We start from the raw sequence: 245,369 nt of genomic DNA, 5'->3' as shown, positions 1-245,369 counted from the left end.
GGGCGGCTGCCCCGCCAGCCCCGCGCGCCCTCCCCCGCTTGCACGCCAGGCCGCCCGCCGCCGCTTCCCATTCATCCAGCTCTCCCTGCCGCCCCGGCATGCTCCGCCGTCCATTCATTCCCGCGCCCTCCGCGCCTCGGCTCCCTCCTGCCACCTCAGTGGATGCTGGTGGCTCCGATTTCGGCGGGGCTGTGAATCCACTCTGGGTTTCAGTCAGAACCAGCCAGAAGACTAAAGGAGCTATCCAAGGTGTTGAACCCTAGCCTCAACCTGGGTTCAGCACCTTGGATAGCTCCGTTAGAGTTCTGGCTGGTTCTGATTGAAACCCAGAATGGATGTACAGCCCCACTGAATTCGGAGCCACCAGGCTCCATTGCTCCTGTTCTCTCCTTCGCCCTTTCTGCCTTTTGCGCCCTCGGCCGTCCCCATCCACGCCTCCCCTCGCCTCTCTGCCACGATGCCTCCATCCTAGCGTTCATGACCGGCAGTGGCGCTGCATTCCCCTGCTATTGCCACCCTGCCCGCTCTCTCGCTTGCTCTCCCCACTGGCCACTCTGTCAAGAACACTTCGTCACTCTCATCCTTCATTGATGGTGTCCCAAACACACTGCCCCAAACACACACACACACACACCGTCTCCATATCTGTCCTTCCCTCTTGTTCATCCCGCCATTGCCCCCTGCCACGACGGGCCCCTCCCCTACCTAATTTTTACGACCCCACGAAGCACCCCAGCATGATCCTTTCCTCATCCCTTAGACCTTCCAGCACCCCTTTTCACCTCCTCTGTTTGTGCATCTACCAGTCTACCAGTCCTCTGGCACCCATTCATCTCTTGCCTCTGTCACTTTCTCCTCCATTCAGTCTCATCATTCATTTCTTCTCTATTTTTTGCCACCATCACTCATTTCCCTATATCTTTCCTTTCCTTTCCTTCTCTCCTCTCTCTCTCTCTCCCTCCCTCCCTCCCTCCCTCTCATCTTTCCATTCTCTCACTGACTTTTCCTTCCTCATCAACCCACTTCAGCTCTATTACTTGTCTCTTCCTCTGATTCTTCTCCCATCCCAAGTTCCGATCGCTGTTCTCTTTCGTCTTCCCTGGCCCCTTCCCTCAGTCCTGTCTGTCTCTCCTTCCTCTACTGTCTGTCACTATCACTCCTTCCCAGGGAACGTTTCTTTCCCGTCCATCCCCTACTCCTTACCCCTCCAACACGCCTTGGCTGTGAGGGCCACTTCAAACAAGACATTTTTCCTACACGTGTCGCTCTCCTTCCGCCTTACACAGAGCTCGGGCAGAGTAAAGTGCCTGTTTTGCCCCAGCCACGTGGGTTTGGAAGCGGCTCTGCAATCTCCATCTATCACAGGTGTAATTGTGGCAAAACAGATACTCACACGAGCTTCACGTGTGGGAGAAAATGTCACCTTCTCAGGGCCAAAATAGACACGACTTTAACTCCATATCTAGCAGCTCTCGCATTTTTACTCTAGAGTAGGTGCAGGGCCCCCTATCCGAATTGGGTCCTGAGCATGGGGGTAGGGGCCTTTAAGGTCTGGATCGAGCCCTCTGCACCTACTCTAAAGTTAAAAGAAAGACAAAGACGCAGCTACTAGATATAAGGATTTAAAGTCTTGTCTTTGTTGACCCTCAGAGAGTTCTGCTGCTGCTGTGTCTTCCAACCTCTGCTCAGTCCAATCTCTCCTCTCTGCTTCTAGCGCACTTTACAATCCAAACTTTCTATCCCTCCAATGTCTTTTTCCTCTACCATTCCTCCATCCCTCTCAGTCTTCTTCCTCTAGTCTCTTCAGCCCTTCTGTCTCTCTGGTTAGTTTCCTACTCTTTCCAGCCCTGTCTTCCTTTCCCCTCCTCTCCTCTCTACCTCTGTTCTTTCATTTTTCCTTCTCTACAGCCATTCCTCTCCCTGCACTGTCCTTCCACTGCCTTTGACATTCTCTCCGTTCCTCCCCACCCCTCTCCCCTTCCCTCCTTCTCTTGGCCTCTCTTTAGTTTTCATTCTCCCCTCTTGGCCATCTTTCTCCCCATCTTTCTCCCCTGCCCTCTTCCTGGAGGGCTCCCCCTGCTGTATCCTGAATCAGCTCCCACCCCTCATTTTTCTTGTTCCCCTGACCCCTATTGCCCCTTTGCTTCCTCTGACTAACCTCTTTCACTCCCATGCAGACACTCTGCCCCACTGATCCCCACTCTTGCCTCCTGGTCTCCCACCATGGACCCTGATGATCCTTTTAAACCTCTCCCCTTCCCATGTAGCCCCTGCACTCTCCCCCAGTTTTAGAATCCCTCTGATCCCTCAGGTATTTCTCCTTCCCCCTCTCCCCAGTAGACCTCCTTGCAACCCCATTTTCCTCCCAGTGGGGCTACTGACCCCAGTGCAGCCTCTGCCCCTCATTTCTCCATAGATTGCCTCTACCCCCAATGTAGCCCCTGCTTTTTCTTGCTCCCTGTGGTGAGTCAACCTTAGTTTCCCCATACCCATGCTGCCTCCAAAGGAAGCTGGTGGCTCCGATGTCAGTAAATACACTCTGGGTTCTAGTCAGAACCCTAAAGAAGCTATCCAAGGTGCTGAACCTATTTTGGGGCTTGGTTTCAGCACCTTGGATAGCTACTTTAGAGCACTGGCTGGTTCTGACTGAAACCCAGAGTGGATGCACAGCCCCACTGACATTGGAGCCACCAGCCTCCACTGGCTGCCTCCTGAAATTGCAGGGACCCTATATTTGCCCTTGCTTCCCATTCCTCCAGATTCACTTAGAGCCCTCATCGCACCCACCCCATGGCTACTCCCCTTTCTTATGGCCCTTTGCTTCTGTAACCCCCACTGCCCCATATACCATAGTCCCCACATGCCAGGTTTTTCTTCTTCCCCTTTCTTGTATCCGTAGCTTTTCACTGGTCCTGCAAGGAACCCCCTTCTACCTATAGTTCACCCGTCTCCTACCAGCCTTCCCCAACTTGGTGCCCTCCAGATGTTTTGGACTTCAACTCCCATCACCCCAAATGGGGATGGAGGGGGCTGTAGTTTAGTACATCTGGAGGACACCAGGTTCAGAGGCAGACTACCCTCAATCCACTCTCCTCCCTTCTCTTGTGTTGTTGCTGGGGTGTACTAATTGTGTGTGTGTGTGTGTGTGTTTGAATGTGTACACATGTGAATGTTCAATGTGCTTCACTAACAAGGAGACATTCGCTATAGTTGGGGAGGGCAGATGACCAGTCTCCCGCTCTCCATTCCATGTCCTAGACCATAAAATAAAGAATTAGGGAGAGGAAACCAAATGGGGAAGAGAATCTTGTGTGTGAGAGAGAATGTGGGAGGGTTTGTATGAGTGCATTAATGGAAACTTAAAATACATTTGGTGGAGGAAAAATTGATTCTCAAGCAATTTCTCCTGACCTTAATTTGCCTGCATATTTTTTTTTCAAATTTATACTAACTTGTAACCAACAACAGGAATAACAACCAATTTTCTCTGTTATATTATAGTCTGCACTTTCTGAAGGTGCATGATGAAGCTAAGCTGAAGCTAAGCTGCTGAAGCTAAGCAGGTCTGCATTTGGTCAGTGACTGGACAGGAAACTGTCTGGGGAACCCTGAGTTTGCAGCCCTGAATTCCATCATGGGAATGGAGGCTGGAAATAAATAGAATAAATAAACCACGTTATGGATGCTTTTGGCTTTGTGAAGAGCAGTTTGTAAGAAATACCGGATTTAGCAAATAAATGCTTAACATGTTTGCGTTAAAAATGCCTCTACAAGATCTCACCATGTGGTTCTTTTTCAGGTGTCCCTCAAACAAATAAAGTTTTGAAGTGCTGGCTTCAGTTTTTATAATATTAAAAATGCCCCTGGTTGGATGGTTGGTTTTTGCAAAATGTTTAGATGGAACTAAACATAAGGGTCTGTCTGTAGGACAATGTTTTCTTAAGATGGCACATAGGGCCATGCACTTCTGCCTGTCTTAAGAAGGGTTTATATCATCATAAGGAAAATGGCTATATGTGTGTGTGATTAATTTAGATGCAGGAAGGTGTACAAGAATGCAAGTGGGCATGGTGGAATGTGCGTATTCTGTGTAAGTATTAAGGAACAAATAGGTGAGGGAGAATTTGTATATGCAGAAATGTGTGTTTGAAGATGGATCCAAGTGTTAGAGTCTCTGTGTAAGCGTGTGTGTGTGTGTGTGTGTGTGTGTGCATGCTCAGCGATCTGTCTGTGTGCATGTGCACATGTTGAGATGACATGATATGTAGAATTATGTGTGTCAATAGGTGTGTGTTTTGACATGATTTTGGGTGCTGAGTGTGTGTAAATGTGGAAAAGGCTGTACTTTGCTAATGGTGACCATGCAGTGGCACTTCTAGGTACACTCACATGCATGCTTTTACACATTTGATTGTGAGTTTAGATGTTTATGAATGGACATGTAAGGGTGTGAGTGTGAACAGGGTGGTGTGTAAGTGCAGGTGCGTTGAAGGCAATGTGGTGGGGCAAAATTGTGTGTGTGTGTGTGTGTGTGTGTGTGAGTTTGAAGAGATTCCAGAGGAGTATCTGTGTTAGTCTGTTGCAATGGCACAAGATTGTTTACTGTTTCTGCTGTTTGAGGGTATTTGTGGTTCTGCGTGATAATTCTGAATCTGTTTCTATCTGTGTAAAGGGAGACCTGTGAGAGCAAAAGGAGAGAAAGTAAATTATTGCAGATGGCCAGATTCTGGAGTACCTGAGCATACTTGTGTGCATATAGGATGGCTGACAGACCCCAAATATGATGGATTGTTAACAGTAAACACCTGTCTGACTTCTAGGTTTTGAATTTCAGCTTTCAGAAATCCAGAATCCAATACTACCTGTTACAAAGCCACTTCTTTGGGTGGTGTGAAACTCAAGTCTTGCCACCCAACACTGAAACAGGTTTATTTTTACACAGATTTCAAAAGCTAAAATCTCCTCTCAAAGCCACATTTATAAATCAAAATGTATAAATTGGAGGGGGGAGGGTAAGGCAGCAGTTAGGCCATCTTCCTCTACCTGGCGCCCTTCAGATGTAGTAGACTACAACTTCCATCATCCCCAGTTAGCATGTTCAATGCTTCCTGGGGGAAATGGGGGTTGTAGTCCAACACATCTAGGTGGAACTAGCCTGATGAAGGGTGATTGAGGGGGGGCGGGAGCTGAGGGGGGAAAGATGCAGCTTCACACACACAGCCGAGTACCACGCATTATTTAAGGCTGTAGCCCTATCCAAGGGTACTTTGGAATAAACTCCATTGAAGCCAAGGTTGCAACCCTATCCAGTTCCAAATGTATTTAGGGATAAGCCCCATTGAAGCCAATGGAACTTACCTCTGAACAAATATGTATGGGGTTGGCCTGTTAATTATTTACAGTGTGAATTGTTATCATTTGTGTTCATTGTAAACCTCTTCCAGAGCCAGTATGGCTGAAAGGCAGTTTATGAATTTAAAGAATTAATTATATTTTAAAATATAAAGCAAGTGTCTGTTTTATACACACACATTCCAATATAAGATTTTATTTTTCTACCTAAAACTTAGTTTCAAGGTTTTAAAATCACAAAAGCAAAAGCTTTGCTCTTTGTTACATGAGAGCAAGGGGGCAAGGAAGGTTGGAGTGCCATCAAGTGTGAATTTAGGTGAGCTATTATGCAAGCATGAGGACATGTGTACAGTACAGCAATTATCAGTGTGCGAGGGAGTACAAGGGCAGGAGTTTCTCTGTGGTGTCTGTTGATTCCTAGTTGTCTGTGTTCTAATATTTCCGTATCTACACAGGTTAGAGCAATGGCTTTCTCTGGGTTCCCTCCCCGCTCCCCCAGTGCTGTGTGTCAATATGTCAGTTTTTTTTTCATGAGAGTTGTGTACCTTTCTGTTTCTAGCCTCCCCCCACTCACCCCAGTTTTCTGACTGATCAAACCAATACAACAATGGATAGCACACAAAAGACCAAGGGACGCAACAGGCACTTACTGACACCACACAAAGACACAATGACACACACATTGTTCCCTATTTCTCTCATTCATGTATTCATGTGTGTGCACGCACACACACACATACACACACACACCATTAGCACATCTTAATCACACTACTTGTGAACATACTTAGGTGCACTAGTTTCTCTGAAACACTAGTTGAAATCAAACATACCACACAAACAACACACCTCCTGAGTCATAACCTATGAGTCTGAGGCATACACACATTCTCTCTCTCACACACACACAGACCACCCATACAAAGACATACCAGTAACCTTCGTCTTTCACACATCTTAGTGGTCACCCTCAAATGACCATCTTTTCCTCAGACACCCAAATCTTCCTTCCTTTCCGACATCATCTACACGTAAAGCCATTGCTCTTTCATTCACACACTGCAATGTACAGCACACAGATATACACAAATCAACAGTCATCCTTTCTCTTTCTCTCACACATGCAAACAGAGATACATGGCCATCACATAAAGAACCAAATCTCTCCCCCTCACCACCCCGTAGAAGATAAGAAGGCAGTAATGACCAACAGAAATACACTCACCAACGTTAGCATGCAGCTGTCCACCGCACAGGTGCTGAATCTCTTTCAATCTCTCCCCCCCTCCCCCCGCTCAGTATTTGGTAGAAAGGACCACCCGCACACCAATTTCTCCTGTCTCCATTCTCTTAACCACTGCCAGCCTGCCCCTCCCCCTTGCCAAAGAGAAAACAAACACACAGACACAGACACACAAACACTTAGAATACCAGCACACAACATAGCCACTGAAGGCCCATACTTACCTGCTAAACCAACCCTTTTGGCTTAATATTAATTTTGAGACAGAGAGAGAGAAAGGAGGAGAGCTGTTGGAGGGAGTCAGCCCCACCTTCCCTTCCAAAAAAATATCAGGGGAAAGAAGAAAGGCTATAAGAAAGCCTTCCCCCCCACAACCTTGTGGGACTTGAGAGACCCCTGAAGCAAAGAAGAGGAAGGTTGGAGGGGATAATAAATGGCCTTTTGGGTTGGCAGGGTTGGAGGGGAGGAAGATGCAGGATGTCGATGAATAGGAGTCAGTCTGTCCGTCTGTCCCACACACACACCTTGTGCGTCTCTGCTTCCCACCCCCCACCCCTGGTCTCCGGATGCAGGCTGCGCCTTCTGGTACTGCGGACTCTGTGATGACATCACTACCTCTTAAGGTGGAATTTTGGGGCATCTCATGTACCAGTTGCTATCTTTTTTCTTGGGGGGGGGGTCATTTGTGCAAAGGAAGGTAGCCAAGATTCAAAGAAGCCACTGCTTTACCGTGCCCATGTGGAGCTGTAAAAAGCCACTTTCCAGACATATCCATGTGGCCATGAGAGGTAAAGAAAAGATTATGTGTGTGTGTGTGTGTGGTGGGGGTGTTTTATAAAATTGGGGATATATCCTGAATTGTGTGTTCCCTGGTGCTCAAACACGCTCACATACAAAGCCAACTATCAATCCTAGATTCTGTAGAGTGATGTTTAAAAGACATCCCACCTATGCTTTAAAACTCAATGTTAGATGCCCCCCACCCCAGGATGAGTAAAGGCAGGGGACAGGTAAAGGAGAGATGGTGAATACAGCCACCTTAAAGAAAAGGGGGGCTGGGAGGCTGAGGTGAGATGGGGGGTGTCCCTGAGTCAGCTGAAGTGAGGGGAGGCAGCTAGGAAGACAGGGATGTGATGGGGTTTGTCTGCAATGGGAAAGAGTTGAATTTAGCATGCAATTAGCAACATCTCAAAAGTGTGTGGGAGGCATGCAAGAAGCCTAGATTAGGAGGATGTGGCACCCCATGTGCTGTGGTGGGGAAGGTGGGACCATTTAATAGAGATCATTGTGTCTTAAATCAGGTTGGAATTCTCCCACACCCCAGGCGCATGATTTGATTTGAGAGCACAACTTTGCCTTATAGTGGATTGCAAGGGTGTGCGCTTTCTCGGTTGGCTTGCAGTCTGAGGATCCGTGGTCTCCCTTCCCTCCCCCTCCCCACTCCAATCCAGACATTGTTATGAGGAAAAACATGAGATGATAAGGTTATTTTCTGCCCTGAGCCCTTGAGATTTGGTGGAGTTAATTTATGAGGACTTCAAAGGGCCACGCTTCCGGCCACTGTGCATCTTCCATGGCCATGGCTAAAGACTGCTCTAAAAGCCATGCAAAACAGTCATAGGAACCCTGCTCAGTGTATCAGGCCTGGAATCTGTAGGATTCACCTGCGTTGGATGGAAGTGGGCCAGTTTGGTATAATGGTTGGACTGGGACTTGGGAGATCTGTGTTCTAGTCCCCACTTGGCCATGAAGCTCATTGGGTGCCTTTCAGCCAGTCACTGACTCTCAGCCTAACCTACTTCACGGGGCTGTTATGAGGATAAAATGGAGAGGAGGAGGATCACATACGCCACCTTGGGCTCCTTGGAGGAAAGGCAGGATATGAATGAAACTAACTAACTAACTAGCCAAGGCTGAAGTTGGTTCTTTATCCCCAGTTCCTCATATGACACAGCAGCCTGATTAAAGATCATGCCTCTGCATTCCAAAATAAAATTTTGATTACCCTAGCTTTCCCCAACCTCATGCCCCCACCCTGTTTTTTGCACTTCATCTCCCATCAGCCCCAGCCAGCCTAGCCAATGATGAGGAATGCTGGGAGGTGTAATCCAAAACATCTAGGAGAGCACTTGATGTGGGAAAGGGGGATAACTCATAAAATAAAAATAGATAGATGATAGATAGATAGATAGATAGATAGATAGATAGATAACTCCATATCATACACACCCTCATGATCAGAAGACAGTGAAGGTCAGTGTAGACTTGTGGGAGAGAGACTCAGGTTCAAGTACCCCCTCAGCCATGAAGCTCAGTGGGCAAGTTTGGGTCTGCCACTCTCTCCCTCAGTCTAAGCTTCGTCTTTGGCCCCCTGTGCAGGAAGGTGGGATCGAATGTAACACATAAACAAACAAACAAACAAATATATTGGAGGAAGTGTGGGATAAAGATGTAATAAAAAAAACCCATTGCTCAGCATGTGGGTGATTTCAGCTCAAGTATCAGAATCTCTGGGTGCTTGCAAACATGTCACTAAAATCATGCTCGTCTTGTTTTTTTGTTTTTTTAAAGTACATTTCCAGCCATTGGAATAGAGAGAAGGGGGGTGGAGGGGAAATAACCATGAGTTTTCCTGGTACCTTACAGAATACAAGAGGACCAGACCCTGCCCTATGGAACTTACAATCTCAAGTTCAATGCAGGAGAAACAATAGAGGAGGAAGATGGAGGCACAGGTGCCGCTATACTAGGAGTAGGCAACTTTTTTTTCTGTCTAAGGCCACATTCCCTTTGAGGTGATCTCTTGGAGGCCACAGGCTGGCAGTGAGGAGGGCCAAAACTCCCCACCACCACCACATACACACATTTTCTCTTTTAAGGTCACCACCCCACACTCTTTCTCTTTCCTCACACTCCACACACCCTCTCCACACACACGCACGCGCACCCACACACACACACACAAACACACACGTCCATCCATCCATCCATCCATCCACACACATAAACACATTCATTCACACTAGGGATGTATAGATTTTGTTAACGCTGTTCTGTCTATGTTACCAGAATTGTCAGACATCTTTTGTTCCATCATCTGCTGATTAACGGGTTCAGATTTCTTTCCTCTTCCGAAAAGTATAAAAAAAGTCTGCCCCAATTTACAGAACTTTTGCTGGCATGTAAGATTTTGCATATTTGTCTTTGCTCAGCATACAGTCAATGAGCAGAGCACACAGACAAAAAGATTCCCACACAGCAGAGAGATCAGATATGTATAAAAAGGTGTGTTGGTGTTGTTTTAAATGGTGTATATATTAGCATATTTTCCAGCAACTTTCATATATTTGTACAACTGAATTTGCATACAATTCCAGAAAGTTAAAAAACAGTCTGCTAGTCCACGCAAATCAGAAGATGCTGTTCCACTGCAGAATCCATGGGTCCAATTCATAAAAATCCAAAGAGATATTAATCCATTTCAGATTTCTCCAACATCTCTAATTCTCTCTTTTACTGCCAACCCATTTTTGCCTCCCTCCCTCCTACCAAGGATTCCCTGCCTTGTCAGGTGGCTCTGGCCCTCCGTGGTCCAGCTAACACAGCTGCCACAAGGAGGACAGAGAGAGACCAGGAGGCAGCAGGAACACCCATGAGCTTAGAGGTCGAACCATTGAGTAGGTTTGCTAGACCGTCTTTGCCAAGGATGCTAAACAGTCTAGTTGCCTCAATCCATGGCTGGGCCTCTTGAGTTGCCTAAAAGCCTAGAGAGTGGCAGGATATCTTGGGCCAGCCCTAGATCATGTGCTAGTTGGGGCAGGGCTTAATTTGGATTAGGGATATATGAAAATTTTGTTCCTGTTTGCAAATCATGTGACATGGCCCATTTGCAACCCCAAACGTGAGGAGGAGCATAATTCCTGGGAAGATTTTGCAATTTCCCAAGATTGCATTCAGGTTTGAAAGTGTGCAAATGCACACTTCCAAAAATGCACACTTGCACAAGTACACACTTCAAAAATGCACTCCCCCCTGCCCCAAATCGAATTTTCACGCTATGGGGTTAAAGTGCACATAGGGGGTGTCTACATGGAAAATTGTACATTTTTCGTGTTAGAAAATGTACAGTTTTCCTTTTCAGAAAAAGAAAAAGCTCATGTTCAGGAGCAAGAATGAAGTGAGACAAGCATCAAAGTGGAAAATGGAGAACCTCCATGCGCTCATTCTCCCATTCCTAATTTGGATCCCATCTAACAAAACAGCAACAACTTATATTCCTTGTGCTAAAGCAACATCTTCTGAAAAGGCACCAGGGTACAGTGAAAGATGCTGGGCGGGAATAGAGAGTTAAAATTTGTCACTCAGATGCACACACATATAGCCACACACCAGAATGTTAAACGGCCTCGTTTGTTCTACGAAATCCTGTTTGATCACTAGAAGACATCTCTGCTGTCTTGTAATAGCAGGTGGGTCCCAGAAAAATGTCTATTTCTGCTTCATTGACTATGCTAAAGCCTTTGATTGTGTGGATCACAACAAACTGTGGCAAATTCTGAAAGAGATGGGAGTACCAGACCACCTTACCTGTCTCCTGAGAAAACTGTATGAGGGTCAAGAAGCAACAGCAAGAACCAGACATGGAACAACCGATTGGTTCAAAATTGGGAAAGGAGTACGACAAGGCTGCATATTGTCGCCCTGCTAATTTAACTTATATGCAGAGTACATCATGAGAAACGCCGGGTTGGATGAATCACAGGTTGGAATTAAGATTGCCCGGAGAATTATCAACCTCAGATATGCAGACAATACCACCCTAATGTCAGAAAGTGAAGAGGATCTAAAGAGCCTCTTGTTGAGGGTGAAAGTGGAGAGTGCAAAAGCTGGTTTGAAACTCAACATTAAAAAAACTAAGATCATGGCATCTGGCCCCATCATTTCCTGGCATATAGAAGGGGAAGAAATGGAAGCAGTGACAGATTTTATTTTCTTGGGCTCCAAGATGACTGTAGCAGACGGTGACTGTAGCCATGAAATTAAAAGATGCTTGCTCCTTGGGAAGAAAGCTATGGCAAACCTAGACAGCATAGTAAGAAGCAGAGACATCACCTTGCCGACAAAGGTCTGCATAATCAAAGCTATGGTTTTCCCAGTAGTAATGTATGGCTGTGAGAGCTGGACTATAAGGAAGGCTGAGCGCCGAAGAATTGATGCTTTTGAACTGTGGTGCTGGAGAAGACTTTTACGAGTCCCCTGGACTGCAAGGAGGTCAAATCAGTCCATCTTAAAGGAAATCAACCCTGAGTGCTCATTGGAAGGACAGATCCTGAAGCTGAAGCTCAAATATTTTGGCCACCAAATGCAAAGAGAAAAGTCACTGGAAAAGACCCTGATGCTGGGAAAGATTGAAGGCAAAAGGAGAAGGGGACAGCAGAGGATGAGATGGCTAGATAGCATCACCGATGCAATGAATATGAACTTGAGCACACTCCGGGAGAGAGCGGAGGACAGGAAGGCCTGGCATGCTATGGTCCATGGGGTCATGAAGAGTTGGACATGACTTAACGACTGAACAACCCTGCAGTGCCTGACAGCAGTACACGACAGCTCTCCCTAGAGTTCTACCAATCACTCTGTGCACCATGCACATGTCTCACAAGTTTAATGAGAATAATTGACACTTGCTTTAGAAATTGGCTAAATAATAACTGCATATTACAGCCTTCCCCAACACAGTGCCAACCAGTTATGTTGGACTGCAATTCCCACCATCCGTTGGCCACGCTGGCTGCGGACTACGAATAAGAACATAAGAAGAGTCATGCTGGATCAGACCAAGGGTCCATCTAGTCCAGCATCCTGTTCGCACATTGGCCAACCAGCTGTTGACCGGGAACCCACAAGCAGGGCATATGTGCAACAGCACCATAACACCCATGTTTCCCAGCATCTGGTGTACATAGGCTCACTGCTAATGGAGGTAGCACATAGCCGTCAAGACTAGTAGCCATTGATAGCCTTTTCCTCCAGGAATTTGTCTACCCCCCTTTTAAAGCCATCCAAATTGGAGGCCATCACAACATCCTGTGATAGAGAATTCCATAGTTTAACTATGTGCTGTGTGAAGAAGTACTTCCTTTTACCTGTCCTGAATCTCCTACCAATCACCTTCATAGGACGACCCTGAGTTCTAGTATTTTGAGAGAGGGAGAAAAATGTCTCCCTATCCACATTCTCCACACCATGCATAATTTTGTAGACCTCTATCATGTCTCCCCTTACCCTCCTTTTTTCCAAGCTAAACAATCCCAGCTGTTGTAACCTTTTCTCATAGGGGAGATGCTCCAGCCCCTTGATCATTTTCGTTGCCCTTTTCTGCACCTTTTCTAGCTCTACAATTTATTTTTTTAGGTGTGGTGACCAGAACTGTACACAGTATTCCAAGTGTGAACACATCATAGATTTGTATAGGGCCAGCCAGTATGATATTGGCAGTTTTATTCTCAGTTCTTTTTCTAATTATGCCTAACATGGAGTTTACCTTTTTTACAGCAGCTGCACACTCGGTTGACATCTTCACTGAGCTGTCCACCACAACCCCAAGATCTCTTTCCTGTAGGGATGTACGAAAGTCACTTACCTTTCCGCAGATTATGTTGATGGTGGGGGGGGAGGCGTTCCATCCCTCCCCTCGGAATCCTCGACGGGAGGGGAGGCGATCCGTTCCTCCCCCCCGGAATCCCCCCGGAATCCTCCGCTCCGGAATCCTCTGCGGTGCAGCCAGCCAGGCCCAGCCAGGCCAAAGCCGTCCGCAGCCGGATTTCCAGCCATGGAGGGCTCTGGGGGGAAAAAAACCCGCATACACAAATGGCGGCAGCTATGGCCGCCGCCATTTGTGTTCCTTATTTTTGGCCATCTTAATCTACATAAATATTTACATAGACTATGACGGCAAAAATAAAGGGGAATGCAAATAGCGTAGCGGGTGCTATTTGCGTCCCTTTTTGTTTCACCGTTTTAGCCTACGTAAATATTTACGTAGGCTAAAATGGCGAATCAAAAAGGGACGCAAATAGCGCCCACTACGCTATTTGCGTTCCCCTTTATTTTCGCCGTCATATTCTACGTAAATATTTACATAGACTAAGACGGCCAAAAATAAGGAACGCAAATGGCGGCTGCCGTAGCCGCCGCCATTTGCGTACGCAGTTGTTGTTGTTTTTAACCCAGCCATGATAGGCTACGTCAATCTTTACGTAGCCTATCACGTCGTTTTTTGTGTGTTTTTTTAAATCCAGCCGTGATAGTCTACATAAATCTTTACGTAGCCTATCACTTTTTTTTTTTTTTTTTAACAACACTGCAAATGGCGGCGGTGGCAGCCGGTCGGAAGACCAGCTGCTGCCGCTGCCGCCACCAAAGCTGCCGCTGGAGCTGCCACTGCCCGGAAGATCCACCCAAGGTAAGTCTCGTCCCGGGGGGGGAACCGCGGGGGGGCGGGGGGGTGGCAGGCCATTCCACCACGGAGTTTGGGGGGCCGAATGCCCTGGCATTCGGCCTCACTGAGATCCTTGGTGGAATTCTCTGACAACTCTACTTTCCTGGTCGGTCACTGCTAGCTCAGATCCCATCAGGCTATACTTGAAGCTGGGATTTTTTGCCCCAATGTGCATCACTTGACACTTGCTTACACTGAACCACATTTGCTATTTTGATGCCCATTCTCCTAGTTTAGAGAGATCCTTTTGGAGCTCTTCAAAATCCCTTTTTGTTTTAACCACCCCAAATAATTTGGTGTCATCTGCAAACTTGGCCACTTCACTGCTCACTCCTAATTCCAGATCATTTATGAACAAGCTGAAAAGCATTGGTCCTAATACAGATCCCTGTGGGACCCCACTATTTATTTCTCTCCATTGAGAGAATTTACCATTTATTCCTACTCTCTGCTTTCTGTTCTTTAACCAGTTACTGATACATAAGAGGACCTATCCTCTTATTCCATGACTGCTAAGTTTCCTCTTAGTCTTTGGTGAGGGACTTTGTCAAAAGCCTTTTGGAAGTCCAAGTAAACAGTGTCTACCGGATCACCCCTGTCCACATGTTTATTGACATTCAAAGAACTCTAAAAGGTTAGTGAGACAGGACTTACCTTTGCAGAATCCATGTTGATTCTTTTTCAGCAGGGCTTGTCCTTCTATATGCTTACTAATTTTATCTTTAATAATGCCTTCAACCAATTTACCCAGAATAGACATTAAGCTAAAAGGCCTGTAATTTCCCAGATCCCCTCGGATCCCTTTTGAAAATTGGTGTTACATTGGCCATCTTCCAGTCCTCTGGTATAGAGGCTGATCTTAGGGACATGTTGCTTATTTTGGTTAGAAGATCAGCAATTTCGTATCCAAGTTCTTTGAGAATTCTAGGATGGATACCATCTGGGCCCGGTGATTTATTTGCTTTCAATTCATCGATAAGGTTGAGAACTTCATCTGTTGTCACCACTATTTACCTCAGCTCCTCAGACTCCCTTCCTGAAAACATCAGTTCAGGCACAGGTATCTGTCCTATATCTTCTGCAGTGAAGATGGATGAAAATAATTCATTCAGTCTCCTTGTCCTCCTTCAGTACACCTTTAGCTCCATAGTCATCCAATGGTCCAACTGCCTCCCTAGCTGTTTTTCTGCTTCTGATATATTTAAATAATTATTTATTGTCGGCCTTGATGTTGTTAGCGATATGCTCTTCAAAATGCTTTTTTGCATCTCTTATTGTCTGCTTGCATCGCCTTTGTGCAAGCTTCTGCTCCCTTTTGTTTTCTTCACTTGGGCAAGACTTCCATTTTCTGAAGGAAGCTCTCTTTTCTCTAATAGCTCCCTTAACACTGCTCGTTAACCATGCCAGTGATCTCTTGGACTTGGTGCTGCCTTTCCTAACCTGTGGTATACATTTTAGCTGGGCTTCTATTATTGTGGTTTTGAGTAATCTCCAAGCATTCTGAATGGATTTAATCCTCTTGACTCCCCCTTTTAACTTCCTTTTCACCAGTTCCCTCATTTTAGAGAAGTTTCTTCTTTTGAAGTCAAATGTGACTGTGTTGGACTTCCTGGGCAATTTTCCACTTTAATACTGTATATATTAAATCTGATAGCACTGTTATCACTGTTTCCAACTGGTTCAACATTTACATCTCATACTAAGTCCTGGGTGACACCATTTAGGATTAAATCCAAGGTCGCCTCCCCTCTGGTTGGTTCCATGACCAACTGTTCTAGGGCACAATTATTTAGGGCATCCAGATATGTAACCTCTTTGTCATGGCTGGAACATGCATTTATCCAATCAGTGTGGGGGTAAATTGAAGTTGCCCATTATTACAACACTTCCTTGTTTGGAGGCCTCCCTGATTTTGTTTTCCATCTCAAGGTCACTCTGAGCATTCTGGTTTGGGGGATGATAGCATGTTCTAGCACTAAGTTAGTTTGGAGCCTGGTATTGTCACCCACAGTGTGTCTGTGGAAGAACCTACCCATTTTAGGTGTCCTAGTCTGCTCAACACTATGCCCTCTTTGACATACAGGGCAATACTGCAGTGCAGCGTGTCCAGTTGAAAAAAGCTGGCATAGCATCACACTGGGTATCAGAGGAGGAAGATGGACACAGGGAGATTTTTTGGTTCTTTGCACAATTTCCTTTTGCTCCATAAAATGAGTGATTTGGAAGAGAGAGGGGGTTTGGAAAAAAAAACACATTGTGAAAGTTTTGACAAAGAGTGTGAATTCAGAGGAGGTAAATTAAGGCAGATGTTTTATAGCTGTTAACTGTTCTTTGGTTTGTAAACAAAGCAAAAAACATGAACTTGTTTCTCCAAAGATTTGGGAGTTTTAAGAGTGATGGTAGGAGGCAGTTATTGGGACACATCCTAAATAAAGTGAAGTTGTTACTTCCGCTGTATTGACTGTTGGTTTCTATGGTCAAACAGAATTTTGGCTCTTTACACAACCCAGGTGTGGGGAATATGTGGCCGTCCTGATGTTGTTGGACTACAACTTCCATCAGCCCTAGCCAGCATAGCTATAGAATTGCAGTCCTGCAACATCTGGAGACCATACATTCCTCCTCCTCCTCCCTGTTCTATACCACAGTCTCTTTAAATAGGTTTTATGTCATGGCTTCCTTCCCAAAAGAACCATGGGAATTGTAGTTTGATCTCCATTACACATCATTATCCTCTACCATCACTTAACTATGTTTCCTAGGATTCCCTGGGGAGCAGGGATGACTACTAAACCAATTTAAGTCAGTAGCATAGATATGCCCTAAACATTACGTACGCAGTACATAATTACTTTAGGGAATTTGCTACCACAAAATGTGGCTTAGATGCCTTTTAAAATGAAATTAGACAAATGCATGACGCATAGGTCTGTTAATGGCGATTCACCATATTTGAATCTTCTTGTCCAGAGGTTGTTGTTGTTCAGTCGTTCAGTCGTGTCCGACTCTTCGTGACCCCATGGACCATAGCACGCCAGGCCTTCCTGTCCTGAGCACTCTCCCGGAGTGTGCTCAGGTTCATATTCATTGCATCGGTGATGCTATCTAGCCATCTCATCCTCTGCCGTCCCCTTCTCCTTTTGCCTTCAGTCTTTCCCAGCATCAGGGTCTTTTCCAGAGAGTTTTCTCTTCGCATTAGGTGGCCAAAATATTGGAGCTTCAGCTTCAGCATCTGTCCTTCCAATGAGCAGTCAGGGTTGATTTCCTTTAGGATGGACTGATTTGACCTCCTTGCAGTCCAGGGCACTCGTAAGAGTCTTCTCCAGCACCACAGTTCGAAAGCATCAATTCTTCGGCGCTCAGCCTTCCTTATAGTCCAGCTCTCACAGCCATACATTACTACTGGGAAAACCATAGCTTTGATTAGATGGACCTTTGTTGGCAAGGTGATGTCTCTGCTTCTTACTATGCTGTCTAGGTTTGCCATAGCTTTCCTCCCAAGGAGCAAGCGTCTTTTAATTTCATGGCTACAGTCACCGTCTGCGGTGATCTTGGAGCCCAAGAAAGTAAAATCTGTCACTGCTTCCATTTCTTCCCCTTCTATATGCCAGGAAGTGATGGGGCCAGATGCCATGATCTTAGTTTTTTTAATGTTGAGTTTCAAACCAGCTTTTGCACTCTCCTCTTTCACCCTCAACAAGAGGCTCTTGAGATCCTCTTCACTTTCTGCCATTAGGGTGGTATTGTCTGCATATTGGAGGTTGTTGATAATTCTCCCAGCACTCTTAATTCCGACCTCTGATTCATCCAACCCAGCGTTTCTCATGATGTACTCTGCATATAAGTTAAATAAGCAGGGTGACAATATGCAGCCTTGTCGTACTCCTTTCCCAATTTTGAACCACGCGGTTGTTCCATGTCCGGTTCTTACTGTTGCTTCTTGACCCTCGTACAGGTTTCTCAGGAGACAGGTAAGGTGGTCTGGTACTCCCATCTCTTTCAGAATTTGCCACAGTTTGTTGTGATCCACACAATCAAAGGCTTTAGCGTAGTCAATGAAGCAGAAATAGACATTTTTTCTGGAATTCTCTTGCTTTCTCCATGATCCAGCAAATGTTGGCGATTTGATCTCTAGTTCCTCTGCCTCTTCGAAACCCAGCTTGTACTTCCGGTAGTTCTCGGTTCGCATACTGCTGAAGCCTAGCTTGTAGGATTTTGAGCATCACCTTGCTGGCATGTGAAATGAGCGCAATTGTGCGGTAGTTTGAACACTCTTTGGCGTTGCCCTTCTTTGGAATTGGAATGTAAACTGACCTTTTCCAGTCTTGCGGCCATTGCTGAGTGTTCCAAATTTGTTGGCATATTGAATGCAGCACTTTAACAGCATCATCTTTTAGGATTTTAAATAGCTCAGCTGGAATACTGTCATCTCCGCTAGCTTTGTTGTTACTAATGCTTCCTAAGGCCCACTTGACTTCACTCTCGAGGATGTCCGGCTCAAGTTCAGTGACCGCACTATCATGGCTATCAAGGACATTACTATCATGGCTATCAAGGACATTAAGATCTTTCCAGTATAGTTCTTCTGTGTATTCTTTCCACCTCTTCTTAATCTCACCTGCTTCTGTGAGGTCCCTGCCTTCTTTGTCCTTTATCATGCCCATCTTTGCACAAAACGTTCCCTTGAGATCTCCAATTTTCTTGAAGAGAGCTCTAGTCTTTCCCATTCTGTTGTTTTCCTCGATTTCCTTGCATTGTTCATTTAAGAAGGCCTTCTTGTCTCTCCTTGCTATTCTCTGGAACTCTGCATTCAGTTGGATATATCTTCCCCTTTCTCCCTTGCTTTTCGCTTCCCTTCTTTCCTCAGCTACTTGTAAAGCCTCATCAGACAGCCACTTGGCTTTCTTGCATTTCTTTTTCTTTGGGATGGATTGAGTTGCTGCCTCCTGAACAATGTTACGGACCTCCGTCCATAGTTCCTCAGGCACTCTGTCTATCAGGTCTAATCCCTGAAATCTATTCCTCACCTCCACCGTATATTCATAAGGGATGTGCTTTAGGTCATACCTGAATGGTTTAGTGGTTTTCCCTACGTTCTTCAATTTAAGCCGAAATTTTGCAAGAAGCAGCTCATGATCTGAGCCACAGTCAGCTCCAGGTCTTGTTTTGACTGACTGTATGGAGCTTCTCCATCTTTGGCTGCAAAGGACATATTCAATCTGATTTCGATATTGACCATCTGGTGATGTCCATGTGTAGAGTCGTCTCTTGTGCTGTTGGAAAAGAGTGTTTGCTATGATCAGCGTGTTCTCTTGGCAAAACTCTATTAGCTTTTGTCCTGCTTCATTTTGTACACCAAGGCCATGCCTGCCTGTTATCCCGGTGATTTCTTGACTTCCTACTTTAGCATTCCAGTCCCCTATGATGAAGAGGACATCTTTTTTTGGTGTTAGTTCTAGAAGGTGTTGGAGGTCTTCATAGAACCGATCAACCTCAGCTTCTTCGGCATCAGTGGTTGGGGCATAGACTTGAATTACTGTGATGTTGAATGCTTTGCCTTGGATTTGTACTGAGATCATTCTATCATTTTTAAGATTGTACCCCAGTACTGCTTTTCCCACCCTTTTGTTGACTATGAGTGCTACTCCATTTCTTCTAAGGGATTCTTGGCCACAATAGTAGATATGATGGTCACCTGAATTAAATTCGCCCATGCCTGTCCATTTTAGTTCGCTGATTCCCAAGATGTCGATGTTTAATCTTGCCATCTCATGTTTGACCACCTCCAGCTTACCTTGATTCATTGATCTTACATTCCAGGTTCCTAAACAATATTGTTCTTTACAGCATCGGATTTTCTTTTCACCACCAGACACATCCACAGCTGAGTGTCCTTTTGGCTTTGGCCCATCCGCTTCACTCTTTCTGGCGCTACTTGGAAATACCCTCTGCTCTTCCCCAGTAGTATATTGGACACCATCCGACCTGAGGGGCTCATCTTCCGGCATCATCTCTTTTAGCCTTGTGATACGTTCCATGGGGTTTTCTTGGCAAGAATACTGGAGTGGGTTGCCATTTCCTTCTCCAGTGGACCACATTTTGTCAGAACTCTCTGCCATGACCTGTCCGTCTTGGGTGGCCCTGCACGGCATAGCTTATGGCTTCACTGAGTTACGCAAGCCCCTTGGCCACAACAAGGCAGTGGGGTATGTCCAGAGGTAGCATACCACAAAGGAATATAGGAAGCTGCATTATACGGAGTGAGACCATTAGTCCATCTAGCCAAGTAGTGCCTCTCCAGGGTTTCAGGTAGGGGTTTTTCCAGTCCTACCTGGAGATAGCAGGGGATTGCACTTTGGAACCTCTGCATGTAAAGCATGTGCTCTACCTGTGAGTTATGCTAAAATGCAACAGCAATATGTGCCCCCTGGTATCTCCCACACTTTCCCAGATGAGCTGCTGCTGCAAGAAAAACAAGAGAGAGGCAGGCAGGCACACACACACACAAACTCAGAGGCCCAACGACAGAGCACAGCAGCTAGAGCGGCATAGCATCCCTCAGAAAGAAGTTTTAGCTGCTGTGTTTTGTGGTCAGACCTCCAAGCGTGCATGTGTGCCTGACTGCCTCCCAATCTCTCTCTTATTTTCCTTGCAACAGTGGCAGCTGCATCCTGTATCGGCCATCACTGCCACAAGGAGAATGAGATAGATAAAGCAGGCAAGAAGGTGCAAGTGCATGCACACACACACACACACACACACACACAAGCTTGGAGGCCCATCCATGGAGTGAGGCAGCCAGAGTGGTCTAGCATCCTTAGCAAAGCCACTCTGGTTCTGGCCCCGCCCAATGCTAACATGTGTGACTGGATGGATGGGTGTGTGTGTATGTGTAAGAGGAGCTGAGACTGAGGAAACAGTATGGGATGGTGATCTTAAAAGAGAAAGTGTGTGTGTTTTGAGGGGGGGTTCTGACCCTCCCCGCTGCCAACCTGTGGCCTCTAAAAGATCACCTCAAAGGAAATGTTGCCTTAGATGGAAAAAAAAAAGTTGGTTCACTCCTGCATTGCCCACATCTGTGCCGCCATCTCCCTCCTCTATTGTTTTTCCTGCGTTAAACTTGAGATTGTAAGTTCCATAGGGCAGGGTCTGGTCCTCTTGTATTCTGTAAGGTACCAGGAAAACTCATGGTTATTTCCCGTCCACCCCACTTCTCTCTATTCCAATGGCTGGAAATGTTATTCCAATGGCTGGAAATGTAGTAAAAACGAAACAAACAAAAAAAGATAAGCATTATTTTAATGACATGTTTGGAAGCATCCAGAGATTCTGATACTTGAGCTGAAATAACCCACATACTGAGCAATTATTGTTTTTTATTACATATTTATCCCACACTTCCTCCAATATTTTTATTTATTTATGTGTTACATTTAGATCACACCTTTCCACCCAGGTGTACATGATTCCTCCCGTATTTGACCTCACAACTATCTTGTGAGGAAGGTTAGACTGAGAGAGAAAGTGACAGGCCCAAAGTCTGGATAGCTGTACTGCACAATCTCGAAGATGCATCCTCTAAAACATTGAAGGGATCCTGGGGTGCATCTCTAGCATTATGCACACTTCATTGGTATCCAGAAAAATATTGCCTTCCCCAAGCTTTTGGTTGCGTTGTTTGTGCTACCAGATTCAACATCCTAAAAAATATGTGCAAGTAGCATAGTCTCATGATGATAAGACACCGGCAGGCCAGAAATCTTAAACAAACCAAGGTAAAACAGAACTTCTTAAACAAAAGAGGTTTATTCAGGAAAAGCAGGACAGAACAGAAAGATGGGCATATTTGAAAACAAACACAAAAACCAACATGCTAACTTAGCTAAAACTCTGACTTTGCTAGGAATATGAAATTCTATGTCAGGGCAAGATTCTTAAAGTTACTAGAAGCCTCAAGAAAGTTATCAATCCAGTGGGAAGTATGCATTGCTTACACTCAAAGCCGCAGCACTCAAAGTGGCCATGGAGAAGCTAGTCACCCACCCTGCCCTAAAGGTCTAGAAGGACTCGCTACATAGATCACTTCCCCTCATGTTATGAACCTCACTGAGGGTGATGGGAGTTGCAGTCCAGCATATCTGGAAGATTCCAGGTTGGGGAAAGGTGCAGTGGGGTAATACTTACCAGCTCCCTGGTACAGCAGTCTTTAACTGATATGGCATCTATGCGTACAAATGTGAAGAGCCTGTGGCACTCAGGTGTGCCAGGCTGAGCTTGTAGTATTGACAGTTTTCCATTCAAATATACCTGGAGTGGGAAAGGTGTTCCCCCAAATGTTGCCATCAGCCCTAGCTAGCCTAGCCAATGATGAGGGATTATGGGAGTTGTAATCCAACAACATGTGGAGGCAGACTGTATGATTGCACTATAGTTAAGACAAAGTACCCAAATTAATAATCTGCAGAGCATATATAGTATCTCCACCACATTGCCATTGGTGAACATACACATAATCAGATTCAAAATGATTAGAAAAAAAGAGCCCCTCCCCTGCCCAAATAAAAATGGAGAAGAGGCAGGACATGGCAGGGATGAAGGGTTTTGCAAAATGTTTGTTCAACCAAACATTGCTCATGTTTCCAGCATGACAATGGACAGGAAAAGCTTCATCTGCTGGATTTCTGGCTGTCACGCAGTTATTAAAAGCACAGGAACCCTATCCCCCAAACATGGGAAACCTAAGCTGCTTATTCTATTGTAAGCTGCATTGAGAATCTTTTATACAGAAAAGCAATTAAAACATTTAATAAATAATAATAATGGTAATGTAACTCTAACACATAAAGTTGATTCCAAGGGCAAAAAACACAGCAGCCCTGCCTGGCCCCAGCTGGAAGCATGGGAGTCACAGTGGATTTACACTTGCAGTAGAGTGATGCAGGAATTTAAGACACCCGGAGTAAAAAATATCATTTCTGAATGTTCGTCCTGTAAAAGAACTGTTTACACATAGCAATCTAGCACATCAGGGAGAAAGATGTCTTCTTTGCTGAATTTCTATATGCAGGGAGCTTGTTATGTTAGGGAAGCATTCAAAAATAGAATCTCCTCGGCCTGCAGTCTGAACAAATGGTAAAGTTCATTCTACCATCTTGTTCTGCCACATGTGCGCATCAGGACTAGGATGACGGGCTTTGACATGGGATTATTTAAACACTGCGAGAAACCCCATGTTATCTGCAGAATATATTATGCAAATGGTAAATATGACACAGGCTTCCATTTGCTAGAGCTATTTTATCTCAGAAATCAATTCTATGCCTTTGATCAGTTTTATTAAATTGCGTAGCTGCAAACTCACATTAGACGTCAGCAGAAGCATTAAACTGGCTTATTCCAGGCACTGGAAGACATATCAACTGAGATTACGACTGTGTGCATCCCACTATTTTCCACATGTGCAGCAGTATTTGAGGAAGGATTCACCTACCTGAGAATACCCTATATCATTTAGAACAGGCAAGTTTCTAGCCCATATGGGTTTGAAGATACACTCGGAAGCACATGAGCAAACCCTGCTGAAATCTCAGAAACTCAGAGGGGGTGGCTGAATCAGATTTCCATCAGGCAGGTGATGGGGAAAGGATTTGGAGCCCTGCTTAACTCCTTGCCCTCAATATGACTAGCAGAATGAGAATAAAATAATGGATGATATGCACTTTTGTTTGATTTGCATAAATCTATGCAGGTTACGCCCTTCATGGATCACTGCCTTGTTGAGGCGAAGGGGCTTGCGTAACTCAGTGAAGCCATAAGCTATGCTGTGCAGGGCCACCCAGGACAGACAGGTCATGGTGGAGAGTTCTGACAAAATGTGGTCCACTGGAGAAGGAAATGGCAACCCACTCCAGTATTCCTGCCAAGAAAACCCCATGGAACATATCACAAGGCTAAAAGATATGATGCTGGAAGATGAGCCCCTCAGGTCGGAAGGTGTCCAATCTACTGGGGAAGAGCAGAGGGAATTTCCAAGTAGCACCACAAAGAGTGAAGCGGCTGGGCCAAAGCTGAAAGGACACTCAGCTGTGGATGTGTCTGGTGGTGAAAAGAAAGTCCGATGTTGTAAAGAACAATATTGTTTAGGAACCTGGAATGTAAGATCAATGAATCAAGGTAAGCTGGAGGTGGTCAAACATGAGATGGCAAGATTGAACATCGACATCTTGGGAATCAGCGAACTAAAATGGACAGGCATGGGCGAATTTAATTCAGGTGACCATCATATCTACTACTGTGGGCAAGAATCCCTTAGAAGAAATGGAGTAGCACTCATAGTCAATAAAAGGGTGGGAAAAGCAGTACTGGGGTACTATCTTAAAAACGATAGAATGATCTCACTACAAATCCAAGGCAAAGCATTCAACATCACAGTAATTCAAGTCTATGCTCCAACCCCTGAGGCCAAAGAAGCTGAGGTTGATCGGTTCTATGAAGACCTCCAACACCTTCTAGAACTAACACCAAAAAAAGATGTCCTCTTCATCATAGGGGATTAGAATGCTAAAGTAGGAAGTCAAGAAATCACCGGGATAACAGGCAAGCATGGCCTTGGTGTACAAAATGAAGCAGGACAAAGGCTAATAGAGTTTTGCCAAGAAAACATGCTGATCATAGCAAACACTCTTTTCCAACAGCACAAGAGGTGACTCTACACACGGACATCACCAGATGGTCAATATCGAAATCAGATTGATTATGTACTTTGCAGCCAAAAATGGAGAAGCTCTATACAGTCAGTCAAAACAAGACCTGGAGCTGACTGTGGCTCAGATCATGAGCTTCTTATCGCAAAATTTCGGCTTAAATTGAAGAACCTAGGGAAAACCACTAAACCATTCAGGTATGACCTAAATCATATCCCTTATGAATATACAGTGGAGGTGACGAATAGTTTTAAGGGATTAGACCTGATAGACAGAGTGCCTGAGGAACTATGGACGGAGGTCTGTAACATTGTTCAGGAGGCAGCAACTCAATCCATCCCAAAGAAAAAGAAATGCAAGAAAGCAAAGTGGCTGTCTGAGGAGGCTTTACAAGTAGCTCACGAAAGAAGGGAAGCGAAAAGCAAGGGAGAAAGGGGAAGATACAGCCAACTGAATGCAGAGTTTCAGATAATAGCAAGGAGAGACAAGAAGGCCTTCTTAAATGAACAATGCAAAGAAATCGAGGAAAACAACAGAATGGGAAAGACTAGAGATCTTTTTAAGAAAATTGGAGATCTCAAGGGAACGTTTTGTGCAAAGACGGGCATGATAAAGGACAAAGAAGGCAGGGACCTAACAGAAGCAGATGAGATTAAGAAGAGGTGGAAAGAATACACAGAAGAACTATACAGGAAAGATCTGAATGTCCCTGATAGCCATGATAGTGCGGTCACTGAACTTGAGCCGGACATCCTAGAGAGTGACGTCAAGTGGGCCTTAGGCTAACAACAAAGCTAGCAGAGATGACAGTATTCCAGCTGAGCTAGTTAAGATCCTAAGAGATGATGCTGTTAAAGTGCTGCACTCAATATGCCAACAAATTTGGAACACTCAACAGTGGCCGCAAGACTGGAAAAGGTCAGTTTACATTCCAATTCCAAAGAAGGGCAACGCCAAAGAGTGTTCAAACTACCATACAATTGCGCTCATTTCACATGCCAGCAAGGTTATGCTCAAAATCCTACAAGCTAGGCTTCAGCAATATGTGAACCAAGAACTACCGGAAGTACAAGCTGGGTTTCGAAGAGGCAGAGGAACTAGAGATCAAATCGCCAACATTTGCTGGATCATGGAGAAAGCAAGAGAATTCCAGAAAAACGTCTATTTCTGCTTCATTGACTACGCTAAAGCCTTTGATTGTGTGGATCACAACAAACTGTGGCAAATTCTTAAAGAGATGGCAGTACCAGACCATCTTACCTGTCTCCTGAAAAACCTGTACGAGGGTCAAGAAGCAACAGTAAGAACCAGACATGGAACAACCAATTGGTTCAAAATTGGGGAAAGGAGTATGACAAGGCTGCATATTGTCGCCCTGCTAATTTAACTTATATGCAGAGTACCTCATAAGAAACGCCAGGTTGGATGAATCACAGGTCGGAATTAAGATTGTCAGGGGAATTATCAACAACCTCAGATACGCAGACGATACCACCCTAATAGCAGAAAGCGAAGAGGATCTAAAGAGCCTCTTGTTGAGGGTGAAAGTGGAGAGTGCAAAAGCTGGTTTGAAACTCAACATTAAAAAAACGAAGATCATGGCATCTGGCCCCACCACTTCCTGGCATATAGAAGGGGAAGAAATGGAAGCAGTGACAGATTTTACGTTCTTGGGCTCCAAGATCACCGCAGACGGTGACTGTAGCCATGAAATTAAAAGACGCTTGCTCCTTGGGAGGAAAGCTATGGCAAACCTAGACAGCATAGTAAGAAGCAGAGACATCACCTTGCCGACAAAGGTTCGTATAATCAAAGCTATGGTTTTCCCAGTAGTAATGTATGGCTGTGAGAGCTGGACTATAAGGAAGGCTGAGCGCCGAAGAATTGATGCTTTCGAACTGTGGTGCTGGAGAAGACTCTTACGAGTCCCCTGGACTGCAAGGAGGTCAAATCAGTCCATCCTAAAGGAAATCAACCCTGACTGCTCATTGGAAGGACAGATCCTGAAGCTGAAGCTCAAATATTTTGGCCACCTAATGCAAAGAGAAAACTCCCTGGAAAAGACCCTGATGCTGGGAAAGACTGAAGGCAAAAGGAGAAGGGGACGGCAGAGGATGAGATGGCTAGATAGCATCACCGATGCAATGAATATGAACTTGAGCACACTCTGGGAGAGAGCGGAGGACAGGAAGGCCTGGCGTGCTATGGTCCATGGGGTCACGAAGAGTCGGACATGACTTAACAACTGAACAACAACATGCAGGTCATAGAATGGTACCAAATTGTTGTTGTTGTTGTTATTAATAAACACAAAGGAGATATAGCCTTAAAGGGGTTTATAGGTCATCTAGCCCAGCCCCCTGTTCGGCTCAGGAAGCCCAGAGCTAGAGCTTCCACCTGCAAGAAGGCTGTCCAGCCCCTATTTGAAGACCTCCAGTGAGGCAGCACTTTAATTGCAAAACAAAATAGTAGAAAACATGGCCATGTGTTGGCGGCTGGGGACAGGGGCAGGGGAGGTGACCCCCTTGTGTAGATTCCAGGCCCCTTCCCTGAATACCCAACCATGCCTTCCCTTGATGCTGGCCCTGACGCCATGGGTAATCTGCAGTGGTGGCTTCAATATCAGTGGGGCGGTAAATTCGCTCCGGGCTTAGTCAGAACCAGCCAGAACTCTAAAGGAGCTATTCAAGGTGCTCCTGATATTTTTGGCCCCACCCACTACTGGAATGCGGCCCCCGAGAGCTTCTCCGAAATGGAATTTGGCCCTCAGGCTGGAAGAAGTTCAATGCCCCTGTGATAAATGGATGACGTGGCTTTATGTAGCTTTATACTGGGTGCATCCAGGCCAGTATTGTCTGCTCCGACTGGAAGCAGTTGTTAGGCGGAGAAAGGTATTTCTCAGCCCTGCTACCTGAAATCCCGTTTTAACTAGGACACTTAGGAATTGATCCCAGGACCTTCTGGGGGCAAAGCTTGCGTTCTATCACTGAGGGATGGGCTCAGCGTGTTGCATCATCCCAAACATCCCACTGTGAATCATCAGGCACTGAGCAATCAAGTGACGTAAAGAACACCCATCCTCCTCTTTTGGTCACTTGAGATCTCTGGTCTCGCAAAGACAGCTGCCCATCTCCTTTGGCACTACAGTGATCAAGTTACACCCAGAGAGCCTTGCTTTCGGAAGGCAAGGCAGCTGTGGCTTCAGCCGCCTTCCCACACAATTCCTGTGATCTGGACCTCTCCTGTGCTTGCTGCAGCAAACAGGCTGCCATCCTATCCACACTTACTTGGGAGCAACTAAGTGTGGATATTATTTCCACTCAAATGGAAATACTTCTGAGTAGACATGTATAGGATTAGGCTATAACACACAGCAGGTTGGGAAGGAGGATGAAAAACAGGAGTGGAGGAAAATCAGGTGGGAGAAGCCCCAGGCACTCATTTCCAGACTCAGCAATGCATTTAAAGGTAAAAGGATAATTTCTGGGCTAGGCAACCCCATGATGATTATTTTTCTCTCTGCTACCATAAGGGTTAGAAACTTGGTGTGTGTTTTTTTAAAGGAATTATTCTCAGAAGCAGGATGGCTGCAGATCCTGCATTGTGAAATGCCACCAGTGCTGCTATGCAAAAAATACTTCACCCAAAGCCTCTTGTGATGTCAGCAGTATGAAACACTAGACAACTAACAGTCCCTGGCCATGCTGGCCATGGTGGTACTTTCTGTCCTCAAAGGTGTGGTCGTTGCCTCCGTGCCAGAAGCTGCAGTCGTCCCTGGCATGTTAGAACTGCCGCCACATATGGATTGTTTGGAAACGGCTAAGCCAACTCGGTCATGATCTCGGTCAAAGACTGAGTAATACTTTCGAAGGAAAACGTCGCCCAGGATCCAGAGTGGACCAACAGGCTGAGGGATATCGAGACTCATGAACCCGCTGATGCAAGTCATCATTCCCATCTGGCCCACCTGTGAAGGTGGGGGTAGAAATAAATAAGACATTATTATCATCATCATCATCATCTTTAGAATTCTGAGCCTGCACTGGCATTTTATCTTCTGTTTTGTAATTGCCGATTCTAGTTTTAAGATGAACTGAGCTGTTGTTTTAACCAGTATTATTTTTTAGCTGTTCCTGTATTATTCTTTGGAACTGCTTTGAGAACCATTAGGGCTGAAAAGTGGTATACAAATATTGTTAATAATAATAATAATAATAATAATAATAATAATAAATAAGGCATGGGAGATTTACAAGCTCCTTTCACTCTTACGACTGACAGTGGTCTATTTCTGACTGGCTGAAGCCGGTTCTAGGACAGCAAGGTGCTGAAATTACTTTCCTTTAGGACTAGTACTTCCTGTGGACATGTGTGTTTGCTTCCTATCTGCTTGACCTGTACATTCACAAACAAACAGATATTCCACAGTACTGAAAGTCTCCAGTCCAGTCCCTTCAGAAGGAAACTAACCCAGTAAATCTTCCCCTGGAACTTCCCAGTGGTGCCAACAGGTTAGGGCTTTGGGGCAGATGTCAGGGCCGCTCTCATCAGAATGAGCAGGAGAGCCCCCAAATGCAACAGGGCTGGCTTACCACATTTTGAAGCAAGTGAAGTCATACACATTGCCATCTAAAGTAGGGATTGAAACCCCAGGAGAGCTGGATTTGGCCCCTGGGCCTTAGATTCTGCACCCCTGATCTAAAGAGAACCCTTTTCCCACGCAAAACCATTGGATCCACTCAGGGACACAGCGAGAACAAAACAAAACATTCTAGTCAACACCACTTCCATCTGTATCACAGTCTGATCTAAATGCAAACCAACTTAAGTCTCACATAAATGGCAAAAGCTAAACAGAACTGGACAAAGAACAGCGGGTCTGGACTAGGGATGTCAAAGAAATCCGTAATGGATTCACATGAGTTCAGATGTCTATAAATCCAGTCTGCAGATTCCAGAGTGGACCAGCTTTGTCCAAGTCACTTTTTCAGCAGACTTGTGGACTGGTTTTTCACTTGGGGGGGGGGGATTTGCACTAATGCACATTAGTGTTAATGCACATTACCGAATTAGTGCAAGTGTACATTAGCGCAAATGCACATTACCGTTAATGGGCATTAGTTAATGCAAATTAGTGCATTTAGAACAAAATTCTGGTAATAAAAATCTGATTCTGTCAATCAGCAGACAACAGAACAAATGACACCTGATAATCCATGAAACGCAGATGGAACAGATTTAACAAAATCCTTACATCCCTAGTCTGGACATTTGTTAAAGCTGCCACCATTCCCTCACAGGTGTTTTATTGGCATCTCTCACCTGGAGAGTATATTGCTGTGGGGTCAGGGTGTAGGGTTTGCCAGCAAGATGAAAGGTCACGTTTGGTAACTCAGGCAACTTGTTGCAATCCATCAAGTACTGTGGGAAGGAAAGGGAGAGCATCATGAGGAAGAGAAACAAGAGGTTTAGACACACACATACATACACACACACACACACACACACATAGTTCTTCTGCTAGGACGTTCACCAAAAACTAACTTTCACCACATTCTGCTCAAGATTGGTGAACTAAATGTCATGACAGACACAGAGCTGCCTCTCAAAATGGCATCCTCGCATCTACTTCTCTCCCCTTTCTTGTAATGTCTAGCAAAATTCAGCATGTGACCTGATGTCATCATGCTGCGTGTTTCCCTGCCAGCAGCAGCCAATGCTATGGAGGGCGGGGGGAGGGCGGGGCAGAGCCTGAGTGCAATGATATCATGCCATGCAATTAATATCCATGCCACACAGAGAATTTCACTAGATGATAAAGCAGGAGTGGAAGACAGACAGCCGCTGGGCCTATGTAGTCCCTGCTGCACCACTTTTTTTTTTACATAAAAATTTGGCAGATTTAGTGCTTTGCAACACTAAGAAGTTAGATTTAGCTTGTTTGAAGCTAAATGTGACCCTTTCAGTGCTCTGTAACCGCTACAGAGCACTAAAAGGATCAAATTTAGGTTGCAAACAAGTTGAACGTTACTCTTTTAATGCTCCACAGTAGCTCTGCCAAATTTTGGTGGCAAACCACCACTTCTTTTCCAGAATGCCATCTCTGAGGGGCAGGGGGTGTCCAGGTGTGTGTGAAATGGCCCACAAGAGTTCCTGCAGTTGCCCACCCCTACATTAGAGGAGGGGAAAGCACTCATCCTTCATTGGACTGTTTTTGCTCCCACCCCTACCCTTAGAATTTTTCCCCTAAGGACACAATCCTATGTATGTTTAGACAGAAAAAAGCCCTACAACTCCTAGCATGCCCCTGCTGGGATCTGTAGGACTTTTTTCTGTCTAAACATGCATAGGATTATACCCTAAATATCTTTTGTACGTCTACAAACCTTGGGGTTCCTCCGTCCCTACTAATACAGTCTTTTGCTTGAATGGTGCCGTTTTGGCTATCTAAGTGATGACACTCATACTTTGAGCATTGGATACAGAAGGAATTATTAGAAGAGTGCCAGTCATTGTGACACGAAAGGTGTGTGTTTGTGAGGAGGAGAGATTCAGGGGTGGGGGCAGGAAGAAGAGGTGCTGTACATCTGTAGACTCTATACATGCACACATGACTGTTTTCCCCAATTGTGGTACCTCTGTCAGTGAAAGAGCCCAGTGCCAGGCTAGGTGGAGGGCAGGTTTTGCCCTCACTGCCAGAGTGTCCCCCAAGTACAGCAATGTAAGGAGTAAATGGTAGCCTTTGAACTTATATTGGGAAAACTGAAGAGATGCACTTGGAGACATCACTGGAAAGGGCGCTATGGTGACTGCAGCCATTGAGAATTGAGCCTGATCTTATCTGCATAGCCCCACCACTTCATTTGGAGAGCCCCATCCTGTTTCTTGGTCACACTAGAGTGACGGAATGTCACGCTGGCATAGACCGATCTACAGGAGAGACAGATACTAAACCAATGAGATCAGATCACAACCAATGGGTAGATTCCTTAATCTGGACCTAGGATTACAACGTAATGCCCATGGGCACCAATGTGTCTGCGGACACCTCTCTTGGCACCCCCTGTCCAGGCTCCCTGCCCTTCCTAAAATTTTATTTCTTAAGATGTTTTTAATATCTTTTTTTAAACTGGGAGGCTGGCATACTGCAATGCAAAGTGCTGCCCTCCAGCACCATCTTTATTAGGGTTCAAAAGAGGGGTTTTGTTTTGTCTCTGAGCTCAAATCCCACCTCTGCCTTGTAGTTAGGTTACTGGGGAAATTACTTTTCTTTTAGTCTCACCAGTTTGCCCTCCTGGAAATGAGTGTTTTGTGACTGGCTGTGCCCACCATAGCAACCATTTTGTGAGAGCACCCACAACACTCTTTCAAAATCCCAAATGTGCCCACCAGCCCAAAAAGACTAGGGACCCCTGATCTAGAGGGAAGGAGTGAATGGTTCTTTGGATGCACCCTGAAAGGATCCAGGATATGTTACTGCTTCCTCACCTGCCCTCCAAAGGCGTGCTCAGCCCCAAGGGCCTCATGCAGAGCACGGATGTCATCACTAGGCCCCGTGATGAGAGAAGTGCCTGTGTCCACAATGCCTTGGCAGCCATCCTTGCATAACTTAGTTGAATTATCCTTGTCAAACAGTTTCCAGGGCCAACATTTTTCCCCCTTGGATTGTTTGTCCACAGTTATCCTACACATTAGGTTTAGGAAAGAAAAGGGATTAGCAATTTTTCTTCAGGGTCTTTTGGGGCCTGGCAGGAGATGAGAGGAAGTGTCCATGCATGGCTGGGACACCAGGATCCAGTGAGGCCCATCAAACCCACATACCCAGGTCTAATTTTCTCACAAGCAGCAGATAAAGTGGCAAAACCAGTGGAGGCTGGTGGCTCCGATGTCAGTGGAGCAGTAAATCCACTCCGGGTTTCAGTCAGAACCAGTCAGAATTCTAAAGGAGCTATGCAAGGTCGCACCTTGGGTAGCGCCTTTGACGGGTTCTGACTGAAACCCGGAGTGGATTCACCGCCCCACTGACATCGGAGCCACCAGCCTCCACCGGGCAAAACTGTGTCTGGACTGTACCACTTCAGATTGCAGATGGAGGCTCACATGACTGAAAATGTCATACGCAAGGTCGCACCTTGGGTAGCGCCTTTGACGGGTTCTGACTGAAACCCGGAGTGGATTCACCGCCCCACTGACATCGGAGCCACCAGCCTCCACCGGGCAAAACTGTGTCTGGACTGTACCACTTCAGATTGCAGATGGAGGCTCACATGACTGAAAATGTCATACCAAAAAATGAATAAACATATCCCCGCAGATAGGCAGCTAGCATGCCAGAGTGGGTGGGGTTCTGGCCTCACCTTCTACCTGACATACTAGATTCTTATGTATAGGAATGGTGGTGGTGGTGGTGGTGTTGACAAGGTTGCATTCCATCACATTAGCCCCCGCCTATGCCCAGGTGAAGGTTTACTGCCTCACCTACCATTTGGGAGAGCCAGGCCTAAGTCTTGGCAAGACTTTTACAGGACCATGACTAGACAGAGCCAGGCTGCTGGAAACTGAACTTTACACTAAAATCTGGCTTACTTGAATGAGGTGGTCACATGGCCAAGTGTCCTCTTTTACAGAGGACAGTCCTCTGTTTGAAGGGCTGCTAGAGGACTGTGCTCTATTTTGAAGGCATCCTCTGTTTGAAGGGCTGATCAGGCCAAGGCCAGGTGAAAGATAAAGAACCATCCAATGGAGAAGCTAGGCCTTGAAGTCACCCATCACATCTGGCCAGCAGACTGAACAAGGCACACAGGCCACCCGGTCACAGTCTTCCATACTATGGTGAGATGTATGATATTTCTATTTCAATTATAATAATACTTTCTAAATTTGCATCTATATGTATAAGTTAGCATATGCAAACGTTATGTAAATTAGTGTCCTCTTTTTGGGTGTTGCGTTTCCTCTTTTTTGGCGATTCTTAATTCGCCACGCTACACTCCAGGTTTGGAATCCTGAAAAAACAGGGGATAGGCAACTCATATGGCTCAAGGGGAACATTTGTTTATACTTGGCTCTGAGAATGATTTAAAATATTTATTCCCCATCTTTCAGCCTTTTCCCCCCAGAGGCAACTTACAATAAAAATACAAACAACAATAAAATATCCGATCATGCAAAAACAAACAAACAAGCCCCCAAACAAAAGTAGCAGCATTATCAGGAAACAGCAACATCAAGTACTAAGGCATATTTGAAAGTATCTGTTTAAAATGTAACAGCATTGCCCCTTGGTGGCTACTACTGTCATTGCAAACAAAGCCTTAAGAAAATGTCCAAAATCCCTATCACCATAATAAAGGTATTACAGCAATATGGATTTTGGACATTTTCTTTGGGCCAACTCAGTGCCCTTTGCTTTCTTTTTTTGTAAACAAACCACTGAATTTGTTCCATACATAAAGATCGCCAAACAGGACCATTAGCAGTGGTGATAGTGTATTTCATGTGTTTGGGGGGACTCCCTAAAACTCAGTGACAGATGCACTGAGTGGTTTTGCCAAGTATTCCGCTATGTTAGGAACACAGTCAGCTGCTTTGTAACAGGTTGGACTATTTGTCCATATCACCCAATATTATCTCCTACTTTGACTGCCACTAGCTCGCCAAGCGCTTTTCTACATGAGGCTTTTAACCCGCACCTTTACTGAGGCTTCCACCTCCAGATTCTTTGAGTGATTAAGACTGGCTCCTTTACATGTGTTTTTCTCCTGAGGCAGGGGGGTGCGTGTCTTTCTCTGCCTTTCTATATGTTCCATTACACAAGCACTAGGTGGCGCTATGGTATAGTAAAATTACACACTTAAACAAGGGTTCGGTAACGTTATTCAGAAAAACATACCACACTTTCCTCATTAGGAAAAAACACACCCTGGAGGATGACAATGTCATGTAAAGGATCCACAAACTACCGTGAGTGAGGAATCATGAACACATAATAAAAGCCGCAAGCAAAGCCTCGTGTAGAAAGGATCCAAGCTTTCAGGTAGAGGTCTTTCCCATTACCTGCAGCCAGATCCTTCTTTAACGGGAGATGCTAGGGATTGAACCTGGGACCTTCTGCTTGCAGAGCAGGTGCTCTACCACTGTAAGCTACGTCCCATCCCCTAATACTCTCACCCACTAAGTCCTAATACCCTGGCAGTGAACTCAGCTTCCTGGTTCTTCTGTACTCAAGCCTTCCTGAATGAGTGTGCTGCCCGTTAGTTTGCTTAGTACTTATTGTGTTGTTTGGTTTTTGGTTTAAATCTTTTAAACATTTTAACTGATGATCTTTTGCATTTATTATGAGATATTTTATTTTTGGGGCCACGGTGGCTTAGTGGTTAAGACGCTGAACTGCAGACTCGAAGGTCGGCAGGTCAGCAGTTCGAGACCCAAGTGCCGCGTGACGGAGTGAGCTCCCGTCTTCAGTCCCAGCTTCTGCCAACCTAGCAGTTCGAAAGCAAGAAATTGCAAGTAGATAAATAGGTACCGCCTCAGCGGGAAAGGTAACAGCGTTCCATGCACCTCGGTGTTCAGTCATTCCGACCACGGAAGCGTCTTTGGACAGCGCTGGCTCTTCGGCTTAGAAACGGGGATGAGCACCGCACCCTAGAGTCAGACACGACTGGTTGGGGACACCTTTACCTTTACCTTTTTATTTTATTTTTGCTTTTGTAAACCGCATGTGTGTGTGTGTGTGTGTGTGTGTGTGTATATTCGATATGGTAAGTGGTATATGAATTGATTAAATAAATAATAAACAAACAAACATAATTGGACTGGACCATGTCAGACTGCAGCTGGATGACCGTATGTGCCAAGGAAACCCCAATCCCGTGCCCCCCCAAATGGATAGACCCATTTCATTTTTTAAAAACCTGCCTTCTGTGCTTCAGGGAAACAGTGGTTTTAATCCATGGCAGGAAAAGCAGCATGAGTTGGCCTGCATGGCATGACAGCCCATGGGTTAAATACCTTGTGCACCTGCCACTTCTGCTTTTAATCAGCAACTCGTGAGCAGCTCCTTCACAGGTCGCTTAGCACATCATCTGAATCTGGAGCGCTGATGTGTTTAGGGGCTAAAGGTAAGGTAAAGGTAAAGGTGTCCCCAACCAGTCGTGTCCGACTCTAGGGTGTGGTGCTCATCTCCATTTCTAAGCCGAAGAGCCAGCGCTGTCCGAAGATGCTTCCGTGGTCATGTGGCCGGCATGACTGAACACCGAGGTGCACGGAAACTTACAAACTTACAAACTTAGACCTTTTTCCGTCTAAGCGCACATAAGATTGTGCCCTATGTCCCACTGATTTCAAGTTAGTCAGGATCAACTTAAGTCTCATTTATTTCAATGGGTCTGCTCTAAGTATGAGAGAATCTGGATCCAACCCAGTATGTACAGCGATATGTATAACTGCAATTTTGTGTATTCATGTCTTGCATGCAACTAGTTGTAGCCAAACTTACACATGTCCAGATTTAGACTGCAGTCCTATACCCTCCTAAAAGGTAAAGGTGTCCCCAGCCAGTCGTGTCCGACTCTAGGGGATGGTGCTCATCTCCGTTTCTAAGCCGAAGAGCCAGGGCTGTCCGAAGATGCTTCCGTGGTCATGTGGCCGGCGTGACTGAACACCGAGGTGCACGGAACGCTGTTACCTTTCCCGCCGAAGCAGCACCTATTATCTACTTGCAGTTTCTTGCTTTCGAACTGCTAGGTTGGCAGGAGCTGGGACTGAAGATGGGAGCTCACTCCGTCACGTGGGTCTCGAACTGCTGTCCTGCCAACCTTCCGGTCTGCAGTTCAGCGTCTTAACCACTAAGCCACCGTGGCCCCTGCAAGCTAAGGGGCCCTCTTCCCCACTCAACTCAATGGGACTTACTTTTGAGTAGACACATTTAGGGTTGCACTGTTAAAAGAGAGTCTGGAAGATTTCCTGCATGAGGTCTCATCTCTCTTCTTTGGACACAAACAAATATTTTCATATATGATGAGCAAAATATGCAGCCCAGCCTAGAGAGCCCTTTTCAGAGAGAGGTGGTGTGGTACTGTAATCATGATTCTGATGCAGCATAATTGAAAGCATATATTTCTTGCTTAATTTAAATGAATGCAAGCCTGAATGGTCTTATCAAACTCTCGAGCAACTAATCTACCATTTTTTACGTCTATGCCGCTGAAGAAGACTGTGAAGTTGAAATACGTTTGGCAATTATAACAATTATTCATCATTTTCCTTGACGACTTGAATCGTTATTCTCTATGTCTAAACCCAAGCATGATCAGCTAAAGTGCTTCATTCACAGTACATCCAGTATATCAGTGATATAAATAATTTGTAGATTTTATTTGCTTGCATTTTTAAACTCTTCAGAATTGTTTGATTTAAAGAAACTCTTGATATGTCTGTATGTGGCAGCAAAGTATTTTGTACATCGTTTCCCCCCCGACCTTTTACACTGGTCCGAATTAGTTGGTTGTGATTATGGATTCTCTCTCTCTTTCTCTTTTTTTAGACCAGGCCTAACACATTTATTAGAGCATAAGAACAGCTGTGCTGGATCAGACCAAAGGCCTATCTAGTCCAGCACTGTGTTCACACAATGCCCAACCAGCTGCCTGTAGGAAGCCCACAAGCAGGAAGTCATGAGTGCAGTAGCACCCTCCTGCTCGTATTCCCCAGCAGCTGGTGTGCAAAGGCATGCTGCCTCTGGTACTGGAGGCAGCATATAGCCATCAGGACAAGTAGCCATTGACAGCCTTCTCCTCCAGGAATTTGTCCCACCCCCTTCTAAAACCATCCAAATTGGTGGCCGTCACTTCATCTTGTGGAAGTGAATTCCACAATTTAACTATGCTCAGTGTATTCTTCAAAGGAAGAGCACTTCCTTTGGTCTATCCTGAATATCCCACCAATCAGCTTAATGGGACAAACCCAGGTTCTAGTATTATGAGAGAGGGAGAAATATGTCTTCCTCTCCACTTTCTTCACACCATGTATAATTTTCTACACCTCTCTCTCCCTGCTTACTTGCCTTTTTTGAAAGCTAAACAGTCCTAGATGTCCTCACAGGAGAGTCACTCCAGCCTCTTGATCATTTTGGTCGCCCCTTTCTGCACCTTTGTGGCATGAGCTACAGCTATGAACCTGCTTATGTCACTCACTTGTCCATCTTGATCTGCCAGTAAGCCTTGTGTGACACTGGGATGTAGTTAAGCTTCCCCTCGTAGGCATTGTGGTCGATCCCTCCAAAAACAACTTCACCACCATTGTTTTCTGTGATGCTGTTAGTGCTAGGAGAAGAGTTCAAAGGGTCAGAAAATTGTCTGGAGGTGTGATCTTGTATCCATGTATGTCAAGGGGAATGGATATCCAGGTGCCAAGGTAGACAACGGTTCTGTGCAAGGGTGCCAAACCTCTGGCCCACCTATGATCCCAATCTGGCCCTCTGGGGTTCCCCAAGTGGCCACACCCTTTCCCCTGGCCACGCCCCCTTCCCCCAGCCACCTATGGTTTGGTGGTTTCCTGTCTTTTGTGCAGTTTTCTTCCCATTCTAAAAGGTTGAAAAGCCTCTCCTAAAGCTTAATTACTGGCAGAAAGAGCTTATAACTACAATATGCTGGGGGGGGGGGTGTTTTTGTTTGTCCTCGCCCCTTTTGCCACTTCTCCCCTCGCCACTGGAATACAGCCCCCAAGAGCTTCCCCAAATTGAATTCAGCCCTTAGGCTTAAAGAGGTTCCCCACCCTGGTTTTAATGGTTGTGTAGATGAGGGATTTGGGAAAGGGTAACTCATTTTCCTGCCTCCCACCTCTGAATGATGAGTTGCACTCAGGATCAGCTCCAGGTTTGAGGGAACTTTGACACAGTGTCCTCTAATGGGCCCCTTCTATCTCTGTGGGCATACTCGGCAGCAGTGGCAGGCTCTGAACCTGCCACCTTAAATGGAGCTGCCATTTTAATTTCCCACAATGCCCCAGAGTGACGCTACATTGGGGCATTGTGGAAAATTAAAATGGTGGCTCCCAGATGCTGAACCAGCTACTTTTTAAAAGGGGAGGAGCATCAGTGATTAGCCTTGCTGAGGCCCTAGGGCAGGGGCAGGCCTACCATGAGGCAGGATGAAATGAGTGGCTCGGGCAGTAGATGCTGAGGGCGGCAGCAGCGACCTGCTGGCTATTCCTCCTGAGTCCCCACCCCCCCGGCCTTTTCCCTCCCTTGGAGGACAGAGCTGTGTGTGCCACATGGTCTGTCCTGCAAGCCCTAAATTAGCCTTTTACCCTAGGGTGTGATGGAAGATGCTATCCCACCGCCAGTGCTGAAGTAAGATTTAACGGGGGGGGGGGGCATCTTGTCCTTTGCCTCAGGCAGCAAAATGTCTTGGGCTGGCTCTGCACTGGATTCACAGCAGCTGCTTGAAAATGCCACTTGTTGCTACCAGGCCTGGCCTGCCTGCACCTCCTAAAATCCTCTCTTCTCCATTGGGTCAGGCCAAAGGTCTATCTAGTCCAGTATTCCGTTCACCCATTGGTCAACCAGATGCCTACGGGAAGCCCACAAGTAGAACATGAGTGCCACAGCACCCTCCCACTCATGTTCCCCAGCAACTGGTGTATATAGACATACTGCCTCTGATACTGGAGGCAACATGCAGCCATCACGACTAGTAGCTATTATTCGCCATGAATGTGTCTAATCCGCTTTGAAAGGCATTAAAATTGGTGGCCACCACTACGTCTTGTGGAAGCATCAGTTTCTTCCTAGGGTCCAAAGAAATACACTGAACTTATGAATGGCCACTGGGATGTACTATGAATGATACTCCCACTGGCAGAAAAGAAGCTGGCTCCAGCGCATAAAGTTGGAAGGGGCCTTGGAGGTCACTGAGTCCAACCCCCTGCATAATGCAGGGCCTGTAATGCAGGATACCACAGCAACATCCCTGACGGATGGCTATCCAGCCCCTGCTTAAATACCTCCAGCAAAGGAGCCTCCCACTGGTGAACAGGCTCTTACCGTTAAGTTGATTCTCCTAACATTGCTGAAACCTGCCTATTTCTGCATGTCAAATGTCTGTTAAAAGAAGCAGGAGCAGACCAGGCCATTTTTTCCTGGTCAGTTGGCAATCCTGTCTGATGGGCAACAGACTCCTTGGAGCTCCTTTGAGGTTCCTGGAAGGTGTCAACACCCACCTACTGGATGGAGTGTAGGGCTGAAAGGAGCAATTTCAATCAGGCCAAGGAAAGATAAGGAGAAAAACCGCTCAGGCTTTAGCATTGGCTGAGAAAGGTTATGAAGATGTCCCTGGCTGGTACAAACAGCTTTTTAAAGATCTTGAGAATGTGGGCTGAGAAACACGGCTTTGGGGCTAGCACTGATTGCCCATTAGAGTCCATGGCCTGTGAGGCAGGGTTGCTAACCAACCTGCTTGCTCACCACCTACGTGAGCTGTATAACTGTAAAGACACCGAGAGCCCAAAACACAACATTCATCTCTCCAGTAATCTCTTGCCCAAAGGAAATTGACCCAGTAAATTGACCCATGGAACCAGGGTCAGCATCAAGTGTAGGCTTGGTTGGGCACCTGCCAAGGGCCCACACCCCAGCAGGGGCCTACTGGTAGGTTGCTCCTCCTTTTCACCATTGCAACCTGCTTGTTTACCTGCCTCTTGCTTTGGCCCAGACCATGGTTGGGGTGACAAGAAGGAACAGCTGATGCCCCAGCTCCCTGGTTCAATTCCTGTCAAGCAAACAAGTGGTTCAATTCCTGTCAAGCAAGCAAGTTTCTTTCTTTTTTTTAACTAACTTTTTTCCATTTATTTGTCTTGTAACACACACTTTCACACAAGTGGGACTTTGCTTTTAACCTCTACTGAGCAGAGGAACAGGCACAGGCTAGTCTAGAACAATCACAAAGCTAGACACAACAAGGGAAAAGAGGCTATGGAAGGACAAGACTCTCCAGTGGTGGTGACCTGCAAGGTGTGTGCAATGTTTGTTTTCTTGCCTGAGAACAACATGGCCTACACCTGCAACAAGTGCAAGTTGATCACACTGCTGGAAGAAAAAGTAAGTGGACTGGAGCGGCGACCGTCGACCCTCCGGGGAATAAGAGAACATGAAGAGTTCTTGGACAGAATGGGGGAACTACAGCAGCAAAGGGAAGACCAGAAGCTTGAAGAGCAACAGCAAGATGAGGCAGTGGGAAATGCTGAGGTGAAGAAAAATGGAGTAGAGGATACTCCTTGGAAAAGAGTGACAGTTAGGAGAAGAAGAACTAGATGCCACTCTGCACCAGTGGAAGCAATGGAACTGTGGAACCGATTCCAGGTACTTGCAGATGAGACTGGAGGACAGCCTGCAGAGGAAGAATCACAGGGGAACCTACATGAGAGTGAGCAAGAGGCTGAAGGTCAGTCTAACAGAGGCAATGAAACCCAGGCCTACAACAACAAGAAGAGAAGAGTGGTAGTAGTGGGAGACTCCTTGCTGCGTGGGATGGAGACCCAACTATGTTGCGAAGACCCGTGGACTCGCCAGGTATGTTGTCTCCCGGGAGGATGAATTAGAGACGTGACTGAAAGGTTGCCTGCACTCATAAAGCCCACTGACAGGTATCCCTTTCTTCTCATCCATGTGGGAACAAATGATACTGCCAAGCGGAGCTACGAAGAAATCACGTCAGACTTTGAAGCTCTGGGAAGGAAACTCAAGAACTTTGGGGCCCAGATAGTTTTCTCATCCATCCTTCCAGTAGTTAGAAGAGGGCTAGAAAGGGAACGAAAAATACTCCGGGTGAATGACTGGCTACGAAGGTGGTGCCGACGAGAGAGATTTGGATTCTGGGACCACGGGCTATACTTCCTAGAAGATGGGCTGTTGGCAAGGGACGGGTTGCACCTCGCAAAGGATGGGAAGAATGTGTTTGGCCACAGCATGAAGAACTTCATCAGGAGGGCTTTAAACTGAATCCTACGGGGAAGGGAGATGTAATGTGCAACGGAGAGAACAGCTCTGATAGCGCCCAATAATAGTCTTCAGACACATGTAGGAAGAAAGCCATACTATGAAGCACATGGTCTTAGATGTCTATATACTAATGCCCTGAGTATGGGAAACAAACAGAACGAACTTGAACTCTTAATGCAGGAGGGAAATTATGACTTGATAGGTATAACTGAGACTTGGTGGGATGACTCTCATGACTGGAATACAGCAATTGAAGGATATAACTTGTTCAAAAAGAACAGGAGGAACAGAAAGGGAGGTGGGGTTGCACTGTATGTGAAAAATACATATCTCTGCACAGAAATACAGGACGATGAGCTTGGTAGCCCCATCAAGAGCATCTGGATCAAAATAAATGGAGCAAAGAATAAAAGGAACCTGGTGGTCGGAGTCTACTACCAGCCACCCAACCAAGGAGAAGACGAGGATGAAACTTTTGAAAAGCAAATAGCCAACGTTTTAAGGAAGCATGATGTAGTAGTAATGGGGGACTTCAATTTCCCCGATATTTGTTGGGAGACAAATTCTGCAAAACATGGCCCCTCCAGGAAATTCCTGACTTGTGTGGCGGATAACTTCCTCCTACAGAAAGTAGAGGAAGGAACTAGAGGATTGGCTATCCTTGACTTGATCCTAACCAACAGAGATGACTTAGTGGATAAAGTAGCAGTTACAGGAACCCTGGGGGAAAGCGACCATGTTGCACTTGAGTTCTTGGTTCTAAGGAAAGCAAAAGCCAAGTGTAGTCAAATGCGTACCCTGGATTTTAGGAAAGCTGATTTTAATAAACTCAGAACAATGATCAGTAAGGTCCCATGGCAAGCGATGCTAACGAGAAAAGGAGTCCAAGATGGGTGGGAGCTTTTAAAAAAGGAAATCCTCAAGGCACGATCACAAACAATTCCAACAAGAAGAAAAGGTGGAAGACAACAGAAGAAGCCAATGTGGCTTCACAAAAAGCTTAGGGATGACCTGAAAACAAAAATGGACAGATATAGGAAGTGGAAAGATGGCCAAGTAACAAAGGAAGAGTACAGGCAGGTAGCACAGAATTGCAGGGATGGCGTCAAGAAGGCTAAGGCTGAGAACAAGCTGAGGTTAGCGAGGGATGCTAAGAACAACAAAAGGCTTTCTTCAGCTATGTGCATAGTAAAAGGCAGAGGAAAGAAATGGTTGTTCAGCTATTAAATAAGGATGGCAAAACGATAATAGATGACAAAGAAAAGGCAGAGGCGCTCAATTCCTACTTTGGCTCAGTCTTCTCCCAAAAGAGGGTCTATGACCCCCCCGGCAAAGGTGAAGTACAGGCTGAAGGGGCAGGAGTGCAGCTTGAGATCAATAGGCATATGGTCAAGGAACACCTAATTACTTTGAATGAGTTCAAATCTCCAGGGCCAGATGAACTGCATCCTAGAGTAATAAAGGAACCGGCAGAAGAACTCTCAGAACCGCTGTCTATTCTCTTTGAGAAATCATGGAGGACGGGGGAAGTGCCAAATGACTGGAGGAGGGCTAATGCTGTCCCTATCTTCAAAAAGGGTAAAAAGGAGGAACCTGGGAACTACAGACCAGTCAGTCTGACATCAATCCCTGGGAAAATTCTGGAGCAGATGATAAAGCAATCCATCTGTAAGCACCTTGAAAACAATGCCGTGATTACTCGAAGCCAACATGGATTTGTCAAAAACAAGTCCTGCCAGATGAATCTGATCTCATTTTTTGATCAAGTCACCTCCCTTGTGGACCGTGGGAATGCTGTGGACATAATATACCTCGACTTCAGCAAAGCTTTCGACAAAGTGCCCCATGATATCCTGATGAGCAAACTAGCTCAAAGTGGGCTAGATGAAACAACGAGCCGGTGGATCCACAGTTGGCTACAGAATCGGACTCAAAGAGTGCTTATCAATGGGACCTTCTCAAACTGGGGAGAGGTAACGGGCGGGGTACCGCAGGGCTCAGTCCTGGGCCCAGTGCTCTTCAACATTTTTATTAATGACTTGGAGGAGGAGGTGCAGGGAATGCTGATCAAATTTGCAGATGACACAAAATTGGGCGGGATAGCTAATACTTTGGAAGACAGAAACAAAATTCAAAGTGATCTGGATAGACTGGAGCGCTGGGCAGAAAACAACAGAATGACATTTAATAGGGATAAATGCCAAGTTCTGCATCTAGGAAAAAAAAACCAAATGCACACTTACAAGATGGGGGATATGTGGCTCAATAACACTACAAGCGAGAAAGATCTTGGAATTGTTGTCGATCACAAGCTGAATATGAGCCAGCAATGTGATGTGGCTGCAAAAAAGGCAAATGCTCTTTTGGGGTGCATTAATAGAAGCATAGCTTCCAAATCCCAGGAAGTACTAGTTCCCCTCTACTCAGCACTGGTTAGGCCTCAATCTGGAGTACTGTGTCCAGTTCTGGGCACCACACTTTAAGAAGGATGCAGACCTTTTTTGCAACCACTCGATGGCCTTGTAGGCCCCTTCCAACCCTACTACTACTATTCTATGATTCTATGGTCGTAATGATGAGAGAGAGGATGAGGAGCAACAGCAGCTGGAGACAATGGTAGTGAGAAGGTGGACTCACTGAGGGAGGGGGGCCATTCAGGGTATCTTGCCCAAGGGCCCTCCAGAACCTGGAACTGATACTACATGGAACTTACCACTGGGAGCATGAAACAGCAGTGACAGCTGAAACACTAATAGAATGACCTGCCACTAGATGAATCATAGAATCATAGGGTTGGAAGGGGCCTATAAGACCATCAAGTCCAACCCCCTGCTCAGTGCAGGAATCTAAGTCAGAGCATCCCTAACAAGTGGCTGTCCAGCTTCATCTTGAATGCTTCCAGTGTAGGAGAGCCCACTACTTCCCTAGGTAATTGGTCCCATTGTCGTATTGCTCTAACAGTCAGGTTGTTTTTCCTGATGTTCAGCCGGAATCTGGCTTCCTGTAACTTGAGCCCATTATTCCGTGTCCTGCACTCTGGGATTATCAAGAAGAGATCCTGGCCTTCCTCTCTATGACAACCTTTCAAGGACTTGAAGAGCGCTATCATATCTCCCCTCAGTCTTCTCTTCTCAAGGCTAAACATGCCCAGTTCTTTCAGTCTCTCCTCATAAGGCTTTGTTTCCAGTCCCATGATCATCTCCATTGCCCTCCTCTGAACCCTCTCCAGTTTGTCTGCATCCTTCTTAAAGTGTGGTGCCCAGAACTGGACACAGTACTCAAGATGAGGCCTAACCAATGCTGAGTAGAGGGGAACTAGTACTTCATGTGAGTTGGAAGCTATACTTCTATTAATGCAGCCCAAAAGAGCATTTGCCTTTTTTGCAGCCACATCACATTGTTGGCTCATATTCAGCTTGTGATCTACAACAATTCCAAGATCAGAAACAGCGAAGAATTAATGGAGAAGAGCGGCATCCCACACATACACAGAAGATGGGTGAAGTATTGTCAACCCCTTACAATATATATGTGGCAACACTTGGTTCACTCTACCTGGCAATAAAATATCTCCCTCCCAGATTAAAAAAAGGATTGGAACATAGCTATCCTTTAGACTGCACACTTCTCTGAATTTTGCAGTATAGTTCTCAGCTCAAAAAAATGAGTACAAAAATGCATTTTAGGAAAAACTGCACACACAAAATGTGTATTTTAGGGGAAATTAGTAGAAAAATCCACTTTAGGGGAAAATATGTACCCAAATGATCATTTTAGGGGAAACTGCATACAACCTCATATTTTAGGAGAAAAGGCATACATAGTATGTATACCCTGGAAGACAGAAACAAAATTCAAAGTGGTCTTGATAGGCTGGAGCGCTGGGCAGAAAACAACAGAATGAAATTGAACAGGGATAAATGCCAAGTTCTGCACCTAGGAAAAAGAAACCAAAGGCACAGTTACAAGATGGGTGATACTTGGCTCAACAATACTACAAGCAAGAAGGATCTTGGAATTGTTGTCGATCACAAGGTGAATATGAGCCAACAATGTGATGTGGCTGCAAAAACGGCAAATGCTATTTTGGGCTGCATTAATAGAAATATAGCTTGCAAATCCCATCAAGTACTAGTTCCCCTCTACTTAGCACTGGTTTTGCCTCATCTGGAGTACTGTGTCCAGTTCTGGGTGCCACACTTCAAACAGGATGCAGACAAAATGGAGAGGGTTCAGAGGAGGGCAACGGAGATGATCAGGGGACTGGAAACAAAGCCCTATGAGGAGAGGCAGAAAGAACTGGGCATGTTTAGCTTTGAGAAGAGAAGACTGAGGGGAGATAGGATAGCACTCTTCAATAACTTGAAAGGTTGTCACAGAGAAGAAGGCCAGGATCTCTTCTTGATCATCCCAGAGTGCAGGACACGGAATAATGGGCTCAAGTTACAGGAAGCCCGATTCCGGCTAAACATCAGGAAAAACGTCCTGATTGTTAGAGCAATACGACAATGGAACCAATTCCCTAGGGAGGTGGTGGGCTCTCCCATGCTGGAGGCATTCAAGATGAGGCTGGACAGCCATCTGTCAGGCATGCTTTGACTTAGATTCCTGCATTGAGCAGGGGGTTGGACTCGATGCTCTTATAGGCCCCTTCCAACCCTACTAGTCTATGATTCTATGAAAATATCTCCTAATTGTGCTGTGTACATACACTGAGACATTTCAAAACTCTAAACCAGTCTGGGTGAGTCACTGGGAAGAAGAACATCAAGCCAATTACAAAACTGGCTGCCCAGATTGCTGCATAAAAAGAAACTACCCACGGCTACCCATGCAGTAGAGAGCTGCACAAATCGACAACAGGTTCTCACCAGGGCTGGAAAGGAATCCGGAAACATTTTTGCAATCCTTCGCTAAAGCTGTACAGCAGGGGTGGGGAACCTGTGGCCATCCAGATGTTGTTGGACTCAAACTCCCATGAGCACCAGCTAGCAGGGCTAATGGTCAGGGATGGTGGGGGTTATAGTCCAACACAATGTGGAGGACAACAGGTTCCCCATCCTGCTGTACAGCTTTACCTACATCAGGTTGTCCTAAAGGGGGTGGTGGTGGCAGGAAAGAGCATTAGAGTGAAGCATGCAAAACAGCCAGGAAAAGCAACAACTAGCTTAACCTCTCTCTGTCCCTTTAAGAGACATTTCATTGCCAGAAATCAGCAGGTAAAACACTTTTTGTGGCATGGAGCTAAATATGATTCCCTGCTCATTGTTGCAGACCTCTCTGCTATTAAAGGGACAACTCCAGTGGCCAGCTCCAGAAGTAGCAACCCTAGCAGCCTGGCTGACAAAAACGACAAATGACAGGACACTTCTGGCTTTGGGAAGGGATAAGAGAGCCAGCATGGTACAGTGGTTAGAGTGTTCGACTGGGAATGGGGAGACGTGGGTTCTAGTCCCCACTTGGCCATAGAGCTCACTGGGTGACTTTGGGACAGTCACTGGCTCTCAGCCTAACCTACCTCACAGGGTTGTTGTGAGGATAAAATGAAGAGGACGAGGATCATATAAGCCACCTTCGGCTCCTTGGAGGAAAAGGCAGGATGTAAATGGAAAAAATAAACCAGGTAATAAATAAGGTTGGGATTGGACAATGATGTAATAAGTAGGTTCATACTTGCAGAGATGAAATGAGAAGACATTCTCCTTAAGGAGCTTCTCCCTCATCATGTTATCGAAGGGCGGCGTGACGTTGTTCACCGAGATGCTGGGATAACCCAGCCCCATGATCCCATCAAACTTTGCAGCGACGAAAACCAGTCCTGGCATATCCGTAGCCTCAGCAAATGTCTGGTTCTGAACACTCATGTTGCCAATCTAAGGAGAGAGAATATAAACATCCTGTTCTATCCACTAGAACCCCATACCTCTCCTAGAAAACCTGATGTCCACAGTGATTCCTAACCTTGCAGGGAGGGATTTCGCACTCTCTCCTCTACTGTCCCGGAATACCTGACGCATAGGAGCATCTCTCTTTCTCCCTTCAACTCTTAGTCTTCCTGAACCTGGCGCCTTCCAGATGTTTTGGTTTACAACTCCCGCCGACCTGAGCCAGCATGGCCAATGGTCAGGGATGATGGGAGATGTAGTCCAAAACAGTTTCTAGGACAACAAATCTGGCCCAGTTCAGAACTTAACAGGAAACGATGGTGAAAAGGAAGGGGAAGGCTGGCCCCTTCTTTGTTCAGTTTTAGGTGGGCTGTAAAAATTTCCTTATTCCATTTGGCTTTTTAGTATTTTAAATCTCTTCACTCTGCACTCTGTTTTTAAGATTCTCTCCTGCTCTCAATTTCTGTTGTTGGTGCTATTTTAAATTGTTTTTAAAGACTTATTTTTTGTAATGTTTTTAAATTGTTGCACGTTTTAATTCTAAGTCTCCTGGGAAGCACTATTTGGACTGAAAGGCGACTCATAAATATTATTATTATTATTATTATTATTATTATTATTATTATTGATAATAATGGTTCCCCATGATGTGAATGAGCCACAGTGAGCTTCAGGGTTGTGTGCTCCCTTCTCCCATCTCAGAGATCAGAGGCCATGGTTTGTTTCAGCAATTGTTAGTGACAAAAAACCTGGACCAAACTGTGATTTCAGAGCCCGGCTTGTTCTGAAACAATGTTTAAAACAAATCCCAGTCCCCTAAATTCAGACATCACAGGGAACTGTGGTTTGTTTAAAAGCAGAAGCAAAAGCTTGAACCCCGCTTCTATCTTGAAAGACCACTCTCTGATCTAGAAACCCTTCCTCCTAATCCTCTAACTCTGAACTGACCTCCAAATCCCAAAAACCAGCCTTCCCCAAACCAGTGCCCTCAAGATGTTGTAGATGACAACCTCCATCACCACAAATACATCTGGAGGGTACCAGATTGGGGAAGGTTGCCCTAAACCCTTGCCCCCTTCTGTAACGAGGCCTAAGTATATGGAACTGTGGTCAGGCATATTCTTCCTCTGATTTCCTTGCTGCCATCTTTTCCTTTTCTTTTTCTTCCCTCCCTTCCATGTTGATTGCTAGTTTCACAGGTCAGAGAACTACATTTTCGCTTATGTAACCTTGCGAAGCTCCACATCCACAGATGATGCTGTATCCAAAGTAATAATCGCAGTGACAGTCAGTATAATTTTAATTATGGTTCTCTGCTAGCACTTAAAAAGATTTTTAGCTGATCAGTCATCTAGCTTTTAATCCATTGGTTGCATTTAAATAAGCTTGCATGTTGCCCAAACTTCAGTCGCGACGCCTTCCTGAGGATACTGAAGTAGAGTGAGATAACTTACAGCCAGGGGAGGGAACGTGTGGCTCTCCAGAGGCTGTTGGACTGCAACTCCCATCAGCCCTAGCCAGCATAGCCAATGGCAAGGGATGATGGGAGCTGCAGTCCAGCACCATTGGAGACCCACACGTTCCCCAACCTTGTTTTAAAGTCACCCCCACAATTATTTAGGGGATTACAAAACACGCACCTGCTCATAAAGCTCCAATTCATGCATACCCTCTGCAGATGAAAATAGTGACACTCCTGTGTACTTTTAACACCTTATTCTTACTTAAAAGGATTGCTCGGACGCACCACGGTATTACAGATCCCCCCTCCTCAAAATTCGCCTCGGCCTGCTCTGCATCATATTGCCAGTCCTAACTGTAGCTGTCTTTGCTGCGGGATAGGCTCGCATGTGCTTGCTTCCGAAGCTGGGTGTGTTAGCATACTGACCAGAAGAGTTAATGGTGACTTTGCTAGAAGGAAAGCTAGTGTATCTGACTAATGGCAGCCATGTCTCCTACTTTGCAGAGGGCAGTGCTCTATTTAAAGGGCTGTCAGAGGATAGGCCTTTGTTTGACAGTGTCCTGTATTTGAAGGACTGTCCAGTCTAACGGTGCTTCCAGATGGACAGCTCCCAGCGCTGCCAGTCCAAAGGCACAGTACAGCTATTCTGTTTTTCTATCTTTTAGGGGAAAGAAAAAAGACGGAAGAAGCAATGGGAAAACGTGGGAGGGTTACAAATGGAAGTCGGTCTTGATTGGGCCCACCATAAAATTCTGCGTTTGAAGCAGGGCAATTACACACTAAACACCTCATCTGGAAGCACCCCAAGTCTGGTTTAACGATAAAGACCCATAAGAAGAGAGAGGAAAGGTCACTGAAGTTGCCCGGTTTGGGTCTGGAAAGCAGACTGAGCAAGCGCAAAAGTTACCTAGTCAGTCTTCCCTTGCTTTGGTGTGATGCACTGCTATTTCAGTTACAGTAATTATTTCCAGATTTGCAACTACAGCTATATATTAGCATATGTACATTTTATGCAAATCTGTGTCCTCGATTTTTTAACGCTGTATTTTCTCTTTTTTTGGTGATGCATATTGATTTTACTGTTTGTGTATGCTTTTTTTTTTTTAAGTCATTCCCAAAAGCAAATATAGATGCAGTGAGATCTACCAGGAACACACAAGAACCAGAAAACAGATACTGATCCTGGTAAAATAAGGTCAGTCATTGGAGTGTAGGTAAATGCAGCATTAAGTAAAATGATATATTTTAACTAATTAGATCCTTGACAATTCCAGGGCCATAGTTTTCAGTGTTTTACAAAAAGAGGACTGTTGGAGTTCGCGCCTGGCCTCGACATCAGCATTTCTCATTTAGAAGCCATATTCAGGTTGTGCGAACTTGTGGGCTGAGACTGCTTATCTCACATGAGAAAAAGGCACTCTGCACATGCTTGGTGGCTTTTTCTCCCCTGATTACCTCTTCCAGGGCTGAGACCTGACAATGAAAGCCAGTTCTTAGGTCAAATTATATGGAACACTGGTTCCAGGGCCGGCATCACAGGTAAGCATGATCGGGCACTTGACAAGGGCTTGCACCCTAGCAGGGGCCCACAGACAAGACCCCGCTGGAGATGCTCCTCCTCTTCACCACTGCAGCCTGCTTGTTCACCTGCCTCTCGCTCTGGCCCAGGCAACGGTGGTGGTGAGGAGGAGGAGCAGCAGATGCCAAGCCAGATTGCTCCCAGGCTCTCTGCCTGTCAAGCAAGCAAGTGGGAGCAAAGGTGAGAAAGAGGCTGAGGAGCAAGAGCAGCTGGTGACACTAGTGGTGAAAAGGTCACCTCACTGTGGAAGGGGGCCCATTCAGCGTGTCTTGCCCAAGAACTGTCCCAAACCTGGAGCCGACACTGGTTCAAATAAGACCCTGGATTTTTCCCTTGTTTGATCCTTTGGAAGGGGGGTGAACTGGTGAAGCCACCTTCCTACCACAGCTCTGACTGATCAAACTCATCCCCCTCCCAGAGAACCCAGGCATCTGGGAGAGCCCCCTGTACTCACCGTAAGGATGTCCTGGCTCAGGAATCCTTTGAGGCTGCCGCTTCCGTAGTGAATTGTAAATTTGGCGTCATCAGCCTTGTGGGTGTGGGAAAACAAGGCCCGGTAGTGGCTGTGAACCCCTGGGGAGAGAAAACGCAGCAGTCTTGTGTATGGCCATGGGGGTGGTTTCCACTCTAATGCCACCGGAGCTCACCATCCAATTTCTTTATCAAAGCTCATTCCTCCCTCAACAGCAATCTATCACAATTGCCTTACAGGTGATAGATGCCCTGACACCATTTGACAATTGTATGATCTTTTCTTCAGATCATTTATAAATAATATAATAATAATTTTATAATAATCATCATTGGTTTTATTATTTATTATTAGCATTAATAATAATAATAAAAAATAAGAATGTCATTTTTTTTTTACTTCTCCCTAAAGCAAGGGTGGAGTGTGTGGCCCTCCAGATGTTGTTGGACTGTAACTCCCATCATCCATCACTATTGGCTATGCTGGCTGGGGATTATGGGAGTTGCAGTCCACCAGCCATACATTCCCCACTCCTGCCCTAAAAGCTGTAGAGCACCCTTCTCCAACCTGGTGCCTTCCAGATGTTTTGGACTTCAACTCCCATCAGCCCCAGAAAGTATGGCTAATGGTCAGGAATGCTGGGCATTGTCATCCAAAACATCTGGAGAGCAGCAGGTGAGAGAAGGCAGCTCTAGAGCCCTGGTCAGCACGATTCTTTTTTTCCTGGGCCACCATTTTGAGACAACGGTGAAGAGCAGTAGGCTAGCCCCATAACGCTCCCTAAAATGGCCAAAATGCTAATTTTGTTGAGCCAAGGAGCAGAGCCACTTTCTCCACATCTCCTATGCCTCTAGGTTGACAAGTGGGGGTCGGTTGCAACTCTCCTTGGGGGCTGGATTTGGTCCAGGGGACTTCGGTTGCTGATCTTTCATAGTGCTTCACATTTAGTTATTTAAGGCACAATCCTATGCATGGCTGGGAGCTGTAGGACTTTTTTTCTGTCTAAACATGCATAGGATTGTGCCCTCAGTGAATTTGTAAACCACTCTTCAGTACAAGGCTGCGAGGGCAGTACACATTTCTAACTTCCTTGTACAAATCACATTTTTAAATATTGCCAGAAGAGAATGACAAGGATCTGCTCCCTCCCTCTGCCAGTCCTGTTCCTGAGGCACAAGTGCTCTGATAAACCTTATAGTTGGTTTCATTAGAAGGTCCTTCCTCATTTCAGCCCTCAAAACAGCCCCCAAGGTGGTTGACAAGATTAAAAAGAACAATTAATCAGCCAATAAAACCAGAGTGCAATTAAAATGAACTAACAAAACAAATCCATAGCTGGCAGGGATGAAAAGCATGAACAAAAACATCTTAACCACCTGCCTAAAAATCATCAATGAGGGGACCAATTCAGTCTTCCCTGGGAGGGAATTCTACAAATGGGGTGCCACAACTGAAAAGGCCGTGTCACTTCATCCCAGCTAAATGTACTATTCTGTCAACATAAAACAACATGGCAGCCAGGAGTGGCAGGGGTAGCAGCCACAGTAAACATCAGGTGCTCAATGGTCAGATGAGAGACTGGGGGGAGGGGCTTTGTGGGGAGGGACATCAAAATAAGATTGAGAAAAGCTGCAATTAAATCTTATACCTTCCTTGGTCTTATTTTAGTGCTTGGTTGCATTTTATTACTGTTTAAATTATTTTATGATTGCTTTATTAATTGATGTTGTTAGCTGCTGTGAGCGTCATCTGATTGAAAGGTGGGATAAAGATATTTAAATACATGTATACAAACATAGCTTTTCTACATGAGGCATTTATTGTGTGCATGTGATTCCTTACTCAGGGTTGTTTATGGTTGTTTCTTTAGACGATGTCTTTATCCTCTACTTTTGCTTCTGTTTTTTAAGAGGACTTTCCCAGGTGTTTTTAAAGCAGGAAAAATTGGGTATTATTTTTGAAAGCGAAAGAACTACTTGTGTATTTGCGCTATTCCTCTGTAGCACAGTGTTATCTAGAGATTATGTACCTGAAAAGCAGGAAAGGAAAAGCTCTTTGTGTTGAGTTCAGTTCTGCGACAAAACCAGAAGTAGATACAACGATTAACAGCCTTGTGTAGAAAGGCTCACATAATGGGCCAAAATACACAGTACATTAATTACATGAATGCAATTCATGAATGCAATTAATGTGCTTCCTTTTTAAAAGTTTAAATAGCAGCCATATAATGGGGAGGGAAATCAGGATTGGGACCACAGTGCACAGGGACGAGGGGGTTAAAACACTCCCCTGTGGACCAAATGAAAATCGCTTGCCTAATGTCCCAGGAGGGAAGCACCCCCACCCTCCAAGATTCTCTTCCATTACTTTGTCTCCTTAAAAGAGATGTGGTAAGGCTCAAATCTGGGTCTCCCCAGTCCAGTACTCCCCAACCTGGCACCCTCCAAATGTGTTGGACTACTGGCTGGGGATGCTTGGAGTTGTAGTCCAACACATCTGGAAAGTGCCAGATTGGGGTAGGTTGTTCTAATCAAGGCTCCATGCTGCTTCTTGTAAACCATGATGGACAATCTTTTTTCTGTCGAGGGTCACATTTCCTTGGGGGTAACCTGTTGGGGCTGTGTGTTAGTTGTGGGCGGGGCCAAAGCCAGCAGAGAGCTGGGCCAGAGCCAAAAGTGGATGAGTCATCCCCTTTCTCTTCTTTCTTTCTGCCACTCCCTTTTCTCTCTCTTTCTGTCACCCCCTTCTCTCTCCCCCTGCCCCCCAACAGCAGGCTGCAAGGGAAGGGGCAGATTGTTCTTGTCTGAACTGATTGCCTGCAGAGGGCTTCTGATATTAGGCTGAAGGCTTTTGAACTCAGGCTGAGGGCCACATGAAATTAGGGCTGCAGTTACCCACCTCCACTGAAAACAAAGCAAATGAAGCCATGAAAGCAACTAGAAACAACTATAGTAGTATTCTAGGCTAGGAGTAGGCAGAAAATAGATCCCAGGATGTTTTGGACTTCAACTTCCAGTATTCCTGATCATTGGCCCCACTGGCTGGGGTTTCTGGGAAGTGAAGTCCAGAACATCTGGAGGCCTACTTTCTGCCTCTTGGGAATACTGCAACCTCATCTGCAACTTACTGGAAGGGGGCAATTTTGCAGTTAGTTAACACATGGGAATTTAGACCACAACTAGCCTATAGCCTACAATATGGTTTCCTGTGATTTCTTTCTTTTGCTCCTCCCCTACCATCCCCCCCCCCCGCTCCATTGCTGGGAGTACTTGTGTTTGCTCTCTCGCTCCTGCCTGTATAACAAAACACTTGTGAGTAAAACTATTTTACCTTTTTTTCACCAAAGAAGGGTATGGTCTCCTTTTATAGCCTGGGTGCATGTGGGACTGGTTCTGTTTTGCCTTTTTTGGTTCTGCTCATTCTGTTTTGCCTTTTTTGTTTTTCTCTGCTAACTGTCTTTCTAACAGGAGGCATCATTACCAAATAATCCCATCATCGCCCACCCCTGCTCTAGGCCATTACTGCTACCCAGTTCCCCAAACATGAATTGAGGAATATGGGTCTTACAGCATGCCAGGTGCAACAGGCAACATTTGGAGGAGGGCACCCACAGATTGGACGAGCCAGTATCGAAGACAACATTGAAGCACTGTTTGGGGGTTCCAATGCAGACCTCCCCATAGTACTGCGCCTGGGGTGGGGTGGGGAAGGGGAGGGAAAGAGAATGGTCAGTGCAAAATTCCATAGCAGCTTTAACTTACATCATCGCCTGTCTATCTGAACATCCATCCTATCTATCCATCCTATCTTATCTAACTTATCTAACTTGTATTGACAGCAAACTAATTCTCAGAGTGCCGGATATTATGTAGCGAAAACTGCACCATCAACACCCAAGATGGAAATATCAGCAGCCGTGGGGGTGAGTGGGGGCAAAGCATTTGCAAAAGTACAAAAAAAAAAAAACCTTTAGAAAAGAAATTTAAAGGGGGTGGGACCCAAAACAGCCAAATGAGGATTGAGTATGCTCAGTGGTACGGAATATTGACAGCCTGTTGGTGGGAGGAACAGTATACTGGCAGGGAGGGGAATGCTGACTGATATTGTGAACAAGATCATGCCACACTGCCCCATTTTGTTCAAGTCCCACTTGCAAGAACATCAAGACCTGCCTTGCTAGGTCAGATCAAAGGGCCATCTAGTCCAACGGTTTTCAACAGTTGCCTCTGATCATCTTCAAATGTGGCACGATGAAGCTGATGGGATTCTCTGTTGTTGTTTGTTTTCCAATGCAGCCAATATTCAAAGACATACTGCCAGTAAACATAAAGGTTCCATTTAAATTTACACTCACGGCCATTAGCTACTGACAAACCTATCCTCCATGTATTTGTCTAATCTTTTAAAGATGTAATCTAAACAAGGAACAACGTCCATTGTGCTTAATTTCTTGCTCTGATCATTTGATTAGAGCTGCGGTATTCCCAGGGCTGGTGTCAAGAGTAGGCATGGCTGGGCACCTGACAACGGCTCATGTCCAGACACCATTAGATCCTTTTCCTAATGAAGAATTGCCTGTGGTTGTAACCCTATGCCCATCACAAAGAAGAGCCGTAGCTCGGTAGCTGCAGGCAGACTTTGCTTGCAGATGGTCCCAGGTTCAACCAGTCCAGGTTAGGACTGGAAAGCCTCCTGCCTGAAACCCTGAGGAGCTGCTGCCAGTCAGTATATTACTGAGCTAGGTGGACCAATATTCTGACTCGTGTGGCCCAGTTCACACGATTGCTACAGCCCACCATGGCTTATTTAAACCATGGTGAGTTACAGGGCATGCCGGCAGCCATTGTGAATATCCAAGCCACAGCAGGTGGTCACTGTGGCTTATCGTGAAATACAAATATGGTGCCAGGTGGGTTGTTGCCGTGGTTAACAAACCGCCCACAACACCGATCCCCTGACCAGAGCCCCCTGGAGTTGCTTCTCCTCTTCAACATTACAACCTGCTTGTTCACCTGCCTCTCACTCGGCCCAGACAATGGTGGTGGCAAGAAGGAAGAGCAGCAGATGCCACAGCCTCTTTACCTGTTGGCTTTCTGCCTGCCAAGCAAGCAAGTGGAAGCAATAATGAGAAAGAGGAGGAGCAGTGGCAGCTGGTGATAATGGCAGTGAGAAAGTGGACTCACTGAGGGAGGGGGCCCACTGAGGGGGCCTTGCCCAAGGGGCCTCCGAAACCTGGATCTGGCAATGCTCGGTATAAGGCTGCTTCTGATGTTCTCTAACTCTTCTAAGACCATATGGTTTCTTAACTCCAGCAGCAGTTCTAATCGAACACACTTTCCTAGAGAACCCAGCTACCACTCTAGACCAGTGGAGTCTGGTGGCCCTGATTTCGATGGGACTGTAATTCCATTCTGGGTTTTAGTCAGAACCAACCAGAGCTCCAAAGGAGCTGTCTAAGTACTGAACCTATTTGGGGGTAGGGTTCAGTACCTTGGATAGCTCCTTTAGAGTTCTGGCTGGTTCTGACTAAAACCCGGGATGGATGCAGAGCCCCACTGAAATTGGAGCCACCGGCCTCCACTGCCCTACTGTCAGTCCTCGCTTATGTCCTGTCTCTAACACAGGGGTAGGCAGAAGAACAGGAACTCCTCTTCGTTTCCAGGTAATTTGAAGTAGACTGGGAAGGATTTCTGTCTAATGCTGTAACAAAAGCAGCAACAAAACACCCCCGCCGCCCTGAGTAGCCTGGTGGTATAGTGGAACATGCAAGAGTGCAGGCACTCTTCATAACAGTCCCCATAGCCATGTCCTGAGGGGGATCCCAAAATTACAGGCAGCTGTCTTGATCCGTATCAACAAACCAGTTCTAGCAGTTCTCATGTCCAGCAGGAGCAGGTCCTTGGGAGAGCTCGTGGGTCTTTATTGCCCATTCAAGACCAGGCCACCACAAAATATCTTACATTACAACAAGGAGCAATATTGTGTTGCTGGGAAAATTCATTTATCCCCACCTACTGTGAGGTAAGCTCAGAGGGAATGGGGAAGCCCCAAGGGGGTGGCAGATGATGTCATCATTACTGCTAATCAGAAGGTCCACCCCGTGAGCCCTGGTTCCACTACAGCACTGCCCTCCCCACTCTAAATTACACTGCTGAAACAAAACCAAAAAACTTGCAGTAACCGGGAGCAGATATTGTGTGTGCAAGGACTGTGAGCTCAGGCCAGATCAAACTGAAATCTATTCTCACTGCATGTCTTTTGCACCAGGCAGATGGATCTTGGGAATTCTAGCAAAAACACAAAGTAGAACCCGCAAGCCTGAAGTCTTTCTGCCCCTGTGCTAAGGAAGGGGAGCTGGCACATACATCCATGTAGTTGTGGAGGCGTTGGTGGGTGACGTAAGTTGTGGCTGGGGGCTTCCCAGCCCTGAGGCCTCCTCGCCTTAACATCTCAGCAATGGGGAGGCCGGACCGGCCAAACCGGTTCCGGACTGATGGGAACTTCTGCAGGGGGATCCTGTCCGGGAGAGAAAAATAGGAGGAGATGAAGCATTAAAAGGAAAGCAGTATGGAGACACCCCCATCAGTCAGCATCATCAGAGGGTGTACAACCTTTTTGGTCCTGAGGGCTGCATCCAGCTCGCACACACACATGTGCGGGGGAAGGCTGCTTTGGGGTTGGTGAGGGAGGGCGAGGCTAAAGCCTCTCCCCACAAAAGCAGCCACAATCAGGAGGATTGCTTCCCACTGCCATGGGGGCAGGGGGGAATTTGGTAGAAGCGGGGGAGTCTTGGGGACCGTACAATAGATCTTGCCCCCCCTCTGGACCACAGGTTGTGCACGTCTGGTCTAGGGACACAGGTCCCTGCCCCAAGGGGCTTCCTACTGAAAATAGAGGGGAAGTAAAAATGGTGGCAAGGGAAGAATATGTATCTATTTCAGTTACACACACTTAGGGCACAATGTATCCATGTTTAAACAGAAAAAGTCCTACAGCTCCCAGCATTCCCCAGCCAGCATAGCTGGCTGGGGAATGCTGGGAGACTTGTAGGACTTTTTTCTGTCTAAACATGTATAGGATTGTGTCAGGCTCAGTTTCAGTGAGGGATGGGTCCTAAAGGGTTAAGCTAGTGCTCAAATTATGGGGCTGAGTCACAGGAGCCATGGCCCCTTCACTTTTTGTGCCAGCTGTTGTTTTTAGAAGGCAATGGGGAGCATGATTTGGCTAAAATTTGGAGGAGTCAGGTGTTGGGGGCTGGAGATTTGTGGATTTCATCAGGCCAGCCCATTTTGCTCCCTGAGATGAAGGACAAGATGGCATCCTCCACCCCACCCCAACTGCATGTACAGAAGCTAATCAGTTGAATCTTCCTTCAACACTGATGATGCAATAACATCCTCCACTGCACATGAGGGCAGACTAGCTTAGGGGGCACAGGGCAGGCAGTCTGGCACAGAAAGTTCTATCCTCCAACACTCCTCAGCATCTGCTGTCTGAAGCACTCATCTTACTCTGCCTAATGGTAGGGCTGGCCCTGGATTTCATTAACTACACACATACACACACACCTTTCCCCCCATAATTTGAACACCAGGTGATGCCAAAGGCTTAATAGAAAATATGGGTTTTGAGGAGGGATTTGAAGGAAATAAGAGAGGTTGCATTACATGGGTGTCCTAGAAGGCAATTCCAGGCATAAAGGGCAGCAAAGGAGAAAAGCAGAGTCATTGGAGACAGCAGGAGGTCACCACATGGTTGACAGCAATGGAGCTGGATGGTCGTGGACAATATAAGAGCAGAGGGAAGATGAGGAGTTTGTGTTGGATCCAGGAGCAGACAGGAAGTTGCCGGCCAGCCACAATTTAGCCAACCTGAGCAGGGTTGCCAACTAATCTGCTCCTGTGCCCTTAACAGTTGCTCAACCTGTGCAAAACTAGCAGCTGAAGATTGTCAGGGCATGGGGCTAAACGTTGTCACCTGCTAATGTCTGCTGATCAAGTTGTTTGACCAGAAGCCAAGTATTACAACAACAACAACTTCACATCCCTCCTACCAAGTGGACAAGAGTTTGTTGCTTTCTGAGTAGGAATTGTAGGGATGGGAGTCCCATGTCCGCCATGCTTCACCTACAATCCTTTCCCAGTCTGCATAGCACTTGGGCTTTACTCTGCTTGGCGTCCTGAGTATTGGCTCTGTTGATCCAACACCCTTCTACCTCCCACACATCCACATGGGAATATATTAACCCAAAAGAAAAAAAACACGTGCACACATGCAACACTTGTTAAAGGAGCCTTATAATTAACACACCGATACCTGGGCATCACCCAGCTGTAGGCAGCAGGGTTGGGCAAGCAAGATAATTACAGGTACGTCATGCGGCTCCGTGCCAGTTCAGAGCACGTACCAGGCACTCAAGGTTGCAAGTGGAGCTGGCACTCCTTAGACAAGACACTGTGCCTCTTTCCAGGAGGGAGGGACCAACCCTCCAAAGTCTTCTTTTGCATAGGCATGTCTGGGAGGAAGATCAGCTTGACCTGGAGGGTGGCGAGGTGTTTCTGCCTAGGAAACGGGATCCCCCCAGAAGAACTGGGCAGATGTTATCTCTTGGATAATGCTGACACACAGTGCCAAGTTGCTTCCTGTCCTATGCTCCCATATGACCCCACGGTAGCTTGGCAGCGCACCTATGTTGATGCCACACTGCTCTCCTAAAGCACCCAAGATCTCTGGACCTTGCTGCTCAAATTCTCTTATAGTCTTGGTGGGGAACCCTCCAGCCAGAGGACCAAATGTGGACTCCTGCTTTAATTTCATCTGGTCCCTGGGCATTTCCAGGAAGCTCCATGCCCACAAGGGAAGAGCCAGCGGGAGGGCATGTGGCTGGTTGGGCCCTGGTGCAGAAGCTGCTCCGGCTCTCAGCACCTTCCAGTAGCCAGCAGCAGCACCAAACCCTCCCCCAGCTGCCTTTCCTGTTCCGGAGGAGACGTTCCCTGACAGAAGGAGCAGGCCTGTATCTTCACCAGCCTCCTTCTCTACAGATAGTAGTATACCTATAGTATTATTCCTGTTAGTCCATCTTTCTCCAACCTTGTGGCCTCCAGATGTGCTGAACTGCAACCCCCTTCCTTCCCAGCCAGCAAGGCTATTCCAGGCGGAGGAAGGCTGTGTTAGCGCTTCCCAACTTGAATAACCAGAGCTTCAAGAGAGGGCAACACCACTGCACTTGCTTCCTTGGCATCACAATATTTGAATTTATTTATGGCAGGGATAGGCAACCTGGTGCCATCCAAATGTTTTGGACTACAGCTCCCATAAGCCCCAGCCAGCATAGGCCATGGACTATGGGAGCTGTAGTCCAAAACCTCTGGAGGACACCAGGTTGCCCATCACTGATTTATGGTATTTATAATTAACAACCTACAATACAATCAATCAAGTTAATACCCGTGTGGGGGCCACCAATTGACCCCCCCTGCCATGGCAGTCCATTGCACTTCACAGAAAAAGATTCCCCACCCCTGTCTTAGACCATCAGGCTTGTGGGGTCAGCTTTGTTTTTGACCGGAACACCGAGATCTACCAACTGGAGCCAGGTCAGATAGGTGGATATACATTAAGAATGAAGGGACAGGGTGCCTCTGAGCACATGCTCAGCCCAGGAATTTGTGATCAGTAGCAGAACCAAGTTCGCAAGTCCTTTTGCACAAAAATCCACTCCTGGTTTTCCCCAAGCCTTCTTCTAGTAACCAATTTGGGGGGGGGGAGCGCTTTAGGGCACAATCCTATGCATGTTTAGACAGAAAAAAGTCTACAACTCTGTAGAACATTTTCCTGTCTAAATATGCATAGGATTGCACCGTTAGTTGTTGCTGTTGTTAGACAATTGGGAATCAGAACCCCTTGCTGAAAATCACAAGGAAATCTACTATTTAGATCCTGATGATGATTCTAGGGTCTGCCTATGCCTGTCTTAGAGACACAGTGTGCCCTGACAGAGTTTTGGGTATCAGGTGTTTATTTGTTCCACTTCAGCAGGGCATCTGTGCTTTTAAATAGCTAGAGGACAGGCAGATATTCAACAGATGAGACAGGAACATATCTCTCAATTTCTGCCAGTCACACAGACATGATCATGCTCTGGGTACTTTTGGAATAATAATGATAATGATAATAATTTATTAGGTTCGGGACACGCATCAGGAAAAAAATAATGGCAACTCTATAACTCTACCTGTACTCCTGGTCTCCAGTGTAAAACTGCTGTCTTGCTGAGTAGATACCACTTCCTCCCTAAAGAACCCAGGAGCATCCCTAAGCAAGGATGACCAAGTTTTTGGATCATCCCCTTTAGCAGTCCCTATAACAGCAGATTGATCTCTAGCAATTAGCAGATCATGTTTAGCTGCCATGAAAAGGGAACATACTAAAAACAATAACTGAAATGCATAGGTTCCTTCAAAAAAAATACATCAAACTGACCAAGGGACAATCTACATTACAACTTTAGTTTAAACTGGTTTTAAACCTGTTTTTAGTGATTACGGCTACCAAATACAGGAATTCTGGAAATTGTAGCTCTAGGAAGAGGGGCCACTTCAGCAGGGGACAGGGGTCTCTAGCAAAGAATTCTCAGTACCCTCATGAAACTGCAGGATCCCTTTAGATAAACCGGTTTGAAACCAGTTTAAAGTTGTAATATAGTATCTGGAATGCATTAAATTCTTTGTCTCCAGAATGCTGATTTCTGCATAACAAACCACTGGAGTATCAAAAATGGTAGACACCCCACCCCCCACCCCTTTGTCTCCGCCCAAATTTCTTTAGGGATCTGGGGCGGGATCCAGGATCTGCCTTCCACAAGAGGAAATGCTGCACTTGCAGAAGGTCCCTCTGACATATTTTTGGAAATCCCCCTTCCCTCCACACCACAGCTAAGCCCATTCAGCAGAATCTCCTGATACTCTGTGTAATGTTTTCAGGGGGTTGGAAGGGCTGCCGTGGCAAGGAGGGGGCGGAAAAGTCCACTTCCACCAGCGCAGTTGACCCAGCGTAAATCTGGATCCAGCCCCTGATATCTAAATGCCTTCTCTTCTAAACTATTAAATCCTATTCCTTTCCCAAATAATCCAGATGTCTCAGGGTCCTTCCAGATGAGGCTTTTATCACATCATTCACAGAATTTAATGCGGGGGGAGGGGGAGAGACACCAATATTTTTCACTCATAACCTTCTTTTGTTTCCCGCTTGCTTCTTCCATCTTTTTTCTTAATCCAGAAAATCCGTTGAGAAAAAGACAGAATAGCTGAACAATGCCATCTAACTGATAAGTGGTAGGAATCCTCCATTTTGAAGCACTCCCCCACACCGCAGCCTTTCTTAGCCCTCTAGCCCCCATTCTCGGAATTTATTTGCTCCAGTCCAGGGTTTGAAGGCCCAGCCCAAGACATTTTGTTGCCTGAGGCAAAGGACAGCATGGCGCATATGCGCGCACGCACACACCAAATTCCATGTACAGAAGCCAACTTGACTGGCGTTTGAATCTTACTTCAGTCCTGGCAATTGCCCAGCATCCTCCACTGCACCTGGGGGGAGCAGGCTACCATAGGGGGCACATAGCTCTGTCCTCCAAATTCCCTCTGCCTCTGCCCTCCCCCCAGCATCTGCTGCCTGAGACCACCACCTCACTTTGTATAACAGTACAGCTGGCCCTGAAGGTTTGCAAACTCGGGGGGGGGGGTGTTAGAAAAAAAAGAGACTCCATAACCGTTGGCGTCTCAAGTTACGTAAGAGCCCGAGTGGCGGGAAAATATAGGCGGAGCAAAAAGGGAATCATACTGACGCGCTCATGACTAACAGCTTGGTAAGCTGATAGTGACTGTTTATTGGATATTAACTTAGCGAGCCGATGTACTAACTGTTTCATTGGTTACTGGTAAGAATAATAGAAGCGATATGATATAAAGGGCTTTTGCACACGTGTCTCGGGGTCCAGACTGCTCTGCACCCGTTTTGCAAAACGTTCAATAAAATAGTGTTGGATCCACTGCTGCCTGCCTGGCATTCTTTTCTTCTAAACCGAAAGCAAGGACTTTTTATCCAACAGGGGGGCAAGTGTGCCTTCACCACGAACTACAGTGTGTTCTGCTCTCCCACCCCCCACCCCCTCCCCCCTCATGGGAAGGCCTGCACTAACTCTATTCTCTCCCACACTGCCCAAAATCCCAGATATCCAGCTAGGATTGTGGTTGAGTGACTAATGGATTAAATGTGTATGGCCACCCATTAAAATATATTTCCTGGGCAGCTAAAATACTGACCCATTTTCCCAGCACACCACCTGGATTTCTAAACAGCTGTTTGGCAGGTACAAGTTCAACAAGCAACACTTTTCCAAGCTGGAGCAGAGGGGAATCTGTTGAATGTTTGCCTGTGTGTCACACAGCTGTTAAAGTCTTAGCTGCCTCCAAGAGCTGCCTCTACCTTCAGCGCACCTTTGTTTGTGGTTATCACTTCATCTGAGCTTTGCTTCCAGAGAACTCTTTCTTTGCCTGACCCTCACCACTGCTTCGTCTTTAATTGAAACTGTGGAAAACTTTAGATGCCTCTCAAAGATGGACCTATTTACTCGAGAATTCCTTGACCTGCAGTCGCACTGCTCTGTTTTATTTTTTGCATAACATTTTAAACGTACTTTTTATTTTCTACCATTTTTAATTGGTTTTATATTATATCTTATGTATTTTTAAAATGCAAACTGCTTAGAGATCTTAGGATATCAAGCACTGTACAAGTAGTTTAAACAAATAAATACATAAACTTCACAAGGTCCTCCTTTGGCAAAAAATCACTCTGTTCTGTCCCCCTGTCATCAACTGTTCAGGGCCTATCTGCCCTCTGCTTTAACCCACTTATGAACATAAGAAGAACTGTGATGGATCAGGCCAAGGGTCCATCCAGTGCAGCATTCTGTTCACACAGTGGCCAACCAGCTGCCCACAGGAAACAATCCGTGCAACAGCACCCTCCTGCCCATGTTCCCCAGCAACTGATGGACATAGGCATACCGCCTCTGATACTGGAGGGAGCACATAGCCCTCAAGCCTAGTAGCCATGGATAGCCTTCTCCTCCAGGAATTTGTCTAATTCCCTTTTAAAGCCTTCCAAATTGGTGGCCATCACTACATCTTGTGGGAGTGAATTCCATAGTTTCACTATGCGCTGTGTGAAGAAGTCCTTCCTTTTATCTGACCTGGAACTCCCACCAATCATTTGTCTGTAATCCCTTTGTAGAGATAACCTGCCTTCCATTCTAACCACTAGGTACTTCTCCCCTCCCAGACTATGTCCAGGCATCCTGGATCCCACATTCCATGTTCTCCTCTGCTGGGCTGTATACCTCTTGCAGAAAATACAAGCTGAGCATCACAGTACCTTATGCTTCAAATTGATCCATCTCCTCCCCATTTCCCCAGGAGCTCAGGAATCCATGACCCCTCAATCTACAAGACCCCCTAGAGCAGCCTTCCCCCACCTGGTGCCCTCCAGATGTTTTGGACCCCAACTCCCAGCATTCCTGACCATTGGCCATGTTGGTTGGGGCTGATAGGAGTTGAAGTCCCAAACATCTGGAGGCACCAGGTAATGGCAACCCAAGACTCCCGCCCCCATAGAGAAGTCCTAGCTCCTAGACACCCCTGTAGCCTCTCCATCAGGGAGGCAAACAAACGTCTTGCATCCTCTCACCGCATCAGCCCTTGAACCCCGACTGCCAGCAGCAGCATTGCGACCCAGACTTGGCCTCCCATCTTCCTCCTGTCCTTTGGCAACCTCCAGCAGTGTTTCCTTCTGCCTGTCCTCACAGGCTGCACCCAGATTACTTGTCCCAAGTGTGGAAGAGATCTATATCTGGGCCAGCTGGCTAAAAGCAATGTGGCCTCACCCAGTGGCCTCACCCAGTGGCCCCAGCTGTAGATCCTGATTGGTTAGGAACACTGGGGCTGGCCACCTCCATTTCATGCAATTATTGGGGTTCATGTTCCAGTTGGCTAAGAGCACCTGAGGACAGGGTTCTGCCTTTTTAAGGCCCACAATCTAAAAAATGGGGAGACAACCCAATGCCCTCCAGATGTTTCAGACTACAACACCCATCAGCCCCAGCCAGCATGGCCAATGGTGAGGAATTAGGGGAGTTGTAGCCCAAAACATCTGGATGGCTCCAGGTTGCCTATCCAAGAACTAAAAGGACTTGAGGAGTGATGGATTCCCAGGGCTCAGCATCTGATTGGCTGTGGAGGGGGTGTGGAGTTTGTACTGACCTCCTGGGTGGTCTGTGGGATCATCCTGTTCATGATTGGCTGGGGTCTCAAGGGGTTCAACTCTTCACAGACTGCAGAGTCCTGGGATTCAGCAACAAAATATTTCTCTCTGAAGTTGTCAGGGCACTTGCGGGTGTGGTGGCATCTTCCTTATTGCCCTCATTAACTCTACACCCCAAAATTTTGTCTGAGTCAGTGAGGTGGAGCTTGGAAAACCCCCTTTTTCACCTTCTCATGGATCTGGCAAACCTTTTTGTTTTAAAACACCATCAGCCTGCACCCATTCAATATCTCAGACTGAGGGAAGCGGATGACCACCAGTTTCAAGTGGGGAGAAAGCACCCAGGCTCAGTCTAAGCACCATACAGTGCCCTCAAATGGACCAGAAACTATGACCATGTTGGTTGTAAGAGCAGTGCTAACAAAGCAGCATTAATCAGTCTTGGATGAAAGGACCATCATTCCGCCTTCCTCTCCTGCCTTCTAATGCAGCCCTCCCCAACCTGCTGCTCTCCAGATATGATAGACTACAACTCCCAGAATCCCCCAGCCAGCATCTGGAGAGCAACAGCTTGGGGCAGGCTGTGCTAATACAGGGGTGGGCAGAAAGCAGATCTTGGGATGTTTTGGGCTTCAACTCCCAGCGTTCCTGACCACTGGCCATGCTGGCGGGGGCTTCTCCAAGTCAAAGTCCAAAACATCTGGAGATCTAACTTCTGCCCACCATTGCTCTAACGGATCAGTGCTGCGACAGCTGCACTTGCTGTCATAGTGCTGGTTTGCTAGGCAGGCCTGAAAGGAGACCCAGGACTGACTCAGAAGTATGAGCTTTTCCCTCGTGTGAACAACCCCCTAGCTTGACCTTAAAAAATGTGGGCAGGCCAGTAAGATATTGGCTTGCCTTCACTGCCAGTGACATGGCTCGCACATGACAGCCGATCTAGGTTTCAGAGGCACTGAACCTGTTTGCACTTCACGACAGCCCACCATGGGTTAATTTACCTGTGGGGGCTGTTGCGCTGTGCCAGGTGCCTACATGGTGCCCACAGGTAGATGGCTTGCCATGGGTTGTCGTGTCATGCGAAGCCAGGCAGCAGGGATTGTTTGGGGGTTAGACAACCCTCAAATAACAAATAACTTGTTTTAGGGTTGAGGGTTGTCTAACCCTCAAAAGTCCTCAAACATCTGTTGCCTGGGTTTTCATGACACAAGCCACAGCAAGCCAGGTGCCCACAGGGCACCAGGCAAAAATGGTGCCTGGCACAAAGCAACAGCCCCCACAGGTAAATTAGCCCACGGTGAGCTGTTGTGAAGTGCAAACAGGTTCAGTACCTCTGAAACCTACCCTTCCCAGTGTTCTCTCTCCCTGCCATTATTAAACAGAAGCCTGAGGAATTGTGACCCCAGAGACCAGAATTCAGTCATGAATTAATTGAGTTGCGCTGGGAGAGTGAGGCACCCCACTTCGGCTGGCAGATCTTGGACTGCTATTAAATGACAACAGTGCACATTGTCAATTATTTATAATTATGATTGTTTTTCCACTATGGCCTGGGGAGGGGGTGTCAATTTGATTATTGCCCCTCGGCCTTCATTTCCCAAGTGTGTAAAATGGGAATAATCTCTCTCTCTCTCTCTCTCCCTCTTTCTCTCTCTCTCTCTCTCACACGCATGAACGCACGCACAAGTTCTGAGGATGAATAAGGAAATGTTTTCCCTCAGGCTTTGTTTTGTATCAAGGCTTACCATGGCTTCAGCTCCAGAACCTGTTTCCAGTACTAGGACCAGCCCTTGTTCATGGAATTAAGAACATCAGAGTCTTCTGGCACCTCAAAAATCTAAACATGTGCAGAGGGCCACTAATTATATACCAGTCTTTCAACACTAGTAACAACAGCCTGCTCCCATGAATCATGCGTAACTTCGAGGTAGGCTTTTGCTCTGGCATCAAATTAAGCCCTGGCTAGCCCACTTGAGGTATTGAAATAGGCCTGGAGATAAAACTCCAGGCTAATATTGAACTAATATTAAAAGTGTTGTCTTCTAGCCATAAGAGACAGCAATTCCACTGCTCATTTGAGAATGGATTTTGTATCATGAATGTTCATATTCTCAAAAGTCAGCCGAGTTGTATGTGTTTGGTGAAGGACTTTGTCCCTCATCAAGGACTCCTGAGCAAATTTAGCAGTCATGAAATAAGAGGTCCTCTTATGGATCAGTAACTGGTTAAAGAACAGAAAAAAGAGTGTAGGAATAAATGGTAAATTCTCCCAATGTTGGGATGTAAACATTGGAGTCCCACAGGGATCTGTGTTGGGACCAGTGCTTTTCAGCTTGCTCATAAATGATCTGGAATTAGGAGTAAACAGTGAGGTGGCCAAGTTTGCTCATGACACCAAATTATTTGGATGGTTAAAACTAAAAGAAATTGAAAAGAGCTCCAAAAGGATCTCTCCAAACTGGAAGAAGGAGGATTGAAATGGCAAATGCGGTTCAGTGTAAGCAAGTGTAAAGTGATGTACATTGCGGCAAGAAATCCCAGCTTCACATATATGCTGATAGGATCTGAGCTAATGGTGACTGTCCAAGAAAGAGATCTTGGGGTTGTGGTGAACAGCTCAATGAAAATGTCAACCGAGCGTGCAGCTGCTGTGAAAAAGGCAAATTCCATGTTACGTATAATTAGAAAAGGAATTGAAAATAAAACTGCTAATATCAAACTACCCTTATACAAATTTATGGTAAACCACACTTGAGATACTGTGTACAGTTCTGGTCACTGCACCTAAAAAGGGATAGTTGTAGAGTTGGAAAAAGTACAGAAAAGGGCAACTAAAATAATCAAGGGGCTGGAGCAACTCCCCTATAACGCAAGGTTACAACATTTGCAACTGTTTAGGTCAGAAAAAAAGGCAAGTAAGGAGAGACATGATAGGTGTGTACAAAATTATGCATGATGTGGAAAAAGTGGATAGGGAGACATTTTTCTCCCTCTCCCATAATACTAGAACCCGGGGTCATCCCATGAAGCTGGTAGGAGATTCAAGTCAGATAAAAGGAAATACTTCGTCACAAAGTGCATAGACAAGCTATGGAATTCACTTCCACCTGGTATAGTGATGGCCACCAATTTGGATGACCTTAAAAGGAGATTGGAGAAATTCATGGAGAAGGTTATCAATGGCAACTAGTCCTGATGGTTGTGAACTGCCCAGAGAGCTTTGGCTATTGGGTGGTATAAAAATGTAATTGATAAATAAAATGCCACCTCCAGCATCAGAGGCATTATGCCTATGTACACCAGTTGCTGGGGAACATGGGCAGGAGGGTGCTGTTGCACTCATGTCCTGATTATGGGTTTCCCATGGGCAGCTGGTTGGCCACTGTGTGAACAGAAATGCTGGAGTAGATGGACCTTGCTCTGATCCAGCATGGCTCTTCTTATATTATGTTTGTGAGCAAAATGTCCAGTTTTAGTTTCTGTTATATTTTATAATAAATGGAATTCTTCTTAGAATGTATAACTTTCCTGTTATGATCCCCTGTACCAGAGACTGGCCTAGATACCTCTGCAATACCTATTTAAACCAATATGCTTCTAAATATTTAAGCGATCTGCACTTGACATGGGATTGAACATGCGGTGCTGATCCAGCATTCACACATTCTGAATTCAGCTTGGATTTGATTTTGGTACTTGATCACAACTGCTCAAAAACCTGGGTTATTATCAGTCAAAATAACAATGAGCACATAGACAAAACAAGGATTCAATGCTGGAAGCATGATCACACACAGACCTGTTTCTGGGATTTCTTCTGGCGCTCCCCACACATTTGCCAGGTCAGTTTAGCAGCCATAAGGATTAGAAGCTTAGAAATGAAAAGGCACAGAAACCAGCCACCACTGATTGATTTATTTTCCAAAGTCCCCAGATGAGCTAAAACAATTTTTAAAACAGTCATTTTTATAAGCTCACCATCACATTTTCTCCGCCTCACTCTCATGTTTCTTTGGGTGGAGTCAGAGAAAACAAGTTATACCATGGTTGCCTCTTTAATGCTTTTTCTAAAAAAAACAAAATCATAAATCCAGGGAGGAGAGGGAACAACCAACACGGTAACATTCAGTTTACTGCATCGCTGGGGCCTACAAACACTGTTTTCCACCGAGCTGCCATGTGGGGAATTTTAAATAAGCAGTTACACATTACATGTTTATCTCACTCCACCCTTGGCAACCCATGTGTGGCTGATCTTTTGATAACCATCTCATGATCTCTAAAGAGCATTTCTTTGTGAAACCGAGATGTCTTCCTTGATCCGTTTCTCATTTTTGTTTTGGAGTCTGTCTCGGGGCTTCCAGAGGTGTCAGCAAGCCCTGCAGGTCAGGCTCTGCAGCACACAAACAGCTTACAGGCACCTTGATGTATTTGTGTGTGCATCATACACACGAGGAGAGGCGGGCATAGTATCTGCAGCTGTGTAGGTGTGCAGCTGTGTAGGCGTGCAGGCATGTGGTGTGTAAATCAGACAGGATGTCTGTGTACAAGGGTGTGCTCGGTTACAGGTGGGTGTTGTGTGCTTTGTGCTTGTGCGAGGAATTTCCTTCCTGGGTCTCAATTTGCCCACGTTTCTTTCTGTGTCTTTACCTATTGATCAGGACTGTGTATTACTCTGTATTATCCCACCGACCCGCCCCCCCAAGCTGCTTTCCTTTGAATAAATCATGCAAATTGAGCATCAGTGGCCTTGCTTTGCATAATTTATTCTAGTTATCGGAAGAGGCAAGAAGCTGGACAGAACCCAGATGCCACTTCCCGATCTGCTTGAACTTTCGTCCAGTCCCACCCACCAATCCTCCGCAGCTTCTGAGATTTCCCCAACATTGCCCACCCACATTTTCAAGGTTAACTTTGCGTCCATACGGACTAGAAAGTTGCATGCGCATTAAAAGAAAAAATAACCCCGAGTCTCTAAGGAAGCTGAATTTTACACCATTCGGTGCTCGTGTGGTGTGATCTCAGAAGTGTGGCGGAAACGTAGCCCTACCGTTGGTGTATAGGTGCATGTGACCCCCTCGTGGCTCTCCTCTACTATCTATCTAACTAACCCTGTATGGGCTCCACGTAGTTTGCAGGATAGAGCCCCACACGTCCACTGTCGGTCACCCCCTTGCACCAGCCTTGTTCGTCCTCATCTTCCAGCTTGGTGAGGAGCTCTCCTGAGGGGGAAAAAACGGGGAGGGAAACCCCCATAAATTAATAGATACTTGGAGGGGAGGAGTTACACACCAGCAGAGGCTGGTGACTCCAATGTCAGTGGGGTCATGAATCTGCTCCATGTTTCAGTCAGAACTGTAAAGGTGCTCCTTTAGAGTTCTGACTGGTTCTGACTGGAACCCGGAGTGGATTCACTGCCCCACTGACATTGGAGCTGCCAGCCTCCACTGCCACACACATGAGCAGTGTCATAAAGAAGGAGGAGGATGGCTAGGACTGGGGCACCGGCAACAGTGTGGGCTCCAGGTTCTGGAGGGCCCTTGGGCAAGAAACCCTCAATGGGTCCCCTCCCACAGGGAGTCAGCAACTGCACCCCAGCATTGTCATCAGCTGCTGCAGCTGCTCGACTTCCTCATTACTGCCACCACCTGCTTGCTTGCCAGGTAAGCCCGGAGGCCGTGGCATCTACTGCTCTGCCCTGACACCACCACCATGGCCTGACTAGAGTGAGGGGCCGGTGATCATCAGGCTCCAGGCAGCTCCTGTCAGTGGCCCCTCTGAGGGTATGGGGCCCCCAGCAGGTGCTCAGCTATGCTGACGCTTGATACCAACCCTGGCCAGCAACCACCCTGGGCAGCAGAGGACTGTTTGGCACAATTAAAAAAAATCCAAAGGCTTCTAAGCTGCCTTTCAAAACATAACTTTTTTCCAAGGCAGTGTAGAGACACAGTAAGATCATTTTAAAACAAAATCAGTGTCAACATTTAAAATAATGAAAAGAGCAACATACAAGATTTCAAGGCCAACCAAGTTGGACCACAGTTAAAAAACAACAAGCAGCAATAAAAACAAACAAACCTACATAGAATTATAGACTCATAGGGTTGGAAGGGGCCTACAAGGCCATCGAGTCCAACCCCCTGCTCAATGCAGGAATCCAAGTCAGAGCATCCCTGACAGATGGCTGTCCAGCCTCGTCTTGAATGCCTCCAGTGTGGGAGAGCTAGGCATGGCAGAGAATTCTGCCATGGATCTCGGTGAGGCCGAATGCCAGCGCATTCGGCCCCCCCGAAATCCGTGGCAGAACGAAGCCCCCTGCTCCCCCCACCCTCCAAAATGGGCCTGGAACGCAGCCTACCTTTGTCGGCCGTTCCAGTGCTCCTCGAATGGCGGCCGCGCCTGCAGCCGCCATTCGTGTCTTTCGAATGACCGTGATAGGCTACATAAATACTTACGTAGCCTATCATGGCTAATGCAGGGATGCCATTTGCGTCCCTGCGGAGGCTGTGATAGGCTACATAAATATTTACATAGCCTATCACAGCAAAAAAAGGGAATGCAAATGGCAGCCACTGTAGCTGCCGCCATTTGCGTTCCCTTTTTTTTTTTTGCCGTGATAGGCTACGTAAATATTTACATAGCCTATCACAGCTACAGCAGGAACGCAAATGGCGTAGGGGATGCCACTTGCGTCTCTGCTTTAGCCATGATAGGCTATGTAAATATTTACGTAGCCTATCACGGGCCGGCGTAGGGACGCAAATGGCGTCCCCTACACAGGATGCCATTTGCATCCGCAGCAGCCCGGCAGCAGCTGGAGGCCCTGCTGCGGGTTGGCCTGGCCGGCGGCTCCACAGCCTGGCTGTGGAGCAGAGCGGAGCCAGGCAGGCAGGATTCCAGAGGGAGAAACTGATCGCCTCCCACCTGCAGATCCTGGCGGAGCCAGATAAGCGGGGTTTCGTACACCCCTAGGGAGAGCCTACCACCTCCCTAGGTAATTGGTTCCATTGTTGTATTGCTCTAACAGTCAGGACATTTTTCCTGATGTTCAGCCGGAATCTGGCTTCCTGTAACTTGAGCCCATTATTCCATGTTCTGCACTCTGGGATGATTGAGGAGAGATCCTGGCCTTCCTCTCTGTGACAACCTTTCAAGGACTTGAAGAGCGCTATCATATCTCCCCTCAGTCTTCTCTTCTCAAGGCTCAACATGCCCAGTTCTTTCAGTCTCTCCTCATAGGGCTTTGTTTCCAGTCCCATGATCATCTCCATTGCCCTCCTCTGAACCCTCTCCAGTTTGTCTGCATCCTTCTTAAAGTGTGGTGCCCAAAACTGGACATAGTACTCCAGATGAGGCCTAACCAGTGCTGAGTACAAGGGAGCTAGTACTTCATGTGATCTGGAAACTATATTTCTATCAATGCAGCCCAAAATAGCATTTGCCTGTCTTGCAGCCACATCACACTGTTGGCTCATATTCAGCTTGTGATCTGTAACAATTCCAAGATCCTTCTCGCTTGTAATACTGTTGAGCCAAGTATCCTCTGTCTTGTAACTGTGCATTCCCCCCCCCCTTAGGTGCAGAACTTGGCATTTATCCCTATTAAATTCCATTCCGTTGTTTTCAACTCAGCGCTCCAGCCTATCAAGATCATTTAGCTATCCCACCCAAATCTGTGTCATTTGCAAATTTGATAAGCATTCCCTACACCTCCTCAACCAAGTCATTAATAAAAATGTTGAAAAGCATTAAGCCCAGGACTGAGCCCTGCGGTAACCCGCTCAATGCCTCTCCCCAGTTTGAGAAGATACCATTGATAAACACTCTTTGAGTCCGATTCTGTAGCCAACTGTGGATCCACCTGATAGTTGTTTCATCTAGCCCACTTTTAGTGAGTTTGCTAATCAAGATATCAATGGGCACTTTGTCAAAACCTTCTTTAACTAAAAGTAGACTGAAATAAAGTATTCTTCATCAGGCAAGATGGTAGCCAAAGTGAGACCAGGGTGGGTAGGGGGAGAGCAGGGGAAGGAAAAAAAGTGGTTGATGTTCAAGTCATGGAGACTGCATTTGGTTACAGACTGCATTTGGTTAAGATGGAAAGTGGGAGGGGGCTGCAGCCATTCAAATTAAGCTCTACTAGGTGGTTTCAACTTACACCTGGGACACACACACCTCTCCCAGGTGCTGCATCATGGAGAAAGCAAGAGAATTCCAGAAAAACGTCTATTTCTGCTTCATTGACTACGCTAAAGCCTTTGACTGTGTGGATCACAACAAACTGTGGCAAATTCTTAAAGTGATGGGAGTACCAGACCACCTTACCTGTCTCCTGAGAAACCTGTACGAGGGTCAAGAAGCAACAGTAAGAACCAGACATGGAACAACCGATTGGTTCAAAATTGGGAAAGGAGTACGACAAGGCTGCATATTGTCACCCTGCTTATTTAACTTATATGCAGAGTACATCATGAGAAATGCCGGGTTGGATGAATCAGAGGTCGGAATTAAGATTGCTGGGAGAATTATCAACAACCTCCGATATGCAGACGATACCACCCTAATGGCAGAAAGCGAAGAGGATCTCAAGAGCCTCTTGTTGAGGGTGAAAGAGGAGAGTGCAAAAGCTGGTTTGAAACTCAACATTAAAAAAACGAAGATCATGGCATCTGGCCCCATCACTTCCTGGCATATAGAAGGGGAAGAAATGGAAGCAGTGACAGATTTTACTTTCTTGGGCTCCAAGATCACCGCAGACGGTGACTGTAGCCATGAAATTAAAAGACGCTTGCTCCTTGGGAGGAAAGCTATGGCCAACCTAGACAGCATAGTAAGAAGCAGAGACATCACCTTGCCGACAAAGGTCCGTCTAATCAAAGCTATGGTTTTCCCAGTAGTAATGTATGGCTGTGAGAGCTGGACTATAAGGAAGGCTGAGCGCCGAAGAATTGATGCTTTCGAATTGTGGTGCTGGAGAAGACTCTTACGAGTCCCCTGGACTGCAAGGAGGTCAAATCAGTCCATCCTAAAGGAAATCAAGCCTGAGTGCTCATTGGAAGGACAGATACTGAAGCTGAAGCTCCAATATTTTGGCCACCTAATGCGAAGAGAAAACTCCCTGGAAAAGACCCTGATGCTGGGAAAGACTGAAGGCAAAAGGAGAAGGGGACGGCAGAGGATGAGATGGTTAGATAGCATCACCGATGCAATGAATATGAACTTGAGCACGCTCCGGGAGAGAGCGCAGGACAGGAAGGCCTGGCGTGCTATGGTCCATGGGGTCACGAAGAGTCGGACACGACTGAACGACTGAACAACAAAAAAAGAAATCAGGGAGGAAGTCAAACATACCTCTCGGAAGAGGGAGTTGCACAAGTATGGGGCCACTGCAGGAAAGGCCCTGTAATGCCCACCAATTGAACTACTCCTAACTGTAGGCATTCTGTAGGGAAGCATAACATTCATATGGGTGTTATAACACCATAACAATGTTATCATTGCTGGCCACTCATTCCTTTGTTAGGGAGATTGCTTGTTAATAGGCCAGTGTGGGTGGGTGGTGTTTTCTCAATGGGAACTAATGTTTGGGAGATATCTACAGATCTCTCTGGAGTGTCAGCTACCAGAGCTTTGAGAAGGTGACAAACATTCCACTAAAGCAAGGGGTGATGTAAGGTCCGTGGGGGGGGGGGGGACCGAAGGAACCAAAGAGGTGGTTTTTGAACAGACAAGGACAGAAACAGAGTCTATCTGAAGGGCTGCCAGAGGACCATCTTCTATTTAAAGGGCTGCCCAGCCCAAGACCAGTTTAAAGATAAAGAACCATCAGAAGGGAGCAGGAGGGGCCTTGATGCTGCCCATCCACAGCACCTGGACAGCAGATGGAGCAAGGCACATGGGCCACCTGGTCACACTCTTCCCCACTTTGGTGAGATGTACCATATGTCCATTTAAATAATAATAATCTCTACATTTGCATCTATATGTATAAAGCAGCATATGCAAATATTATGCAGATTGGTGTCGTCCTTTGTCGTCTTTTTGGGTTGAGGCATTTCATCTTTTTTGGTGATTCAGAAGTGGCCACCCTAGGTCTATAACCCCAATTTCTCCCCACTCTGCAAGTAGACTTCTTGCCACCAGAGACTGAAAACCTCAGTTCCCCCACAGCCTCTCATCAACCCCCCACCCCGCAACACACACACCTTCCTGCCCTCAATACTCCCTCCTCTCCCACACTTCGCGCTCCCCCTCCCAGGTGCCACTTGCCTTCACTTATGCCTGCCTTCACTTTCGCCTACCTTCCCCTATTCCAAGGAAGCCAAACCCCTGTAAGTGCTGAAGGAAGTGACCCAGCTCAGCAGGACTTCTGCAAAAGTCAGAATGGGCTCGTACTTATCACCTCCTTGTACCTCTTGGCTCCGCAAAGAGAAAAGGCTGCCTTTGGAAGGAGGAAACTGGGCCTGTGAAGGAATTGTGAAGATAACACTCACCTGCTTTGAAGCTTAGCTCATCTGCCTCTTGGCTGGTATAGTCATAGACCGCACGGACCCGTTGCCCTGACACCAACACGGGTGCTGGCTTTGCACTGGGGGAAAAGGGTGAGAAATGTCAGCAGACCTATAGGCAGCACGCACCCCTTTGCATCCCTTTGCATCTTAATTATGTTGACACTGCTATCCTGCCCTACCCGCAAGGAAGTCACGGCAGTGGGATCTGAACCTGGATCTTTCCAGCTCAAGATCTTTCCAGCTCCCCTCTACTCAGCACTGGTTAGGCCTCATCTGGAGTAGGGTGTCCAGTTCTGGGCACCTCACTTTAAGAAGGATGCAGACAAACTGGAGAGGGTTCAGAGGAGGGCAACGAAGATGATCAGAAGAGTAGAAACAAAGCCCTATGAGGAGAGACTGAAAGAACTGGGCACGTTTAGCCTTGAGAAGACTGAGGGGAGATAGGATAGCGCTCTTCAAGTACTTGAAAGGTTGCCACAGAGAGGAAGACCAGCATCTCTTCTCAATCACCCCAGTGTGCAGGACACAGAATAATGGGCTCAAGTTACAGGAAGCCAGATTCCAGCTGAACATCAGGAAAAAATTCCTGACTGTTACAGCAATACAACAATGCAACCAGTTACCTAGGGAGGTGGTGGACTCTCCCATACTGGAGGCATTCAGGACAATGCTGGACAGCCACCTGTCAGGGATGCTTTGACTTGGATTCCTGCATTGAGCAGGGGGTTGGACTCATTGGTCTTATAGGCCCCTTCCAACCCTACTATTCTATGATTCTATGATTCTATGATTCTATATGAAGTTCAGCACTCTAACTACTACACCATACTGGCTCTAGAACTTTGTATTTGCACCAAGACACCGCAAGAGTCAACAAATACCTCCAGAGAGTCTCTACTACACCTAGTAATGAGGAAGATATTTGGAAGACTCACCGGCTGCATTGGCTTGATTATTTGTAATTTTTTTCAATAAATTTCCTTCTTCTATTTCAAATGGCCTTTTTTTCTATTTTAATATATTAACATTATTGAACTATTGAATGATTCATTACAGCTATACTTCACTCCTGCCAGATAATATCCCTCTTCAAGCCTCACAAAGCATCTGGTTGTTTCGAGTGCAGTTTAGTGGTGAGGTGGAAGTTCTCTGTGGAGAACATTTGGATTAAAATTGAGGAGGGGAAGGAGTGCTTGAAATCACTGTCTGTGTGTGCTAAATTTGCTGAAAGTTTTTTGGGGGGCGGGGGTCATCCTTACTATTGCCAAAACGCACTCCAAATTCACTGTCTGTGACTGGGGCAGTGAATTAGGGGGGCCTTTTTGTTCAGTACTAGAAGAGATCTGCCCACCCACACCCATCATTTAGCTCCTCCTCTACCTCTTGTTGGGTGGGCAGGTTACACTTACCTGCTCTGGGAGGGAGTGATGTTGCGGAGTGTCGCTTGCTCTGGTTCTTTGGCTTTCTTGACTTTCACCTGTGGCCGCTCCTGGTCAACGCTCCAACTCTGAAAGGCAGGGGGTGAGGGGGAGATAGAAAAACGTTTGAAATTTAATTTGCTCAGTGCCTAACTTCAACCAAAGCTAGTTGTTGTTGTTCAGTCGTTCAGTCGTGTCCGACTCTTCGTGACCCCATGGACCATAGCACGCCAGGCCTTCCTGTCCTGTGCTCTCTCCCGGAGTGTGCTCAAGTTCATATTCATTGCATCGGTGATACTATCTAGCCATCTCATCCTCTGCCGTCACCTTCTCCTTTTGCCTTCAGTCTTTCCCAGCATCAGGGTCTTTTCCAGAGAGTTTTCTCTTCGCATTAGGTGGCCAAAATATTTGAGCTTCAGCTTCAGTATCTGTCCTTTCAATGAGCACTCAGGGTTGATTTCCTTTAGGATGGACTGATTTGACCTCCTTGCAGTCCAGGGCACTCGTAAGAGTCTTCTCCAGCATCACAGTTCGAAAGCATCAATTCTTCGGCGCTCAGCCTTCCTTATAGTCCAGCTCTCACAGCCATACATTACTACTGGGAAAACCATAGCTTTGATTAGACGGACCTTTGTCGGCAAGGTGATGTCTCTGCTTCTGACTATGCTGTCTAGGTTTGCCATAGCTTTCCTCCCAAGGAGCAAGTGTCTTTTAATTTCATGGCTACAGTCACCATCTGCAGTGATCCTGGAGCCCAGGAAAGTAAAATCTGTCACTGCTTCCATTTCTTCCCCTTCTATATGCCAGGAAGTGATGGGGCCAGATGCCATGATCTTCGTTTTTTTAATGTTGAGTTTCAAACCAGCTTTTGCACTCTCCTCTTTCACCCTCAACAAGAGGCTCTTGAGATCCTCTTTGCTTTCTGCCATTAGGGTGGTATCGTCTGCATATCGGAGGTTGTTGATAATTCTCCCAGCAACCTTAATTCCGACCTCTGATTCATCCAACCCGGCGTTTCTCATGATGTACTCTGCATATAAGTTAAATAAGCAGGGTGACAATATGCAGCCTTGTCGTACTCCTTTCCCAATTTTGAACCAATCGGTTGTTCCATCTCTGGTTCTTACTGTTGCTTCTTGACCCTCGTACAGGTTTCTCAGGAGACAGGTAAGGTGGTCTGGTATTCCCATCACTTTAAGAATTTGCCACAGTTTGTTGTGATCCACACAATCAAAGGCTTTAGCATAGTCAATGAAGCAGAAATAGATGTTTTTCTGGAATTCTCTTGCTTTCTCCATGATCCAGCGAAAGTTGGCGATTTGATCTCTAGTTCCTCTGCCTCTTCGAAACCCCGCTTGTACTTCCGGTAGTTCTCGGTTCGCATACTGCTGAAGCCTAGCTTGTAGGATTTTGAGCATCACCTTGCTGGCATGTGAAATGAGCGCAATTGTATGGTAGTTTGAACACTCTTTGGCGTTGCCCTTCTTTGGAATTGGAATGTAAACTGACCTTTTCCAGTCTTGCGGCCATTGTTGAGTGTTCCAAATTTGTTGGCATATTGAATGCAGCACTTTAACAGCATCATCTTTTAGGATTTTAAATAGCTCAGCTGGAATACTGTCATCTCCGCTAGCTTTGTTGTTACTAATGCTTCCTAAGGCCCACTTGACTTCACTCTCGAGGATGTCCAGCTCAAGTTCAGTGACCGCACTCTCCTGGCTATCAGGGACATTCAGATCTTTCCTGTATAGTTCTTCTGTGTATTCTTGCCACCTCTTCTTAATCTCATCTGCTTCTGTTAGATCCCTGCCTTCTTTGTCCTTTATCATGCCCGTCTTTGCACAAAACGTTCCCTTGAGATCTCCAATTTTCTTGAAGAGATCTCTAGTCTTTCCCATTCTGTTGTTTTCCTCGATTTCTTTGCATTGTTCATTTAAGAAGGCCTTCTTGTCTCTCCTTGCAATTCTCTGGAACTCTGCATTCAGTTGGATATATCTTCCCCTTTCTCCCTTGCTTTTCGCTTCCCTTCTTTTGTCAGCTACTTGTAAAGCCTCATCAGACAGCCACTTGGCTTTCTTGCATTTCTTTTTCTTTGGGATGGATTCCGTTGCTGCCTCCTGAACAATGTTACGGACCTCCGTCCATAGTTCCTCAGGCACTCTGTCTATCAGGTCTAATCCATTCCTTACCTCCACTGTATATTCAGAAGGGATATGATTTAGGTCATACCTGAATGGTTTAGTGGTTTTCCCTACGTTCTTCAATTTAAGCCGAAATTTTGCAACAAGAAGCTCATGATCTGAGCCACAGTCAGCTCCAGGTCTTGTTTTGACTGACTGTATAGAGCTTCTCCATCTTTGGAGAAGACCATGCCTGCCTGTTATCCCGGTGATTTCCTGACTTCCTACTTTAGCATTCCAATCCCCTATGATGAAGAGGACATCTTTTTTTGGTGTTCGTTCTAGAAGGTGTTGTAGGTCTTCATAGAACCGATCAACCTCAGCTTCTTCGGCATCAGTGGTTGGGGCATAGACTTGAATTACTGTGATGTTGAATGGTTTGCCTTGGATTCGTACTGAGATCATTCTATCATTTTTAAGATTGTACCCCAGAACTGCTTTTCCCACCCTTTTGTTGACTATGAGTGCTACTCCATTTCTTCTAAGGATTCTTGCTCACAGTAGTAGATATGATGGTCACCTGAATTAAATTCGCCCATGGCTGTCCATTTTAGTTCGCTGATTCCCAAGATGTCGATGTTCAATCTTGCCATCTCATGTTTGACCACCTCTAGCTTACCTTGATTCATTGATCTGACATTCCAGGTTCCTAAACAATATTGTTCTTTACAGCATCGGATTTTCTTTTCACCACCAGACACATCCACAGCTGAGTGTCCTTTCGGCTTTGGCCCAGCCGCTTCACTCTTTCTGGCGCTACTTGGAAATACCCTCTGCTCTTCCCCAGTAGTATATTGGACACCTTGCGACCTGAGGGGCTCATCTTCCGGCGTCATCTCTTTTAGCCTTGTGATACGTTCCATGGGGTTTTCTTGGCAAGAATACTGGAGTGGGTTGCCATTTCCTTCTCCAGTGGACCCCATTTTGTCAGAACTCTCTGCCATGACCTGTCCGTCTTGGTTGGCCCTGCACGGCATAGCTTATGGCTTCACTGAGTTACGCAAGCCCCTTCGCCACAACAAGGCAGTGATCCATGAAGGGGCTAAGCTAAGCCTGATCTAAAATTTTTGAGGGTCCTTGGGCAAGGCACCTTCCTTGGGCCCCCTCCCTCAGTGAGTCGACCTTCTCACTGCCATTGTCACCAGCTGCTACTGCTCCTCCTCCTCTTTCTCATCTTATTTATTTATTTATTTTCTCATCTTGCCACTTATTTGCTTGCCAGGCACAGAACCAGGGAGCAAGTAGGCCGTGGCATCTGCTGCTCCTCCTTCTCACCACCACCATTGTCTGGGCCAGAGCGAGAGGCAGGTGAAGAAGCAGGTTGCCATGGTGAAGAGGAGGAGCAACTCCAGGAGACTCTTGTCAGTGAGACCCTGGTGGGGCGTGGGCCTTCAGTAGGGACCCCACTGTGCTTGTTCTTAATGCCAGCCCTGACAAGGGGCAAGCCTCAAAATGGTAATGAAATGTGTACGGAATTTTAATAAGATAGTAAATTGCCCGAGAGGAAGGTTTCCACCAGAACACATGGGGCAATTCATTTTCAAGTTCCCCTACATTTTTGAGTACCATTTTGAGACTTGTCTCTTGTTTTGCTCTCTTGGCATAGGCACCAGTCATCAAAGGCCATGAATTAAGATCCTATCAACTGCCATCAACTGGGGGCCATTTTCCATGTTATACAAACACCTAGAGTGGGATTGGGGAACATTTTGCATAACCATTCTTGCCTTATTAGCTACTTGGGGCAAATGTTCAGGAAGTACTTTACAGTCATATCATGTCAATTCTAAAAATCAAGTATTTAACCCCGAAAGACATACAGAAGTGAATCACATAACTCATTAGACTTCCTTTTCTAAACTAGATTGTGGGGTAAAGTCCTAAAATCTGAACCTCTAATCTAAATCCTGTTTTTAATCCCTCCTCACTTTCACCTCCCCTGCAAACCTTTAAGACACTGAACCCTAGTCATGAAGTAAGAATGTGATGTTAAATGAAAGCAGAAAACACACAGATAACCCCCCCCCCTCTCTTTCTCTCTCTCTCACACACACACACACACACACACACTAGTTTCTTTAGGGCACAATCCTTCACATGTTTAGACAGAAAAAAGCCCTACAACTCCCAGTATAGCTGACTGGGAGATGCTGGGAGTTGTAGGACATTTTTCTGTTGCAACATGCATAGAATTGCACCCTTAATCTGTCAAAAACAAGGACAAAAACTAAAGTAAAACACAGGTTGACTGTTCTCACCAGTCAATCTGAGATTCTTCCCTAGCCACTGGCTGAACTCTAGTGTCATGTCGAATGCTCAAAAACATTGTAACTGCTCAAGAGTAAATTGTCAGGCCCCAAATCCTGAGGACAGAAAGAACACTTTGTTCTTGGTGGAAGGAAGCACAGAGAAGTGAGGAAGACTGAATTTAGTATCAAATTTAGAAGAACGTTTTTTCTGGAAACTCAATGAGCAGTTTCCACTTGTATTGTATATTATCCAAGACTGTTTCTCTCTATGCCTAAATGCTGCCCTGAGATGGGAGTGCCTCTGAGAACGTGCAGAATGCCCTTCTCTCACCATTAAAGAAGGGAGAGGTTCCCACCTCAAACTGTGGCCAGTTCATGGGCATCCCTGGTCCATGTCGATTACGCCACCATTTGAGATCATCCTGGTCGTTTATGTCCTCAATGGCTTGGTGCAAGTCACTATAAACTGCTTGGATGCTGAAAGGAGGAAAATGAACAGGAGATGGCATTCAGAAAAGCTGCACCCCAAAAAACATTCTGCACTCTGCCTTCCCATTTAGCACAACATGTGAAACTGGGAGAATTCTTCTGACTGTGGGTGCTCCCAGATGAGGATTTTATTCTGCAATTGCCCTGCTTCATCCATAGAATTTTACAGAGAGCCCAGGCAGCACCAGCTTCTATTTGTAACCTATGTTTTCCTATTGCTGCTTCTGTCTGTTTTTCTTTCCAAAGAAGATCTGTTACAGAAGAAAAGATGGGAATGCTGCACATCTTTTGCTTCATAGTGCTAAGAGCCCCCTGTCTGAAAGCACCCTTTGACTATACCAGCCTTCTTCATCCTATTGTTTTGGACTCCAACTTCCAGCGACGCTTGCCATTAGCAATGCTAGCTGGGGCTGATGGGAGTTGAAGCCCAAAACATCTGGAGGGCACCAGAATGGGCTGGGCAGGACTTCGCAGTCATAAAACTGTTCAAAGATCTGGAGTGCAACATCCCCTATGGGTGGACAGACTATATTGCCAAGGAGCCTGCAGTGTAGATATGCCCTTGAAGGAGGCAAAAGGAAACTCTTGTTACTCCCTCTAGTGGTCGGCGGTGATGCTGAAGTCCTGGAGAACTGAGCCTCCCCTCCCCGCCCCCACTCTCACCCCCAGCCCTGACCCTGAGGACCAAGTGTGTAAAGGGAACCCAACGACCCATTTAAACAAGGAAAAGCTGCTTCCAGTGAGAGCTATCAGGAGTGCAGAGGACATTAAAGTGCCTTAAAAGAATCCTGCTGAATCAGGCCAAGAGTCTATTTCAGCCTTCCCCGACCTGGCGCCCCCTAGATGTGTTTGACTACAACTCCCATCAGCCCCAGCTGGCATGGCCAGGGGAGTCATGGTCAAACACATGGTGCCAGTTTGGGAGAGCTGGTCTATTTAGCCCTGTTTCCGATTGACAGCCCCTCCCCACCCCGAAACAGCTTTTCTGCATTGTAAAGGGGCTCTCAGGCGACTTTTACATACATCGGGGCGTTGTGTGTCATTTAGGCCACAATGAACCCTTTCCCACACCTGGGGTCAGCGGTGACATCGAGGCGTCGATGCAGGGCAAGGAAGGCCCCCTTGAGAAAGACAATGCGTCTCTGCTCCAGCGCCTGCCCCTGCTCAAAAACCGACTCCATTTCCTCCATGTAGGACGGGCTGCAACGGTCCAGCTCCTGCAGGGCCTTCTCGTAGCGCTCGCGCACCTATTGAAAGGGGCGAAGAAGGTTCGTGTGCCTCAGGCTCCTCCTGATCACCCTGGGACCTGAGCCCTTTCTAGAACTGTGACGATGGGAAGAACATGCTAGAGCCCGGCCCCTCAATAGGGTGGCCAATGCTCCCCACGCCAGGCTTCCACTGCTTCCCACCCTTCCTGCTGCCTCCCTGACTGAAGGTAGTCCATTCTCAGATGACACATTTCCTTAAGATACTGCTCATGTCATGCCATCATTCGCTTGCATGCAATCACTGCTATGCGAGTGGGCCCCCAGACATTGTCCCTGGTGCCCACCGAGACACACTACTCCTCCCGATGTTTATCTTTAAAATATGTTTAGATTTTCTTCCTGGCAGCTGGGATTGCTTCAAACCCAAGTGGGAGCCTCTAGCCGCTGCCAGCTTCATTGTTGCCTCTGGGCAGGTGACTTGTCCTTTGTGACTAGCCACGTCCACCCATGACAGCCATTTTATGGTTGCGCCCAGGACAGTTCCTCAAATTCCCAATGTGCCCATGGGCCCTAAAGGTTGCCTACCCCTGGCTTGAATGCAAGGCTATTTTAACAGGAGCTTGATCTGCAGACATTAGCAAGTCATCATGAACTCCTTACAGCAAAAAAGCTTCACCTGAGATTACACTTCTATTAAAGGCACAAGAGCAAGACAGACTTGGGTTTTTTCTGGCCAGTTGGCAATCCTACAAGAAAATAAAATGGGTGGGCACTTCACAGAAAGTGGGGAAAAGTAGGATGGCCAGGTGTCCTACTTTACAGAGGACATTCCTCTATTTTGGAGAGTTGGCAGGGGACAGTCCTCTATTTGACGTTGTCCTCAGTTTGAAGAGGTGGCCAGTCCAAGTCTGGTTTAAAGTCGAAGGGTAGCATCCAATATTAGTTCCACTTAGAGTGGACCCATTGAAATGAATGGGACTTCAGGTAGTCATGACTTACTGAAGTCCCATTTACTTCAATGCTGCTCTAAGTAAGACTAAGATTGGATACCACTCATAGAACCATAAGGAGGGAGAGACAGGGGCCTTGAAGCTGCCAATCAGCAGTTAGCACCTGGGCAGCAGACTGAGCAGGTACACAGGTCACCTAGTCAGGCTTCTCCATTATAATGAGCTATATTGTATTTCGATTTAAATTATAGCTTTTTTTTTTGGTAAATCTGCACCTAATACATATAAATGCACACCTGCCAATGTTATGCCAATTGGTGTCCTCTTTTTTGGTGATGTGTTTCCTCCTCTTCAGGCCCCTTACCTTGTTGGCTTCTTGGCTGCAACGCTGATGTTCCTCTCGCAGGGTGCGCTGCCGATCTGGGGGCACCTCAGACCCTGCTGCGGCCTGCAGCCCACCCTCTCGTAGGGTGGCAATGTGTTCTTTGCGACAGGCCTTGTGGTATAAAGCTTTGCTCTTTTCAACCTGGGTGTGTGTGGGGAGGGTGGGCAGGAGGAAATGGGGTGGGGTGGAGAATAAAAGTGAAAGTAGTGTTAACATACTTAAGGACATACCACTCCTTCCCCAGAGATGCCAGGCGTCCTGGCTCCCAATTCCCCTCTGCCCGAGGTTCTCAAACTATGGGGTGCGGCTCCAGGTAGGACATGAAACACCAGTCAATAGCCAGGGACTTCGCCCAGGCTGCCTGTGTAACTAGGTGGTAGTGCAGGGCTGGACTTCAGAGCCAATCTCCATGGCTCTGCAGCCCAGGGGCCACCCAAATAATCACCCAGAGATTGGCAGGTAATTGGGGTGGCAGGTAATCGGCAGGTAATCAGAGTGGCAGCGAACAGGCCCGTTATCAGCACCTGGACTGGATTGGGCATTAAAAAACCATTTTATAGTCAGAGGGCAGCTGGCTGGGCATGTCCATGATTCTAGATGCTCATTCTATTATTTCTACTTGAAGAGATATATTATCCTTTTCTACAACAAAATGGTACTTATTCCCAAGTAAACATGTTTTTCATCAGGGCAGCAGAAGGAAACTTCTTGTCATCATGATGGTGCTGTGATTTAAGTGAGTTTAAAATGTGAAACTGCACATGCTCAAAGTTGTTTTTAAAATTAGGGCTAGCAAACAGGTTCCCCCCCCCCCCAATATAGCAGGAATGTAGAAGCAGCTGTAGAGCATGGAATGGCAGTGTGCATGTGTGTGTGTATGTGTAGAAGAGTTAATTGTGTGCTTCACAGCTGAAATAATAAGCACGGCTATTGAAATGGGGGACCCCTATAAGACCATTAAATCCAGGGTCTAAAATTACCTAGGTGCACCACTAGGTAGAGGGGCCAGGTGTCCTACTTTACAAAGGACAGTCCTCTATTTGATGGGCTGCCCCATCCAAGTTGCCCATCCGCAGTTAGCAGCTGGACAGCAGACTGAGCAGCCACACAGGTCACCTAATCAGTCTTCTCCACTATGGTGGTATGTATTGTATTTCTGTTTAAATTACAGTTATTATTTCTAAATTTGCATCTCTACATATATATTTACATATGCATATGTTATGCAAATTGGTGAACTCTTTTTTGGAGATGCGTAAGTGGCCACTCTACCACTTAACCTCTCACCTGCCAGCAATAGTCATCCCTGGCCAGCCTCATTCCCTTGCTTCTTCCCAAGCTGGGCTTGATGAGCGAGTAAGTGGGACTGGAGCATGGAGATGATGGGAGGAAGGGGAGAAAGGGAATGCTCCTGATTTTTTTTAAAAAATCAGCCCACAGGGCCTTTTCTCCTTTCTGGAGCACCTATTCCTCCATTTATTTACCCTGCTAGGATGCTCTTAGAGAACTCCAAAGGCCCAGGTCCCTCCTGCCTTGTCCACACACTGACATGGATTCCTGCACTGAGCAGGGGGTTGGACCTGTAGGACCCTTCCAACCCTAGTATCCTATGATTCTATGACAACACCCCCCCCAGCACTCCTACCTTCTTGAGCTTCTTCGTCCAGGGTTTTTGTGCCCGCTGGAAGCCACTTTCCAGCTCACAGGCCTCCTTGAAGCCCCCAAATAGCTTGCGGTGATAGGAATCATGTTGCCAGGCCCGGATGCGTCCGGCGTCCTCTGCAACCAAAGCCCTTTGCATCTCCATATGTAGTCGACTCAGTCGTTCAGAAGCCCCCAAGAATGCTTGCCAGGCCCGTAGCAGGGAGCCATACACAGGACCTAGAAAAGGGGCCAGGGGCGGGGGGGGGGGGAGAAATGATGGTGAGGTTTCATATGTTGCCCCTCCCGAGAGCAAAATCTGTGAAAGAAACAGATTCTCATGGATTCTAAAAATGCAACCCTGACGTTGCTTTTAAGGGTTAGAGTCTGTATTGTGGTTAGGGATGTACGAAAGTCACTTGCCTTTTCGCAGGTGTGATTCGCGGTGGGGGGGAGGCACTCTGCACTTCCCCCCAAAATCCTAACCCGGCCGGCTCCACTCCGCGGCAACTCTGCGGAGCCGCCAGCCGGGTGCATTCGCAGGCGTCTGGAGCCTGCGGACACAAATGGCGGTGGCTACGGCGGCCGCCATTTGTGTTCTCTTTTTTTGCCGTGATAGGCTACATAAATATTTACGTAGCCTATCACGGCAAAAAAACAGGAACGCAAATGGCGGCGGCTACGGCGGCCGCCATTTGCGTTCCCTTTTTTTTGCCGTGATAGGCTACATAAATACTTACGTAGCCTATCACGGCCTCCGCAGGGACGCAAATGGCGTCCCTGCATTAGCTGTGATAGGCTACATAAGTATTTACGTAGCCTATCACGGCCTAAATGGGGAAGCGAATGGCAGCCTCGTCTCAAAGCAGCGCGAATGGCACCAGGTAAGTGCTCCGTTTCGCGCGCCTTTTGTGGGGTGGTGGGGTGGGGGGCTTCGTTCCGCCACGGATTTCAGGGGGCTGAATGCACTGGCATTCAGCTTCACTGAGATCCGTGGCGGAATTCTCTGACATCCCTAATTGTGGTCCATGTGTGGAGACCATCTGACTTACATAGCAAATGTTTCCAAGTGGTAACTGTTTATGTACCTCATGCCACTGAGGTGATTTTCTCCCCCGGCACAAACGTTGAGGGGAAAAACAAACACATTTGCACTGGTATGAAGAAAATGGTTTCACCGTTGACTCATATGCTGAACGTTAGCACATGAATGATGTACCACAAAAATGTCCTAACCTAGCTCCAAAAGCAATTTTACCTGGCCCCTAGGAGCCCTCCCAAAGTATTTGTCAATGTGTGGTAAAAGGTTTGTCCGCTTATACTGAAAAGAATTATTTTCAGAAGTTGTAAGGGATATTCCACATTTTTTGAAGTTACATCTCCCGTGTGGTGTTTGAGCTATGCTTGAGTACACACGGGCTATAACTATGCTGCTAGATGGTCCCAACTTTATTACTGACCCTTCAGGGGATCCGTTTGTGTGGCAAAATACACTTCCTGCCCACATATTGTTGTCTGCAGAATAGAGTGGACCCCCAGAAAACGGGCATTGGCTATCCCTGGCTTACTATATGGTAACAGGTCTCTTGTAGAGTGATATTACATGGCCTCCAAATGGCAGCCATTATGCATAAACTTCCCTCAAGAAGGTATTCTCATGCTTTGGTCAAGAATATAGCTGTTTACCCCAAAGGAAAATATTACACATGCAGCTTCAAATATGTATAGAGAAACGACTTACACATTTTATCATTAAATAATGAAAAACAGAGTGCCCATATACTGACATATACCCAGGCTCTTAGTTCATAAGCAGTTTGTAAGAAAAGAGGAAGCGGGGTCATAGAACAGGTAGCTGCTTCGTTGATCCCATTCATGGATAATTAAAGCAAGGTTTGGTGTCTCTATCCCTGGTCCAGGAGCAAAGAAAAAACACTGGCGGATTTATTCAGAAAAGCATAATATAAATATGTTGGGCAGCCCTAAAGCATGTTGACTCAGAATTATGTTCCCCTGTGTGCCATGAAATGTACTAAGTGCGTAAGATTTCAGCCATAGGCGTGTACAAAAGAAACATATCATTCTAACTATTTATTATTTTTTTATTTGCTATATTTATAACCCACCTTTTTTCTCCATGGAGCTCAAGGCAGCAGACAAGGCTGTTCCCCTCCCCACTTTCATTTTGCCCTCGCAACAACCCTGTCAGCTAAATCAAGCTTAGCATGTGTGACTGACCAAGGCCACCCCGTGAGCGCCATGGCTGAGTAGGGACTTGAGCCCAGGTCTTCCCAGTCCTTGTCCAGCACCCTAACCATTGCACCACACCAGCATTCCCACACAGCAACAGACATTAAAATGCTGCTGCAGGTCAAGTCTCGGGATTACAGAATCTATAGATTTACTTAGATCATTTTAGAAAGCAAGTCCATTCTGTCCCGCATTTGCATAGGCGGTCAACACCATGTATCCAAGGGAAAAACTGTTTGGACAGATCAAAGCAAAGATATGACAGTGTTATTAGAAAATCCGATCCTCATCAGGAGAAAAGCTTTCTTTTAAATGGAGAAATGTCACAGCCCCATATTGAGGAAGGAGGTATCTGCCTGTCTTTTGAAGTTATGACTAACAAAGGCCTCTTTACAGAAGGCTTAAACCAGGGGTATTGAATCTCAGGCCGGTGGGCCAAGCCTGGCCCATCTGGGCTGCCATTCCAATCCTCTGGGGCTCCCCAGAAGGCCCCACCCCCTTTCCCTGGCCCCACCCCTTTCTCCCAACCCCCAGTCATTTGGTAGTTTCCCAGCTTTTGCACAGTTTTTTCCCTAATCTAAAAGGTTGAAATGCCTCTCCTAAGGCTTAATGACTGGCAGGAAGAGCTTTAAGCTAAAATATGCTAGTATTTATGGTGTTTTTCATATTTTGGCCCCACCCCTTTTGCCTTTGGCCAGACTTGCCACTAGAATGCAGCCCTGAAAAGCTTCTCCAAAATGGAATTTGGCCCTTGGACTGAAACAGGTTTGACACCCTTGCTTAAACCTTGGGGTTTTGGAAACCTCATTATCATAAGAAATCTCATTATCATGTCACCACCAAGAATAAATAAAATGGTGCATAGAAAGTTCAAAGGGGAAGATGCAGAATATGTGAACATTGGTTCCATTTTATATATTCCAGGAACAAAAAGGGACAGCAGACTTTTGATCGTAGGCAAAGTTTTATACTAAAGACAGTAGCAACAATATTAACGGACACTAAAAACATATCTGCATTTCCATCACCATGATTCTTTTGAAAACCTGAGTTTTGGAAGCAGAATGTATTATGCAAATTAGGCATTAACATCCTCAGAAGAAGGGCCTAGCAACTCACTTGCATCGACGAGGGGCCGCCACTTGCGAGTCCACTCCTCCATCATCAAGGCATAGCTGCGTTCAATCTTTGCACGCTCCTGGAAACAGGCGACAATCTGGTCACAGACACGATACCCATCATCCAGGCGCTTTACTGTGCTCTGATAGTGATTGGGCTGCAGAAAAATGAAGGACAGGAGCAGACTCAGTTTGGATGGTGTAGGGACAAGGGAGCATTTCCCTTTCAAAACAATGTCCTTGACTTGACACATTTTTCCTAGTCATATGGAGTCCTGTCTCCTAAGGATTCTAGTTTAGCTAACCAAACCTCATTCCCTTGCCTGAGAAAGAGTGAGTCCTTGTTCCCAGAACTTCCTGATCTCACCCGCTAGACTAGAGATGGGAAGATGGCGGAGTACAGTCCAATGCATAGTGTCTACCGGCTGATTGTGGGGGCTCTTGCCAAGAATGCTGAATGAGGTAGATCCACCAAAACGTTGCTTATGCTCTTAAGCAGGAGTGCATAGTCAGAACTACTTAACACACATTTGTTATGCCTGACTTATGAAGAGATCCTGAGTATGCAACTCTTGCTTGGTACATTCAAAACACACTATGGACCATAGGGATTCTAGTTCAGCAACAAGTAAACCATGCAACCATGAAGTCGGCCCACCCCCGAGCTAGTCTGTTCCCAAATCCTCTCAAAACCCCTTCTCTAACTCCTTATTTCCTCCAAGAACCTGGGAATTCTAGTTATCAGCATCCTTGCTCCATCCTATTACACCTCCATTACTCTTGAGGGAATCCAGAATAAAACCCTCAATACTTCCCCTGTAGGGTGGTCAGGTGACCTATTTTACAGAGGACAGTCTTCTATCAAAGAGCTATCAGAGGACTGTTTAAAGTTGCCCTCTATTTGATGGGCTATCCAGTCCAAGTCTGGCTTAAAGTCAAAGAACCATCACAAAGGAGAGCAGGGGCCTTGAAGTTGCCCTCATGGACAGGAGACTGAGCAGGCACACAGGTCACTGAGCAGGCACACAGGTCACCTCATCGGTTTTCCCCATTATGGTCAGCTGTATTGTATTTCTATTTAAATTATAGCAGTTATTTTTTGGTGATGCACTTCCTCTTTTGGGGGGAACGTGTATATGGCTGCCCTACCCACTCCCATCTTCCCTCCCCCACCATGCCATAAAGGTCATACAATCTCAACTCCACTGACTTCTACCCAAAGGATTCTCTTGAGACAATGACCACAGCAATACCCACAAGAGCCCATTACACTCCCCGCCCAGCTCCACTGTGTGACTGCCCTGCTTTCATCCACTCACCATCCAGAAGCTGTTGGTTGTAGGCTCATCTGCAGCCACCTCACTGTATATCACAGACATGGTGTCACCTGTAGAGGAAACAGGGGTCAAGGGCAAACTGCACATCCAAAAGCAGGAGTGTGAACCTGTGGCGTTCCTAGAGTCCTTGGACTCCAGCTCCCATCAGCCTCAGCCAGCATGGCCAATAATCAGGATTCTGGGAATTGTAGTCCAACAACTTCTGGAGAGCCACAGGTTTGCCATCCCTGCCCAAAAGTATCAAATAAAGACACTCATATAGATCGGGGTCCCCAACACAGTGCTCACGTGGGCAGCTCCAGTGGGTCCCATACAACTCTTCACTACCTGCCCCCTTCACATACACACAAATTAATAACAAACTGAAAAATGTTAGGCTGACAGGTTCTCTTTCCTGTTCCGGAATATGCTGCTGATCACCTGTTCAGCAGGTAGTAAGAGAAAACAAGGCAAAGGGGTAGAGGGAAGAGAAAGAGCAAGGCTAGAGCCTAGACAGGGGAGAAATAGTGAGGCTGGAGGTGGAGAGAAACAGCAAGACAAAGGGTTTAGTGAGAGCGAAAGAGCAAGACTAGGGGCTAGAGAGAGAAAGAAGGCAACTAGGGATGTGGAAGGGTGCAAAATAGTGAGGAAAGGGGTTGGGTGAAGGGAAATAGCAAGGCTCGAGGCTGAGAGAAGAAAGACAGAGAGACAGAGACAGAGAGACAGAGAGACTGAGCACCAAGGGGAAAGGTCTGTGTGGATGGAAAAAGATGGGGTGGGTCAGGAAACAACTCTTTTCATTTTCCCCTCCCTCCCAGCCTTAGCCTTGCTATTTCTCTCCCCCTCCACCTCTTGACCAGCCGGGCCCCCATGGCAGCCATTATGTGTCTAGCCACATGCTTTGTGGGAGCCATTTTGCAGTGCTGCCCATAGCAGTTTCTCAAATTCCCAAATGTGCCCATGGGTCCAAAAAGTTGGGGACCCCTGATATCATTGAAACGCAGTTCCTGAATTCAGCCTCTTTGACAGTGTGTTCAAGAATAGAACTGATGGTGGGCCTTGCAGGTAGGGGCAGGCTGTTCTCACTGCCCAACCCCCACTGAGGTCTTATGGGAGAGCCTGCGATCTGGAAGGCAATTGTTTAAAAAGGATCAGGAAGAGAGGGTGATGTGAACGACCCCTGCCTGAGATCCTGAACAGATGCGGCCAGTCAAGAGAAGACATTACTGAGCTAGATAGACATACAGTCTGACCCAGTGGAGGCTGGTGGCTCCGATTTTGGTGGGGCTGTAAATCCACTCTGGGTTTCAGTCCGAACCAGGCTGACGTCTAAAGGAGCTATCCAATGTGCTGAACCTATTTTGGTGGTAGGGTTCAGCACCTTGGATAGCTCCTTTAGAGTTCTGCCTGGTTTGGACTGAAACCCACATGGATACACAGCCCCACCAAAGCCACCAGCATCCATTGGTCTGACTGGGTATAAGGCAGTTTCTTTATAGCCCAGGGATGGGCAACGTGTGGGGCTTTGACCTACAGCTCCCAAGCTCCCTTGCCATTGGCTATGCTGGTGAGGGTGATGGGAGTTGTAGGCCAAAACATCTCGAGGGCCACAAATTGCCCACCCCTGCTATAGCCCCTCTGAAAGTACAGAAGCATAGCTGCAGATTTTTGCTCATCAACATTAAACATGGTCTTATGCTGAGTTCGCCCATCAGCCAAGCCTTGTCTGCTCTGAACAGAAGCCGTTCTCCAGGGGGCTCAGGCAGCCAGAGCTGCCTTCCTCACAAGACAAAATAAAGGCCACTTTTATATGATAAGCAGGCTCCAATGGTCAGGAATTAGGACTTTCGATCAGGATCTACACTGACCTTCCCCAACCTGGAGCCAGTGGCCATGCTGGCTGGGGATCATGGGAGTTGTAGTCCCATCTGGAGGGCACCAGGTTGAGAAAACTGATTTATGCGCGTGTGCACTCGCGCGCAGTCATCACAATGTGTTTCTCTAGCCTTGATTAAGTACAAGATCCAGAAGGATGAAATCCAAAGTGGGATTCAAAGAAGCAGATGTGTGACCAGCATGGAATTGAGCAGCATTTTATGAAGTGCTCAAATTATGGGGCAAAAGGTAAGGAGGCCCTTAATGAAATCTATAAAACCCAACTTTATTTGAACCCAACCATATCATCCCCCCACACACACACACACACACCCTGGAGCCTTCAAAAATAAGTAGCTGCTAAGGGGTCCAGGGCTACCACCACCACACCGCAACTTGAGCACCGATCTCATGTGGCTAGTTCCCACCTCATCTCCTAGCACATCTTTAATGTCCTACGACTGACCTTGGGAAAACTATCTTCTGATTCTATCTATTGATCTTGTAGAACAGGGGTGCAGAACCTCCCTCCTTCTCAGGGTCCCAATCTAGCCCTCCGGGGTTCCCTAGAGAGCCAGACCGCCTTCCCTTGGCCGCATCCCCTTTCCCCTGCCCGCTGATTGTTTGGAGGTTTCCCAGCATTTGCATGCTTTTTCCCCATTCTCAGAGGTTGACATGCCTCTCCTAAGGCTTAGTTACTGACATTAAGAGCTTTAAGCTAAAATATGCTGCTCTTCTCGGTATTTTGATCCCACTCCTTTTGCCTTCGGCACTGTGCTCCACTGGAATGCAGCCCAAGAGAGCTTCTCCGAAATTGAATTTGGTTCCCAGGCTGTTGCTGTAGCCTGAGTTACTCCCCCAGCTCCCCCCAGCTGAATATCTAATGGGGGTGGAAGACCAGGTCCTTCAATCAACCTCCTTACTAACTGTGAGTCTATCTACACTGGTAACTCCATTATTGGACCCCATGACACAGCTTGTAAATAAGTCTGCAAAAGTTACTAGCCTAAAAGCATTTTTACTAGCATGCTGATGGCTGGCAGAAGAGGGCAGAGTGCTCCAGCCTTCCTGTCTTAGCCTGCTCACTCGCCTTCATGGAATTCCACGCACTTGCCTTCATGCAACTGCTAATCAACTATGGTGGCCAGGCTCCTGCTTAAATACAAGGCTGCAATAACATCAGTGACAATATCAAGGGCTCATTCAGATGTTCATCCTTCTGTGTGATCGCCCACCAAATCTTACATTGGTGAAAATGGGGCAGTTCCTACACAAGACTAGAGGATGTTTATTTTATTTTATTTATTTGTTTGTTTGTTTATATAAGTAAGTAAGTAATTTCTATACCGCCCAATAGTTGAAGCTCTCTGGGCGGTTCACAACAATTAAATGGACAAATGGGATACTAAGCATGCTTAATGAGGCTTTTATTCTGCAATCGCCTTACCGCATTCACAGAATGTTACAGAGCATCCAAGATGTCATCTTCAATTTGTAAACCTTCTGTGTTTTCCTACAATTTCAGTGGTCTTTTTTCTTAGCAGAAAAAATCCGTCGAGGAAGAAAAGACAGAATAGTTGCACAATGCCTTTCAATTGGTAGTACTGCTTTACAGAAAACAGCAGACAGTCCTCTGTTGAAGGCATCCTCTGTCTGAAGGCCTGTTCTGTCCAAGTCCAGTTTCAAGATAAATAAACTTAAGAAGGGAGAGCAGCAGGGGCCCTGAAGTTGTTAGCAGCTGGACAGCAGACTGAGCAGACACACAGGTTACCTGGCCACGGTCTTCTCCACTAGTGTGAGATGTCTTGTATTTCTATATCAATTAGAGTAATCATTTCTAAATGTTCATCTATACATATACTTTAGTACATGCTTTTTCTTTTGCAAAACTGGGTCCTCCTTTTGGGCTCTGTGTAAGTGGCCACCCTAGCCCCACCCAAGAATGAAAGAAACAAACAAAAACAGGATTTTAAAGTTTTGACATAACAGCTCCGGTTTGAAGAATGTGCTTGTTTCTTAGAATAGGAGCGTTTTTCTGATTAGAATAGGAACATTTGGGGAAGGGCTGTGGCTCAGTGGAAGAGCATGTACAGTTTGTACGTAGAAAGTCTCTCCAGTTCAATCTCCTTGTAAAAAGATAACGTCACAGGTAATGGGGGAAGCAGCTCTGCCTGGGACCCTGGCAGGATGGGCACTTATGCATCACTAAAAAAGAGGACAAAAGAGGGCACCAAGTTGCATAACATTTGCATCTGCACATTTCTATATACAGGTACCAATTTAAAAATAGTTATTGAAATAAAAATACATCTCGCCATAGTGGGGAAGTCTGTGGCCAGGTGACCTGTGTGCCCACCTGTTCAGTCTACTGACAAGCTGCTGTTGATGAACCACTTCAAGGCCCCGGACTCTCCCTTGTTATGGTTCTTTGACTTTAAACCAGGCTTAGACTGGAGAGCGCATCAAACAGAGGACACCTTCAAATAAAGGATTGTACTCTGCCAGCTCTCCAAAGTAGAAGACGGTCCTCTGTAAAGCAGACCCTGGACATGTACTACCAGTGACAGCGAACAACACTGGGTTAGGTGGACTTGACTCTGTATTAGGCAGCTCTGTAAGTTGTATTAAAAATGAAATAAAATCAGTGACAGCTGACACACTAACCACCTACTCCAGTGGTACTGCTCCAAATTCCACCCACTCAATCTGCCCACACAAGATTCCTCCTGAATCAGAATGGATTTTTCACCCCTTCCAAGCTTTAGTCATCCTCCACAAAGATTCCCTTTAGCTACCATGGCTATGTTCGTGGCAGGGGGTAAGAGATAATTTAATTTATTGTATTTATTGTATTTATTACACTTATTTCCCACCTTTTTCCTCCTTAAAGAACCCAAGGCAGCATACATAATCCTCCTCCATTTTATCCTCACAACAACCCTGTGAGGTAGGTTGGGCTGAGAGTCAGTGACTGGCCCAAAGTCACCCAGTGAGGTTCCATGGCCGAGTGGGGACTAGAACCCGGATCTCCCAACTCCCAGTCCAACACTCTTAGCCACCACACCACACTTAAGGAAGTTACTATTTATTTAAGTACTGATTATAAGCAAGCTATTGTCCTCGTGTCCTGCATCTGGTTAGCTCCTGTGGGAAACAGGATGATGGTTTAGAAAGCCCTTTCTTTGGCCTGATCCAGCAGGACTCTTCTTTTGTTCTTAGGTAAAGGTTTTTGGACTTAAAAATAACTGGTGTTGGATCAGTGTAGATCGATTGAATCCAGTGGGACTTAAATTATTGAGGACTAACTTAATTCCCATTGTTTACAATGGGTCTACTCTAAGTATGGGTAAATCTGGATCCAGCCCTTGTTCTTTTTCAGCTTCGCTGATGCTAATAATTCGTAGAGATTAAGGGCCAAACACAGACATTAATTTAAACTTGTATCTAGCAGTTATGTCTCCCCCACCCCCCATTTTTACTCAAGAGTAGGTGCAGGGCTCCCACTTCAGATCTTAAACTCCCCCCACCTCTCGTGTTAGGGTCCTGATCTGGATTGGGGGGGCTATTCCTACTCTAGAGCAGGGGTGTTTCAGAATCACGCTGCCCAGTTGCATGGAGCAGAACAAGCCATCGCTGCACACACAGAGAGTTCCACTCCAACTCCCAATAAAAATGAACAAAAGACATAGTGGCTAGATACGTATTTAAAGGAATGTCTGTTTTGGCCCTAAAATACACACAGACACAACTAGGGCTTGGCAAGAGGGTTGCAGAAGTCCATGTTGGTTAGGAGGAAATTACTGATTGAATTTCCACTCATTTCTTTGAAGCCACTCCAGGAAATGTGGCAGTCCCACCTAGCAAGGAAAGCTGGCTATGGCGCTGGCGTAAATAAGCACTGCAGTTGGGGATGCACATTTTTGTCTAGCAATGAAATCATGACCCAGCCACAATTTCAAAAAAATCTTCTGGCTGCAGTCCTTTACCCACTTGCCTGGGAGTAAGCCCTGTTGCACTCAATTAGACTTACTTCTGAGCAGACATGTGTAGGACTGCACTTCCAGCCTTTTAACTCCATTTTAGCGCCATCCATTTGCGAGAAACTGACTGTGCAACAACCCAAAATATTTTTGCATATAGGTACCGGAGCACCTCCGGATTCCGGATTTCCTGGCAGCGTTGAGTCACTGAATTGACATGTATCAAAGAGAAAATTAACAGCACAGCTGAATTAAGAAGTTAAGAAACAGGCTGCTGGCAGGTTGCCACTGTGTACAAACTGCTTGAGACAGCTCAAAGCAGCTGTTGTGCAAACACCCTTCCCCTGCCCCCCACCCCTCTAATTAGTCAAGACGACTTTTATTCTGATAGAAGGCATTAAAAAGGGATTAGACAAATTCAGGGTCAGGAAAAGACCTATCAAAGATGACGAGCCATGGTAACCAAACATGCATGTTCAGAAGGAATGTACCTCTGAGTATCAAATGCTGTGGATAAACTACGAGAAGGGCTGTTGCCTTATGTATTATTATATTTATATCCCACCTTTTTTTCCTCTTGCAAGGAACCCAAGACGGCTTACATAGTCCTCCTCCTCTCCATTTTATCCTCTCAACAACCCTGTGAGGTAGGTTAGGTTGAGATTCAGTGACTGGCCCAAAGTCTCCCAGTGAGTTTCATGGCCGAGTGGGCACTAGAATCCAGATCTCCCAAGACTCAGTCCAACACTCTAACCACTATGCCACACTGGCTTATGAACATACAAAGCTGCCAAATCACAGCACTGAGTCAGGGCATTGGTCCACCTGAGTTCAGTATTGTAAACACAAACGGGCAGTGTCCCTCCAAGGTCCCTCCCATTACTTGCTACCTCATTCCTTTAATTCAGGGGTGTTGAACCTCTTTCAACCCAAGGGCCAAATTCCATTTTGGAGAAGCTCTCGGGGGCTGCATTCTAATAGTGGGTGGGGCTGATGACAAAAGGGGTGGGGCCAATACTACCAGCATATTTTAGCTTAAAGCTTTTACTGCCAGTAGCTAAGCCTTAGGAGAGGCATGTCAACTGCACAATGCTGGGAAACCAGCAAACGACTGCTGGTTGGGGGATAGGGGGTGGTCATGAAAAAGGGAGCGTGGCCATCTGGGGAACACTGGAGGGCTGAATTTAGCCCTGACCCTGAGGTTATGCACCCCTAGTTTAACTGAAGATGCTAGGGACTGAATCTAGGGTGTTAACCAGGGGAATTTGGGTGGTCCATCTAGTTTAGCATCTTTCTTGTCACAAACTGGAGAGCAGTTGAGAGGACTAGCACCTTGCACAGAGTCAATATCCATTCCTCAACCTTGTCCTTTAGCCTTGGCCTAGGTAGTAGCTTGCTCAGAGAAGGAAGCACTTGATGGTTTCTGTATTCCCCAGGAGTTTTGAGAATGAGGAGTGTGTAAGGCAGTTGCTAGGCAACCACCTAGACCTTCCTCTCCTTGCTCTGCTGAGAATTGGAAGGAAATCTAGATAGGGTCCAGATTTGGCATCTATGGCAGAAGAATGTGACCCTCAAGGGTAAGGGGAGAAGGCCTCCAAAGGAAGGAGTGGGTTGCTGTGAGAAAGGAGACACCTTCTAGCATCGTACTTGGTGCTGACTAACTCAAGTCAGTCCCTGCAAACACTGCTTCACAGGGTCACACCAGACGTTTTACATAGTGTGTAGCTAAGCCTTCGCTTTCTTTTTACTCTAGAGTAAGTGCAGCATACTGTTGGACTGGCACCACCGTGCAGTGGGAGGGGAGGATTAGATCTTCCTGCTCCAGCCATTTCCTTCTGAAAACCTCCCCATGTGCAAGGGTTAAAAAAGGGGGGGAAGCCTCCACTGGTGCCAATGGAGGCTTTTTCCTATTTACCCCTGCAAGGGGGGGTGGATTTCGGCAAGCAAACAGCTGCAGGGGGAGATTTAATCCTCCTCTCCCTGTGTGCGGTGGTCCTGATCATAACTGGGGCCACAAGCACTTACTCCAGAGTAAACAGAAGAGAGAGCTCAGCTACATGCGACATAATTAATGTAACTTGTAGCTTGACCCACAGAATCACTGAGTTGGAAGCATCCTCAAAGGTCCTTTGTCCAACCCTCAGTCAATACAGGAAACCTACTGCTACAGTATCCCTGATAGGTGGCCATCCAGCCTCTGCTTACAAACTTCTAACTACTAAGGAGAGGCCACCACTTTCCAAGTTAGTCTGTTCCAAGGCTGAACAGCTTGTATCATCAGGAAGTTCTTGCTAATGTTTAGTTGAAATCCCCTCTCTCCTAATTTAAGAAGATGACATAAGAGCATAAGAGCCATGCTGGATCAGACCAAAGAAGAGCCATTGGTTTGGGTCCTCTACTCTGGAGAAACAGAAAACAAATTTGCTCCATCATCTACATCACACAGGCCTTAAAAACATAATCAAATATTGTTGTTGTTCAGTCGTTCAGTTGTGTCCGACTCTTCGTGACCCCATGGACCATAGTACGCCAGGCCTTCCTGTCCTGTGCTCTCTCCCGGAGTGTGCTCAAGTCCATATTCATTGCATCGGTGATGCTATCTAGCCATCTCATCCTCTGCCGTCCCCTTCTCCTTTTGCCCTCAATCTTTCCCAGCATCAGGGTCTTTTCCAGGGAGTTTTCTCTTCGCATTAGGTGGCCAAAATATTTGAGCTTCAGCTTCGGTATCTGTCCTTCTAATGAGCAGTCAGGGTTGGTTTACTTTAGGATGGACTGATTTGACCTCCTTGCAGTCCAGGGGACTCGTAAAAGTCTTCTCCAGCACCACAGTTCGAAAGCATCGATTCTTCGGCGCTCAGCCTTCCGTATAGTCCAGCTCTCACAGCCATATGTTGCTACTGGGAAAACCATAGCTTTGATTATGCGAACCTTTGTCAGCAAGGTGATGTCTCTGCTTCTTACTATGCTGTCTAGGTTTGCCATAACTTTCCTCCCAAGGAGCAAGCGTCTTTTAATTTCATGGCTACAGTCATCATCTGCGGTGATCTTGGAGCCCAAGAAAATAAAATCTGTCGCTGCTTCCATTTCTTCCCCTTCTATATGCCAGGCAGTGATGGGGCCAGATACCATGATCTTAGTTTTTTTAAATATTGAGTTTCAAACCAGCCTTTGCACTCTCCTCTTTCACCCTCAACAAGAGGCTCTTTAGATCCTCTTCGCTTTCTGCCATTGGGGTGGTATCGTCTGCGTATCTGAGGTTGTTGATAATTCCCCTGACAATCTTAATTTCGACCTGTGATTCATCCAACCCGGTGTTTCTCATGATGTGCTCTGCATATAAATTAAATAAGCAGGGCGACAATATACAGCCTTGTCGTACTCCTTTCCCAATTTTGAACCAATCTGTTGTTCCATGTCCGGTTCTTACTGTTGCTTCTTGACCCTCATACAGGTTTCTCAGGAGACAAGTAAGGTGGTCTGGTACTGCCATCTCTTTAAGAATTTGCCAGAGTTTGTTGTGATCCACACAATCAAAGGCTTTAGCATAGTCAATGAAGCAGAAATAGACGTTTTTCTGGAATTCTCTTGCTTTCTCCATGATCCAGTGAATGTTGGCGATTTGATCTCTAGTTCCTCTGCCTCTTCGGAACCCAGCTTGTACTTCCGGTAGTTCTCAGTTCACATACTGCTGAAGCCTAGCTTGTAGGATTTTGAGCATCACCTCGCTGGCATGTGAAATGAGCGTTTATTTATGAGAAATCTGCATTCCGTTGGGTATATCTTCCCCTTTCTCCCTTGCTTTTCGCTTCCCTTCTTTCCTCAGCTACGTGTAAAGCCTCATCAGACAGCCACTTTGCTTTCTTGCACTTCTTTTTCTTTGGGATGGATTCCGTTGCTGCCTCCTGAACAATGTTACGGACCTCTGTCCATAGTTCCTCAGGCACTCTGTCTATCAGGTCTAATCCCTTAAATCTATTCGTCACCTCCTCTGTATATTCATAAGGGATATGATTTATGTCATACCTGAATGGTTTAGTGGTTTTCCCTACGTTCTTCAATTTAAGCCGAAATTTTGTGATAAGAAGCTCATGATCTGAGCCACAATCAGCTCCAGGTCTTGTTTTGACTGACTGTATAGAGCTTCTCCATCTTTGGCTGCAAAGGACATAATCAATCCGATTTCGATATTGACCATCTGGTGATGTCCGTGTGTAGAGTCGTCTCTTGTGCTGCTGGAAAAGAGTGTTTGCTATGATCAGTGTGTTCTCTTGGCAAAACTCTATTAGCCTTTGTCCTGCTTCATTTTGTACACCAAGGCCATGCTTGCCTGTTATCCCGGTGATTTCTTAACTTCCTACTTTAGCATTCCAATCCCCTATGATGAAGAGGTCATCTTTTTTTTGGTGTTAGTTCTAGAAGGTGTTGTAGGTCTTCATAGAACCGATCAACCTCAGCTTCTTCGGCATCAGTGGTTGGGGCATAGACTTGAATTACTGTGATGTTGAATGGTTTGCCTTGGATTCATACTTAGATCATTCTATCGTTTTTGAGATTGTACCCCAGTACTGCTTTTCCCACCCTTTTGTTGACTATGAGTGCTACTCCATTTCTTCTAAGGGATTCTTGCCCACAGTAGTAGATATGATGGTCACCTGAATTAAATTCGCCCATGCCTGTCCATTTTAGTTCGCTGATTCCCAAGATGTCGATGTTCAATCTTGCCATCTCATGTTTGACCACCTCCAGCTTACCTTGATTCATTGACTTACATTCCAGGTTCCTAAACAATATTGTTCTTTACAGCATCGGATTTTCTTTTCACCACCAGACACATCCACAGCTGAGTGTCCTTTCGGCTTTGGCCCAGCCGCTTCACTCTTTCTGGTGCTACTTGGAAATTCCCTCTGCTCTTCCCCAGTAGTATATTGGACACCTTCCGACCTGAGGGGCTCATCTTCTGGTGTCATATCTTTTAGCCTTGTGATACATTCCATGGGGATTTATTTATTTATTTATTGCATTTATATCCCGCCTTTTTTCCTCTTGCAAGGAACCCAAGGCGGCTTACATTATCCTCTTCCTCCTCTCCATTTTATCCTCACAACAACAACCCTGTGAGGTAGGTTGGGCTGAGAGTCTGTGACTGGCCCAAAGTCACCCAGTGAGCTTCCATGGCTGAGTGGGGACTAGAACCTGGAACTCCCGGCTCCCAGTCCAACACTCTCACCACTACACCTGGAGTGGGTTGCCATTTCCTTCTCCAGTGGACCACATTTTGTCAGGACTCTCCACCATGACCTGTCTGTCTTGGGTGGCCCTGCATGGCATAGCTTATGGTTTCATTGAGTTACGCAAGCCCCTTCGCCACAACAAGGCAGTGATCCATGAAGGTGTAATCAAATATACATCTCACAAAAAAAAGAATATTGCACAGCAGATTTAGAAATACCAGGTATCAAATGACCAAAAGAATTAGCATATAATGGAATAACCCTTTAAAAATAATAATCATGCAAATAATTTAAAGCAGGAGCCAGGGGTGTCATTATATAAAGGCTCACTTGGGCACGGGCCCCAGATCTTCCGAGCTGTGCCCCGGCTCTTTTAAGCTGTCCTAATTGCCATTTTTTTTTTACATTTTCCTATTGACTTGCATTGGAAAATAAAAACAGCCATAGCTTTTTTAGTTTGTATGATAAATACATAAAGTTTGGACTCTTGGTAGTCCCCATAGAGCTTATTGAATATGCCAAATTTCAGGCAGTTAGGTCCAGTGGTTTTTGTGCTAGTCACAGGTAAAATTTGCTATTTTCAAGAAAATCTGTCAAAGCAAAGAGCTATACTTTTTTTGTGTTCCACATACGTGCATGGAATTTGGGGGCCTGTCAGCCCCCATAGAGCTCACTGTGCCTGCCACATTTCAGACAGGTAGGCCGACTGACTTTTGTGCTAATTTTTCTGGTAAAATTTGCTTTTTTCAAGAAAATGTGTCAAAGCAAAGAGCTATAATTTCTTTGTCCTTCCACATAAGTGTACGGAATTTGGAAATCTGGCAGCCCCCATGGAGCTGATGGAACCTGCCAAAGTTCAGGCAGTTATGTCCAGTAATTTTTGTGCTAGTCACAAGTAAATTTTGCTTTTTTTCAAGAAAATGCATCAAAGCAAAGAGCTATATATATATATTGTGCTTCCACATACGTTCATGGAATTTGGGGACCTGGCAGCCCCTATAGACTGAGCCTGCCAAAGTTCAGACAGTTAGATGTAGTGGCTTTTGTGCTAGCCACAGGTAAAATTTGCTTTTTCCAAGAAAATCTGTCAAAGTAAAGAGCTGTAATTTTTTTGTGCTTCCACATAAATTCATGGAACCTAGCAGGCCCTATACAGCTGACTGAACCTACCAAATTTCAGACAGTTAGGTCCAGTGGCTTTTGAGCTAGCCATGAGTAAAGTTTCCTTTTCTCAAAGTCTAAAACAAAAAGTAAAAACTGTCAAGTCACCCAGGGGATTAGAGATCCTAATCAGAAGGTGTTTAAGGTGGCCATTATGAGATCACTATCCCCAATCTCTGGTGTAGGATTTTTTTGAGGTGCAAAAAACCTCTCTCTCCCTACTTTTCTTTTCTGCTCTTACATGCCCACTGTTGGGAGCTTGCCTGCAATGAAATTTTGAAGAGGGAGAAGGAAGGGAAGAAAGAACTCCATGTGAAATACTGGTATTTCACACAGCATCTGATTTTACAGCCCTGAACTGGAACCTTTGGCTTCTGCAGAATTTTAGTAGCTTCAGTACAGCAAAGGATTCAATCAGCCTCCACAAACTTTTTTCTCCCCCTCCACTTTAATTTCTCCTAAACAGCTGTAGGACTCAAATAATCGCAAAGGGACTATGTGGCATCATGATCGAGAAACTGCTGGGGCTTTTAAATAGGTTCTACAGTTTTTAAAAAGCTAGAAAAAGCCCTCAGCCACCTCACCTCATAAAGTCATGCAATCCTTGCAAAACCTGCACAGCCTCCTAAATTCCTCAGAAGTACCACCTCTCTGAAAGGAGCCATATGGCTAAGGGAATTCTCTCTGCCACCCACCCCCGCGCACATTTCCAATCACCATTCTTCTTATCTTCTTCCCTCCCCTCCCCTGTTCTTTCTTCCTTTCTCTTTTTTATTCCACCCATAGCATATCTTGGGGAATTCTTAAAGAGAATTCTCTTCGGTGGGCAAGAAAAGTTCTGAACTGTATCTGACATTATACAAACCGACAAGAGGGTTAGTTTTTCTCCTCCTCACGCAAGTCTTTGAGAAGAGTGGGTTCACGTGGTTGCAGAGAAACAAATCTGAGGCTGTTTTGTTTGTCAGTTACCATTATCTAGCAATAGGAAGGGCCGTAGCTCAGTGGCAGAGTGCCTGCTTGGCAGGCAGAAGGTCCCAGGTTTGATCCCCAGCATCTCCAGGTAGGGCTATGAAAGAATCCTGCCTGTAACCCTGGAGAGCCGCTGCTGTCAGCGTCAACAATTCTGGGCTAGATGGACCCAGGGTCTGACTCAGTATAAGGCAGCTTCCTATGTTCGTATGGACAGAAAGCTTTAATTTAAAAAATAGGAGTTTGGGGGTTGTTTTTTAAGTGGAGGGGAGATAAATGCTGCTAATTTATGCAATCTTATGTATGGCTACTCAGAAGCCCTGTTATGTTTAATGAGGCTTACCCTCAGGAAAGTGTGCATAGGATTCCAGCACAAGTTACTTTTGCAGGGAGGTTTGCACCCTGATGTTTTGCATGTTTACTTGGAAATAAGTCCTGTGTTTTGAGCATGGTACTGCAGGCTTAATACAGTGCCTACCCAATTCTGTCTAGTGAATTGACTACCCTTTCAGCTCAGTCCTATGCATGTTTTGTCGTGTGTGTGTGTGTGTGTGTGTGTGTTTTAATTTTGCATGAACTCTAGCTTCAGTGGTGAGGGAAAGGCACTTAGTACATGCTCAGAGTTTCTCCATAACTTAGCCCTAGTTTTGAAAACAGACTCATTGGCTGAATCCTGGTGAAGTCTCAGCACAAATGAAGTTATGGGGAAGAAGATACAATGAGAGCTTGTTCATAACAAGGAGGAGGTAGAGAGGAGTTGCACAAAACAAGACATCTGTTTTTATGAAGAGTTGCTGGAGGATGATAAGATGAGGAGGGATGGTTGCATGGAGGGGAATAGAATTGGTAGGGGGAGAATGTAAGTGCTCAGTGGAGAAAGAAAAGCATTCTGCACATGCTCAGAGGCACTCTATATTTAAGAACATAGGAAGAGCCGTGCTTCATCAGACCAAGGTCTATCTAATCCAGCATTGTTCACACAGTGGCCAACTAGATGCCCATAGGAAACCCACAAGCAGGACATGAGTGCAATAGCACCTTCCCACCTCCTGCTAACATTGGTGAAATGTAAATAAATTCTAGTAATTATAAATTTGCATGCATGTATATCCTTCAGAAACTTTGCAGGTTTCTTGCCTGGGGACACCTCTAACGACCTGTGCATTTTCATACAAATTTATCCAAAAACTATTGGGGAAGGGGTGAATGGAAGGGAAAGCAAATCACTCCCTCCCCCAAATTGGAGAACTTCCCTTCGACATGAACTGCTGCACCTATCCTTCTGAAACTTTGCTGGTTTCTTACTTAGGGACAACTGTAGACTGTAATTTTCAGAACAATGGTCCACAAGGAACATAGGGAGATAAGTATGTCCTCTTTTGGAGACCTCAAAATGTCAAGGCCACCCTTGCACAAAAACCCTTGTGGCTAGCATTCTGAAATTTGGCAGACATGATCTCCTCTGATGGGGCAATGAATCCTGAAATTTTTATCCAATTCTTCCAAGGAATAAAAATGCTATTGGCAGTTCCCTTTAAAAGCAAACCAAAAGATAAACCCTGCACCTATTTTTCTGACATTGGGCAGGTGTAATCCCCTTCTAGGGGGCTACTATGCCTGAAATGATCATCCAGTTCTGACCAAGAGAAACAAGTTAACAGTTTTTTTTTCTAATTTCCCATGGTAGTCAACAGGAAGCATAAAGACTTATTTTTCCAAACATTGACTCAGGTTTGGTGCTGACCTGAAGTGGTCCGGCTACAATGGCCAGAGCAGAAGCGGGATGTTTTCCAAAATGCTGAATCAGGGTCTGAGTTGAAGTGGGGTGGGAGGGTCAGTGCACACTTCTTATATATGTATGTATCTATGTAGTCTATACACACACCACACACACACACACATTAAACATGCACTTAGACTCATGTGTGTGTATGCAAATTTGTGTTATGGGCCTGTCCTGGATCGTTTGAGAACCTAGTAATGCCCCTGACAGGAGTGCTGAACTTCTTTCAGCCCAAGGGCCAAATTCCATTTCAGAGAATCTCTCAGGGGCCAGATTCTGGTGGTGGGCGGGGCCAAAGGCAAAAGGGGCAAAACCAGAACACCAGCATTTTTTAGCTTAAAGCTCCTGCCAGTAACTAAGCCTTAGAAGAAGCATTTCAAGTTTTTAGAAGGGTGGGGGGACTGTACAAATGCTGGGAAACCACTAAACGATTGGTGGTCAAAGGAAAGGGGGTGTTGCCATCTAGGGAACACTGGTGGGCTGGATTTGGCCCCTGGGGCTGAGGTTCTGTACCCCTGATTTAAAGGGAAAGCCAAACCCACCCACCTCTTAATTGTAAAATAAAAGTGGAATGTTCGCTAAAGAGCCTTCCCCAATTGGGTGCCCTCCAAATGTGTTGGACTATGGCTCCCCTCATGCTAGACAGGGATGATGGGAGTTGTAGTCATCTGGAGGGTGCCCAGTTGAGGAAGCCTGCTGCTACCAGAATTCCCCATTTCCTCGTCGTTCCGAAATGACTCTTTTTATTCTGTCTGTCCTTGGCTGGCTGTTGTGTGTTCCTCCCTCCCATTCCCCCTGTCCCCTCCTGCAGCTTCCAACCAGCCTGCCAAGGGATCTTGGACTGCATTGCTTGAAAACGGACGGATCCACTAACCGCACTTTTGTCTTCAGCACCCGGTTGGAAAAGCCATTTGAAAAGGGGAGGGGTGTGTGCAGGAAGGGGGAGAAGTGCAGATGGGGGAACATGTGTTTGCAGTTAGCCAGGACCACAGGCAGGAGAATAAATAGCAGATTGCAGAGAAAAGGCAGCACGGCAGCCGCATTGTCCAAGGCATAGATTTGTAGGGAGGCCGCAGGGGAACAGATCCAGGATCTGTTCAACTCCACAAGATGCTACATGTAGAGAACTGCAGCCCCCAAAGGCTGGAAAGCAATCTCCCCCTCCCTCCAATCTCTAAAGCTGACTTTAGCCTCCAGGATTCAAAATAATAAACCAGTTGTGCAAATTATTATTTTAAAGAACTTAGGAGCCAGTGAGATCCTCTAGGAGCCAGAGTGCTTCCTGACCCAAGGGGTCAGGGGCTAGGCCCAATTTTTTTTTTTTTACACTAGAAGCCAGCTACTAGGCATCTACTAGAGGGACTTACTAGGTGCCTGGAGTTTTGCGCCTGTGATACTAACCTAAAGGCAGGGAGATAATCATACTGGCCTGCCTACCTTCCAGGACTATTGCAAGGCATGGATGGGCAGCTTGCGGCCTTCAAGATGATTTGGCCTACAACTCCCATCAACCCTAGGCACTAATGGTGAGAATGATGGGAACTGTAGGCCAAAACATTTGGAGGGCCACAAGCTGCCCACCCCTGTGGTAAGGTATAAACTAAGTATGTGTTAAACACTCAAAAGGTGCTGTACAGATCTGTTTAACACATACTGTATACCGTACAACAACCCTGGAACGTAGGCCAGTATTATAATCCCCCTAAGACAGATGCGAGGCGTAGAGATAATGGTTTGCCTAAGCCCATCTAGTGTTCAGTTAGAGACTTCCCAGCTCTAAGTTCTTGGCCATTGTGCAATACCCAACAACTGGATGCTTTTAATTTATCTTCTGCTTTGCGGCTGTTCAAGTGGCCCAGGGACAGAGCTTCTCCCTGTCCCCCGCCCATAGCTCGCAATTCTAGTTCAACTAGGAGGATTACCAGAAACTTGTATTTCTTTGCAGTTTGGAGATCTAGAAACTGTTGCTTTGCCACTACTAGAAAAGCAAGAAACCAGTTTTGTTCTATAACAGAGTGGGTTTGAAATTGACAATCCTGTGCAACCAAAATGGCTTTGGGCAGAAACTGGATGTTGTTATTTACCTACAGAAGGCAGACATTTCCTACAAGCTCTGTGGTTATGCACACTGCACATTACTCCTTGCTTAGCACCTGTCCTCTCTTAAATACTGGTGCTAGATAAGGGGTGTTTGTGCACTATGACCCTTAAGGAGTTATGATTGTGTTTCACACACCAGTGAATTTTGCACTACTGAATGTCCCAAACGCTCCTCCACACAAGTGCATGTCACAGTGCCAGAGGGAGTATGTGGGCACCGTGCCCTCCAGTGGTACATGCAATCTGCTATTTTCCTTTTGTTTTAAACCCTCAAATACATGCGCAAAAGTGCCACTGTGCACTTTAAAATAATATTGAGAGGCTGCTCAGGTATGCCAAAAATACACCTCCCAAAGAGGTAAATTCTTTCCTATTATCTTAGAACCAAATTTGGTGAAGCGTGGTGAATAAATATTTTGAGACAAAGACATAAAAAACGGGCTGATCTGTCCTTACCCTTGTTTCAAAGGGAATCTTTGGGCCTAAACACAATTCCACACTCATTCAAAATCAGGCCAAATTTTAACATTCTGAATCTAAAATTTGAATTTTGAAAGTTTGAATTCATGATTAAATATCTGGAAACATTAAAAAGGCTACAGGTGCAATCCTGAACTCAGGTTCTGCTGGCTGAGGGGCCGTAGGAGTTAGTGGAAGTTCTGCTATACCATGGAATGCAAGATATGCCAATGGCACACCAGATACTCTGGCAGAACACTCCACCCATGCAGTTGTCCTGCTGCTGAAGACAAGCCAGCGGAATGGCTAAAACAAGGCAGGGTCATGGGTGGGATGGGGGTAGCAAAGGGGAGGAGTACACCATAACCTATAATCCAGGCAATAGAATACAGATGATAAAATACAATATAAAAGTTTAAAAGTTTAAATCTACAATATAAAGAGAAGCAAAGAGAAGCTAACAGCAGTCCAAAAATTTAAAATACAATACCAGATAAAAACAAACTGAAAAATTAAAATGCCTGGGAGAATAGAAAGGTCTTCACGTGGCACTGAAATTAGCACAATGTAGGCACCAGCTGTACCTCTCTGGGAAGCTCATTCCACAACTGGGGTGCCACAGCAGAAAAGGCCTTCTTCTTAGAAGCCACCCTCCTCACTTCCTTTGGCAGGGCTCCCAGGGAAGGACTGCTGAATACTGTGTCTTATCTGAACTGTATTGTTGTAACGCTCTCCCCCTCTCTGCAACAGCGGAGGACCGTTTCTCCCACACAGGGCAGGCACTCATCCTCAGATGCAGGTAAGCACTCTTTTGGGAAAGGCCCTGCACTCTGCTCCATCAGCCAAAAACTTGTGAGCGCTTTTGCCTTGCAGGATCACACAGCCCAGAAACACAGAGTCCTTACTGCACACTCACAGAGTTCCACTGCAACCCCCAAGGACAGCGGTGTTTAATCTCTTTCAACCCAGGGATGAATTTCATCTCAGAGAAGCTCGGGGGGGGGGGGCAAAAGGGGTGCAGCTAAAAATACCAGCATATTTGAGCTCAAAGCTCGTACTGTGAGTAACTAAGGTCCAAGCTAAACGTTCCTCTAATCACACAGAGTGGAGCTATGCATGATAGTTTCATTTACCTACGTGTGAGTGTGTGTAGCCCTAGTTCAGATCAAGACCATGGTGCTCTGGGGCTGGGGGTGTTAAACCTTTTCCCTACCTGTTTTCATCCTGAAATTCCCACCCCTGGGGCCGGGGGGAGGTTAAAGAAAGAAAAAGTCTCCATTGACTCCAAGAGAGGCTTTCCCCCCTTATTTATTAAAAGACCCCCCACTGTGCTCGGGGTTAAATTTCAGGACAAAAACTGGTGGAGGGAAACTTTAAACCCTACTCCTGGAGCGATGTGGTCCTGATCCAAATTGGATCCATGCATGCTTGCATAAAGGTAAATAAAACTATCACGGATAGCTCCATTATGCATGATTAGCCAAGTGTTTCGTTTGGCCCTAAGCCTTAGCAGAGGCATTTCAATTTTGTAGAATGGGGGGGAAACTACACAAAAGCCGAAAAACCACCAAACTGTCAGTGGCCAGGGGAAAGGAGGTGGGAGAAGGGTGTGTGGGGGATCCCAGAGGGCTGTAACTGGCTCCCATGCAGGCTGTCTTTGCCCCCCAGGCCTGACATTCTGCACACCTGCTCAAGGGAGTACAAGTACTCACAGTCACTGCAATCTTGCACCCACCCACCCATGAGGCTTTGCATTCAGGTGGCACCACTCAGCCTTGTCTCTCTCACCCTCTTCTCTCTCTTACTCCCTCACAAATACCTACTGTGCGTAGGTTCCATAGTACCTATCCACCAGATAGGTAGAATAATGGTCAGGAGCACATGGTCCATGACCTATGCCTTTAGTTGCTTTTTTTCTAAACTAAAAAGGCCCGGATGTTGCAGCCTTTCCTCCCAGGGGAGTTGCTCCAGTCCCTCTGATCATTTTTGCCATCCTTTTCAGCACCTTTATCACCTCTATAATATTCTTTCTGAGATGTGGTGAGCAGAACTGTACACCATATTCCAATTGTGGGTGCACCCTAGATTTGTATGAAGGCATTATGATATTGCCAGTTTTATTTTCGATCCCTTTTTGAATGATCCCTAGCATGGGTTTCACCTTTTTTCACAGCTACTGCACACTGGGTCAGTGTTTTCCCTGAGCGATCCAGCACATCTCCAAGATCTCTTTCCTGAACAGTCATCCCCAACTCAGACCTCATCAGCATCTATGTGAAGTCAGAATTCTTTTTGCCCCAACGTGCATCATTTTACATTTACTTGCATTTACTTCACACCACTGCCACATTTGTCATGTTATTGCCCATTCATCCATTTTGGAGAAATCCTTTTGGAGCTGTTCCCAATCCCTTTTTGTTTATACCATCCTGAATAGTTTGGTGTCATCAGCAGCTGGAATCTTCCCCATCAGTGCATCTCCAGAACAAGTAAGCCTGCCCCTGTTGAATTGCTGCCTGCCATAGGAATCCTGCCATGGGGTTCAGGGAAATGGCATACTTGCATTTCTAAACATACTGGAAATTCCTCAGTTTAAACACATCAGCTCAGAAGAATCCTTTAAATTCAAAGTTTTGTCCTGACAAAACTATTCCTATCCCAGGCCCCCTTATCAGGGACGATGTGTGTGTGTTTTATACAATGTCTCCATTCTCCCTTCCCCATGGCCTCTACCGCCATATTAAACTTCTCTTCCCCTCCCAGCACTGGGATCCAGCTCTGCAATTTAATTTCATTTTGGCTCCAGCTGGCTTTTCCACAAGCTGAAAAAACTGGAAAAATATAGAAGAGGATAGAAGGCAGGCCCAGCTGGAGCTGGCAGGAGTGGGGCTGAGGAGGATGTCTTGGGGTCTGTTGTACAGAAACAGCCGTTCCCCCCTGACCCTCCCCACCCTCCCCTCCCCGCCCTCCACTCTGCCCCTCCTAACCTGGCTTTACTGCCTTGGTTTTCCATCCAAGAAAGAAAAGACTAGGAAAGAAAGATGAAAAATGGGCGAAACTGCCAAAATTGTGGCCGTCTCCTTCTTTCCCACAGTAGGGTGGAGTGGGGTGCAGTTTGTAGGGCTTGCTTTGCCAGTATGGCTCAACTTCCCTAGCTTAGTCCCCACCCAATTTTCATCAGATTGTTCTGCACCCCCACATTACCAAACTGGGAGTGCCTGACATCCCCCAAATCCATGACACTTTTCCCCTGTTCTAGTCTGACTAAAGTGGAATCACGTCTAATTTGTTCCATTGGTTTCTATGGGCCCAAATCACTGCTAGCTCTGAACTGCCCCGCCCCCCATGTAACAGCTTTCCTAATAGCTGCCTTTGAGACACCTGCTGGATCTCAAAACCCCTCTGTACAACCACTGCAGAGCTCATAAAAACACCCATCCAGCCCCTCCAATGTTATAGTCCCCGCCCCCCAACCCAAACTGCATAACTCTATTAAGCAAGGGCGCACAACACCCTAGGGATGTTGCCAGGCACTTCAAAGATTTGGGGCTCAGGCCCAATAGGACACAAATCTGCATATGCTAATTTCTATCTGCATATGCCAATTCAGAAATAGTTCTAAAGATTTATTTAGATTTCACAGGAGGCAAAGTTAGCCCATTAATTTCTCATCCAAATCATGACAAATAAAATATATTATTCAGTTAATTTGCATCCTGCCCCAGATCATCCCAAGTCAACAAAAAAAGTTCTTTTTCTAAGCTTAATTGCAGCAGGGGAAGATGGGAGGGGTTGTTGCAGGGGGGAGGAGAGTTAACCCTTCCCTCCCCAGCTACAATCTGGCAATTAAGCAGAGAAAAAATGCTTCTATTGGCATCAATGGACCCTGTGAGCTCTCTGGAATAGATTCAGGGCCCTGTAAAATAGATTCGGGGCTGGGCCTAACAACACACCTGGGCCCAGGCCCACTTCTGCTCCCCTGTAACTTGAACACCGCTTCACACCACTGCCATCTATGGTCCACGAAGTGCAAGGCATCACAAGCGCCATACAGAGCCACCCCAGTATTAGCCACGTCCCCACAAATTGTACAGACTCCCCGTAAACTTCCATACTGTACTCTCTCTCTTAGCCTAACCTAACTCCCAGGATTATTGTGAGGATAAAATGAGGAGGGGGGAAAGAAGCATGTAGACCTCTCTCTGCTCCTTGGAGGAAGGATAGGATAAAAATAATAATAGTTAAAATAAATACTGCAGCCACACACAAAAACCAAACAGACACCATCCCACCACTTTCTAGCTACCCATCTGGTCCACAGCTGCAGATATCCTATTTGTCTTTCTGTGCCCCTGAAACAAAGTCATTTTTGACACAAGTGTGGGACCAATTCCCAGGGAGCAAATATCTCTTATGTAATGTGAAAGGTAGGTGAGTCCCTCGCCGCATCCCAATCTATGGCCTTCCCATAAACCTGTGTGTGTGTGTGTGTGTGTGTGTGACTGAGTCTCCAGATGGGCTGCAGTTGTGGTACTGCAACTCCCAACAGCCCTAGCCAGCACAGCCAATGGTGAGGAATTATGGGAATTGCAGTCCAACATTTGGAGGGCCACACATTCCACACCGGTGCCACAAACCCTACACTTCTCTCTCCCCACCCCACCCCACCCCAGCATTCTCAGTGTCTCCATAACACCCACATGTTGAGACTTTACCCTGCATTTCCACCCACCTTAGGACACCACCCAACTCTGTTTTTGAGGGCACCCCATTTCTTTTCCCTCACCACATGCCCATGGAGCAGTTGTGCTTCCTGCTTGGGAATAAAGGAAACTTACCCTGTGGAGGGGCCCCCATCCTGCCTCTCTACCCGTCCTCCACTCCCTCTGTCCCAAAGCAACAGATGGTGGCAGCTGAGCCGCGAGTGGGACGGTGGAGGGGAGAGAAAATTGGGGCAGGTGCCAGGCAGGACTTAGCTGTGCCGCTCTTCCCTCTGTTGCTGCCTCTCTCACATTCCCTTGCTTACTAGTTCTCCATCCGTGCCTGCCACACTCACTAAATCATAGCGCCACCCTCTAGCCATCTAAATTACTCTTTATTCATCCATCTTCAAACACTCTCCCTAGTCACAGCTAACATAATCTACTTCCTTTCTTTTCCTCTTTCTGTCTATCCCCAAACACTCTTTTTCCTTTCTATCTTTTCTTCCAGGGAGCAGCTATATGGACTCTCTTTAGGACTAGCTTCTTTCCCTGCCCTGTCCCATTCACCCTTCCTCTTTCTCCCTCCCTTCTCAAAATTTGGCTCAAGCTCCACTTCTATGTGTATTTACTCAGAAGTAAGCACAGCTGAGTTCAATGGGACATACTGCCAAGTAAGTACAATAAAGAATCTTGTTGCGCCTTAAAGACTAACAGGTTTATTATGGTTTAAGCCACAAAAGATCTGTTAGTCTTTAAAGCACTACAAGGCATTTTTTTGTTTTTGGTACAGCAGACCAAGATGCTACCGCTTTGGAATTTGTCCCAAGTTAGGGTGCAGATCCAGCAAAGATACACATAGACAGTTACATCAAACCAATTACTGCCTTCTCCCAGCTCTAATGAAAAATAACAAATAATCATATAACGCCAACTAATTTTTCATCCAAGCAACATTCTGATCCTACATGTCTTTTACTATGCACTTTCTCCCTACACCTGAGGTATCCTTCTATGTATCTATCATTGCTCTGACACTTTCTAAACATCAGCATTAATTCTCCCCACCCACCCCACCCCCCACAGTATAAGACATAATATGGCTGAATGGATAAATGGACCATATGGTCCATAAATTGTCATTGTATTTTCCAGGTGCAAACGAACAGGCTTCCCATCTTTACCTCATGCATCCTAGTAGAAAAACACCATGAGGCTGGTTGTGTGATTGTTCCTGTTTACCCAGTGGGAAAATTGTCACTGAGAACTAATGGCTTGCCCAGTTCACTGACAGCGGAGGAAGGATTTGAACCCAGCACACTGTGTACTAAGCCACACTGGCTCTCGTCCACAATGCCCACTTCATATAGTAGCACGCATATCGTTTACACTCATCCACTCCTTCCAAATCTCTGTTGCTTTTCTTTTCTCCACACTTCTGCCTTACTCTGAGTGCACTCTCGCTTTCTCCCTGTCACATTCATTCCCCGTTTGTCCATTTCACCCTCATTCTTCTTCTCTCTGGCATCTACCACACTGCTCTCACAGGGTTCAGACACATCATTTTAACTCACCCTTTCCCCCTTTCTCCTTCTCGCCTGCTTTTTCCTTCATGCTGCTGCTGCTGCCACCTCCAGTCTAGCTGGAGCCCAGATCTGGAAAGAGGGGTCGTTGCTAGTTGGAAGATGGATTAAGGCCTGGAAAATTCCTGGCTGGGGAATGTCAAACTTCAGAGGGGAGGAAAGGGGGGAGAACTGACACACATGTTCTGGTTAACCCTTTGCTACTAAGTCATCTGTTGAAGCTGAAGCCGTCTCACAGTCCTAAGCCATGGGGACACCGCTATGGGGGAACTCCCAGATTTGCCTTCCCCACACAACGTCCCAAGCAGGCATAGAGTTGTTTCCTACGTGCTGTCCGGGGACATTCCTGGCCACCCCACGCCCCGACAGCTGCCACAGCTGCACCCCTGGATCTTTTCCAAAACCTGGGGGAGTGCAACTCGTCTATTCCAGGAGCACGACATACCATACATACGGGCAGCAGATTCCAAATGTTTTACTAAGATGGCGTTGTGTGTGTGTTTCTCCTTAACCGATTTTTGCTCAAGGACCCCAGAAGTGAATGTCTACATGCTCCAGTCTCAGGGCGTGGGGGGCAAAGTTCCACCTGAAAAGCTTCAAAACCTACAACCAAAGAAGCTGATCGGTGCAATAGGGATAAATTAGGGCAGTCCATAAAATTGCCATCAAATATTTTCTTTGCATACATCATCCTGGTCGCACTATATGAAATGTGTGTGTTGGAATTCAGGGAATGTTTGTGCCTTGTGTGTGTGTATTTTTGTTGCTGTTGCCAGAATTAAAGAAGGAACATGGGGACATTTGGAACAGCAGGAGCAGAGGGTAAGAAGTGTATACAGGTGGGAGAATAGCAGTAATCAGTTCCAGTGTCTCTGGGTTTTTCAACCCTTTAATACAGGAATTCCTACCCACAGCCCTGCCATCAGCAAAAACTGACCCACTTAAAAAAAATAAATCTCCACAGCCATAAGGACTAGCCACTCACTGTTTTTAAACAAATGAAAGATTAGCTTCCCAAGGTTCCAAATTCCGTATTAAGATGTGTCAGCAAGTTGGTCATCATCGTGCTGAAATCTAGCCTCGCTGTGCATGGTCATCAATGACTCTTGCAGGTATGTTTTTTTGACTCCCCACAGTGGCTGTCACAATCCACTGCTGCTGCTGGAGATCACTATATTGGGGTTTGTAGACAAAAGCTAGAGATAAGTCCCATATTGTCCCTACAGAGAGGAACTGGGGGAGGAAGATTAGGATGCCACTTTGGGTTCTTTCGTTCTGCTTCTTCCCCCTAGGCCCAGACTATAAATATCCCCCCATCCGACTCACACCCATTGCCTGGCTCAGCCTCTGAGGGCAGGAATTCACAAACCATCTATTTTGGGGATATATCTGGTTTCAGTAGCTAGTAGTGCTACTTTGAGGGTATGAACTACCCGGAGGATGGGTTTGTTCAAAGACTAAGAAAATGACTAGATCATTCTTTTGGGGGCAGTGTACTGGGAATTCTCAGAATACGGGTGACACTGATAGGTCCATGAGTTTTTTTCCTATGGCCCAGTTACAGTAAAGGGAGAAGGGAGCCCAAGGCCTGTGGAAAAGCAAAATACATTTGTTTTACTTCCAGCCAAAGGTTATATATATATAGGGGTCATAGGTCTCTTAGTGCTAGAAGAAATGGATCTGGTAGAAGCAGAAGTGCTGTCTTGTTGGGTTTCTTCCAAGACGCGAGGGCAGTTTATGTTATTTTTTCACTTCGTGCCTTTGTGATGAGCTGGCCTGCTGCAATTGGCCGTGTTCTGCTTGGTACAGGGGTTGGCATTCAAGATGGAAACTGCGAGCCTTGCTCAGTGCCACCTGCCAAACATTCCCAGCCATGGTCTCTGAAAACTAAGTGCCAAAGATATGCTAATTCATACACTCTTTCCTGGTTTGTACAATAAAAACCAGTCCAGCCAACTACTCCTGAGTAACTCCTACGACGTTACCTAATGCTGGTTACATTACTAACTCCAACCCCAAATGATCCCCCGAACCCCCACCCTCATCGGGTGATGAGGCAGCACCAAATGGGCCTAGAGAGAGCAACTGGGCTGACATGGGCCTTCCCCACAGGGCCCACTAAGGCTGGTTGCTGCAGCATCCTTCTCATTTTTAAAAACATTACCTAGTTGCGGGGAAGCTAGCAGGGCACGTACATGGTTACAGGTGCTCACATGATTTTTACTTTAAAAATATATTATCCTTTTCTGGTGCTTATTCCCAAATACATGTATTTCGCATCAAAACAGCAGAAGCATGGCGGTGGTTATGATTTAAGTGAGTTTAAAAGGCAAAACTGCACATCCTTAAGAATATTTATTCTTTTATCAGGGGTGCCACTCAGGCTTCGTTTTGTTTTTTTGTTCTAACTCCAGGGTGCAGAAGTGGGATGGGGTGGAGAGCTGAATCACCGCGGGCCGGATGACATCAGTGGGCATGGCCCCGCGGGCCGGATGACATCAGTGGGCATGGCCCCGCCCACTGATGTTATTGGCCCACCCATTTGCCTTCCATGCTGAGAGAGGCATGGAGTTCCACATCTGCTCTAAGCACAGAGAAAGGGACTGGGCTTATCAGGGATGTAGAAGCAGTTGCAAAGCATGGAACAGCAGTGTTGGTGAGAGAACTGTTAGCTGAGTGCTTCATGACCTGCTTGAAGGGGGCCCTCATAAGACCACTGAAGACGCAATCCTATGCATGTTTAGACAGAAAAAAGTCCTACAACTCCCAGCAGTCCCTAGCCAGCATCTCAGAAAGTAGTAGGACTTTCTTCTGTCTAAACATGCACAGGATTGCGCCCTATGTCAAGGATTTAAAAGTACCTAACTGCACCATCGTTTGGGATTTCTACTTACAACAACTCGGCTATGCAGTTTTCTATCACTCAAGTTTGCACTGCTGGCATTTCATCAGTTTAACGTTTATAGTCAGTTTTGCTTTATTTGCTTTCTAGATAGGCATTGGCTATCTCGAAAAGGGGATGCTAGTCCACATGAATTTCTCCACAGGCTTGCTCGGCTGTTGCCACCAAAGCTTCCCCATCCAAAGGAAGTCAAAGATTCAGATCCCCAAGAAACAAGTCCCTCTCCAAATATTTGCAGGATCACAGAATCATAGAATAGTAGGGTTGGAAGGGGCCTACAAGGCCATCGAGTCCAACCCCTTCCTCAATGCAGGAATCCAAGTCAGAGCATCCCTGACAGATGGCTGTCCAGCCTCGTCTTGAATGCCTCCAGTGTGGGAGAGCCTACCACCTCCCTAGGTAATCGGTTCCATTGTCTTATTGCTCTAACAGTCAGGAAGTTTTTCCTGATGTTCGGCCAGAATCTGGCTTCCTGTAACTTGAGCCCATTATTCTGTGTCCTGCACTCTGGGATGATCAAGAAGAGATTCTGGCCTTCCTCTCTGTGACAACCTTTCAAGTACTTGAAGAGCACTATCATATCTCCCCTCAGTCTTCTCTTCTCAAGGCTCAACATGCCCAGTTCTTTCAGTCTCTCTTCATAGGGCTTTGTTTCCAGTCCCCTGATCATCTTTGTTGTCCTCCTCTGAACCCTCTCCAGTTTGTCTGCATCCTTCTTAAAATGTGGTGCCCAGAACTGGACACAGTACTCCAGTTGAGGCCTAACCAGTGCTGCATAGAGGGGAACTAGTACTTCCCGGGATTTGGAAGCTATGCTTCTATTAATGCAGCCCAAAAGAGCATTGGCCTTTTTTGCAGCCACATCACATTATTGGGTCATATTCAACTTGTGATCTACAATTCCAAGATCCTTCTCGCTTGTAGTGTTGTTGAGCCACATATTCCCCATCTTGTAACTGTGCATTTCGTTTCTTTTTCCTAAGTGAAGAACTTGGCATTTATCCCTATTACATGTCATTCTGTTGTTTTCTGCCCAGCGCTCCAGTCTATCCAGATCACTTTGAATTTTGTTTCTGTCTTCCAAAGTATTAGCTATCCCGCCCAGTTTTGTGTCATCTGCAAATCTGATCAGCATTCCCTGTACCTCCTCCTCCAAATCATTCATAAAAATGTTGAAGAGAACTGGGCCCAGGACTGAGCCCTGCAGTACCCTGCTCATTACCTCTCCCCAGTTTGAGAAGATCCCATTGATAAGCACTCTTTTGAGTCCAATTCTGTAGCCAACTGTGGATCCACTGGATCATTGTTTCATCTAGCCCACTTTGAGCTCGTTTGCTCATCAGGATATCATGGGGCACTTTGTCGAAAGCTTTGCTGAAGTCGAGGTATATTATGTCCACAGCATTCCCACGGTCCACAAGGGAGGTGACTTGATCAAAAAATGAGATCAGATTCGTCTTGCAGGACTTGTTTTTGACAAATCCACGTTGGCTTCAAGTAATCACGGCATTGTTTTCAAGGTGCTTACAGATGGATTGCTTTATCATCTGCTCCAGAATTTTTTCAGGGATTGATGTCAGACTGACTGGTCTGTAGTTCCCAGGTTCCTCCTTTTTACCCTTTTTGAAAATAGGGACAACACTAGCCCTCCTCCAGTCATCTGGCACTTCCCCCGTCCTCCATGATTTCTCAAAGAGAATAGACAGTGGTTCTGAGAGTTCTTCTGCCGGTTCCTTTATTACTCTAGGATGCAGTTCATCTGGCCCTGGAGATTTGAACTCATTCAAAGTAATTAGGTGTTCCTTGACCACATGCCTATCGATCTCAAGCTGCCATCCTGCCCCTTCAGCCTGTACTTCACCTTTGCCGGGGGGGTCATAGACCCTCTTTTGGGAGAAGACTGAGCCAAAGTAGGAATTGAGCACCTCTGCCTTTTCTTTGTCATCTGTTATCATTTTGCCATCCTTATTTAATAGCTGAACCACCATTTCTTTGCTCTGTCTTTTACTATGCACGTAGCTGAAGAAAGCCTTTTTGTTGCTTTTAGCATCCCTCGCTAACCTCAGCTCGTTCTCAGCCTTAGCCTTCTTGACGCCATCCCTGCAATTCTGTGCTACCTGCCTGTACTCTTCCTTTGTTGCTTGGCCTTCTTTCCACTTCCTTTATGTGTCCTTTTTTGTTTTCAGGTCATCCCTAAGCTTTTTGTGAAGCCATATTGGCTTCTTCTGTTGTCTTCCATCTTTTCTTCTTGTTGGAATTGTTTGTAATTGTGCCTTGAGAATTTCCTTTATTAAAAGCTCCCGCCCATCTTGGACTCCTTATCTCATTAGAGTCACTTGCCATGGGACCTTACTTATCTTTGTTCTGAGTTTATTAAAATCAGCTTTCCTAAAATCCAGGGTACACGTTTGACTACACTCGGCTTTTGTTTCCCTTAGAACCAAGAACTCAAGTATAACATGGTCACTTTCCCCCAGAGTTCCTGTAACTGCTACTTTATCCACTAAGTCATCTCTGTTGGTTAGGATCAAGTCAAGGATAGCCAATCCTCTACTTCCTTCCTCTACTTTCTGTAGGAGGAAGTTATCTGCCACACAAGTCAGGAATTTCCTGGAGGGGCCATGTTTTGCAAAATTTGTCTCCAACAAATATCGGGGAAACTGAAGTCCCCCATTACTACTACATCATGCTTCCTTGAAACATTGGCTATTTGCTTTTCAAAAGTTTCACCCTCATCTTCTCCTTGATTGGGTGGCTGGTTGTAGACCCCGACCACCAGGTTCCTTTTGCTCCATTTATTTTGATCCAGATGCTCTTGACGGGGCTATCAAGCTCATCGTCCTGTATTTCTGTGCAGAGATATGGATTTTTCACATACAGAGCAACCCCACCTCCCTTTCTGTTCCTCCTGTTCTTTTTGAACAAGTTATATCCTTCAATTGCTGTATTCCAGTCATGAGAGTCATCCCACCAAGTCTCAGTTATATCTAACAAGTCATAATTTCCCTCTTGTATTAAGAGTTCAAGTTCGTTCTGTTTGTTTCCCATACTCTGGGCATTAGTATATAGACATCGAAGGCCATGTGCTTCATAGTCTGGCTTTCTTCCTACATGTGTCTGAAGACTATTATTGGGCGCTATTAGAGCTGTTCTCTCCGTTGCGGTGCATGAGCCTTTATCCATGGTTACCCCCAACTTTATATCTCCCTTCCCTGTAGGATTCAGTTTAAAGCCCTCCTGATGAAGTTCTTCATGTTGTGGCCAAACACATTCTTCCCATCATTTGTGAGGTGTAACCTGTCCCTTGCCAACAGCCCATCTCCCAGGAAGTATAGCCCGTGGTCCTAGAATCCAAATCTCTCATGCCGGCACCACCTTCATAGCCAGTCATTCACCCAGAGTATTTTTCTTTCCCTTTCTAGCCCTCTTCTAACTACTGGAAGGATGGATGAGAAAACTATCTGGGCCCCAAAGTTCTTGAGTTTCCTTCCCAAAGCTTCAAAGTCTGACGTGATTTCTTCGTAGCTCCGCTTGGCGGTATCATTTGTTCCCACATGGATGAGAAGAAAGGGATACCTGTCAGTGGGCTTTATGAGTGCAGGCAACCTTTTAGTCATGTCTCTAATCCGTTCTTCCGGGAGACAACATACATGGCGAGACCACGGGTCTTCGCAACATACTTGGGTCTTGACCCCACATAGCAAGGAGTCTCCCACTACTACTACTCTTCTCTTCTTCTTGTTGTAGGCCTGGGTTTCATTGCCTCTGCTTGACTGACCTTCAGCCTCTTGCTCACTCTCATGCAGGTTCCCCTGAATTACCTGGAATCAGTTCCACAGCTCCACTGCTTCCAGTGGTGAAGAGTGGTGTCTAGTTCTTCTTCTCCTGTCACCCTTTTCCAAGGAGTATCCTCTACTGCATTTTTCCTCACCTCAGCATTTCCCACTTCTCCCTCAACTTGCTGTTGCTCTTCAAGCTTCTGGTCTTCCCTTTGCTGCTGTAGTTCCCCCATTCTGTCCAAGAACTCTTCGTGTTCTCTTATTCCCCGGAGGGTCGACAGTCGCCGCTCCAGTCCTCTTACTTTTTCTTCCAGCAGCGTGATCAACTTGCACTTGTTGCAGGTGTAGTCCATGTTGTATGACTTGCCTTGTGATGACTTTGCCACCCTGCAAGAAGCACTGATAGCTGTACACCCCATCAACAACATCACATCTTACTCATCCTACTGTGTAGGATTTCAGGCTCCAGGCTGATCATGACACAATGAAGCACAGAGTTAAAAACATCTTAATAAAGTATTTAATCAGAATAGTTAATCATGCAATCACATTGTCAGTAAAGACAAGCCTGGTTCCTAACAACACAAGGAGACTTCTGCTGGATCAGACCAAAGGTCCACCTAGTCAAACATCCTGTTTCCCACAATCGCCAACCAGATGCCTATGGGAAGCCCAGGATGTGAAGGTCATAGGGCCTGCTCTGCTGTGTCTCCTCCAGAAAATGATATTATACAGTATACTACCCCTAAACATGGAGGTTCTATATAGCTTTGATAGCAAATATGTCTTAATAGAGCTTTCCCTCATGAATTTGTCTAATCCCCCTTTAAAACCATACAAGCTAGCGGTCTGTCTCATCCTCACATTGTGTGCCAGTGAATTCTTTTTTTGGTGGTGTTGTTTATTAATAAATCTATATTCTACCCCTCAAATATTTTGTTTTTGCCAGGAAGGTTCCATTTACAGTTTGTATGGTGTGAAGAAATGTGAAAAGATCAGGATGTTAGTCTAGAGCAGGCTTCTGTAACTTAGCACCTTCTGGTTGGGTTGGACTACAACACCCATGATCCCCCAGCCAGCAGTAGTCTAACCCATCTGAAGGGTGCCAGGTTGTGGAAGCCTATTCTACAGTGTTTGTAAGCCACATTAGATGGACAAGTACATATTTACTTCAATTTAGAACTGTACAAAGATTAAGAATTGATACCTACTTTCTTTTTTTCCTTTCCCCGCCCGATTCCCTTTTCCTTTTGTGTCACATCTTTTTTTATTGCAAGCTGGAGGGCAGGGCCTGTCTTGTTTTTATTGATCTATAATATAAGCCACTGAAGAGCGGGGTATAAATGCTTTAAATAAATTACATAACTAAATAGAAGTACTTTTCTTTTGTCTATCTTGAATCCACTGCCAGCCCATTTCATCCGAGTTCTAATGTTAGGGGAGTGACTCTTTATTCACTTTCTCCAGTCTACACCATGTATAATTTTATAAACTAGTGTCATGTCCCCCCTTGGTTGTCTTCTCTGCCACCTAAACTAAAATGTCCCAAATACTTTAGTCTTTCGTCATAGGATCATTTTGGTTCATCCTGATCATGGTTTCAGATGGCCCAAAGTTTATTATGGGACCCAGAGAGGTTCAAAGGCCAGTTCCTTATTTGCAAATAAATGGGATTGGGGGAGGGGGTATCCCACCTGAGACCACTTCAGGGTGGGTAGCTTTGGGATGGATTCACTGTTAAACCCCAAGCCTTATTTTGGGGTGTGGAGTTGTTGAAATCCCAGTCATTTAGACTTATCCTGGCTGCATCTGCCAGAACAGCAAATACAGAACTAGAAACCAGGAACCAACTTCAGCCTCATTTATATAATACTGAGAAGATCTCAAAGATGTGATCAAGAAACGAGAAGATATGGCATCAGAAGTGGTTTATGGGAAAGAATTTTGCAGAGAGGAGGGATGAGAGGGGACATAAAGTGAGTCATAAGGGCAGAGGGAGCTCAGTTCTTTCTGATCTCATGGATAGAGATCACAACTTGGTCTGGGTTCACAACTTGGTCTTACCTCTCCCACAGATTCTTTTTGTGGTGGAGCAAATAATTATTTCTCTGCCTCAATTTCTAATCTGTAAAAAGGGCTAATCGTAAATGTAGACTAGACTGCAAATAACAGGAGCAGCAGCCTTAGTAGACATCTGAGTAAGATGTAATCTGGACTGTAGGATGGAACTGTAGTTTTGTGAGGACAGCACATTTACACTGAGAACATCTGTAACAATATGTGTACATGTAACCATCATGCATGACACACTGATTTCATACTATTTTCTGCAAGGAAGTACATCCCATATAGCAAATCTGTTAATGGGTAACACAAAAATGTTCAGAAAACTAGCACAGTAACTAAGGCTGCAATCCTATACACAGCAATTTGGGAGTAAAACCATTAAACTCAATGGGACTTCATTAGGAGTAAGCATGCAAAGGGCTGGGTGGCACAGACTGACCCACACATCAGGAAATCCCCAATTCCAATCTTGTTCTGCCATGAATTTACCAGGGTTCCTTAAATATACCCTTATTTCTCAGGGAATCTGCAAACGTGGGGATAATAATGACCAACTCTGAGGACTTGTTGTAAGCATTACTATAAAACGCTACATACATTCTAAGTATTATTCCAAGGAGGTTGCCGCATTTGTTAAAAACAACAACAAAGAGTCCCGTGGCGCATGAAAGAACAAATGTAGCTTTCCGTGGGTCAGAGCCCACTTCAGTGAATACGTGCTTCTGACCCACAACAGCTTTGTTGCTGTTGTTGTTGAGTCGTTAAGTCGTGTCCGACTCTTTGTGATCCCATGGACCATAGCACGCCAGGCCTTCCTGTCCTCCGCTCTCTCCCGGAGCGTGCTCAAGTTCATATTCATCGCATTGGTGATGCTATCTAGCCATCTCATCCTCTGCCGTCCCCTTCTCCTTTTGCCCTCAATCTTTCCCAGCATCAGGGTCTTTTCCAGGGAGTTTTCTCTTCGCATTAGGTGGCCAAAATATTTGAGCTTCAGCTTCAGTATCTGACCTTCCAATGAGCACTCAGGGTTGGTTTACTTTAGGATGGACTGATTTGACCTCCTTGCAGTCCAAGGGACCCGTAAGAGTCTTCTCCAGCACCACAGTTCGAAAGCATCGATTCTTGCTCAGCCTTCCGTACAGTCCAGCTCTCACAGCCATACGTTGCTACTGGGAAAACCATAGCTTTGATTATGCGAACCTTTGTCGGCAAGGTGATGTCTCTGCTTCTTACTATGCTATCTAGGTTTGCCATAACTTTCCTCCCAAGGAGCAAGCGTCTTTTAATTTCATGGCTACAGTCGCCGTCTGCGGTGATCTTGGAGCCCAAGAAAATAAATCTGTCGCTGCTTCCATTTCTTCCCCTTCTATATGCCAGGAAGTGATGGGGCCAGATGCCATTATCTTAGTTTTTTAATGTTGAGTTTCAAACCAGCTTTTGCACTCTCCTCTTTCACCCTCAACAAGAGGCTCTTTAGATCCTCTTCGCTTTCTGCCATTAGCGTATCGGAGGTTGTTGATAATTCTCCCGGCAATCTTAATTCCAACCTGTGATTCATCCAACCCGGCATTTCTCATGATGTACTCTGCATATAAGTTAAATAAGCAGGGTGACAATATGCAGCCTTGTCGTACTCCTTTCCCAATTTTGAACCAATCGGTTGTTCCATGTCCGGTTCTTACTGTTGCTTCTTGACCCTCGTACAGGTTTCTCAGGAGACAGGTAAGGTGGCCTGGTACTCCCATCACTTTAAGAATTTGCCACAGTTTGTTGTGATCCACACAATCAAAGGCTTTAGCGTAGTCAATCAAGCAGAAATTGACGTTTTTCTGGTATTCTCTTGCTTTCTCCATGATCCAGCGAATGTTGGCAATTTGATCTCTAGTTCCTCTGCCTCTTTGAAACCCAGCTTGTACTTCCGGTAGTTCTCGGTTCGCATACTGCTGAAGCCTAGCTTGTAGGATTTTGAGCATCACCTTGCTGGCATGTGAAATGAGCGCAATTGTGCGGTAGTTTGAACACTCTTTGGCGTTGCCCTTCTTTGGAATTGGAATGTAAACTGACCTTTTCCAGTCTTGTGGCCGCTGTGCAGTGTTCCAAATTTGTTGGCATATTGAGTGCAGCACTTTAACAGCATCATCTTTTAGGATCTTAAAGAGCTCAGCTGGAATACTATCATCTCCACTAGCTTTGTTGTTAGTAATGCTTCCTAAGGCCCACTTGACTTCACTTTCTAGGATGTCCGGCTCACGTTCAGTGACCACACTATCATGGCTATCAGGGACATTAAGATCTTTCCTGTGTAGTTCTTCTGTGTATTCTTGCCACCTCTTCTTAATCTCATCTGCTTCTGTTAGGTCCCTGCCTTCTTTGTCCTTTATCATGCCCGTCTATGCACAAAACATTCCCTTGACATCTCCAATTTTCTTGAAGAGATCTCTAGTCTTTCCCATTCTATTGTTTTCCTCGATTTCTTTGAACAGCTTATGTCTCAATAAATCTGTTAAGTCTTGAAGGCGCCGTAGGAGTCCAAACAGCATTATCAATTTGCACATGCTCAGAGACACTCTCCTCTTTTCATCGTTGCCTTCACATCCTGATGCTAGGGCCCCAGCCTCACCATTCAGAATTGCTTTTTGGGTTAAAGTCCTAGCGTAAGTTTGTTCCCTGTTCCCTGTCCCTCTAACCCCCCCCCCGCTCTAAAATATATTATAAGATGAGAAGATGAACCACCCTAAACTCTCCCCCCCCCTCTTCTCCCCCGTACACACAACCTGTTATGCATAGCGAGGGGCGTGGCTTATGCTCCAATTCCTCACTTGTGCGCAAGCGCGAGGGGGCGGAGCGTGCGCGAAAGTGGGAGCGTTCCATCCGGAAGATGGGGCGGGGCGGGGCGGGGCGGGGCGTAAGGATAAAAGGGCCTCGTGCAGGTCGGTTCATTCTGTTTAAAATGGCGGCGAGTACGCGGTGAGCGGTTGTGCGGGCGCGGAAAGGGTTAGGGCTGCTCCATTCATCTTGGGCCCTTCCCCTTGCTCGGGTGCTTTTAAACGGTGGTCTCTTATGGAGAAATTCAACAGGTGGAGCTTTGCCCATTCGGGCGGTACGGGAGGCTGGACCCTGCAGAACTTCTGCCTGCTGCTCAAGCATTCCGGCGAGGATGGTGGGTGGGAAAAAGGCATTAAGGAGAATTGCGGCATGGTGCGTTGAATTGCAGAGGGGGCTGTGGTGCAGGGGGAAAGGCCGGGCAGGCCAAAGAAAAGTGGCCTTCAGTTGAAAGGCTAGCTCAGGCACGCGAGAGCGAGACTAGGCCTCCGCTGGCATGTAGTAGTAAAAGGGGGGACGGGTGCAAGGGGAGCGTGTTGGAGAAAGATGAGTTCACTCTAAAGCGGGAGTGGGCAACGTGGCCCTCCAGATGTTTTGGTCTACATCGCAAATCATCCCTCGCCGTGGGCCACGCGGGCTACGGCCGATGTAAATTGTAGACCAAAACATCTGGAGGGCTGCAAAATTGCACAGGTACTAAAAGTATAAAGGGGGTGGGATGGTTGGGTGCGATGTGGCTCTAGGACTGGGAAAGGAGGTTGGACGGAGCTGGAGGTTTGTGTGGCTAGGAATAAAAGGGGTTAATCATTTTTACTAAATGGGTTAACTGGAGGCTGTGATAAGGTGACTGGGGGTAGGAGGAGGTGATTTGTTGCTGGGGAGGATCCTGGAAGGTGGGCTCTAATAGCAGATTTTACTGACCGCCTTTTCCCATCCTGCAGCAACAAGGATGCTCCTTTCTGCCTTCCCCTCAAAATGGAGCATCTGCTTGAGGCTTCCCATGATCCTATGACCTTGTTGTACCTGGTGAGTTTCAGACTGTTTTGAGAAATCCCTGAGTTTCCTAGGAGCCTTACTATGGACTCTTTAGCGTTGACAAGCTGTCTAAAAGACAGCATGATCAAACTTCCTCTGCAGTGTGGAGTTGCACATATTGGTTGTTCTCTAGGCTGTGTCTGCAATTCATGAAGGGAGACAGTGAGGCCTAACAGACTTGGCTGTTGTAGTATAATATCATCTAGAATATTCTTCATTGTGCAGGAGACCCTCGGCAGACATGGAAATGGTTAGTTGTTAGCCTGTGGGGAGAGGCAGCACCCCTACAACAGAGTTTCTAAGCTCTGGTCAAGGATCTGCATCAGTTGTCTTTCTACAATTTGCCACTTTGGAGATGGAGGTAAATTTGGGCGGCGGGGGGGGGGGGGGGATATTTCCTTGTATAGGTGAGACTGCCATGACAACAGGGTTCCTCCAATGATGTTAAGCACTGGGCGCGGAATGTTATGACGATGACAGTGCCCCCCATGCCTTTGACATCATGGGGGACTGAGGAGCAGAATCCCTGCCCATTCTGGGAGGAGGTTGGGGGCCAGGCTCTTGGTGGTGCTTGATCCCAAGTAGGGAGCTATGGGATAGGGAGGAAATAGTATTGTCCCCTCAACAGCCTAGGAGGTTAATGGGTAGGTTTCTTCACCCCACCCCCTCACATCTGAGTACACAGGGGGATTCTAATTTGTGTGCTGTGCAACTTCAGTATACATGCACATCTCTGACAGGTGGCTCTTCCTGCTGAGGAGGGAAATGCCAAGAATAGATTTTTCAGAGAAAAGTCCCTTCTTCCCTCCCCCTGCCCGCAAATGAGAGGCTGTTCTCCTTTGCTCACCTGTGAGGACAGTTAGGTGGGTGAGTATACAAGAGAGGGCCTTTTCTGCAGTGGCCCACACCTCTGAAATACGTTGCCAAGGGGTGTCCACAAAGCCCATTATTGCAGTCTTTTAAGAAGGCCCTGAAAACCTACTGCTTTACTTTGACCTATTATGTGTTTTGTTACTGTGTGCTTCCTTGGGAGGGCTTCTGCCCTGAAAGGCAGCCAAGAAATATTTTTTATAATATAAATTGGGTTCTGAATATCTTGGGGAAGAGGACAGCCACCTTTCTCTGACCTCTTCTTGCATTCCACCCACATATATGACATAGGCTTGGGGTGATCTAACAGGCAGCAGCCTTCTTGACTTCTAACACCTAATAACTAAAGGTACCTTCATTCCTGACAGGTGACTCCAGCATTTGGATGTGCAGCTCCAATATTGTTCCCAGGGTGATCATCTGCCCATCCTGGTGAATATGATTACCTTCAGGGGCATCTGTTATCTGAACAAGGTGAGTGGGGCTGTTTGGCATTCCCTTAATGGGGGGCAAGGAGGCAAGTTCAAAGCGGGTTATCAAAGGAAAGTCTGCCAGGTGCTGGCATAGCAAAGTCTAGGACTGGGGAAGGAGGTACCCCAATGATGTCAGCACTGGGCTCCGATCACTGTGATGATTTCAGTGCCTTCTGGGGACTTGACACTCCAGGAGACTGAGGGGCATTGGATCTGGGAGTGCCTTCAGGGCTGTGTGCCATGTGTTTGAAGGATGAGTGACAACTGGATTCCTAGCTGTGAAACTCAGTTAGCAGGGACACCCTGCAGCAATCTTTGTTCCCTCTGTTTTGGTGGATCTTGCAACTTTTGCAAGTATGGAACAAAGCCTGTGATTCCATTAAAACTGGAGTAACCAGTGTGTTAAATATAGGGGCAGTGTGTATCAAACTGCCCAGGGAGTTTCTTTAAAAAGCAAAACAGCTTTGAGGTGTGGCAATTTGGAATAGAGAAGCAGGGCAAGATGGGTGTGTGACTTTTTCTTGCTGAAAATGAGGTTCATTGTTTGCTGTGACTTAAATACGTTTTTCTTAATATATTGCACCCATGAATAGCTGTGGGTCATCTCTGGTTACTCCTTCTCACTCACTGGGACAAAGAAAGAACCTCATTTTCACTTGCTGGCTCTTGTTCTGCTCAAAATTTCCCCTTCCTGACAGCTTTCCCCCTGCTGGGGATCCAGATGTGCATTTATGAACATGGACACTCATTTGTAACCCTGTGGGTAAAAAAAGCAAATGGGGCTTGAGCAGCCCATCAACCAGCAATGGAAAGGTTAAGCATGCATACCTCCTGAAACAAATGCGTTGTGGCACAAGCTTTCATGGACTAGCATCTGCTTCATTAGGTGTATTTAAGGAAGTGGAGTCTTTTCATAGTTAAGTGTGATTTGGCTTGGTTGGATAGCTGTCCTTGACTCATCCCATATGCACTGTTACAAGGTGCATGCTGCCCCAGTAGCTCGTTGTAACCAGTAAAACTTGTCATGAGCTGGTGCTGGATCTCCTCATCCTGCAGCTCCCTCCAAATATCAGACATGTCTGCTGAAAGGTAGCAACCAAAGGACACAGAGCTGAAATCTAGGCAAAGTGTTTTAAAAACTGGTGCTCAGGGTGACAAAAGAACAATGCTCATGCTGCTTGGGAATGCTGGGAGTTGCAGATAATCACATCTGGAAGGCACCATACTGGGAAAGGGTGATGCCATGCTAGAGGCAATGTTGGCTCTCACATCTGGGCAGGAGGAACAACTTGCCCTATTCTTGCCAACCAGATTGCTTCCTCCCGACAGATGACTTCACCTGAGCCCTGCCCTTAGTGCCTTTGGCGAGTAGAAGGATGCAACCTGTTCCCTGTCTGAGAGTTCACAGGTATAATGCTATCTTGGGCATGGGAGGCAGAGGGAAGGATATATGGTGCTAAAATGTCTACAGCAATGGAATATGAAGGGTTATAACACAGTTCTGTAAGGGCGGGGGCTGTTAGAAGAGAAAGAGGGATGCTGCCACTCTTTTACTCTGTTAATGTGTTTTTAATGTATTTGTTCTATTGTTTTAATCAAGTTTTTATTTAACTTTTTATAGTTCCTATGATTGGAAGCTGCTTTGAGGACTATTTTTTTTTTCTAGAAAGGCATGGCACACTTCAAATATCCTGTAGAAAATGGGAGAACAGTTGTACTTTGCAGTGTGTGCCTTGCAGCTGATAGGCATGCCTCAGAATGGAGAAGTGTAGGATTTTAGATTAACACCAGATATATTGTCTTTGGGAGTACATTCACTTTTCCTGGCACCCTGGTTTGCATCCTGTGGGCCCTAAGTGGTCCACTAAGTGTCACTATTTACAGGTGTTTGGTGGGGGAAGAACAGACTCCTACAATGACATTGTTGTGCATCAGATAGAGGTACTGGGGCCCTCAAGGTGTGATTGGCAACTTGCTAACCAATCATATGTGGATTTATGGTAGATTACCCTCAGCTCTCTGGTGCTATGATGCTAATGCATTCCACATATTTCTTCCCATTCAGTCTCAACCAAGCTGGCCGACCACTTATCAGTGAAAGCAGTGAAGATGCCCAAGTGGATGGGGTTGCCCCTGCAGGAGGAAATGGGACTTGTAACACTTTCCTGGTCCACCTCGAATCCATTGGTGTGTTGTTTTGGCATTGCCTGCCATTAGTTAAGCCTCCTCTGTATCCCTAGGCTTCATTGCTTCTATCTGTGCACAAAGAAAATGGACTGCCTTGGCTCAGTTTGACATCGTGGTTCCCCTGATCAGAGGCAAAGGCTCCCCTCGCCTCATTTTCCGAAGCTTCCACTGTCTTCTCTATTAACTATAATGGGAAAGCCAACAAAACGCCAATACCTTTTTCTGCAAGTGGCAGAATTGGATGAAATTTGAAGCCATAGTAGCCCCCTTCTGAGGGGGATGAAGCCTGTGCAATTCCAGACAAATAGGTGTAGGGCTTATGGAGTTATGAATAAAAACTTTTTTCTTTTTACAAAAATAGTTTCTGCTTAATTTGAGCAGTGTGGTGTAGTGGTTAGAGTGTTGGACTAGGACTCGGGGGATCTGGGTTCTACTCCCTGTTCAACCATGAAGCTCACTGGGTGACTGGAACCAGTCATGGACTCTTAGCTTAACCTACCTCACAGGGTTGTTGTGAGGATAAAATGGAGAGGAGGAGGAGGATCATGTAAGCTGCCTTGGGCTCCCTAGAGGAAAGTCAAGGCATAAATGTAACAAGTAAATAAGTGCAGAGCTGATTAAGGTAATAGTACAGGTGTACTATCAAGCACTTCTGTATCCCTTTCAGTAGTGGTGGGAGTGGGAAAGCTTGGATTATAAGCCTTCTGGGCAAGGACAGTTATATTCTGTGCAGTATTTTAAATAAAACATTACAGTAGGAACAACGCATGCTTGTCTTGTATAATTCTACTTAATGCTTTTCAAATATCAACCTTTTTTTGGCATGGAACTAGATGGGAGTCCAGGGTTAATGGTCTGTAGGAGCAGAGATGTAGGATATAGTAGTCATGAGGTCCTGTAATTAGGAAGCTAAGAGGTAGAACCCGGAAAACAGTGTTGTAAGTGTATCTGTGCCACAGCCTTGTGCAACAACGGGTAATGCATCTCCTTGCAAATACATTAAACTTAGTAGTATAATACCCGTCCCCTTCAAAAGCCTGACCACTCTCGTCCCTAGCTTCTAGATCGTTTCTAGATCCTGGCCACATACTTTCAAGCCTTTCTCTGCCAGGAGGAGGACTAGAAACTTGATTCTATGAAAGCAGCTACACTACCTCTGTGTCAGAGCAGATCTCCTTACCAATAAAAAAAAAGCACATGGCCCTCTGTAACGGATGTGGATGTATAATTTCCTTGCTGGATCAGAGCCAGGGTACATAATAGTGAGGCTCTCCCAGTTTTGAGCAGGGACTGGCCATCTGCCCCTGGGGATCTCACAAGCATGGCATGCATGCAGTTGACATATATGGAGTTTAGTTCACTTACATGAGTGTGCCATAGGCTTAAGACCTGCTGTTCTGTTTTGGTCCCTTTCCTACTAATTCCCTACATTGAATTTGCCTCTTGTCAGTGCTGCTGGCATCCCATGTCCAGGGAATTTTCTACGAGCTCCTGGGGATGGAGTCTGAACCAGCACCTGCTGGCTCCAATCCACTAGACTGCACTTCCCAGAATGCACAGAGGCCACTGCTTGTCTTTATTTCCAGTGAGAGGGTTTGATAGTTGCTATCGGCCCATCTTCATGTCACCTTCTCCAGTACAAGATACCCACTCCAAATAATGCCATGCTCAGCAGGCCTACTGCCACAGCAAGTGCTGTTACCGTGCGCCCTGCAAACAGAATTGAGAGGCGGGTGTGAGTTGAGCTCGTTCAGCCATCTCTGCGGGGGGGGGGGGGGAGTCTCTTATTACCTGTGCTGCTTTGAGGGTTTTGACATTCAGCATCCCAGTCCTGTGGGACAGCTGTGTGGGTGAGGTGAACAAAGAGTGGTAGTGGGCAAGGCGTGGAGCAGCCAGGCAGGACTAGTGTGTGGGGCTGCGGGTTGCTTTCGTTCCTGTAGAACATGGCTATGCTGAATGAGCTGGATCAACAGGAGAAAATGGAGAGTTTAGTAGGAGATGCTTCACCTAAGCTTATCTCCCCACCACCCCGGCCACCTTTCTCACAGCCAAATAGATGCTCGGGTACTTTGTGCTCTTCCTCCTGCGGTCCCTCAGAATCTTGAGGTACCAGCTCCTCAGTCTCCATAATGATTCTGTGCTAATGTGTCGGCAACTAAATATGCTGAGAAGTCACTCTTGAGTGAGGCAGTCAGTTATGCTGCAAGGGTACTGGTAGCAGATGGAGAATGAGAGATTGGTGCACTGTCTGGCCTGGGAAGAAAATGGTGTTTCTGGGTTGTAAAAAATGAGTTGGTGGGAGGGGGCTAGCTAAGCCACAAAATGGACATAGGTGGGGCCTGTATAAAATCTGTCCTAAAAACAAACGTGCTCTTCAGAATTCTGTAGCCTCTGCAGAAATGTCCCTGCATACAACTCATTCCACTTCACTAGTCCTCTGATGGCGCAAGTTAACAGCACCCTGAAAGTGCTCCTTCTCTGGCTTGAGATATTGCCAGGTGATATACGCTAGCTGTGGGCAGAAGGCAGATCTGGATCTATTGGTACATCTCTGGTTGATTTGCAGTAGAATGGCAAGGATCTCTGGACTCCCAATTATTTAACTAGCAGCGTACAAATGACTGCCTCCCCCGCTCCCAATTATACTGCAAAAATGAAGAAAGCTTGGGGCAACCAGGAGTGGATTTCTTGCGTGAAAGGCCTATGAGCTCCATTCAGTTCTGGTACTCGAAACAAATTCCCAGACCCAGAATCCTTTAATTCTAAGTGAATGTCTTTTGTACTAGCCTTTGGTTGGGGCTTAAGTAAAAAACAACACGATAGGCCCAGTGAGTCTGAAGTCTGCCCACCCCTGTTCTATACCCACGTTCAAGCCTGCCCTCACAGCCTTGAGGGCTGAACCCTTTTTGGTTTGCAAATTCAGTAAATGCAAACTGATAACTGCCAGGATGCTGAGTCATTGCCCAGGGCCATATTCTCATGCTTCTGTGGTGCAGCAGCAACAATATCCGTGTGGTTCTGCCTATATATCTGTGGTGGAGGGTGATGTTCAGAGGGCAAGTCCAATCCCCAGCAAAACAAAAGACCCCTTCCCCCTGCAATATTTAACTAGACATACTTATTGCTTTCCTGGTAGAACTCAAATCCATGACAGGCAGCATACGGTGGCAGATGGCCATTGTAAATGCCCAGGGCTCCTTGTAGAGCAATTAAGGTGCTGTCGTGCTAAAGTGAGTGAATGGAAACAATTTAGCCAAGGTGTGATTGTGCATATTGCAATAGACTGTAGCATCACCCCTTCCTCATATACCAGGTTCTCTTGCCATCTTGAGGGTTTAATAATGTATGGAATATGGAGTTGTGCTTGGTGTCAGGGTAGGACTTTGGGGCAGGAATCCAGGGCCCTTAAATGCAGCTGGGCTGGTTTACCATATTTTGAAGTAACTGAAGTAATATGTGTTACCATTTAAAGAGCTTTCTTGTAAGTCCATTAAGTCCAGAGTCTTAAAATTACCGAAGTGCACTACTGATTCTACTCAGGGGTTCCCAGCATGGTCCCTATGGGTGATAGGGCACTTGTGGGGCTTCAAATGACATCCACGAAGTCCTCCCCTCCCTGCCCCCTTATTTTTTTTTTTTTTTTTAAGAAAAGCTTTGGAAAACGTTAGGGCAGTCTTTCTCTCCCCTAGCCTTACTCTTTCTCATCTACCCCTTTGCCTTGCTATTTCCCCCTCCCTTCCAGCTTCTAGTGTTGCCTCTCTTTCCCCACAGCCACCATCTCTTTAGCTCCCCTTTGACTAGCCAGGCCCTCACAGCAGCCATTATGTGACTAGCACTGTGGGAGCCATTTTGCGGTGATGCCCACAGCAGTTTCTCAAACTCCTGAATGTGCCCATGGGTCTAAAATGGTTGGAGATCTCTGGTCTAGTTCATTGGCAGACTAGGTAGATTATTGTTCCCCATCCCCCTAGCACTTTTCCATGGAAGACAGTATCAACAAAACATGTCCCTGTTTCCCTTTACACTGTAAATATGGCCCAGAGTTTGCAGCTTTGGTTTATAGCTGTAGTATAGTGAAATATTTTTTAGCACCTTCAGAAACTAAAGCTCCTTGCAGGGAAGCAGCTAAAGCTCTCAGGATCTCAGCCATGACATCCTGTCCTAAACAGGCAGATCCCTAACCACCCTTGATCATCCACATCTTCCCATGTGGGCATTTCATGGAGGATAGGAGAAGCAATGGCTCCTAAACATGATGGCTAGTAGCAATGGCTCCTAGTCATGATGGCTATGTATCACTTCCAGTATTAGAGGTAGTATGCCTCTATCCCAGTTATTGGAGAATGTAAGCAGGAGGGTGCTCTTGTGCTTATGTCCTGCTTGTAGGTTTCCCATCAGGGTATTTGATTGGCCAGAATCCTGGATTACACAGGCATTTGGTCTATTCCAGCATGGCTCTTAAATTCTTAATTTTAGCTGGGGAAGGACTTACAGCAGAATACATTATCATCTTCAGAGGCAGATCTCGGCACACAATTTTGGAGAAGTTGCTCAGGATAGCGCCCAGTAGCAACCCTGCAGAGAGACAGAATGGTGATACAGAGGTATGGAAAGATATGAAAATGATAACTGACCTATGGACAGACACAAAACTTGAAATCTTGTGAAGGATGATATTATGACACCAGGGTTTCCATTTATTTCCTATGCTGAGGCACTTCAAACGTTTGATAAAGTTCTAGCACAATAGCGTTTCCTAATTTTTTTTCTGATTACTGTGCACAAACACACAAAATGGCATAATCTGCATATGCTCCTTTCATATGTTGTAGAACTTGCATTTTTAAACTTTCTTTAGAAACTGAGCTCCTACTTAGATTTATAATTAGTGAATTCCTTTGTTACTTTAATTATTGTGGTTTATTATTATGCACGTTCTTTTTGTTGCCTTTATTTTGTTAACCTTGTTTCAAAATAAAATTTTCACGATTAAAAAAAAATTAAAAGCTTTGCAAATTAGAAGTGGGGCTGGGTGTAAAGCATCACATCAGAAAGCACAGCTGCAGCCTTGAAAGAGAAAATTGGTGAGCACTGGCGTTTAGCAAGTTGCAACAAACCACTGAATCCCAAGGTTTGCTCTGGCATTTTCTATATCAGCTTTTGCCACATGGAGGTGCCCTCAAACAACATATTCCCCATGGCAATGACATCATGGCACAATCTCTTTGTGACTTTTTACTGCATCCAATGGAACGTGGATATATATAATTCAGATTTGATTAAGGTTTGTTTCCTGTTCTCAGATGAAGAAATAAATGTCACCTATAAAACATATTTATTCTGGCTTGTGTTATTCTTACTAAATTTGTCTAAGTTGCTATATTTGTATAGATTTCACCTTGAATATTGTGTTGAGTTCTGGATGCCACACTTTAAGAAGGATTCAGATAAATTGGAACTAGTTCAGAGAAGGGCAACAAAGATGATCAGGGGACTAGAAACGCAAGTCCTATGAGGAAAGATTGAAGGGACTGGGTATGTTTAGACTTGAGAAGAGAAGACTGGGGGTGGGGGGATATGATAGCACTTTTCAAGTACCTAAAGGGCTGTTATACAGAAGAAGGCTGCAACCTGTTCTCATCCAAGACTATAGGAACTAATGGGCTTAAGTTACAGGAAGACAGATTTTGGTTGAATAGCAGGAAAAACATCCTAATGGTCAGAGCAGTAAGACAATGGAACCAGCTGCTCAGGGAGGTGGTGGGCTCTCCATTGCTGGAAGTATTCAAGCAAAGACTGGACAGCCATCTGTCAGGGATGCTTTAAACTGAATTCCTCCACCGAGCAAAGAATTGAATTTGGTGGCCTAAATGGCTCCTTCCAACTCCCATCATCTGACTGAACTGCTCTGATTTCTTTTGGGGTTTTTTTTGTTGGTTGCTAAATATTTATCCTGCCCTTCTTCCAAAGAGCTTAGGGCAACTTATGGTGGTCGTTCCCCCCCCCCCAAGCTCAAGGGTCCCCAGCTTTTGGACCTGTGGGCACATTTGGGAATTTGAGAAACTGCTGTGGGCACCACCACAAAATGGCTCCCATGGAGGATGTGGCTTGGCTAGTCAAGAGGTAGGGGTGTGTGTGTGTGTGTGTGTGTGTGTGTGTGTGTGAAATAGCGAGGCTAGTGGCTGGAAGAGAGGGGGAAATGGAAAGAGTTGCTTCCTGGCCTACCCAGTCTTCAGTCCACACAGACCTTTCCCCTTTGCTGACCTTCTCTCTCCCCACTCCCAGCCTCTAGCCTTGCTATTTCTCTCCCTGCAACCCCTTTCCTTGCTATTTCTCTCCCTTCCTAATCTCTCCCTGCAACCCCTTTCCTTGCTATTTCTCTCCCTTCCTAATCTCTCCCTGCAACCCCTTTCCTTGCTATTTCTCTCCCTTCCTAATCTCTCCCTGCAACCCCTTTCCTTGCTATTTCTCTCCCTTCCTAATCTCTCCCTGCAACCCCTTTCCTTGCTATTTCTCTCCCTTCCTAATCTCTCCCTGCAACCCCTTTCCTTGCTATTTCTCTCCCTTCCTAATCTCTCCCTGCAACCCCTTTCCTTGCTATTTCTCTCCCTTCCTAATCTCTCCCTGCAACCCCTTTCCTTGCTATTTCTCTCCCTTCCTAATCTCTCCCTGCAACCCCTTTCCTTGCTATTTCTCTCCCTTCCTAATCTCTCCCTGCAACCCCTTTCCTTGCTATTTCTCTCCCTTCCTAATCTCTCCCTGCAACCCCTTTCCTTGCTATTTCTCTCCCTTCCTAACCTCTCTCTTTCTCTCCCTCTGCCTTGCGTTCTCTTCCTTCTCACTGAACAGCTAATCAGCAGCAGGTTCAGGAACAGGAAGGAGAACCTGGCACTCAAATGTTTTTCAATTTTTTAAAACAAATATTTTTTTGAAAGAGTCAGGGAGTGAAGAGCTGTTTGGGCACCACTGGAGATTCCTGTGGGAACTACAATGGGGACCCCTGCCCTAGCTGCTAAACCACACTGGCTCTCTAGCTAGTAGGCACCTTTTGCTCTTTTGATCATTGTGTTCAAATTACCCTGTGTTTATTTAGTAACATAGGGTTACAATGTTTATCCTCCAATTGTGAAAGCTGGCAATGGTAAGCAATGAACAATTACATTTTAAATTATACCTCCAGTGAACTGGGCCTTCTCCTGGCTGGCATGCATTCCCACATGTGCTTCGATATTAAACGCTTCTATTTCTGAAAGCGTGGTCAGGACCTGTGGTGTGGCCCAGCTGGGCAAGGCCAGGTTGTGCATTTTCTACAACCAATGTGAGAGAAAGGTATGATGGAAGGTTATTCATTGCTGAAAAGTGGGGCAGGGCTGTAATGAAATGCAGTATCCCTACCTGACAGAAAAGGGAGTCGTGCACCCGCCAAAGGCCCCTCAAAGTTAGCTGCTCAGGTTTAAGCCCTGTGTAATTCGCCATCTCTGTTATGAAGCCCTGCAAGGAAGGGAAGGGAAAGGTATTGACTAAAGAATATAGACTTCAATTTGTTGAGCTAGTTTTACAATCCTACACACTTACTTGTATCCAGTGGGACATACTTCCATGTAAATCTACGTAAGCCAGGGATGTTAGGCCCAAGTGAAGTATAAGTGAAGTATGAGGGCTTCCCAAAACCACTTCGGCCAGGGCCAGCCCTGCCATTAGGCAGAGTAAAGCAGTTGCCTCAGGCAGCAGATGCTGTGAGGTGGCAGCAAGGTGTTGGAGGAGAGATCTGTGTGCCATAAGGCTGACTGCACCACCTAAGTTAGCTTGCTATCTTCAGGTGCAGTGAAGGATGCTGTCCTGTCATCAGTGTTCTTGGCCAGTCCAGTTGGCTTTTGCACATGGAATGGGAGGGGGCTGTATCTGGTTATTTGCCTCAGGCAGCAAAATGTCTTGGGCTCACCTTGCTTCCGCATAGTGGTGACTCCATGCTGCAGCCATAACATTTCGAAAGGCACAATCTTGTGCATGTTAGACAGAAAAAATGTTCTACAATTCCCAGCATTCCTGGATGGGGATTGCTGGGAGCTGGAGGACTTTTTTCTGTCTAAACATGCATAGGATTGCACCTTAAGTTGCTTCTTTCAGGGGTCAGCTGGGTCAGGTATAAGTACCCATGCCAGAGTTGGCCCGCTGGGCGGTTCAGCTGTGGATGTTACCACAGCATTTGGCCAGCCTAGGTGAGAAGCCGGTTAATTACAGTTGTGGTGGGCTGTAATTGCCACATGGAAATGCTTTTTCAGCGGCAAGCACAGCATATTACTCTGTACCATCCTGTGTGCCCTCTGAGGCGAGTTTCATGCCAAGAGTGACTGCTTTTTTTGGCACTCCAGCTGTGAAATGCCCTCCCTAACAAGGCTCACTTGACATTAACATTGCTGGCTTTCAGATGCCAAGATAAAACATTTTCCTTCTCTCAGGCTTCAATCCTATACACACTTACCTGGGAGTAAGTCCCATTGAACTCAGCAAGACTTACTGTTGTGTATGCATGCACAGGATTGCACTGTCAGGCATTTTACGCATTGCTGTTTTATCTTGTGTCTGCTCTTGTTGCTAATGTTTTGTATTTTTATCGCTTGTTCTAGTTTTAATTTTGGTAAACCACCCTGGAATCTATCTGAAGGGCAGTCTATAAATATTTTAAATTAATACTCATAATCCTCAAATCTGGCACTTGACAGGCCCTCTTCAAAGTCTTCAAATACACATAGTTGCCTGAACCAAGCAAGAGAAGGTGATCAGCTATCTCCTGTGCCTACCATGGACAGGATAAGATCTAATTACAGCCAAAGTGTTCAGGCTGGCTATTAGGAGGGAAATTAAAAGTGTTTGGGATGGTGGAGCACTGGAACAGGGCATCTTTAAGACCATGCTGGACACACATTTGGTCAGATTAGTTTAGATAGATTTATGAGGCAGGATGGATGAGCTCTGAAGGTAATTTCCAGGCCTGTATTTGTGGAAATGAACCTTGCCTCTAGAAACCTTCTTTCCCCTTTCCTCCTCTTCCTACTCTCTTCATTCATACCTTCCAGGCTCCCATTTTAGCTTGATAGCTTGGCAAATTAATCGTCTCTTCCATCAACTGTTGGTATCGTCGGCAGGTCCGGGTTGGTGGCTTCAACAGCTGTGTGGTGCAGATAAGAAAGACAGACAGAATCTGGACTCCTTGCTCCTCCCAAACCTGAACAACTTGTAGAGTGGCTATGAGTCCTGCATTACAGAGGGCAGCCTTCTGTATAAAGGCCTGTTACAGTCCTCTGTTTAAATGTGTCCTCTATTTGAAGGGCTGCCCAGCCCACGTCCAGTTTAAAGATAAAGAACCCTAAGAAGGGAGAGGCAGGGGCCTTGAAGCTGCACATCCACAGCACCTGGACAGCAGACTGAGGCTGAGCAGGCACACAGCTCACCTGGTCATAGTCTTCTCCACAAGGCTGAGATGTATTGCGTTTCTGTTGAAATTATAATAATTCTAAATGTGTATCAAAACATATACATTAGCATATGCAAATTGGTGTCCTCTTTCCCACCCTCCTTTTTGGCATAAGTAAGTGGCAATGCATAAGTGGCAATGCATAAGTGGCAACCCTACAACTAGGCCCACACTTCACTGTCAGATAAATTAAGCATCCTGAATGAACCTCACTCTTCCATCCACATGTACACTCTCAAACCAGTTCATACTCTCACCAAAAAAGCTGCAGTTTAGTGGACTGAATGCTTGTAGGGCGGCCACTTATGAATTGCCAAAAAAGAGGAAACACATCACCCAAAAAGAGGGCAAAAGAGGCTACTGATTTGTGTAATATTTGCATATGCTAATTTATATACATAGATGCAAATTTAGACATTATTATAATTTAAATAGAAATACAGTACATCTCACCAGAGTGGAAGGCTGACCAGGGGACTTGTGTGCCAGCCTATTCAGTCTGCTGTTGATGGGCAACTTCAAGGCCTAGCTCTTCCTTCTTATGGTGCTTTATCTTTAAGCTGGAATTGGACAAGGCAGCCCTTCAAATAGAGGACCGTCTTCTGTAAAAGAGGAGGTGGGTTCTAGGTTCAAATCCCTGCTCAGCCCCAAATCTCTTACCTCATGAGAATTTCACTGCTTGGTAATTTTGGACTGAATTCCCAAGGCCTGGGATATAGTGGTTATACAAAAATTGTCCCCGCAAGTTTGAATAACAAATAAGTTTATGAAAGGAGGGGTGAGCCTATGTCTAATTTATAACATGGACCAAAAGTAATATGCAGTAAATAGACTGGGATCACAGAATATTGTGTGTATGGTAAAAAAACTAAGAAAAAGGAACCAGAAAGAAAATCATCAATGACATTGTTAAAGGTGGGTTTAGAGATGGTTTCCCAATTTTCTGCCTTCAGGAAACACTTTCCTCATCAGCTTTTCTGTCAAGAAATATAGACATTTGTTCATTTTATAATCCATCCTTTAATACAAGACTCCCAGGACAGTGTATAATAAAAAGAATATAATAAAATACCATAGAAAAACAATTCAAATCACGGTAGTAACCAAGAACTAGACAAATCAGTATATGTTGCAAAGGATTATGGGGCATGTTCTAGCACACACAGTCTATTTGTGTGAAGCGCTGGCTTGGCCTCTTGTGCTCCACTGTTGCCTCATGTGGACTGAGAGTGTCTTTAACACTCCCCTGCTCATATTGCAGGGGAGACTGGTAGGGGAGGGCAAACTGTCTTTCAGAAAACATGTTAGCTATTACAGGTCTTGTTGAGGAATGCTTGATAAGCTTCTGAGGAACTTGGTTTTAAAAACACTAGTTTAGAGGACTGGGGGCACGGACAGAGTCCAAGCTAGGACATATTAACCCATTTGTCAAACGGAACCAAAGGCTGACATACTAGAGCCCAGGGTCATCTCTGGGTGAATGGTGGGAGTACTTCTTCACACAGCGTATACTTAGGGTGCATTCCTATCCAGATAGGTGGCTGCCTCTGAACTCGGAGGCGACCACCTACCCAGTGCAGGGCAGGAGAAGCACAGAGGGGATCATTCCCTCTGCACTTCTCCTGCCCTGCATTTTCTGCTAGACAGCTGATTTAGGCTGTCTAGCTGCGGGGGGGCTGAGCAGGGGGAAGAGGCTGCTGTACGACACATAGGATGTGTCGTATAGGCAATTCCATCCTCCCCACCCCAGAACGCCCCCAGCCCTACCCTTTTCAGCTGCTCCGTGCTCCTCTTGCAAGCACAGAGGACGGGGCTGTTCCACACTGCCTCTGAAGCAGTGCGGAAGTGGGGGGAGGTTGGTTCTCAAGGAACTGACCTCGAAGCATGGGCTCTGGGTTCGGTTCCTGGAAAACACCATATCCTATGGTCATCTAGCCACTGTCTAGCAGCCATAGGATTGCTCCTTCAAACTATCAAATTTGCTACCGCAAGATGTAGTGATGCCCACCAACTAAGACAGCTGTAAAAGGGGATTAGGCAAATTCATGGAGGACAAGGCTTTCAGTGGCTACTAGTCATGTTGGCTAAATATTACTTCCAATATCAGAGGCAGTGGGCTGGTTTGCATGACACATTGAAGGTTACGTGAGGTTAGTTTAACCCTTGAATAATTCACAATGGCCAGGTTTGCATGACATGGCGTAGCCCCCAGTCGCCCTCACTGGGGGTTGCGTATTAAAAACAGCAGCTGCACATGCTTGGCATGGATTAAATAACCCATGATGACCTGGCTATGTCATGTGAACCCAGTCAGAATGGCTCTGTATACCAGTTGCTGGGGAATATAAATTGGAGGATTCTATTCCGCTCATGTCCTAGTTGTGGGCTTCCCACAAGCAGTTGGTTGGCCACTGTGTGAACAGAATGCTGAACTAGAGAGGTCTTTGGTCTGATTCAGCACGGCTCTTCATATGTTTATGTCTGGTTAGACACACTGTGATGTAACCAATGTGATCTAAATATCATGTGTGTAGGGATGTTGGTTGCTTGGAAATCTGGCCCTTTTTTGGGCTTCCTGGATTTCTGTGGTGCCCCCACTTGGCTTGCATTTATGAGCTGAGTCGGAGGTTTATTCCCGAAATCTGGGAACTTTTGTGGGGGGAGGGTTCCCCCCTATAAAAAGCAATTTGCACAAATAAAGCAAATGTAGACTGTAATGTGTGTAATTTGCACAAATTACGACTGCAATTTGCTTAATTTACAAAAATTGCTTTTTACACAAATAAAACAACAACCAGAAATCCATGTACTGGCCCGACTCGATGAAGCTCGTGGTAAAGCAAGCTGAAATCTGGGGGACCAAGCTGACTAAAGCTCAGTGAGCTTCACCCCACAGACGGATTCCTCCAACATCCCTACATGTGTGTGATCACAGGTGATGGACAGCCTTGCAAACAGAAAAAAAAATCCCTCTCAGGGATTACTGGTTTCCTTTCACTTACCTTGTCATACTTAATAGGAACTGAATGGATAGGGACAGGTCTCCAGCCTATCTCCGGATCTGAGTTTGGATAGAGTCCCATCAGGTTGGCTTGGGCACTCATTATGGTGCGATCATAATCGGTGCTGCGGACGTATATCTGAAATGAGCATAGCCATGTGATGTCTTACTGTCTCGTGGCCTTAATGTCCTAGGCCCAAGCCTGGCCTCTCTTGGGGAACCAATTCCCTCCCGCAAAAGTGGGGAAAATGGGACAAGAAATGGGGGGGACACAAGGCTTGCATATAGGTATTTAAGGGCAGGCAGGCAGGCTTACCTGTCTGCCTGCCTGCCTGCCTGCCTTGGTGAATCTCTTGTTATCTCTGTTGTTTGGCCTTATGCACACTCTCTGAGATATGGCTTGAGGCAACTAGAGGGAGAAAGAGCTCTTTCAGTGGTCCCCACCCCCCACCCCCGCTTTGGAATATCTTCCCCAAAGAAGTTTGCCTGGCGCCTACCCCAATGTCATTTGTTTGCCAGGTGAAGAGGTTTTTTCCCAGTCTTTTCACTAGAGCTTTTATTCTTCCTGAATTTTATTTTTCTTACCCCATAAAAGCGTTGATTAGAGCTGTTGTTATTAATGGGTTGGATGCACTTTTTTTGCTGCTGATTATTTTTCAATGTTTTCATATTTCAATTCTCCTGTGTTTTATATTTTGATTATTGTTTTCATGCTTTCTATCTTGGGAATTCTTGGGAGGTGAGGGAGTAGGTTATGAATGTTATTAAATAAGCAAATGTTTACCTCCTGTGGTTTATAGGAGGCACTCAGAAATCCAGCATATCTCTCTCTGAGGAACTGGCCCAGTGCCTTCTGTTGCAAAATACCTACCTGCAGCAGAGGAAAGGAGAAATGCCAGAAACAACAAAGATTATAATTTCATTTCCCCCCTCCCCAAATAGTTCTGCTGCTCTGCAAATGCAGGGGTCACCTAAATTAGGAGTGAAGCACCAATCTTATTCATGCACACGCACACATACAGACTGATCGTGGGAATGCAAACACCATTGCCACCTCTTCACACCAGGCCTTACCTCGGTAAGCTGTTGGAAGCCTTGTGGCCAGGCTCCTGCCTTATGGGGATCTGTGGGGTAGGTGCCCAGGGGGGATCGGTCGCCATGGCGATACACCTAAGAAAGAAGAAGGGGTTGCAGAATCACAGCATACAGACAACCCAGTGAGAGTTTTCTCCTCAACTCTAATCCACAAGACCAGAAATCTTTCTAGCCACCCACCCTGCTTTAAACCCAGCCTGCAAAATGCGACCTGATGTAATTTATTGTTCACATTGTTTTTTCTTTGCGATCTGTAGGTTCATATTCTCTTTCCCCCACCCTCTTCTCTTTCTCTCCGACACCCTGGGCATTTCCAGATGGACATCTCCTATAGCTACTAGTCAAAAGCCATTTTTTTGTGGTAACAAAAAAAGATGGAAGTGGTGGGAAAACATGGGAGGGCTATGAGTGGAAGATGACGACATTTGGAACTCTCATAAAATTCCATATTTTGAGGCAGGGCGATTACATAATAAAAGCCTAGTCTGGAAATGCGCTCCCTCTCTCATACGTGTTCTTGTTTCTCCTTTCTCTTATAGATGTCTGTGGTGTTGCTGGTGGATCAGGGTGTAAAGCAGAAACAAGATTGCTGCACCAATTTTGGTGGTGGGTGGTGGGTGGTGGGTGGGGGTGGGAGGGAATATCTACAGGTGCTTTAGATATTTTATTTGTGTTTTTTTTTTAGGTTTACCGTGCATGTTGTGTATATTGTTCTTTATCAAGAAAATTACACCATTAAAACATATACATTAGTCCAGCTATCAATCATATATCCATATATCTATATATCTACATCTATAAAATCAACATGTCTATATTATAACTTTCTTTGCTGTAAAATCTGTTCCTTGGAGGTACAGTTTAATTATTCCTCTTTAAATCTGATGGATAATGGAAGGGCCACCAACACACACAGACATGCACATCACAATATACATAAAGCTTATTTTTCAAATGATTTTTTAAAAACAGTATTTTTCTAGTCCGGGCACATAGAGAGGGAAGGGCAGAGTAATTAGGATATTATTACCACTGAACTATTGGTCCAATCAATACACTGAAAAATACATAAATGTGTGTGTAATGTGTCTGTGGACAGAGCACCCATTGTGCCCCCGCAAGGAGCCTTTGCAGTAGAAACTGGTCTTCCTTTTGCCCAGCTCACCCTAACGGGGAGTGCTTCGCTATTTGCAACTCATTCAGACGTAATGCACTTGGCCTTCACTCCCGTCCCAGATAATCCAGAAACGTTGGTTCCCACCTCCGCCTACTGTGACCCAGTAAAACCCACACCCCTCCTAAAGCACACAAGGAACCCTGGCTCCCAGTTCTCTTCAAGCACTGACTACTAGGCCTATCTTCTTTCCCAGAGAACCCAGGCATCCTAGCTCCTCCTCAGCATCGTCCCGTTCCGTGTACCAGCGTAACGAAGCGCAGTGTCCGTTCTTGGGCCACTACGAGAGGCAGAACATCCTGGAGGAGAATCATCAAAGGCGTCAGAGTTACAGAGAGTCTCATCCTGCTGCGCAGATCCCACCACCTGGACGTGGTTGTTTGGGAGGAGGAAGGGCAAACCTTCTGTTTTATAGGCCCATCCTCAGACCGTGTAATTATCTCTCATTTTTTTTCTGCTGACAGGTCAGATCTAGCAGGCGCCACCACAGAGTGTGCAAAGGGGGGGGGGATCAGTTCTAAATGCGTAATATGCTTTCCCCACCCTCACACCTGCCGGTCATCCTTAAAACATACTTGTCTGTGAAGGGTGTGCGTGTGTGGAGAGTTATTCCCCATGATTACAAGTCCCAACCAAGACATTACGTTGTGCATGTTTGATTTGCGGAGAAAAGGTTGAGCGTGTGGTAACGGGTTGCTGTGTTTGTGTCTGGAATATAAAAAACAAGAACTAGGATTTATTTCACAGGTAGGGAGAAAGGTGGGAGGAAGCAAGAGGAACGCTCAAATGAATGAACACTTTAATGCAAGGTTGGGGGAGCCCTGCGTTAAAGCAGGGATGGCGATGCATGTTCCTCATTGCTTCTTTAACATACATCTGTGTTTAAATAGAGGGGAATGGAGTCCAAAAATTATGTGGCCCACAATTGTGGGGCCATCTTTTAACTCTGATCTCTGGCTGTGCGGTCTGGGGCTCTGAGAAAGCAATGAGCCTCAGTTGCTGAGAGTCAATGCGATGTAGTGGTTTGAGTTTTGGACTGGGGCTCAGGAGATCCAGGTTCTAATCCCTGGTCGGCCAGTCATTGATTTTCAGCCTAGCCTACTTCACAGGGTTGTTGTGAGGATAAAATGGAGAGAAGGAGGACCATGTAAGCTGCCTTGGGGTCCTTGCAAGAGGAAGAAAGGCAGGATATAAATGTAATAATAAAAAATAAATAAACAGCTGATGGTGGAGCAGCTGCTGAAGGGTAACTGGGCAGGCAGGATGACACTTCTGCCACCACCATTCTCCTTCACTGCCTTCTCTCAGGGCAGCTCAGCATTTCTCTGTCTTTGTCCTCCTCTCCCTCTTCACAGTCTCCTCAGACCCTCTCTGTTTCTCTTCTCCCTCTTCACCAGCCTTCCCTCAACCTGGTGCCCTCCAGATGTGTTGGACTACAACTCCCAGCATCCCCAGCCAGCATGGCCATTGGTCTGGTTTAAAAATAAAGAACCAGAAGGGAGGGCATAAGCCTTGAAGTTGCCCATCCACACTTAGCACCTGGATGGCAGACTGAGCAGTCACACAGTTAGCAGTCTTCCCCACTATATTGAGGTGAGTTGTTACATAATTTCTATGTAAACTGCAGTAATTATTCTAATTTCATACATATAAAGTAGCATATACCCATTTAATGCAAATCTGTGTCCTCTCTGGTCCTCCTGTTTGGTGATGTGTTTTTTCTGGCAATGTGTAAGTGGCTACCCTACCGCATATTCAGATCATTTTTGGAGGCCCTCTTGTATCTTCCCAGATCCTGGAGATATGCTTAGATGGGACAATAGAGAGGGCCGTTCAGTAGCTGCACCTAGACTGTGAAACTCCCTTCCATGGAAAGCCCATGTCCTCAGTAACGCATATCCTAACTTTTGGAAGATCATCTTCCTTGTTAGGAAAGCATTTGGTTTGTAATCTGCTGTTTTTAATCCTATCTAGTTTTTTAAATATTTGAACAATCTTTCTTGCTGCTGTATTTTTAATCTCTGTTCGTGTTTCCGTATTTTTGTTTTAATTTGTAAAGGATATTTTTAATTATTAATGTATTTTTGTTGTTGTTAGATGCCTTGAACTCTTGGCAATAAAAGCGGAAAACAAATGTTTCACATCAAAATAAATCAATTGAAATAAATTACCAGAAATAAAGAGGAGGGACCTCATAAGACCATTTGAAGTAAGTGAAGTAATGCACATTACCACTTAAAGAGGGGAACCCATAAAGCCATCAAGTTCAGAGTCTAAAATTACCTAATTGCACCTCTGATGCTAAAATATATATTTTTTAATCTTTAAGTCTGCTTTGTTTTTACTATAACTGAGGGACATGGCTACCGCTCAGGAGTTCAAAATGTTTGCACATCCAAAAGTCACGGATACTTCCAGGGAAGTGAAATGGCTGCTTTATGCCCCACTAGAAGGCCATTCCCGGTCAGTGCCCTTCCAGCCTACATTCAGGAGCAGCCTTTGCCCTCTTGCACCAGCTGCAGCCCTCAGAACGAGAAAGGGCTCACGACTGACGGGCAGCAATTTAGACACAAGCCATGGCAGCATTTCGAGCCTTCATCGTCACCCTCCTTTTCCTTGGAGCAGCCGGTCAGTACATAGACTCCAACTGTCCCTTTTTACTGGCAAAGGTTGCCCCTGTTTTTGTGTGTGTTACCTGTCTCTGGTAAATAGCTGTCCCTCTTTTGGCCTTTTGGGGCTTGTTGCCTCTTTAAAATGTTGATACAATGAGTTGCTAGAATTGTCATTCAGGATTGTGCTCCCTCGCCAGGTGAGTGAAATCTCTGAGTAAGGGAGTCAATGGATGCCTTGTATCTCCCTAGAGCATCCTTCCCCAACCTGGTGCCTACAGATGTTTTAGACTATAACTCCCACCACCCCATGGTGCTGGCTGGGAATTATGGTAGTTGTAATCTGGCACATCTGGAGAGCACCAGTTTGAGGAAGGTGGCTATAGGGCAGCCTTATTGAACCTGGCACTCTCCAGATGTTTTGGACCACAAATCCCAGCATTCCTGACAGTTGGCCATGCTGGCTGGAGCTGATGGAATTCCAAACATCTGGAGAGCACCAAGTTGGGGAAGGCTGCTCTAGGGCCCATGCATGTAAATTCCCCTGCAAGGACACTAAAGAGGAAATGCAGGAGGACACTTCCTGCCATTTCACACACACTGCAACTCCTGAGATGTATTTTGAGTTAGGCAGGCATGAGGAATCTGTAGTGCTCAAGATGCGGTTGGACTAAAAGTCCCATAATCCCTGAACATGTTATTTGGCACTGATAGGTGTTGGAATCCAAGTACATCTGGAGGGGCAAAGGTTCTTCACCTCTGTCATAGGGCCCGCTGCGTTGTTTGTTTAACGGAAAGAGTAAGCACACTCTTGGCTTCTGAAGTGTAGTACAGTTAGGTAATTCTAGACTCTGGACTTAATGGTCCTACAGGGGTGGGGATGGGCTCTTAGATGGCAATGTGTATGACTGCACTTGCTTCAAAATCTGGTAAGCCAGTTCTGTTGGGCGTGGGGATGGGCCTGCACATTCTGCTGAGTGGGCCCTGACATGTGCCCCAAAGTCCTACCGTTATGGCACCACTGCTTCTAAATTGGTGGAGGAGAGGCTATTGTAGAGTAAATGCATACAGCAAAAGAAAACCTTCAGGAATTACACATAGCAAGGAATGGAGCATGATCCTTAGTAAGATAATTATGGTGTTGCATGCTCGTTCCTATTTTAATCTGTTAAGGGCGCAATCCTATGTGTGGTTAGACAGAAAAAAGTCTTACACCTCCCAGCATTCCCCAGCCAGCATAATTTTTTTCTGTCTAAACATTCATAGGATTGCACCCTAATGTTGAACGATATGCAAATGAAGTGAAAATGGCAGAGATTTCAAAGTATGTGTTATGCAGATCACTCAAGGAAGTGAATCAAGACACTGATTACACATGATGTCATCATATGACTTATATAGCCAAAGAATCAAGTGTATAGAAAGTTTTTTATTTATTTAGGGTGCAATCCTATGCAGATAGGCAGCCACCGCCGAACTTGGAGGCGACTGCCTATCCAGCGCAGGGCAGGAGAAGCGCAGAGGGGATCGTCTCTTCAGCGCTTCAGCCGCCCTGCATTAATGGCTAGCCGTGGGACCTCGGAGCTCAGGAAGCAGCAGCCAGATGACACGTAGGTTGTGTTGTACCAGCATTTCGAACTTCCCCACCCCGATACGCCCCCAGGAATGCCCCATTTTTGCTGCTCCTTGCTCCTCTTCCAAGCACGGAGCGCAGGGCTGTCCCACGCTGCCTATGTGGCAGCACAGGAGAGGGTGAAGGTTGGTTCTCAGGGAACTGACCTATCCTATGGACATCTAGCTGCTGACTAGAGGCCATAGGATTGCGCCCTTATTTATTTACGTGTTTATTTATTTATTACATTTCTATGCTGCCCAATAGCTGAAGCTCACTGAGCAGTTCACAACAATTAAAATCACAAAATACAGCATAAAATTAATTATAAAAATTTAAAAGCTTAAAACTACAGTATAAAATAAAAATAAAACCTAGCAGCAATGCAGAGATTTAAAATACAATAACAGGTTTAAAACAACAGAACTAAAAGACTAAAATGCCTAAGAAAATCAAAAGGTCTTCACTTGGTGATGGAAAGAGCACAATGTAAATGCCAAGCGAGCCTTTCTGGGAAGCTCATTCCACATCCAGGGTGCCACAGCAGAAAAGGCCCTCTTCTTGGTAGCCACCCAGGTATTTTGCAGACCAGGATTAGAGACAGAGATGATTTGAGTAATGTCTCACTTATACAGAGAACAGAAGCACGTCTCCCAATCTCAGTCTGTGTCACACACACACACACACACACACACACAAACACACACACACACTTCATACACATAAACACATACATAATCACACAAAATGGTTTGCACTTACTTCCTGGGCTAGACAGTTTTTATTCCCCCCCCCCCCCCAGTATTGTCTTGATATTCTTGGAACCAGCTCATGTCACTTTCCTCTTTCACAGAGTCTTCTGTCGAAGACGGGTTTGATCTCTTGGATGCCGTCGGTATCACAGAAGCTCCCTGGATGGGCCCAGGGAAAGGACGTAAGCGAGGGCTGTGGAGAAAGTTGGGGACAGGGGTGGTGAGGTGGGGGAATGTTATATGTTGCTGTTGCGAGAGTCAGAAAATTTTGGGTAAAAAGGGGATGATGATGATGACGACGACCTATGAGAATCCTATGAGAACCAGGGTGTAGAGTGGTTAGAATGCCAGACTAGGTCTAGGGAGATCTTGATTCATATTTGCACTCAGTGAATCAACCCACCATCTCTCAGCCTACCTACCTTATGGGGTTGTTGTGAGAATAAAAAGACAAGGAGAGAAAACCATGTATGCTGCCTGAAACTCTTTGGAGGAAAGTTGGGATGTAAATGTAATAAATAAATAAGAGAGCAAGCAAGCACACTTATATGAGAGTCAGTCCTATTGAACACAGTGGGGCTTGCTTCTGGGTAAACATGCATAGGCTCAGGCTGTATGTCAGAGCAGTATGTATATCTCGACTTTGTGTATGTCCAGAAAATCCACCATGTGGGGCAGGACCCATCTTCCTATAAATGTCAGTTTTCATTTTTGTTAAGAAAGTAAGTGCTTAGCCCTCACTTTTCTGAAGATATGTTTGAAAGTGTGTGAGCAATGCCTAGAGAAACTTCAGATAACACCACTGAATGTTCAGTGGTCAGCTGAAGGGGCATCGGTCGCTGTATACATCCCTATGGATTGGCAGAACTAGACTACATCAAGCACATATTTAAAAACAACATGATGTTAGTGGGGAGAGAAAGGTGCTCTGCATGTGCTCAGAAGCACTCCCCTTTATGATTACTTCATATGTTTGAAGCTGTGACATTGAAAGGAGGTTTTCAGGGGGATAAGAGGACGTTGGTGGCATTCTTTTTTAGGCAGGGCCACTGAACGCAATGAATATGAACTTGAGCACACTCCGGGAGAGAGTGGAGGACAGGAAGGCCTGGTGTGCTATGGTCCATGGGGTCACGAAGAGTCGGACACGACTGAACAACAACTGAATCTTTAGCATTGATGGAACTAGCAGAAATTCAACTGGTGAAGCTTTTCCCAGCCTGGAATACAATACATTGATGGGGAAAGCTTCACCAGTTGAACTAGGGAAAAAGGTGACAACACTATGCTGAATCCTGGATCAGATTAACCCCTAATGAGCTGAGGAGTCTTGTGAAGGGAAAAGAATGGTTTTGCCTTTGACTGAGCTGCCCCCGATTGCTTGCTTCCCACCTAGAGTGTCCAAATGATGCCCGAGACATTGTCTTCCTGATTGACATGTCAGGCAGCATACAGTCCTCAGATGTCTTTCACACGAAGGTGTTTATTGTGCTCATGATGAAAAGCTTTCCCAAGAATGCACAGGTCAGTAGGTGAAAATGTACAAGAGTGAATGGGCTTAAGTGTGATGCGACCTCTAAAGGTTGGACTCCAAGGCCTCGAGACTGATGGAACTTTCTGGAAAACACCCCTTTCTTCAGGGCTGGTGTTCTATTAGGCAATGGGAGGCAGCTTGCCACAAGTGGCAGGTTTGGAGGTAATAAAAACATGTGTTAATTGCTGTACAGAAAATAATTGCTCTGTCCGGACTTCCGGTTGGAACCAATGTTGCTCTGGCAGCTTCCTACAGGCTCTCCGTGGGAGCTTTCTCAAACAGCTTTTTAAAAGGTTGAAAAACTTTTTCATCTCCCCTCTAGAATTAAAAGTGGGGGCAAGGCAGCTCTGGATAACATCTTGGAGAAAAGTATCCCCCACAAGGTAGTGGCAGGGCTGGACTCCAGGATTATCTACCCAGAGCTTTACCAACGCAAAAAGCTGTTCTGAAACCCCTATTTCATAGGAGAAAACAGGGCTGATGTGTTCCATAATAATATATGCTTTAAGAAATATCAACAACTCCTGAGGGATGATTTAAGAAATATTAACAATATTTGAGAACATCTGAGGACCTGCAAGATCTGTTTGAGAGAAACATGACTACACTGAAGAGAAGAAAGGGGTTGGCATCACCACCAACTCCCCCCGTACCGCCTGTGTCAAAAGTTTCGAAAACAGAAGATATAGGGGAATTATTTACTCTGATAAAGACTTTATCTTCGCAATTTACGGAGCAAGCCAAAAGGTTGGATTTAATCCAAAATTCCATCACCACCTTGCAAGGAGCTGTGGATCTAATTAATGCGTCATGGCAAAAAATGGAGATGAAAATTAACAAGCTAGAAGACCAAATGGCAGGGAATGAAACTATGACGTAAGTATGTTTTAAAAACGTCTCTGACAGAATTTCTCAACTGGAGGCCTTCACGCGAAGATGCAATGCATGTATTATTGGGATTAAAAATATGTCTAATGATGTAAAATTGCCTATTTTTGTGGATAAACTTTTGCATGAGATACTCCCTATCCCACCTGATTATTTACTTGATATTGAGCAGGCATTTCATATGCCAAATGCTAAAGGGACTGACTATACGATCATAGTCCAATTTACAAAAGTCTCCACGAAGAATTATATCCTGCGTTTGGCAAGAGAGGGTGGAAGCCTTTCCTGGAAACAAGATAAAGTTATGTTATTTCCAGATTACATCAAAGAGGTGGCAAATAAAAGAGGGCAATTTATCAAAGCGAAAAATATGGCAAAACAAATGAACTTACAATATTACTTAAAATATCCTGCTACACTTTGTATTGTGTCTGAAGGTCAGATGAAGACATTTCTAAATCATGAAATGGCGGAGGCATTGCTGAATGTAAAAATGCGTGAGATTTCTGTCACAGCCCCATGAACTGGAATCTTTAAACAAGCTTTGTTAACTGCTTGTGTTTAGTCTGATCCAGGCTAGGTCGGAAGATAAATGATTATACATATATTCGTTTATTCTCTTCCATCTTTCTTTTTTTCTTGCTTTTCTTTATATTTTTTATTTCAAAATAGATATGGTATGCTGTATTTAAATTTATTGTTTGAGGGTAATTGTGCACATGTATTTATATATCTAGTATAAATTTAAAAATATATTACTGATTGTTGAGGGTTTATTTTAAGTTTTATTATTATATAACACTATATTTCTTTTAATTATTATTATTTATTATTATTATTATTAATAATAATATAGGCCACTGGGAATGAACTGTAGACCTGTTTCTTTGATATAAGATTGATGATATGATATTGAAATATAAGGTGTTTATTAAACGATAAGATTGTTAAGGTTATAGATATAGTTTTTAAAATAGAATGGCATTGGAGGCCAGGGGGTATTGGAGTTTAAACTTAATTTTTTAAAGGGGAGGGAGAGGGAGGGGGGAGGGGGAAAGAATCTTCTTTTCTTTTTCTTTACTTCTTTTCCTCCTCTCTTTTCCTTTTCCTTTTTTTTTTGTTATTGTGGCATCCTCATCAGAATATTGTATTACTGGGAAATTGTAGTATTGATCAGGTTGTTGGTATTTTTAGTATTGTTTATTTCATTTATAAAGATAAAATAAAAATATATTAAAAAAAGAAGAAAATAATTGCTCTGTCCAAAAGCTTAAAATCTAAATTATAAAAACAACACAAATGAGAGAGAGGGGAACAAATTTTGAGAGGTGAGGAGGGGGGAGATGTGACTCTTTCAGGTTGGTATCCAAGACCTTGAGTTTGTTACCATTCATGGACAGCAAATGATCAAATATAATACATATATCTTCATAGGAGGTGTGATTGGGGTGTTCTTCCTGAGACTCCAAACACCTGTGTAGGGGAAATATGTGTCGCAACTCTTGTTTTTTATTTATCTGTATGCACCCTTTCACTTGGTTTTAGGTGATCTGAAAACCCCACCTCTGCCCTAGACTCATTAAGTCGAGTCATTTACCTGGTTTGCACATAAGGAGAAGCCACTGTTGGTGAATTTCCCTGGGGGGCTTCATGTTGTGGTGGCAGCCAGCATTTTGAATATTCGAGCCATGGTGGTGGTGTGTCGTAGCTTGTCATTACTTGCAAACCTGATGAAGGTGGGTTGTTGAGGTGGTGGACAAGCCACCCATAACCCGTGGGCTCTTTCAGGGTTGCGGGTGGCTTGCTAACCACACCAAAACCCCTACCCGTGGCAGATTGGCACATAACAACAAGGTATGGCGTGCCCCCACCATGGCTCAAACATTCAAAATGGCAGCTGCCATTGCGACAATAATCCCCACAGGGAAATTCACCCATGGTGGCTTCTTATTACATGTGAACCAGGTCATTGTCTCTCAGCCTTGATTTTCCCATCTGCAAAATAGGAATCATAACTGCTAGCTTAACTGAACAACAGCTAGCCATGAACACTGAGCACCTTTGCTAGTTTCAAAGCGTTGTATAAATGTTCAAGGACAATAGGACCAGGCTAACCAGTGGAGGCTGGTGGCTCTCATGTCAGTGTGGTGGAGAATCTGCTCTGGGTTTCAGTCAGAACTAGTCAGACTCTAAAGGAGCTCTCCAAAGTGCATTCTGACTGGTTCTGACTGAAACCTGGAATGGATTCACTGTTTTTGGTTTAACCCTTCCCATCCTGATCACTAGGGTCCGCGGTGGCTTAGTGGTTAAGACGCTGAATTGCAGACTGGAAGGTCGGCAGGGCAGCAGTTCGAGACCCGAGTGCTGCGTGACGGAGTGAGCTCCCGTCTTCGGTCCCAGCTTCTGCCAACCTAGCAGTTCGAAAGCAAGAAATTGCAAGTAGATAAATAGGTACCGCCTCAGCGGGAAAGGTAACAGTGTTCCGTGCACCTGGGTGTCCAATAATGCCGGCCACATGACCATGGAAGTGTCTTCGGACAACGCTGGCTCTTCGGCTTAGAAATGGAGATGAGCACCACACCCTAGAGTCGGACACGACTTGTTGGGGACACCTTTACCTTTTTTATCCTGATCACTGTTTTTGCTTTAACCCTTCCCATCCTGTGTGATAAGGGGCTGCAACAAACACATGCTCCCTGGGCGGTGGCAGGGCTCCACCCTTCCTCTGCCCTCCTGGTTTTGCCCTGGCTGCTGCTCATCTAGATGAGTCATTCGCCTGCCCCAAGCCCACAGGGGAGAGGCTCATCTGTGACCATCAGTGCTTGCAAGCTGGGCAGGCCCTAACGAGCACCACCACAATTGTTCTCCGGGTTGGATTGTGGCAGGCAGTGCACCAGTTACCCTGGAGCCCTCTATGTGGCTGCACTCTCATGTGTTCCAACTGTCCCTTAATTACCAAAGACCGGCCCCATTTCCTGTTACCTCTCCTTGGTAAATCATTGTCCTCATTTTGTTTTCAAGATGCCTTGTTCAAATATTGCTAGTGTGAATTGTTAGGCTTATCTTGGTCAGTGGTGTAGTAGTAGATCTGAAAAGTGCAAATTTAAATAAGCCATGGCAGGTTGTGGTGACTGTGTGAAACTGGTCTGTGTGTGCTTTTGGATGGACAGCTCTTAGCAGTACCAGAGCATCCCTACACCTAAAATTCTACATTTAAAATGGTGCTTTCTGCTTCCGTTTTAAATGCAGGATCACGATGGACTCCCTTTACATATATGTCTTCCCCCTTTCTCCATTTCCCCCTTATCGGAGTCTTCCATGTGTTTCATTATACAGCCGCTAGATGGCGCTGTGGTTTAGCATCTCTTATTGCAGCTTTTCCTTTTTCATGGAGGGAACTCAAGCAGAACTCAAGCACTGTAATTTGATAGCTCATTATCTCTGATCTTTTAAAAATGGAATAAAGGTCATTTTGTGTGGGAGACACCCTGGAAGTTGACGACATCATCTAAGGGACCCACACACTTCCATGAGTAACCAGTCTCGATAACAGGACAAAAGCTCCATGTGAAGAAGCCCCCAATCAAAAGATATTGTGCAGCTATTCCATCTTTTCTTCCTTGATGGATTTTTGGTGGAAAGAAAAAAGACATGGAAAGCAGTGGGAAAATACAGGAGGGATACAAGACAATGATGTTTGCACCCACCACCATCCTGGAAAATTCTGTGAATGAGTAAGTTTCTAGCCCTCATGGTTCTGAAGATATGCTTGAAGGTATGTGGGCAACACACAGTGAAACCTCAGCTATCACCGCTGAATCTTCAGTGGTCCGATGGAGGAGATTCAGTGCCATAAATCACCATGGACTGGCCAAACCAGATTTAATTTGGCAACATAGTAAGAACTGCAGACTAGATTATATAAAATAAGAAGGATCAGGCACATTTGATAAAGTTACATTCGATATGCATAATGTTTCAGAATCCAGCTCTTTGGACAGGTTTTCTGTTACCTTGTGTAGAATTTTGATCGACTCATTTATATTTTTAGTGCAGAATACACATAAAGGCTGAAATAAGGAGACATATTAAAGCCAGGTTCCCATGCATGGATCCTTCCAAGTACTGGCTGTGTGAAATGGTATGATGTAATGGCTAAAGACTAAGCTATGGATCAAGATGTCCCTGGTTAATCTTGCCTCTGCCATGAACTCACCAGGTGACCTTAAGCAAGACCCTCTGGGCCTCGACCTCAGCCTTCACCACTCCAGTCTCTAATATGGGGATAATACTGACCTACCTTACAGGTTGTCGTAAGGCTTACAGTTGGAAAATATATGTGAAGTGCTTTGAACACAGGAAAGTGCTATATAATTGCTGATGATGCTGATCTGCAATTTGCTGGCAGGGGTGGGGTAGTATGGAAATACAGATGATTTCTACACCTTAGTATACATGCACGCACGCACACACACACCATCCTTACATGTTGTTGGATGCTGATTTGAGGTTGATAATTAGGGAAATGGTTAGGATACTTGGCCTTTGAAAGGAAAAGAGGTTGCTCAGAAAAGTTATGGCAACTTTCTGCTTGTCATGTAGCTTCACCAGCTGCTTGACGTGTAGCTGACAGGAAATGGACAGGACCTGTGGCAGGAAAAAAGGTAGAAGGCTGAACCATAGCACAAATTAAACCTTGCTGAGTGGAGGAGTCTTGTGAATGGAAGGGAAAGGTTTTGCTTTTGAGTGAACAGCTCTGGTTTGCTTTCTTCCTACCTAGAGTGTCCAAACGATGCCCGAGACATTGTCTTCTTGATTGATGGTTCAACCAGCATGCGGCCTGCAGAATTCTCACAAGTGAAGACGTTTATTGCACTCGTTATGAAAAGCCTTCCAGAGCATACACATGTTAGTAGGGATGTGCAAGAGGGAATGGATTTAGGTGTGATGAGACCTTTCTCAGGGTTGGTCTCCAAGGCCTGGAGGTAGGATGGAACCTTCTGGAAAACACCCCTTTCTTCAGGGCTGACATTCCATTAAGGCAGGGTGAGGCAGCCACCTCAGATGGCAGATTCAGGGGTAATGAACATGTTTATTATTTATATTACTTATTTCTTCATTGCCCCTCCCCTCCCCTCCCCAATCCCTGCCTCCTGACCTGGTGACAGGAATCCCCGTGTTCTCTCCGATCTCTGATTGGAGATAACAAGAGATTCCACTGCAAGCTGCTTGCCCTCCCAATGGGAGGGTGAGCAGCGCAAAGGAGAATCTCTTTGTTATCTCTCATCAGAGATAACAAAGAGACTCCCTTGCACTTGACTGGGGCTTTCCATGGAAGGCCTCACTCAACTTGGCTGGGGTTGAGTTGGAGTGCAAGCGGTGTGGGAAGGACTCACTCAACTTTGGCGGCATTTGAAGGAGCCGTCTCTTGCAAGTGCTTTCTCTGTGTAGAGAGAAGAAACAAAAGTGGATGGGGCAGTATGTGATGATGTCATGGAGGGGAGGGGCTTCATTCAGTCCGCCACTTTGGTCCAAGGGGACTCACAACCCAAAATAGGTTGCCCCCCGCTTTATTGTATTTTTATCATGCTTTTCAGACAATCATAGTCTCCCAAAGTGGCTTATGTGTAAAAGAGAGAGGCCTTGCCTTCGGCTTCCAAAACAAAAAGGCAAGACATGCAAGGGAAGACGAGTGGAGGGAAAGGGTAGAAGAGGGAGATCAGTTCTTTAAGGCCAGGACAAGGTGGTGAGCTATGAGCGGGCATTTAAATGCACTTTGGCCAGGCTGATCTTCCCTTGCTGGTGTTTTTGCATTTGCTGTACAGAAATTACTCACAAGACAATACCCTGGCCAAATGCTTACAATCCAATTTATAAATACAGCTCACACACACACACACGAGAGAGAGAGAGAGAGTGAGAGAGAAAGAGAGAGAGAGAGAGAGAAAATAAAATAAAATAAAAAGGAAGTTGAGACCCAGGTTGGTATCAAAGTCCTTGTGATGGTTACTGTTCAAGGGCAGCAAATTGTCAAATATTATACATCTCTCCCCATAGCATAAAGGGTGCAATTTGGACTTTCTGCCCAAGGCACCGAAGGTAGGGAAGCCATCTGTCCTACTTTACAGAAGACAATACTCTATTTGAAGGGCTGCCAGAGGACAGCCCTCTATTTGAAAGTGTCCTCTATTTGAAGATCTGTGGCCCAAGTCCAGTTTCGAGATAAAGCACCATAAGAAGGGCGAGGCAGGGGCCTTCAAGCTCCCCATCTAGAGTTAGCACCTGAAGGGCAGCAGGCTGAGCAGGCACATGGGTCATGTGGTCACACTCTTCCCGGCTGTGATTATTGTGTTTCTATTTAAATTACAGGAATTATTTCTAAATGTGCATCTTTGCCTATGAATCAGCATATACAAATATGATGCAAATCAGTTTCCTCTTCCCCCCACCCCCTTTTTTGGGTGATGCATTTCCTCTCTTTTGGAGATATGTAATCAGCCACCCTAACCACATATCTGACTTCATTTAACAAGAGCAGTAATCAGTTGTGAACTGGAAAATGGTGAATATAATTCAGAATGAAAATAAGACATCTTTGGAGCCCCTGGCATTTAAAAAACTGGTTCTGGCAACAGGTGCCTAGGTTACAGAAGAGGTTAAGAAGCAAGTTTCGTCTCCTTTATGGTATCCCTGCATATATAAATACGTAAATACGAATGTTTCAGAAGTTCAGAGTAGCTGTTTCCTCCACTAATCTCTCTCCATCCTCTTCAGTTCTCCCTCCTGCAGTTCTCAAACAGATTTGAGGAGCATTTTGACTTCAGACATTTCCAGGGAAATCGAAATCCTGACCGCCTGCTCACACACGTTGTTCAGCTAGGAGGCACATCATACACAGCCACTGGGATCAGAAATGCTGTGTATGTATCTTTGCTCCCTTTCTCTTCCTCCCCATCATCCCAGGTTGCTTCTGCCTTTTCTTCTGGGACAGAAATTCAACAGGTGCTTTCCCTACCATGGAGATGCAGCAATGGGGAAATGCTTCACCTCTTGAATGTCTGCCTGCTGCATCAAGAGATGTGGCAGGAAAAGAAAGGTTGGCAGCCCCACCATTAAAGTCTTTGTTTTCTCACACCAGTTTTCCCTCTGCTCTCCCCATTTTAACAGGAAACTGTTCAGTCCACACAAAGGTGCCCGCAGCACAGCCAAAAAGTTCCTCGTGGTGGTGACAGATGGGGAGAAAATTGGAGACCCTCTGGAGTATGCAGAAGTTGTTCAGGAGGCCGACAGAGCAGGAATCACCCGCTTTGCAATTGGGGTGAGCACTAGCGTCACTGTCTATGTTCTTTCTTCATTTTACATATTTTGATATCACACCCTTCAGTTCAGTTAGAACTCTCAGGGCAGATTACAATGATAGAATAAAACAGCAAATGTAAGTACAGAAATAAAACCAGCAACAGACTAAAAGGGCAGCGAGGGTGGGGGCAATCAGCAGTGTCAAGGTTCCCCTTTTGACCCGGACCCTCTGAGCTACTCCTAAAGGATCTCTTGTCTCCTTAGGAGTCCCACTTTCTGTATTTTAAACTTCCCCTTCCCAGTAATGTGGGATTTAGGCTGTAGACGTGGGGTAATTGACACTCTAGACACAGGATTTAACCACAACATTTTACTAGTAAATTAAAGCAAGCAAATCACAACTAAAGGTATTTACACAAGCTGAGTGATAAAAAAAGGCCTTAAAAGAAAATACAAGTTGAAAAACACAAGTTCCTTTACCCTAGCTATACTTAAGACTTCTCCAGGCTGCTTCTTCCTGCTCCCTCTTTAGGCTCTAGTCTCCCCGACTCTGCTGTTACTAGCTCTCTCATTTTCTTTATATACCCTTCTCCTCAAAACCGAAAGTACTGTTTCAAACCTGAAGAAATGAAACTCAACTAGGGAAATGAAACTGAAACTTAACCAGGGAATTGAAACTACTCAGGAATACCCCCTCCCACCACAAAACTCCAGGCCTCTAAGCCTGACTGTTTTTTTTCCCTTTTGCTTCTGTAGGTCTCAAACCTTCACAAGCAGCAATAACACTAAAAGAAGAGGCAGATTATAAGTTTTGGGTAAATCAAAAGGCCTTTGCTAGTGCCAAAAAGCTCAGCATGAAGCATTCCTCTTTGCGGAAAAGGTTTCACAGATGGGGTACCATCATTGTAAAGCCCTTCCAAGACATACCAGCCCACTTCCTTCCCTACAGGGCCTGGCCAATTATGACAAAGGCTGAAAGCATCAGATTGAGGTGCGATTTAAAGGGATCCATTTTTTACTCCGGATGTGCTGTTCCCCTGGGTCCTGACCCTACCATAATTTATTGTGGCAGCAACAGGGGTGGGGTGGAGAAGAGCTGCAAAATAAAATACTATTTATTTAAAGTATTTTCATCCCACTCCTCAGCCAAAAAGGCTCCCAGAGGGAAGAGAAAAAAATGTATTTCAGCAGGGCTGCTGGAATGGCCCCGCTTCTCCTCTTATCTCCCTCTGGGAGTAGCCTGTTGGAATGGCTGCTGCCGCCGACAGTTGAGTGAGGTGGAGCCTATATATGAGTTCTTTCAGCGGGTCAGATATGACTGTATGCATATAACCTTTGACTAGGTGTTAGGAGATTTGGCCTCAAGTCCCACCTCTGCCCTAGGGTGCTTCCAGAAGAGGCTTTTATGGCGCAATTGCCCTGCCTCATTTACAGATGTTTGTGGAGGGTCCAGATGACATCATCTTCTAATTGTGAGCCTCCTATGTTTTCTTACTACTTCATCTATCTCTTTCCTTAATGCGGAACATTTGTTAAGTAAGAAAAGACAGAACAGCTGCACAATGCCTTTTGACTGCTAGTGCAAGGAGTGCTCTGTCTGGAAGCACCCATGGACTCGCTGTTAAACATTTGTCAAGTCATGATCTCTCAGTCTTCATTCCCCTGCCTGTAAAGTGGGAATCATAATTGCGGACCTAACAGAGCAAAGCCTAGCCAAGAAGGTTGAGCATCTTCCCTAATTTCAAAATGTTGTATAAATGATCACAAAGAATTGGACCAAGCTAACCCATCCACCACCAGCAAACCCCCCCCCCCCCCCAGCATCTTTGCTCTAATCCTTCCCTTGCTGTATGATATGAGGCTGCATCACACATGGTCCCTGGAGGGTGCTGGTGCTCCAACTTGATGCTGCACCTTCCTCTGCCCTCCAAGGTGTGTCCAGGTTGATGGTATAGATTAATGATTAACCTGACCCAAACCCACAGGGAGAGGCTTATCTGCGACTTTCAGTTCTTGCAAGCTGGGCAGGCCCCAACAAGCACCACCACAATTGTTCTCCAGGTTGGATTGTGGCAGGCAGCACACCAATAACCCTGGAGCCCTCTATGTGGCTGCACTCTCATATGTTCCATCCCTCATTTCCTGATGCCTGTTGTTGATATATCTGTCTCCATTTTGTTCCTGTTCTTGCCTTTTCAGGATGCCTTGTTAAAATGTTAATGTGAGTTGTTGGAGTTTTCATACTTCAGCTTCCTTCCTAGACCCATTGTCAAATTTCTGAGTGTGGTGGACGATGCGTTATTTGTTTATTTATATAGTGCCATCAGTGCACATGGTGCTTTACAGAAAACAAGAGGATAGGTCCCTGTCCTGAGGAGTCTACATACTATAATACAACAGAGGAGAAACCACAGAGGGAAGGGGAAGCAGTGGGGTCAATATGGAAGCAATATGTTGTCATTTCTGTTACAAGTACTTACAGCAGGAATGTGGAGGAATCTGGTTGGGTGGGGGGAGTTCAACAAGCTTTCAGTGGCTCAGCCCCCTGGAGTCCGACTTGTCCTCTGCTAGCTGGCCTGACTCGGTCCACAGCAAGTCAGGCTAGTTAGCAGATTTTCCATCATTTTAATTTTTCTTCACAGATTTGCGCAAATTGAAACAATTTGCATAATTTGTACGAATTTCATTAGCAATTTGTATAATCTGCACAAATTGCAGCTTCAATTTGCGCAAATTTGTATCTGCACACATTTTTTTTAAAATAGAAAAGTTCCCAGATTTCCAGGAAAAAAACGCGGTTTGGTCCACAAATGCAAGCTGAGTCGTGCAGGCAGCGAGAGCCCACTGGATTTCTCAGTGACGAACCTCCCTAGTTTACAAGCTAAGTAACAGTAGGGCATACAATCACATCTGGTTTCTGGTACACATGCATGCAAATGGCTGCACATGAAGACTAAAGGCACCACGCTGTGCACAGCCTGCCCTTTCGCAGATGCAGTTCTATATTTTGAATGGTTATCGCATGTTATTAGACAATAACCCTCCACAGGTTTTCCCTTCTGGACACACAAAGCGGTTTGTGGGAAAGTGGGACTGGGTGTGCCCCCTCAGTGACACTGCACAGACTAGCAACACTTCTGAGCCGAAGCACGATTGGCTGAGTCTGAAGGGGGGCACCTTCATCATGCACAGGGTTTCCAAGAAGGGAATTGATTGGTCAGGGATGGGTTTCCAAGACAGGAACCCTGATAGGCCAGGGTTACTGACCCCATGTTGGAAAATCCATGTGTGATGAAAGTGGCCCCTTCAGATTCAGCCAATCGAGCTTCAGCTCAGGAGTATCACCAGCACATGCATCATCACTGAGGGGGTGGGGCTAGCCCCATATGCTCCCACAGGCCCCTTTACACATTCCGAAGTGAATGCCTGAAGAGTGCTAATGCTGGTTTACTAATATATCTTTAACCAAAAGTACAAACACCATCCCAGCTTTTAAATCAGTGGAGGGCAGGCTATATTATTTATTTATTTCATTTCTACCCCACCTTTTTCCCTCTTGCAAGGAACCCAAGGCGGCTTACATTATCCTCCTCCTCTCCATTTTATCCTCACAACAACAACCCTGTGAGATAGGTTGGGCTGAGAGTCTGTGACTGGCCCACAGTCACCCAGTGAGCTTCCATGGCTGACTGGGGACTAGAACTCTGATCTCCCGACTCCCAGTCCAGCACTCTAGCCACTACACCACACTGGCTCTCACACTGGCTCTATATTAATACAGCATATCACAGACAAAGCTGGGCCTTCAGCAATGCATAAGGGGAGGGGGTAGAACTCAGGTATTGATTTTTGGTGTTGAAAGAATGCACCCATTTCCATCTGTGAAAGGCTGGAGGCAATGCGTCTGGGCCATGCTGCTCACCCTTTGCTACCCGGCAGTGGCCAGACCCCACTGGCCCCCTCATTTCTAACCTACCTCACCTGTTAGCAATGACCTCTCAATGACTTTGTTTCTCCCGGAAGGCTGGTCTGATATTCACAACCAAAGCTGCCCAGCAGGAGCTCCATGCCATGGCCTCCCACCCTACCACGGAACACATCTTTGTCGTGAGGCACTTCACAGACCTCCGGGACATCCAGGCCCAGCTGAAAGAGAAGATTTGTGCCCGCCATGGTATTAGTATTTGGGGACTGGGGGGAGGAGTGGAGAGAGGGGAGCAGTAGCAGCAACTATATCTGGAACGGGCTATGTATATTTTGCAACTCTATTCATGTATTATGTAGATAAAAGTGGAATCTGCAACAAAGTTTGGAGGGGGAAGCACTCCTGGTTAGCATCCCAATCAGCCATGCCCTCCTCCAGGATACTGTATTCTGTTCCATTTCACCTGGTTTTCTGTTTTATTTCCCCACCGTTAGCATTCCATGGCCACTGAGAACAGTCGGTCCTCATCCAGCTATTTTTAGCGTTGCCCCCCTAAGGGGTTTTTACACCAGTGTTTTTCCATCTGAAAACCTTGGGGCTGTACCAAGCCTGCTGATGCTTCTCTCTTATGGGTAGGGCTGTTCTGGGTACATAAGAATTGGCAGTCACACCTGAATATCAGAAATAGAGGGAATTATTTGATTTAAGCTGTGCTGTGTATTTTTGCAGAAAAGGCAGGGTATAAATGAATTATCATATTTGCACATTGCATAATTTGTGGAATTGACAGCCACAAAATGTGGTGATGGCCATTGCTTTAGATGGCTTCAAAACGGGATTAGACAAGTTCGTGGAGAAAATGTCTGTCAACTAAATAGGGTCTCTATGTTCCATGGGGGCATGTGGGGTAGAACAGCCTTCCTCTCTTGTTTGTGGGCTTTCTGGGGTCATCTGATTGGCCACTAGATGGACCTCTGGCCTGATCCAAGATGGACCTTTGGTCTGATCCATCCTAGATGGACCTTTGGCCTGATCCAGCAGGGCTTGTCTTATGGAATCACTAAAATGTACTTCAATGCTCACAGAATTTGCAGAAAAACAAATCTGCTCGCATATCTCAGTGATCATGCAAACAGACCATCTGCAGGGGAAAGGAAGAACATATATTAAGCAGCACAAGATAACACATGAACGGAGTTGCCACCTTTTTTATCAGGGCTCCTGTGTCTTTAATAGCTACATGACAGGCAGAAATTAAAACATACAGTACTCCCTCTGCCAAGCAAAGATGGGAATGGCTCTAGTTGGTGATTTCCCACTGTCACTCAGCTGTTAAAGGCATGGGAACCTTGCCTCCCTCCCACAGTGGTGGCAAGCTTACATGTGGATGTAGCTATTCAGGGCTGATTACAGTGCAGGGCTTCCAGGTTGGAAGGTGGGAGAGAAGCACTGGTACTTCTGAGTTTATTGTAGTACATCAAGAGTGCCAGGATGACATTATGGGAAATTCTGTTTTGTGTCCTCTAGGCCCAGTGGTTCCACAGGCTACAGCAGCGCCCCAGTCACCTGATGCCTGCAGTTTGCATTCTGATCCCCAGGTGCTGCAGAAACTGGAGCAAGTGCTGAGTGGCCTGCATCAGGTGAAAGCCAAGCTGGACATGCTGGCTGCCAGGCAGGGGAAATGTGGCCGGTAGGAAAGCAAGCAAGCAAGAACTTTTTGATATAGGCACATGGAGGTCTTTCCTGTACATTACTTTTAGTCGGGATTCTTATAGCATGCTAAAGCGCCTCTGATGCCAATAAAGCCACCTGCTCACCAGCCTTCTCTTCCTTTTCTTACTCAGCAGCAATAAATCAGCCCCATAGCAATGCCCAATGGGCTGCTAGAGCTTTACTTATTTTCATTTATAGTCCTGCCCCAACCCCAAATGTCAAGGTAATACAGGTGAAAGAACCACAGCAAAACAGACGTACAGTGCAATCCTGTACATTTTTACTCCAAATAAGGCCCCTTGTCTTAGGTTAGTGTGCACAGGAGTACAGTCTAAAACCCCAGCATATTCAAATGATACATAATGTGGATAAAGAGTATATAGATCCCCCCCATCTCCCACAATATTAGAACTCAGGGTCATTCAGCGAAAGGGATTGGCAATAGGTTCCAGACAGACTGAAGAAGGTGCCTCTTCACAAACACATAATTCGTTTTGCAAATCCACTACAACAAAATATCATGACCACTAGCTTAGAAACGGGGTTAGTCACATTCATGGAGGAAAAGTATGTCAGTGCCTAGCAGTCATGATGGCTAAATGGAACCTCTATGAACAGAGGCAGTGTACCTCTGAATACCGATTGTGGGGTGGGGGTGTGAGCAACAGCAGGAGTATTGCCTTCTACTCCTGCTTATGAGCTTCCTGGAGGCATTTGATTGGCCACTGTGTGCAATAGAGTGCTGAATTAGATGGGGCTTCGGTCTCATCCAGCAGGTCTCTTCTTAAATTGTGCAATGACAGATAGCTACCTGGAGAAAAACCTGGATTTTTTTCCCCATGGCAGGATTCTGATCCGAAACACATTGAGTGCTAAATAATGACAAGGTGGCCTCTAAGCATGGGCTGAGCGCAACTGAGTGTGACTTCCCTACTGAGGAACTCCCTGCCCCCAACCTGCAAACGTGGTTGAACTTGGAAATCCCACATTACCTAACAGGGCTGAACTTGGTTCTCTGGTTCGTTATTTACACTTCTTGGTTCCCCTATTCGATCTAAGGATGCGGAGGCATCCTAAAAGATTTACTGGGATTTGAACCCTCGGTGACCATACCCCAGTTACCTGAATGGGAGCCTCAAAGCTCGATACTTCGTTTTGCTGGACTTTGTGGGTAGTACGCAGAGCTTTGTCTTTAATACGTTTATTTTTCATTATAATGGGTTAGTTGAAGTGTATGCCCCCCACTCCCTCCTGCATCTCCAAAATGTACTTTTCTTTAAACACCACCCTAATTAGCCTGAGGAGAGGCAGTGCATCCGCCAAGTCGATTCCTACAATCAGAAAGAGCTGGTGAGGGACAAAATCACGGATCCTCTCTTTCCTGCTTATCTGGCACGATCCACCCAGCCGACGCCTTCCTACTTTCTGCCCTTCGGGCCGCCTCCTGCCGAAGAGGAGCGAAAGAGGAGAGTTTTCGGAGTCCGGGCGGGCGGGGCGCTTGGTCGCCCGCTAGGGAGGCAAGCGCGGGCGGGGACGTGCCCTGGGCTTGAGGGTCTCTCCGGGCCGCCAGCGCCCGCGGCCCAGCAGTTTCCGGGACGCCGCTGTGAAGACCCGGCACGCCTCGCCTCGCCGCCGCCTTCCCTGAGACGCGGGCCGCGCTCAGTTGCGGGCCAGGGCTTCCTCGAGGCCAGGGCTCAGCCTCCCGGCGGGTGCGTGCCTGCGCAGAGTCCGCTCTGGAACACGCTGGGCACGACGTGATAAATACGAGATAGCCTCTGAGCATGGGCAGAGTGTCCCTTCCCCATTGAGGGGCCGCAGGCTACCGCGCCTTCCCGTTCCCCCGCCTGCACGCGGGGCTCTTCCAAGCCAAAGCAACGGGGCTTAGAGGTCGGCTTGTGAGCCCCGGCACTTCTTGATCCCCTCGGACAGCATCAAAGGCATTTCCGGGAGCAGCCATCCCCCACTCGCCCATGCGCCATCGCACTTCGGCTCTCTTCGGCATCGCTCGGGAAGTCTCGGCGCGACCGGCGGAGAGCGAGGAGGAAGCGCAAACTGTCCCCCTTCGCCTGCGTTCGGGCGTTTCCGTCTGTACTCGGCAGCATCCATTTTTTTCGGCCATTCCCGTGTTTGCTCGGCTGTTTCCGGTTCCGCTCGGGGGATTCCGGCTCCGCTCGGCCTCCGGAGAAGCAGCAGCCGCAGAAGCCTTTGCGGGATGGAAGGTACGCGCGAACGCCCCCTCCCCTCTCGGCGGCGGGCAGGGAAAGGGGGCGGGAAGCTGGGAAGCCACGCCCCTCGCGGCTCTGGGGGCTCCTAGAGCGGAGCTCTGGTTTGCGTCACACGCACTGGGGGAAGGTCAGAGGTCACGGCCAGGGGTAGGGTGATTGGTCCTGGCTACTGGTTCATGGGCAATGGGGAGGTTAAAGCCAAAGGCTTAGAGTTGGGGTCAGTGGTTATATGGTTAGCAATGTAAGTTCAGGGATCAGAGATGCAGGTCCTGGATTCAAATCTAGGTTCAGTTTTCATTCCTCATCCCTATTCCCCGCCTGCCCAAGAACCTCAGAGGGTGCAGGATGTGGCCGCTACCCCTGGCCCAGACCGCCCGAGAGACCCTGGCCCCGAAGAGACAATCCGAAGCCTGCAGGCCCAGCTGGCAGCTGCGTTGGCTGAAGTGGAGACCGTCCGAGCTGTGGCTGCCGTGAGCGAAGGCACCAAACACGAGGCTGTGGAGGGCATCCGGCGCCGGTGCCAGGAGGAGGTGGCTTCATTGCAGGCTATCTTGAAAGGTGAGGGGACCCAAGTGTTAGGGGTGGAGAGGGAACATCTTACCCAGAAACTTTAAACTTCTCCTTCCTAGAAAAGGGGGTGTGTGTGGCAGGACCCAGGATTCTGAGCTTGCCTTGTGTATGTGGTGAGGGACCATAGCTCAGCAGTGGCGCACCTGCTTTGCATGCAGAAGGTCACCGGATTGATCTCTGGCATCTCCAGGCAGGCCTAGGAAAGAATCCTGCCTGAAACTCAGGAGAGCCGCTGCCAGTCAGTGTCGACAATACTGGGCAAGATGGACCAGTGGTCTCACTTGATCTAAGGCAGTTTCCTGTGTGGCTGCTCTCATGTCCACTGTGCCCACAGACACCATCTCCAGCTATGAGGCCCGCCTCTCGGCTTTGGAGCGGGACAGCCGGGAAAACACTTGGAGCCGCTTGCTGCCTAGGGCCAACCCCCTGGACTCATTGGAGAAGCAGATGGAGAAGGTAAGCAGTGGACAGCCAGGATCCTTTGGGCTAACTGGGAAGGTGCTGAACCTGCGTTGGGACGAAGGCTGTTGCATTCCCCACAGGCGCAAGAGGACACTCGGCGGCTCCGGGCCATCGTGCTGCCGATGGAGCAGGAGATTGCGGAACTGAAGGCCAAGCTGGCGCGTGCCGAGGGGCTGGTTCAGGAGCTTCAGGGTGAGCAGGTGAGATGTGGGTGGTGGAAAGGGGAAACATGGAACTGAGGGAGAGGAAGGAACCTGAAGGGGTGGGCAGCTTCAAGCAGCTCAGAGTAGGGTGAGAATGCAGTTTTGGAAGGAGCTGGTGAACTAAGGAGAAGGGCGGGATCTCCTGCAGAATGTGCTTGAGGGGAATGGTTGTCCTGGAATAAATCAGCACAGAAGCTTTGTACAGCTATGTGACTCTAGAAAACCTAGAGCCACAAGTCTCCCCCTGGATGTTTTGGGTGTTTCGCTAGACCGAGAGATGGTTAGCATGCCAACTAGCAAGTGAGACAGAAATTGAGTGATTGGGCCAGTGAGTGACATCTGAGTGATGGCAGGGCAAGCTAGAATTTACTGGGTGGCTACGAGTCTGGGAAAATTGCCTTAGAAGAGTTATTACTGGAAACCAGTTGTGAGCTGCCAATTAGATGTTTACTGTTTCACTTCAGGCCCAGAATTACAGGGCTGAGGGAACAGTGGGCCCCTCCGCAAGCTCCCAGTAACATTAGCCTGCCCAACCCAGACACCAGGGTTGGTCTCTGAAGTGTTCATTTTTGGCAGCTGGCTCTGTGAGGGCCTCCTTATTCATTACTTTTTCTTTCTCTTCAGCGTTCCTTATGTAGCTCAGCTGAATCCCTACTTGCCGATCCTGAGGCTGCACCCCCCGATGCGCCTGGAGATGACCATGTTACTCTGGGGGAAGGAGGAGTGGCTGAGAAATTTGCCCGTAGCCTTGACAGCGTCTCCATTGCCTCTTTTTCTTCCCTGGCACCAAGCCCTGGGCCTCCCATCCGACGCAGACGTCCCCCTAGTCCCGAGACTGCATCAATTGCCTCCTCCACTGGAACCCTGGTGCCTGAGACCATCTATCTACCACCAGCTGGGTACCAGCTGGTGCCCGAGTCGGAGTGGATGCAGTTGCATGGACAGGTGCGTGTGCTCAGGACAAGGTGTGTCAGATGGTGTGGCGAGATGGGGAAAGGTGCCCAGCCTTTGGGATAAGGTGTTCTCTGTTGTGGCAACCCGAGCTGCCAAACACCCTCCTGAGGCTAGCCTGCCTAGCAATGTTGCTGCTGGCTTTCTGCCGTGTAGTAAGGACTGGGCTGTTCGATAAAGCATTTGGTTGTGGCCTTGTTTAGCTGAGAGCGATTCTGTATTCATTATCACCGGCGGCTTTGAAGGGTCTGCTCTGCTGTGTTTTTTCTTTCTTTTGCATTCTGTGTTAATCGTGTTTTTTTGTTTTAAAGTGGATTTTTTAGTTGCCTTGGTGGGTCTTTTGAAGATGGAAAGGCAGAACGTGCCATACATCTTTCACCCGCTTTATCATTCTACTGGCAACATTCCTCGCACTCTTAGAGGGATCCTCTGTTGTTAGCATGGAGAGGGGTGCTAGAAGGATATTGGAGACTAGAGGATGTAACCCCGAGGCTTTCCTGCCCTCTCTGTGTCCCTGGCTCCCTCCTTCCAGATGCGGCACCAGTGTGAGGCTCTGGAAGAAGCAGCGCGGGAAAAGGCCAGCCTGGAGGAGGCACTGAGACGTAGCAATGATGAATGCACCAAGCAGGTATGTTTGTGGCATGCTGCCCTCAGGGCCTGAAGCTTAACCCACGTCTGTGAGCCCACACTTGTTAATGTTATGTGGGATTTCTAACCTGCTCTTCCTCCCAGGAGCCCAGGATGGTGTGCAAGATTGCCTCCCCCTCCATTTTATACTCACAACAACTCTGTGAGGTAGATTAGGCTAAGGGAGGGGAGGAGAACCTCTTTCAGCTCGAGGGCCGGATTCATTTTTGGAAGCTCTCGGGGGCTACACTCCAGGGGGGGCAGGGCCCAGAGGTAAAAGAGGTGGGACCAAAAATGCAAAGCAGTGCTGGCATATTTTAGCTCAAAGCTCTTACTGGCAGTAACGAAGCCTTCAGAGAGGCATTTCAGTCTTTTAGAATGGGGAAAATACTGCACAAAAGCCAGGAAAACCACCAAATGATGGTTGGTTGGGGGAAGCCCAGAGGGTTGGATTGGGACTCCAGGCCTGAGGTTCTCCACCCCTGGGCTAAGAGATAGTGATTGACTCAAGACTACCCAATGAGCTTCACTGCTGAGCCAGGATTTGAACTTGGGTCTCCCAGCCTTAGTCCAGCACCTTACCCCAGGCTTTCCCAACATGGTGCCATCCAGATGCGGTGGACTACATCTCCCATAACACTCCAACCAGGCTCCTGCCTTAAGTACTGCACCATGCTGGCACTCATGCGAACGACTAGCTTTACCATCCGTGAATCATCCATCCCCTCTCTTTCCTTTCTGATCAGGTTCAGGTTCTTTTGACTCAGGTCCAGACCTCGGAGCGCCTTCTCCAGGGACTCCAAGCCACAGTGAGCGAAACCCAGCGCCAGACTCAGGAGCAGATGGTGAGCGAGTGCGTGTGGTTCATGGGTGACGGTGTTGGCGGTGAGCAGGGAAAGCAGGAGCAAGGCATGGACAAGGCCCAGCCCAGTTACGAAGCTGTGGCAAATTTGGGGCATGCAGGACTATCGCTTGGGAAGGAGAAGGCCCAGGCTGCTGGCTGAGAGCCGGTTTCAGTGTTCCAGCCTCTCTGTTAAGGCTGCAGAAGAACACCTCCATGGGGCGATGCTTGGGTGGTGCGCCTGTTACGTGGGAACCCTCTTGCGCTTCAGGTGGGCCCAGATGCATCCGGCTTCTTTGTGCCAGCATTGCAGCACCTCACCAGGGTATCGCAGTGATTTCCACTACATTAGTTGGCATGCGAAGGCTCTTGAGAAAGTTGAGTATGTTTTGCACAAGACGGCATTTGTCTATTAACTATGCTGAGACAAAAATTGTAGTATTTGGGAAGAAAAGGAAAACACCTATGTGAAGTTGGACAATGAATCCGTTGAACAAATGAGCAACTTAGGTATTTGGGCCTTAATTTCAACACCCGACTTTCGTGGAGATGACGTCTAGATGTAATTAAGCTGAAATCATCCCAGTCTACTCAATCTCTCCTTCAGTTCTCTTGATCACAAGGGGGAAGTTTGGTTGCCCCTGCAGTTGAGGTATTTCAGAAGAAGGTAGTTTCACAACTGACGTATGGGGCTGAGGTATGGGGATACATGAATGCCACTATTTTTGAGGTGGTTCAGAACTCTTTTATGAGATCTCTCTTAACTGTCCCCTGGAGTACACCTGGGGCCCTTCTAAGGGCAGAAGTAGGATTGATTTCAGTTAAAACATCTATTTATGCTGCTCTCGCTTTGTATTGGCTCAAGTTGACCTATATGAGCGATTCCCACCTTCCAAAAAAATGCTTTCAAGAGCAACTTCAGATCCCATCCCAAAAGTCTTGGGTAAACCTGACCAAACCTGTGTTGCAAGCTTATGGAATTGATACTGAGTCCTTTCCTTCTTTCCCTTCTGATAGGGTAAAGCAGAGGCTTAAAGAAAAAAAATATATTTATTCTGAGTGGATGGATTTGGTTACAATCTCACAAATGCCTTATTCTTGCTGGTATAAGACATCATTTGGTCTGGAGAGTTACTTTACAACTCTGACTATGCCTCACTTACGGAAATCATTTACAGCATTGCGTCTACAGTGCATGCCTTCTGCCATCTTGGAGGGAAGATTTGACAATACCCCAGTCCATCAGAGACTCTGTATCTGTGGGTCTGGGGAGGTTGAGGATGTCTCTCATTACTTACTAAGATGCCCTCTCTATGGCCATCCTAGGCATAAATTTCTTGCCATTATTTCCCAGAGCCTCCTAAATAGAACACCTTTAGAACAGATACGTGTCCTTCTTTCTGGCACTGATGCTTTCACCTCTGCCCAGGTAGCAAAATTTGCCATGGCAGCAAGGAAAGTACATGCCAAAGCCCAAACAGCCCACTAGGGATGATTCTGTTGGATGTATGAATTTATGTATATACACATATGTGACTGTACTGTTTTTTTTTCTTTCTTTCTCTCTCCCTCTCTCTTTTTAATGTACATCGTGGTGGCCTATGGCTTTAAGCAATAAAGTATCGTATTGTATCACCAGGGACTGGTGGCCTTGGGTGTGTGGGGAGAACTACATGCTGTGCGGCTTTAGTGATGGCAAGTTCCAAGTTTGCATGTTGTTGGCTGGATATGTAGCATCTTCATCCCAGTGATGTGGAGACCTTGCAGTACATTTGCATAGACGCATAGGATGAAGGGCTTATGCATTATTTACTTATTACATGTATATCCTACCTCATTCAGGATTGACTGTCAAAGAAGACTACATTTACAATTCATTAAATATATATATATATATATATATAATTAGGGATGGGTAGGATGGGGGGGACTCTCTTCTGTCTCTGGCAGGTGGCAATATGGTCTAGGTGCTGGGCTCTCCCCTCCATAGGAAGAAGGCAGAAGGTGCTGCAAATAGACTCAGGGGCTGACTGATGGTCGAGGGAGTGTGACACTTGGGTTGGTATAAAACCAGGTGGTGAAGGTGCCATCCCAGCGAGTTCTGGGATTGGAGAGTCTATTGAATAATTGGAGAATGTTGCTGGTGTGAGGAGAGGGACATGGTGTACAATATTGCCGAGGTTGATAGATGGTGGTGGGGCAGGGAGGTCAGCTGGGTGTGAGGCTGGTTGCCAAAAGTTTGTTGAATTTTTGACAACCCCCATTACTGGGCTGATTGTTAATGGTGCTTTTGTATAGTTAGGTGTGAATATCTATGCAGACGTTTTGGGTTGACATTTTCTTGAAACATGTTAATGAATTGATAACTGAGACATTATTGAAACATAGTAATGTTTGAAATGTGCTGTTGTTGATATTCCAAAACCCATATTAGGGTAATTCCTTTATTAGGCCAACCAAAAGATCTCAAAAAGTGTGCTAGCTTTCAAGATCTCCAGATCTCTTAGTCAGGCAAGATGTTATAGAAAGCAGGTAGGGGAGGGGGGAAAATCTGACTAGATGGCAAAGTCAGTGTTGCATGTTCAGAGTCCCAAGATGGAGTGCAGGGAGGAGGGGTCTGCAGACATTCCAGCTGGGCTCTGCAGGTCATGTGATGGTTACTGGTTGGACCTGCAGCTGTCCTTATGGCTGCTGGGAGCAAGAAAGGGGAAAAGGTGGGACCTTCCATATTTTTAAATATATAAAATCCAGTTATTCCAGCTGTTGATATTGAAATGCTTACTGATTTTATTTTTATGTATTGTTGTTGTTCTTTGTGTACCTTGTATATTGCGAGCCACCTTGAGCACAGCTTACTCTGTGGAAAGGTGGCATCCATATCAAAGCCTAGTCTAATCTAAAGATGCGAACTGGCAGAAGCGGCCTTTCCACTGATATTGTGCAGGTTCTTCTGGTTCCTGGCAGTTGGTGACTCAGCCCAGATTCCAGGCTTTCCCTTCCCTTCTAAACAGTCCGCCAGCCTTCCCCAACCTGATGCCTCCCAGATGTGTTGGACTACAGCTTGGCTGGGGATGGCAGGTGTTGTAGTCCAACACACCTGTGTGGCACCAGGTTGGTAGGGGAGGATGCCCAAGGCACACTGCTATGGAAAAGTGCCTTTCAGAGGCCTTCCTGTGGGGGGTTGTAACTTTTCAATGCTGCATTAGGAATCAAAGATCCTAGGGTAAAGTCTTAACTTTCTCATATCCCCCTCCGCCCCACCTTTGCTCACCCTCTAGGCTGACCTGGCTGCGTCCCACAAGCGCCTGAGCTATGAAGTGCAGCGTCTCAATGCTGAGAACGAAGGGCTGCGTGGTGGGGCTTGTTCCCAGGCTCCCTGCCCGACAGATGAGGAGACCAGGCGCCTGCCTAGCACCATCCCGGTAATTCTGCTTGGCCTCCTCCTTGTGTTGGCATGAGGATGCAGGATGCTGACATGGGATGGGGGAAAACCACAGCGCCATCTACAAGGGCTCTTTTCCCATCTTCCTGCCTCCCTAGGAGCTGCAGGCCTTGGTGCACCAGCTGAGACAAGAATCTGCTGCACAGCTCCGGGCTGCGGAGCACCAGGCTGAGCGTCTGCGGATTGAGATCGTGTCCCTGCGGGAGCAGCTGGATGAGGAGGCAGCATCTCAGTCGGGGCTGCAGGGGGCGCTAGAGAGGGAGCAAGAGGAAAGAGGTGGGCAGGGGAAACCAGCCTCCAGTGCAAGGATGTGGGAATGGATTCCTGGAAGTGGCATGTGCTGGGTTTCCAACCGATCCAGTAGTCTCCACATGTAGAAGCTTGAAGCCTAAGAATTTGAAATACCTTTCTAGTGTACGTGACTAACTTTCTCTCAATCTTTCACTCCCCCCCCCCCCCGCTGCTTTTGGCTGGAAGAGCTTTTGCAGGGTAAGTTGTTTTCAGGTGTTGTTCCTGTGTATATTTCCATGGTGAGAGGCTCAGTGCTGCCCTCCTCATGGACTGAGCCTCTTCTTCTCACTCCCCAGCCTCCCTAAATAGTATCCGGAGCGAGATGGAGAGACTGCAGCAAGGGCAGGAAGAGATGAATAGAAGCCAGGTGTGTTTGAATGTCTCTTTTTCAAATATCTACCAAAAAATACTTCACTTCCCAAAACCAGGCACTGTGCCTTACAGTCCCTCCCCTCCCCGGTAGCCGTTCTAGTCAAGACCAGATCTGTTCCACATGTGACCCACCAAACTTTCTAATTGTTGTTCAATAAACCTTCATGTTTGGGACTAGAAGAACAGAGGGTGATCAGGTATCTGGCAAGCCACAATATGTGGCTAATAGGCTGTGTAACCCTGGTTCAGACCAAACTTTCAGCTTCCCTCCCTAGGCAGCTTGGGTGGTATTTTCTCAGTCCAAGAACAAACAGATCCATAGCAAAATGGAGGGCCCCATGCTTCCATGCTGTGCTGTAAGGTGTGCATGTGTGTGTTGGGGGGGATGACCTCAGAGCAGCCAAATGCCTCTACGCTGTTCCCCAGAGCCATCAGACGCCCCCACAAATAAGGAGGGGAAATGCAGATACTCATGTTGCAGTAATTGGCAGGCCAGCACCCCAACTCCTGCCCCAATATTCTTCCCCAACGTGGTGGTCTCCAGATGGGTTGGACTGAAATTCCCGTCATCCCCAGCCAGCATGGAAGGCACCAGGTTGGCAATAGCTGCAATATGCCCTATCAGAGAAATCTCAGACATTTTGGAAATGTGCTTACAACTAGAGGGAAAACCATTTCCTAACTTGAATTTGCTGGCAAAAATTCAAATTAGAATATCAGTTTGATGCAATAACTTTCCGAATGACAGTTTCAGGTTTAAAAACAACAGGGTGTGCATTTATTGAATTTGACAAGTAATAATTCACAGTATTGCCTTAAATTGATTCATTAGTGATAAAATTTAGTTTTTTTAAAAAAAAACAGTTCTTCAGAATTGAATGTAAAAACTTTAAAGACTGGAAAGTCTGGATTCGGATCTTTTAAAACATGTTTTACGTTTCTAACTTGCACCCCCTGTGCCTTACGAACTGACTGTACCACTTCAGGGAAAGCCTTTCTTGCAGTTTGAGAGTCGTGATGGAACTCCCTGTGGAACTCCAGAGTGAGTCCCAAGAGCTGGAGGAGTTCAGACTTTTAGGAGTGAGGAGGAGGGATCATGGCTGAATTAGGAGAGGCAAGGTCATACGTAGGTCAAGGAAGAGGAGGGAAGGGTCCTCCACAAGTACAGATCAGATCTCTTCAGACCAGCGGAAGGCATTCTTTTGGCAACTTGGTGCACTGCTTGCTTTCTGCACAAGAGAACTAGAGTCTGCCACTTTTCTATGGTGAGCAGCAGTTGCCTCCAGGTGACCACAGCACTTGCTCCCTTCATGACTTCCAGCCTTGTCCAGGAAGAACACTGTGAAGGCTTTATCACATTTCCCTCTTTCTCTCAACCTTTTAAAGAAAGAAAATTTCTATGCCGCAATGACCAGCTGTTGCCAGGTTTATGTGTGTTTTCTACCATTGATGCTGGGTATGCAGAATTTAGTATCCTCAAAATTTTAGCTTTGTTTTTTTAAAAAAAGCTTTCTAGTCCTTAAGCAGGAAAACATGAGCTTGAAAGGAACTGGGCAATGACTGGTGAAATCACGTCGTCCAAGGTGGACAATGACCAAGCAATGATCCAGTATAGTTGTTTGTTTTTCCTTGCAGCGCCTCAATTCAAAGGCGAAGTCTTGTATGTCATACTGTGTTGGGAGATGTGCATCTCAGGAATTCTAGGAATAAACATGATTTAGAATGCGGGCAAATGCTCACATTTGTCACAGTGGGCAAGAGCGCTACAGAGGTGCAATGCTGGTAACTCATTGCAGTAGCAATGAGAAGTATGGGGGGCTTTGGGGTGGATTGCACCTCTTGCTCTGGTTGTGCCTGAGGGTGGTATGTGCTGCTCTTTCCAGGGGCGTGAGGAGGTATTTCTGTCAGTGTCATGGCAAGAGTGGGGAGATACCTATGGGCTCATTTTCCTTCCTTCCTTCTACTACAGGCGCATCCAGACGCTCCCACACTGGGAGAAGCCAGCAGTCTTCCGGATAGGTCTGAACCTTAGACTTGAGGATGGGGAGGTCAGGCCTGCCTTTCCTCCCCTCCCCGGCACCATGGGAACCTCAGGAAACTATGACCTGCCACGCACCAAAGGGTTCATCTCTGTCCTCCAGAGCCTTTCCAGGCCCCCTCTCCACATGTGTTAGGAGAACAAGAACTCTGGAGGTAGGATGGCTGGAATCTCCCATTCCTTTCCCCCCGCCCCCATCCTGACTGACAATGGAACCTCCAGAGCACAATAAAGGAGATTTTTGTATCTTTCCCTGTCTGTCTCTCTCCCTTCCTTAGGTGTCTGAATGATTTGAGAGGTGAGGTGGTAGCAGTTGCTTCATCTCTGTAGGCACAAACCCTCCAAGGATTCACAAGTTAATTTTCTGCTTAGCTTCTTGGCAAATAGAGATGCATTCTAAATGTGGGATAGAGTGACCAGGGCTGGCCCAAGACATTTCGCTGCCAGAGGCAAAAGACAAGAAGCTCCCCCCCCCCCCCGCCCGAATTTCATGGACAGAAAATCACTGAGACCCACCAGTCACAAAATGGCAGGTGCAGGCAGAACTAGAACATGGAACAGTGATCACTGAAAGCAACATTAAGGCCGACTAAGAAAAACCTGGGTATATTTTATTTATTTTATTACATTTATATCCCACCTTTTTTCCTCATTAAGGAACCCAAGGTGGCGTACATAATTCTCCTCTCCATTTTATCCTCACAACAACAACCCTGTGAGGTAGATTGGTCTGAGAGTCTGTCACTGGCACAAAGTCACCCAGTGAGGTTCCATGGCCAAGTGGGGACTAGGATCTCCCGACTCCCAGTCCAGTACTCTAGCCACTACACCACATTAAATGTATTGTGTAACATTATTTTCAAGAATATATTTAACATTTAAAAAGAAACTAATTTCTTATTTATAGTCAGTTAGATGGGTGAGCTTGTACTGCACAAAGTTCCATAATACGGGGTTCAGCACTACTGAGTTTTAGCCACAAGCACGATGACAAATCTACCTTGCTCTGGTACTTGTTCTTAATTGCAGTGAGTGAAGAAAATCCTTTTTCACAGAGGTATAAAGAATCAAGAAGCATCAGTACTTTGTACAGCTGCATCAGAAAAGTCTTAGTATTCCTCTCTCACCTGCATCCAAAAGCAAAGCTTGGCTGTATTACAGAATTGGATTTTAAGTCCATTATCACTTGAGAGTTCCATCAAACTTCTCTTCATTTTTAGGGTTAAATGTTTCCCAAGCTTGATATGCTGAACTGGATCATGAACCCAACAGAACTCTTCATAGTTTCCGGGGAAGTAATTGCTCCCATAGGAATGGCTAACTCAGTGACAATACAGGTTGAAAAATCAAAAGGTAAAGTAATAGCATTTTCGTTAAAGAAAGATGTTAATGCAGGAAACCCCTCACAGTTGACTTCTCACATAATCAGTCCATAATGAGAGTTTCCTCATGAAACCTTGGACTTTGTGAGCAGTCAACACCATCAAAGACAAACCTTGAAATCCCAGGTTAAGGTCATTAAGTTTGGGAAAAATGTCTGCAAGGTAAGCTAGTGCAGCCACAGTTCATCTGTGAGCCAAGCAACAAATTCTGTTTGTTGGTCATTCAAAAACAGCAAAACTTCAAGGCGAAGCTCAAACAGCATGGTGAAGACTTCACCATGAGTGAGCCAGTGAACGCCAGTATGCAAGAGCTGTTGCTTGTGTTCACTTTCTACTTCATCACAAATTACAGAAGATATTCTGGAATTCAGCGGCCTTCATAAAATTCATAATTTTAACTGCATTGTCCAACACAGATTTCATTTCATTCATTATACTTCTATACCGCCCCATAACTGAAGCTTTCCAGGCAGTTCACAAAAACTAAGAAACCATTAAAATACATTATATAAAGTATAAAACCATTCACATAATGACATAGAACAAATATCACACACAACATCATATATCTAAAACAATTTAAAACAATCAGAGTCTCCTCCCTTATATGCTGCCAAATGCCTGAGAAAAGAGGGCAGTTTTAACCTGGCACCAACAAGATGACAATGTTGGCACCAGATGGGCCTTGTCCGGGAGATTATTCCATAAATGGGGGCTACCACCGAGAAGGCCCTCTCCCTTCAGTAATCTTCGATTTCAGTTTTGCTGGATGTTTTCAGAAACCATGACCTCTCCATCAATAGCACAGTGCACCCAAATGGCATTTGGAGCTACTGCATGGACATAAGCTACTACTCTGTTGTGCTCTGTCAGTTCATGCACCACCTGAACAGATACCAACACAGTGGTTCCATTCTATGTCATGCTCTCTTATGTATGAATCAAGTGCTTCAAAAATGTCTTCTGCTGTGGTTCTTGGTGGCAAGGCCTTGCAAAGTAAGTAGTCTCTGTGTGGCTATTTTTCAAAGTCATTGTTTATGAAACAAATACGTTGAGCAGCATTTGCTACATCAGTTGTCTCATCTAACCGTAGACCGAAAAATCGTCTGGCCCTCACTTTATTTACCAATGGTCTTGCCATATTGCTGGCCAGATCATTCATAGGACGAGCAACTGTATCATTTGAAAGAGGAATCAAGTCAAATTCCTTTGCTGCTTTCTCCCCTAACATGATCTTAGCCATATCTTTTGCTGCTGGAAGTACTAGCTCTTCTCCAATGGTATGGGGCTTTCCTGTTTTAGCAATACAGGGGCTAACCATATACACTTCCAGTGCCTTTTTAATGAACCCCACTTTTGAAGCAATATATTTTGCCCTTTCTAACTCATGTAATTTTTGGTGAAAAAATCAACAGGCTTTGTTGTGGCATCCATTTGTTTCCAAGTGTCACAGCAACTTAATGGGCTTCGAGTGCTTGTTAGCTAAAAGCTCACAATATAAAACACAATTGTGCCTTTGGCTCATTTCTGTCACCACTGCAAGTAAATCCCAGCAGCAAATTATCATATTTCTGATATTTTTTCCTTGCACTAGCTGTAGCACCAGCTTTAACACTGTTGACACCACACACCTTTTCAATACTACTTGCTTTATCATCTGCTTTCCATTTCAAACTCTCCATTATAACCTACTTGTCCCTATTATCAAAAGTTCACAAAGCAGAAAGATTGAAATGTAAAAATCTCTGGTTATCATATTCATAAATACTGGGCTTTAACATATCATAATCAGATTTTATTTGATTTATTTTAAGAGGGAAAAAGGTTTATTGTCAAGCATCACTGAATCTTTTTATATTTTTCCTTCCCCCCTATATGCCTCTCAAAGTATTTTTATATATCATTTCTTCTCCTCTTTTCACACGTAACTTGTATCCTATCCCTCCCAAACTGCCACTTTCATCCCTACTCCGTTCCTCCCTCCCTCCTGTAACAGCTTCCCTCTCCCATTCCCTTTCTATTTATTCACAGCTTATTATTTTAAAAAATACTAACCTTTTAGGGCACAATCCTATGCATGTTGAGACAGAAAAAAGTCCTACAACTCCCAGCATGCCCCAGCCAGCTATGCTGGCTGAGGCATGCTGGATGTTGTAGGACTTTTTTGCATAGGTTCGTGCCCGTACTTCCTCTTTCTAATTTCCTTCAGTGTTCCTCTGGTCCTTTCCCTACAACTCCTCTCTTGTCATTCCAGCCTCACATTCTTCATGATGTCCTCAAACTCAGTGTGACAAACATGCAAAAATGAAAGCCTTGGGACTTTAACTTTCCCTGGAGAAAAAATAACTGTGCTTTCCAAGATGCTTTAATAATTTTCCAATGAAGAGCTGGTTGCAGAGCTACATCAGGAAGAGATGGGACTTCCTAGGATCCCTTCTCCATAGCCTGGGGAGAGGTTGCCACTAGTGTTATATAGACTCCCAAATTATTCCCTTTTCTGTGGTATTCTTGGCATTGGAGATAGCGAAGGAGGCAGAAGAGGTATTTAAGTCAACATGTTTCCTTTCCTCCTCGTAGGTTTGTAACATGCAATCCTATACATGCTTACACACAAGTAAGCCCCACTGAGTTCAATGTGACCTACTCCAAGGTAAGTGAATATAGGATTGGAGCCCAAATATGTCTAGAATAGTTATCCACCTCTATCCCTGTGAATATCTATTGACATCAGGGATATGCAAAAGAAGAAAGAAAGCAAGGAGTAGGGAAATCTACATAGACTGCATGTGTCATTGTGTTTGCTCAGGCCATTGTTAAGTCATGAAACTATCAGCCAGTCTGGAAACACCTTTACTTAAATATAAGGAAGGAGCAGAGACCCTGTGCTAGAATCATTCATGGAATTATTCCTCTCCTGTACACTGACTGATCTTTCTCCTACCCCTCAGGGTTCTGCTCTCTGGTACCCCAGCAGTAATGGTCCCAAGGAAAGAGCCCATGGAGGAGGATTAAGGGAGCTGGTGATAAAGACTCCCTGCCAGGGCCAGTCTTAGGATAAATAGCACCCTGGGTGAGAAGCACCTTTGCCCCCCGCCCCAGTAGTCAGTTTTGCAGGGCCACCCAGAAAATTTATTGGGCCTGGTGCAGGTATAATGTCCACTGAGAATGACGTTGCTCAAAATCTTGATCTCACACCCCGTGCTATAGTTTGCACAAGCCAGTGTTTGAAAAGCCACATTCTGAGCAGTGGTAGTGCACTATGCAAAACAGCAGAACTATCACAGGTTTTACTGGTAATATTTTTTTATTTTGTAGCAGTCCTTATCTTTGGTAAGCATTCTTTATTTTAAAATATCTATTATTTTTATCTTTAAACATAATAAACAAAAGTTATAACTAAAAAAAGGCTGGCCTCTTACAGCTTTATTTTATTATTATTTAGATAGTACTTATAGTGTTTACGCTGTTTGAAGTGCTAAGTGTTTGTTAAGGTTGCCTCAAAATAAAGCTGTGTTCCACTGATTTTTACCTAGGGTAAATGACGTCAAAGTGGAAATTGAAAAATAACGATACTTTAAAGCTAATTGAAGGAAGATCATTTTTACAGTTAGTCCCTCAACGCCCTGTAGAACCTTGAAAGAAAAGTTATAGACACTTCCTTTTTGCTGCCCTAGCTCATTGCAGACACTTCAACTGCATTCAAAAGAACAGAGCCAGCTTGGCTCGCTCAACAGCTGAGCTCAGGTGGGCGCCCCAGGCGACCGCCCAGCTTGCCCACCCCTAAGGCCAGCCCAGCCTCTGCAAAGAGCAGCTGCTGCTGCAACGTGTATTTTTTTTACATTTATATCCCCCACCTTTTCCTCCAAAGAGCCCAAGCTGGTGTACATGGGCCTCCTCTTCCCGACTGTACCGTCACAACCACCCGGTAGGGTAGATTAGGCTGTCGGCGGCTGGTCCAAAGCCACCCAATGAGCTTCACAGCCAAGTGGGGACTTGAACCTGGGACTCTCCGCTCCCAATCCAACACTCCAGCCACTATACCACATACAGTCCTCAACAGGCCGCCCCTGCCCTGCACAGCCTTCTATGGACAAACTTTCCTAGCTCGCAGTTTTGCAGTTGAAGCGAAAAAAACATATTCACGGGACAAACCACATGTCAATGTTGGGACCATTGGGCACGTGGACCATGGCAAAACCACATACATACAGTCCTCAACAGGCTCACGAACAGGCCTGGGCTCATGCCCAGGGTGGGCTCTTTTGCCCATGTAAAGGCCAAGGGTGGTGGTGATTCCCCCCACCCCAAATTTCCCCTCCACCTGTTGCGTCTCACCCAGGGGCGCGCTTGGAGGCTGCAGCTGGGTCCGCCTCTCTTTCCGCGCCGCGCGCTCCCTCCTCCCGCCGCTGCGACAGCTGACGCGCGCCTTCTCTCCCTGGCCCGCCCGGCCGCCCACTGCCCAGGTCCCGAACGGAGCGACCCAGGCTCGCTCCCGTGGCAGCGCCGGCGCCTTGCGTGCCCACGCACTGCGCTTGCGAGGGAGCGGAGAGGTTTCACCACAGAGATGCTAAGCGGTAGAGCGGCGCCACTCTTGGGATTCTGGGAGTTGTGGTCCAAGACGTCTGGAAGGCACCAGGTTGGGGAAGCAGCGCTGACAGGAAATCCATGGCCACTACAGAGGCCTTTAGCTCTACCCGCTACTCCCCATTGCCTACTATAAGTGAACTTGTAACCCAGACTAAGCAGCTGCAACTGACACCATCGTATATTCCCTCCCTGATTATTCCTGCCTCCCTTTCCCCTGTGGCAAATGTAAGATTGTAAGCCCCTGGGGGCAGGGACATTTCTTATTTTATATACAGAGGAGTCCTCTATAAAGCCCAGTCGACACCACTATATAATAATGACGGCTTTCAGGGTTTACTAGTATGCTTTCATAAGACCTGAATTAGAGCAGAAGCTGCCGCCTTTGCTTTTACTGTGTGTGTGTGTGTGTGTGTGATCATAAACTTGGAGGGACCTTGGAGATCATCTAGTCCAACCGGCTGCTCAATATGGGATGCAGCTACAGCATATCTGACAACAGATGGCTGTCCAGCCTCTGCCTAAACACCTCCAGTGAATGAGAGAACCTACGATCTCCTGAGGCAACCTACTCCACCCTTGCACAGCACTTGCAGTCAGGAAGGGTCTCCTAATGTTTAGCCAGAATCTGCTGCCCTGCAATGTACAGTCTGCCCTTTGGTTCTCCTTCTGCCTTTCGGAACAGCAGGCAGTGAGTCTGCTGTATCTCCTACGTGACAGTCCTTCAGATATTTGACGGCAGCAATCATGTCTCCCCTTCGCCTCCTCTCCTCCAGGCTAAACATCTCCAGCTCTCTCAACCGCCCCTCATAGGACTTGGTTTCCAGACTCCACAGGGCTGCCGTCGGTTACGCCTCTGTTCGGTCACATCGACACTAACTTCCGGATTTTCTCCATTTGTTTCCTGTGGGCAGCCCTTCACTTCACAGGAGAGGGACACTCCCCCCGCACGGCACCCCCACGAAAGGTATCAAAAGTAGCCCACAAGTCAAGCCTCGAAATCAGACTTCCCCAACCTGGTGCCCTCCAGATGTGCTGGACTACAACTCCCAGCATCCCCCAGCCAGCCAACACATGTGGAGGACACCAGGTTGGGGAAAGCTGCTCTAGTTTCTACCAATTTTAAGGACTACAGTGATTTTCCATTGCCAGGGATGGCGCCTTTTCCATGTATACCGGAAGTTCGCGGTGTGTCTCTCTACACTTTTTTTAACCGCTCTATGTCCGTGCGGATATTACGCGAGGCGGACGTGATGACGACACTTCCGAGGGGAGCATCTAAGATGGCGAGCCGCGCGCTGCTGGTGGCGCGAGGAGGGCTCGACGGTGTTGTCGGTCGGTTAGGGCGGCGGCGGCGGCGGCGGGGGGAGAGAAGGGGGGGCGGCGTGTTGTGGTGTCTGACTGGGGATTAAAGAGAAGCCAGCGGTTATTCGCTCCTTCCCAGCCACTTTCCCTGGAAGTGCAGACCTTTTTTGACCTTTTCTGTCGTGGCCGGCTATTCGGCTTATTACGGGCCCCGGGGTGGGGTTGGGGAGGCAGAAGGGCCCGCCCCCTTCTTGTGTGAGGGCAGCATCCCGCCAACCCCGTGTTCCCCTTGCTGCCGCTCCTCCGCGGGCAAAGGGATGCGCTATCCGCCGTGCTTCTTTCTGTTACGCCTGTGCAAGGTTCAGACGCGAAGCACGTGTGAGGGCCCCGAGGTATTCGGTGGCGGGGCAGAGGTGGCTGCAGTATGTCACTTCGCCTAGGGGTTTTGGTGGTTTACAGAGATGGGGTGTGTGCTATGACTCTCTGATATTGCTGGACTACAAGTGCCATCATCCCTGGACATTGGCTTGGGCTGATGGGAGGTGGAGCTGGTCAACATCTGGGGGGCCACAAGTTCCCCACCCCTGCTTCTCGTTGGGGTGGGATGGTAAAGCTTTAGTTACAACTTCCTCAACTTGTGCCCTCCAGCTGGGATGGACTACAACTCCCAGAACCTCTGTGCTGTGCTAGGGGGACTCTCGGAATTGTAGTGGAGTACATCTGGAGTGCACTGGGTTGGGAAAGGCTGTTTTAGTGTTTTTGCATTGTGCAATAAGAAAAGGGCTTTTCTGTACATGCTTTGCAACCGAAGGTGTTTTGCGCCTTCACTGTCTGTCTCTCTATTGATTCTCAGCTCTGGATGAATCTCTTTACAGCTTGGGAAGTGCGACATTGTCATAAAGTGGGAAGGATGATTATTGGTGTGGCTCTGTGTGTTTGCAATAGCATCATAAAACACCTAGTATAGTTGGATGGTCTTGCATTATGCACTGTATCTGCAAGGTCATTGTGTGGAATACGGAGAATTGCCCCTCTCCCCCCACTCTGGACAAAGATGCTTGATGCTGCTGCTGTTGTTCATACAGTTACCTGGTTCACACAACACTGTAAACCACCATGGGTTAATTTACCCACGGGTGCTCCATGCCAACCACCCACAACCTAAAGCAGCCCATGAGTTGTGGGTGGTTTATTAACCATACCAACAACCCACCCTTTCCACATTTGCATGGCAAGCCATGGCATTGCCCCATCTCAGTTTGCATACGTAAACTGGTGGCCAGTGGGGGTATCATGCGGCCCCACAGGGGAATTAACTCATGGTGGCTTGTTGTGATATGTGAACAGGTCCAGTATGTTTTAAAGGTGCTAATTTAGATGCCTGTCCTGAAGATTATGGGCACTGATATGGGAGGGAAAGGCACAGAGGATAAAAAGGGAGTTTGAAATGTCCAGAGATCATGTATTTATTATGAAGCATTGCACGTCATAAAAGCAGACAGTTGTTACAAGTTGATGGAAGATTCCTGTCCTCATACTGATAGCCCATTTTGTGTGTGTGTTGCAGGCCTGCGTGGTGGCCTGCGTGGTTGCCTGTCTCGTTACCTCCAAGCTTCTCTCGTCACGGTATGAAGAATCCTGTTTTGGGATGCGGGTGTGATAAATGGTTGCACTGCTGTCGCAACTCAGGAAACAGAAATCCTGACTGACTCTTAATGTCTCTTCTTGTTCTTTTGCAGCCGCCCCTGCCCTGCACAGCCTTCTATGGACAAACTTTCCTAGCTCGCAGTTTTGCAGTTGAAGCGAAAAAAACATATTCACGGGACAAACCACATGTCAATGTTGGGACCATTGGGCACGTGGACCATGGCAAAACCACATTAACAGCAGCCATCACCAAAAGTGAGAGGAGTGGGTGGATGGGTATGATTACTAGAGGTAGACCAAATACATAGGTAGAGGGCTGACCTGGTTCTCTAACCACCCCCTGCTTTAATTCTGTAGAGTGGCGGCGGGGAACTTATTCCATAAAGGGCCATTGACCCACTGAAAAAAATCTCGTGAGGTCAGAGCTTGCCAAAAGTGGGCCGAGTACATTCCAGGCTTAAACCTTGGCTTTGAAAAGCCAGTGCTCTGGCACAAATGAAGCCCTGTGGATTTGGTTATGCTGTGTGCTGTCAGTGGGACCCAGCTCTAGAATCTGCTCCTGTCCCTAGGTTCAGTAGAAGGCAGAGTAATCCAATCTTCCTGGAGCCAACAGTCTTGATTTCCACCACCCCTGCCCCCCTACAAACCTAGTTGACTAAAGATAGGAAACTGGAGGTCAGGGAGCCAAATCTACCCCCCACAGGCTTTATACCCATCCTCCAGCATTGCCCCAATTCCAAAGCTCCACATACACTATGATACACACCTTCCCCACATTCTCCTAAGCTGAAACGCACACAAAAAATTCTTGAGCACCCCTTGCCTAGCACTGGAACAGCAAGACAGGCTTTGGCAGAGTTCTCTGTGCACCATACACCTCTGCTCTGTTGGAAAGTCTGGTGTGACTTACAGAAGAGTTGCTTTATACAGGGAAAGTGTGGCAACACAATATTTAATATTGGAGGCAATAAACACAGGCTAGAACCAGTTTATTGGAAGTTCAAATTACTTGCTTTATTAGTGCTTTTATAGACATCATCCGAAAAAGCTAACACTGAAGTTAACTACAAACACTCTCGAAAGCTGGGTGTGTGAGTGTAAGTAAGCGAAGGCATGAAATATGGTTACTTGCTTCATTCAGGGAGAGAGCCACATGGCGCTTCTTGCAGAGGCAAGAGGGAGGAGAAGGAAGAGGAAGGGGAGCGAGCGAGAAATAGGAACTGATCAAGCTACAGGGCATTCTCTGTCGCCCCGTAGTGTCTGGAAGCATGTGGAGTTGTTGCTACTATCCGACAAGCTGCTCACTCCCTTGCACCAGCGAAGCTAGGAGGAATGTAGAGGTGTTTCTACAGTTGGGGTGCAGAACCTCTTTCAGCCTGAGGCCTTTTGGGAAACCCGGGGGGGGCAGCTTGGGCCCCTAGCCTGAGGTTCTGCATCCCTACTCTACAGGGAGAATTCTGCCAAAGCCATTTGTTCAGATTTGCAGGGAAAGGGGATTAAGAGCCTTTAGCTCTGTCCACTGACATACTGCCACACCAGCTAAGGTCCAGGCAGTGCTGCTGGACCATCAGCCTTTGCTCAGTTGAAAATATATGGCCACCAGAGTATTTTTTTTTTTTTTAGAAACGCTGCCAACTAGGATGCTAGACCTTGGTTGCTTTCTAGAAAACTCAGGAAACCTGGTCACCCTTTTCTTCTGCTCCTTCCAGTTCTGGCAGAGGCTGGAGGCGCCAAATTCAAGAAATATGAAGAAATTGATAATGCGCCGGAAGAGAAGGCACGTGGGATCACAATCAACGCCTCTCATGTTGAATATACAACAGCCAACCGCCATTATGCACACACAGATTGCCCCGGACATGCTGATTATGTCAAGGTGTGTGTCAGGAGGTATCCCAAGAGAGGCTTCTACATGCCTTATCAAGAATCCCTTTCAAAATGTATTTGCTGCTATTTTATACATTTGAATACATGGGTGATTTAAGGTGGCTTGCAAAGACCTGGAATACTTCCTTTCCTTGGGGCAGATATTTTCATGCAAGCCAGGGGCTGGTTTCTCAAAGGGGCTGGTGTGAGAGACCACAGACTGACATGTTTCTCCTTGTCCTCTGGGCAGAACATGATCACAGGGACAGCACCGCTGGATGGCTGTATCCTGGTGGTAGCTGCAACTGATGGACAGATGCCGCAGACAAGGGAACACCTTCTGCTTGCTAAACAGGTGACAATGTGCTCTGGTGACAGGGTGGAGATGGCTAGGGGGATCCAATGCATACTTGTGCAAATATGTGGGGTGCTTCTCTCAAGCAGGGCTGGTTGTCTGAAGAAGGGAGCAGTATACAGGCAGGTCTCATCCTTCTGTTTTCTCCCCTATCTCCCCAGATAGGAGTGAAGCACATTGTAGTGTACATCAACAAGGCTGATGCAGTTGACGATGCGGAGATGTTGGAGTTGGTGGAGCTGGAGATGCGTGAGCTGCTCACAGAGTTTGGCTATAATGGGGAGACGACTCCAGTTGTTGTAGGCTCAGCTCTCTGTGCTTTGGAGGTCAGTGATGTGTGTACATGTTGTCCGAGCTTCATTCTTCCACCTGAATTTCTCTCTTTGTTAAGATGTTGTATCACCTCCCCACCCACCCCTATTCTTTGCAGCAACAAAACCCAGAACTAGGCTTGAACTCGATCATGAAGCTGCTGGATGCGGTGGATACACACATTCCTCTACCCCAGCGTGATCTTGACAAACCCTTCTTGCTTCCTATAGAGCACGTTTACTCCATCCCAGGTACTAAGCCTCATAGGTTGGCTGCCCTAGTTTTAAGAAAGTAGCTGTTACACCCAGAGCAGTTTAGCTGCCATGGTGGTGGCTCTGTCCTGTACCTGTGGTTTCCTATACTAGCTTCACCTGGCTTGTTTGTTCCAGGCCGAGGTACTGTGGTGACAGGTACCCTTGAACGTGGTATTGTTAAAAAAGGAGAAGAATGTGAATTTGTGGGGCACAACCGGAACTTGCGCTCCGTGGTGACGGGTAAGTCTTGTCCATTTTCTACAAGACCCTGTAACTTCATTGCTTTTCAACGTGGTTTTCCCCTTGAATACTTCTGGATTGCTGAAGTTGAGATTGTCATGTTGAAAGTGTAGCTGGGGCAAGGGGTGAAATTGGTCTTGGCAGAAGCTGTGGAAAGTTTGCAAAGGGTAATGGCACTCCATTGGCTTCAGGGGTCGAGATGTTCCACAAACAGTTGGATCGGGCAGAGGCTGGTGACAATTTGGGTGCTTTGGTGCGGGGACTGAAGCGAGAGGATGTACGACGAGGGATGGTCATGTGCAAGCCAGGCTCTATCCAGCCACACCAGAAGGTTGAGGCTCAGGTAAGCAGGCGCAAGCAATTGGTGCAGGCTCACCCCAGAGAAAGGGAGGACAGAGATGATTAAGGGCTTGTGACTATTTCCCTTAATCATCTACATGTAATAGAACAGGGTGGGCAACATGTGGGTGGTGTGCGACCCTCACTGCTGAAATTCATGGCAGAAAACGTTTGCGGCCAAATTGCTGTAAGTGTGGTGCAGCAGTGGCCTGTGGGGCAAAAATGGCTCCCAAACCTAAAGTTGCCTACCCATCAGAGGAATGTATAGTGAGATGAAGCTAACTAGCGACTGTCCTTAAGGCTTTGTTCGGAACACACATGGGGACATTTGGTGCTGGAGCTGTTACACCGGTAGCCAAAAAGCCCAAGGTTTCTCCTTTGCCATACATGTTCTAAATGAGGCAGGTCATTTTTGTTTCCAAGGTTTATGTTCTGAGCAAAGAAGAAGGTGGCCGCCATAAGCCTTTTGTGTCGAACTTTACACCTGTCATGTTTTCTCTGACCTGGGACATGGCCTGCCGTGTAGAATTGCCTTCAGGGAAGGTAAGTATCTGTCTCTTCCCATCCACCCCTTTCCTACCAACCCTGTCTCCTATGAGCACCGCTGAAATATTTTAGCGCTCAAGTCACAGTGAGTGGCCTCCAAAGTTTCCAGTATCTCTGGCTTGGCCTTGTATTTGCTCATAATTGTGAACAGGTATACAAAAGTTAAAGCTGAGTGCTAGTCGTCTCCTCTTCCTTAGGAGCTAGTGATGCCAGGTGAGGATACTTCCCTTTTTCTGGTATTGCGGCAGCCCATGGTCTTGGAGGAGGGACAGCGGTTCACACTGCGGGATGGACACAAAACCATTGGCACTGGAGTGGTCACAAAGACACTGCCCCTGGCTGCAGGAGATGAAGAGAAGTGGGCAAACTAAGAAGTTTATCCTTCAGAAACTTGTTTTGTGCTGCTGTTTCCATCCATGCCACAGGTAGATTGCGAGAAACCTGTTAAAACCGTTGTCTAGAGCAAATATCCTCCTTTATGCATCAAAACGTTGTGGGCAACATCCCAGAAGAGAAGCCTCCTTCTGGCAAAACTGTATCCAATGTAAGCTACTCTGCAAGTGGTTAGCCCTCCAGCCTTAGCAGGAGGGAGACAGCACTGACCTAAAGCGTTCTGCTCATTTCATGGGGTGTTGGTTGGGAGGGGAGTTGGTTAAATAAAAGGCTTTAAAGTTGAGTGTGAGTACTGCTTATTCTCTAAGAGGAAGACAAGGTTCTCCTGATCTCTCAAAGGGACTGCTTTTATCTTTTGTACTAAGAAAATTTAGGTAGCACTTGTTCATGTATAGTGAGTGGGTGCAGATGAATGGATTGTGAAGCTACAGAGCTCTGCAACTGTGGTCATGTAGCTAAGAGTTACATTCCTAGAGGGGGAGCTTGAATACAAATAGCACTATCAAACCCCTAAGATCGTGCTGAGCTGTCCCTGTTCCCTTGCTCCCCTGCAAAGCCTCTCTTGAGGGTTAGGGGCTCGTCATGGGAATTTATCTACAAAGATAATTGTAGGGGTGAATAAGAATATAAGGAGAAGTTAACATCTTACAGGAGCCTAGTGTGGAGCAGAGTGGTAGTATTGCAACCGAAACTCTCCCCACGACCTGAGTTTGATCCCAGCGGAAGCTGGGTCTTGGGTAGCCGGCTCAGCCTTCCATCTTTCCGAGGTCGGTAAAATGAGTACCCAGCTTGCTGGGGGAAAGGTAGTCACAACTGGGGAAGGCAATGGCAAACCACCCCACTATAGTCTGCCATGAAAACGCCAGCGTAAGCAGCGTCCCTCTAGGGGTCAGTAATGACCCAGTGCTTGCACAGGAGGAACCTTTCCTTTCCTAACATCTTACATTGGTTGAGCAAAAGACTTTCAACTGTGGCACTATTATGAGCCTACTTTTGGCTGGGTCCTTAGAAGCTGTTGATTCTTTTTCATGACTTCTGTGCCTGCACAGACATAGTTTTGGTATTTTCTAGAGCTAGGGTAGGTTTTTGATGGACTGCCTGGCGCCAGTGTGCACACTTGCTCCCACAGGACAGCCTGGATGATTTTCTTTGTGCTTGTTTACTAAAATGGTGGCAGTGCTCACCAGACTTTTATCGTGTACTCTTTGCAAAGCTGAGGTTAACACTACCAGGGGAAAGTCCCTTGTGCTGATGCTACTACAACAGTCAAGAGGAACTTAGCAACAAGACAACAGCCATGGCCCTTGGAGGTGGACAGCCTGCCAGAAATCTTCTAGAACAGCCTTCCCCAACTTGGCGCCCTCCAAGTGTGTTGAACTATAACCATCATACCCTGCCAGACATCTGGAGTGCCAAGTTGGGGAATCCACACAAGAACAGAACCCATGTGTGACTGCACAGGTAACCACTTAAAAGATACCTTGCAGTTATTTTGTTTCTTGTACTCAACAGTAAATGTACTGGTAGGAAGCTGCAAACTTCATTTGAGTTTGGGGAGGAAAGTAAGGAACCTGTCCTTAAAAGATGGGAATGCCCATTGTTTGGAAATAGTAAAACTTAACACTGTATAGTATCCACAATATTAGTATCCTCTCAGTATGAAAGGGGAGGGGTGTTGAGTGGCTTTCCTAAGGTGAGTTAACTAGCATTTTCCTAGCTTGCAACTCTATTCCTTACTGCATACTTTGCTACTCCAGTTCAATTATATTTTCTAGACTAGTTGGTAATAGGAATGAGGTAGGCATCTTTCCCCCAACAGCTAATTGAAAACTCGCTATATCAAAAAACCTTTTATAACCTCATCTTCATGGCACAAAAAGGGGGGCAGGCATGCCTCTGGCTAGATATCACATTTATTTCAGGAAAGCAAAAGAGGCATAAAAGGTTATTTTTTCCACTGAAGATCAAACAGAACTTATGGCATACTGCCACCCCAAACCCCTTATTTATGCAGACTAGTGTATCTTCCCTATAGAGAAATTGTCAGTGTCAGATGCAAGGGGTAAAAGTAACAGCTATCCAACATGAAACAGAATTCCAACATTGCAGCAAAGCAGTCACAAGGCAGCAGTGTCTTCCTCTTTCCCCCAAAAGTAGAAACAAATACTATAGCTTAGGTCCTGTTTTGTGTATGGAAAAGCACATGAATTTAAAAGCTTATTTTCCCTTCAGCTTTGGACTACACCTACCATCAGCCACAACCAGCATGGCCAATTGTTGATTATGGGAATTGTAGACCAAGACATCTATTGGACAGCAGGTTGTTTGCTTCTGGTCAGCAAATATGGAAAGCCATTATCGCTATCAACTCTTAGACATAACCATAAAGGCAATGTTTTTTTAAAGCAAAGATTCCCAGGATACTGAATTTGCAGAATATACACAATTATTTACAACTTGCTATATACACCAACCCCTTCATGGATCACTGCCTTGTTGTGGCGAAGGGCCTTGCGTAACTCAGTGAAGCCATAAGCTATGCTGTGCAGGGCCACCCAAGATGGACAGGTCATGGCAGAGTTCTGACAAAATGTGGTCCACTGGAGAAGGAAATGGCAATCCACTCCAGTATTCTTGCCAACAAAACCCCATGGAACGTATCACAAGGCTAAAAGATATGATGCTGGAAGATGAGCCCCACAGGTGTCCAATATACTACTGGGGAAGAGCAGAGGGAATTTCCAAGTAGTGCCAGAAAGAGTGAAGCGGCTGGGCCAAAGCTGAAAGGACACTCAGCTGTGAATGTGTCTGGTGGTGAAAAGAAATCCGATGCTGTAAAGAACAATATTGTTTAGGAACCTGGAATGTCAGATCAATGAATCAAGGTAAGCTGGAGGTGGTCAAACATGAGATGGCAAGATTGAACATTGACATCTTGGGAATCAGCGAACTAAAATGGACAGGCATGGGCGAATTTAATTCAGGTGACCATCATATCTACTACTGTGGGCAAGAATCCCTTAGAAGAAATGGAGTAGCACTCATAGTCAATAAAAGGGTCAGAAAAGCAATACTGGGGTACAATCTCAAAAACGATAGAATGATCTCAGTACGAATCCAAGGCAAACAAACCATTCAACATCACAGTAATTCAAGTCTATGCCCCAACCACTTGAGGCCGAAGAAGCTGAGGTTGATCAGTTCTATGAAGACCTACAACACCTTCTAGAACTAACACCCAAAAAAGATGTCCTCTTCATCATAGGGGACTGGAATGCAAAAGTAGGAAGTCAAGAAATCACCGGGATAACAGGCAAGCATGGCCTTGGTGTACAAAATGAAGCAGGACAAAGGCTAATAGAGTTTTGCCAAGAGAACACGCTGATTATAGCAAACTCTTTTCCAACAGCACAAGAGGCGACTCTACACATGGACATCACCAGATGGTCAATATCGAAATCAGATTGATTATGTCCTTTGCAGCCAAAGATGGAAGAAGCTCTATACAATCAGTAAAAACAAGACCCGGAGCTGACTGTGGCTCGATCATGAGCTTCTTGTTGCAAAATTTCGGCTTAAATTGAAGAACGTAGGGAAAACCACTAAACCATTCAGGTATGACCTAAATCATATCCCTTATGAATATACAGTGGAGGTGAGGAATAGATTTAAGGGATTAGACCTGATAGACAGAGTGCCTGAGGAACTATGGACGGAGGTCCGTAACATTGTTCAGAAGGCAGCAACTCAATCCATCCCAAAGAAAAAGAAATGCAAGAAAGCAAAGTGGCTGTCTGATGAGGTTTTACAAGTAGCTCAGGAAAGAAGGGAAGCGGAAAGCAAGGGAGAAAGGGGAAGATATATCCAACTGAATGCAGAGTTCCAGAGAATAACAAGGAGAGACAAGAAGGCCTTCTTAAATGAACAATGCAAAGAAATCGAGGAAAACAATAGAATGGGAAAGACTAGAGATCTCTTCAAGAAAATTGGAGATGTCAAGGGAACGTTTTGTGCAAAGACGGGCATGATAAAGGACAAAGAAGGCAGGGACCTAACAGAAACAGATGAGATTAAGAGGTGGAAAGAATACACAGAACTATACAGGAAAGATCTGAATGTCCCTGTGGTTGATAAGAGATAAAATGGCCACAGAAGGAATTGCTAGATCTTCATCTCAGTTGCCTAATAAATGACGGTGTGGTCACTGAACTTAAGCTGGACATCCTAGAGAGTGAAGTCAAGTGGGACTTAGGAAGCATTACTAACAACAAAGCTAGAGGAGATGACAGTATTCCATCTGAGCTATTTAAAATCCTAAAAGATGATGCTGTTAAAGTGCTGCACTCAATATGCCAACAAATTTGGAACACTCAGCAGTGGCCACAAGACTGGAAAAGATCAGTTTACATTCCAATTCCAAAGAAGGGCAATGCCAAAGAGTGTTCAAACTACCGCACACTTGCGCTCATTTCACATGCCAGCAAGGTGATGCTCAAAATCCTACAAGCTAGGCTTCAGCAGTATGTGAACCGAGAACTACCGGAAGTACAAGCTGGGTTTCAAAGAGGCAGAGGAACTAGAGATCAAATCGCCAACATTCGCTGGATCATGGAGAAAGCAAGAGAATTCCAGAAAAACGTCTATTTCTGCTTCATTGACTACGCTAAAGCCTTTGATTGTGTGGATCACAACAAACTCTGGCAAATTCTTAAAGAGATGGGAGTACCAGACCACCTTACCTGTCTCCTGAGAAAACTGTACGAGGGTCAAGAAGCAACAGTAAGAACCAGACATGGAACAACCGATTGGTTCAAAATTGGGAAAGGAGTATGACAAGGCTGCATATTGTCACCCTGCTTATTTAACTTATATGCAAAGTACATCATGAGAAACGCCGGGTTGGATGAATCAGAGGTCGGAATTAAGAGTGCTGGGAGAATTATCAACAACCTCCGATATGCAGATGATACCACCCTAATGGCAGAAAGCGAAGAGGATCTAAAGAGCCTCTTGCTGAGGGTGAAAGTGGAGAGTGCAAAAGCTGGTTTGAAACTCAACATTAAAAAAACTAAGATCATGGCATCTGGCCCCATCACTTCCTGGCATATAGAAGGGGAAGAAATGGAAGCAGTGACAGATTTTATTTTCTTGGGCTCCAAGATGACTGTAGCAGACGGTGACTGTAGCCATGAAATTAAAAGACGCTTGCTCCTTGGGAGGAAAGCTCTGGCAAACCTAGACAGCATAGTAAGAAGCAGAGACATCACCTTGCCGACAAAGGTCCGTATCATCAAAGCTATGGTTTTCCCAGTAGTAATGTATGGCTGTGAGAGCTGGACTATACGGAAAGCTGAGTGCCGAAGAATTGCTGCCTTCAAACTACTCTTACAAGTCCCCTGGACTGCAAGGAGGTCAAATCAGTCAGTCCTAAAGGAAATCAACCCTGAGTGCTCATTGGAAGGACAGATACTGAAGCTCAAATATTTTGGCCACCTAATGTGAAGAGAATATGAATATGAACTTGAGCACACTCCAGGAGACAGCGCAGGACAGGAAGGCCTGGCGTGCTATGGTCCATGGGGTCACGAAGAGTCGGATACGACTTAACGACTGAACAACAACAATATACACCATTAATTGGACAACATTTCTGATAACTTTTAATTCTCAAATTTTAGCGTAATTATGCATGCCAACCTAAGTTTTGTATGTGTGGTTGATAGAGATAAAATGGTCACAGAAGGAATTGCTAGATCTTCATTTCAGTTGCCAAATAAATGTATGTGAATTCTGTACTTAGTATTTTTGTTCTGTGCTGCTCCCTAATCTCCAAGATCATAGCCCAAAGTGTTCTACATATAGCAACTCTTAAAACCCCAGCTGTAGATTCAGACTATGGCTCCAATACCAACCCTCATTTCTCACCAATGAACAGGGTGACAGTCAAGATCAGAGTGGACTTTTAAGTAGGCTGCCAGATAAAAAAGTGAACTTCTCCCTTAAGAGCACAGACCTATGGCAGCTCAAGAAAAACTCATGGCCCAAGCTATAGAACTGAACCTGCATTCATCATAATTTAAAATAAACTCAGACCCTCACTGGTTGGGGCATACAATTAGGATTTTAACTGCTTCAGAATGGTCTGTATGATTAAAATGTTTAAGAAGGATTTTGACAACAGCCACACCATAGTACTAGCTTCCTACTGCCCCTCCATAACAGCTTGTGAAACAATGAAAATAGTAAGAGGCTCCTGCCAAGCCTATGCTAGGGGCAAAAATTGAATTGATATATGGCATTCGGGCATTCTGCTACGGGGCCACCACTCAGCTGTCCAAACCCAAATCCTTCAAATTTTAACATAATATGTTGATTCCAATAAAAGCAACCATTACACATTTATTGTTAAGTTAAAAAATACTGGGCCACCGTGTGTAATGCTGTCCCATTAAGTGCTGGGGCCACTAAGGACCACTGCTGAGATCTTTGTTCCACTGCCACCCCCAACTACTACCTCTTGGCGATTCATTATTTCCAGAAGGAAAAAAAACCAGAGCAATGCAGCCTCTGAACTGGACACATAGGGAGTTTCAATTATCCATCCTTGCAAACAGTCGCTTATGTCTGGAAGAGCTACAGTCTGGGGAAGTGCTCAAGCCCCCCCGCCACCCTATTCCACAGAACCACAAACAAAAATACTGGTTAGAAATAGGCCCTCCCCCACACAGTCACCCCAAGCCCAACATTAGTTAGTTTAAAATTTTATTGGTTTTTTTTTAACTTTTTAAATATTTTTACTTAATAAAAAGTCAAGGTTTGTCCATCTGGTCATGTCCTTGTCAAGTTAATGTGGGAAAGTGGCATCTGCTCTAAGAGCCCGAATGGAGTCATAAATAACAGAAAAGAAACCCTGCCCTTCTCCGGGGAAGGGGCCCTGCTCCGTCCCGCTGGCTGACAGTGCCCTGTGCGGGCTTCACTAAACCAACGGAAAGGAAGGTGCTTGGCGAGGGGGGGCCGGGCCAGGCTGCACCCCTCCAGGGGCCTCTGCCATGGGCATGAGGGCTGGCCCAGACTTGGGGCCAGCAACAGAGCCAAGGCTGACTGGGGTTCTCAGGTCACAGGGAGAAGCGTGGACATCAGTTCCCAGGGGTGTGGAATGGAAGCTGCTGGGAGGGATGAGACTGAACTGGAAAGAGAGGAAAGAGGCAATGAGGATCATGAAGACATGGATTGTTCAGCACCACCAACCCTCCCCTCATCTCACAGGAACAAAGCTTCAGCAAACCCCTACTCAGTCATCTGTGCCCAAGACCATGTATGGCTCTAGGCTCTTCCACACCCCTCAAGGCACTGAGTCTACCCATAAGGCCCTCCTTTCCTCAACTCCCTGCCTTGACTCACCTTGGTGGTGCCCTATATAAGTGTACGGGGAGGGCGTGGAGGCTGAGAGGGTGGGCACACCACTCTGGGGCACACCTCCTTGGGGGGGTCCGCCATGGGTCTGCGAGGGGTGCAACAGCATGACCTGTGGAGCTCCGGGGTGAGGTGGTGGGGCAGTTGCAATTCCAGTCTGGACATGGGCCTGTGGAGAAGAAAAAAGCGATTTCAGTCTATCCACATCAGTGTTTTAATAAGGAATGGATGACATGGCATTTTACTAACTGACTAGATCAGCAAGAAGCCCAAATCTTCAAAGTGCAGGGAGATGGTTTATAGTTGGCAACTAGCTTACCTGAAGCAGCTGAAGTGTTTTCTAGACTTCGTTGAAGCTTTTGTCCTAGTCCCAGAATTTGCTGCAGTTCATATTCCTCATTAATGGCTAGATGATAGTTACCAAATATGCTAAAATGTGAAATGATTTCAAAACAACTGGGGAGTTGTTGCGAGCAAAATTAAACCCAAAATGGACAAGTGGGAAAGTAGTATCAGGATGGAATTAACAGTGAGGTCTCAGAACAAGAGGCAGCCCCCAAAGACACTGGCTTCGACCAGTATATTTTTCCATATAGTGGCTTTGACCAGAGTATTGTTTCGGTGGAGCAATATGCATATTGCTCCACCGAGCATGGTTCAGTGCTGGTTGGTTGCTGTGCTTAAAAAATGCAGAAAAATAAGAACTGCACTGAAAGGGGCACAGAGGCTCTAGTACTGTAGCAGAAATTTAAGTTCCTAAGAATTCAAGCTTTGACCTTTTTTTAAAGGCCAAATTACTAACCCTCTAATAATGTGGAGCAACCTTACCCTCCCCAACCTCCAAAAGCAAAGCGCTGGGATGTTTCTACAAATACGTGACAGAGGCAGCAGTCATGGAGCTTCCAATAACTGGGGACAGTACTAATTGTGGCCTGTAGGCAAGAACAAAGTCAAGTGCTAAGGCTTCACTCAGCAAGTTTCTGTGGCTTTACATCTCAGCTGTACCTCTGCTGGCTCTTCCCAAGCATAAAAGTCCTAGTTCTCCCATGACATTAAGTTTGGGGATGGGATGGGGTGAAGGGAGATTCAATTTATAAGGGAAACCCAAAACTATGCAAGTGACTACACATGCAGGGATGCATCATTTATTCCACTGACAGAACTTGAGTGTTTTGGTTGCCAGTTCCAAGCTACCTGTGGGTAAGGCACCTGCTTGACAGCTTCATTACCTTTCACCAGTTTCAACAACAAAAGAGCTTCTCAAACACAATCTCAAAGGGAGGCATATTTATTTATTAGATTCATTAGCTTCCCATCTGGCCAGCCACTCTAGGCGGCATACAATACTAATAACAAATTTACATAATCAATTGAACAAAACATAACAAAACAATACTGCTCTAAAAAACTCTATCCCACCCCAAATACCTGCCTGAACAGCCAGGTTTTTAAAGCCTCGCAGAAGCTCATCAAAGAGAGGGCATAGCAGAGGTCACTAGGGAAGGAATTCCACAGAGTGGGGGCCACCACAGAAAAGGCCCTCTCCCTAGTCCTCACCAGCCTAGATGTCCTGGCTGATGGGACAGACAGAAGGCCTACTGAGGCTGATCTCGTTGAGCGGCGCCACTGGTGTTGGAGGCGCCCCTTAAGATAAACTGGACTGGAACCATATAGGGTTTTAAAGGTCAATGCCAACATCTTGGATTGGGCCCAAAAAACAACTGGTAACCAGTGCAACTCCTTCAGCACTGGAGCAATGTGGTCTCGCCAATGGCTGCCTTTAATCAGGTGGGCTGCTGCATTCTGCACCAGCAGCAACTTCCAAATTGTCTTCAAGGGTAACCCCACATACAGCGCATTACAGTAGTCTAGGCAAGAGACCAGGGCATGATCTACTGATGGCAGCAGATGATTAGGAGGATAGGGGCACAGCCGCCATATCAGATGGAGTTGGTACAGCGCTGCCCAGCTCACAGCTGACACCTGAGCCTCCATGGACAGCTGGGAGTCGCAGATGACCCCCAGACTGCAGACCTGGTCCTTCAGGGGTAGCCGCACACCATTAAACACCAGGTCAACATCACCCAACCTCCCCTTGTCTCCCACAAAAAGTACTTCGGTTTTGTCGGGGTTCAGTTTCAGCTTAGTCCTTTCCATCCAGCCACTCACCGACTTCAGACACTTGGACAGGGTTTCTACAGCCAACCTTGGCAAGTATTTAAATGAGAGGTAGAGTTGCATGTCATCCGCATATTGGTGACAATGCACCCCAAACCTCCTGATGATAGCCCCCAGTGGCTTCATATAGATGTTAAATAACATCCAGGAGAGAATAGAACCCTGTGGCACCCTGCAAGTGAGCAGCCAAGGGTGTGAAGTCCCCTCCCCCAGAGTTACCTTCTGGTACCTGCCAGAGAGGAAGGAACAGAACCACCGTAATACAGTGTCCCCTATGCCCAACCCCTCCAGGCGGTCCAGGGGGATACCATGGTCGATGGTATCAAAAGCTGCTGAGAGATTGGGGAGAACAAGGAAGAAGCATTCGCCCCTATCCAGAGCTCTCCTCATATCATGCACCAAGGTGACCAAGGCCGTTTCTGTCCCATGCCCAGGCCTGAATGAAATGGATCCAGATAATCGGCTTCTTCCAAGCGTGCCTGCAACTGCAAAGACACCACTCACTCAATCACCTTGCCCCAAAACAGCAGATTTGAGACCGGGCAAAAGTTGTTCAAGTCTTGGAGATCCAAGGAGGGCTTCTTTAACAGTGGCCTTACCACTGCCTCCTTGAGGACTGATGGCATCACTCCCTCCTCAAGGGAGGCATTCACCACCACCTTGATCCCCTCCCTAAGTCTCTCCCTGCAGCTCATAATGAGCCAAGATGGGCAAGGATCGAGTAAGCAGGTGGTCGGCCTTAAAGATGAAAGCGCCTTGTCCACTTCATCAGAAGGAAGAAGCTGGAACTGATCCCACACAACCGGTCTGCCACTGGCTGCCCCTCGTTCACGAACTGTATCCACAGCACACAGAATAGCACTCCTGATCTGGTCAATTTTATCTGCAAAGTGCTTTGTAAACTCATCACAGGAGTCCTCAGAATGCTCCATTGGTTCTGGAACAACTGGACCGACCAGATTCCGGACCACTTGGAACAGCCTCCTGGGATAGCACTCTGCAGACATGATAGAGGCAGCATAAAAATTCTTTTTTGCTGCTCTTATTGCCACGCCCTAGCCGTCTCATCTCCCGCGTCAGAGCTCGCAACCGTGGGGTGAACCATGGTGCAGTCTGTTCACAGGGATAGGGTGTTTTGGAGCCACATAGTCTAATGCCCCGGTGATTGCAGAATTCAGGCCATCCACCAGAGTCTTGACCTAGCGGCTGTTCGCATGCTCCAAAGAATCCCCAAGCGTAGTCAGGAATCCATTTGGATCCATAAGACGCTTGGGGCAGACCATCTTAATGGGTCCTCCACCCCTGCGGAGGGGTTGTGGAACCAAGAAGTCCAACCCCACCAAGTATTGATCTGACCATGACAAGGGGGTGGTGGATATATCCCCCAATTTCCAGATCACTCCCCACCTCTCTGGAAACACAAGGTCTAGCACATGACCAGCTACATGGGTGGGCCCAGCTGGAATAGGGTGCAGCTCCCAGAAGTCATGGGCTCCATGAAGTCCTGAGGTGCCCCCACGAGGATGGCCTCCAAATGTATATTGAAGTCCCCCAACACCAACAAATTACGGGACTGCACACGCACATCAGAGACCACCTCAAGCACATTGGCCAGGGAGGCTGGCCAGGTGAATGGTATAAAAGGAGAATCCCCAGACTGCCCTTCGGGCCCAACCTCCAGTACGTGCAATCAGCAACCCTGGTCTCCTGGAGAGGGAGTCTGATGAGGACCAAGGACTCCCAGTAGATAACAGCCACTCCCCTTCCCTGACCCGCAGTCCTTGGCTGCTGCACATATGAAAATCAAGCTGGGCAAATGGCCGCAAGAGCGGGATCAATGGCCTCATCTAGCCAGGTCTCTGTAATACATGCCAGGTCTGCACCCTCATCCAGAATCATGTCATGGATGAGAGATGTTTTATGGGCAATGGACCTGGCATTACACAGCAGCAGATGAAGGCCAGAGGATGGAGTCACGCATCTCCCAGCCATCCTTTGGCTCTGGACAGGCCCAGAACGGGGGAAGATATTACACATCTCTCCCCTGTTCCCCTTACCCAGCATGGCCTGCCCCTAGCACTCTGCCAGCATCTGCTACCCAGCCTCGGTATGTTCTGGCCCCCAGAACTCCCCCCATTGCCTCCGCCAGGGCTACCTCACTTCTGTGCTATAATTTCCAGAGGGGTAGCTGTGTTATTCTACAGTAGATTTGTGGCACCTTAACAAATGTATTATGGCATACATTTTCATGTACTAGAGCCCACTTCATCAGATGCATGAAGTGTTATCCTAGGTTGGCAAGGTACACACAGTTGTAGACTGGGGGGGGGGGGGGAAGAGTAAATGTAAGGCAACAGATATAATTGTTATAGCATGTCCTTTTTATATTACAGCTTAAATGTATGTAATTACAATGACCATTCACAAAACTGTGTTAACAAACACACTGTGATATTGGTAAGCTTAATACCTGTAGTGCGATTAAAAAAAAATAACTTTCCCAATTTAGGCTACAGCTGATAAAATTCAGCATCTTTATTAGCTGTAATTCAGTAGTTTCATCCTGGAGTCTCCCGCTGTTCAAAAATAGGCAGTAGTCAATAACAAAAGTGCCCTGTAAAACTGAAATATTCTCCCACTGGTTCCCAAATATTGCTCTGAGGTCAGATGTGTCCATTTTTTGTGTAGAACAGGGAAGGGGAACACATGGGCCCCCAGATGTTCAACTGCAACTCCCAGCATCCCTCACTAATGGCTATGCTGGCTAGGGCTTATGGGAGTTGCAGTCCAACATCATCTGGAAGCCACACATTCCCCAACCTTTGTACAGACACTGACAAAACACCATTTGTCACCTAGAGCTTCCAGCTAATACCTACAGCCCATCCCAAAGACACACAAACACAAGGACCAGATCCTACAACAAATCCAGATGCCAACTCTGTCCTCATATCTATTCTGGCAATGCTATTACAGGCCCTAGTAACCTCAGCCCATCAAGGGTTATTTTACCTGCTCATCTTCCAAAGTGATATATGCTATTGTCTGCCAGCAATGCCCTTCTGCATTCTACATAGAACAGGTCACTTTCTCTTCTGGGTCTGTTCTATAGTAGATTATTCCTGGATGGCACTCTGGCCTTAGCAGTCTGCTTTTTCACTTTACTGGGTGGGTACTGTACTCCTAAGAAATGCCTGACGTAAATACTTAAGTTGTGAGTCTATGTTGATAACTGGAACAAGACCACAAGTCTTGTGGTGTGTTCTGGGTGGAAGCTAGAAGCATATAGATGTGCGTAGCAGTCAGAAGGTTTCTGATATAAGGTAATGCTTATGTTCACTGTGTTGTCTAGGGGTGTCAAACCTCAGGCCTGCAATCCTTTCCCTGGCCCCATCCCCTTCCCCTCAAACTATCTGATGATTTCCCAGCTTCTGCAGTCTTTATCCCATGCTGAAAGGTTGAGATACCTCTCATATGAGCTTTAGGCTAAAATATGCTGGTATTTTGGACCCATCCCTTTTTGCCTTCAGCCCTGCTCACCACTCAAATTTAGTCCTTAAGAGCCTCTCCAGAATTGAATTTGGCCCTCAGGCTGAAAGAGGTTCTCCACTCGTGGGTTAGCTGTACAGTAGTGTCCAGAAGGTGAGCCTGCTGAACAGAGTATTCTAGGTTCACGTTTATGGTAGGGTGAAAAGTGTTTGTATTATTATCAACACTGCTTTGTGAATGGTGGCTAGGTATTTTACACACATTTAAGCTTTAACATAACTGTCACAGCCTGACCTTTTTGCATTTCATTTTCTTCTGCCCTGTTTACATGCTTTTTTCTCTACAACTCACATACCTGCTGACTGCAGATAACTCTTTATGCATCTTATAAAGTGTTCCCTGGTCTACAAAAACATATGCTGTAATAAGTTAATATTTAAGGTACCACAAGACACTCTGGTCATGTATTAATTTTAGTATTTACATACCACAGAAGCCACTTTCTTGAACTTTTTGAAATTGCCTACCCTTAAACTTTATTTCTTCTCATGCCCCCCAAATAGAATGCTTTAAGAACTTCTTTGGATATATCCACTCCCCAGTAGAGGCAAGCACACTCACCTGGGTGACATGGGCCATGTTGGTGTAGCCGTGCTGCAGCTGCTGGTGGGCATGGATAGCGTAGACTGCCTGCTGGGGGAAACTGCTCTGTGGAGACTGAGCACTGGGCCCTGGTGTGATGGAGGGTGGCGTAGCTGTCAGCGTGGCTGTGTGGTACAGGTTCTGCTGCTGCTGGGCACTGGCCAAATGAGGGGGCTGTCCAGCCTGGTGCTATGACAGAGAGCACAAAGGCCACAGTTTAACTACTAGAGATTTGCATCACAGCTACCGTGAAGCCACTTTCTTTCCCTTTCTTTGGTACTGCCTTGGTACAAAGGTTAGGCATTCTATGGAGCACATGTTTTAGGGAGCCTCTAAACCAGAAAGAGTATGTACGTGTGTGGTGGCAGTGGAGTTACTCTACCTTCCTGAATTAAGTTTACCCTCGCTGTTTTCTTTTCTCCTCCCCAAAATGAAAACCTAATTACATGTGGAGAAAGATTCTATGTATCCTTCCATAACTGATTTATCGCTTAACAGCCAAACAGCTCAGATTCTCATCACCAGGAGCAGATTATCTGGAGAAAAATCCATTGTATTAGTTTTGATTAACTAGAAGGAAAGATAGCCATGGCTATTTGGGAAGGCCACAATGGATCCCATCCATCCCCCTCCCGTCTGCCTGCAGCTGTTCGATCCTTAAGTAGGCAGGCACTTCCCCAACATATGGGTGCTGTTGTTGAAGTGTGCCCCTGCATCACTACCCAAAGTCAGAAGTGGCTGCAAAGTATCATCTTGACCTACTGCTAGGATATCTGGGCCCCTCAAATGGATAAAAGAGTAAGTAAGCACACATTAGTATATCCTCGGCACTTCATCCCTCAGACAGCAGCCTCAAGAGCTGAGGCAGAAGGTGGCAACTTCATGCCTACCTAAAGCAGGACTCCCTCCCCTTCTGAACCAGCCTAGGATTTTCCTGATCACAGCCTGAAGGATCACATCAGCACCAATCTCAAACGCAAAACCAAACTGTGCCAAGTGCAAGAGCCAGACAAGCATTAAGTGCCTCCCTCACATTAGTAACCCACATCATCTGCTCCCTCCAGTACCTGCACAGGGCTGGGGGCAGCATGTTGCGCTTGCTGTTGGTTGCCCGTGGGTGTGGTAGCTGGTTGAGGCTGATGCGGATGCAGCTGTGTGGCATGGTGGGGATACGACTGATGCACTGTGGCTGGGGAGAGAAGCAGCAAGCAGCCGTCAACAACGCAAAGGGGGGTGGGAGAAGGAAAGCTCACAGTGGACACGTCAAACTCACCATAAAGAGCCTGGGGTGTCGGCTGCTCTGCTGGGGGATACTGGGCAGTAGATGAGGAGACAATGGCCTGAGGATGGCTGCCTGACGTCATCATACGTGGATTGCTCTGCAGCATGGGGGCAAAGACGGGCTAGAGAGAAGAACATGAATTAGGAAGTATGGGCACACGCATGTTCCTTTCCCCCACTGAAGAGCTTATCATACCCACCTGTGAGGGGTAGTGTGCCATTGGCTGCATCATGGTGGGCTGTCCTGTGAACTGCTGGGGGTTGTAGGAAATATACGAGGAATATGGAGTAGCAGCCACTAGAGGGGGGCCTGCCGCCGCCGCCGCCTGCATAATGGGAGGAGCTGAGGTTGGCTGGTGCTGGTCTGAGCGTTGTGGGGGCAGAGAGCCTGTGCAGGAAGAGAGTTCAGGTAGGAAAGCTAGTCTGCGCCCATACTCCCTCCAAACTGCAACCCAGCCAAAGATCCCCGTTGCTTCTTTATCAACCCTCTGAAAAAATCGACTCACCTTTAGCGCCACGATATTTGCCCTGCTGTCCAGGCACGGAATTGGAAACAGGGTATGGATACATCTGAGGTGCCTGCAGAAAACAGGCAAGCCAATGAGCTCTAACACTACCCCCCAGCCCCCCATCATCATCATTTGGAAGGAACCAAAGATTATGCAGCCCACCCCTCTGTCCAAAGGCAGAATCATCCACACACCCATCCCCACTCCTCACCTGCACAGCTGGGCTCATATGGATCTGTGGGATGTAAGAGATGTATTGCGTGCTGTACATGCCGCTTTGCCCTGGTGTAATCACTGGGATGGAGGGTGTAGAGTGGGTGCGTGGTCCTGGTGACGTCGGTGTACTCGTTGACTTGTTCTGGACAGAAAGAAAGCAATTATGAAAACAAACAGAACACAGAGTACCCCTGGGCCTCTGAACTGGCATACGTGTACATCCTGCCTTGCAACCACAATAATCCCACAGCTAGTTTCCCAATGACATACCACAGACAGGAGAGTCTTTGAGGGGTTGAATTCCTTTGCATTAGGGTTCAGTGTTGACTTCTTCACCTGCCTGGAGACGATCACAAGAGAAATGACATAGAAATCCACAACATACATGCAGCAACCCCTTATTTACTGGGGTTCCCACCACTGACTCACTCTGAGACAGGGCCGTCCTCCTTGTCATCTGCGTCACCTTTGCCCAGAGGGCTAGCTGTTTGGGTCTGGCGTTCCATGCCTTCACAGGGCCCTTTCTCCTCCTTGCTGACTTCAGGCAGCTCTAGGCTTGGCTTGGGGGACTCGTTAGCCACCTCACATGTAGCCCCAACCAATGCCTCTGGTGGTTTGTCCTTCACCTTCCCTTCAAGAGGCTCCTTGGGCCGGAAAGAGTCAAGTGTGGCCTCTGGGGAGGTGCTCGGCTGCAGCTTGGAGACAAAAAGACATGGGGTAAGCAACTGTAGCCAAAAAACACATAATGACCTCCACACCATTAAAGTGTACTGAGGGGGGATAAGGAGAATGCCCTCACCTTAAACTGGGCTCCAAACTTGCGTAGCTCCTCTAGCTGATTTCTCTTCTGCTCATTTTGAAGGCCTAGAGCAGGGCAAGTGTCAGTACAATTACACAACCCAAAGTTTAGAACCCCAACTCATATCTTAAAAACCACTTGCAAAATTAGCCATAGTCCAGGCTGTGCTACATGAAATCTGTAAGACTGTTCTTATTAAGATTTCTATTGGTCTTACTAAAGACAGAAAAACAAAAATCACCAACACAAGCCCACCCAAACAGACATTTTTCAAGAAGTTGGGAATCAGAGGCTTAATTTTTGAAGAAGTTTCAAAAGAGTAGCAAGCAGAGCTCAAATAACAAGACACAAACCTTTGCTTGCTTGTTTGACCAAGTCTGAGGGCCCCATAACCTCCAAGGTCCTGCTCGGCTCTTTGGTGGCAGAACTAGGCACCTCTTTAACTAGAAGGAAAGGGGAAGGGAGAGAAGGGGGTGGGTAGAAAGCTAGTTACACTCCCTTTGATTTCTCACAAGGAATGAGGCAGAGGGGCCAGAAATGTGTCTGGACAGTGTGGCCTCTTCTTATGAGCTTCATCTATCCCAACTCCCAAACATTTTCTTAAGCCAAGGAGCCAAGCGTCATCTACTGTCTTCAGCTTCTTCAGCTGACCAAACCTAGTGGATTTGAAAATGTGGTCTGCTAATTAGAGGAGAGAAATGGGAGATGCTCAGTTCTCTGGAAAAGGACAAGCACCTGAGGGGAGGATGCCTAGTTCTATTCCTGGCTGGCTGGCACTAAACCAGACTTGCTTCACATCCAGTGTAAATCCTTACCCTCAACAGCAGCTACAGGGGCAGAAGCCGGGACCTTGGGTGAAGGTGGAGTTGGGGAAGCACTAGACTCCATGATAGGCCTCGATTCAGAGGGTGATGCAGGAGCAGCAGGGACTGCTGATCCAACTGGAGGATCCTGGGAAGAGGCTGATACAGCTGGAGCAGACTTCGGGGAACGTGGAGCATAGAGACGGCCCACTGTGTGGGAAGAGCAAGGCTGTTAGACATAAGCACCAATACAGGTAGCACAGCTTTTTATCAAGGGGCTCGGAAAATTACCCAGTAACTCCACCACCTGCTCTACCTGTGGGAGATGCAGCTGAGACTTCCATAGTGCGGCTGGAAGGGGAAGATATGCTCTTGGCCCCCCGGATGGGTCGCTGAGACTTTGGAGACATTCTGGATGGACCTAACAGAAGGCAACCACAGGACTGTATGAAGAGAGATTATGCAGGCACACCAAATGGTCCATTGCTATTTACAGCTTTTCCTTGCTGGCAAGAGGTAGAAATTCCATCGTTTACCATAATGCAGGACTACCCTGAAAACCTTGAATGGAAACCCATGATCAAAATTTTAAAAGGGTAGCTGAATATCAAAAATATATTCCTCAAAACCAAGATGGAGGACATTCCACAGCCACTTGACACAGGTAAGTTAATCCATTAACTAATTAGACCTAGTCATTTTTGTCTCATAAAAATGACCACATCAACCTATTCAAATATCCTCATTTCCAAACTTGAGACACCCAGCCTCACCTCCATTGATGCCTCGTTGCTCTGGAATGGAGCCAGCGTTGCTTTCTGAATGATGCGTACTTCCGCGGGGTGGTAAGGAGCCCATGCCTGGCCGCCCACCCCGAGAGCTGCTGCAGCGTACGCCTCCTCGTGGATTTTCTCTGACACGTTGGGGAAGTGGTATGTACTTGCCCTCTCTGCAAAGACAGAAAATATTGTGGCAGAGAAATGTCCAGGGCCCTGCTTGGGGTCAAAGCAAGGAAGGAAAATGTACCAAGCTTCTGCCACAGAATGCAAGGTCACATATTTGCTGCAAATGGGTTGGCAGCCCCAAGCATATGGAATGAGCAAGTTTTCAAGTAGTAACTTTTAGAAAAGTGGACCTTGACATTATTCTTTCCTTCCAACATATGCAGTGTAAACCAGCAGCAAATGCAAACCCTGCCTATCCTAGGCTAGTGAAGGCATCTTGCTGCTGGATCAAAAGAAGCTTTTTCTTTATTTATTATGTTTATAAGTTGCTCTACAACAGAAGTTCTCTGAGTAACAATATAACAGTTAACACAGTTTACCAGTCATTAAGATACAATCAAGTAAACACTAAAATACAACGAAGGAGAACTATCACAAACAATTAATATGCAAAAACATGAGAACCATCACTTAGGGCTTAAAAACTTATCCTAACTGACAAACGATCTAAAATTTCTTATCTATATTTCAGTGACGTTAAGAGAATTAAAATGTTAGAATAAAACCTTGGAAAACACGGGCAAATAAAAAAGTCTTTGCTTGGCACTGAAAAGTGATCATGTAAGCACCTGGTGAGCCTCTTAGGGGAAGCATTCCATAACTAGGGGGTCACTACAGAAAAGGGCCTCTCACGTGTGACTATCCTCTTGAATTTCAGATTGAGGGAGCACTCAGAGATAGGGCTCCACTGGCAGTCTTAAGATGCATTTAAGTACAAATTTTCTCTCTTACCTGGCTGCCAGACTGGGGCTGTCCCTTCCCGACACCTGTCTTTGCACAGAGCTGTGTTTCTCTTCTTCTGTGCGCCCATCATCATTTTCCATGGCAATACGCAGTCGGTACTGTGGGCTTGACTCAATCTCACGAGCCAGTTGGGCAGCCCTGGCTTCTCGCTGCCGGAATTCCTCAGAGTTATCCTTTTCAAGAGGGACCCTGCCATGCACAGAAGGAGCAATAAAGAGGAATAAGGAGATAAGGTAGACACACTCTACCCTGCTGTCGTACTTGAAAAAGAAAACCGCGACACACTTCTGATTTCCAATTTGAAGAAAGACCTTTCGGCTGTACAAGATCGTTGTCTGGCCTTCTAAGGGCTTGTGAGCTCCAGATGCTGGTGTAACTCTGACCAAACCTTGAAGAACACCTTCTACTTTCCACAAAAGCAAGAATACGGTAATTAATTTTAACTCATGAAGTAAAAAAGGAAGCTTTCTTCAGTAAAATATATGTACAATCTACTAAGTGCTAAAAATAAAAAGGTAGTTTTAGCTTCCCTGATTATGCTGCTGTGTCAGTGACGACTTAAGAGAGCAATCCTATAGCCCCTGCCTTGGGGGTGGGGGGGGGACAGGATAGTTCAGATTCCTGAATCCGAGGTAGGAGACACCACTCTGACCTCAGACCCAGGAGTCTGAACTCCCCGCCCCCACCTCCTTCCTCGCTCAGCCAGTGCAGACAGAACCATGCCAGCTGCCTCTCTGAGGTTGCAAAAGCAACCATGGAAGGAAGGAAAAGGGACCGTTCCCGTGGGTGGGGAGGAGTGGGGTGGGTAGGGAGTCCGGCTTACACCATATCCAGAAGCCTCCCCAGCCTCCTTTCTTTCCCCCTCCCTGACACCTCAGCTAGATGGGTGAAAACATCCATCTAGCTAAAATGCAGTGCGGGAGGAGCACAGAGGTGAAGATCACCTCCACTGCTCCTCCCCTCCCACTCTGCACTGCATAGCTGTAAGCCTCTGAATTTGGAGGCTTACAGCCATCCGATAGGATTGCACCCTTATTGACTTTACAGATCTCCCAGATATCTGCACATTAGAGGTCAGGGTGGGAAAGTTCCAAGTGGCAAAACACACCTCAAGAGTGTACCGCATAAAAGTTTTGTTTGTGGTTTGACGTGTAAAAATAAAAGATACAAAAAGTGGCTGCAAAGAGGAAGTCCATTTAATCCCTCAAATGACAATCTATATTCAGCCAAGCACAAGCTGGGTAGCAGGGTAAGAAGCAAGCACTGAGGAAAGAGCCTGAGACTTCTGTGCAGTACAATTTAGGGCTTGGAGAAACCTAGGCATCAGCTGACACTCTCGGGATCCATGCTACACAATAGATCACGACTCCAGGATGGGTAGTAACATTTTCACAGTTAAGAACACCTCCTAGGAGGTGATTCCTAACCAACAAAAATACGAAGAAGGGAAGAGGTCTAATAGTCAAGACTGTTTAGGGCAGGAGTGCATAACCTTTGCAATTCCCAAGAGCCGCATCGGGTGCCTGATGGTGTGACAGGGAGCATGTGTGTGGGCATGTGCACATTCATATACAACTTGCTCACAACATACAATTTACTTGAAAATACACCATTACCACTCCCTCAAATCCAACTCCTGCCCAAGAGCATTTCAGAGGCCTAACACCTGCTTTGATCAGACAAAACACTCCACCTAGAAATCTCGGTTCTCAAACCATTCAGGAATCCTGGCTCTTCGCTCTTCTCCCTCTTCTACTCCACTCTCTTGTTAAATAATCCTGATACCCTACACTGTTACGTGGAACATTTTCAGAAAAAAGGGGGAAAACACTCTAGGAACAGGTTCTAAGATTCCTGCCATAGGCGCCATTCCTAGGAAGCAGATAGGGGCCTTACAGCACTGGCTCCTAGGATATTCTGGAGAGGCTTAAAGGATGCGTTTATGGCAGGAACCAGATAACCTGTTCCTAGAATACCTTTCCTCCATTTTTTTTCCTGGGAGTTTTGGGGGCTGCCTGTGGCCTGAACGTTTGGCACCCCTGTTTTAGGGCTTCAAAAGGTCCAGACGAGAATCCTGAATGGATTCTGTGATCAGTCCATCACTCTTCCCCTGCCCACTGCTTTCTAACAGCTGGTTATGGTTTTACTACTTACAATGACTAAATAAATGGGAGACAGAGTGGTCAACTTGGAGCCTTCTCGTCTACTTTGGGGCACCATTCTATAGCCTCTGGAATGACATTTCCTGGACAGCCATACCATCAACATCATGCGTCATCTCCTCTTGCGCCCTCAGACACACATGACTGAAATTTTAACTTACGTATATGAGGAGAGGCTGCTATCATAGGTGGTCTTCACGCCATAATTTTCCTCATTGAACTTGAACATCTCATTTGGGTCCCAGCCATTAGACTGAAATGACAGGCACAGCAACCTTTAAAAAATTGTGAAGCCTTTGCCACAAAACACCAGCTCCAAGCAATGCTCTTTTGCGGCCTTAACCCAGACCAGGACATTTACCATATCAGATTCCAAGTCATAATCATCGCTGTTACTGTCTCCCCCTTCCCAGCGTTGTAGCACCTTCTCTTTGTGCTCCCCATTCACCTTGGAATTCATGGCGATAGCAGAATCTGTGAACTTATCTAGGACACATAACAGAGGAAAAGGTCAGGGCAGGAAGTCTATCAAATTCTCTCCCCCAGTCCAGGCCATGTCATAGTGCCTCAAGTTTGGTAACTTGAGGCTGCATTACCTTTGGTGGCGTAGTTAAAATCAACATTGTGGAAATGCACCAACATGACATCAGTAGGCTTGAAAATCATGGTGTCCACAATATCTTCCCTCCTGGGCCCCACTGGCTGGTCAGGCACCTTCCTGTGCACAGCATCCACAGCAAGCTCAAACTGCAGAAACAATCCCTGTTAATACATGCCATACATCCCTACCCATCCAGAAGTAGCTAAAACCTGAGGCACACCCATATTACACCATCTCACTGGTCCACTGAACACTATCCATTACTGGTCTCATCTTAGCCTGCTCAAACTACCAGGCTGCCTGAGCAAGGTGTGTTGGGGGGGGTGGGGAATGGGGAGGACACCTTTTCTAATGTCATGAATTTCATTCTAAAGTTAAACCAACAAAGCAAATGCTTTTCTACCCAGACCTGCTTCTTAACCCCCTAGGAAAAACAGTCAGGAAACCAAGCACTCACTTTGGAGCTCAGGGTTTTAAAAATCCCCTCAAAAGTGCTTCCATTTTTCACCTTCACATCACATGTGGACCCCTAGGAAAAGAACAAGAAGATGGAGATAACACTAAGAAAGGATAAAGGAACATTTCAAATTGTAAATTGAAGCTTTCTAGACAGCAGCTTTCTCCACCTACTGCAGCACCAGAAAAAAGAGGAAGAAAATGTATCAGTGTGCATGGGGGCTCAGCATTATAGCCACTAGTTCAGACTACACCAACCATGCTAATCAAGATTGGGCTAGCAGCAGTTACCATGGGGATCTGCATGGTCTGTGTGGTTTGCAAGTATTAATGCCACATATTTACAAAATCCTCCATCTCGAAGTGTCCCTAGGAAAAGTAAAACTGATAGAAAAGAAATGTGCAAAGAGCACTCCGTTTACACTAAAGCTTAGCAGGTACTTATCCTCAAAGACTTCCCATGCTAAGTGATATGACTGGAAGAAGTGCCACAAGTAATATTCCCTACTGTAGAACCATGCACCTGCATAGGTACCCTTCAAATCCTACACCTTTCTTAACTTATCTCTAGGAGACTCACCACAACTGCTGTCAAGAAGTGCAGCATTCGGGAATTGTTATAGACACCCTCAAATACCTGGTGATAAATAAAAAAGAAAAAAAAGACAAGGCGCATGAGCAAGTTTATAAACAACTGATGCTCTCTGCCACAGCTCTAGCACTTCCAACTGTTCAGTATGCAGCTGCAGAAATCCAGAAAGTGTGGCCTAACAATACTAATATACTGAGGCCTAACAAAGTGTTTGGTGATTTGTTCTCTCACTAAGGAGTTTCCGTCATATGCATCTGTATTTAGAAATCATGGCCAGGGCACTGGGGAATAGAATCTGTTGCCTCTCATCCATTTTGGTCAGAGGGCCTGAAGTAGAAAAGGCATATTATCAGGACTTTCCTTTCAGATAGGTAGTGTCTATACTACTACAGACTCCCAAATAATCCTGTTACGATAAACACAAACCACTTTGCTGTTACACTTCCAAGTTCTACTTCTAAATATAATTTGTGCATTCCAGTGAATGATTGTAACAGCTCTAGTGAACTTGCAAGTTCAGAAAAGATATTTTCCATTGCTACTCAGTTATGAGTGGCCTTTTTTGTGCCAAACAATACTGCTCTAAAACTGTACAGGAAACCAGCCTGGGAGATCCAAGCTAAAATCACTATAAAGCATTGTTTTATTGGAGATTCAAGTCATCCTACTACTGGCATGGGAAGGTGGAAATTATAATGCAGAGAGGCATAGCCAATAGATTGGGAATGGTCTTTTACCAAATATCAAGAACCCAGACTCTTATTTTTGAGGTGCACTCATAGCCAGAGGAGCTGCAGTTTTGAGGCAGACACAATTAGACATCCTGAGAATTGAGACAGCATGAGTATTGAGAACTCGGATGTCACAGGTATGCAAATCACAGATTACAAACCCCAATGTACAAAAAATGGTCTTGTGGCCCTGGGAGGCTTAGCTTTTGGTACTTACGGGAGACTGTGGAGGTCCTTTGCCTGTGCTCTGGCCCCTGAAAATGAATCAGGCACAAGGGTAACTCACAGGAAAGTGATGTGATCCCCTACTCCCAAATATAAACATTTTTTAAACTGATAGGCCACCTTTGGTGCATCACCGCTCATAAAATAGAGTTAATTTGTAATGATTCTATAAACAAGGATGATATAGTAACTGGGAGCCAGTATTTCAGTAGTAAGTAAATGAAACAGGAACTTTTTAGATCAGCTAAAAAAAGTAACTTTTTCCATAATATTGGACAAAACTTCTGAAACACTGGTGGTATGTATACTGCAAGAAGAATCACCCTCAGCACACAAGTAAAATATTATGCAGCAGAGGGGTGGGAGTACATATCATCCCATGGGTGAATAAATCAGCCTATCTAGGAAAGAATCCCAACACCTCAACCAGTATGGAAAGAGGACCTAGAAAGGGTTTCTTGTGGCTCTTATTCATACTTTTAAACTGTCTGGATCAAAAGTTTCACCTAAATTCAAAAACAAATTTCACAGAACTCACCAAACGCCAGCCCAGAAAGGCTTAAAGGAAAATCACTCAAATGGAAACAATTAGGTGGCATTTGAACCAGGAGGGCAAAACACGTTTATGCTGAATCATGTTCTGGGTTCCTGTACCCCTCACTCATGTGCCTTGCTTTCTATCAAAACCAGAGTAGTCACAGAAACTCCTGTCCTGCGCTTGAGACCATGACAAAACATTCAAAGCTGGCAAACTCCCATGCATCTCATAGTTCAACTTTCTAAAAACTGATGAAAACTAACCATGGCTCGGAAGCTTTTTTCTAAACCTGCTCTCTCTCATATCAGATGTACTCTTCAGTTTGTTATAACTGTAAACACCAACATTGTCTTAAGTGCCATATGAACTGAAGAGATAGGAACAAGCCTGTCAGTTTTTAATTGCTAAACATCTTAAAAAGAACCTATTATGTTCACTACTCTAGGCAAGTATCATTACTGGACAGCAACTTACCAGCTTCCATCATTTAAATAGAACCAATGGTAAAAGGAAGTGCCTCAAAGGTAAAACAACGGGAGCAACCATTCACCCTAGAAAGTTCTCATATTGGTATGCTTGAACCAAGGCTCCAGTTTGGATCGACAGCCCCTACTGCATATCATACTAAATTGGATTTTTATATATGAATGTATTTAAAATATTTCTAATCCAGCTTTCAGGGCAGCACCTCTCCTAAGGCAGGATTGTTTAAGGTTGCATGGCGCTCAACCAGACTTATCTCTTGAGAGAATGTGGCGTAGTAGTCCATCTGAAGCGCAACTCCCATCAACGTTTACTGAGAAATAAGTCCGACAGAGTGAAACGGGCTGCGACTTCGTCCATGAGAGTTGTCGTCGTCATTGCCCCCGGCCCCCACGGGTTAAGGAGAGGACAAACCAAAAGCACACGATCCATTCTCAACCCCATACTACAAATGGGAATTGGCTGGCCAAGTCCTCCATGCATCGGACCCCGGCAAGCAGCACTTCTCTCCCCCATTCTCGGGAGGGGCACACATTGGGTAGAGCGGCGCCCAATCAGCGGCCGAGCGAATGAACTCCGCTTATCAGGGCCAAACACTGTCCGCCCCCGCCCAGCCAAGTCCTCTTTCAACCCTTTCCAGAGACAACGCGTGGATGCGCGTGCACGAGGCCCCTTTATTTCCCGGCCACGCAATCTGCCCCCCCCAGTGCCCCGGATGGACACCCTCCGTTTTTTTAAAGCGTACCTGGTGCCGCTTCCTCCAGGGGGGCCGCCTCCTCCTCCACTCCCGGGGGGAGCCACCGTCGTGGCTCGGGCTCCTCCCGCGGCGCCGGGGCTGAGGCTCCCGTTCGGGCTGGTAGGGGGCGCGTTGGCTTTGCGAGAAACGGCGGCGGCGCTGGCTGCGGGAGGCGGCGTCGGCGTGGTCGGCGGCGGCGGCCCCGAGCCGGGAGAGCCGGGTTGCGGGGAGGGCGGCGGCAGCGGCTGTTTCAACATGGCGGTCGTGCTCGCGGCGGCGGCGGCGAAAAGGGGCCGGACGCCGCAGGCTCAGAGCCCCCCCTCAGCACGCGGGCAAGGCCGTTGGGCGAGAAAGTGGCGACAGAGAGAGAGGAGCGCCCTAGCGCGCGCGCGCCCCCCCCTTTTGTTCCGTAATAAAAAGGATGAGGGGAGGAAAGAGTTAGGAAATAGGGCAGAAACCGGTCACCCGGCAGCGGCCGTCTAAGGTGTGAGGCGGCCTCGGATGAAGCCGCCGAGACTACCGCCGCGCGCTCCTGCTGGCCCGGAAGGGGAAGCTGGCAGGCAGGCCGTCGCGGAAACGGGGAGGGTTAAACGCTCGGGAAAGGGGGAGGGGTATTAAAAACACGCACAGGCGCCCCGAGGCCGAGGCCGCCTCCCGCCCTGCGCTCTTCGTGAGCCTCGTCTGCGCGGGCGGGCGCGCGCGACAGGAAACAAATGCCCGTCACGCAGGCCTCGACCCGACTTGACGCCGAGGACCGAGCCCCCGCGCGACGCGCGCCCCTATTGGCCGCCTTGACCCTCCGCGGGCTCGCGCGCCAAGGCAGGAGGGGAAGAAGTTAAAGTCTCGAGCGCTTGAGCCAATCAAGAGGCAGCGCTTGAGCGTGAAAGCCGCGAGGAGACTCTCAGGCTGGGGGGGGGGGGCGGTGATTGGCGAAAGCGAGCGCGCGGGAGAGCGAGGAGGCAGGAGGGGGTGATGGCGGTGGTGGTGTTGGCGGTGAGGGCCCCGACGCGAACGGTCTCAAACCCCTTCCTCCGCAGGGCCGGGCGGTTTCTGCCTCTGTCGGGCGCACACTTGCTTGTGGGGGGGCGGGGGGGGGCAGTGCGGATCCCGCCGGCCCGCGCGGACGAGAAGGAGTCAATCCGGTTGCTGCACAATGAGTCCCTGGTAGAGGGCGGGGCTTCGCTCTGCGCCTGCGCCTCACGCGCGCCCCCCCCTGCCGCGCACGTTCGCTGCCGCCGCCGCGCGCACGCTCCCCGCGTGACCGCTGGCCCCTCGAGACCAATCGAGAAACGAAAGTCGGCGCTTGAGTTCCCGGCGGAGCTTTAAAGGAGAGGCGTTCCTCCGGTAACGGCGCAGTGCACATGCGTAAGAGGAAACAAAGACTTGAGCCTGCCTTCTGGTTTCCCCCAGTTCGATGTGCGCATGTGCAGGAGTGGGGAGAGAAACGTGTCGCGCATGTGCGCCACTCGTATAAGCTAGCGGGGAAGTCTCAAGGAGCGAATGCTTGGCTGCTTCAGAATGCGCATGGGCAGGGGGCGGGGCCTTCTACTGAGACAAGAAGGTCCCGGATGTCGCTTGAAGACGGTTGACCCCAAATGACCTCGATTTCCTCAATGTCACATGGGTTCCAATACAGCCGTGGCCTCCGTGACCTCAAGGGCGATGTGGCCCCCTGATCCAGGGCTGAGACAGGGGTGGCTGGGTGAGGGCAGAACGACGCTTCTGAGCTTAAAAAAAATGTATACAATATATTAAATGTAAAACGCACACTTACTTAAATATACCCATAGTTTAATGGGCACAATAAGAACAAAAACTGCTATATAAATGTTGAATCTTTCATTTTAAAAATAAAGCCACATTTCTATGTTGTTTCTCCCCCAACAAGGTATACCTTTATTTTCTTCTGTTCATACATATTCTCCCTTCTCCACCCCTGCAGCTTCCTCTCCCAAAATAAGAATTCACACGAAACAAATGCATATAATATTTTCAGAAAGTGTATTATTTTCAACTGAAAGATGTTTGTAAGAGGAGATTAGGACTGCACTCTCAAGCGTATATATTTAAAAGTAAACCCCACTGAATACAGAGAAACTTCTGAGTAAATATGCATCAGATAGAACTGTACATTATGGTTTAAGTTGTCTCTGAGGTGCAACTTCCAAATACCCCCCATTGTCCTTCCCTCCCTGAAGAACAATTCACATTGTGACTCCTTATTCTGACATTCTGGACAGCTGGCATGCTAGCTGAATCTGCCAGCTTGTACTTTGGTCTAGACTAGAGAATCTTCCCAGACCCCCACATAAACCATACTTTTCCCTATGACCCCAGGAAGTGGGAAGGCTTTTGTTCTCTGCTTAAGGACTTAAAAAAAGAAGAAAAAACTGCAAGTGGTTTACAGAACAAATCCTGGGATTGAACCCGGCACCTTCTGAATGCCAAACAGGTGTTCTACCGCGGAGCTATAGCCCCACCCAGGCCATAGGTCAGTGGTATTCAGAGGTATACTACCTCTGATATGAGATAATATATAGCCATATTATCCTCCATGAATTTGTCTAATTGCCTTTTAAAGCCATCCTGGTTGGCAGCCATCACAATAGCTTGTGGCAGTGAATTCCACAGTTTAACAATGTGCTCTCTGAAGAAGTACTTTTGGGGGGTTGTTCTGATTCTCCCACCATTCAGCTTCATGGAATGATCCCGTGGTTCTAGTATTATGGGAGAGGGGGAAAAGCTCTCTGTATCCACTTTCTCCACACCATATATTATTTTACACACCTCTATCATGTCCTCCCCACCCTTACCTTCTTTCTAAGTGGAAGAGCCCCAAACACTGTACTCCTTCCTTGCAGGGGAAAGAAAGTCTTACTGAGTTTGGTAAGATTTATTGCAAAATAAGTATGAATAGGCTTGCTGCCTTCTTGGGACTTCATCCAAGCTTTGCTGATTTTGACTTCCTAAAAATGACAGTTTCTACCATCTGATGCAGAAAATTAGACAAAGGAACTTCACGTTTCTTGTGTTCGCAGGGATAAGGCAGTGGTCTTGGTATCGGCTCATTCAAGTTCTCCGTCCAGCACTTGGGACGTTTTTGGCCTATTAGAGTACAGCGGTGCTTTAGATCCCATCAACTATCACACCACACATAGAGGCGCGCGCGCACAAACACACACACAGAGCTTAACAAAGCCTTCTCTGTGCTGCCTTAGCCCTTAGTGTTGGTCAGGTGGCATTGTCTGAGATGGGCACACTTCATGCCTTACTTCAGCATAATATAGTATTATTTAAAAAGTAGGAAGGTGACTCTAAGAATCACTGCCTTCCATCTCACTTCCTGTTTTATAATACTCCATAGTATATAGTTGCAAGCAAAGGTAGCTATTTCCTGACCCCCATTCTGATCTCATTTACCACCTCTGGGACATCATCCTATATATACTAATAGCAAATTCACCCCTCAAGTATGGATCTTAATGCAGTCAAAGTGGCAACAGGAAGTATCAGAAGGCTTAGGGAAACCCCAGGATTTGTGAAAATACATACATGATTGAGTTGATTGCTTTATTGTATTATATATTTCTGATGGACTGCAAGGAGGTCAAATCAGTCAGTCCTAAAGGAAATCAACCCTGAGTGCTCACTGGAAGGACAGATATTGACGCTGAAGCTCAAATATTTTGGCCACCTAATGCGAAGAGAAAACTCTCTGGAAAAGACCCTGATGCTGGGAAAGACTGAAGGCAAAAGAAGAAGGGGATGGCAGAATATGAGATGGCTAGATAGCATCACTGATGCAATGAATATGAACTTGAGCACGCTCCGGGAGAGAGCGCAGGACAGGAAGGCCTGGCGTGCTATGGTCCATGGGGTCACGAAGAGTCGGACACGACTGAACAACAACAACAATGTTGCCTATGTGTTGTATATAGGTTGTTAGCTGCCTTGGACTCTTTGTGGGGAAGGATGAGATATAAATTACATATATATGCAACAGAGTAATTTCAAAATATATTTAGTGCTCAGTGTTTCAGTTTCTGCCCACATCAGTAGCTGTGCTGTTAAATGGATACCAAGAGTGGCAGTTTCCACCTCTCTCTCAGGACCCAAAACAGCCAAATGAGGACTGAGCATGCTTAGTGGCCACAGAACACTGAGTGTCATTAGGAAGGAGGTAATAGAAAATCAGGGTTGGGAGAGACTGGAATGGAATCTCCTGGAAAAGGGCATGGCTGGCTGGTACTCCAGACAGCAATGTTTAGTTGAAAGTCCCATACTTTCCTTAGACTGCTACATATTAGCCTGTGCAGCATGAACACATGGTGTGGAGGGTTACCCCAACTGATCTTGTCTGATCTCAGAAGCTAAGCAGGGTCAGCCCTGGTTAGTACTTGGATGGGATTCCACCTGGGAATCAGTTTTCCTGCAGTGAGCAGGGAGTTGGACTTGATGGTCTTCTTGTAGCCCTCTCCCAGATTAAATCAAAGAATAAAGATCAGCCCTCCTTATTCTTTGTTAACCCTTTTTAGTACCAGATTAACAGTCTTGTAGGCCCCTTCCATCCCTATAATTCGATGATTCTATGAACACCCTGACGACACAGATATGGGATCTATGGAGAGGGAAGAGGCTGAAGGAGATTGGGGGTCTACTTGGGTGAACCCCAGAGGGAAAAATAGCCCAGCCATGGAGGCAGTGGGTGATCATGTCTTCCTAGCAGCAGGCCCAGGAGGGGAGCAGCATAAGGCTACAGGCAGTGGAGCCCAAGGTACTCACCAAGCCAGAAGCTGGGACTATAGCAGGGGATAGGCAACATGATGCCCATGGGCAGCAATGCAGCCTGGGACACCTTTCTTGGTGCCCCTCACTTAAAAAAAAAAAAAGTAGTACATTTTCTTACTGGCAGCTGGGATTGCTGTGAAATAGGTTTCTGTTGGTGCTAAAAATTGTGGGGTCAAAGGAGTTGTTTAGTGGGTTGAGTCTGAGACCCTACTTTTGCCTTGTACTCAGTCTTTTGGACAGGTTACTTGCCTTTTGCCATGCCTCCCATTGCAGCCATTTTGTGCTAGTGCCCACAGGTTTCTCAAATTACCAAATGTGCCCACGGCCCCAAAAGGTTGCCTAACCCTAGACTATAGCTTGGCTGGAAACAGAAGCATACTTGTTAGTGAATTCCTAGTCAGGAGAAGGATGTGGGGAGTGGAACAAGAAATGGGAATGGCTTGATTGGCTTCTTCTAAGAGACAGAAGGAGAGAGAAGCTGAAGAACAAGGATGGGGAATGTGCAACCTTCCAGATGTTGGACTACAGTTCCCATCATCCTTCACCATTGGTTATGCTGATTAGGGCTAATGAGGGTTGCAGTCCAACAACATAAGGAGGGCCACACGTTTTCCAGACCTACTAAAGAGGAAGGGAAAGCTGAGCAGTAAGAGGAGGATGTTTATCCACTTTCTTTCGGAGGCTTCATAGAAATGATTGGGGTGGAAGGGAGGTCCTACTAGGGATCTGTTTTACAACTTCTTTAATGTTTTTAAATGTTCTTAATGTTTTTTAATTATTATTTTTATCTTGTTATGTTTTAATGTAAACTGCTTAGGAATTTTAATATATTAAGCGGTATAGAAGTATTGTAAATAAAGATATAAAAATTCACACTCATCATTCCATGACTCAGTACTGATTGGGCTCTTTTGGGGTGTTTTTATTTGGCCCCTTAGGTTTTCTTTAAAATGTTTTCTGTACATTTGTGAAACACAGGCTACCCCACATCGCCCCACCCCAATACCTCCCTCCTGTTTCTCGGTGGCCCTGTTGTGATTTCATGTTTGTTGGCACTTGTCACCGGATTTTGCTATTAGAAGGGGATTATATTATTTGCTAATTGAGCTAACAATGCGTCAGATGATGTGGCTCTGGCCCATGAAAGCTTATGCTGCAACAAATTTCTTCGTCTATAAGGCAAATACCTTTCTTTTCTCCCAGGTATTTTAAGGTGCAATCTTATTCATATTTAGACAGAAAACAATCCTGCGAGTTCCAGTATTCCCCAGCCAGCACAGGACTTGGGGACTTGGTTTGGGGCTTTTATGGCTGATCTTATATATCTTATCTATTCCTGTCATTTCACATTGTATTTTATTCTTTTAAGTGTTTGTAATCCACCCAGAGAGCATTGTTATTGGGCAGATTAAAAATACAATAAAGATAATGCATCCATATGTACATACGTACATACTACAGCAGCTGGGGGAGAGAGGGGCCATGGCCAAAACATGCAAGGGGCCTGGTGAGCATCCCAGGCAGCACTCACCAACTACTGATGGGGCCTACCCGCACCCCCACTGAGTACTGGCTGAGCTCCTGTCAGCACTCTCACATCATTCAGGGTGTGGCTGCTCTGCAGTTGGTGGTGGAGGTGTCTGCCATCAGGTAGTGGCAATTCCTGGCTGACTGATGGCGGTTTCTGCCCCCTGGCTGGTAGAAGCAGTGGACCTACCTTCTCCTCATCCAGCACTGTCAGCTCCAGCTCCAGTTTTCAGAGGCCCCCTGACCATGGCATCCCTCAATGCCCCCCACCATTCAGTGGGTCTGCCTTCCAACCTCCATTGTCTCCTGCTACTCTTGCTCCTCATCCTCTTTCTCATCGTTGCTACCACTTGCTCGCTCAGCAGGCAGAGAGCCATAGAGCAAAGAGGCCATGGCATCTGCTGCTCCGTCTTGTCACCACTACCATCGCCTGGGCAAAAGGAAGGAGAATGACCAGGTTGCAATGGGGAAGAAGAGGTGCAACTCCAAGGGGATCTTGTTAGTGGGCTCCAGCTGGGGCGTGTGGGCTTGGCAGGTGCCCAACCATGTCTGCTCTTGAAGCCAACCCCGACCCATGTGGTAGCGGTTTTCTTGGGCCTCCCTCCTCCCAGTTCAAGTGTTGGTGCTGGGAAAGGCAACTGGTTTGGAATGGCCTCAGAGATACTGGTAAGGGCCTCTGTTGAGGGGAATGCCGGGGACAGGATGGAGGTGGGGTGGGGTGGAGGTGGGATGGTGCACATCCTCCAGTGGTGGCAGCAGAAAAGGTCATTGGCAGATGTTGAGCACAGCTATGGGTCCCAGCTCACTTCAGCTATTGCTTCTGCGTGTCACACCATGCCCCCTTGCCCTCCCCTGTATGCTGCCAATCATGAACATAAGTCTCCCCAGCTTTCCCCTTAGTAGGAGCATAAGCTCCTAGGCAGCAGGTGAGCACTCCTTGTCGCCACACACTGGTCGAAGGCCAAGTTTTCAGACTTCCACTGTCATCTGAGGCATGTGATGGTGTGCTCATGGACCCTCTGGGTCATTCTGGCTCTCACTTATAGAATGCAGAAGAAGCACATTGGTGGTGTGGCATCGGCATCGCAGAATTGTGCAGATGGGAGTGTTCTCCCCCACTCCCAGGTAGGAGTGGATGCTCAGGAAGGAAGAGTAGCAGCAGGGTGCATGGCTCTCAGTCAAACTGTATCCATCTCTGAGGCTTAGGAGCTTTGGCTACCCACAGATAGCATCCACACCTGGGTACATCCTCCGAAGAGGGAGAATCAATTGCCACCATCCCAATCTATATTAGTCTTCCCCAACCTGGTGCCTTCCAGATGTTTTGAACGACAGCTCCCATCAGCACCAGCCAGCATGGATAGTGGTTGGGGTGATGGGAGTTGTAGTCCAAACATCTGGAGGACACCTTGTTGTGGAAGGCTGATCTATATGACCACCTAGCGGGCCACCTGCCCAGTTAACTCAGAAGCATCCTCTGTCACAGGGGTGGGCAGAAAGTAGATCTGGACCTATTGGTACACCTCTGGATGGTTTGAAGTAGATCAGCTTGTTTAACAATAGCAGCAACGAAATTACTTCCTCTACCACATCACCCTTAATTATAGCGCTGAAATGAAGAAACTGTAAGGTAGCCAGGAATGGATTTTAGTGTGGAAGGACTTTGAGCTCTGTTCAGTACTAGACTAGGCTAGACTGTACTCAAACTAATTCTGAGCTCAGAATTCTTTAATTTTAAGTGCTTGTTTTTGCACCAGGTTCCAGTTGGTGGATCTCAGGGTTCTAGTAAAAAAGGACATAGCTCCTGCAAGCCTGCACACCCTTGTTCTATTAGGCTCCCAAGCTCCCAATTTAGGTCCAGGGCTAATTGGGATGCCCAGTTGTCTTGTTTGGAAACCCTGGTAGCTCGATTCAATGGTTTTAGGAAGTACCTTTGATGTTCTTGGATTCTGTTAGCTAGCTGAACTTGCATTTGATAAGAGCCTGAGCATCAGTGCTACCTATGTTAACTGCCACTCCTCATCTGTGTTTCCAGAAAACTCATGTAGTAACTGGTAAGACTCCAAAAGACTAAAGGAAGGACACATGTAGCAAAGAAACATATTTAAAAGGATTTCAGACCAGTTTCCTGAGAGAGGGGCTGAAGTTCAGTGGTAGAACACCTGCTTTGCATGAAGAGGATCCCAGTATTTCCAGGTAGGGCAGGAAGATCTTCTGCATGAAATTCTGGAGAGCCAGTCAGTATTGACAGTACTGGACTAGACGGACCAATGGTTTGACCCAGTATGCTTACATTCCTATGTTCCTTGACTTCTGCACCTGGATAGATGGGCAAATTAAATGGTAATTTAATCAATTTGTACATAGCTGGCTTCATTACCAATGAATCACTCCAGAACCATCCTGTTCTCCTCCCTTGGCGCCATTTCTTTATGGTAATCACATCCTTTGCTTGGCACTTTGCCTGCCTTCCAGAACCTGGTGCCTGTCATATGTTTTGGATTACAGCTCCCATCAGACCCAGCCAGCATAGCCGAGGAGCAGGAATGCTGGGAGATGTAGTCCAAAATATCCGAAGGGCACCAGGTTGGGGAAGGCTGCTCTATGGGATGCTCCCCTCTGATTTGAAAGAGAGGTGAAAAAATTCAATGTGATGATGATGATGATGAAATGATGAAGATGATGACGAAAAATAAGTAGCAGTACAACCCCGGGGTTCAAGACTGGTTGCCACATACAACTTCTGGTGTGGAAATCCTGCGCGGGGTGATTGTGAGGTTCGAAGGGCGAAGGAAAAGCATTCTGCGCGTGCTCAGAAGTCGCAAGGGGCGCTGCAACCCTGGGCTCACTTACCTGGCAGTAAGCCCCACTTGGACACAGTGGGATTTACTTCCAAGTAAATATGCATAGGTTTGCTGAGGGAAGGGTGATGTTGCCGCGTCGTTGCGCCGGCAAAGGGAGAAAGAGAGACGCGCGCCAGCCGGTCTACGTCCCGGGCTGTCATGGTAACAACTTGACCGCCTGAACCAATGGAGAAAGGGAGCTACGTTAACAGGCGCCCCGGGCATCCTCCGCGACCGCTCTAGGCCTGAATACGCGTTCTCTCTATGGTAACTTTGTATTTAAAACAACAAAACCTCTCGCCCTTTTCTTCCTCCGGGTTGATGACGAAGACGGAAGTGGAAGGAAGAAAACAGTGTCACCTGACAAAGGGGAACCCGGAAGCGGAAGTGGCGCGCGAGAGAAACTGGGAGAGCGACGGACAGACAAACCCTTCCTCCTGGAAGGGACCCAGGGCCGGGATGGTAAGTGACAGACGCACGAAGCCGAAGCGAGGCCCCCCCCCCCCGGTGTCCAGGGCCTCTTTCCTCGCCAGCCCCACCGGCCCCTTCCCTATTGAGGAGGGGCCATTCTCCTCCCCACGCCCCGTCCCCTCCCCAGGAGGGATGCTTCGGGCTGCCAGGTCCAGAGCCTGAAGGGGTTCACCTCTGCTGCTCATGCTGCAGGCCTGTGCACGCTTACTTGGGAGCAAGGGCCGTGGAACTGGCTGGGTTTTGCTTCCGAGGAAGATGCATGCGTAGGGTTGCGCGGCAAGGCTCGCGCAATACCGAGCATTTCACCTTGTGTGTCTTTTCCCTCCACAGTGGGGTAGTGAGGAGAGAAGCCACGACGTGCAAAACAGTCCATGCTATGCAATGCTTAAAGGAACAAGTGCTGCTAAAAGTAGGGAGCTGGCCACCCTAGAGATCTATGAAAAGCAGCTTCCCTCCTATCTGTTGGGTGAGGTGGGATGGGGTGCTTTGCCCTCCACCTCTGCATCTGTGTCATGTGCCATCTCCGAGCCTTCTATCAGTATTGCTCACTTCTCTAGTCACTCCTTCAATACCTGATTTATTTATTTGTATATTTATTTATATCCCCCCCCAAAAAAAAAAAACGTTCTGGAAGGGACCATAGCTCTGGTAGAGCATATGCTTTACATGCACAAAGTCCCAGGATCAGTTCTTGATACCTCTATTTAAAAGGGTCTCTTGGGTTGTAAGGATGAAAGACACCATTGTAAGGGTGACAGACACCTGAGATCCTGGGGAGCTCCTGCTATTCAGAGTAGTTTCCTTCTGTTCTTTTAGTCCACATTAGGAACATAGGAAGCTGCCTTATACAGAGTCAGACATTGATCCATCTAGCTCAGTATTGTTGACAGTGATTTGCAGTGGCTCTCCATTTTCAGGCAGGATTCTTTCCTAGTCCTACCTGGAAAAGCCAGGGATTGAATCTGGGACCTTCTGCATGCAAAGCATGTGCTCTGCCACTGAGCTATGACTCCTCCCCATCAGGACATTGTACTCCTGAGAAACTTGCCTTTCTTATTGCCGGTCAACAGGGTCTTGCCACATGGGATGATTCCCCTACAGCTTTTATCCCGTTCTTCACCAGTTACATCATCATGCCCTCCTATTTGCACTAGAGTGTCCTGCCGTCGTGGAATTTCACATTCAGAGAAAGATTCAGCATTTTGGAATAGGCAAACTGAATAGCATTTACTCTTAATTTAGAATTCAGATGCAGCTAAAGGGACGAGTGGATGGGAAAAATCAAGTACTGAAAAATGCTACTGAACTGGCCTAGTCTTTTCTAGAGGCATAAAAGGATGAACTTTAGAAGAGTATCTTCTCATGCGAGGGGACAAAATTCTATAAGCTGGAAAAAAAACTAAGCTGAATCTGCCGGCTTCTGCTCATCCTCATATTTAAGGTAGACATCTCTGTATAAGGAGCAATCTAAGTTTGCTTCTTAGCAAGGATTGGATGAACTTCTGAGAGTTAGTTCTGCTCTGGAAGGGCTAGGGCCCCCCTTGTGAAACCTTACAGTAGCTAGAAACAGGTGTATAATTTTGATCCAGAGCCTACTGAAACATGTGGATACTTGTGCAGTACGGTCCTCTCGTGTGGTTTTGTCATCTCAGAATGCAGATGAGACCATTGGTTTAAAAATGCAACAAACCAGTGGTTTGAAAATACAAAGGCAGCTTAGGTCAAAAGCTGCCTTTGTGTAGAAAGCTTGAAGCTTTCCCCCTGATGTGTAGGTGCCCCATGCAGAGGTGCTTTCAGGCAGGTAACTCCCCATGGGCATTGGGTCATCTATTCCGGGGTGAGCGAACTTCAGTCTTGCATTATCTCCCCCTCGTTAGAATCCTCATGGTCCACAAATGTGTGTGAAACTTCCAAAGCAATAAGGAATTCTCAGGATCTTTTTACAGTGATCCTGCCAGTGCACTCTTCCTCAGGAATATATCACCTTGCAGGCTTAGGCCACGATCCAGCTAGTTCGGCATTCTTTTCAGGAGTCCCAGTAACCAGCAGGCAGTTGCTTATCCATCAGTAATTTGCCAGTGATGTGTTGGAGGGCTGCATTCTAATTTATACCTGTCGCTGCCTTTTTCCTCTGAACTTCATTGTCCAGAATGGGCTATAAAGGAGTTTGGTTGAAAAGAATGGTTGATTCTTGCTTTATCACGCTTTTATGACTTAATAGTTTACCTGCATTCAATATTTGTGGGATGCCTCTTGGGTAAGAGATTCATCCTGAGATCTAATCCTGTCCTAAGATGCATCAGAAAACATGTTCAGCATCCTTTCTTTATGGAGGAAAGATGCTAATTTCTGAGCTTAACATTGAGTCTCTGTGAAATCAGTGATGCTGGTTGTTCTACCTAAAGATGAGAACCATCTGCACAGCTCCTAATCTGCTCACATCTGCCCTGAGCAGGATCTTATGTGATAGCTTTATGATTGTTCCAACTGTCTCCCCAATTCTGTTTGGGGCGCTGCAGCCTGGTTGCTCTTCTGGTGCCCTTTCCTTCCATTTAAGAATGGTGTGCATTCAGAGTTGGCTTTTCTACAGAATTCTTCAGAGTCCCTTGTGATGATATGAGACTGGGATATATCTGTGTAGTGTCTCATCCTTGGCTCATCAGCTTGTGTGAATGATTGGATTTATAATGGTGTTGCTGAGCTGTGATTTATTCCCTAGTTACACATAAAACAAAATAAGCCATGTTGGTCTGTAAGAAAAATGCCAAAATCCACAGTTAGGCTATGAAAACTTGCCCACAACTTTGTGCCTTTTCCCAATAAAGATATTGCCTGATGGTGCGTGTTGGAATTACTCCTCAGTGTCTGTGATGCTTGTCATAAACAGCAGTAGCAGCCCAGCAGATTGTTTTTTCCTCTTGTTGTATTTTCATCACAACCTCTCTGTTTCTCCTGCAGGTTATGAGGCCACTGGTCCCAGCAACAGCCCAGTCCTGGCGCTGGCCGTGTTGTCATTCAGCGCCCCCCGGGCGATTATGAACGGGAGCACAGTGCCCCTATCGCCGGTAGGGGGAGGGATGGTGGGAGAACCTGCCTCTCTCCCCTCTCCGGGCTGGCGGGAATTCTGCGAGGCGCATGCTCGCGCTGCTGCAGTGGACTTTGCACGTCGCTTCCGGGCCTTTCTTGGCGAGAACCCGCAGTTTGCCACACCAGGAGCTGAAGCTGCCTTCTCGCGCCGCTTTGCTGAGCACTTCCTGGAACATTTTGAGGCAGAAGTGAGCCGAGCCTACACCAGCGACTCCCCACCCCGGTGTGACATCGCCCCCTTCACAGGCTGCTCCTCTGCGCGTGACCTCTCAGAGACTTGTAGCGACTCCTCTGTCGCCTCTCCTGTGGAGCCTCCCCCGGGGCCACCCTCTGGCCTCTCCAGTAGTCAGTCGCGCAGCTCTGAAGACGTGTCTACCGTGGCGACGGTTACCGCCACCAAACCAAAGCTGAAGAAGCGCTTCTCCTTGCGCAACGTTAGCCGCAGCGTCCGAGGTAGCGTACGCGGCATTCTGCAGTGGAAGACCTCGGCCGAGTCATCCCCTGGTGGCGGAGATGGGGTGGCCACTGGAGCCAACAGTAATTCCAACTCTTCGGGGGGGGGTGACTCTGAGCGCTGGACTCACAGATTTGAGCGCCTGCGACTCAACAAAGCCTCCCCAGCCACCCTCCGAGTGGAACTGGCCAGTGTGCGGCGTGAGGGCCTACTGAACTACATTGTAGCTGACGATGGGTCTGGTGGGGGCAGCCGGACCCGCTGGCAGAAATGCCGTCTTCTCCTGCGCAAAGCGGGGAAAGGGGAGGGGGAGGGTTACCTATTGGAGTTCTACATCCCACCAAAGGTGAGCAATGGGCCATTGCATTAGGGCGGGAGAGAAGTAGTGGGGTGGAGAGAATTGGTGAGGGGAGCCAGGGGCTTGGTGTTCAGGGGTTCCTGGTGTGGGAGTGAGGAGTATTGTCACAACTGTCTCCTTACCTTCACCACCAGGCATCAAAGCCACGGGTCAGCATCGCCTGCTCCTGCGTAGTGGATGTGAGGACGACGACCCCCCTGGAAATGCCAGACAAGGAGAACACCTTTGTACTCAAGGTCAGAAAAAAGTCGGGTAGGGTCAGAGCAGTAGTGGCTTGGTTTGCCTGGCTTGATCAGCTGCTAATAGCCCAACGTATTTCATAGAGCTACTAAAAATATCTACCTATTCGGTAATAACTGGGACCATAGTACTGATGCACTGAGTGACTCTAGTCTTTGAACCAATTCACACATTACCCTCTCAGCAAAGTTATGCGTGGAATTGAACCCCCTCCTCCACCTGCACTAGCTTCCCAGAGAAAGGATCAGCGTCCTTTCAGCCAGCACCCAATACAGGTGATCCTGGCTGGAGTGTTAGCAATTGCCTACTCTTCTTCTCACCCCTCACTTCTGATAAGGCAAGATCTGCAGCTGCACCTTCACCCTGCAACTATACCTTCCCTCTCCAGCAGTACCTTGCTAGCTGTGTCAGTGACTGATCGTCCCAAGCAGGCAGCGGCTGCTGCTTCTTCTAGCAACTTCCCATGCCTTTGTGAGGGGAAGAGTACACCATTTTTTTTCCTCAGGGAGAGCCGACTCTGTGTAAAGCAGCCTTTCCCAACCTGGTGCCTGCCAGATGTTTTGGACTACAATTCCCATCATCCCTGACCATTGGCCTGCTGGTTGGGGCTGGTGGGAGCACCATGTTGGGGAGGTAAAGGTGTCCCCAGCCAGTCGTGTCTGACTCTAGGGGGTGGTGCTCATCTCCATTTCTAAGCTGAAGAGCCGGCGCTGTCCAAAGACGCTTCCGTGGTCATGCGGCCGGCATGACTGAACACCGAGGTGCACGGAACACTGTTACCTTTCCCGCCGAAGCGGCACCTATTTATCTACTTGCAATTTCTTGCTTTCGAAGTGCTAGGTTGGCAGGAGCTGGGACTGAAGACGGGAGCTCACTCCGTCACGCGGCACTCGGGTCTCGAACTGCTGTCCTGCCGACCTTCCGGTCTGCAATTCAGCGTCTTAACCACTAAGCCACCGCGGCCCCTATGTTGGGGAAGGCTGGTATAAAGCCACTTCTTCTACAAGAACTTGTAGCCAAACCAGGATGTGCACTCAGAGTGAGGGGGAGTATGGGAGTTTTGTGATCCCTGCACAGTGAATGGGGGTTCAGCCGGTGTAGTGTAAGTGAGCAGCAAAGAACATGGGGCAAGGTGAGGCAAGAGGTAAGTGGCTGCCGAAAGAGCTCTCCAGCCACTGTTGCCTGCATTGGCTTGCTTCTATCAAAGGACAAAACAGGCAGTGCGGGGCTTGATTCTCTCACCATTGACTATGTTGCCTTCCTAAAAGAGTAGCGTGTGGGTTGGCTCTTTGTTTTCAATTGTGCGTACATGTGTGTGTCCACTGTGACTCTTGAAGATGCTTTTCAACATTGAAATACATTTGGCTTCAACAGCTTGATGCCATTCTTGCATTCACCTATTCTTGCTTTTCTCACTGAGACATGCTTCCTTTGTTTTTCTTGGCTTTTGGAGGGCACACACAGATTGTAGAAGTAGGAGCTCCCCCCAGAGTGTTACACACTTACAGTTTGGCTCCTTTTTCACCCCTCTGCCCTCTTTCCACAGCTGTCGAGCTCCTTGGAGTATATCCTCGAGACGGTTGACTCACTGCAGATGCGCTCATGGCTGGCAGACATTCAGGAATGCATGGGCCTTGGGTACGTTGCACCAGGTCTTGGGAGAGGGCCGTAGCTCAGAGCTCCAGGTTAAATCCCCAGAATCTCCAGCTAAAGGGATTGCTGGTGGCAGGGGTGTTGCTAGGCTTGGACCTATGAGGCTCTGGCCCTGAATGTATTTCCCAGGGCCCCAAATCTTTTTGCCAGAGTTCTGAGTATCTGTCAATTGGTGCCAATGCAAAAAAGTTTTTTTTCTAAGTTTAATTGCCATGCAGGAAGCAATTTTCGAGTGGGATTGCAGCCAGGGAGGAGAGGGTTAACTCTCCACTTTCCACATGCTGCAACACCCCCCTCCCCCAGTCTTTCCCTGCATGGCAGTGAAGCTTAGAAAAAAGTGTTTTCCATTGGTTTGAGATGATCTGGGGCAGAGTTCAAATTAACAGAAGAATTTATTTTATTTGAGATTTGGATGAGTAATTGTTTGGCTTTGCCTCTTGTGAAATTTAAATAAATTCTAGTAATTATTTCTAAATTTGCCTACATAGACATACATTAGCATATGCAAATTTTATGCATATTTGTGTCCTATGGGTCTGTGCCCCGAATCTTTTAAATGCCTAGCAACGCCCCGGCTGGTGGTAAGACTAGGAATGCCCTTGGGGAATCATCGCCTGTCAGAGTAGATGGCACGGGGGGGGGGGGGGGGAACCTTGTTGGACTGCAACTGTCATCATCTCTGACCATTGCTCATCTTGCCTGGGGCTTATGGGAGTTGGAGTCCACAGACATCCAGAGTGCCACAGGCTCCCCATCCCTATAGGCAGATCAGGATGAGAGTAAGAGAGGAATAGGAGTGCTTTGATTCTTGCTCACTAAATGCAGAAGCAATCAGACCAAAGACCCAGCATTTCTGTTTCCAAGAGCAGATGGCCAGATGCCTCTGGGAAACTCACAAGTAGGGCATTTGTGTTGCAGCCTTCCCCTGTTAGTCCTCAGCATCTGGTACTCTGAAGTATACTGCCTCAGAATGTGGAGGTTCCCTTTTAGCTATTGCAGCTAATAGCGCTTTTCTCTGCAGAGAGAGCACCGATAGTCTGGAGCAGCCATGCATGAACCACTCAGAGAGCATGCCCAGCCGGGAGCTTCCCATGGTGCCGAGTGAGAGCAGTGAACAGCTCAGCCAAGGTACATGTCTGTCTCTCTCTCTCTCTCTCTCTCTCCCCCCCACGCGTGTGCACACACACACATCATTATGCCCTCCACAGTCCCTGAGCAAAAATTTCAACAACTACTTGAAGTTGAAATCTGCCACTTTCAGGCAGGCTTTGCCTGTTCCTTTTTTGTTTGCTGGGAGTTTCTTGCTGCGGAGGAGCCTTCAAATGTGCAGGTTCCCTACCTACATTGTGGCACAGAAATGGTACCACTTCTCCCCAGAATGGCAGTCTGTCATAGTAGATTGTATCATGTACCATTTCTGAACCAGTGCAGCATCTCCCAACAGTTACTTCGCCCACACACTTCTGAGTGTTCTCTCTTAACTAGCAGGCCTAGAAGCATGCACTTTAAATTGTAAGCTCATCAGGGCAGGGACCTGTCACCTCTTGCTCTGTAAAGTGACATCCACAGTGAAGGTGCTATATTAATTGGTGATAGTAGTAAATAAAAAATAATAGAAACTTGCTTTTTCTTTTCAATGAAAGCCAACATTCGGCAAATGCTTTCAGCGTGAGGTTTATAGGTTCCCATGCTTGACAGTCAGTATGCGTTCAAGAAAGACCATAGTGACTTCATTCCGTGACTAGGCTCATGTGTAGGACTGTCAACCCATTAAAAAGGATGGAAAGTATTCCATGTGGCATAATAAAGTGAAGCCTCCCGCTAAATCTGCAGCTATTCTATGTGGCTGCATTGGAGAGAGAGGTGAGACAGCGAGGCCCACTCCATTGGCCTGGCTGGGATGAATCGCCATTTGGCTCCTCCTCCTCTTCCAGAATTGTTTCCTGCAGTGGCACTCACATCATTAATGAAGTGGAATATATTTATTTTCCTCTACCCTCCCTGTCCCTTTTGTATCATGTCTATTAAATTAAAATCATGGCCTTCAAACTGAATCACCTTGAGGACGTTGACAGAAACACGATATAGAAATAGGTAAATCTCAGTGTTTTTCTAGTATCTGGGATATTGCTACCATAGCAGGCGGTGCGGGGGAGAACTAATAATCAGTTCAGCTTATCCTAGAACAGAGCAAGTTAAGCAGATTACTTTGTGATGTGGTAGCTCTTCTTAGAATCTGCTGAGGATCAGGACATCTCTGAAGCCTACATCTAAATCGGTACAATAAGTTGAGAAAAGTTACCATCCCACAGAGATTTTTGCCAGCTGCCTTATACATATGATGGAAAGGAAAAACAAAAGTATTTTTCCCAGTTAACAAAAGCTTCCTTTTAGTTGTCCTAAAGTGATCCTTACCCGACAAGACAAGTGACTATTGACCAGCAAGTGTGGTTAGAACTGTTGTGGTGTAGCGGCTTGAGTGTCCAAATAGGACTGAGGAGACCTGGCTTTGAATCTCCACGTGGCTGTGAAGCTTCCTGACCTTGAGCGAGTCACTATCTTTCAGTCTAATTTACCTACCTCACAGGGTTGCTGTGAGGATAAAATGGGGAGGGAGAGGATCATAGTGATGGTGATGCTTTTTTTTTAGTGGCAAGTTACACACACAGTAGCTTACAAACACAAACAAAATTAACACATGAGAAAAAATATGAGCTACAATTAAAAACGTCTATCCTTTCCTAATCCAACATAGAAAGGAAAGTGAAAACTCATTTTCCTGAATCTAAGCAGATGTAGATAATCAGCATTACCTGCTCAGCAAAGTTATGTCTTTTCCTTATATGGACTGGGACGAGACTAGGAATGCACATTGACCATTTAATGGGCTCCTTGGAGGAAGGGTGGGATAAAACTGTATAAAATAAAATAAAACCTAAGTCCAGATGTGTGCATACTAATCAGAGTTATAATCTAGAAATGGATTCTTCCCTTCTTTTATTTCCCCTACCATCTCTTCCAGTAATTAATGTATGGGTGTTAAGACTAGATTTGCCTCCAAATAATGACATGGTTTGTAGTATATAATGATACATCATCAACATTGTTATCAAGATTTGGGAGAGTGTGAGTTCAGGTTCCTATTTCATGTTTTCCCCATTTTCTTGTTCAATGATTTGTAAAAAATATTGTACATCTTAAGGGTGCAATCTTATGCATGTGTAGACAGAAATAAAGTCCTACAACTCCCAGCATTCCCCGGCCAGCGTGGGTGGCTGGGGAATGCTGGGAGTTGTAGGACTTTTTTTCCATCTAAACATGTATATGAATGTGCCCTAAATAAGTTTTTTAAAACAGTGTTTCCCCCAGCCTATGTTTTGACCAATTGGTTGATTAATTTGTATGTAAATACACATACACAACCACCACCACAGACTAGGGGTTGGCTCTCGATTTAGTCAAACTTAGAGTAGACCTATTGAAATCAGTGGAACTTAATTCTCATTAATTTTAAAGATTTCAAATTGTTGCAAGTTTTAACTGTAAGTTGCCTCGGGGGTTCTATTTGCGGCAGAACTCGACTCATACATTTATAAATAAAAAAATAAATTTGGGTCTCCTCTAAGTGTGACTAAATATGGGTCCAGCCCTGTCACTGCATTGTTGGAAGGAGAGGTGATTTTTAGTATTTCAGATTTTTCAGTCAAATATGTAGATGTGGGCTTCCTCCTCCTCTGGTGTGTACTTGACAAAATGTAGTCGTGTGCCTTTGAAAAGGAACGCATAAGATGTGTTAGAAGCAGCCCTGTACATGACCCCTGACCAGGTGCATCTGCTTTGTCTCAGGTGCCTATGGAGGACTGATGGAGCGCCCCTCAGCCTCCATGTCCCCTAGCTCGGTCTCCATTGCCGCCTCACACTTTGACTCGATGGAGCTGCTGCCACCGGAGCTGCCGCCTCGGGTGCCGATTGACGAAGGGCCGTTCCCCACTGGCCTTCTCCATACCACCTTCCCTGAAACCCCCGATACCACAGGTAACAGTTTGGTTCTCTTCTTAGATTCTGAGAGGGGTCTAGTGGGTAGAGCACCAGGCTGGAAAGCCTATTTGTGTGTGTGTGCTGAGGGCCACGTTCCCCTAGGGGCAATCCGTCATGGGTTGCATGCTGGCGGTGGAGACACTGGAGCCAGCAGGGAGCAGAGCCAGAGTCAAAAGCAGGCTGAATTTGCCAGGTCGTAGAATTAGGTCTTGCTCGCTCTCCCTCTCTCCTATGCACACACGCTTTCTCTTGCTCTCGCTCTGTCTCTCTGCCACCACGGCTCTGGGGATCGCATGATGTTAGGGTGAGAGCTGCCAGTTCCCCACCCCTGAGCTAGAGTGTTGTGAAGACGAGATACTGTGAAGATGAGATCCAGGATTCTCTGAATGGGTTCTGGGAGTCTCCTGCTGCCTCTCTCTCTGCCTCAGGTTCCTTCCTCTTCCAAGGGGAGCCCGACCCAGGTGGAGGAAGTCTTGGTGACACAGAGCACCCCCTCTCTGAATACCCTTGGTTCCACGGCACTCTGTCACGTCTCAAAGCGGCCCAGTTGGTATTGGCAGGGGGAGCCAGCAGCCATGGTGTTTTCTTAGTCCGTCAAAGCGAGACGCGGCGCGGTGAATATGTCCTGACCTTTAACTTCCAGGGGAAAGCCAAGGTGAGTGCAGGCGTGGGAATAACTCTTCAAGATGGGGGAGGGCAAGCAGGCAGGGGTCTGTGGGTGGCGAGTGGCCTTTCACCCGCCTTATTTTCCCACTGCTAGCACCTGCGCCTCTCCCTTAATGAAGACGGCCAGTGCCGGGTTCAGCATCTCTGGTTTCAGACCATCTTTGACATGCTGGAGCACTTCCGGGTCCATCCCATCCCCCTCGAATCGGGCGGCTCCAGTGATGTGACGCTCGTCAGCTATGTGGTTGCTTCGCAGAGGCTGCACGGTGAGCGTGGGAGGAGCGGGGTCCTGGGGTGGACAGAGCATAGACACCGTTGCCAGTCCATGTCATGCTCCATCTCCCACCCATCTTCTTCCATTGTGGCTCCAAACACCCCCCCCCCTCCCGCACTCCCCATCCGAGTCTTCTGCTCCAGCCCTGTGCAGTATGCATACGCCATGTGGGGGATAACCTGTCCCCTTCCATGTCTGCTCCTCCCTCTCTTCCCCCACCCCCAATCCTTATTTCTGATGTGGGCATCTCTGTCACAGGCCGGGACCGGGCTGGGAGCCGAGCACCAGTGTCTGGGTTCAGTGGGGACCCCGACTCGCCCCCCAACCTCATCTCCATCCTTGCTGCCGCCTCCGCGGGTGACTGCGTGTAAGTGTGCCATAGCTACCACGGGAGGAAGGCAGGGATATGAGAGCGTGTGTATGTGTCACGGTCCCACGCCATAGCCCATCGCTATCCAGGGGTTGTGCGAGTGTGCAGTGCCCACACCATCCACTGTGTCTGTGGCTCCAGGAGGCAGGGAAGAGATTTCAGAGGGAGGATGCCCCTTCTAGCATCTCCAGGTAGGGCTGGGGAAGACTGTAATCTGAAATCACGGGGGAGCTGCTGTTAGGTAGTGTGGACCGTGCAGCACTGCATCGGGGTGGTCAGACTCTGGGATTGTGGGATCAGCTTTCTTCCATAGAACCCTGTGGTCCACTAATCAGAGCCAGGTGCAGAACAATGGGAGGAGGCAGTGGAGTTGGCTACCTATTGCACCCCTGATCTGTACACTGTATATACCAAAGGTGGGGAACCTCTGGTCTGCGAGCTTAATGTGGTCTGCGGAGGTTCATCTGGCCCACAGAGCCTCCTGGAGGAATCCAAGGGGGTGCTGCAGGTCCTTCAGCATACAAGACTGCCTGTGCCTCCTTACAGCCACAGCTGCAATTAACATTATGGTGTCCCCCTGTACAACCTGACTGCATTAGATACAGCAGTACCTTGCACAACAATACTCTGCAAAAATACACAGACACCCTGAAATGTAGCGTTGCTCCCTCTTCTGCACCCTGCTTCAGCCCAACAATCTGCCAACTTCATGTGGCTGTTATGAGTCTGAATTTGATGGCCCAAACTCCTATGTTTTAGTTCAGAGGAAAGGCATACCGTTAGGACCACCTAAGGCCGAGGAAATGCAAAACAGGGCAATTCCTGCCTTCCGTGATCAGCATGGTTGTCTTAACTCTGTTCTTTGCAATGGAGCACTAAAAGGAGACTACAGCATTGAGAGAGTACCTGCCTCCTAAGCATGAGAAACATCAAAACAAGGTGGGTATGCTATGAATCCCGCTCAGTCTGTGCAGTTATTGTTTTGTGGCGGAGGTACAAGAGTAAGGCTTGCTTTTGAAATGCACACATTAGGTTTATAGGGAGCCTAAACAGTTTCCACTTTAAAAATTGGTACAGACCACTCAGCAAAAGTCTCTAGTGAAGCCAGTTGTCAGTTTTTTAGCTGTCTGCCATGCCTAGTTTAGGCTTGAAGTCCATCAAAAGGAAATGAAAAGCTTTAGGCGCGTGGAGTATTCAGCATCAAATACAAATGATTGGTCTGGTTACAACAATTCTGTAAGTACTGCCACTGAGCAATGCCAGAGCAAAAGGCTTCTGGAGATTTCATTCACATGCAGTATTTGATATTAGGTGCAGAACTGGGGATCCCGGAAACTCAGACTGTTGGGGTTTTTTTTCTTAATCTGACTGCAGAGGTGAGTGTGTAGGCAGTATCTGGTGAGTAGTTAGTGGCTGACTGGCTCAGAGCGCACGGGTCAGGAAGCAGAGCTTCAGCGCAGGCATATCAACGCTTGGGCCTCACCATGACGAGCAGGGCTTGATCGTTTTCAGTCCTTTCAGATGCGTTCTCGGCCTGGAGGGGATGTGTCAACACCAAGAAATAAAACAAAATCTGAAACGACACAATCCGCAAAGCTCACTATTTCACTTTGTTGTGTGGTTTATGACCAAATTCTCAAAGAAGCTGCTTCTTTGAAATCAAGAATTGGCTTGATGCTGGCAGCATAAATGGTGGACTGGAGTTGTTTGTGTAAGCTCCTGGATTGAAAATCACCATCTTAGTGGAGATAAGAAAGAGAACATTGGGTAGAGCAGCTTCTGCCTCTCTTCACCCTCTCTGCTGAGCCTTTGCATTGTCTCCATTTTTGGAAGAGGGAGTGCCTCTTCCCAAACGGTGCATGCTATAATACATTTGTGTATCACCTGAAAACAAAGAAAAAAAACCTCTCTTCAAAAAAAGCAAACAAAATTCTTTTCATATGCAAATTTATGCAGATTTAGTCAGTTTAAGATTAGCTGGCTAAGATTTTCTGAAAGGGTAAATCCTTATTATCAGACATGTTATCTAACAGATATGAACCACAATAAATGTTTTGAATACAGTATTATGCAGAAGCAGAAGAAGTTGTGCAAAGTAAGCAAATGGATGCAAGTGTGCAATTTTGCATAACTTCGTTAAGTCACACACAGTCATTCAGCAGTAGGCACTGTGGTGTCATCAAGCCTCTACCACAGTGAGGGCGATAGAAGGCCGTTCTGCCATAGTCCTTGCCCACCAGGCAGTCTCCAGATGACAGCGTTTGAAGTGCTCTGGCTACTGGATATAGACAACATCAGCGTTGCTCTCGGAAAGCCATCTTTAAAGAACTTTGGTGGGGAGCAGCCCCCTGTTCTGGAGCAGACATGGTACAATGTTGGGGCCCCTCCAATGACTCACAGTGTCCTCCATCCCTCTTCTTTTCCTAACCCTACGCCATCCTGTCTCTTTGTCTGTCTGTCTCTTTCTGTTCTCTCCACAGAACCGAACACCTCTCGTAACCCGCCGCCGCCTCCACTCCCCCCAGCTCGGCCACCTCATGCTCCCCCTGACCAGGGATTGCTGGAGGCTGAGGGGCAGGTTGAGGAGGAGGGCCGGACGGAGCCAGAGGTGGATGAGGGAGCAGCCGCAAGAGGAGGGGGCTCCCTTCCCCTGCCGGAGGAGTCAGAAGGACGAGCCAGGGCTGTGAACAACCAGTACTCCTTTGTTTGAGTCTCATGGAGATGAGAGAGAGAGAGAGAGAGAAGGGGACAAGCCCTCATTGCACCCATCACCAGATGGAGATCTAACCCTGACTCTGGGTACAAGATGGGCTTGAATACCCAGTAGAACTGTAGACTTTGCTCCAATAACCTTTTGAGGTGGGGACTGGCCTTACCCCCTGAATTTTCCCCTTCCCTTCAGAATGGGGAAACGTCACTTCTGCTCACACCTAAAGTGTAGGTACGCTACCCCCACTCCTGGTTTCTCATGTTCCCAACATGCAACAGCTCTGTACACACTACTTTCCCCCCATTTTGATTGCTAAGAAATGGCCCTGCTCTTCCCCCTCTCATCCTTCTTCCCTGAACCTGCAATTGGGCAGGAGTAATAGCTCACTGGAAACACTACATGGGGGCAGGGGAGTGGTGCCGTCCCTCGGATAAACTCTGATTCCAGACACAGTCATTTGCACCCCAGCCCTTGCTGAAAGTATGGAGTCTCCGAATGTAACGCCCTCTCCCACCCCATCTCTCTGGGGAGTGGGGAGAGGAAGGTTAGCTCCCTCTTCCCAGCTCAGAAATATATTTATATTCTTTCGTCACTCTCCTCCCCACCCCACCCTTGGCTTGGGGACTGGCCTCACATTATAAAGTCTCCACCACTACAGATAAATTAAACAAATTATGAATATATACCTTCACAGATACTGTCCCCCTCCTCTTGTTCCTGCTGCACCCACCCTCTTCTCCTTAAGATTTATTTTTCTACTGTGGACTAGTTGGACTGCTCAGGCCCTCTCTGTCTCTTCAATTCTCCATCTTTTTTTTAATTTTACTCTGAGGTACCGTTTGTTCATCTGTGTCTTTTTTTGTTTTGTTCTGTTTATTTTTTGGGAGTTTGTATGAAAATAAAGGAAACATCATTTTACCTTTTAAAAGAAAAATGGTGATTTAAAAGAAAAACAAACACAGCAAGCTAAATGTAAAACAGGGGTGGGGAACCTCTTCCATCCAGAGGGCCAAATTCAATTTTGGAGACGCTCGGGGGAGGGGGGGCACAAGAGGCAGGGCCAAAAAGGCAATGAATGCCAATATATTGGTAGCTTAAAGCTTGGGGGGGGGGGGGGACTGGATAAAAGCTGAGAAACCACCAAACAATTGGTTGTTGGGAGGGAAAGGGGTGGGGCCAGGACCATTTGGCTTTTTAGATTCTTGTACTTTTGAATGGAGTAATCATTTGGTAGCTGGCTGTTGATATGCTCTGATGTCATTTTTCTGCCCTGATCCACTAATATTGAGTTAGATTATGATAATGGTTTGCATTATATAGTGCTTGAGTGTGTTCAAAGTGCTTCACAGACATTTAAGATTGTAGATGGAAATGTACCCCTTCTTAATGCTTCCTTGCAAGTAGGAAACTAGCACTGCAAGAAATAGGCTGGGCTGGAACCTCTCTCCTTAAGCTCTAGATTTATGGGGGGTTTCCTTGTGGGGGGGGTATTGTTGTTTTTTTACAAGGGGCAGCATTAAAAAATACTAACCCCTTCTGAAATCGGAAGCAGTACAGTCCACCACTTCACTTGCTGCCTATATAGACCCCCACAACAACAAGCCTGAAAGGAAGGCCAGTAGTGCCCCTATATTGGGTGGGAACTATGGGACTGGAAGAATAGGAGCTTGCCTAAGGCTACTGAGTGAGGTTGTGCCAAAGGCCAGATTAAGAATGGGGCACTTTCTGGTTTGTTGCTCAGCCACTACATTCGTTCCTCAGCAGAAACATCCGAACAGAAGCAGGGACTGGCTTCATTTCTGCTTGAGGGGAATGGGGGAGGAAATTAGGGCAGCTTTGCTGATGAGTCCACACATTTTAATCCACCTTCCCCACACAGACCTATGTTTTTGGCACATCAGCAGCTGGGTTGGAAAAAAAACCCCAATTGGCATTTACAGGCTTTGGTGTGCAGTATAGCTAAAAGTTGCCTACCAGCTTGTGTAGAATGGAGCTTCTAATTTGGGTCAGCTCAAGACATTCTGCTGTCTGAGGCAGAGCAACAAATAGTGCCCCTCTCAGAAGTTAAGTTGCAAAGTACCTAAGACAGGACCAGTTGTTTTTGCAGCTGAGGCAAAAAATTCCACAAGTGCCTCTTCCCTCCCTACTAATAAAAATACAATAATAATCATCACCATTTTCTGCTCTTTTGTGACACCCATCAGATGCCTGAGGCAGCTACCTCAGTGTCTAACAGTAGAGCTGGTCTTGTGGAAAAGCTATAGCCCAGGAGGCTCGGGTGGAGGTATGTCCCTAACTCCCTTGAAAAGGATGGGAGGTAGAAAATGGGTTATGCCAGGACTTTCCCTTATGGCTTTGGCTGTTGTCTGTGGAGTGGACCACTGTGGGAGACTGGCAAACTTTGTTGGCTCAGTAGTGACACAGTATTGTAGGCCAAGTGAAGGAGGCCAGAAGCAGCAGAATTCAGAACTGGCCACTGGTAAACTGGCAAATTTTACTTGGAAATGAAGCAGCACTATATGTAGTTTGGCCAAAAAGGTAGGTAGGGTGAGGAAAAAAATATCCTGCTCCTTAGCCAAAAAGGCTTCCAGAATAGTTTACATAGAATCATTAAAACAAGATGGTCCCTGCCTGCAAGCTTACAATCTAAAAAGATGTGACACACAAGGAAAAGGTGATGGGAAGGGAAGAGGGGAAAAAATTAAATGGTCTTTTAGCAGGACTGGTGGAATGGCCCTGGTTCCCCTCTCATCTCCCTCTGTACAGCCTGCTGGAATGGCTGCTTTTGGCTTTGTAGAAAGGCTGACATTGCGCAACCACCAGCCGCTCCCCTACAACAGATACAGTCAGTTAGGACTGGTGAGCTGTTTGCTCACTGAATGCCACCCCCAGCCAAGGCCTGCTTTCCAGAGGTAATGATTCCATTTTAATTTTATTTAAAATAGTTTCACCTCTCCATGATACAGTCTTCAAGGTGACTAAAAGATTTTTAAAATACACTTAAAATGGTATTTAAAAGCGTATGAAACAGTGGCAGAATTAAATGGTGATTAAAGAAAGCTTGGAATAATTTTTCCTGTGAGCACTTGTGAAAATGAGAGCTTCGGCTATTGGGCGGTATAGAAATGAAATAAATAAATAAATAAATAAAAATCCCATGTAAGTAAAACAGATTTCGGCCTCAATCCTATGCGTGTTTAGACAGAAAAAAGTCCTACAACTCCCATGCTGGCTGGGGAATGCTGGGAGCTATAGGACTTTAACATACATATGCAACAATTTAGAATTTTAAAAAATGTGCATTTCTTTAGAACAATTTAGTGAGATGCAAATTTATGTAGATGTTATTGATCAATTAAATCTTGGTTGATCAGCTTTTAATTAGGTGGAAGCCCTAATCATCTGTACTAATTGCTGAACTCATTCAACAGCTGCCCTCCTTGTAGGAAGCCAGAACAGCACCACCCATGCACGATGGGGGGAGGGATTCAGGAGCCTTGGGGGAACCCCAAGTTTTGCAGAAGTACAATCTTTGTGGGGGACCCCAAAACAGCCCAGTGAGGACTAAACATGCTCAATAGGCACAGAATTATGCTTGTTGGGGAAAGCAGGGAAACAGGTGGGGAGGGGTAAGGAATGGAGTATGCTGAAAGAAGGCATGGCTAGTTGGCTGGCACCCTGAACAGGAGCGCTCCACACTACAACATTTTGTTGCAGGCCCCACTTACATTGGGGCTGCAGTGGCTTAGTGGTTAAGACGCTGAACTGCAGACCGGAAGGTCGGCAGGACAGCAGTTCGAGACCCGAGTGCCGCGTGACGGAGTGAGCTCCCGTCTTCAGTCCCAGCTCCTTTCAACCAAAGCAAGAAATTGCAAGTAGATAAATAGGCACCGCTTCGGTGGGAAAGGTAACAGCATTCCGTGCACCTCGGTGTTCAGTCACGCCGGCCACATGACCACGGAAGCGTCTTCGGACGGCGCTGGCTCTTCAGCTTAGAAACGGAGATGAGCACCACCCCCTAGAGTCGGACATGGCTGGCTGGGGACACCTTTACCTTTTTTACCCACTTATATAGGCTAGTTCGTCATGTTCTGTCTCACTCTCCCAATGTAACATCATACTTTGGTGTGGAGATCCTCCAGGCTGGGGCTACGCTGGTGAAATGCCCAGGATGAATTCTGAAGGGCTGTGAGCACCAGGGCCAAGAAAGAGGTTGAAGTTTCACCCCTGTACATCCCTAACTGTATCAAGAGTGCCCACTTGCGCATTGTCAAAGAAGAGGAAATGCGTCACCAAAAAGGACACCCGTTTGTATAACGTTCACATGTGCATTTATACATTAGCGTATTTATGAGGGGAAATAGCTATAAATAGAAATATAATACATCTCACAATAGTGAGGAAGTCTGACCAGGAGACCTGTGTTCCTGCTCAGTCTGCTGTCTAGGTGCAAACTATTGATGGGTGGAACAAAGCTGGAGAATATCCAAAATGAACCAGAGGAATAAAGAGATGAAGTCTTGGGATGCTAAAAAAATATATGTGATTTTATTCCAAGAAGTAGCTCTATGTGTTTCGGCCCTGAATACGGGCCTTCAGAGGTTAGTTTTAATATATAAATGGCAATACAGTTCTCTGAAAAAGATGTTGAATCCTGCAGCTAGATGAATCCTGCAACTAGTCTCTCTCAAATCGCTAACAGCCACTTCTCACACACAAACTAAACATCTTTCTTTACCTCCCATCCATGCAGGTAAGTTGT

The 245,369-nt window shown here is 46.5% G+C and overlaps 8 protein-coding genes, 1 long non-coding RNA gene and 2 other non-coding genes across 27 annotated transcripts; 7 read left to right on the top strand and 4 right to left on the bottom strand.

Moving 5' to 3' along the window:
- Positions 1–28,484: 28,484 nt before the first annotated feature.
- Positions 28,485–65,001, bottom strand: LOC146341983 (cathepsin D-like). The gene is made up of 9 exons (XM_084807757.1): positions 64,940–65,001; positions 57,559–57,709; positions 54,761–54,884; positions 51,176–51,294; positions 47,469–47,668; positions 37,993–38,121; positions 32,288–32,483; positions 30,122–30,220; positions 28,485–28,766 (listed from the first exon to the last, which is right to left on the bottom strand). Exons 1-9 carry the CDS (start codon positions 64,999–65,001, stop codon positions 28,485–28,487), a joined length of 1,362 nt encoding a protein of 453 aa, XP_084663883.1.
- Positions 65,002–69,405: 4,404 nt separating this feature from the next.
- LOC146341982 (protein kinase C and casein kinase II substrate protein 3-like) lies at positions 69,406–115,216 on the bottom strand. 3 transcript variants are annotated; one of them, XM_084808443.1, is made up of 10 exons: positions 115,060–115,216; positions 91,231–91,298; positions 89,913–90,069; positions 86,548–86,783; positions 84,882–85,043; positions 83,431–83,606; positions 82,227–82,347; positions 77,433–77,530; positions 76,006–76,100; positions 69,406–70,734 (listed from the first exon to the last, which is right to left on the bottom strand). In XM_084808443.1, the coding sequence occupies exons 1-10, from the start codon at positions 115,097–115,099 to the stop codon at positions 70,619–70,621; spliced, it is 1,269 nt and encodes a 422-aa protein (XP_084664569.1). In that variant the 5' UTR covers positions 115,100–115,216; the 3' UTR covers positions 69,406–70,618. The 3 variants fall into 3 exon arrangements, with proteins under 3 accessions (XP_084664569.1, XP_084664571.1, XP_084664570.1); XM_084808445.1 differs by lacking the exon at positions 115,060–115,216 and adding an exon at positions 104,340–104,451 and having other exon boundaries at positions 69,408–70,734; XM_084808444.1 differs by lacking the exon at positions 115,060–115,216 and adding an exon at positions 97,133–97,218 and having other exon boundaries at positions 69,408–70,734.
- Positions 115,217–126,757: 11,541 nt separating this feature from the next.
- On the top strand, positions 126,758–131,971 carry LOC146341979 (uncharacterized). The gene is made up of 5 exons (XR_014783888.1): positions 126,758–126,783; positions 127,900–128,035; positions 128,913–129,018; positions 130,347–130,425; positions 131,083–131,971. It is a non-coding gene; the product is annotated as an uncharacterized LOC146341979 (long non-coding RNA).
- On the top strand, positions 128,105–128,195 carry LOC146341981 (small nucleolar RNA SNORD88). Its single transcript, XR_014784171.1, has one exon. It is a non-coding gene; the product is annotated as a small nucleolar RNA SNORD88 (small nucleolar RNA).
- Positions 129,136–129,225, top strand: LOC146341980 (small nucleolar RNA SNORD88). Its single transcript, XR_014784172.1, has one exon. It is a non-coding gene; the product is annotated as a small nucleolar RNA SNORD88 (small nucleolar RNA).
- Positions 131,972–132,142: 171 nt separating the features above from the next.
- On the bottom strand, positions 132,143–146,416 carry LOC146341978 (testicular acid phosphatase homolog). The gene is made up of 11 exons (XM_084805374.1): positions 146,195–146,416; positions 144,755–144,850; positions 144,465–144,551; positions 143,682–143,819; positions 140,275–140,373; positions 138,600–138,695; positions 138,379–138,511; positions 135,697–135,779; positions 134,323–134,429; positions 132,996–133,165; positions 132,143–132,914 (listed from the first exon to the last, which is right to left on the bottom strand). Exons 1-11 carry the CDS (start codon positions 146,291–146,293, stop codon positions 132,829–132,831), a joined length of 1,194 nt encoding a protein of 397 aa, XP_084661500.1. The 5' UTR covers positions 146,294–146,416; the 3' UTR covers positions 132,143–132,828.
- A 2,060-nt stretch (positions 146,417–148,476) lies between these two features.
- LOC146341977 (integrin alpha-M-like) lies at positions 148,477–166,442 on the top strand. Its single transcript, XM_084805373.1, has 7 exons — positions 148,477–148,577; positions 151,024–151,104; positions 158,125–158,252; positions 160,119–160,264; positions 160,512–160,662; positions 164,667–164,817; positions 166,096–166,442. Exons 1-7 carry the CDS (start codon positions 148,526–148,528, stop codon positions 166,260–166,262), a joined length of 876 nt encoding a protein of 291 aa, XP_084661499.1. The 5' UTR covers positions 148,477–148,525; the 3' UTR covers positions 166,263–166,442.
- A 1,977-nt stretch (positions 166,443–168,419) lies between these two features.
- On the top strand, positions 168,420–178,554 carry RABEP2 (rabaptin, RAB GTPase binding effector protein 2). Of its 5 annotated transcripts, XM_084805370.1 has the most exons (12): positions 168,420–168,500; positions 168,834–169,064; positions 169,411–169,532; positions 169,619–169,738; positions 170,366–170,686; positions 171,225–171,320; positions 172,066–172,164; positions 175,439–175,582; positions 175,701–175,878; positions 176,080–176,091; positions 176,190–176,260; positions 178,235–178,554. In XM_084805370.1, exons 1-12 carry the CDS (start codon positions 168,494–168,496, stop codon positions 178,295–178,297), a joined length of 1,464 nt encoding a protein of 487 aa, XP_084661496.1. In that variant the 5' UTR covers positions 168,420–168,493; the 3' UTR covers positions 178,298–178,554. The 5 variants fall into 5 exon arrangements, 4 of the variants coding, with proteins under 4 accessions (XP_084661496.1, XP_084661497.1, XP_084661494.1 ...); XM_084805371.1 differs by lacking the exon at positions 176,080–176,091; XM_084805368.1 differs by lacking the exon at positions 168,420–168,500 and having other exon boundaries at positions 168,617–169,064.
- Positions 178,555–185,530: 6,976 nt separating this feature from the next.
- Positions 185,531–197,319, top strand: TUFM (Tu translation elongation factor, mitochondrial). 2 transcript variants are annotated; one of them, XR_014783887.1, is made up of 12 exons: positions 185,531–185,604; positions 187,142–187,200; positions 187,314–187,476; positions 188,931–189,097; positions 189,338–189,442; positions 189,604–189,768; positions 189,873–190,005; positions 190,144–190,248; positions 190,440–190,591; positions 191,011–191,130; positions 191,331–191,558; positions 193,759–197,319. XR_014783887.1 is itself a non-coding variant. In XM_084805372.1 (11 exons), the coding sequence occupies exons 1-11, from the start codon at positions 185,553–185,555 to the stop codon at positions 191,502–191,504; spliced, it is 1,395 nt and encodes a 464-aa protein (XP_084661498.1). In that variant the 5' UTR covers positions 185,531–185,552; the 3' UTR covers positions 191,505–191,809. The 2 variants fall into 2 exon arrangements, 1 of the variants encoding a protein (XP_084661498.1); XM_084805372.1 differs by lacking the exon at positions 193,759–197,319 and having other exon boundaries at positions 191,331–191,809.
- ATXN2L (ataxin 2 like) lies at positions 197,162–218,519 on the bottom strand. 8 transcript variants are annotated; one of them, XM_084805361.1, is made up of 23 exons: positions 217,138–218,519; positions 215,364–215,400; positions 214,404–214,460; positions 213,825–213,896; positions 213,363–213,513; positions 213,128–213,252; positions 212,928–213,019; positions 210,593–210,793; positions 209,630–209,805; positions 209,173–209,277; positions 208,869–209,066; positions 208,407–208,496; positions 208,054–208,118; positions 207,684–207,949; positions 207,525–207,594; positions 207,250–207,396; positions 207,036–207,099; positions 206,730–206,917; positions 206,522–206,651; positions 206,316–206,437; positions 205,228–205,437; positions 198,928–199,108; positions 197,162–198,712 (listed from the first exon to the last, which is right to left on the bottom strand). In XM_084805361.1, exons 1-23 carry the CDS (start codon positions 217,383–217,385, stop codon positions 198,663–198,665), a joined length of 3,045 nt encoding a protein of 1,014 aa, XP_084661487.1. In that variant the 5' UTR covers positions 217,386–218,519; the 3' UTR covers positions 197,162–198,662. The 8 variants fall into 8 exon arrangements, with proteins under 8 accessions (XP_084661487.1, XP_084661486.1, XP_084661489.1 ...); XM_084805360.1 differs by having other exon boundaries at positions 207,036–207,108; positions 217,138–218,291; XM_084805363.1 differs by lacking the exon at positions 217,138–218,519 and adding an exon at positions 216,384–216,904 and having other exon boundaries at positions 207,036–207,108.
- An 8,153-nt stretch (positions 218,520–226,672) lies between these two features.
- SH2B1 (SH2B adaptor protein 1) lies at positions 226,673–242,780 on the top strand. Of its 3 annotated transcripts, XM_084805366.1 has the most exons (10): positions 226,673–226,748; positions 229,716–230,644; positions 230,791–230,892; positions 232,443–232,534; positions 233,571–233,677; positions 236,396–236,584; positions 237,016–237,242; positions 237,348–237,519; positions 237,786–237,894; positions 240,378–242,780. In XM_084805366.1, the coding sequence occupies exons 2-10, from the start codon at positions 229,793–229,795 to the stop codon at positions 240,394–240,396; spliced, it is 1,869 nt and encodes a 622-aa protein (XP_084661492.1). In that variant the 5' UTR covers positions 226,673–226,748; positions 229,716–229,792; the 3' UTR covers positions 240,397–242,780. The 3 variants fall into 3 exon arrangements, with proteins under 3 accessions (XP_084661492.1, XP_084661493.1, XP_084661491.1); XM_084805367.1 differs by having other exon boundaries at positions 237,348–237,894; positions 240,378–241,531; XM_084805365.1 differs by lacking the exon at positions 240,378–242,780 and having other exon boundaries at positions 237,348–238,068.
- The last annotated feature ends 2,589 nt before the right edge of the window (positions 242,781–245,369 follow it).

This window comes from Heloderma suspectum, chromosome 6, assembly GCF_057233095.1.
Source record: "Heloderma suspectum isolate Gila_16-S chromosome 6, 16-S_ref, whole genome shotgun sequence".
Classification (NCBI taxonomy): Eukaryota; Metazoa; Chordata; class Lepidosauria; order Squamata; family Helodermatidae; genus Heloderma; species Heloderma suspectum.
This window is presented reverse-complemented; position numbering and strand designations above follow the sequence as displayed.

Excerpts from the sequence above, each read along its gene's own strand:
- LOC146341983 (XM_084807757.1), bottom strand. The coding sequence starts at position 65,001 with ATGGGAGGCCAAGTCTGGGTCGCAATGCTGCTGCTGGCAGTCGGGGTT. Across the intron at positions 47,669-51,175 it reads TGAGCCAGGACATCCTTACG|ATTGGCAACATGAGTGTTCA; the intron begins GTGAGTACAGGG and ends CTCTCTCCTTAG. Across the intron at positions 30,221-32,287 it reads AGCACGCCTTTGGAGGGCAG|TACTTGATGGATTGCAACAA; the intron begins GTGAGGAAGCAG and ends TCCTTCCCACAG.
- LOC146341982 (XM_084808443.1), bottom strand. The coding sequence starts at position 115,099 with ATGAAGGAAAAAGCAGGCGAGAAGGAGAAAGGGGGAAAGG. Across the intron at positions 77,531-82,226 it reads TGAACTGGCCACAGTTTGAG|AGTTGGAGCGTTGACCAGGA; the intron begins GTGGGAACCTCT and ends CCTGCCTTTCAG. Across the intron at positions 70,735-76,005 it reads TGAGCTAAGCTTCAAAGCAG|GAGAGCTCCTCACCAAGCTG; the intron begins GTGAGTGTTATC and ends TTTCCCCCTCAG.
- LOC146341978 (XM_084805374.1), bottom strand. The coding sequence starts at position 146,293 with ATGAGACTCTCTGTAACTCTGACGCCTTTGATGATTCTCCTCCAGGAT. Across the intron at positions 143,820-144,464 it reads CCTCCTATAAACCACAGGAG|ATATACGTCCGCAGCACCGA; the intron begins GTAAACATTTGC and ends TGCTCATTTCAG. Across the intron at positions 140,374-143,681 it reads TTCCTATTAAGTATGACAAG|CTGTTGAAGCCACCAACCCG; the intron begins GTAAGTGAAAGG and ends TGCACCACACAG.
- LOC146341977 (XM_084805373.1), top strand. The coding sequence starts at position 148,526 with ATGGCAGCATTTCGAGCCTTCATCGTCACCCTCCTTTTCCTTGGAGCA. Across the intron at positions 151,105-158,124 it reads GATGGGCCCAGGGAAAGGAC|AGTGTCCAAACGATGCCCGA; the intron begins GTAAGCGAGGGC and ends CTTCCTACCTAG. Across the intron at positions 160,663-164,666 it reads TCACCCGCTTTGCAATTGGG|GCTGGTCTGATATTCACAAC; the intron begins GTGAGCACTAGC and ends TTCTCCCGGAAG.
- RABEP2 (XM_084805368.1), top strand. The coding sequence starts at position 168,767 with ATGCAGGTCCTGGATTCAAATCTAGGTTCAGTTTTCATTCCTCATCCC. Across the intron at positions 170,687-171,224 it reads GGATGCAGTTGCATGGACAG|ATGCGGCACCAGTGTGAGGC; the intron begins GTGCGTGTGCTC and ends CCCTCCTTCCAG. Across the intron at positions 176,261-178,234 it reads AAGAGATGAATAGAAGCCAG|GCGCATCCAGACGCTCCCAC; the intron begins GTGTGTTTGAAT and ends CTTCTACTACAG.
- TUFM (XM_084805372.1), top strand. The coding sequence starts at position 185,553 with ATGGCGAGCCGCGCGCTGCTGGTGGCGCGAGGAGGGCTCGACGGTGTT. Across the intron at positions 187,477-188,930 it reads AACAGCAGCCATCACCAAAA|TTCTGGCAGAGGCTGGAGGC; the intron begins GTGAGAGGAGTG and ends TGCTCCTTCCAG. Across the intron at positions 190,249-190,439 it reads CTTGCGCTCCGTGGTGACGG|GGGTCGAGATGTTCCACAAA; the intron begins GTAAGTCTTGTC and ends CATTGGCTTCAG.
- ATXN2L (XM_084805356.1), bottom strand. The coding sequence starts at position 217,385 with ATGTTGAAACAGCCGCTGCCGCCGCCCTCCCCGCAACCCGGCTCTCCC. Across the intron at positions 213,514-213,824 it reads TTAAAACCCTGAGCTCCAAA|TTTGAGCTTGCTGTGGATGC; the intron begins GTGAGTGCTTGG and ends TTGTTTCTGCAG. Across the intron at positions 207,397-207,524 it reads CAAAGACTCTCCTGTCTGTG|AACAAGTCAACGAGTACACC; the intron begins GTATGTCATTGG and ends CTTTCTGTCCAG.
- SH2B1 (XM_084805365.1), top strand. The coding sequence starts at position 229,793 with ATGAACGGGAGCACAGTGCCCCTATCGCCGGTAGGGGGAGGGATGGTG. Across the intron at positions 233,678-236,395 it reads CAGTGAACAGCTCAGCCAAG|GTGCCTATGGAGGACTGATG; the intron begins GTACATGTCTGT and ends GCTTTGTCTCAG. Across the intron at positions 236,585-237,015 it reads TGAAACCCCCGATACCACAG|GTTCCTTCCTCTTCCAAGGG; the intron begins GTAACAGTTTGG and ends TCTCTGCCTCAG.